The 224032-nt window shown below is 40.9% G+C and overlaps 2 protein-coding genes and 1 pseudogene across 2 annotated transcripts; 1 reads left to right on the top strand and 2 right to left on the bottom strand.

The window, feature by feature from the left end:
• Positions 1-8813: 8813 nt before the first annotated feature.
• GNS (glucosamine (N-acetyl)-6-sulfatase) lies at positions 8814-42765 on the bottom strand. Its single transcript, XM_045553436.1, has 14 exons — positions 42408-42765; positions 37580-37639; positions 34747-34953; positions 32821-32886; positions 32309-32407; positions 30449-30616; positions 28721-28803; positions 27486-27604; positions 25399-25502; positions 20185-20286; positions 17215-17322; positions 16114-16224; positions 14077-14237; positions 8814-11674 (listed from the first exon to the last, which is right to left on the bottom strand). Exons 1-14 carry the CDS (start codon positions 42600-42602, stop codon positions 11596-11598), a joined length of 1662 nt encoding a protein of 553 aa, XP_045409392.1. The 5' UTR covers positions 42603-42765; the 3' UTR covers positions 8814-11595.
• Positions 42601-127547, top strand: TBC1D30 (TBC1 domain family member 30). The gene is made up of 14 exons (XM_045555153.1): positions 42601-42651; positions 55516-56242; positions 61643-61807; positions 92193-92254; positions 92792-92857; positions 94847-94972; positions 96631-96816; positions 100742-100910; positions 102729-102897; positions 106797-106902; positions 114847-114959; positions 116932-117071; positions 120552-120758; positions 123920-127547. The coding sequence occupies exons 1-14, from the start codon at positions 42601-42603 to the stop codon at positions 124702-124704; spliced, it is 3072 nt and encodes a 1023-aa protein (XP_045411109.1). The 3' UTR covers positions 124705-127547.
• Positions 44113-44210, bottom strand: LOC123640953 (annotated as a pseudogene).
• Positions 127548-224032: the final 96485 nt, after the last annotated feature.

The following is a 224032-nucleotide window of genomic DNA, read 5'->3' as shown; positions in this document are numbered from 1 at the left end:
GACAAGACAGGTAACCAAACGGAGTGTTCTCGCTGCCGGACAATTTCCTTGGAACCCCCAGAAGAACAGCTTCAGGGAGAAGTCAGAGCTCTGCAGGAGCCAGGAAACATTGAACCACCTCTCGATCAAGAATTGTGCTCTCCAAAGGAACACAAGGAACTAAGTATTCAAAGTGTAAAGTGTACCACTTGTCTGTTTTGAATCACTACTTGCTTAATTAAATGTGTAAGAAAGCAGCTCTGTAGGAGGATGGAGGGGGCGGGGCAGGGGGCGGGGCAGAAGGCGGGGGTGGGGTGGGGGGGGTGGAACAGCCGGGGAAGGGGACGACTGGCAGGCTTATTTTACCAACAATTCAGGCCAAATGTATTTATTCTGTCTGTAGGGTTGGGTTTGGATTTGGGGTTTTATGTTTGTTAGTTTTGGTTTCATTTTGTGGCAGATCTTTCCCTATTAATTCTAGGAGGTGAGAATGGCAGGGTAGAAGAACAGACCCTTTGATCTTAAATAGTCATTTCCAAAATACTGCTGTGATCCTCATGCGTTTGGCTGAGGCTGCACTTGGCAGCAGCTGGACTCCAAAAGCTCCTTTCTTCTTCCTCTTTCTGAGAAATGTGAGCGTTGGAACCTTCAAATGTTTACACACAAACAACAAAACATCAGGACTCTTTGTAAACTTCAAAAGAATTGGGATTTGAATTGGGATTGTTTTGGGGAGGGAGTTATTTTAAGGAAGAGAGTTCATTTTTTCTCTCTTTCTAAACAAGGAGTCCTGGTTATGGTGCACCTTGGTCGTTAAGGGCATGTGTCTGGTTTGTGTTGGGTTTGTGTTTGCCTGGCACGTGCACTGCCCTCAGTTGAGCCACCTTTGTGGATGTGTGGGATTCATTAGGCCCTGTGGGGTTCCTTTCTCTGAAGTGGCGTTCTAGGGGGCTTTGCTCACGGAGGCCTTTCCATTTACAGGTGCAATAAAATTTGCTTAAATTCTAGGAATTCTGGGCAGCCAGTCTTGCCACACTTATCATTCTTGCATTATTACTCTTATAGGCAAGGAGGCAACAGCTTAAATTTAGACATTTTGCTAAGAATTGTAAATGGCATCTTCAGGTACTTTTCAGAATGGCAAACATTTCAAATGTTTTTCTTGTGTGTGTGATCTCTGCAAGGAAAACACTCAAAGTCAATGAATTGTAGGTAAGATTGAGCATATCATCTAATGCCTTATCAAACATGCTTGTCTGATAATGTAAGGGCAACCATAGAAATTGAGGAGCTCGGGTTGGGGCTTCAGAAAGGTCCAAGTTCCATTGCTTTTATCTACATAAAATTGTTATGGGAGTTTGTGTTGTGCTGGGGCAGAGAGTGGGCTCCAAGGAAGATAACCAGTTAGTGTGTAGGGGTGTGAGTGAGGCCAGGAACAACGTTCCTGTCCCCTTTGTCCCTCTGATCCCCTGCCCTCCCTCCCCCCACCCCAGCTTGTATTTGTTTTTGTGTTACTAGGCAGAGGCACAGTAGGTCTTGTGGAAAGTTATTTATGAAGTTGGTAGTTAGGAAAAGGCAGTGTTTAGGATCTGCTGGGAGAGATTTCAAGATAAAATGAGGTTACCACACTATTTCTTCATGGACTGTCTTCAGAACAGTGGAAGGTGCTGATACTAAAAAGGCAGATTTTTTTTCCCTCTTACCCCGAGGCTACTGATTCAGAATCTCCAGTAGTGGGCCCTGGGAATCTGCCATTTCAACAAGCACCCTGTAGTTTGTCAAATACTAACTGCACATCCTAGAGCTCTGCAGAATGTTTCCGAGGCTGAAGGGATACATCATTGTGCACAGAGTATTCCTTCATACCCCTCGTTTTTAAAATTTGAATAAATTACTTCCAAATTGAGAGTAATGACTAGCCTGCAAAGAGCATCCTGACCTGCCTCACTTAGCCCTGAAAGGACAATTCTATATACAGTATGATGACCCTGTTCGCCCAGACGTGGCTAACTGGATTTTAGACCTCTCATACAAGGCCATTGGTCAATTTGACTTTCTCAAAAGTTTTTAAATAAATAAGCAGGAATTTTAGTCAGTCAGTGAGGGATACTTCTAGACCAGAAGCTGAGCCCACCGTTGGACCTTATATTGGGGCAGAGGGGCCATGCGGCCTCTGAGAGATGGAGAGAGTACATTCTGAACCCACCTGGTGTTTTCCAGCTGTTGGGTGCTTCATGGTAACCCTCTTCCCTTAGTAAAGAATTTTCTTTGTTTACGTGAGCTCTGGGCATGGTGGCTCACACCTGTAATCCTAGCACTCTGGGAGGCCGAGGCGGGTGGATTGTTTGAGCTCAGGAGTTCGAGACCAGCCTGAGCAAGAGCGAGACCTGTCTCTACTAAAAATACAAAGAAATTATATGGACAGCTAAAATATATATAGAAAAAAATTAGCCAGGCATGGTGGCACATGCCTGTAGTCCCAGCTACTTGGGAGGCTGAGGCAGAAGGATCGCTTGAGCCCAGGAGTTTGAGGTTGCTGTGAGCTAGGCTGACGCCACGGTACTCTAGCCTGGGCAAGAGAGTGAGACTCTGTCTCAAAACAAACAAACAAACAAACAAGAATTGAAATAGTAGAGGGAAATTTATATCACTAAATATCTATACTAAAAAAGATTAAAGGTCTCAAATCAATGACCTCAGCTTCCACCTTAAACTAGGGAAAGAAAAGCAAATTAAACTCAAAGCATGCAGAAGAAAAGAAGTATAATAATAAGGGTGGAAATTAATGAAACTAAAAACAAACAAAAATCAATAAAATCAAAGTTGATTGTTTAAGAAGATCAACAGAATTAATAAGCCTCTAGCCAGACTGGTCAGGAAAGAAAGAGAAGACACAAATGTGTCAGTATCATTAACAAGAGAAATGATGTCACTACAGATTCTACAGACAGACTTGGTATGTACATATGTTAGGTCCTTACACTGAAATAAGTTTCATTAAAAATTACTGTTATTTCATGCCAAAAAAAAAGGTAAGTTCTTATTACACATTTTGCCTAGCTTCTGAAAAGCTTGCCAAATGACAAGTGCTGCTGCTGCTGCCAACTTCTTTGTTCCCTCAAGAATTTGCCGAGTTTACAGGTGTCTGCAGTATGTAACTTTAACACAAGTGATCAACAATATTCTAACTTGACAGTTAAGCGTCCTTTCGCATTATTGGAAACACAGTAGGGTCTACATGTGGCCTCCTCCCTTCCTTCCTCCCATGCTTGCCTCCTTCCGTTTTGGAACTCATTGTAATCATATTTCAGGAATGAATGTATCTTGTTTAATGTTCTTGTATTCTGTGATACCTGTATTCTTATAACTTTTTTTTAATCTTTCATTTACATTAGTGTGTTTCACTCTTTGCATGAAACTAAACTTGAACACCAAGTCTCTTAATTTCATTCATTCAACAAATATTCATAAACCACCCAAGGATGTTAGGAACTGGGTAGATCATGGTGAGTGAGAACATCGTGGACTCAGTTCATGGAAATCAGAGTCATTGTAGAATGCAAGCTAGTCATAGAGATAAAATTCAGGGTGCTGTGGATGTATAATCTAGGAGGTCAGAAAAGGCATCCTTGAGGAAATGATTTAAAGCTGAGAATTTCTTTATTTTTATTTTTATTTTTTTTGAGACTGAGTGTCGCTTTGTTGCCCGGGCTAGAGTGAGTGCCATGGCGTCAGCCTAGCTCACAGCAACCTCAAACTCCTGGGCTCAAGCGATCCTACTGCCTCAGCCTCCCGAGTAGCTGGGACTACAGGCATGCACCACCATGCCTGGCTAATTTTTTCTATATGTTTTTAGTTGTCCAGATAATTTCTTTCTATTTTTTAGTAGAAACGGGGTCTCGCTCTTGCTCAGGCTGGTCTTGAACTCCTGACCTCAAGCCCTCCTGCTGCCTCTGCCTTCCAAAGTGCTAGGATTATAGGCGTCAGCCACTGCACCCAGCCCTAAAGCTGAGATCTCAAAGAGGAAGAGTTACCTAGCAGAATTTATAACTTACGTGAGTGTTTTCTGCTTGATGGGGACTGGTGTCTGAGGGTCTTTCTTTTTGGCAGCTTGTCGTATCGGGGGTCACTCTTGCAGTTTTTTCTCTATTATTACGAGAAAAGAACTTTTGGGCTAAATAATTCTCCCCAGGTTAAGAGTTCATCTTTGGCAAGAGCTGAGTTAAAATTCACAATGGCAATTGCTCTGAATCAAACCTAGTTTTTTTTGCCTATAAAATGGAGATGGCATCACCTGGTTGCTTACCAGGGCTGTTGTGAGGACCAGACAAGATAGTGAATGTGAAAGTATCTTGTACACTGTAAGACCTGGCATAGCCTACAGTGATTATTATTCTCTGACTTTCTGCTTCTACAGTGTTGTTATAGCTGCTTTACTATTGGGCCAAGATGTTTACCTATAATATTGACACTAGAATTCATCTAGAAGCATCGTAGGTGCCAATTGCCAAGACGGTCATTTTTTTCAAGCAGAAAAGGGTTTTGTTTTTGTCTTTAAAAATTCATGCTTAGGGAAGAAAACGGAGTTAAAAGCAAAACACTGAAGATTCTAGGCTAATCGGTAGACCAAAAAATCATTTAGTGCCTTCCCTTGTGCTCCCCATACATACAGACACAAAGTGTTGCCTTTCTTCCCTGACAGGTTAGAGCCAACATGCTCAGAGTGGCTGGGACTAGGGCTGCCCGTGCTGTCACGTCAACGTAGGGCAGAGGGTGGTGCTGAGTGCGTGTAGGTGCAGTCAGGGGGCCTTGACCTTTGTTTCCAGTCTGTGTTTTCATGCAAGTAAATTCTTCCCCCAGATAGTAATCTCCTTGGAGACCGGGCCGTATCTTGAGCTCACTTTGCGTCCCTCCTAGCTTCAGGGCACAAAATTTGTGGGACTAAACATTTCACAGCCATGTCTGGAAACAGCCACTTGGGCAGCTGTGAGACAGGAAGACTCTCCTCTACAGGCAGGCCCTGAACTTCCTGCTGTCCCCATATGGTCAGTGCTCACCTCTGGCTGAACCCTTAAGGCCTTCCATGGCATTACAGGAAGAAGGAAAGGGGCCAGGATGATTGTGGGCCAGAGTTTTGTTATCCCCTGCTGTGCAGAGGCCCAGACATGGCCCCATGGGCTTCCTTCTCTGCGGGAGCATCCATGAGAGCGTAGTCTAAAGCAAAACCTGCTCTGATAGGCGAGTCAGTCACTCGTTCCAGACAGCTAGAAAGAACCCAGGTTGTCGTGTAGATCTCAGGCCTGATAAAGTTGCTGCTCACCTAATCTGGGAGATGCCAGGAGACTGGGGGTGGAGGAGGCTGAGGAGAAAAGTACACAGAGCAACCACTTTCTTAGGGATGTAAGCAGGAACAGAATCAATTTGTGCATCTGAGCTACTTACTTTCCCAGCACTGGGAGGAGGCATGGAGTAGTCATAACAGGTGGCTGGGAAGCCAAGCCAGACCCCCGGCTGCTGCAGCTGCTAATGAGCTGCTCTCCCCAGCCCCTGCTCTCCCCCGTACCCGCTTTTGGGAGTTAGGGAGACCCACTGGACAGAAGACATGGATTTGTGACTGGAGCCTGCCAGCCAAGAGTCCGTAAAAATATTTTCCAACATGTGCTGAGGACATTTTAGCAGCCATTCCAACAAAGAAGCTTCTACTTGGTTTTAGTAACAATAGCTGGGAACCAGTGTTTATTTATATGCTTTGAGTATGTGATTTATATAAGATTATTTCCCCGCTTTGGAGACAAGTTGAGCCTCTATCACTGGTGAGCTTTGCCCTGCCCCTATCGTCTGATTGGATAGGTTTTGGCAAAAGGCTGGCTCAGTTTCTCTTAGTACACCAGCTTTGGTCATTATATTAGTTATATGTTGCTGCATAACAAATTAGCCCCAAATCAGAGACTTAAAACATTAAACAATTGTTATATCATCTTTTTATATGCTGAGGGTCAGGAGTTTGGGAGCAGCTTAGCCTGATAGATCTTGCTTGGGGGTCTCCCATGAGGCTGCAGTTAAGGTGTTGGCTAGGGCTGCAGTCATCGGAAGTCTTGACTGGGACTGGAGGATCTGCTTCTATGGCTCATTCACATGGCTGCAAATTGGGGTGGTTGTTTTTGGGAGGCCCACGTGGACCTCAACCTAGGGCTACTTGGGTGTCCTCACGATATGGTGGCAGGTTTCTCCCAGAGTAATCCGAGAGAGAGCCAGGCAGGAGCAGCCACGTTGCTTACAGCCTAGCCTCTGAAGTCACACTCCATCACATGTGCCCTGTTCTACTGGCCACACGGGCTACCCCTGGTGCATTGTGGGAGGAGACTGCACAGGAGTGTCAGGAGCCATTTTGGAGGCTGGCTACCACAGCCATGCTGGAAATTGTTAAATGAAGTGTAGAGAGGAGCCCTCTTTTCACTTTTCCACCAGCAATGCTGTAGACCAGGACAAGAAGCCATTTGTATAGTAGTGGTACCTCCCAGTCTTAGTCTGAAACTGTAGTTTCCCTGTAAGTACAGGTATGAGAGACAAGTTCGCTTTTCATGCTACATAACGTCTTGGAGGAATAGAGTGATTCCCTTTCATAACGAAGCTCACTACCGGGCAGAGTAGACGCTCAGATATATGATGAGGTGGGACGAATCCTTCACAGATGATGGAGACAGCAGAGTTTAATGAGAAGATGTCTTTGAAGCCAGATCTTTGAAATCCTGACTCTCACTAAATAGCTTTGTGAGTTTGGGTAAATTAAGCTGAGGGAAAAAAAAACCCTACCCTGTGGAACTGTTTTTGTTGTAAAAAATGATAATTACAAGCATACTTTATATCTATCCTTTGATGATGTCTTCATCTAGAGCTGCAGGTTGAGGACATATATATGGATCTCAGGTCACCAGCAGAAGGTGGTCAAGAAATCTCTCTCTCAAAGACTAAAATTTAGAACTGTCATCTACTCTACAGTACCCTAGGAGCTAACTGCCATGTCCCACACATAAATTTTGTCTTATATTGTGATTCCTAGGCTATCAGTAGAGGTGTCAACACGATGCTTTCAGCTTGTGTCCTTTGGGTTCTCTGGTTGTTGGCTCTTACCTCAATAGACTTCAGGGTATGAATATGACCAGCCCTTTAAATCCACTGGTGATAGTGAAAGAAGACAAAACAAAGATTAATTCCGTAGGGAATGTGGTTCTAGGGCAGGTTACAGTCTCAGTGGGAATAGGTGGGATAAGTTTTAAAAAATGGATCTAGTAGTCTATACTTACCCTCACTTTGTGGGTCTATGCAAATGAACATTCTGCTCCTCATTGATGGCTTGACATTGTGATATAACCAAATTTCCTATTTTTATGGTAGCAATTTGGTGACTTTATGGGTGCCCCATACCATCTTTTTTCTATTTGGCCAGTGATCAGAGAGGCTTTACTCTATCTTCCTCCTTTCTCCAGAATTTTGACAAAGGTCAGACTGGGTAGCTCTGGAAAGTAAGTCTGACCTGGATGGTTAACCTTATGTTATCTTTTCCCTTTCCAGCACTTTAAGGTCTTGGTATCTTCTGTCTTGAAATCTAAAAAGGCCAGCACCCATTTTTTTTTTACCCCCCAGTTTCTTGGCCTTAGATCCCACGTAGAAAAAAAATCTCAAGCAGTTAGGTCTACAACTGCTACTCTTGGCCTGATCTAGTGTCCTAGCCCTTGTGGAGGGAGGACAAACATGCAGCTAGGTGATCCCTGCTATTAGACAGCTGACAGTCTTGGGAGAGGCAATCCACTATTGGCCCAAGCATCCCAGCACATTCTTGCTGGGTAAGCCAAGAATGCAAGGCCCTGACTGCTTTTTATGCAGACCATTCCTCAGAGATGTTTGCAGGAACAAAGAGCAGGCTTACATAGTGCATGCTATAAAACAGCGGGTTCCCCAAGCTCAGTGTTCCTTTCCTGTAACAAAACCTCCATCCATCTGGGCCTTTTGCATCACACCTGTAGGACTTGGGAGCAAGGGTGAACTGTCAGGCTCATGCTGCTTGCTGTGCTGTAACAAAGTCCTTTGTCTTTAACCCAGATGTCTCATCTTCTGCCAGCATCCATGAAACAGGCTTACTAGCTTGCAAGGTTACAATCAAATCCTAGACCCTTACAAATGACCCTGACATTGTATCGCATTATATCATACCCGAATTACGTTTTTCTGATAGTAATCTGGCAATCGTATGGGTGTCTTCTAACATCTTGATTTCTACATGATCTTCATAATTGCTAAGGTCTGAGGCAAACTACAAGGTCTGAGGTTGGCAATTATGGCCTACTTGCTTTTGTAAATAAAGTTTTTTTGAAACATAGCCACACATACTCATTTATGTACTATCTATTGCTACTTTTGTGCTATAACAGGAAAGGTAAGCAGTTGTGATAACCTAAAAAGTATGTTATCTATTCTATAAGAAGTCATTCCTCTTCTAGGGAATGGATCACATGCCTGGCTATCAAGACAAAGCACCACCGAAGGTGAGCTTAGTCTATCCGTGTGGATGCCAGCCCAGATAAGCTTTCTTTCCCCCAAAACTGTAATGAATACAGATTTATTGGGAAAGATTTTCCACATGGTACTTCATTCAGGGATTATCAACCAGTAGGGACCATGTACCTAAGAGCCATCCAGGTAGAGACTCAACAGAATCTGATGAAGAAACAGCCCATTTCCAGTATTAGGTGAGTGATTAAAACACTAAACTGCACCAGGAGAAAAAAACATCTTGTCAGAATTACTACTTGTGAACTAAAACAAAGGACACATTCTCACTAGAACAGAAATAAATTTTAATTCATTGAAAAGTGCAGCAGTGAACAGGGTCCTTTTGAAGGGCACTTTCTAAGTCAAATGACTGAGATGACAGAGAGCAAGGGCAGAATAACTTCTAGGAACACATGAAGCAAACAGGAATTTACAAAATTCAGTAGGAACTAAGTGTTGGTAAAACTAAAGAACCCAAATATACCCATCTAATTCCACTGGTGGGCCAGCTGAAATACCCTTTGCTTTCTCTTAAATAAGGATCCTGGGACAACTTAATCTTCTTTTATTAAAAAAGCACTAATCCTTAGACACTAAAGTAAATTTAAGAACATTTCTTATAGGTTAAGGTATAACTTCCATGGCTATCATTACTATTTTGTGTAAGAACCCTAGTATCGTCAATTAACGTGTGTTTGCAACAGCACCATTTGTCAAATTCAAAGATGCTCAAGAGGTGTTCCCGACCTTGTAATTGTATGTGAGAGAGCTTCTGTAGTAGGAAATCTTCTAAGGCAAAAGTCTCTGTTTACTCCTAAGGCCTCTGCTCATTCCTAATGTTTATGTGGTTCTCTACTCTGGAGGGCACCAACAGACATGGAACTGACCTTCTTAAAAGGGAAAACAATCAAAATCCAAATGAGTACAACTAAAAGAACAAGGCAAGCCTCTTGCAGTGGGTCCCTTAGACATAAACATTCTGAAAACATCAGTGCATTTTGTAGTCCGTTAGGCCATACATAAATTGAGGTCTCTTTATGAAAGTTTTTAACCACAGATCTAGAATGAAGCCAGTTTAAGAGAAAAAGTAAAATTAGAGGCTGTTCAAAGGTTAGGTAGGAAGTATACTCAAAACAGAATAGGTACAAGGAGGTCCTCACCACCCAGACACACCGGCTGAACTGAGCGTGAGAGCCGTGTGGCAGAGATGCTGTCGGCAGCTGACTCGCGTCACTCTCACCACTTCACCTGCTTTCGGGAACCAGCATCATAAAACTGAGTAATATGACATCACGGCCCAAGACCTGGTAAGAGTTGCTTTCTTTTTATTTGGGAATAACTATGGTCAGCTCTCATTAACGTGGAAGTTGATTAATAATGTTAAGAGTCAAGGTGGAGAAGAAAGCTGATGCCCATATTCAACAATGTAGTTTGCTTTTAGTTACAAAATTTTGAGAGTTTCTCTAAAACATTCACAGCAGAGGTGTTGATTTCACTTGCCTGTTTCACTTCAAGATACCACCACAGTTGCTGGGGTCACGTGAGGTAAAGGAATAAACCCAATGGCTGTCAACCCACATGGCTCTCTGGGATTCTGACAGAAAAGCTACTCATGGCCATGCCTTACAAAGTGTTTAAAGCTGGACAGAAGACCTTAAATAAAGCTAAAATCACTTCGTGCCTGAGTTGAACAAGTTATAAACTACAGCTCTTCCTCCTTTCCTACTGTCTCACCAGCAATTAGCCTTCTTGTGAAGAAAACATTAGAAATGGAATTGGTTTTCGAGCCAAGAAATATAAAAATGTAGATGTTCTAAATGTTGAGGAAACCTAAATAGATTTGATTTTGACAGGGGAGTACTGAATGGGGCCCTAGTTAAACAAGACTCTAAAACCTCAGGAAGAACTGAACTGAAAGGGGAAGGAGGTGGTAAGGAGAGGGAGATAAAGTAGCTGAGATTTTGCATCAACTACAAGAAATTTTTACAACTTAAAACAAGTAAACAGAATGACAGCAAAATGCAGAGAGTCAAAATGACTTCACACATAGAACTGAAACTCAGTCTCCCTGCTGGACAGGCACGAACTTCACGAATTCCAGGGACAGGCCTTCAACCTGTCAGCCCAAGAGCCCTACCTACAGAAGGCCCTCAGAAAACACAACCTTCACCAACCCAACCCTTGGCAGTTCTTCCCTGCTGATCTTCCTAAACCACTTTATCTTTCAGATCTCAGAGGGCAAAGTCTCAAGAGCCATTTCCTCAATTTCCTAGCGTTAATTGGCACTCCATGTGGTTAGCAGCCACTGGAGAGCAGACGGCTGTCACCTTCAAGAGCTAGCGAGAGTTAGTCTTACCACAGCTTATGGCTCTATGTCAGTACAGCACCAGCCTAGGATTCCAAACAAATGAACAGCTTAGTTGACATGTTGTAAATTTGCAACCTTATCATGGTGTGATGGATATTATAAATAATATATCTCTACTCATTTAAAAACAAGGGTACCTGTTCTTACTCAGAGGATTTAGCTCAGATGGTTATTCTTCAAGCCATGTGATGTTAGTATTGCTGACAGTGAAGTGCTCAATCTGAAATGCTATGCAAGTATTTCTGATAGTGAAGTAAGTGCTCAATCTGAAATGCTATGTAGGTCCTTTGATTTTAGGTCTAGCTATATACCAAAAGGTTGTGTGTTTTTTGTTGTTGCTTTTTGTTTTGCCCTAAAGGATTGACATTTATCTGAATGGATTTACAAATTCAGACTCTGACCATGTGGGCAATAATCAAGAACTATGGCCCCAGGACAGAAAGGATATGGTGAGAACAAAAGACCTTGAGGAAGAGACCAGGGATAGCCACTCCTGACACATGGGCAGAGTTCACAGTTTAACACATTGCACAAGGGTCAGCTGATTGGGTTGCTTTTTCGAACACATTTTAAAACAAAGCCAGTCCAGAAACTCTTCCAGGCGTGGTCCTGAAGACTAGCTACAGACCTACTACAATCACTTCATCAGAAGGAGACGTAACGTGCAGGGATCCAACTGTAGAGGCCGGGCACGGTCACTACAGAAGATGTTTTGAAAACCTTCGAGTCCTGACACTGCCATGATTGCTGAACATGAGACGAGGGTCAAACCTGTATCTGGGGAGGAAAAAAAAAAACGTCACATTAACTCTCGCTAGCTGCATTCAGAATATTATTCAGTGGAAATGATGGCAGGAAGGATGTAAAAGGAACAATTAAATCACCAGAAGGGAATCCAGTGAGAAAGTCTACAGTACAAAACATGAGTACTTAACAGTTAAGAACATTTCCATCACAAGTCAGCAAGCACAAAATCACACAGTGTAAGTTGATAGCAGACACACGGTATGTGTTAGGTTAATCTTGAAAGGCATCAGACAGTGGCAAGATTTAAGTTGTTCTTTTGAGGGGATGGAGGTGATCGACTGTGGCACTATTGCAAGGCTTGTGTTCAAGCCACCCTTATTTTACTTAGTAACAGCCGTAAAGCGCAGGAGTAGTGATGTGGCAATTTGGATACGCCAAAGAGAAGCTGTAAAGTGCTTAAGTAAAAAAGTGAAAGTTCTCAATAAGGAAAGAAAAAAATCATAGCTGAGGTTGCTAAGATCTGTGGTAAGAATAAATATTCTATCTGTGAAATTGCGAAGAAGGAAAAAAATTCATGCTAGTTTTGCTGTCACACCTCAAACTGCAAAAGTTATGGCCACAGTGTGTGAAAAGTGCTTAGTTAAGATGGAAAAGGCATTAAATTTAGGGGAAGACATGAGCAGAAACATGTTCCTATCGATGCCAATCAGGTTCGGTACTATCTGTGGGGTTTCAGGCATTCACTGTGGATCCTGAAATGTATCCCCTGAGGATAAGGAGCGACTACTGAATTTTAGAGCAGTGGTTGTGGACTTTTTTAGTAAAGGGCCAGATGATAAATATTTTAGGGTTTGTAGGCCATGCAGTCTCTGTCTCAACCATTCACCTTTGTTGCTGAAGCGCAAAAGCAGCCAAAGACAATACGTAAATGAATGCGTGCGGTTGTGTTCCAACAGGTGGTAGCTGGATTGGGCCTGCAGGATCTAGTCTGCTGACCCCATTTTGAAGGATGCCATAGGCCCAAAGGAAAGTATACTCAGGGCTAAGGAATTTAAAACAGAAAATCAGGTGGAGTTTAAATAGCTCAAGCTAACATCGGCAAAGCCAACATCTAGAACATTAGTTATAAGCTTCTAGAACATGGGCAATTTAGTTAAAAAAACAAAAGTTGTTTTGGAAATAGGAGACCATGATATGTAAGTTCCTCATAGGGTGACCTCTGGGCAAATCACAGCTCCACACTCAAGTTCCTCATTTGAAATTTACCTATTTGGGCTCTAAGAGCTGTAGGGAAATTCTGACTGAGTCCTTCTAATAGAGACAAATGTTCAGAAGAAACAAGGCAGCTGGCTGCATCCACCTTGCACTGGCCAACTGGATGCCGGCACGGCAGGTCCATGTTCTAGCAGTGGAGTGGTCAGGGACTCTTCCGCCACACATCACAACCCAAGAGGTCCAAGTCCCTTGCCCCTCCAATTAAGATTAGGTAGATGTTGGCTTTTAATTCCTAGAGTCAGTCAGAGAGTATATGGTTAAAAGGTATCAACTGCTATAGACACCCAATTTAATTTGATTTGAAAGAACACTCTAAGTAGGTGCAGAAAAGTACAAAATCAGCACCTGTCAACTGGAAGTCTTGTGTTTTTATTTTAGAAACTGAACTTCCTATTTCAAGTAACTGGCACCAAGCTAGGATCTATTTCACTAATAACCTGGAGGGAAGACCAAAGCTGGGTGGTCAAAATGCTTGACCAGTTTTATTGTACTAATGGGATTATCCAAATAAAAAAAGTTATTTAGTTTAAGTGATATAAAATAATGATAAATATTGTCTTTTTATATTGTTATCTAGTTTGAGTTTACTGGTATCCATGTCTCTTTGGCTCTATATAGACTATTAAAAAGAAAATATTGTATTTCTTTAATAAATAGTCTATAATCTAGTTTCTCTACTCGTTCACATAAATGTCTCTAATTTGGACTGAAGATAAAATTTAACATGAAGATGGATAAATAATTAAGTCACAACTTTCCATCAACTTAGGACATCATTCTTCCTTCTCTCCTACATCAAAGTGTAAGAACTGAAATAATCCTTTCCCAGTGAAAGTTTGATTTTTAACTTCAAGTCTTCAAGCAAAAAATAAATGACATGCTCCCTGCCAGAGGCGGCTCAAATGCATGGTATCCTGACGCCCAGGGCTACTGCTGAGAAGTGGCTGTTTAAGAGGTACAGAGTGGGAGGAACAAACCTGACTTAGCAGGTGATAAACATCTTTTATACCTCTATACAGAGCAGTGGGCTTATATTTTTCAACAATTGAGTTTATACCTTCTGTTTTCATTGTGTCTGTTAAATATGTTAAATTTACTGGCAAACATTTAAGTTTCTGTGATTGGGGTTTCTGAGAAATGAAATGAAGGAAACTCACCCGGGGTCAAAAACCCCTGGCGTGCGACAGGTTGGCCCAGAACAGGACTGTAACATCATTAACCGATAGTTCATCTTTCCCAAAAGCTCTGGGTCTATACTTTTAGCAATGTTAGTGATTTGGTCTGGGTCTGCAGTCAGATTGTAGACTTCGACAAACACCTAGAGAAAGTGAAGGGATGGAGGAAAGAAAAGAATAAGGGTTATATTTGAAGAAATATTCCTAATGTGAATTATTTCTAAATGGGAAGGGAGCAAGTAGATAAAAAACCAAGGCCCCAGAGGCTTTCAGCCTAGTCTCAAGATCCTCTAAGAGCCCAGCTATACGTTTGAGACAATGGAACATCTGTTCTGGGGGTTCAATTGCTTCAGTCTGTAGCCACATGCTGGAAAGGGACCTCCTGCACACCCTGTGCCTTCAGGCAGAGTTGGAAGGGGGACGGGGAGGAAGCTTTTTACCTTCTGTAATTAGAGTAGAGAACAGAAGGCAGGATCCTCAAATGGCAAGGTCTCCAAAATAAGACTTAGTGATAAAGTTACTGAAGTGAGAGTTAATTAACGTTAGAAGGCTTATTTTTGCCTTAGAATTGTGAGATTTAAATGAGAATGGATATGAAAGTATTCTAACCTGTATTATACAAATGCTAAGTTTTCCTATTTTAAAAAGTGGTTTTAGATACTGATAAACATTATGGGGGAGGGGAAATAGGAATTGAGTTTGAGGGAGGCCCTCTTGCTTATTGTCCAAAGTGCTTATGAGCTGCAAATGGAATGGTGAGAAACACAGAAGAGCATCTGCTCCATATGGTCAGATGAGGGTTGCCAGATGGGGCAGGAGAGCACATGCTGACAAACAGTAACCACAAGGGACTGGCGTCCGTGGGACCCCTCGGATAATACACATTGATATATGTTGGCCAAAACCCACCTCCTTCCAAGGATGGAATCCTGGACCTCTGACCCCACTCTAATCTGTTTGAGCAGCACTGGATTATGCTGTGGTGGGAACAGGAGTTTCTGAATAAGTCAGTTGCTGGTAAGCTTTCCAGGAAATGCTCCAATTCATTTCACCTCCAGAGAAGTTGAGGTGCTTCACTTTCATCCCAAACTACCAGGGAAGCTAACAGACCAGGCATTTATCAATCTGAAAATGTGAACTGTGCATTTAAAGTATGTGTTTGGGTTGGGCGCAGTGGCTCATGCCTGTAATCCCAGTACTTTGGGAGGCCAAGCTAGAAGGATCACCTCAGCCCAGGATTTGAGACCAGCCTAAACAACATAGCAAGACTCCGTCTCTACAAAAAATACAAAACTTAGCCAAGTGTGGTGGTGCATGCCTGTAGTCCCAGCTACTTGGGAGGCTGAGGCAGAAAGATCATGTGAGCCCAGGAGTTTGAGGCTGCAGTGAATTATGATGATGCCACTGTACACTAACCCAGGCATCAGAGTGAGATCCTGTTTCAAAAAAAAAAAAAAGTGTATGTTTGGGGTGTGGTGGCTCAAGCCTGTAATCCCAGCACTTTGGGAGGCCAAGGTGGAAGGATCGCTTGAGGCCAGGAGTTCAAGACCAGCCTGGGCAACACAGCGAGACCCCTATTTGTAATAAAAAAAATAAGAAAAATTAGCCAGGCATGGTGGCACATGCCTGTAGTCCCAGCTACTCAGGAGGCTGAGGCAGAAGAATCACTTCGCTTGAGTGACTCAAGCAGGAGTGGGGCTGCAGTGAGCTATGATCACATCACTGCACTCCAGTCTGCGCAACACAGCAAGACTGTCTCAAAAAAGAACGCAAAAGAAAATGTCTGTCTGCGTGGTGGCAGGAGTGGAGAAAACCTCATTCAGAAAACTCACAGAGAAACGAGACATGCATGGCCTTATGATTGTTTTCTTAACTGAAGGAAACCTAAGTTGAAGTACAGAATAGAAACACACATCTCCTCTAGGAGATGCTCCTTGGATTGCTCTTATGCCACCAAGTCCAACTAACAAAGCAAGGCAACAAAGGGGCCGGGGAGGTCCAGGCAGAAGCCCCTCTTACCTCCTGGTCATCAAACTCGCAATACTGTAAATTCCACGACGCTGAAATTGTCCTCACACAAGCATAGGTGTTGTTATAAGCATCTTCACATACACAGTCTGGGAAACATTGCTGTAGGATATTTAAAAAGTTAAATGAAGATAGTTTTTCCATAGTAACAAATATCTAGTTGCCTACAAGGGCAATCAATTTGGCTCATGCCAGGCATGCAATTTAATAGAAATTAAAAAACCTTCCACAGAGAAGCCAGTAAATCAAAATAGATGTGAGGCTTTGTTCCTTACTGATGGCTAACTTGATTAAGGTATGTGGCTTGTTCCATGTGTAGATTGCTGCCATCCTTGTCTGCTAATCTCCTGCCAGAATTATTGTAATGAACACTGGTAAAACGTATTGCTTGGCAAGACGAAGAAATCAATACTCAAATGAGTCATTTCTAAGGACCATTAGGAACTGTCATTGTAAAAGGTTGGAGAAAAGGCTAAAATGAGCTTTCTAGGATCACTTGCAGGTAAATTATTTATGGGTGTTCTTACTACCAGAGCTGACCTAACTTTAACTTATTTCTTTGAGTCTTCCATAGGATCTGTTATGCCACTTTTGGCTGGTTCTTTACTATATCATAACACTTTGGTGTTAGGCTTCCATCTGGAGTTGACTCTCCCATTTCTCACTCTCCAAAGGGAGGCCAGTGTGGCTGTTACCTCCCTTGTGGCCTGCCTGGCTGCCACTAATGTGAGGCACTCAAGATGGCAGAGTTACCAGTCGGAACCCCATCTATGGATGCCCTGGTAATACCCCTAATAAAAAAATGGGAGGGGTAGGAAAACGGGGAAGGAGAATTGATAAGGTAAGAATATGGGCAGATATATGTACTTGTTACATAAATTGGAATAATTCAAAGTACACATTCTGATGATAGGTCAGCAGCATCATTTTCAGGATTACTGGATTTACCTTTGTCCATCTACTAACCTCCCACAGTAAAATGACAAATGAGTAGGACTCAAATTAAGGGTTTCGATACTTGACACATCTAAACCAGCACCCGGCTGCGCTGTCAGAGAGAAAACTGTCTAAGCCAATTCAAGCTATACTCACAGATACTCCAGGACTCAGGGAAGGACACGTTGGGTCGGTGACGTTACGGCCCTCTCCCTGATATTCCACCAGGACATCTGATCGCCAGGTCAGGTTACTGGCACCTTTCTAGAAAGAAGAGCAAGAGTGGTTTCTGTGAGGCATATAGACTGTGATAAAGATCACAAAGTTATTTACTCTACTGCTAACGGGGACTTGAGAGTTAGGACTAACTGCACAGTTCACTCAGTAACTAAAGGGAATGACTAAAATGGGTGCGTGCAAAAGATACTGACTGTCATGTTTGGTACTTATAGAGTCTTTACAAGTGATGGTCAAATGCATTCCCCAGACTGTTTCTGTGAAGCAGGTCAGGAATGGAAACTGACAAAGTAGCTAAGCCATAATCAAAGTCACAATGCAAGTTACTGAAACTCCCGATTAGAATGAATAATACTGTTTCTATGTCCTACGTAAGAATTGTCCTAAGCCCATATTGAGGAACTTATAACCTAACACACACAAGGACAAAAAAGAAACAAATATTAAACAGGGCTGGTGTGCTAAGGATTAAACAGGTTCAAACACCTTGGTGGTCAGAATGAAGGTAAAATACAGGCATAAACTCATTTACTTTTCACTGCACATCAGTGGTGTGGAAGGAAAGCAGCAGCCACATTTGAAATGGGAAAGCTTAAGACAGGCACACGAATGATGAAAGGAGGAAGGATCTAGGACAAAGAGCAAATTTTGGATCAAAAGAACATGGGGCTAGGTGTGGTGGCTCACCACATGAAAGCTGGAGCCAGGGGGAAGCTTATCTGCCATACTTGAGTCAATTTCAAAACCCCCCACCCGAGTGTCACAATGTCCAGAGGAGAAAAGAGTATCCAGGAGTCTAGATCAATGGTTCTTGAGCTTTGCTGCATATTAAAATCACCAGGGGAATTTGAAATATGTGTCACAAGGGCCAGGTTCTATTTCTTGCCAATTAAATCAGACTCTCTGGGGGTGGGACCCAGGCATTAGTATTTTAGTTTCCCAAGTGATTTAATGTGTGACCAAGTTTGAGCTCGCGGTTTGGAGGGGTCATTAAACTTTTTCTATAAAAGGCCAGAGAGTAAATATTAAGGCTCTGTGGCTATACAGTCTCTCTCACACCTACTCAGGTCTGCTGCTATTGCAGGAAAGCAGCCATCTGCAATACGTAAGTGGGTGAGTATGCTGTGCTCTAATATGACTTTATTTACAAAAACACGGGCTGAGCTGGATTTGGCCCACAGGTTATAGTTTGCCAACTGCTGGTCCAGAACTTTCTGTCTAAAGTGTTCTCTATCTGCACTGTTCAATGTGATGGCTACTGAGCTGGGCATATGTGTGGCTAGTGCAAATGAGGAACTGAATTTCCTTTTATTTTCGTTAATTTAAATATCCACACATGGCTACTTAACTGCTCTAATACATTAATATTTCATTGGAATAACCTCCCAAAACCAAACACGAACAAGGAAAAGAACTAAGTCTTAAGTGGTACTTTCAGAACTGTGCAGAAAAATTATACAAAGCATAATGATTTTTATCCTTAGAGTGAATCAAGTTTTTTTCTAATTAGAAATAAATTTAACAAGGCACACAGTGTAAAACTTGTATGAAGAAAGTTAAAAGATGTAAATTTTCCTTAACCAATGTATAGATTAAATGCAGTTCCAACCAAAAGCCAACATTTTTCAGCTAATCTGAAAACCGGATTCCAAAGTTTATATGGGAGAGAGTAGCTAGGATTCCCATAAAAACAATAAGGAGAGAGGCGTGCCCATACAAATAAAGATTTAATTATACAGCTTTCTAAGGCAAAATGGTACTGGTATAGGGATAGACAGAACCATAGAAAAGTCAACTTAGTATCTAGAGAGGAAAAAAATGAAACTGAATCCCTGACTCATACCATGCAAGAAAGTCAATTTTAGATACACTAAGGACTTGAATGTAAGAGGCAAAACTATAAAACAAGTTACATGTATTTTCTTGTATGAATCACATACTACCTAATAATAAATTACAACAGACAAATCATTAAGGGTCACCTATAATTTTATGACCCAGAGACAGTCACCATGAATGGCTAAAACACTTTAGTACTGATCCTTCCAAACTTCTCTATGCTTAGACATATTCACATACATTCTTAATGGGGAAGAGATGCTGTTGTGAAATGTCCTTTTCTCCCTCTGCTGTGTTGGTAGGCATCTTCCCAAGTCACTGCACACAGATCTACATCGCCTACTATTGGTTTAGTACTCTGCTGTTTAATTGTGCCACAATTTAATCGATTTTCTATGGGATATATAGGTTTTCAGTTTTCCTCTATTAATACATGTACATTTTCAGATGAACCTGCTAGATGTGTATACTCTGAAGTGATATGTCTTGTTAAACTGGCCTCCTGATTACACTTCTGCAAAAAGTATATGGGTAATTTCCAATTTCTCAGACTTTTGCACATTCTAGGAATCATCTTTAAATCTTTGCCAGTTAACAGATGATAAAAGCCTCCTTCAGTTAAGTTACTTCTTTTGATTAGCACTGAAGTAATCTTTTTGCAATTACTTTGGCCATTTTTAATTCTTCTGTGAGTTGATTAGTTAGGTTTTTTTGCCCGTTTTTCTACTAGGATCAGTCTTTGCTAAGAACTCATGTTAGGTCTAATTTCCAATTTTCACACATGTTGCAAATGTTTTCCCAATTTGTCACCTGTTTTTACTTATGGGGGGTGTTGAGGGGTGTGGAGAGAGGAGAGGAAAGAGAACTAAATTTCCTATGTGGTCCAATCTTTTTTAGAAAATTCCTTCCCACCACAAGTTCAGAGAAAAATTCTATTCTCTGCCCCCAATTTTAAAATAGTATTATTTAAGATTTAAATTTTTAAGTCTCTGCACAACCTGGAATTTATTTCAGTCTTGGCTTAGGCCTGATCGAGGGCTTTATACTCACCAAAATAGGCAATAAGGACATTCCATCCATCTGTGTCTTATTCGGGCTGTAGCCAGCGATATCCAAAATAGTAGGACCCAAGTCAATGTTGGCAACGAGCAACTATGAAAATGAGGAAAAAACAATCTAGAACACACTGGTTTCATTTTCCCATTCTATTTCTACTAAGCTGTCTTCCCCACCCCACCTATGAGACAAACAGCTCTTACTATTACCCTTTGTTCAGTCCATACTTACTTTGGTCTTACTGATTCATACATTCAAACATAACTATAACAACTTAAAAAAATAAAGGTTTATAAGGCTTGTAATATAGCTTCCTGGAGAGTTATATATTTATTCTACCCATACTATTATTGATCACAACATTTTTAAAAAACTCCTTTTGGATGGTTTTGAGTTTGTAATTAATCATCAGAATGTTGGCCTAATTATTTTATAGAATGTGTCTTCTAACTTGATTATTCAGACAAGTTCACTAATTTTGACTTCAAATGTACTCCTGACATTTTTGAAAGTCTCAAAGACTGAATGCTTGACACCAATGAGGATTATTAGCCATTTTTATAGTTTTTCAAAGTGACAACACTGGTAAAAAAAAAAAAAAAAAGGGTTTGCAATAGGCTGTGAAGGCTGCAGAAAACTTATTCAAACAATGTATCAATAAAAGTTTCCTCAGGCTGGGTGCACTGGCTCATGCCTGTAATCCTAGTCCTCTGGGAGGTGGAGGCAGGAGGATCATATGAGGCCAGAAGTTCGAGACCAGCCTGAGCAAGAGCGAGACCCCATCTCTATCAAAAAATAGAAAGAAATTAACCAGACAACTAAAAATATATAGAAAAAATTGGCACAGGCATGTGCCTGTGGTCCCAGTTACTCGGGAGGCTGAGGCAGGAGGATCGCTTGAGCCCAGGAGTTTGAGGTTGCTGTGAGCTAGGCTGACGCCACAGCACTCTAACCAGGGCAACAGAGTGAGACTCTGTCTCAAAAAAAAAAAAAAAAAAAAATTCTAAAAATTAAAGACACTGTCCTGCACTTATACCTTGACTTATTTCCTTGGTTTATTAGACCATTTTCTTTCTGAATGCAATGCCTCTACAGGACCTAAATCAGCATAGTCCAATAGAAATACAAAGGGGGCCACATATGTAACTTAACATTGCCTAATAACCACATTAAAGTAAAAAGAAACAGGTGAGATTCATTGTATATATTTAACCCAATATGTAAACATATATGAATAATACTTCAGCATGTAATATTTCAACATGTAAACAATATAAAAAATAATGAAATTTTACTTTTTTTTGAACCAAGTCTTTGGATTCTGGTATTTTATAATTATAACAGATCTCAGTTTGGAACATCCACATTTCAAATGCTCAGCAGCCACAAGTGGCTGGTGGCTGCTGCAGTGGACAGTGCAGGCCTAAACAGAACCTAAGCATGGGCCTAGAAGTCACTTGATCACAGGCTAGAAAAGCGTTAGAGTTATAAAAACAATCCATCAGGGAAACAAAGGGGAAGTGAGAAAAACTGGGAGCAAAGTTTACTGAACACCTACTCTGTGCCAGGTATTTAATGTTTACTTTCATTTACTCCCTACCACAATACTAGGATGCAGTATTTCCCCCTTTTTATAGTCTTCAAAATTGTTGTGAAAACTTAGATCATCTTAGGAAAGGCATAACAGCTTTTAACACCTACTCTGTGCCAGGTATTTAATGTTTACTTTCATTTACTCCCTACCACAATACTAGGATGCAGTATTTCCCCCTTTTTATAGTCTTCAAAATTGTTGTGAAAACTTAGATCATCTTAGGAAAGGCATAACAGGGATATTTAAAAAAAAAGAAAAGAGAGAGACATGTATCAACTAACTCTGACATTTTTAATTTAAAAATAAAACCAGAAGTACAGATATGAAAGGCAAGAAAACATCTTCAGAGCATTGTGCATCAGGGGCCAGGTTTCCTGACGAGCATAGCTCTTAGAGGGCAGAGTGATATATATCCTGGCTCTGAATCAATTAGCTTTAACTCTGCAGCTGTCAGAAATTACCATTCGGTGGCCAACAATGCAGGGTTAAGGCAAGCCATATGTTACTGAGGAAAAGAGAAAACCACAAAAACTCTGTCTCCAGGGATTATGCAAGACCCACTGTTACAGATAGCTTTCCTAGTTCCAAGTCCCCCAGGCAAACTGAGCAGCTTGGAATATAGTCAGTCATCAAGGGTGAGTGTGAAAATGGAGGAGATCATGGCAGAAAAGGAGAGAAAAAAGGAGACAGGATCTCCAGAATTAGATCAAAACAACAAGGCATCCACAGACTCTGAAGGGTGACTAACAGATCTTCATTGATGTCCCCAGCATGAATTAATTGAAGCCAATTCCACATGTACCACTAACATGTCCAAGGCAATTTTATAAGAACAAGGGGGCTGGGCATGGTGGCATGCAACTACAGTCTCAGCAACTTGGGAGGCACAAGTGGGAGGATTGCTTGAGCCCAGGGCAACATAATGAGATCCCGTCTCAAAGAAAAAAAAAAGAAAAGAAAAATGGGGAAACACTAAAATAATAAAAGCCACAGAGATATAAAATGGTGACTGCCATCTCACTAAAAATTGCCTCAAGCCATGAGCTGTACAATGGGAGGCTCTAATAGCATTTTGCTCTATGGAGAGAGGTCTGTAAGTTCCAGTATAACTCAAGAGTCACTAAGATTTGCCACAAGTACTATAAACACCCATCACCCCAGGACTCTTTCTTCCCAGATATCTATAATTATCACATCTTCCCTAAAAAAGATGGATAAATTCTCTCCTCTTCTAGAGTTTTATTTGACTATGAAGCAGAGAGTCTCAAAATAAGTATACTATATCAGGAGATGGGAGACTTTTAGTAGATACTGAGTATAAATGAAGAATTAAAGAGAGAATTATACCTACACCTCTGGTTTTTACACAACCAAGAATTAGAATGGATTCTACGGACTCATCACTGTAATAAATTCTGGAAACATTCAAGTTTTAGGATATTGCTTTTACTACTAAGTATAAACTTAAAAATTCATTTATGGATTGGAATAGAAAAAGCTTTGAGAAAACCAAAAGTAAATTATTTCATAAATCATACTCTCTCAGTTTGAAATTGCTCTTAGTTTTTAGCTCTAGAAGAACGAAAGTGCTACATAATTACTGAAAAGAACAAGGTGGCAATGGGCTCTCAGAAGAACATATCAGGTTTCCAAACAGACACTCAAGTCCTGATGTTAAAGAATTCATGTAGGCTACTAATGAAAACGCTCTAAACACACCAGAAAGCACTCCAGATCCCTTTAGCAAAAAAGCGCTGCAACTGCATGAGAAAGCAGAGAACCCCCCAAATCCGGGGCTGCTTCGGCTGGATTTGTCTCTCAGCCCCAACAGCCTCCTACTTTCACAAGTAGGGAAAAAGAGGCATATTTTGTCGAAAGCCAACAGGCAACGTTCCTGACTCCCAGGTTCAGTTCTATTACTCCTGGACCATGACGTGTCATTCTAGTTTTCCTACTAGCCTTTTCCTTACTAGAACCCGTTTTGCAGAACTTCTACTACCAAATCGAAAGCTAGATTAATTTCCAGCCAGAGGAGGAAACATCGACAGTCAATCTTTGGCATCCACACATGCGACCTGCCTCTGCTCTCCCAGACGGCCGACACATAGCTAAGTCCACCAGTCAGTCAAACGTGCGCTGCTCTGGCTGTCAGGCTGTTGACAGCTCAGCTCATTATGCCCTCCTCACCACCCCGTGCCACTCACACAGCACGCCTGGCACTGAGACAACTGCGCTGCCAACAAGTGATCAATCACCCACTGTCTCTGACATTCTTGTGCTAGAGGAAAGCTGGGGCACTTCATACTTCTCAAACTACATCTGCCAGCACAGCAGTATTAAAAACCATGGATTTTGAAAAGAGACATAATTAATTTTCAGTCCTTATTCTGCCACATACTGTGTGACCTTGGCAAAATCCATTCAACCAACATGGATGCCCCCCAGTGTATGTTAGGGGCCAGGTATCTCACCTTATAGTTCCTTTTTTCTAGGACATCCTAGAGTAGAAAAGGTACAACCGGACAGGGTGTGATAAGTGTGAGGGTCAGCTGGGAACAGTCACAGGAGGGGCATCGACCCCAGGTGGGTGCAGAAGTCCAAAGTGACTTCTCAGAGGGGAAACCTCTCTTTTCAATTTTAGCTTCAATTATGTATTTGCTCATTTTCTTTGGTCTCACAGAGCTGGGAGTGAAATTGTGATATACAGAAGGAGAGAAGACACAATTGGCAGTGCCTATGAATTCATATCTCATGAGTGTTAGAGGACAGTGTTTTTGGATCAAGGTGCCCATGATCTCTAGGAACAAAGTGCCTCATTGCTAGGCCCTGAGTCTGGAAAAAGACATCAAAACCAAGCGGAAACAATAACAGAAGAATGTAGTACATTATGACAGTTCTAGGAGGAGAACCAGGAAAGCAAGAAAGCATTAGTAAGAGAGAATCCTGCACAGGGAGAGGCTAAATCTCAGAGGACATGTTTTCGATAGCCCTACCCTCAAAGTGAGGTCAGACCAGCAGCTGACCATCACTGGGAAGCTGGTCAGAAATGGAGAATCAGAATCTGCATTTTAACAAGATCCACAGGAGATCCACAAACACAGCAAAGCCTGAGGAGCTCTGCTCTACAGGACAGTGGGCCCCAAACCAGGCAGCCTCTCAGGATCACCTGTGAACTTCAAGAAAGAAAAAAGGCAAATGCTGGGTCCCTGTTCCAGATGAAGTGAGTCAATAGGAATCTTTCTGGATGCTGCTCGAGCACATACCATTTTTCTTCTTCACAATTTCAGAGGGCGATTTTGAAGAGCAATCTCTGTGGGTCACTGCTCCAGGACAAAGTAAAATCTAGTCTTGAAAGACAAAGAAAAGCTATGCATGGTGATGTGACACGTACGTATGGGGGGAAAATAAAGTTAATGGGGTGGTAGGGAGTGAAAAAGGAAAAAAAAGGAATCACTGTTTCTAAGGCTCATAAACACACCGAAAAGATCATACGCTGATCAGCCTTCATCCTCACGGGAAGAGAAACTTAACCAGTCTCCTCCCAGGAGGAATAGCCTTATTTTCTCAGGCAAGTGCCCACCTGTACACACAGCACCAGCTTGTCAGGCACCTACCTTGCTTGTCTGATTTGGTTTAATCCCAGGCCCTCGAACCAACAGTGGAACTTTGATATCAAACTCATATAGCTGTCGCTTGTCTATTGGCAAAGAAAACTGTCCTGGAAACAAAACAAAGAGAGTAAAGATGGAGCCAAGAATTGGTCATATTCATTTCATTCATTTTAATAACAGCAAAAACTCAAACAACTTTGTTCTACTATTTCTGGTGGTTTTTTTTTTTTTTTTGAGACAGAGTCTCACTCTGTGGCCCTAGCTAGAGTGCTGTGGCGTCAGCCTGGCTCACAGCACAACCTCAAACTCCTGGGCTTAAGCAATCCTACTGCCTTAGCCTCCAGAGTAGCTGGGACTACAGGCATGTGCCACCATGCCCGGTTAATTTTTTTCTATAGATATTTTTAGTTGGCCAGATAATTTCTTTCTATTTTTAGTAGAGACGGGGTCTCACTCTTGCTCAGGCTGGTCTTGAACTCCTGACCTTGAGCGATCCACCCACCTCGGCCTCCCAGAGTACTAGGATTACAGGCGTGAGCCACCACGCCCGGCCTATATTTCTGGTGTTTTAACAGAAAACTTAAGTTTGCCTGAGTCTCTTATTATTACAAGGCAGGAAAACCAATGAGATCATCTCTAAATAAATGACTAGAAGGGACTCCCTGGTCTATGATAGGACAAACTGAGCAAAAATGATGACTGGAAAGTACCAACACATACGTACATATAGATTTATGCATGATACTCAATCTGATCACAACTGAATGAGGTTCCTCCAAAAACTGCCAAATAAAGGAACAAAAACATTTATCCTGTCTCTCCTGAATGAACTGCATTTTAAGATAATCAAATAATTGATGAGGGGAAATTCTTCTCTGAGGAATTCCAGCTAATAGACACAAAAGGACGGACAGGATTATGAAGTCAACATTTTGCAATTTCTAAGGGAATAATGGATTTAAGCAACAATCATCAATGGGATGACAGAAAGGCTCACAGGAAAGGCTTAGGCTGAAATCACCTCAGCCATCAATCAACACTAGCATCCTAAAAGTCACCATGGGTCTCATGACACGACGCAATAGGAAGCACACAGCAGCAGCACTGAGGAAGCATTCTTGCCTGAAAATGCAAATTTCTATCATGTCCCTAATCTAACTACCAATCTATAGGAAATGCTAAGTAGAAATGAACACATTAAGGCAGCACAGGACAGCAATTAGCCAAATTCAGAATGAGACCTTCTAAAGGACATAAGACTCACTTTTCCCAGTAAATCAGTGGCAAATGATAGACTTAAGAGACATAAAAACTAAAGGTAGTATGGATACTAAAGGTATCTGGATCTTGATACATTATAAGCAAGTCAGATGCACAATCAGGTGCTGATGTATGAAATTATGTGTCTGGGAGTTGCTTCAAAACTTTCTAGCAAAAAAGGAAAAACACAGGGAAGGTAGGAAGAATTCAAAAGACTGGCTACGTGCTGCTGAAAAATCTAAGCTGGAAAATGGGGGCTATTTCACTAGCCTCTAGTTTGAGTGTTTAAAAATATAAACAATACATTAAATGCCTGATCAATATGCTCCTATACAAGCAAGCCTCAGGTTAATTCCATTCAAAAGGAAATTTATAGATAGAGAAAGAAGAAAGCATTTGTTAAACTACAGAAGGTCCAACTAGAAAGGATGAAAGTCAAGGACATGTAGCTGACTCATATTGCAGCTTTGAAAAAACACCCCCCAAAATAATTCTGCAATTTAGCAAGAGTTTTTCCTTCAAGGCAACCTTCTCTTAGTCTTGCTGTCTAGAATGTCTTCCATGAAGTTGCCTCCAACCCATCAAGTTCCTGCTCCACTCCAGTTCTTAGCACACCATGTAATTTAGCATATGAAACAGCAAATAATGAAACCTGGTTTCTCCATGTGGGAATGATGTGGCTCTCTAACCAGAGGGTGCTGAGGGCAAGACTCTCCCTCTGGCATGTCCATGGCTATAAAGGACTAGAACTCCCTGCCAGGGCTACTGATTGGGTGAAAGAGCAAAGACATGCTCTCAAAGGCCATAGGAGTACTAACCCTGCCTCTTACCTGTGTGATAGCCATTGTCTGAGGTATAAAAGATGTAAGTGTTGCTGAGCTCCCCAGTGAACTCCAATCTCTTGATCAGTTTCTCCACAAGGTCATCAACTGAGAGTAGAGTTTGCCACCTGGATGTGAACAGAGGGTGGAAATGGGACTTCAGGGGCAATGGCTGAGGTATTGCTATCTCACAAAAAGGCAAAAACAAAGACCCTCTATCCCCCCCAAAACTCAAAACCAATCTCCCCCAAAACTCAAATCCTAAATCTGTTGCCCAGACCCCCCAAGGGAAAAAACACATCAGAAAATTCCAGAAGGAAATTAATTCATTCCAAAGTTAACTGTTTCCAAAGAAATAAACTAGGCTTTTTATAAGCCGTTACCTTTATTTTTCATTGCCACTGGCAATGAGAGTAGAGGCAATCAGAAGAGAAAGTTGTCAATTCAGTACAGAATACTACAGATCAATTCAGATAGGCCTGTGCTACAAAGAGTTTAATAGTCTAAATGAGGGGTTGGCAAACTATAACTCATGGGCCAAAGCTTGCCTGCTGTCTCTTTTTATAAAGTTTTATTGGAACACAGCCACACTCATTCACTTACATATTGTCTAGGGCTCCTTTTGTGCCACAACGGCAGAGTTGAGTAGATGTGACAAAGAATATATGGCCTGCAAGCCTACAGTGTTTATTATCTGGCCCTTTACAGGAAAAGTTTACTGATCTCTGGTCTAAACTACACACTTCCTATAAGAAACTAATGGATTTTTAAAAATTTACTTAAAAGAATTCTTGAAAATTCTAAACAGCAAAGGCAAATATTTTGCTCTAGTCTAAGCCTTTGGGTATTTTGTCAAATATTTTGGCTTATTTTTTACCAAGTGACCTTTTCTTTAAACACAGGAAAAAAAAATTTCTACCAAATGGTTCAAGTCTGGAAAACTCTTTGTTTTTTTTTTAATCAGAATATTATAGGCGTACAAACGCTTTGGTCACATAAATTGCCTTTGCACCACCCAAGTCAAAGCTACAAGTGTGCCCATTGCAATACTCTTTAACAAGACTTAAAAATAGATGGTTTAGTTAGTCCTGCGGTCCAAAGGCCACCTCATACACCTGAGTGTAAAAGAATCCCTGCTTCTGTTTTTGTTTCAAAGATAACAACGTGGTGCAGCCCCCCGTGCATGAGCTGATTTGGAGGGTCCTCAAAACCACTCAGATTGAGAAAGCAGCAGCAGCTCTTACCTTTTCCTAAATGCATTATCTAAAAACTGTATTGAAGAATTAGTCATTGGAGTCTTGGCTTGTCTAATTAACCAGTGCTTGTTCTAAAATTTAGAAGAAAAAAAATATTAACACCAAGTAACCACAGTCCAATAAACTACTGGATTACTAGAGTAGAAAACAAATAGGATCATTTCATTCACACTTTAGCTAAAAGGAACTAACTGGAAACTATTTAAGCAATATCAGACCTTTTCTCTCTTCCTCCGCATTCCTAAAAAAGAAACTTCTGCAGATTAGCTCTATCATTCATTCTTCAGCTTCCCACCACCTTCCAAACCATAAAAAGCCTTGACTCCTTTGTTAGCAGCATTACAGGATATTAGAGGATGTCACTGGGAAACTACTGGCTAAAATGAGATTCAATTTACAACTTTGATCTTATGCTACAAATAGATAAATATTAACTTTACCTTCTTCTAAGTTTTGTCTAGTAAGTCATCATTCCATCACCCTCTATTTTACTCCCCAAGATACTGATCAACTTAGCTCCTTGGGAAAAATCCCATCACAGCAATTTCCTAAAACTTCAAGTCCAAATCTAGAGAGTACTTCCATTTAAATAAAAAAGTCATAATTAAAAAAAAAAAAACATTCCCATACACCATTTATTCTCTCCTCTTTATTTATAAAACCCTAAGCCACCATCTTCCAAACTAGGCTTCTCAAAGTGCTCTTTAGTAGATAAGTTTGAGAAATGCTATGATAGCGTATCTTCCTGTTGGAAATTCACATCAGACCATGAATAACCAAGAAGTTCAGCAGCAGAGTGACTTATTTAACCCAAAGTTTCCAAACTTAACTTGGTCACCGGAATGACTATTAATTTCTTTTGGAGCATAGCTTGAGAATAGCCCTCTAATTTAAAACCCAGTTCACTCAGCTTTAAAATCATATTTAACAAGCACATACCTACAATCTGCCAGGGAGTATGCTAAATGTTCCTATGCACTTGTCATACAGTAGTCAAATGAGGGATCAGAATTTCCCACTTTAGAGGGAAAAAATGAAATTAAACAACTTATTCATTGTCAGGTCACTGAGCTAGAAAGTATTAGTGCCGAGTCTGACTTTAAGACTCATTCTTTCTATAACCTTACAAGCAATTACAATTTTGGGGTAACAGGCTTGAGGCAGTGGAAGCCTTTTGCCTTTCAACCAGGACTGCCTATACTCTGTGCCAAAGGAAATATAAGTAAATGGCACATGAGGCAAATACTTAGGTTGTTATGGCTTTTAATTATGTCCCTCGTTCTGGTTCACTTTTCCATTGAACTTCTCTTCCCAACCACACTGCACAGTGCCACCCCCTGCTGCCCATGCCTTGGGCTAGTGAGGGCCATCTAGAGGCTGCTGCAGGCCAGCTCGGTCCCCAGGAATGTGTCTCAGCCTCTGCCAGGAGGGAGGAGGGCCAACACAGAGGTTACGAGGACAGCCTGAGTAATACTCTTGTCACTGGGAAAGATGGCATTTCTTCACCATTCCCTGTGGACTCTCCAGCTGCTCACTGGATGTATAACCTTACCTGTACTTGAGAAGCAAAAGTTTATACTGTTGTACTACGAACGGGTATAATTACCTTCAAAAGATCGTGAAGAAAAACCCATTACAAAGTTCAAAGGCTTCCTGACAACTATATTGCAGTTAATTACATGTGTATGGTCGAATTCAAGGATTAGGGGACAGTACCGTTCCATGGATGTTGAAGTTCTTGTTTCTTGGTGCAAAGACGTTCTGGAAAGTCTTCTGGTACTGAGGCGCGGCTGTCCAGGGCGAATGAGGCGCTGGAGTGGCGATCATCATGAAGAAGGGCTCAGAGTTGGACTTGTAGTCCAGGAAGTCCAAGGAGACATTAGCCTGACACATACAAAGATTTGTCATCTCCTACCCTACCCAACAGTTGAGTACTTAATAGATGAATGTCCTCTGGTGAGCAGAGAGTACAGGGTCACATCAGCTTTTAATCTTAGCACGTGATCTTATGTCACAGTCATTTGCAGGCACGTTGTTGAAACATATATGTTTGGTTTTTAGGTAATACTCAAAATAAAAAATTGAAAAGTATACCATCATAAGAGAGCAACTGATGATTTTACATGATCTAAAAATTATGTCTCCCTCAAGGAAAGAAACAGTAATTTGGCCATTTTAGTATCAATTTCCATTAACGGAGCTTAGAGTATATACACTTGATGCCTTCGAGAATATAAATAGAAAGTCAACCTAATTGCAAAAAGTGGGCAAGGTGGATTAAGTTACCTTACCCTTATGAAAATATATAGAAAGCAGATGTCATATATTATTCCAGCTGAAGTAGCTAAGCTAAATGAATAATGTTACATACAAATACATCCCACTAGGGCTTTCATTTATATGGACTTACCATTTTTTGTTTGCTTATCAGAAGATACTTCTTTATTTTTAAGAGTACCGTGGTACTATCATAGCTCACTGTAACCTTGAACTCCTGGCCTCAAGTGATCCTCCTGCCTTGGCCTCCCAAAGTGCTGGGATTACAGGTGTGAGCCACCGAGCCCTGCCTAGGATATACTTCATGAAAATGAAAGCACCCTACATAATGCCGTTTTTCATTGTTCCAGTTTATTTATGTCTTCATTTATTCCCAACACTAACTCAGAACATACTGACTGTATCTATTTCCTATCACTCTCCCCCCTACTTAACTTTATTCCAGTCTCATCAGCTTCCTTGCGGTTTCTCAAATATTCCAGCCATGCTCTTGCCTCAGGGTCCTCACACTTATTGTTCCCTCTGCCTGTGGCACTCTTTCCCCTGATCTGTGTAGCTCATTCTCACCTACTTAGGGTTTCACTTAAATGTTACCTGAGTAACCCCATACCCTGCCTTATTCTCTGATGACCATCTGATGAGGCAACAAATGAATGTGTGTATCTATATATATGTGGCATACATAAAATCTGCGACTAGGAAATTACCTTCCACAGAATCAGGGACTTTGCTTCATTTACTGCTAAACACCTGCTGTACAAGATGCTGAACTATTTGGTGAATGAATGCTCTGTGGAAGGTTACCACTGGAAATGTCTCAGGACAGGAAAGTCAGTAACAATTCACCTGCTTTCAGTAATTTTTATATACAAATACATAATGCCCAAAGAACCCCAAAATCTCTATCCCTCCATCCTCATGATGGAGCCTGTGAAGCTGCCATCTTGTAGCTTATCAGTAAAACTGGGGTTAAAATAGGGACTCCTACCAAGTAAAACCTCTACAAAGTAATCTCTACAATGGTAGAGATTATAATCTTCAGAAGACATAATCTTCAGAAAAGGGATTTGCTGCTGGAATTTTATGAAAATTAGATCTGAGCCTGGCTGATACACAAAGAAAAATACCCTCAGGAGTTTTTAATCAGCTGGAAATACTCTATGGCAGTTAGACCAAGTTATTATGCATTTCCATTATTCAACACAAACAAATAAGCCTACAGGTTTTCTAGGCAGAGAGTTCAATCACATGTAAGCCAAACCTGCAAGGACAGAGTTACAGAGAGCTTCAGCAACTCACCAAAACATCTGTCAAGTAGTCCACACTGTAATTTTCACCATGCCTACGTGCCTTCCCATTGATAGATAGGGTATAATTATAGTATTTAGAATTCTTTTCCTATTAAAAAGAGGAAAGTAAAATTTGTTAGGTCAGTACACAAAATTATAGCCTGAATTCATGCTGTGCTAAAATATGCTCTGTTTAAACAGTGATAAGACATAAAAAAGGTAATGACTCAATATTGAATTGGATTTTTTGACTAGAGTTTTATTAAAGACTGTTTCAATAATATGTTCTAGTTTAAAAAACTGGATCAGGTAGAACAGCAAACTACATTGCTAAACCTTGTGCAATGCAAGAAAAACATCTCAGAAACGAGTGACTCACAAGTCAACAGACTTTCTTTTAAGGAGATAAAATTGCTAGTTGTAAAATAAAATAGTTATGTCAATGTCAGAGCTACATCAGAGAGTAAACATATTTTGCATCTTGTAGGGCTGTAACTGTCACTCACTTCAATAATCACTTACCAAAGCATACCAATAACTCCAGCCCAGAGGAACATGTTCTAGTCCACCGGCACCTGGGGCTCCATACTGGAAAAAAAAAAAAAAAAGACAAGTAGGACATTAGAAGTACTTTGAAATGACCAGAACTGAAAGAAATAGGAAACTTTTGGAATCTTTTTAGACCAGGGCCTGAAACATGGTAGCTGTTCGATTTTCCTAAATAAACTAATCAAAAAGTAAACTCTATAATCCTAGGAACTTCTAAAAAGCAGGAGTTGACAAACTTAAAGCCACTGAGCTGAATCTGGCCTGACAACTGTTTTGTATGACCAGCAAGGTAAGAATTTTTTTTAACCATTGAAAAATATAAAAACCACCCAAAAGATGACTATTTTGTGAAATGTGACAATTAGATAAAATTTAAATTTTGGTACAGAAAGTTTTATTGGAACACAGCCACACTCATTCAGTTATGTAGTCTGTGACTGCTTTCATGCTACAGTGGCAGAGTGGAACAGTCAAAACAGAGATACATGGCCTGCAAAGCCTAAAATGTGGCCTAGCCCACATGGCCCATTCATGGGGTGAGTGCTGAGCTACTGATGGCACAGACTGAATAGTCTAACTGACCTTGTGACTAATAATAGCCAAAATATTCAGACTATGAGGTATCACCCTATTACAGGCTGAGTATCCCAAACCCGAAAACTGGAAATATTTTGAGTGCTGACATGCCACTACAAAGGAAGTGTTCATGGGAGCATTTTGTATTTTCAAATGTGGAATGCCTAACTAGTAAGTATAATGCAATTATTCTAAAATCTGTAATCTCAAACACTTCTGTTCCCAAGCATTTTGGATGAGGGATACTCAATCTGTATCAGTTGTCCTGCTGATGAAATCTACTTCTGGAGCTCAATTTATCTGATGAAATGAATAAGTAAAGAGACCACAAGATGATCCCACTTTATCCTGACGAGGTTTATGACAGCCCATTTAAAGTCGAGTTTAATCCCTGAAAACTAAGTCTTTGAATTTTAATAGTCTCTCCTAATTTTATACATACATTAGATGACCTCCAGTATACAAAGTAGTGTATGTTCTTTATGACCCATAGCCCCATCCCAATAACCTAATATCCTTACTTCCTATTCCTCATGATTCTTTTCAAACTGACTCATCTTCCTTCAAACCCACAAGGTTGCAAGTTCCCCTAATTACTGGGGGGAGGGAGAAATTAACAGAAAATTCAGATTAGATATTAAGATTTCTAGCAACTACAAATAAAGTATATAGGAAAATGTACATCTTCTCTTTGTCTCCTATCCCCAGTTTTACTATAAGATCTAACCCCAAACGCTCCCAAACACACCACTTCCTTTAAGCCTGGACTTTGAGGTATCCCTCCATCCAGCCCTACAACGCCTCTTGACCATATGCTTTAATGACCTGAGTGCCCCAGGCTCTGGATGCTTTCCTTTTATCACTAATCTCTCTACAGTGTGTTCTTACTTTTCAGGTTAGAAAATGAGATAAGCACTAAGTTGTTATAATTCAGAAAAGAATCTAAGAAATCTGAAGAACGATTCTAAGAGGAAAAAATTTTTCACTTTGATCCTGATAAAGGGGAAATGGAAACAAAGATGGCATGACAGCCACATGACAAGCAGAATTCCTCAGGGAAGAAGATGCACCAGATAGCAGAAGTCTTAGGATAATTTTTAAATAAATACTTCTGGGACTGTTGGAAGGAAGACTAACTTCAGTACTCAAATCATGTGAACATGTTTATGTAAGTTAGTTCCTGTTTAATGGGCAGATTTGGAAGAAACAACATATACCAAAAACCCTTAACATGAATTGATACTAATGAAAACATTAACATGACTTATATTAATTCACATTTAAAAAGCTATTATAAAAAAAGGAATAGACCATTCGACATACCTCATTTAAATATTTCCCTGCAAAAAACGTTTGATAACCACACATTGATCTGAGAATTGCTGGGAAAGTATTTGGTTCTTGGATCTTCTGCCAAGACTTACTACTGCAGTTTCCCTCTAAAGTGTTGTTGACAACGTGATGATTATGTGGGTACTTCCCTGTCAGGATACTGGCTCTGCTGGGGCAGCAAAGAGCGCTTGGCACATACTACAAAGGAAAGGGAACAAAAAAGACAAAGTTACACAAGAAAGATGGAGTTTTCATCATTTCTAAAGAGAATAAAGAAAGCTGCTCAATATGCTAACTTCAAATTTTTAGTTTCTCATGGAATATAGCTTTTCTTTATACATGACATACTTCAGAGCTGATCTAAGTCACAGAGTAGAGACGTGAAAGCATATAAAACAAACCAAGAACACAGACTTCTTTTTCAGTTGGTTTCTTTTTGCAGGATAACGTAACAGTAACTCTAGTCTCATCTAGTCTCATGCTAAAGAAATAATATTTCATATGCAAGGAGCACAGCGTTGGTCTTAACAAAAAATAAAGAATACTACTTGAATCTAGTGTAACTGAGAATCGGAGATTCATGCTGAGGCTGATCTGTAGCTTTATGCATTTCCTGTATCACTTTATACACCGGACACAGACTTTTTTCTCTGCTCTAATTTCCATTAGCTACTGTCATCAACAGATTTTCCCCATTTAACCAAATAGTATTTGTATACATCACCAAGCCACTTCATAGAAAGGAAATACTAGTTCATACTCATGCCAGCATGACAGCCATTCAAGCATACACTCATGCCAAAATGAGGTGTTATCCCTTTTAAATACTTAGCATTTTTTTTGCGTTTCAAATTAGATTTGGCATTTTTAAATACTGGTGAGGATGAATGTTCTCCACATGTGTATTGACCATTGTGTTTCTGTGAATGGTTTGTTCATGTACTTTGCTCATCTTTTCCTCCTGGGCTGTTGTTGGCCTCTTGTTACATAAGATTTGAGTTAAGGAAGGACACGGTCATGTTACAAATATACTTCCCATTTTTTCTTTTGTCTTTCAATTTTATTAGGTATTTGACTTCTGCAATTTTTACATTGGCAGCTCTTAAATTCTTTCCTCTTTCTCTTTTCTGATCAATTTTACGGACACCACCACACTGGTTACTGTACCTTCATGTTACATTTTAGTATCTCCGGTAGGGCAATTTCTTCCTTTAACAAAAATTACCTTGATTGTTCTTATTTATCATTCCAGGTAACTTTTGGAATCACTTAAATGGAGTCTAAAAATGTCCTGTTAGGATTCCAATTAGAATAAACATTTTATGTGTCTTCCCACAGAAAATGACGTGCATATCTACATATCAAGTACTTTTATCACTTACAGAGTTTTGTAACTTAATTTACATAGGACTTAATCATTTCTGGCCACCACTAATTATTCCTAGAGTTTATATTTTGCTGCTATTATGAATGGGATCTTTTCTCCACCCGCCACCTTCTATTTCTCTAACTGGCTATATGGAAGAAAGTTATTAATTCTTTTCATCTCTACCTTACTGAATTCTATTAATTTAAAAAGTTTTTCAACAAGTCTATGTTTCCTGGATAAAAAAATCCAAACTAGCAGAAATAACTTTTATTTTTCCAATAAACTTACCTCTTATTTCCATAAGAGTTATGGCAGTGACTAAATAGTCCATAACATTAAATGAGATATTAGGCCCTTATTTCATCCCTAACAATGCCTTAAGTATAAGGTGTGCTATTTGTTTGAAATATTCATAATAGGATGTATTCTTCTTACAGTTTAATAAATTATCAGGAAAAGATGCTAAAATTTCAGAGGACTTTCAAGTATCTATTAGGATGAACATATTTCATTTTCCTTCTTTCAACTACTGATATGTTGGTAGACAATATAATAACCAACAACATGTAGTACTTACTATAAGTCAGGCACTGACATAAGCACTTTACACATATCAAAACATTTAACCTCAGGACAACCAGGAGGTAGATTTTAGTACCCTCATTTCCAAGTGGGGAAAACAAGGGCCAGAGAGGTTAAGCAACTTGCCCAAGGTCCCACTGCTAGAAAAGCAGCAGACAGAGTATTCAGAATATAGAGTCTGTGCTCTCAAGCATGACACTATGCTACCATTCAGTGGATCTCCTGATAAGCCACTCTCCATTCCTAGACTACCACTTACTTGGTTACGTGCATGGTTCTTGAATGTGAATTAATATTTTATTTTGGACCTTTGCATCTGTATTTTTAAATATTCATGTTATATATATATTTTGGTGCTATTTCTCAGGTTTGGCTATCAGGGTTAATTAGGCTTTTACCACAGAATAGTTTACATAGCATAAATATTATTTGATTTTTTTTTTTTTTTTTAAAAGAGACCAGGTCCTGCTATGTTGTCCATGCTGGACATGAACTCCTGGACTCAAGTGATCTTCCCACCTCAGCTTCCTAGGTAGTTGGGACTGTAGGCACATGCCACCGAGCTTAGCTAAATGTTACATGATTCTTATAATCCATTTTCAAATCTCAAAACAGTGAGGTTTTAAATAAAATTCTCTAGTTCTGAGTTGTAGAACAGACTGGTTTAGAAGATACCTGCACTAATCTTCAATTGATAAGTAATATTTCAATTAAAAGAGTTTGCATCACATTAAAGTCCTTCCTTCAGATCAGGCACTTAACTAGGAAATGAAAAACCACACAGAGTATACCAGAGTCCCCAGAATAGAAGTTTCTTCTTAGAATGTAAACACAGTTAAAGTCTAACAAAATTAAATTAGCCTCAAAACTTACAGCGCTGGAGAAAGTCATCCCCATATCTCCAATGAGAGCCTTGGTTTTCTTTAGTGGTGTCTGTAAAAGTAAGTAATTATCTGTTAAATACCTGATAAATTAAAACACATAGACCAGGATTCATGTTTTGTCACATCTTACTCAATGTTTTGTTCCTAAATGGTCAGCTCTACCTGACACTAAGCAACAGCCAAGAGAGTCCTGTGTGTTTCTGAAGAGGAACCAAACAGGTTTGGTTATAGTCACCTGCATCCTGTGCAAAAGTGCAGGGGGTCATAAGGCTCACAGGAAGGGAAAGTTCACAGCTGATGGCATAATTCCAGCAATGCTGACTTCAATGTAATGAAATTTTGGTGCCCTTTTGTTTATCACCAACACCCTTACAAGGTAGACAGGGTGGACCTATCTTTCTCTATGAATTCTTCTTTAAAAGCAGGATGTGGAAAATGATGTGAAAGTAGCCTTTCTCCCTTTAAAACAGAAATAAGACAACACTTAAGATTCTGAAAGCCAGACAAGGCCTCAAGGCTCAGTGACTGACTCAAACCTCACACTCAGTGGTGGAGCCCAGACGGACACTTGTCCACCACCAGCTTGCTGCCCTCCGCACTAGACCAACCACCACCTCAGGAGGAGGACTTGAACCAGGCAGCAAGCAGGAAAGAACCCTGTCAAGTAATAGGCTAGTCAGAAATTACTTTGTTTAAATCCTTATTTTTCATCTTTTGTTCAAAATCTAGGATCCTGACAAGTACAGAGGACAATTAACTTCACCCCATAGTGAGAATAAAAGTATGAAGTCTTTAGATATAAACAAACACAACACTAGTAATTTTTATTCAGATTCCAGACAGCAAAAAGCACCACTGAAGAGGCCCATTTTAGATGTAATATCAGTCGATTCATGATGATTCTGAAATACTTTTGAATTGTAAGACCATAATAAATGCAGTTTTAAGTATTTTTTGTTGTGTAATAATTCCTTAAAGAGCGATGATCTAAATATATAACTAGGTTAACAAGAACCTCATTTTTGATAATGTATAAATTACTTTCCCCCACTGTTTTATATTGGTAGTAGAAAACCTAAGGAACCCATAAGCTCAAAAGGATGAGAATTCTAACTTATTCAAGAAGAGCTTTGCTAATTTCATGAGTAGATCCATAAGAGCCTTCCAGGAGACACTAGAGATGTGGAAGGTCTTTGCCAACTTTCAGAAGCAATGTCACCAGCCATGCTCTCCTTAAAACATCACTTGAGTGCTATCCTCAGGAAAAGAACACTGGGCTGAATCAAACAATGGTTTCGCAAGGAACCTGAGTTACCATTATCAGTGGTCCCCAACTTCGACACCAGGGACCTGTTTTGTGGAAGACAGTTTTTCCACGGATTGGGGGGGGGGTGTGTGTGACTTAGATTTTAGTCTAAGTCAAAAAGAAGTTTACATTAACAACCATAATCTTTATACTGCTAATAGTAGTACAAATGATAACTACAATCTGTGCTTAATCAAACAAGTCCGAAACAAGAACCACACAGCACTGAAAATGTATGTGTACGTGTGTCCACGCTAATGTGAATATAAAATGGATCCTTAAGATCTAAGCAAAGATAGTGGCTCGTCAGGGTAAGGCCATACAACAGTCTTTAAGAAGCATAGGGGCAAATGTGTTATTTTGCTCATCCCAAGCAAAATCCTTTCTATTAAAACCCCAAGTAGTCATTTACTTTCCAGGTCCAATGTAAAACTGCTCTGAAATAGCTTTTTTTTTTTTTTTTTTGAGACAGAGTCTCACTTTGTTGCCCGAGCTAGAGTGAGTGCCGTGGTGTCAGCCTAGCTCACAGCAACCTCAAACTCCTGGGCTCAGGCAATCCTCCTGCCTCAGCCTCCCGAGTAGCTGGGACTACAGGCATGCACCACCATGCCTGGCTAATTTTTTCTATATATATTCTTAGTTGTCCAGATAATTTTTATTTCTATTTTTAGTAGAGACGGGGTCTCGCTCAGGCTGGTCTCGAACTCCTGACCTCAAGCGATCCACCCACCTCGGCCTCCCAGAGCGCTAGGATTACAGGCGTGAGCCACCGCGCCCGGCCGGCTCTGAAATAGTTTTGACAATTCTGATAAGCGCCCGGCTGGCTCTGAAATAGTTTTGACAATTCTGATAATTCTATGGCTTACTTTTAACAATGGAAATCATTTTGCTTTAAGCAAAGCAATGACATGATGTATTTATTCTTCTCTTATATTTCATCATGGCTTCTCTCACTTCCTTGAGGTTTTGACCATATGTCACTTTTTCCCAGAGTGAATGATTTTAAAAAGAGCAACCCATGCTATAGTGAAGAACAGTGCAAATGATATTTAAGTAAAATCAAGAAATAGATAAGAACAGTTCCCTGGGGAAAAAAGTAAAAACAGATGATATCTAGAACAAACACAGTGAATTGTTAAAGATGATGTTACTACATAAAAGACTTTCAAAGAAGGCTAAAAAATTCCACATTAAACCAGTATCCTAAGTGCTATCTATAATCCTTTGACCTGAATTGTCTCAGGGAATTGGAGGGTTCACCACTGTTTTGCAACTATGGCAGCAATTTGTAATATTTTGGGGGTCAGAGAACCACCCCCTCTGCAAAAATTTTTACATACATAGTTTTGCATGTAAATTAAGGAGTTCCATTATCCCACTGGCATCCCCAAATGTCACCTGAAGAATTTCTGATCTCCGTTTAAGTGACAGTGCCAGTATAAGCATGTCGAATGACATCTGGTAAGTCTGTATTATTACAGTATTCTAGAATAGGAGAAAAAGCATGATGCTCTGGGATCACAACACACCCAAACTTTGCCCCTTATTAGCTATATGAACCTTGGCCAAGTTACTTAACCACTTCCAAGTATTAGTTTCCTTTTCTTTAGGATATTATCTACAGCAGAGGGCTTTGCTACTGGTTTAAAGACGTAAGTAGGATTAACATACTAAGAGGAAGAGACCTCAAATATACAGAGACTACAGCTGGGGTCTATAAGAATTGAAGAAACTGAATTCTGAATACCTTATATTTAAGTAATTAATTTTGTTGTCAACAGAGATAAAAAAGCTTGACCTTTTCATTAAATACTTTAATCACTGATAGAGATGGCTTGCTTTTTCTGGACAAAACACTCTTCAAGGACACAATTTTTTTTTTTTTTTAAAAGGAGTTTTGTGAGCAGCAGAATAAGCATAGAAGTTGTAATGGTGGTAAAAACCAAAGTAAAAACTAAGAAGGAAATTAAATCAAGAGTCTATGATGTCAACATGGCTGGGTAGAAACTAAAAGGCCATGAGGCATATATGATAGAAAGAAGTGTGGAGTCAAAATGAAAGTATCTTATTTTCACACTCTTGAGCACGAGAGTAAGATACTTTACAACCCAGAAATATATATATGGATATGCTTACCTTTACCGTGTCTGCCTCTCTATCACACACATTTTACATACTATGTATGTAAAAATTTTTGCAGAGAAGGAATCCTCTGACCCCCAAAATATTACAAATTGCTGCCACAGTTGCAAAACAGTGATCAACCCTCCAATTCCCTGAGACTAATTCAGGTCAAAGGATTATAGATAGCACTTAGGATTTTGGTTTAATGTGGAATTTTTCAGCCTTCTTTGAAATAGTATTTTATGTAGTAACATCACCTTTAACATTTCACTGTGTTTGTTCCAGGTATCATCTGTTTTTACTTTTTTCCCCAGGGAACTGTTCTTACCTATTTCTTGATTTTACTTAAACATTATGGTGTGATGGATACACTTTTCTTCACTAAAGCACGGGCTACAAAACATTCCAAGCAAAAACGTTAGTAGCTTACTAACTAAACTGATTTCACAACTCACTCATGGGTTGGGACCAGCAGTTTGAAGGACACTGAACTAAGGAGTTACCATACAGGAAAAATTAGGAACCTCTTGTCTGGAGTGTTTCATAGTCTCAGCAATTCAGCTGAAAGCAAAAAGAGAACTGAAAGGAAGAAAGCAATAAAGAATTTGCTTTTGAAAAGATGAAAAGAATGCTGGATCCTGGATCAGGGGGCTAGTCAGGGTTTTGCCCTGACTGCCTCAACTACCTCTGTGTCTTGTTTGGGCAAGCTGCTTTCTGGGCCTCCGTGAGGAAGGGGTCGAAGGGATGTTTCCAAAGGTCATAAATTCCAGAATTCTACAATACAAGAGCAAAATTAATTCTGGGAAGGAATGGAGTCTCATCACAACAACCCATTAGACATAAAATGAACCGCTGACAGTATCTAATGCAACAGCCTGGTGTTCAATTAGATTGATTGAATTTCTTGAGCCTTGTGAAGCAAAACACACACTCAACAGTTCAACAGCCTGCCTACCAGATTAGCACATTTCAGCACTTATTTTATAGATATCAGGCCCAGATATTGTACAGAGGCACAAATGCAGAGGGGGCCTACGTCCCTCATAAAGGGGGCTGGACTAATCCAAAAGAAAATCAATCAGGGCTCGCTTGCTCTTAGCCAGCACCTGCTCCTCATTGGTTCAACCCATCCTCCAATGGCCTCCACATGTTTCTCTTGAGATGTGAACGCGAAGTCCGCAGCAGTAGGGTCCAGACTAGCAGCTCCGTGTGGTGCGTGTATGTGTATCAATTCAGAGGAGGAAGCCGTCCTGCAGCCCCTCACACCAAACCTAGCTAGGGTCAAGGCAGCCAATTCGGGGAGTAGGGGTGGGGACGGAAAAAGAGAGCAAGAAACGGGGGAGTCAGAAGGAGAGGTGGAGGGGCGGGGCAGAAATAGAGGAGTTACCATGCCGCCGAGCACTTCGTCCTGGTCGTCGGTGAGGAGCAGCACCACGTTGGGCCTCCGAGAGGCCGCCGCCACCGGGGAGACCCCCAGGCAGCCGCTCAGCAGCAGCAGCAGCAGCGGCGCTGGGCTGCAGAAGGGCAGGTGGCGGGGCCTGCCCCGCCGGGGCCCACCTGGGGCCAGAGGCAGGAGCCGCATGGCGGACAGGGCTCCGCGGGAACCCGGGGCGGGGTGGAGGGACGCGCAGGTAGCCGGTGGGCGAAAGGCCGATAAGCCCCAGGAAAAGGCTGTGCGGTGAAGGCCGGGGGCTGGGGTCAGGCGTTTTCTCTCCAGGCGCGATCACGTGAGCCGGGGACAGGGGGCGGAGCGCGCGGCGCGGTCACGTGACGGGTGGCGTGGGCGGGGCCATGGGCGCAGCCGCGAGGGAAACGGCGGACACTTGCCAAAAAGGGTCGAAGAATTCTGGGGACCTGGCGCAGGCCTGGGGTGCATTCTGGTAGGACCTGTTTCTGAGCGCTTGGTGGAGCGATTAAAATGGTGGGAAGAGAAGATGAAAAGCAGGAGGCAGTCAGCAAATACCATCCGATTAAGAGGAAGAGAAAGAAGGAATGTTCCTACCAGATGTTAAGAGCAGCTGATGGGTAAAGTTTTTATTCTAGCATATTTAACCCCTGAATCAATGAGTACTTATTCAGGGCTCTTATGTTTATACAAAATGAAGGTAAACCAGAGTGTCGGGGCACTTATGTTTATTCGTTTTTAGTTTCTCTACAACTTGTGAGGTGTGAGGTAGGTCTTAACATTCTCATGCAGCGCAGCTGTTAAATTTGGAGCTGGATTCAAGTCAGCTGTGCTTAACTCCAAAGCCTGATGATGTTCTGCTTTCCTCAGCTGACATCGTGGTTTCAAACAAACAATTTAAGGATATCCTGACAGCTTTATCCTAATATTCCTTGATGACTTTCCTCTTTTTTTCTTTTTTTTGAGACATAGTCTCGCTGTGTTGCCCTGGCTAGAGTGCAGTGGCGTCATCAAAGCTCACTGCAACCTCAAACTCTTGGGCTTAAGCGATTCTCCTGCCTCAGCCTCCCCAGTAGCTGGAAATAGAGGCGCGTGCCACCACGCCTGGCTAATTTTTTTCTATTTTTTTAGTAGAAACGGGTCTAACGCTTGCTCAGGCTGTTCTTCAACTCCTGAGCTCAAGCAATTCTCCCGCATAGGCCTCCCAGAGTGCTAGGTCTACAGGCATGAGCCACCGCCCTCCGCCGTCTTTGGTGACTTTTTAAAAGCCCTTTGGGAAGATGTTGGAGGATGTACACATTGAACAGAAACCTTGACACATGGTCATGCACCCACATTATTTAGTAATCTTTAGGGGAAAAATTCCATGAAATTAGGAGTTCCAAATATTTCTGTGGTCACTCTGAAACATGTGCTTACCACCATGCTGAAGTCTATAAAAACAGAAATATCGCAAGCAAGGTGAACTGTCTAGTCATATCTCCAACTCGGTACAACAGAGCGTACCTCCTTGCTGGTAACAGTATTTTGCCTAAGCTGGACTGTATGCCAAGAAAAATCTTTTAAAACTTGTGAAAGCACTTATAAGGTAACAATAATTGTGGAAATACTTTTGAAATTTCATGTGTACAACTATAGGACTTATGCAAAAGGAGGTAACGCCTTTATTTTATTACATTTTTTCCCACATCAGATGGCTAATGTGCTGAGTAACAAGATTTCAGGGAGGTACACCTCACATTAGCATGAAAACCCAATTATCACGCTTATGAACCACGAAAGAATCTTACCACATTTTTTTAAAAAAGTAAGTCTACAGAAGGCGAAAGAATCTTTTAAAAAATAGAGTTCTGCAAGAAAGAATTATGCGGAAAATATGGTCAGAGCAGTTCCCAGACAGCCAAGATACTGGGTTATAGCCTTTGGCTCATTTTTTGAGCTAGTGAAATAACTAACCCTGTGCATTCAGATTTCAAGACTTCCAGGAAGACTTCCTTGCACACATACAAAAAATAACCTGTTCCATCTGCAGTGATGCCCCAAATTGTAAAATTGTGTCTTCTTGTTGTTCAAGGCTAGATTATAAACTATGTGAGGTCATAGATTGTGTAATTAGGTGCTGTCTTTGTTCCAGATGATAAGCTAGTGCTGAGGAGACACTGTCCCTCTTTCATGGAATTTACAGTCTAATAGGAGAGAGATGGACAATCTGATAGTGACAGAAGTATATGATTATGAATAGACATGCTATGAAGGAAAAGTAAAGGGTGCAGTGAGCATTTAAGGGGTGAAGGATTGACCTAGTCTAAGGGTCCTTGAGGAAATGACCTTTCAGCGAAATCTAAAGTTTGATTAGGAGATAATTTGTTAATGGAGTAGTGGGATGGTGGAATGTCTCCTAGGCACAGAGTATAGCATATGCAAAGGTCCTGAGGTGGTACATTCAAAGAACTAAAAGAAGCCAGTGAACTGTGAAGGTGAAAAATAACTTTAAGAACTCCAAAATATATTTTTGACAACTCAGAAGAGAATCCCAAACACAAACAAAATGTAAAAACTTTATTTAAATAGTCAGTAAAACTCAAAACATTTTGACTGCGGTTTAGGAAGATATTGGAACATTTCAATAAAACAAGTGACAAATTACAGACTCCTGATGTGAATGTAAATAGCAGACACTTTCTTTTGTCATCTGTATTTTATTAAAGCACTGAGATAAAATTGAGATAAAAAATTAATGGAAAATGAAACCAAAATGATAGAGATGAGTGAGAAAATCAAGAAAAATCCTGACAGTTGGAAGTGAATGGTAACAAAAAAATATCCAATCATAACAAAATAATAATTTACTAACAGAAAGAGAATAATCATTTCACAATATATACGTATGTCAAAACATCATGTTGTCCACCTTATGTGTTGCAAGGCTTGAACACCTTTGTAATGGACACATCATTTCATTATATTTCGATTCTTCAAATAAAGTCCAAGTTGTCATATATATTTAAATACTCCATACAGTAGTTGAACCTGAAGGTAAAACACACTATTGCAAAACATCAAAGTACACTTCAGGTACTTTGAGGGAAGCCTTTTCTCTAACAAAATTAAGGAAATGAGTTGTATATGGCTCATATTGTGCAAAGTTATTTGTAAAGAGCATGCAGCCCTTTGTCCCAATCATCATAATAGTTGTGATCACATATGACTGATTGTAAGTATTATTCAACCACAGGTTAAAATAGCACCAATCTTGTTACTTTGTTGAATAAGTCTCAGATGTTTTCAGTTGGCTAAAAAAGGTAAAAATTTTTTCTGTTAGAAGTACAGAGTAATTACCAATTGATCGGTGTTTATCATATCCAGAATAGAATATATAATATTATTTGGTGTTTCATTATGTATTTGACTTGCCACTTTTTTGTATGCATTTTCTCATTATTTCAATTTTTCAGAAATTATTTTAGTAAAATAAGTCATTTTTTTATATTGACATTTTTTTCCTAAGAGCTTAAGCAAAAATGAATGAAATTCAGCTATTAGTTGAAAAATTCTCATGAAATTTTCATTGTAGGAACAATATTATTTTTCATCATGTCCTCTGAAGTATAAATGTCTTTTACTTAAACATTTAATAACCTCAAAACTTTCACCCTGGCAATGATGGAGTAACAGTGCCAGACTAACTCACCTGCTAAAAACAACTAGAAAACAGGCCAAAATATGTTTTTACATGAGGAATAAGAGTCAGTGAAGGACTGTGATCCATGTGTGAGGGGAAACAAACAATTGCTCTAGTTTTTTGTCTGGAGGTACATTCTGAACCAGAGAGCAGGAAAGAGAATCCCATGCATAACACAGTTGTCTGGTGGACAACTTTGAAGGGAGAGAGATGGAGGTTGAGGGAGGTTAAAGCAGCTGGAAGTTTCAGGGAAGAGTTCCAAAGAGGAGCATACTATGTAGATTAAAAAAACAGAAACAAAAACAAACAGTCTACATTCATGTCTTTTTGAAACTTTGCTGAACACTGAGATGTGCATTCATAGGGTGAAACACTCTAAGGCAATGCAAAGAATGACCAAAGTGATGTAAAATAAATGATTCTCAGAGGGGTTGGTGATATTTGAGATCCAACCAGCCAGAGGGGAAAGGCCTCCTTGATCATAAGGGGCATTCAGTAAAGAACCTGCAAAGTAGTGGGGCTACAATAGCAAAGCTTAAGTACAACCCTCAAAAAGATCAAGCTGATCTGCAAGTAACTTGCCTTCCAGAACAAGGCCCAAGACTACAAAATTCAGATAATCAACATTATGAAATTCACAATGTCCTACACCCAATAAAAAAATTACCATGGGCCCCCAAACAGGAAAATCTGGCCCTTAACCAGTAGAAAACATTGTCAATAGAAACAGATAATAAACACAGAGATGAAGAAGTTAACCGATCAGGTTGTTAAAACACCTATTATAACTATCTCCAGGTATTTAAAGGAAAACAGTCTAATGAGAGATTTGGAAGCTATATATTTTTTAAAATCTATAAATAAATAACACTGTATCTGAAAAATGCACTGCATGGATTAACAGAAGAGTAAACAATATGGGGGGGGGAGGCAGCAATAGAAAATATCCAAAATAAAGCAAAGAGAGAAAAAAGATGAAAATAAAAATAGAGCCTCTGTGAAACAAAATCATGTAGTCTGTCACTCATATAATTGGAGTTCCAGAAGGAACAAAAATAATTTTTCAAAGAAATAATAGTTGAAAAATGTCTAAATTTGGAGAAAACTCTGATCTCAGATCCAAGAAACTCAATGAGCTCCATATAGAATATTATACTGAGAAACATCACAATCAAAATTCCGGAAACTAGTCATAAAGAAAAGTCTTGAAAGCAGTCAGAAGAAAGGGAAATCATATTAACATACAAAGGTACAAAGGTAAGAATGACTGTAGACATCTCATAGAAACTGCACAAACTAGAAAACAGAGGAATGATATCTTAAAAGTGCTGAAAGAAAATAAAAACCCATCAACTTAGAATTCTATACCCATCAAAAATAAATTTCAAAAATTCAGGCAAAATAATGATATTTTAACACAAAAAGTGGTGGGAGAATTCATTGCCAGTAGAACTGAACTACAAAATATGTTAAAGCAGGGATCCCCATACAACCTATGGTGAGTTGTATAATTTTTTTCATCATATATTACAGTGTAGTAACAATAGAAATAAAGTACATAATAAATGTAATGTACTTGAATCATCCTGAAACCACCGCCACCCCCACACCCCTGTCCCTGGAAAAATTGTCTTTCGTGAAAATGGCCCCTGGTGCCAAAAAGATTGGGGACTGCTGCGTTTAAGGACATTTGCAAGGGGAAGGAAAATAATTCCAGATGGAAACTCAGATCTACACACAGGGAGCATGAATCATGGTAAATATGTGGATAGATTAAAGGACTTTTTCCTCATTTAAAAAAATGTCAAAGATAGCAACTGACTTAAAGCAAAAGTAATAACTTATATTTACAATAGAAATAAAATGGATAACAATAGCACAAAGGATGAAAAGGGAGGCTAAAAATATCCTGTTATAAGATTCTCACATTATATATGATCTGATACAATATAAATTTCAGGTAAACTGTGATAAGTTAAAGATGAATATTGTAAACACTAGACAAATCAATAAAAATGGTATAGCTAATAAGCTATTAATGGAAATAAAATGGAATACTAAAAAATATTAATTCAAAAGAAGGAAAAGAAGAAAAAAGAAACAAGGTATAGAAGGCAAAAATAAAAGACAGAAAGATGATAGACTTAAACCATATCAATTACATTAAATATAAATGTTCTAAACACTCCCAATTAATAGGCAGCACTTGTCAGGCTAGATGAAAAAAATCAAAAACCAACTATATACTGTTTAAAGTAACTGTCTTTCAATATAAAGACACAGGCAGATTAAAAGAGAAAGAATAGAAAATATATATACTGTGAAAACACTAATCAAAATAAAACTGTAGTACTATGTTAGCATAAGAGAAAGTAAACTTCAGAACAAAGAATATTACCAAAAAGGGTAGTTTCATAATAATAAAGGGGTAATTTATCAAGAAGACATAACAATTCTAAACATGTGTGCATGATACTGCTTCAAAATATAGTACATGAATCAAAAACTGGTGAAAGTCTGTATTTGAACTATTTGAATTAATGACTAATTCGAAACAAGTAAAAATTTAAAAGCTGACAAAACTGAAAGGATATTTAGATTTATACAACTGATGACAGAAAAAGTAGACAAATAATTAGTAAAGATATGGAAGATGTGAACAACACTCTTACCCAACTTGACCTAATTGACATTTATAGAACACTCAATGCAACAAGAGCAGAATACACATTCTTTTCAACTTCCCAGCTGGGCCATAAAGAAAATTTTAAAAATTTAAAAGGATTTAAATCATACAGAGTATGTTTGATGACCACAAAGAATTAAATTAGAATCAATAACAGAAAGACATTTAGATAATGCCCAAATATTTGGAAATTGAACAACACAAATAATCTATAGGTCACAGGATAAGACACAAGGGAATTTAGAAAATATTTTGAACTTAATGAAAATGGAAAATACAGTATTTCAAAATTTGTGACATGCAGCCAAAGGAGTACTTAGAAGAAAATTTATGGTTTTAAAGTTTATAGTAGAAAAGAAGAAAGGTATGAAATCAAAGACTAAAGCTTCCACCTTCAGAATCTAGTAAAAGAAGAGCAAAAAAAAAAAAAAAAAAACAAAAAAAAACAAAAACAAATTTAAAAGAAGGAAGAAAATAATGAAATTGAAAACAGAAACAATAGCGATAAATCAATGAAAACAAATCCCGGTTCTCGGAGAAGATTAATAAAATTGACAAATTTCTATCAAGACTCATCAAAGAGATAAAATGAGGAAATACAACATACCAATATCAGGAATGAAAGAGTGAAGATCAACTACAGATTCAGACATTAAATGAATAATAAGTAAACATGCACAAATTTATGTGAATAAAATTTTTTACTTAGATGAAACAGGCAAATTTCTCCAAAGTCATAAATTACCAAGACTGTTTCAAGAAAAAAGTAGAAATCTGAATAGTCCTCTACTATAGAAATTGAATTAGTAACTTAAAATGTTTCCACAAAGAAGACTCTAGGCTCAGATGGCATCACTTGTGAATTCTATCAAACATAAAGAAATAATATAAATCCTATGCAAGTTCTTTCAGAAAGGAGAGGAGGAGGGAATGCTTCTCAAGCCATTTTATGAAGCCAACATTATCCTACTACCCAGAACAACCAAAGACATTACCAGAAAACTGTCATGAATATGGATGCAAAAATACGTTAAAAGTTTCTAGCAAATCAAATTCAGCTATATATAAAAAGGATAATATCTCATAAACAAGTTGGTCTTACCCCAAGAATGCAAGGTTGATTTAAATTCAAGAATCAAAGTAATTTACTCTATAGAATAAAGGAGAAAAATCATATGATAATCACAATACATACAGTAGAAGAAATTGACAAAATTCAACATCCATTCAGGGTAAAAAATCTTAATAAATGTGGAATAGAATGAAGCTTCCTTCATCCAATAAAAGCATTTTATGAAAAACTTACATTTAATATACTAAATGGTGAAAGCCTGAATATCGTCTGTCTAGCCCAGTAACAAGTATGTTTGCCCTCAACCCTTCTATACAACATTATACTGTAGGTTCTATCTAGTTCAATAAGAAGAAAAAAGAAATAAATGTTCAAAGAGTTCCACAAATACACACATTATGGTAAAAAATGCTAAAAGGCAAAGTAAAGGAGAAAATTTTGAAACAAGAGAAATATGATTCATGACTTATAAGGAAACTCTAAGAAAATTAACAGATTACTTCTCATTAGAAATAATGGAGGTCAGAAGGCAGTGGAATAACATATTCAAAGTTCTCAAAAAAACTGTCAACAAATCCTTTATGCAATAAAAATATCTTGTAAAAATGAAAACGAACTAAAAACATTCTTTTATAAACAGGAACAGAAATAATTTGTTGCTAGAAGAGTTGCCTTACAAGAAATACTAAAGAGAGTTCTTTAGCCTGAAAGTAAGTGAAAAAAAACAAAGAGCACTGGTAAAGATAATTATGTAATCATAAAAGAAACAAAGAGCACTGCTAAAGATAATTATGTAATTATAAAAGATGGTATAAATCCATATATTTTATTTCTTTTTAAAATTGATTTAAAAAACAATTTTATAAAACAATATGTATATACTACATTGTTGGTCCTCCAATATATAGAAATGTAATATATTTGCCAATAACAGCACAAAGGAGGTGAATGAAATCAAAGCTGCACTGGGCTTAGAAAATGACTGCAGATAGTAACTTAAAAGCACAAGAAAGAGAGAATCAGAAATGATGAATAGGAAGATTAATATAACAAAAGCTGTAAATACATACTTATTCTCTTCTCTTACCTTCTTTAAAATACACAAAATTATATAAAGTAATGATTATAACAATGTACTGTAACATTAATAGATATGTATAACACAAAAAAGGAGAAAGGGAATAGAAGTATGTAAGAGTGATGTTTCTATATCTTATTGAAATAAAGTTAGTATAAATCTGAAGCTGTTTCTGATAAGATGGACATAGTAAGACCTAGAGCAGTTTCTAAGGAAATATCTTAAAACTATAGTGAAAAAAATTAAATTAAAATGCTACATTAGAAAATATTTACTTAATGCAAAATAAAGCAATAAAGGAGTAACAGAGGACCAAAAATGACATGAGCCATATAGAAAAAAAGTAAAATGGCAAACATAAATCCAACTATATGAATAATAATTAAATGTAAGTGGATTAAACAATTGAGTCAAAAGGCAGAGATTGTAAGACTGGATAAAAAACTAGATCTATTTGCTGTCTATAGGAGACACACTTTACATTAAAAGCTACAATAGATTCAAAGTACAAGGATGGAAAAAGATGTATCATGAAACAGCAACCAAAAGAAAGGTGAAATGGCTATACTAATATCAGGCAAAATAGACTTTAAAACAAAAAATGTTTGCTTCTAAGGGCAGGAATGTTTGTGTATTTTGTTCATTGATATATGCTCACTACCTCGAATAGTCCCTGGCACATTGTAAGTGCTCAATAAATATTTGTTGAATTAATTAATTGAATGAATAAAATGAAACTAGAGAAAAGACCAACCAGTTATCTACTTTCCAAAGAAAAATGAGTTTCATTAAATAAAAGCCTTGAAGTGGTGTTAGCAAAGAGGAGCCCCTTTTACTACCCTCCACTATTGTCACGAGATGACTGGAAGACCCCAGGCAAGTTCCCTGGAGCTCTGGAGCCACTAATTGGATTGAAGAGACAACTGTGGGTCTAACAGAACATGACTGTCAAACTGATCATGATTAAGGATAACAACTAAAATGAAATTTGCTAAAATTAATTATGGTGCTTATAATCAATATTTTAATTTGGAACTTTAGTTTTTATATTTAAATAATTATAGTAATAATTTTTTACAAGATACAAATGGGATACAAGGTCCAATACTGCATTATAATTATAAGCTAAGAAGCATCTCTCTCTGAGCATTTACAAAAATGCAACATGTAAATCTAGTGTACAGTCTACAGGCTGTGACCATTTAAATTATTTCTAAACCTGTAATAAGGTCTTGCCAATAACCTTCCGACACCCCTCATTTAAAACTACCTTAACAAGACTTGCAACATTTCTGATAAGTTGATAATTTTTTCAGCATGTGCAGATACCTAAATACTGAATTGGTATGATGAAAGCTATGATTGTTCTTGAAATACGTGATTTCTAAAACCTAGCAGTTAACTTTTCACTCTAATCTTTCAGGGATTACTCATTCCCACAGTCACAAGAGAAATGCAAAAGGTCATTGCTGGGTTTCAGTTTGTCCTCATGGGAATTCAGTTTTGCTCTTTAATTTTGCTTTTACAATTTATGTATATGCTTGGAATACATACAATACAAGCTGCATTTTCCATCTAATAACTATACATGAAGAAGATTCTTATATTTTTCAACCCCAAAAGTTGGGATGAGAGGTAAAAAGAGGATTTAAGTATTTTTAAAAGCCATCAATCCTTAGATATACCTTAGGAAATGCCTATTAATACATAGTAGACGATCAATAAATAAGAGCTATTCATGTGGAATGGTATTCAGGCTATAAAATTTGATGCTTGCAGGAACTCTGGATATCTAGTTTAACTACTACTTAATAATTATAATGTTAAATTTCAAAGTGACAGAATATAACCTTTCCTTTGCAATAATAGGAAGAAAGGTTGTGATGGCTCAACATGTATCAGCAGAAATTAAACCTCTGATGTCTCTCATTTGTATTAAAGTGACTTTTTTTTGTGTGAGACAGGGTCTCCCTCTGTTGCCCAGGCTAGAGTACAAGGGCATCATCATTCCTTATTGCAGCCTCAAACTCCTGGGCTCAAGTGATCCTCCTACCTTAGCCTCAGCCTCCCAAGTAGCTGGGACTACAGGTACATGCCAACACATCCAATTAATTTTTCTATATTTTTTTTGTGGAGATGACGTCTCAGCTTGGGCTGGTCTCAAGCTCCTGGGCTCCAGCGATCCTCCTAGCCTTGGCCTCCCAAAGTGCTGGGATTACAGGTATGAACCACCATGCTCAACCTAAAGTGACATTTTTTAAGAGGAAATGATGTGTCTATCATTGCCATCACTTGAGTGCTGATATGCAGATATCTGGAGGAACATCATTCCAACAAGTACAATGACCTTAAGCCTTGTTAGTTTTTAGTTTGCCAGTTTCCTCTCTTCAGGTGATTTGGTAATGATGGGGAATGGGAAATAATTTTGAATTTCCTATTATTTTAGAAATGTTGAATGTCAATAAACTCTTATTTTCTTGGCCTCTTTTTTCATCCCCTTCAGCTCACTGTGAGTTTCTTTATAGTTCCTGATATGGATACTCCAAATGAGAATAGCACTGAAGGCCAGTAGTTAACATATATTTTCTTAGTGGGTGGAGACAGAAAGGGCTGAGAAGTCAACTAAGAGATCTAATTTCAGTATTTGCACCTATGAAAGTCCTGCTTGTGAAACCGCCCTTACAAATTCATAAAAAGGGGTGCAAGGCAAGAACTATGGTAAGGGCCTAGCTAAAAATAATGATAATAATTAACCACTGTCCCCCTGTTTGCTTCTCTGTGATTGCCACTCTGGAGCTACATAGCTGGTGGTCATAGAGATGGTTAGCTTTCTCCATAGATATAACATCACCTTTTTGAAAATAGGCATAGTTTCTGATATATCTTCCAGGTACCCAATTCTAGTGGAATGGCTGACCCACCCAGACCAGTGGCCAATACCGAGGAACTGACTCAACTGGTCTTGTGATCCCCACCCCAAGAACCTGGTCAGCAAAGAAGACAATTTCTACAACCCTATGGTTCCACCCTGAACCTAGCCATTTAGCAGATTCAGTTGCCTATGCCAAACCGTTTTTAAAAACCCTGTTTCTCAAATTCTCCGGGAGGCAGATTTGAGAAATATCTCCAGTCTCCCCACTTAGCGCTATACAGAATAATATCTATCCATCTCTCTCTCTCTCTCTCTCTTTCCTGTAAACTGCTGTCTCAGCATATTGGCTTCCTCTCTTGGGCAGTCGGCAATTGAACCTGGTTGGGCGGCAACAGTTGCAAAGTTTAGTATATGAAGGAAGGCTCTCAGGACTCATTCAATGCCAGGGGCAATAGGGAAAAAGACCTCAAAACCCAAAACAGCAATACAGTAATTCTACTCCTTCCATTTCATGTACTTTAACATTAAACAGGTATATTATACAACCATAAAGTAATATTTCCAGTATAATTTAAAATTCTGGATACCTAAGGAAAAAGAAAACTTTTGCTTTCGTTATATTAATTACAATTTCAAAAAGGGCCCTTTTAATTGTGGTGCTGGTGTCAAGGGACACCAGGTTTCTACCTGTAGGGTCAGGCTCTATTATGAAAGTGCCTTGAAAAATAAAAAGTGTGCTAAACAACCATAAGGCACCACTATTGTTCACCAGGTGCATTGTTTCTCCTTTCAGAAGTACAGTTAAGGATTTAATAGCATTGAATAATATGTATTCATCAGTAATGAAAGCCAGCCACTTTTTTAAGCTTTAGGAAAAGTTCAGTTTATTCTATGCAAATGGACAAGTTATTTAAACTCTCTGTGCCTCAGTTCCCACATCTGAAAAGTGAGGATAAAAATATTAATAGTACTTACCTGCTTTACAGGGTCAAACTGAGAATTAAATGGTATAATTCATGTAAATCACTAAGAACAGTGCCTAACATAGAAAAAGCACTAAAAAATGTTGACAATTATTATTAACCTCACAAAAATATCCACAGTGGAAGGACGTCTCAGAGTTCTGAGGTCTAGTGTAAATAATGAAAAGATACATTTCTCATGGTCTCTTGTAAACTTTTGCTTTAACCATCAAAACCACCTCCATCAATTTATTAGTTTGGTCATCTCACGAATACGTCATTAAACCCTCATTCTGTGTTATGTCTTGTGTCATGGAATTAGTTGATCTTAAACCAGTACTTTGTTTTTCACTGGAGAAAAGAAGTTCATAGTGTTATTAAATCCAGGTACTTGCCAGGTGTTCAGAGTTTTAGAAAGGTTATTGTCAGAAACTCAAACTAAGAATGCCTTTTAAAGGCGCTCAGACCAGGAGGAAAGGTGAGCAGGGCTGGGTGCCGTGCCCCCACTATACGAAGAAGGAGCTCTTGGCCTCGGCCTATTGAACTGGGGTTTAGGACCCTCCCGGGCATTATTTCTAGCTGGTGGCTGAAGAGGATGCAAGAGTTGCCCTCTTTTTGTGTTAAATCACGTGCTTGAAAGTGAAGGTGGCAGCGGCCGGGGCGCCCTCCCCTCTCCGGCCCGAGCACGGCCCCTCCTGACGGTACTCTGGCCGCGGCTCGCTCCTTGACGCTCGTCAGAAAGCGCTCCTGGGAGAAGTCGGGCGTCGTCGCAGCAGGTGTCCCCAGGCGGCCCAGCGGCGTGGCCGCCCCCTTCTCGCCCGGCTCGGAGCGGAGGGCATCGGCCCGGGTTCCGGGCCAGGGAAGGTCCGGACCGGCGCCTGGGAGGTCCGGAGCCCGCTGGCGCCGCGCCGACCGAGAGCGCCCCCGGCGGGGCCGAGGCCGCGCCTCCTCCCGGAACTGGCCGGCGCCGCGAGGCAGGAGGAGCGGCGGGCGCGAGGCAGCCGCGCGCCGGGGGCCATGGAGGGCCGGACGGGGCGCGCGGGGCTGGAGTTCCGCGGCGGCGGCGGCGGGGCGAGGCCGAAGGACGCGGAGCAGGAAACGGCCCCCGGAGTGCCCCGAGCCCCACCCCTCCGGGGGGCGGCGGAGCGGCTGCGGGGCTCCCGGGACTCGTGGGAGGGCGAGGACGACCCGGAGCCCGGCGGCGGCCGCACGAGCCACACGGCGTCCCTAGTGAGCGGGCTGCTCACCGAGCTGTACAGCTGCACCGAGGAGGAGGAGGCGACCGGCGGGGGCCGCGGGCCCTGGGGCCGCCCGCGGCGCTGCGACAGCCTGGACAGCTCCACCGAGGCCTCCGGCTCGGACATGGTCCTGGGCGGCCGCGGCGGCGCAGGCGACTCCCGCGTGCTGCAGGAGCTGCGGGAGCGGCCGAGCCAGCGGCACCAGGTGAAGTACCTGCGGCAGAAAGGTGAGGGCCGGCGCTCACCTGTGCACACCTGGGCTGCTCTGCCAAATGCACCGATTTAAGTTTGGGGCGTCTGTTTTGATCTGATGCTGGTGCCCACAGCGTCACATATTCGTGTCTACAGGTAGTTCTTAATGTCCCCACCTGTCCCATCCCTTCTCGAGTCGTCGTGTGGAGCATCAGTTAATGGAGTGGGCGGGTCTCCCCTCCTCCCATCCCCCTACCTGTTGGGGGATGCCCAGGGGAGAGGCAGCCGGATTCGAATTTCGCCCCAACAGCTGTTAGGACAGGTTTGGAGTTTCTGATATGTATACCTGAAGTTACCTAGAGGGCGCCGGGAGAATAGAGGCGACTCTAGGGCTTTCTTTTTTTTTTTTTTAAAGGCCTTCCCCGGCCATTCCACTTGGATAGTGTTTCACTAGTGAGGCAGAATAATTTGATAATGCAGTTTCGAAGCAGAGCGGGTGAATTCCATTTCTGCCCAAACATACGGTTCCAAGCAGCTCATTAGGTGGTTTTTTGGGGTCTGTTTTTCCCTTCTTTAAGGTGGCGGATTAGTGGAGGGTCCTAAAGCGTCGGCTTCATTACAGCTGCGGTCCTCAAACTCCGGGCCAGGGACCAGTACCGGTCCACAGCCTTTTAGGGACCGGGCTGCAGAGCTCTGTCCCCCGCCCCCCACCCACGTCCGTGGAAATATTGTCTTCCGTGAAACTGGGGCGGGCGGGGGGATGTTGGTCAGGGCGCACAGCAGGAGGTGAGCAGCGACTCCCCATCGCAGGCATCACCGCCGGAGCTCCGCCTCCCCCTCCTCCCGGTCCGGTCCGTGGAAAAACTGCCTTCCATGCAGCCTGTCCCTGGTATCAAAAAGGTTGGGGACCACTGCATTACAGAATTTAACTGCTGGTACCTTCATTTGGCTTGGAGAGGTTTTTCTGAGAAAATGGCCTTGGCTTTCAGGAGGAGAGGCTAAGTTGGTGTTTCTTTTGTTATCATATCAGCCTCTCATGCTCGTGTCCTAATTGACATTTTTTTCCCTCAACTGTTCATAATAGCTTGCCTTTCAGGCACCAAAGCAGTTATTACAGCTGGCTTTTTGTATAGATATATCAAGATTTCAATTTATAAAATAAAGTGAAGTGTGGAAAACAGACACTAAAAGCCATAATAACATTTCTTGAAACATTTTTTGTGCTAAATTACCAGGAGAGGGAGGAAAAAGAGTACTGTACAATGGTCTCCTGTCTCCTCTTTGTAAAATCAGTCTAGCAGGTTCCAGAAAAAAAAACAACAACAACAAAAAGAATAAATCTGTCTGTTTTCACAAATTTATGTCAACAGCTTTCAGTTTCCTCTTTTGACTAGTGAAGATTTTTTTCCCAGTTGATTGTTACAAATGACTTCCACCTTCCTCCCTCTGCCTGGAACTTTGGCTGGAGTTATGCCATTCATTTTATACAATTATTTGGCTGTCCTCAGAGTGTCTGTGTATGCAAAAATTCCGTAGGGCAATAGTTCTTTCAGACTCCCGCAAAATCGCTTTTGAAGAATTATGATTTGGCTTTCTCTCTTTATAAGACTGTTCACTTTTCATTACTGACGGAATTTTGGAGATTAGTAATTTCCTTTTTGAGGAGGAAAATTGGCAAGCTAAAGTTTAAAGAAGAAGTAACAGCACCGCTTTGCAAGTGATTTCCTGTGAGTGTCTATTAATTGTTCACAAGACCTGTAAGAGTCCATTTTGCCTGTTTCAGTCATTGCATGGCTAGTTGCCTGCTAAGCCTTTCTTCCCTTGCAGTCAACCCTTTTATGATGTACAAGATGCCATATTATAATAGTCCTATATACATATGCACATGTACACACTCCTTTATTGATAAACATTATTAGAGTGCTAAGATTAAAGAGTCAGATAATGGATACAGCTGCCTGCCTAAGAATGCTGCTTATTAGGTTATTTGATTTTTTTTTTAGGGTCAAAAAATATCTCTCCCACCATAACTGGGAGGCATTGAGTAAGAGTCTCACACAATGCAGATAACCTGTGTATTAATTCTCTCCTTTCACTGTTAGGGATTTTGCTGTGGTACCTATTTAGCTATTTAATATGTGTGGGTCCTTTATTTGGGTGAGACACCAAAATGGTTTCTCAGGAAATCAGGACTGTTTTCTCAGTGTTTCCATGGTTAAGGGATGAACTTTGGAGTCAGATTCCTGGGTTGATATCCTGCCACAGTTCCTTACTGGCTGTGTGACCTTGGACAAGCTATTTAACCTCTCTGTGTCTCATTTTCTTTTAAATAGGGATAATAAAACCTGCCTCAGAGGGGTGTGGTGAGAATTACATAAATCTGTGTAAGGTGCTCAATATATGCTAGATATAATTTTGATCATATGCCCTGGAACTCCTTAGAGGGGAAGTTGGTCACAGTTTGTCAGTTGACAATTTCCTCATTTTCCCTCAGTTATTTAACACTGTGTGAGGGGCTGTGGCTGATGCTGGGTTGCCTTCAAAGGTAAAGGAGACCTCTTTCTGTCCCCAGGATGCTTATGCCCCAGCAGATATTGCTGTAGAAGACATTTCCCTTAGAAGACGTTGAGTGTGGAACTCAACTCTGAAAATTTTTCCCATATTGAACATAAATATAATTCAGAGAATTACAGAGTTCTAGGTACCCTAAGAGTCACTGAAAATGAGATAATGTAAAAACCTTTTTGTTGAGGAAAAGTATAATTTAAATGCCAGGTGATATTTCTACTCCCTTTATTTTGCCTCTGGTCTCCTCTTGTAACTGGTTCTTGTATTAAATCATCCTTAGAACCCATATACTTTCTGTTTAACCTAAGTGTACTATTTTGATTGTATCCTGCCATGTTTGAAATTAGGGTGAGAGGAAGAACTGGACTTTGTCCCCTTCTTCACAATAATTCCTTTTTAATTTTTTTTTATTTTTTTATTTTTTAAACTAGAGTGCCAAGTCCTGCTTATGCTTATTCATTCCTTTAGGAGAAAGAGAAGGTTTATAATCTTTTTTTTTTTTTTTTTTTTGAGACAGAGTCTCACTCTGTTGCCCAGGCTAGAGTGCCGTGGCGTCAGCCTAGCTCACAGCAACCTCAAACTCCTGGGCTCAAGCAATCCTCCTGCCTCAGCCTCCCAAGTAGCTGGGACTACAGGCATATGCCACCATGCCAGGCTAATTTTTTCTATATATTTTTAGTTGTCCATATGATTTCTTTCTATTTTTTAGTAGAGATGGGGTCTCGCTCTTGCTCAGGCTGGTCTCAAACTCTTGAGCTCAAACAATCTGCTGCCTCAGCCTCCCAGAGTGCTAGGATTACAGGCGTGAGCCACTGCTCCTGGCTCTTATTCTTAAAGTACTGTTTATATTCATGTTTGTAAAGACCATTCACATTTCTTTCTCAGCATAATCTTACATGCTTGGCATAATTTGAGACTTGGAGCACGATCTTGTCTAAGAGATTACTCAGGTAGTTGGCTGATCCAAAAGTAGTTCTTTTATTTATTTTTCATTTTTATTTTTTTAAGAGATGGAGTCTTTTGCTATGCATGCTTCCTAGGGCTGGAGTGCAGTGTTGTGGTCATAGCTTACTGAAGCCTTGAACTCCTGGGCTCAGGCAATCCTCCTGCCTCAGCCTTGCAAGTAGCTGGGACTACAGGTGCAAACAATGCTAATTTAAACATTTTTTTTTAGAGATTGGGGGGTCTCTCTATGTTGCCCAGGCTGGTCTTGAACTACTGGCCTCAAGCGATCCTCTGGCCTTGGCCTCCCAAAGTACTGGGATGCCATACATAGAGGCATGAGCCACTATGCCCAGCCTCAAAAACAGTTCTTTTTAACACAAGGTCAAATGCATTTTCCGTGGCGTGGTTAGGTATGACAGCTGTTAAATCATCCCATGTACTTCTGTTATAGACCCCAAAAGTTCACTTCCCTGAACCTCTAGGGTATTTTTCTTTCTTTTGAGCATTTCTTTTGTTCTTTTTTGATTCTCTCTAGTTTCTCCAAATCCCTTTAAAAATGAGTAGACCTAAAGCCCACACAGGACCTCTAATGAGGGCTAGCCAATGCCAGCTTGAGTGAAAGCCTTCACCTGCCTGTAGATCACACTCTACTGACTAATGATATCAAGTGTGGCCAAAAAACCCCTTCCCAAAACATAACAATTATTCATGTAGAGACCATAGGCAATTCTGATTCCCAAGTCTATTTTTACTTGTAGAAAAACTGCTGTTGTGAATATTAGGTTTATGAATGTATTGATAGAATTATCCTAATTTATCTGTTTAAAGGAAATATGTTTTCTATGATCTTTGAAAAATTACTGAGTCTCTAAGATGAAATATTGTACCTAATAGGCTATTGCAAGACTGGATATTCAAAGTAAAACCAGTATTGCCACATTCATCTACATTACAAAACATGGTAGAATTATTTACTTTTAGCTGACCATTTATAAAGATAAGTGCTTTAAAAAAGATTCGGTATCGTATGTTAGATTTGTCATTAATGTAACAGACTCAAAAAAATTCTTTTCTTGCAAGCTTACCGTTTGAGCACTTGAATGATGCAAAATGTACGTGCCAATTTTCAGGCAATGAAAGGTAAATTTGCAACCAGAGCTAAATATAGTAAAAGTAAGAGTCTTTGCTTACATGTTAAAGATAGCCTCAAGATAAAATGTATCGTACAGTGTCTGTTTCATGAACAGAGCAAGGAGGTGAATGAGTGACTTATTTGTTCACAATGTCTTAGCTGAATATGGACATATAATCCGGAGTGAGAACCTAGAATTAATTGGTTTAAGTGGATGTTCCAGATATTTACCTTTTTTTAAAATTTATTTTCTTTTTTTAAATTTCAGAATATTATGGGGGTACAAACATTTTGGTTATATATATTGCCTTTGCTTCACCCATGCCAGAGCTATAAGCGTGCCCATCCCCAAGACAGTGCACTCCGCACCCATTAGTTATGAGTTTACCCATCCCCTCCAACCCCCTCCCACCTGCCCGGCACCCAGTGAGTATTACTTCCATGTGTGTACCTAAGTGTTGATCAGTTAGTACCAATTTGATGGTAAGTACATTTGGTTCTTGTTTTTCCGTGCTTGTGATACTTCACTTTGAAGAATGGGCTCTAGCTCCAACCAGGATAATACAAGAGGTGCTAGATCATTGTTTTTTGTGGCTGAGTAGTACTCCATGGTATCCATATACCACATTTTATTAATCCATTCATGTATTGATGAGCACTTGGGTTGTTTCCACATCTTTGCACTTGTGAATTGTGTTGCCATTAGATATTTATCTTTTGACTAGTATCCTACTGGGATTTGTATTCCTCTCAAGGTATTTAGTCTATTTTTGTTTTTCTCTACTGGTAGACACTAATGAACTGAAGACAATCCTTCGAGAGCTGAAGTACAGGATTGGCGTTCAGTCAGCAAAGTTACTTCGGCAGCTGAAGCAGAAAGATAGGCTTCTGCATAAAGTACAGAGGAACTGTGATATCGTGACTGCCTGCCTGCAGGCTGTGTCACAGAAGAGAAGTAAGTACTAGAATGGGGTTAGTCCCTGTGCCATGTGCGACTGAAATATTAGTGAAGCTGAGTCAATAGTCATCGTGCTTTTGAACGTATTGCAAAGTTTTAAGTGCAAGCTTATATCCTCAAAACTAAGAACTAGGAATAACTGAGGCAGTTTCTTGTTTTTTCAGTTGAAATATATACTTCACGTCTAATGTTACAACTTTAGTTTTATTCTAGATTTGAGATAATACTTTGCTTTGACAATGATTATTTTTACCTGATGCTAAATAATGACTAAAATCTTTATTTTTAAAATTGCACCAAATAGACATACCTAAGAGATATGTCCTTGTTCTCTTATTCTCTGTGGTGTTCCAAAAAGTGAGTTAAACAATTGAGTTGAAGGAGATTCTCATAATAGGATCTTAAAAGTTGCTCTGAAATTTGAAGATGACAAAATATTTTAACAAGCAAAACATATCTCTTGAGTAATCCACTTATAATTAAGAGATGTGTGGCTTGTTAATAGAGTTAAAAATGTTAAAATATCGATCTGTGTTAAATATTAGATATAACAGCTTGTGAGTTAATTTTATAATTCTCCATGCAGTAATTTTACATTTTATTCTGCTAACATGTCCCTATTTTTGTTTTGCATTCTTTATTAACATGCAGCGTGGCAGAACAGTATGTTCAGGTATGGTAAATATAGGCACAAATGATGTGTTTTGATAAAATGCCTGTGGCAGCTTTTCAGGTGCATGTGAAAGTTGCCTTTTCTTCTTTACTCTGTCACATTTTATATGTAAAGTGACATCTCCTAGAGTGCTCATAAGAAAATTCCAAATTAAGATATGTTTGTTTTCATGAAACAATTTTCAGGGCTTGATTAGTTTCAGATAATAAAATTAATGGCTTTAATTTCACTCTTATGTTTGTTATGAAAAGAAAATTCTATGTTTTCTTGCTCCTCTTTTATGATATTGCTGTTTGTTATCCCCAAACTATTATTCACACTATTTACTAAAGAAGGTTTCATTTAACAGATATTAAAGAGAAAACTAGTTGATTACCATAATAATGAATATGGTCCATACCAAGAAGGAATATGATTAAAGAGACTGGCTTTGAGTAGGATTTTCTTCAGGGTCAGACACTTGTCTGAAATAGCTTAGAGAAGGAAGAAAGATGTGTGTGTGGGTGTATCTATCTACCTATAAAAAGTTGGCATGTGTTATGAGTATTTGATAGTTTGCCATGAATTCTGATTAACAATTGTCAAGTAAAAATATTTTCCATGGTTGGGCACAGTAGCACATGCCTATAATCCTAGTACTTTGGGAGGCCTAGGCAGGAGGATTGCTTGAGTCCAAAAGTTTGAGACCAGCCTGAGCAAGAGCGAGATCGAGTCTCTACAAAAAGTAGAAAAATTAGTTGATATGGTGGCACATGCCTGTAGTCCCAGCTACTTGGGAGGCTGAGATAGGGTGATCACTTGAGCCCGGGAGTTTGAGGTTACAGTGAGCTATGGTGATGCCACTGCAGAGTGAGACTCTGTCTCAAAAAAAAAAAAAAAAAAAGATAAATAAATTTTCCCCTTCTATTATCAGATACCTTGATTTTGATTTTTCTCCTTTCAACTGTGTTTATATCTTACCCATTATAATTGTGGGTGCTGTGCCAGAAGCTAAAAGCACGAAATGGTAAATGAATGGGTTTTTGATGTGTGGGAAGGTATGAGGGAGGATGAAGCAAGTGTCAGGAAACAGAGAGGCTAGCACAAGGTCATGGATTGGTGGATTCTGTTGGTAATTACTAGGGACTGATAATCATTTAGAATTTAAATTACCTAATTGGTAGAAGGATTGGCATTTATGTCTTTTTAGAAAATGTGCCCAAAAACACCCAACTTAATTTGTGAATTTGTCAACGCATCCTTCCTGTGTATTTTAGAGTTTGTCTAATTCCAGTCAGGATTTTGCATTTCAGAAAATATGAGATTGTCTGGCTCCTTTCCTTGAGAATTCATTTCTTTTCTTGGCGTTAAGACTCTATTAAATGGAACAGAATGTTTTTTGTTAAGAAATAACTGCGTTAGAATTGTCATTCTCATCATATGATGCTGTATTATGATGTAGATGGTGTTAAAAAGTTGACTAAATGGTTATTTATCCACTTTAGAGCTCCAGAGGTTAGATGATTTATAACTAAATGCCTGTTTCCAGTAGTTGCACATTTTGTCTCTTTCCTCAAAGTCAACTAATAATAAATACATTTAATTAGAGTTCTAAAGAATCCAGGTTTCATTGTCACACTGAATAACTGAGCTTTCATTTTAGTAGAGGTTGGAAATGATGCATTCAAATAGAATATGTTGACTTGTTTGTATTTAATATGCAGAAGTCCAGATAATACCCATTGTTGCCTTCATATGGAGTTGATGCTTATGATTCTTTGCATAAGTGACTTTTCCCCTAATAAAACTATTTTAGTGTTGTATTAAAGTGGATTATTTCCTGTTAATCACTGAAGGGAATATAATAATTTTTAAATGAAAATCATAAGTATATTATGAATGAAAATGACTAGATCGTTTTTATTTCTAACACAAATGACATAACTACTTGGACTCTATGACTTCCTACATCAAGCTTTATAGTAGTATCTTTTTGTTTTAAAACTGGGGTGGGAGAGTTTGAGACCAGTCTGAGTAAGAGCGAGACCCTGTCTCTACTAAAAATAGAAAAATTAGCTGGCCGTGGTGGTACACATCTGTAGTCCCAGCTACTTGGGAGGCTGAGGCAGGAGGATCGCTTGAGCCCAGGAGTTTGAGGTTGCAGTGAGCTAAGATGACCGCACTGCACTCTAGCCAGGGCAACACAGTGAGTCTGAAAAAACAAAACAAAACAATAAAAACAAAACTGGGGTGGGAATAAGAAAAGCAAGATCAGTATTTGTCTAATAGTGTTTCTCTTCATTTTATACTTCTGTATTTTCCAAAGTTTCCATGAGTGTATTACATTTTAACACTTTTTATTAAGATATAATTCACATACCATAAAATTGTGCAACCACGACCATTATCTAATTCCAGAACATTTTCATCACCCTATTTAGCAATTCAACTTTTCCCTATAATGTCATGACTTTTCTCTGCTTCTTGGGAGCACTTCCAGCATCACTGGAGGCACTTTGTATATGTCCGATGGTGTTATTTAAGGTTTATGTTATTGTACTAAACACGATGAAAAATACATGAGAACTATGAGAGATCACTTTTTACTGTGATATGCAATTTACTGGTGAGACACTGCTAACTGCTTGCTTGGAGATGATTAGCTTCGCATGGGGTTTAAGTGGATGCTCTCAACACTTTGAGCTCGCTGAAATAGCATCTGGAGGTGATTATGAAACTATTATGGTAGTACAATTTTATGCAGTTGTGATTTAATATTGCATCTTTACATTTGTTTACATTTCTGTCAACTGCAAATGACACATGCAGGGTCTATATGTGTGTGTGTTAATTTTGATAAATTTTAACTTTTTATAATGGATTTGTGTTATATTTTATAGTAATGATAAAATTTATTAGTATCTACATGTATTTTATACATCTGTGACATACCTGATTTTTGCTTAATTTTTTGGATATTTCTATGCTATGCAGTTCATCTGTGAGTTTTTTAAAATTGTTGCAAGTCTGCAAAAAACTTCCCAACATATTTTTGGGAAAAAATTCTGTGCATAAGTAGATCTGTGCAATCCAAACCTGTGTTCTTCAAGGGTCAACTGTGTGTGTGTACGCGTGTGTGTATAGAGAGAGATTGGGAGCGAGTATGTGCATGTGTACATGCTGAGTTTGGTTTGCTAATATTTTCTTATGAGTTTTGCATCTATGTTCATGAGTGATATTAGTCTATATTCTCATTCTTGTAATGTTCTTGTCAGGTTTGGGATGCCTCATAAAAGAAGTTACAGAGTATGTCCTCTTTTTCCATCCTGTGGAGGAGATTGTGTAATACATATTATTTCTTTTGTAAAATTCACTGGTAAACACATTTGGGCCTGAAGTTTTCTTTGTAGGAAGCTTTTAAATTATGGATCCAACTTTTTAAATAATTATAGATTTATTTGTATTTTATATTCTTGTATCAGCATTGGTGAATTATATAGAATTTGCCATTTCACGTAACTTTTCACATTTGTTGGCATAAAATTATTAAGACTATTTGGAGGGGCTCCTTTAGTTTTTCTAGATGTTAAAACAATTTCACTGATTTAAATAGGAATTCACTTACTACTTAAAATATCTTTTATTGTAGAATGCATCACCATAAAGAAGGGTATATAATACATGTATGTATGTTTTAAAGAATAAATAAACAAAGGTCTGTGTATGTGGATATTTACCTACCAAGCTTGAGTAATAAATATTTCTGGCACATTAAAAACTCCCTGTGTGCTCCTTCCTGGTTGAAATCTCCTGTCTTCCCAACATTTGGGTTAACCATTATCTTGCTTTTCTTTATACTTTTTACACTTCCTGTATATATTCCTAGGCAATACATGGTTCTGACAAACCAAGTAGCAAGCCCAAGCCTAGTTGTGTAGGGAAAGCATAACGTTGCTGTCATAGATAAAAGCTCTCAGAAGATAAACCAAATAGTCTCTGCGTCCCAGCCTGGTGTAGGTTCCTTTGAGAACTCACAGGAGTCCCTTCTGGGGGAGTCAGAGGACAAGGTTATAAATGAGTCCTGTGACATCTGCCAGGCTATGCTTTGGGCTAGTTACTGAAGAATCAGCCCATCTGGAGGAGTGGCCTGCTCTTTAATTTTGACTCAGAGCTCACCATGGCCTTGCTCCTGTTCTTAGAAGTAGGTCAAAGCACAATACTTCTGTGGGCATGAAGGGAGAGCAGGCATTTCATCAATGCGTTGTAAGATGAACAAGTACAGACGAGAATCTAGACCAGCTCCTCTGGGCATTCTGTCCTTAAGTTAGAAAGACGGTCCTACAGCTGGAAGCATCTTGTGTTGACTACTCTCACGCAACTGTCACTTGTGCCCACTGCTCCTCGGGACTGGCTGTGCTCTGTCTGGCACACGGCTGTCTTCTTGGGATTTTCCTTCGCTCTCATCGTGGAGGAGAGGCTCTGTTTGTTTATCTTTCTCCTCTGTTGGATCTCTTGTATCCTGTATCCCATGTTTTCTTCTTTCTTGATTATTCTTTTTATATTGTTGCCCATTTATCCTTGAGGGAGGGTGCTTGTGAGGTAAACATTTGGGAAGTACACATGAATGAAAATCCTTTTATTTTATATGCATGCACACACACACACACACACACACACACACACACACACACACACGCTTTAACTGAAAATTCTATACTTATTGCCTTCTTGCTTCCATTGTTGCTCTTGGGAAGTCTGAAGCCTTTCCAATTGCTGATTCTTTGTTTATTTTTTCCCTTTGAAAACTTGTGGACTATTGTCTTTGTTCTTGGTGTTCTGAAATTCATGATCATGTTGCTTGAGGTCTGTTTTCACTCAGGTCGATGTTACTGTGCCTAGACAGGCTCTTTCAATCAGGCAACTTTTGTCCTTCAGTTATAGAAATTTTCTGTGAATTATTTCTTTGTTGCTTTCCTCTCTCCTGTTTTCTTTTTTCTTCTTTCTGGAATTCTGTTGTTTGGCTGTTGGAACTTTTGGACTAGTTCTGTGATGTTCTCTTTCTCCCTTTGTTATTTTTACTTTACTTTCTTGGCAATTACCTCAATTTTATTTTCCAGTCCTGTTATTGAGAACTCTTTTTTGGGTTGTTATTTGAATGTTTCTTTTATGTGGTATCCTGTTCTTGTTTCATAGATACAATATATTTTCTCATTACTCTAAGGATATTAACAATAGAGACTAAAACACACAAATAGAAAGCAACACTTTGGAGGAGATAGATTATATGGGAGGAAAAAACTTTCAAAGTTGTATCATATTTAGAGGCTTTCCTCAGATGTCTGGTAATCCTTGGCTGTCTGCTTATAATAGTGAGAATCTAAAATGCTGACTTGAACTCTGGGCTCCCTGGCAGGGCTTATTATTGACTTTGAGCTTCACTGAAAGGTCATCTAGAAGGGCTCTTTGTTGTAGAATCCCCAGGTCAGTATCTTCAAGTCCTTCTCTGGGCTGGTCAGATCCTCCAGGGAAGAGTGTTCTAAGCTTCTGTTTGGAGGATGAATGTCTGGCTGTTGGTGTTCTTGGGCTGACTGTGGTTGAGAACCGGGAGTCTCAGCATTCAGTATGCATGTGGTCATTGGGTCCCGTTTTAGGTAAGGCTCACTCTCAGCTGGCTGTCCAAGGACTCTGTTTTAATACTCTCCAGAAATAAAACCCTGAATCTTTTGCAGGGGTGGAAAAGGGGTAGTTGCTCAGCCTCATAAAGAGGAGAACTAGGGATCCAGCTACCTCTCAACAGCTTTCTCCCCAAATTCCGTATTAAGTCTCCTAGACAACTGGTTGCCCGTCCCCGAGTCTTCGTGGAGTATGTGGTGTAACATAGGTTGGATTTCAGTTTTCTCCGTCAGTTTGGGATTTGGCTTGTTAGGATCTGCTAAGTCAATTTCTACTTGTCTGCATGCTTTTCCAGCTTCAAAAATTCATTGCTGTTCTCTCTGCTCCTTTTTCCCCCGTAGCCTTTGTGGGTTATAATTTTTTAAAAATCTCTTTATTTTTATTGTGATTTTGTTGGAGACCAAAATTAGATGCATTTTTAAAAATCTGCCATCTTAACCCAGATGTGCTTATTTCTTTTCCATAAGCTTATTTATTTTGATACATGAATAGAAGTTAGCATTTAGATTAAGGCAGATTTGCCTTAAATTTGGAATTTGACTGCAAATGGTGAATTTCATCACAAATTTGTTAATATTGGTAACAGTTTTAGATATGTTTTCTATATATCATTAGCACCTTGGTCTACCTTGAAATAACTCAGTAAGAATTTCTAGGTGAAAGAAACTGAATGAAATTGCTTATGACATATTTTAGCAACAATTTCCCCTGACTTTCTTTAGACTCTTTAGTGCCTTATAGCTAAGAGTTATTTTCTGTTTTGTCATAATTTACTTATTCTTACACACACTTCAAATTTGTATAATATTTGAAATTATACTAATGGCATGTGAACCTCTAACTTCCGAGAGATTCCTGTTGCTTTAATAAAAAGAGTAGATGTTTCCTTTGACCTCATTATAAAAAGAACTGATTTTTAGAAGAAAAAATTTCTGAATCTCACTCATGATAATTGAGAGCTAGAAGAGAATTTTAAAAAATTTACCCACAGCCTTTGTTGAGCAAAGTGAGACAGGAAGGATTGAACATTGCTGAAACTCACTCAGCTGGTTGGTGACACAGTTGGGGCTTCCTTGGCTGGTGTCCTTACTACCGGTTATGAAAGAGAAACTACACATACAGCCAGCAGGGGGAGTTCTCTTTCTCTTTAGCTTTCATAAGAACAATATTACAGTTTATTTATATACTCTGTATTTCCAGACGAGTAAGACAGCCTATAAAACTAAAAATGATACAAACTAGGATAAATGCCATATGAAAGAAATAAAGGGCCCTTTTTTTAGAAGTACTATATATATAATATATATATGTATTGTGACCACTTTTGTATTTAGTTATGAGAGAATACTTCTAAAAGTAGGGTATTTTGTCATTTTATATTTAAAAAAGAGGGCTTTCCATTAAACCATCCCTTCCAGAGTATATTTTTCAAATGTATTATTCATTCACCAAATATTCTGCATTTACAGTTTGCCAGACACAATTACAGGTGCTGGGAATGTGGTAATGAGCAACATATCAAGGTTAATACCTTACAATTTGAAGTTGTAAATGTAAGACTAATATAAATACTTTTTTCCCAAAAGAATTGACTCTTTTATTTTATAGGACAATTAACTGCATTTTTTCCCATGTTGGATGTTCAATCAACAGCAAAATAAAAGATAATAATCTCACTTATACTGAATGTTTACTTTTAGGAATTTTATTTAAATCTTCAAATACCCTCCTCCCCTGTAAAGAAATAGACTGGACTGGTGTTCCCAAACTTTGCTGCATATTGGAATCAGTTGAGGCTCTTTAAAAAGATACGAATGCCTGGCTCCCATTCTCAGACATTCTGATTTAGCTGGCATGGATTACGATCTGAACATGGTGATTTTAAAGCTCCTGGACTATTCTAATGTGCAGAAAACTTTAGGAACTGCTGGATTATTCCCTAATATTGATGGCTTCCTGGAGATAGGCTTCTGCACTTCCTTTTCTATCACCGTGGCACAGCATAGTTGACCTAGCAGCGATTGACAAAGATCCATTGCTTGGTTCCCTGCTAACTCTGCATAGAGTTTATGGTTGTCATCATCATGACTCACTTGCATACACATTTAACTCATCTGTCCCACTTTCCATTTGTCATTCTCACCTGGCAAAGCCCCAACCCTGATTAAACCCAAATCTCTGCACATTCTTTGTCTGCACCTGTCCAGCTGACTGCCACTAAAGGAACACACACCATGCCGACTGTTCTCTTTAAATATGTGACCAGCAACCTCATGGACACCCTTGGTGCTGCTGGCAATTCTGTTGTATTTCCCTAGTTTCTTTCCTCTCTCCTTTTGTGTATCCTATTCCCTCCCTCACTCTCAGCTGGTGATTTTTGCTTTTAACTGAGAAAATGTAAGCAACCAAAAGAGAATGTCCTCATACTGTCACCTGTACAGGTAGCATTCCTCCTGTTACTTGGGACGAACTGTCCACCTGTTCTTGGGCACACTAGATCCATCTCCTTTACTCAAGGAATCACCACTCTTTTTGTCTGTCTTCATCAGTTTTTTCATGTCTACTGGATCACTTCAGTCAGCATATAAATACATTATTTTATCTTTCATCTAAAACTAAACATTAAAGTCTTATTGCCACACCTGTACTCAGCTACCATTCCATGCTTCTTTGCCTCTGTTTGTTCACCTGTAAAATGGGCAATAACATTGGCCCTACTTATTTCTTAGGAATGTTTTGAAGACACAATTGAAAGTACTTTGAAGTGTTAAACGTGCACATGTATATATGTATTGATTTATCAATTCAAAAGTTCTCCCTGCTGGGTGCTGAGGTGCAAAGATGAAAATGTAAAGTATCTTTAGTGAGCTTTCAGAAAAAGGAAGAGTCCAGAGAAGCAAATCAAAAAATTGCAATATAATTATTGCTCTAACAGAGGTCCTGGTATATCAAAAACACCCATTTTCACACGTTAACGTGTCGATGCCCCAAAGTATTCCAAATCCATCTTTCTAATATGGTCAGCTAACAAATGGTGGTTTCACTGTGCCATGTTTCACCCTGACGTTCGGTGAGTCTTTTAATGTTTCAGAATAAAGCTGTGCGCTTTTATGAAATTTGGGGGAACATGCTTAGGAGAAAGTGTTGCTGACACAAGGAAATTTGAGAAAATCAAATCAGTCAAGAATGATTTGATATTCTTGAGAGGAATTGAGTAGCATTAGATTACCTGAAGGACCTTCTATTATAAAAATAAATAAATAGAAACCTTGAACTTTGCTGAATTATCAGAGGGTTGTTCTGTGGATGAGTGGTAGAAAGATGAAATGAGAAACCAAAGTGATCCCTGTGTGCACAGTTCCTCTTCTTTTCTTAGTCCTCTTTCCTTGGGACCACTTCTTCAGGTTATAGACCATGCCCCACCATATACCAGGCTGGAGTCTGGCTTCCAGCACCTTCCCCAAGAGCAGGACTGGAGAGAGGTGAGAGAAGTCTTAGCTTCTGGGATGTGCCCTTGGAGAGCTGGTGGGGTGTGAGGAGGGTGCATTGGTTAAGAACATGGACTCTGGAGCTGTCTGTCTCAGCTGGGCTTGAATCCTGGTTCTGCCACTTACTGGCTGTGCAATCTCATGTAAGTTCCTTTACCTCTGTGTTTAAGTTTTGTCATCAGTAAAGTCGGGGCATAGATCTTCTGGGGGAAGGGCTGTATCATTCATCTTTTTTTCCTCAACATTTATTAAAAAACTGCACGGGTGGGTGGCTAAGTTAAGAGGTTGGATCAGAGTTACTCTGTGTGTGCATGTGCACGCACATGTGAAGGAGGTGACTTGATCATGACAGTAAGAGGGACAGACCAGGGTAGGCTTGGAGCTTATGAACAACAGTGTGTTTTTGGAATCGTCATTTTGATGAATGGGAAAGGAATCGATTAGGAAGAAGCAGAACCATGGCTCTGATGGAATTGGAATTCTTAGTTTGTAAACATGCAGGAATTTCGTGGAGTTGTAACAGAATTCTAGAGCTCGCAAAAACCTTAGAATCAATCTAGTGCAACCTCCTGTTGAACATAGAACACTACTGTATGTGAACTGCCATCCTAGCTAGATGAATAGCAATTTGAGAGTATGGCCATTATCCAGTAAACATTTATTAACTGATAATGTTAATACAATCTTTATATGAGGATGGAATGGGGATATTAGGTTATATTATCCTAGTTAGGAAGAAAGCCTGAGAAATAATTTGAAAATTTATGTATCAGGTAGGAGGAGAAATAGCAAAGACAGGTCAATTTAGATGTATTGTCCTTACAGAATATCTCCTTAACAGCACTGTGAAGTTTTACCTGCCCAGTTCTAAATGTGCATCTAACCCTATCTCCCTCCCCATACTGCAGGAGATTTCCTCCTACCTGCTTCTTTGCATTTTGCCACGATTTTTACTTTCAATGGATTATATGCCATTGAACAATAATGTAACATCTTTTTTTCTGGTGATGGCACAAACAGGTAGATGTTTGTAATAGATTCTGTATGGAAATGTATTTTGACATTGTGTGTTGGAAAAGAATAGTTTCTGATGAATGCATGTCATATCCCATGCCGAGCCTATTAGAGTTCTTTCCATCTAGTATTGCCTTCCCAACACTATTTGCAGAAGGGGATGTTCCAGGGCATGGCCATCAAGGCAGCATTAGTGTTTTCCGTTTGGCCTGTGATCTCTCCTGTAAGGTTAGGGTCATGTATAAAAGTTGCTGTAGCTGGGTGCTTTGGTTTTTCGGGCGTCTGCATCCTCCACCTGGAGTGGGAAAGGGTGTCCTCACCGCTTGCTGCCAGTCCCCAGGATGGCCAGTAAAGGGCAGGCTGGCTCCTTTCCTCCATTGGGGACCTGGGACTCCCGTCTTCCTGCCCCTGTGTGTCTCTGATGCCCACCGGTTTCCTGATTTGTCCGATCACAGAGACTCTAGAATTAGTTATATAATTAAAAACTAGTGGAAAATGGGTCCAAAATTCATTTCCTTATTTTCTCCGTATGACTTGACTCTGGGGGCAGGTCTCTTTCAGCCCACATTGGCAGCCCTCTCTGAACACTTTCTGCCCTAATTCTCCTAAGACCACCCACAGAAGGTATAAGGGGCTCAACCCTCAGCCCCTGTAATGTGGGGAGGTTTGTGGTCTTCAGCTGTTGGATGATGATTCTCAGTAGAACTTTAAAGAGGCTTCTCGTGTTTGATCCCCACATCAAGGTCTACAGCGCTCCAGCATGTGTACAGAAACACATGGACTTCTAGGGAGCTAAACAGTCTATACATGTCCAAATTAATAGGATTTTTGTTGTTCTTGGAAAAATGTAATAACAAACATCCATTTTAGAGGAGGAGCTAAATTTGCAAATAATATTGGGCTGTGAGTTAGGAGTCCTGGATTCTGTTTTTGATGCCACTGGGTTTTCCCAAAAATCATCCTGCTTGCATTTGTTTACCTGTTTGTAAAACAACATCCTTCCCGGGGACTTACTGGTGACTCCTAGTCAGGGTGTCCATTGAGAAAATCCATTTTTTCCTTGAAGGTTTTAGTTGCTGTATTTGAGAGTGGACAGAATTAATCCTATATCAAAAAACGTAACAGATTTCCTGGGGAAATGCCCATTTTTCTCTGCCATCCCAGCCTGACCATTTAAATAAAAATTTAGTTGTACTTCATCCTTTCATAAGAGTGAAAGTTGACAATGAGTAGGTGTCTCTGTTGTAGTCATTGCCAATAATCAACCCTACCTATGGGAAGACTAGTGGAATGTAAAATTTGTCCTACCTGTGTGGACCATTTATGGGATATCAGTATCCCGTGACATCCCTGTCCTTGCTGTGGATGGCCAGGGCCAGGCTTTCTTAAACTTTCCCATTTAATAAATGTTCCTTGCACTTGAATTTTAATGTGTTTTATTAATACTTGAAACCATATCCAAAGTATATGTTAGTACTGTGAATATAGTTAGGAAATGAGAGCCTCAGAGTCAATAAGTGACCTGAGTTTTCCCAGAAAATGAACCTAATTCTCCCTTCAATTCTCAGAATAATGAACTTTGAGCTCCGTGGGGATCATCTAGTCTACCTTGCTCATTTTACAGATGAGGAATTGAAGGCTTAGAGTTGAATAAGATGCTTATCATCACCTTATATCTCTTAGGAGGACTTTTATCAAAAAACTAGAAAATAACAGATGTTGACAAGAGTGCAAAACAAAACTGAAACCCTCGTGCCCTGGTGATGCGAATGTAAGATGGTGGAACTGCCATGGAAAACAGTATGGTGGTTCCTCAAAAAATAAAAATGGAATTATCATATGACCCAACAGTTCTGCTTTTGGTAATATAAACAACAGAATTGAAAGCAAGGTCTTAAAGAGATAATCTGTACACCCATGTTCATAGCAGCATTGGTCACAATAGACAAAAGGTGGATGCAACCCAAGTGTACAACAATGGATGAATGGATGTACACATACAGTGGAATACTATTCAGCTTTAAAAAGGAAGAAAATTCTGACACATGTTACAATATGGATGAACACTGAGGACATTATGCTAAGTGAAACAAGCCAGTCACAAAAGGACAGGTACTGTGTGATTTTACTTGTAAGAGGTACCTAGAGTAGTCAAATTCATAGGACAGAAAGTATAACGGTATTAATAGTTGCCAGGGGCTGGGGAGAAAGAGGACTGGAGAGTTGTTTAATGCTGTGGTTCCCCAACCCCCGGGCCGTGGACCAGTACTGGTCTGTGGTCTATTAGGAACCAGGCCGCACAGCAGGGGGTGAGTGGCAGGTGAGCAAAGCTTCATCTGTATTCATTATTCCTCACCCCCCGCATCACTGCATAAGCCCTGCCTCCTGTCAGGTCAGCGCCAGCATTGGATTTTCATAGGACTGCAAACCCTACTATAAACTGCGCATGCGAGAGATCTAGATTTTTGTGCTCCTTATGAGAATCTCATGTCTGATGATCTGAGGTGGAGCTGAGGTGGTGATGCTAGCACTGGGGAATGGCTGCAAATACAGATTATCATTAGCAAAGAAGTTTGACTACACAATAAATGTGCTTGAATCATCCTGAAACCATACCCCACCCCTGTCCCGTGGAAAAATTGTCTTCCATGAAATTGGTCCCTGGTGCCAAAAGGGTTGGGGACCACTGGTTTAATAGATACAGAGTTTCAGTTTTGAAAGATGAAAATAGTACTGGACAGTGTGAATGGACTTAACACTGTTCTGAACTGTACATGTAAAATTGGTTAAGATGTTAAGTCTTATCTGTATTTTGCCACAATTTAAAAAAAGATGCTTTCATCTTTCAGCCACATGGGTAATTGGTACTGCATTTCCTCTCAACTTCCTATCCTGTGCTTTTGCTAACATGCCATTGTTTCTACAAAGTTCATCATGGATCAAAAGCTAAAGCATCCTTCCTCAACTGGTTTCTCACCATCCAGAAAAATAATTTTCATTGTTCATAGTTGAATGCTGTTTGACTCTCCACCTTCCTCTTTTCTTCAAATTGCTCATTCCTACTGTGTGCTCTAAGCAGGATGAGTTACATGCAGTACTTAAAATTCACCACATTCTCTCTTGCCTTATGCTATTTCCTCTGCCCAGTACTCTTCTCTCCACTATCTCTATATGGTAACTTCTATTTTTAGGATCAGCTGAGGCATCATCCCTTTTGGAAAATACTTTTGACTACATAGTCTGAATTAGGTGCTTGCTGCTTTCAGGGTCGTCCTGGACACACAGTAGTGCAATTCTCTGTTTCCTGGTTTCCATCTCCCACTGGACTGTGCCTTACCAGTTTCAGTGCCATGTGTCTAGCACATTACATGCACAGGGGAGGTGCTCAAAGGTGTTTGCCACAAGATGAACTATATTTTAGAAGATACTGCTATAGAGAGAATTATTCAAAATTCTCCAACTCTGTGGCTTTTTAAAGGGTATCTCTTATTTTTGATTGTGGTAAAATATATATAACAGAAAATTTACTATCTTTAACAATTTTAAATCTACAGATCAATGGTGTGAAATACATTCATAATGTTGTACAACCATCACCACCATCCATCTCCAGAACTCTTTTCATCTTGTAAAATTGAAACTGTGTATCCGTTACATAGTAACTCCCTAGGTCCCTCTCTCCCCAGCCCCTGGCAACCACCGTTCAGTATCTGTCCATTTGTGATGGGCTTATTTTACTTAACATAATATCCTCAAGGTTTATCCATGTTTTAGCATGGATAATATAATATAGCATAATAAGATATCCATGCCACAACCTGGATTTTTAAGGCTGAATTCCTTTTTAAGGCTGAATAATGTTTCATTTTATGTGTATACCACATTTTGTTCATCCATTCATCCATCTGTGGACACTTGGGTTGCTTCCACCTTTTGAGTATTGTGACTAATTCTGCTATAAATAAACATGGGTGCAGCTCTGTTTTTAAAAACATGACAAATCTGCGCTTGTGTTATCCATCCAATACCACACAAAAATACACCTTTAATAACTGAATTTTTTACAGCCTCCATCTTGAATTATTTTTCTCCATCTATCTGCTTTCTGGCCTGTTCTAGTCTTTCCAGCTTTGATTCTATGACTTGTTTTTCTTAATTAAAACTGTTTCTCCAGCTTCCCTCTGCATCTGTGATTCATGCCCTGATCCTTGCTTGTGGCTTCAGATCAATAATGCTACAGATCGAGTCTAATGACTTGTTCCTGTACTTCACGGAGCTTGAGATCCTTGATAGAATGTGTTCCCCTCCCTCTTCCTCCTTCACTTTCTCCTCCTCTTCTTCTCCATCAGCCTTTATCTTCCTCTTGTTGAGCTATTCCCATCAGAGGAAGGATTAGCTGATAGCAGCCCTCTCATGTTCTGTTCAACGTGAAGCCCTCCTTCCTCACCCTTCACCCCTACTGCTCTGCCTCCACCCACTTCCATCTCCCATAATCTCAAGGCCTTGGAGAAATGAAAGGTGACCCCAGTACTGGAAACAACTGATAGCAACATAGAGCCCCCCATGTTAGTGGATTTTCAGGAGGAGGAACTTGTTTCACGTGCATTTGTTCTGAGTTGGGCCATTCCAGTTCTCTATTCTCTCTTACTGCAGTGCCATCTTTTCTCCTTATTCCTTCACTTTACTCTAAACCAATTCCTTCTCCATCAGGGTTTCAGGGTAACGTGGAGGGACCTGTAGCATGGAAGAAAATAGGAAATGGCTAATTATTGAGTCAAATCCTAGACAATGTTGTTCTCAAATGTTGTTTGCCTTTCTCTCCCTGAGAATTCCTCTCTGATAATCTTTTCCTTTAGGCGCTACTAATCTATTTTGTAGATAAACCATCCTTACTGTTAGGAAGCCAGAGACCCCTGAGCAGAGAAGATAAACCCACATCACTGGCCTAATCTAATTTTTCCCACATGAATGAGTTAGCCATAGATAAATTTGTTGCCTATAGCATTTCTCTATGTCATCCCAACCCACCTGGATGTTCAGGCAGGATGGAGGAGGCATTCTGAACATTCCTTTCTGATCAAAGTTCATTTTGAATCAAATTGTACACCAGATTTTGTAATGCAAGTGTTGGACACACAGCAAGGGAACATCTGAAGTGTTGACTCCATCAAAACTTCAACATCAGGCTGGGCGCGGTGGCTCACGCCTGTAATCCTAGCACTCTGGGAGGCCGAGGTGGGTGGATCGCTCGAGGTCAGGAGTTAGAGACCAGCCTGAGCAAGAGCGAGACCCCGTCTCTACTAAAAATAGAAAGAAACTATCTGGCCAACTAAAATATATATAGAAAAAAAAATTAGCCGGGCATGGTGGCGCATGCCTGTAGTCCCAGCTTCTCGGGAGGCTGAGGCAGTAGGATTGCTTAAGCCCAGGAGTCTGAGGTTGCTGTGAGCTAGGCTGACGCCACGGCACTCACTCTAGCCAGGGCAACAAAGCGACACTCTGTCTCAAAAAAAAAAAAAACAAAACACTTCAACATCAGTAAGTGGTTAATGAGATTTTTTCTAGTGAGTGTAATATGTTGCAAGAGTTGTTAACACTTTTTTAAAAACTTTGGGAAATTTGCTTTGAATCATCTCAAAAGTTATCTTAACTCTGAGACAGTGATTATGACAGCTGCTCCCTGCACAAGAGGGAACACAACAATGGCGCAAAAATTATTCAAGACCAATTATACTCTGAGTCTGCATCATTTTACATTTTCTCTCTATGCAGAGGGTCTTTGGTTTGTTGCTTTCTCAGCTAAGCAGCTTCCTGTTTCCTTTTTCACATTTGGCAAATTATTTTTAGGGACAAATCATGTCTGCAGTTTCTTGGAGAACTTCAATGGGCCCAGATTTCTTCTGAATGGGTTTTACAGGCTGAGTTGATGGAGAAAGGAGGAGTGCCCCATGAGGTGTCCACCAAGCCCTATCTCTCTGTGTGCCCTGACTGACAACTGCATGCCCCACCAGGGTGTCATATGACATACAGCCAATCTTGCCAATCTTTGCAGTCTTCACCTAAGAAATCGTTTGCCTGGTATCATGGAATTTTTTTTTTTGTTAACTAGTAGTGCTAGGCTGACCTTCTTGATGCTGCTTGTTTTGTTATTTCTACCAGTACCTTGTTTATATCAGTAGGTAAATGATGTAAGAGAAGTTTTTGGAAATGGTGGACATTTCATTCAGTTGGTAACATCAATGGGGCTGTGAACAAGTCTACTTTCAGAATTTCCAAAATGTTTTCATCCTGCTCAGATCAAAAATATCTGGCTGGGCATGGGGCACATGCCTATAATCCCAGCTACTTGGGAGGCTGAGGTGGTAGGATCACTTGAGCACAAGAGTTCGAATCTAGCCTGGGCAACATAGCAAAACCCTGTCTCTAAAAAAAAAATCTGGTTATATTTTACTGGCTTGGAGAGAATGTGGCTTTAGAGTGAGATGGACCTGGGTTCAAATCCCAACTTCACCACTTATTAGTTGCATGATCTTGGGAAAGTTATTTAACCTCTTGGTTTGTTCATTCCTTTCTTTCTTCTTTCCTTCTAGAATTAAAAAAATCAGAAAAGTACAAGCAAAAATGTAATAATTTCCCATATCCCCACTACCCAGAATTAACTCCTTATATTTATACAACTATATTTTCCTTTAGTCATTTTTTCCTATGCCTAGCAAAAAATTACCCCAATAATATATGCGTACACTCTCCTTTTACTGCCCATTTCTTGGGAAATAATATCTATCTTGTTGGGTTAAACAAGATAATTAGTTAAAGCACCTTGTCCAGTGCCTGATCTATAGTAAACAATTGGTATGAGGTAGTTGTTACTAGTTATCCTCCTTCTATCCTTTATTTGTGCATTTCCATTAGAAAACATAGTCCTGATAAATCAACAAGCTTATAAAAATGATTTTTTGGACAAGATATTTCTCTTTCTAGGGTATATTTGCAAGCCCCAACTTGAGGAATTGATGTTAATGGATGTTGGAATGTAAAATACACTGTAAAACTTATTTATATTGCAAATAATGAAAATGTATTCAAAGACCAGAACTTCCTAATAAACAGTGGATTGCATTTGGTAAACTTTTAAAAATAAAATGGTTGAACCAAATTTTAGAAAATTGCATGCATTATTTAAAAAGCTATACTATTGGAGGAATAGGAAGACTGAGAAGAAATTGCACACCTAAACTTTGCTATGAAGGGTTGATTTCTTGCTTGCAGTGATCTTGCAAAGTCCATGACCGTTGGGTAATTAATGCTTTATTAATTTATGAAGAGCAGGAAAGGGCTGGTTCGTCTCCATTGTGGCCCATTATCTTTAAGTAACATGTTAAAAAAATCAAGATGATGAAAAATATGAGCAATTTGTCAATTTAAATAGATGTTCCTTTTTATGGGCTTCCTGGAGTGGTTTTGCACTAGATCTCTAGGCCAAATTGGCTGGTAACATAATTAAAGAGCAAAGAAGCTCGAGTGACCTGATGGCATTGTTGTCATCTATGTCATCTATTGTAATCTATGACAATGTTGTCATATAAGTTTGAAATGTCTTGAAAATATTCTAAGTGCCTTTTTACTGTATGTTACTGATGGAATAAGTAATATTTGTACATAGAGCTTACTGTGTGCCAGGCACTATGGCAAGTGCTTTACCTGTATCCTTTGCCCCTGAGAATAACCTCTATGACGTAGGCACTTTGGCTGTCCCATTTTCTGGGTGAGGAAACTGAGACAATTAACTTGCCCAAGTTACATGCTACTGAGTGGTGGAGCCAGGTTTCATACCCAGGCAGCTGGTTCTAGAGTCTGTGATTTTTTTTTTTAGCTATTATCCTATGCTGACTGCCATTATACCTAGAATTTCAAGAGCATTTCATCTGATGAATAGAGCAAATATGTAATATTTGAGTTTCACATATTTTGGAAACTTGTCAGGGAGACTAAGAATAGTATTTGTGGATTTTTTTGTACATTGTACAAATGTTAGTCAAAATAACTATTTATAAATACATCTGCTAATTATTATTGGAGTTGGATAAAAAAGTCCTTTTTCAGGGAGTGGGAAGGGTGGCTTTCTTCTTGATATGATGAGTTCATGGTTTTATTTCTTTTTAATGTTCATGTGCTAAGTGTCAAATGTGTACAGAGCCTCATGCTAGCTGCAGGCAGGGGAGGGGAGAGATAAAACAATGAAGTTCATGATCAATTGAGAGGAAAAAGTCTGCCTATAAATAATAATAAAAGGGCATGAATGAATCAGGTGTTGGGGTGGTGAGAAATACAGCATATAGAAATACAGGTGTTAAGGCAGTTCCCATTTTTAAAAGTCAAATCAGCAGGGTCCCAATCTGATATTCTTTGTGTGCCATAGATACAATTAAAAAGACATTTACTGAGTGCCCACTATGTACTAGTCCCTGTGCTAAAAAATTATTTTGCATTTTCCTAAAATACATTGTGGTACTTAGTTTTCAAGCATCAAAAAGAAGGCTTAAAATTGAGAGAAACCAGAAGTAATTTTTTTAAAAAGACATAATCTATTCCCTCCCTAGGAGCTTGCATAGCTGATTGATGCTGGCATTAGGCCAGACTGATGATGTACTGCCAAGTGATGCTGTGTCATGAGCATGGACTAAAGACAGTTGTAATTAAAGGTGCCAGCAGTGCTATATTAAGTACATGAGTATAATAGGCCACACCTGCACTGCTTCTAGGAGAGGAGAATAGTGAAAGTGTATTTATTAAGAGCTATCTGCTTCCTTAGGTGTTTTTCTCTCTTACCAAAATTTTAGGTTAACTTTTGAAAATGAGAACATAAATTTGACCATCAGCAAGGTCCACCATTAGTGGTGGATTCCTGTATGTTTATGACAGTAAAGATAAAAAGTAGATATTCTACCTTTTGAAATGCTGAGCCCTAAAGTGACTGGAATACTGTAAAATTTCTCTTATCCCCAAATATCTGTCACCTGTGTAATTCAGGAGAGTTGCACCTTCCTTTTAATAGAGTTCATTACATGATTTGAAATCCCTTTATGTTTATTCCCCTGTGATTCACCCGTAACCGAGTGGACTGGGATGCGCATGTGTGAACAATGATGCCTTCACTGTACTAGTCAGTGGGGCGCTAGACTTCATTGAGTGAGCTTGTGTACTGTGTGGCTGTTGCATGCAAAATGACTGAGCCAGTAGAGGAACGAATCTGCATCAAATTTTGTGTTAAGCTTGAACATTCCTCCGTGGAAACTATTTGGATGACTCAGAAGGCTTTCAGGGACGATGCAATGAGTGCAGCACAAATAAAAGTGTGCCACAAACACTTCAAAGATGGTCGAGAATCTGTTGAAAGTGATCCATGTTCTGGAAGGCCTGCAAAAAGCAGAATACTTGAGAACGTTGAATGTGTACAGGTTAGGTGAAGAGACACTCGGAGAAATGTGTGAGGTCCGAAGGTGCCTATTTTGAAGAGGACTGCAGTGTCATTGTCCTGTGTACAATGTTTCTTGTATCTTCTTCAACAAATGTCTCTATTTTTCATTTTACATGGCTGGATAGTTTCCAGACAGACCTCATATAGTTCTTTTATTTATCTATTGTTTTATTTCAGCATATTATGGGGGTACAAAAGTTTAGGTTACGTATATTGCCCTTGGCCCCCCCATCAGAGTTTCAAGCGTGTCCATCCCCTAGACAGTGCGCATTGCACTCATTATGTATGTATACACCCATCCCCTCCCCTCCATCTGCCCGACACCCGATTAATGTTGTTCCTAAATGTGCTCTTAAGTGATGATCAGTGAAACCAATTTGATGGTGAGTACATGTGATGCTTATTTTTCCAATCTTGGGATACTTCACTTAGTAGAATGGGTTCCAGTTCTATCCAGGAAAATACAAGAGGTGGTATATCACCATTATTTCTTATAGCTGAGTAGAACTCCAAGACCTCATATATTTCTAAGCCAAACTGATCTACCTTAGTAGATATGAGAAACTTCTCCTTTTGTATCCCTCAACTGGATCAAAGGACTCCTAGAATGGCTTGCTGTAAAAGGTTGGGGAATCTCACCTAAATGATTAATCATGACCAGGATAAACAACGATTTTGTCCTCTACAGTGATGAGTCTGTCTACCAGCTCCACTCTTGCTATGGAAGTAAAGAGCTAAATACCATAATTATAAGAAAAAGCACAAATAAGCTTTGTTCTTGGCATGTTTTCAGGTGAAATTTAATAGCTCAATGAATTTAAGCTCTGGGAAAACACTGGAACATACAATACTCAGAGATAATGGTATCTCTCTGGGTATTTGCACAGTATTTTAAAGGAACTTTCACACTGTCCTTAACACTATCCACTCAGTAAACAGTAAGCTCTTTGAGGGTAGGGCATGTACTGTGTTCATACTTTTATTTCTCATAGGTCTGAGTATAGTGCCTTTCCCACAGCAGCTGATCAATACATTTTTTTCATGAGTGAATGAATGAATAAAAGAAATACAAAGATGTTTTTATAGGTTAACATAAACCTAGCTCAAGTGGTAGTGAATCAATTTCAGTCATTTTGAAGCAAGAAAATACTTCACAGAAAATAACAGGACAAGAAAAAATAATGTGATTTCTAAAATCTTTGGTTAGTTATGTGTCTGAGGTTACGTGGATCTGGCTGCAGGGTGTTAAGTACATTTCCAGTATGGCATTGTGAGTGTGATTTGGTATTGGAATTTTAAAGCCCCTCTGTTCCATGCTTGACAGAGTCCTTTCTCTGAAATTAACAAAATACGAAAGCCACACCTGATTGTCTTAAAGTATGTCTGTGTTTAAATGGAGAACTTGTTATGACTAAGAAAATCATATAAAAAGCAAATACAATGTCCCGTGTATGTAATGTGATGTCATATAATTGTAAAGTTTTTTTCTTCCTCCCCAATTTCTTCCTGCTGCCCTGCTTCTGTGTCTTTTTCTTGAGGGGAAAGCAGTTATGGCAGTGAGTTGAAGGAACAACTTATTAAGGCCCTGCTCCTAGGTGGGTCTGAGGAGAGTGTTAACTTCTTATGGAACTGGCCATGGATCCTGTCCCTTTAGGAGCTGTCACTCTTTACTATTGAGGAGCTGTTCACAGACCTTCAAAAACTATGGGGAGAGTGGGGCAGGGATATGCCACCAGAGCCCCACCCTTTTTATTAGCGCAAGTGCAAAATGTCCCCATTTCCTGCCCAGTGGGCGATAGCATTAGATCTGGTGCTCTGGTAAGATCTCTTCGGACCCTCAGAGATGCGTGTGCTCGTGGACACCTGGCAGGGAGCGCTGGGCTGGGAGGATGAGTTCCAGGCCCACTTCCGTGGAGCAGTGGTTTGTGTCTCTCCTCGCAGCAGGCTTCTGGAGCTTTTTCTCTTGGTAATCACCACCGCTAGTTCTGCTCAGTCCCTGAAGATAAGCACGTAGGCCCTTTTTATTTTAAGATTTCACTGTTAAACAAAAATAGCAGTATTAGGAAATCACAAAAGTCTCAGACTTGTTTCCCTTCTGGAAGCCCCGTGGGACATAGCTTGTATTCGTTATGTTGGGCTTTCTTTTCCTTCTGACTTCTTCCCCCTTCTCTCGTTAAAGAAAAAGTTTGCTTTCAAGGAAGCCTCACTCCCAGCTCGTAGGCCTGAAGATGCAGGGAATGCCAAATGGTCCATAATGTTTTGTTTTAGCCTGGGGGCTTGCAACTGAGGGGATGTCCTGTGGGTATTGGCTCAGAGACATTCAGAGCATTTCCTCAAAGCCCTCAGCACAATTTACAATCGCAAGGATGTGGAAACAACCCAAGTGCCCATCAATCCACGAATGGATTAGTAAACTGTGGTATATGTATACCATGGAGTACTACTCAGCTATAAGAAATAACAATGATACGACATCTCTTTGGTTCTCCTGGAGAGAGCTGGAACCCATTATACTAAGTGAAGTATCCAAAGAATGGAAAAACAAGCATCACATGTACTCACCAGAAAACTGGTTTCCCTGATCATCACCTAAATGTACATCAGGGAAGGATACCAATTGGATATCAGACTGGGATGGGGGGTGGGGAGAGGGGATGGGTGTATGCCTACATGATGAGTGTGTTGCACACCCTCTGGGGAATGGTCATGCTTGAAGATGCAGACCCGGGGAGGTGGGGGGGGGGGAGGGGATGGAGGTATGACTACATGATGAGTGCCAGGTGCACTGTCGGGAGAATGAGAACGGACGCGCTTGGGACTCTGACTCGGGGGGATGGGTGGGACATGGAAAATGTATATAACCTAAACTTATGTACCCCCATGATGAGCTGAAATAAAAAAAATATATATAAAAAAAAAAAAAAAAGCCCTCATTTTGAATCCAAATAACAGTTTCTCATCCAATGCGAAGTTTTCACTGGGCCTTCCTTTCTCCAAATTCAGCTTAAATTGTAACTCTTCTGGACTGTGCCAATGTACAGTTTGTCCAAACGTGAATTCACGGATATTATTTGATTAAATAAAGATCCCTCAATTAGTAATGAGTGATGGTAAATTGGCCTGGCTGCTGACATCCTCGGGCAAAGTCCATGCTGGCTTGCTTCCTCTGTAAGTTGAATTCAGATAACATCTTTTGCTTTTGGAAAACAATATTCCAGACATGAAATAAGAAGCTATGAGTCACACAATAAATATAATAGTAGGTTTGTGCCATGGCTGCTTTTAGAGGATTGTATTTTAGTGCTCATTTAATTATCTGTTTGCTATAGAAATTGGCAGTCCTGCCTTTTCTCTCCTGTAAACAAAATAATATTAATTCCTTCGCTACTTATTGCCATAATAGTAGAAACTCTTAAATATTTTTTAAAAAACAGATTTAGATTTGTAATAAATCTAAAGGAGGTGAAATTGAGTGTTGCTTTTGAAAGTGAACAAGCTCCTTACTATTAATTAGTAAGAAAAGTATTAAAAAATTTCAGAGAGAGGTCTTTTTGTCAGCCCTGACACATGGGTGAGTTGGCAGTCTAGGGTCTAGACTTCAGCTTCAGAAGTCTGGAATTTGATTTCTTTAGCTTACTGAGCATTGAGTGAAGTCAGGAGTGTTGACTGCTGTTAACTGGTCAGTACCTTTTCTCCTCTGCAGCAAAATATATATGGGAAGCCAAATGGCAATCAGAAGTTTGCTTGCCGAGCATGGCGTCAGAGCCAGAGGGAGGTGGTTAGTCTGAGTGGCATGTGTCCTACAGCCCCAGGAGCTGGATATTCTCCCTGCTCCAAAGGCTTTGTTGTAGAGCAGAGCCAATTGCTTCTCCTCTTGGCTGGCCCAGTGCTAGAAACTGAGTGTGAATAGCCTCTCTTGTTAAAATAGAACACAAAACCCTCTAAGGTTTGAGCAGATGAGAGCTCTGGAAGACGAGACTGTGCATGCAGTTACCAGCTTGTTCTCCTGGATTTCCCCTCTCCTGCCAGTTCTCTCCCTTTCATCTTGGGTGTTCACCACCATCATCAACTCCAGGGGCATTTTGTGGCGCCCTCTAAAAACTCTGCCAGACAAAGGCAAACATCAGACATCTTCCTTTTGTTCTCGGCACAGCTGAGATAGGTCGGAACAGCAATGAATTTCTTATTAAAATTAAGAGAAAACTGTAAAAGTATCAGGCTGATGATAGAGCATAGATTTTCTGAGTTTGGTGCAAAAGGTTAGGAGATGCAAGCTAAACAGTTAATCATAACCAGATTAGACAATGATTTCATCTTCTAATGCGATGCCTTTTTCAAAGAGTACTGCCTTTTTCAAAGTTTCTTTACCTCAGGCAGCTACAACTGAATAGCTTACATATCCTTTATCAGCCTGGTTTACTTTTGCAGATGACTCATCTCATTTTAACAGACTCTTAGTTCATTCTTAGAGTTGTACCATTTCTGATGTTGTCCTTAAATTCTGGGGGCATGTCACAAAGCCCAGAATGTATTGATTACAAAATAAGTGTGCCAGAGTTGTGGGAATGACTTCTTTTTCTGTCTTGTTCAGAATATCATTATGAAAGCATTTTAAAAATATTCAATATTTTTTCAATCCATAGCAGCCATTGTTTTTGATGTTCAGATTCATCTTTGGCCAATAGGAAGGAGCATATTTAGTGGCTCTTGTATCCTTTTGACGTAACCCCATTATTCCTGGAGCACTTCTTTCCTTTTTGAGTTCATCAGGATGTTTCACACTTGTACTTTTTCTGGCCCAGACCTGGAATCAGTCACTCCTCAAAGGAGCTTTTTGATCCTTTTAGTGGAGAATGGTCTTCACAACCTGGGTCTGGGGGTTTTCATTGTTGCTGAGTTGGCCCTACTTCTAAACCTATTTAGTGGATATGTGGTGGTTTTTTTGTGTGTGTTTTCTTTTTTTTTGAGATAGGGTCTCATTGTGTTGCCCAGTGGCCTGATCCTAGATCACTGCAACCTTGAGCTCCTGGGCTCAAGTGATCCTCCTACCCCAGCCTCCCAAGTAGCTGGGACTACAGGCATGTGCCACCATGCCTGGCTTTTAAAATTTAACTTATTAGTATAACATGTTATTCCAAAATCAAAACTATAGAAGGCACACCAAGAGAAGTCTCCATTTTTCATTCCTGTCTCCTCTATGCTGTTCCCTCTTCTGTACCTTTTTTAAAAAATAGTTTTTGGTTTCTCTATCTAGTGTTTCTATTTATAAATATTAGCACACACGAGTATCTTTATATCCCCCACACCCTTTCCTTCCTCGTTCATTTTTATGGTAAATAGTCCATTGGTGAAAATACTGCATGTTCTCACTTATAAGTAGGAGCTAAGCCATGGTACACGTGGTCACCCAGAGTGGTAATAATGGACACTGGAGACTGAGAAAGGGGGAGGGAGGAGAAATTACCTATTGGGTACAGTGTACTCTGGTGATGGGTACACTAAAAGCCCGGACTTCACCACGATACAGTTCATCCGTGTAACCAAAAACCACTTGTACCTTTAAATCTATTGAAATTTTAAAAAATGCTCTACTGGTGAATATCGTAGTTTGAGTTTTTTTTTTTTTAAAACTAATGCTGGCTAATAGTTCAGAACCACTGAAGTCTGGCTGGAGAGATGAGGAAACACTTCCTTTTAAAACTTTTAAATAGGGATAATCTTTTCTTGAAGCCCACTTCTCTAAGAGAAACCACCATTAAAAATTGTTTTTCATGCTCTCCACGCCTCCCTAAGCCACCAGGAAAAGAGTTCAACGCAATTGGGGATGACTCTTGTGCTTCACCGTCTACCACGTTCGTCCTGCGGCGGGTTGGTGGTCCCTTCCCAGGCTGCTCGGATGAGGTGGGCAGTTGCATCTTGCGCCCTTTGGTGCCCCCTCCAGCCCCTCCCAGCCCCTGGGAGAAGCGCGGAAGTCTCCGCCGCCGGTTCTGGTCCCCGAGCAGTTGCTCCCCGCCGGCTCCCCGCCAGGGCTCGGGCGCCCCGCCTGCGCACGGCGGTGCCGGCATTGGGGGCGGGAGCGCCGCCTCCGTCTCCCGCGCGCTCGCTCCCGCCCGCCCTGCCCGCCCCGAGCCCTCGCCTGCCTCCGCCGTGCGGGCTCCGCACTGCAGATGCCGCTGGCTCCCCTGCGCTCGGCGGCTCCCGCGGTGTCCCGCAGGTCCCCTGGACCCTCAGCACCGGCTGTACTCTCGCTGCTCCCGAGGGACCCTCGCCTGCGCTCGTCCGCCGAGCCCCTGAGCGAAGCCGTTAGGCCGGTGGGGCAGCGGGGACCGAGGCGGACGGTGGCCGCGCCGGAGCCCGGGGCGCTCTCGGATGCGGCAGGACAAGCTGACCAGCTCTCTGAGGCGCGGGGGAAGATGCCTGAAGCGGCAGGGTGGCGGCGGCGTGGGCACCATCCTGAGCAATGTGCTCAAGAAGCGCAGCTGCATTTCCCGGACCGCGCCCCGGCTGCTCTGCACCCTGGAGCCGGGTGAGGACCCGGGGCGGCAGGCGGGGCGCTGCAAAGTAGCTCGGCGCCCCGGAGCTGCTGCTGCTTGCGCCTCTGCCTCAGCCGGGCTCCGTCCGCCTAGGCCGGGGAGCGCCCGCACGCCGCCGGGTGCGGGCCACCGCGGCTTGTTGCCGGCGGGGCTCGGTCGGCCGGGGAGGGCAAAGCGCGCGGACGAGGGCCTGGGCGGGGACGGCGGCCTCCCGAGGCGCGGAGCACCGGCTGCCCCGCCCGCTGCTCGCCGACGCCCACCCCGCGGCCTGTGCGCTCGGCCTTGTCCGCGCGCCGGGGAAGTGCGGGCGGCTGCCCCGGCCGTCAGAGCCGCGCCACCCATTGTGCTGCGGGCTCGCGGGAAGCCAGACCTTGAAAGAGGTGTGGGGGGCGGAGACAGGCACAGGTTTGACACTAGAGGTCGGAGGGGAAGGCAGCGGCTGCGAAGGCAAAAATCGGGTGTATTTTCCGGAGAGTCCCTGCGGCGTGAGTGCCGGGGTCAGCTCGCACTGGAGCCTCTAGTTTGTGTGTCCAGGTGGGGAGCTGGCAGGCGATCCTTTCTATAGGTGAGGTCCGGGAGCCCGTCTGGCGGTGCTAGGCCAGGCCTTTTCTGCCAACAGCCTGTGTTTACATGTCCCTGCTTCTCCAGGCTGCATAACTCCGCGCTAGCTCCACCACCCGGCATCCCTCCCCGGGGTTTGGAGAGCCCGGCCCTGGCGCTGGCTCCTGGGCACGGAGGTTTCTGGCGGGGGATGGCCGCAGAGGAAGCCGGCTGTGCTCACCTGTCCCTGGAGTGGCGCCAGCTGGGCTCCAGGCGGGTTCGTCGTCCCCAATCCCCGCCTCCCAGTGCCTTTGGGGACTTGCTATCATAGAGCTGCAGGAGAGTCGGCCCAGGCACTGAGTCCCGAAGGGTGGAACGCGTCGCTGCCTTTCCGAACCTCGTGGTTCCTTTGTTTTTCTCCCCTAGGAAGTATCTAGTTGCAGAGGCTGTAGTATTTGTTCACCGTCTTCCTTTACTTTTTTTTTTTAATCTGCTTCCCACATTAAAAGTGTTTTGTATTTCTGAATCCGGAACAGCTGTGATTATCAGATGAAACATAAACCTTCTCCCCTCCCTTATTCAAGTTAGAAGAAGAGGGGGTGAAAATGACCTGGTTTAAGCTTTTGCATGCAGACGGTGAAATGGTCAATCCCAGTTAAATCCTCTTACTCATTTTTGATCATGAGAGGATAGTTGTGGTTTTGGCTAACTAACCCCAGCTGGGCTTCCACGCGGGAAGTCAATAGGCGTGACTCCCCCCAGGTGCTCTGAGAAAGTCAGTGGAGCATATTCCGTCATACATACAGGCAATCGGGGGCTTTTAAGTGCAGCAAGAGTAAATCGGCGCGGGACCAAATCTCCTGGTCTTTGTTATAATAAAGCAAGCGTCATGATTCTGCGCTCCTCCATTCAGCACTCTGCGTCTGGACAGCAACCTCACAACAGGTCTTGTTTTAATGCCTTAAATCTAGCACTGTAGCTGGAGGCACCCCTGTATCACCGCTCTGCACTGGGGTAGCACTTCATTAAACCATCTCAGAGAGATGAGGATCCGTGGGGTACTTAATATTCCTTTGGAGAATAAAATCTTGTCTATCAAAGCAGAGTATGGTTTTGACGCTGAAGCTTTGAAAAAAAAAATCAAGGCATTGATTGGATGCTTGGAATTCTCAACAGCTTGACTTTAGAAATGTAGGACCCAACTCGTGTATTCACGGCGTTCTTCCAGGGCTTCAAGAAGGGCATCTGCATACTGTTGTGGGCTTGGGCAAGTCCGATACATCTCTTTCCAGCTTCTTGACTCCATATATATATTTCTGTAAAAAGATCAGTCTACTTTACTATTATTTTCTTATGAATTTTGAAGATTGTTTGTATCCATACGAACCCCTAAGCAGTGGAAGTTGTGGAGAGGTTTTCAATATACCTAATCTGCAATCAACAGTCTTAAAAGCAAAAAGGTCATCATTTGACCTTAGCAAGAAACTGAATGTTATTGATAATGTTTGGTATTTCTTCTTGAACTTTTGAACAATGTCTTTTAAAAAGTGACTTAAAATGTCATTTCATTGATTGTGAAGTTATAGAAAAAGTATAGCATTTTCAGATTTGATTTTTTAAATAGAATTTAAGCAGGAATAAAAATTGTCATGTATTTTCACTTGGATAACAACACATAATTCTAATATGGAATTCTGAATAAAAGCCCAATATAAATATTAAATACAAAGTCTTTATATATTTTCCCATTTACTTCTGTAGATTTGGGATTGGAGTTGAAGAAGTTTATCTAAAGTTGCAGATTACTTGAAGTTCAGTTCTATTTTTAGTTTGTAGTCTATAATAAACACACTGTTTTATCTTCAATGAATAAGTATATCAACATAGAATTTAAAATATATGAACATTTCCACATGGAATTGTTATAATGATCATCCCGTAAGAGGGAAGTCAGTGATATTATTTTATAGCTTTTGATACTCCATTGAAATTTCCTTAGTATTAGTCCATGCAAGTGTCCTAGAAAAACAAACTCTGTAAGAGAATTCTCTTCCTAAATTTCACAAATATTAATTACACTATGCTAGGTGATTTGTAGTTAATCATCACAACAATCCTCTGAGGCAGACGTTATTATTCTCATTTTAAAGATAAAAGAATTGAAGCCTGGCATGGTGGTGCAGGCCTGTAGTCCCAGCTGCTCAGGAGGTTCAGGCCAGGAGTTCAAGGCTGCAGTGTGCTATGATCGCACCTGTCAATAACCACTGTGCTCCAACTTGGGCAACATAGTGAGACCCTGTCTCTTTAAAAAATAGGAGTTGAGGCTGGCAGGCTAAGTAATTTGTTTGAGTCTAGGAACCAAAGTTGAATGAAGATGTGTGTGACTCCAAGCCTGTGGTGTCATTTTTGGTTTTTGCACTACTCCAGGCAGCTGTGGAAACCAGCATCCTGTGTGATAAGCTATTGCCATGGGGTGGTTTCCCATTTTAAAAATCAATATCCTGGCTGAGCGCAGTGGCTCACGCGTGTAATCCTAGCCCTCTGGGATGCCGAGGCGGGTGGATTGCTCGAGGTCAGGAGTTCGAGACCAGCCTGAGCGAGACCCCGTCTCTACTAAAAATAGAAATAAAAATTATCTGGACAACTAAAAATGTATATAGAAAAAATTAGCCGGGCATGGTGGCGCATGCCTGTAGTCCCAGCTACTCGGGAGGCTGAGGCAGGAGGATTGCCTGAGCCCAGGAGTTTGAGGTTGCTGTGAGCTAGGCTGACCCCACGGCACTCACTCTAGCCAGGGCAACAAAGTGAGACTCTGTCTCAAAAAAAAATAAATAAAAATCAATATCCTTTTTCTTTTAACAAAACTGACTAAAATTTAGTAAAAAAAAGTTTTAGAAAAATTTATGATGATACAGTAGAATCACATTTTTTTATTTTTGATAATAACTTGTAGTCTCAAAAAGTAACATTTATTTATTTATTTATTTATTTATTTATTTTTTAGGAGTTGATACAAAATTGAAGTTCACTCTCGAGCCATCTTTAGGTCAAAATGGTTTTCAGCAGGTAACTTTACTTTTGGTTTTGAAAACATTCTTCTTTAGGGGTACCAACAGGGTGTGTGGAGATATAGTCTCAAGATGGTAATATTAGCATGTTTTTTGATATGCATATGAAGATGAGTCACTTTTGAAAATGTATTTCAGATAAAATAACTTTTGAGCTACAAGTGGCCTGGGTTTATACTTGCAATGAAAAATTTTGTACTTTCTATTAATGGTACATATGTAAAAAAAATTTAAAAAACCAAATGTCTATTATTCTGAACCCCTAATACGTGTTATGGTTTCTGAATCAGAGCTTCCCAACCACTTTGTGTGTGCTGCACATGGGTCACAGGTATGTTCAGGGTGTCTAAGGGTGGGACTTGGGGCAGTAATAGCCCCACACCAACTACTTCTGGCTGAAAGAAGCTTTAGCTGTTACTCCCAATGGGCAGTTCAAATTTTGTTATACTCTATGGATGTCAAGATGGAAAAAGTTCGAAAAGTGCTCATCCAGGTCAATGTTATCACTTCCCTGATACTTCTTGTTTGTTCCTAGTGGTATGACGCTCTCAAGGCTGTTGCCAGACTATCCACAGGAATACCAAAGGAATGGAGGAGAAAGGTAAGAGGATTCATAGGGCCAGAACACAAAAGGACCATCACTCTGTCCTCTTTGAAAGCCTCTGAAATGTCAAAAAGTATATTGTAGATGTAGAAACTTAAAACCTGTCTCTTCATTATTCATTCATGCAATAAGTATTTACTGATTATCTGTTTTGTGCCAGGTGCTGTTCTTTGTGCTAGGGGTACAGCAGTGGAAAAAAAAAAACAAAAAACAAAACCCAAAAACAGACCACAGTTTTTGTCCTCATGGTGCTTACGATGAATAAAATATAAAGTATGTCAGATGGTAATGGAGGAAATAAAAGTGTCATGGATAAAAATAAAGCATAGAAAGAAATGAGAGGAGGGTTTGGGAACAAGGGGGTAAGTAGGTGGAATTTTAAATAGCAAGGTGACATTTGGGTGGGGCCCTGAAGGAGATGATAAGTCAGCTATGCAGCTACCTGGGCGAAGACCCTCCAGACAGAGGGAAGAGCCAGTGCAAACACCCTCGGGCCTCAGGCGGGAGCTTCTTGGGACTATTCAAGTGGGGAGAAAGGGGGAAGCGATAGGAGAGAGGGTCATGAGGGGACGTGGTGGGTTGGGGGTAGCAGAGCATGGAGGACCTGGCAGGCCACAGGAGGACTTGGGCTTTTGCTCAGTGTGAGATAGGAAGCACTGGGAAGTTTTGAGCAGAGAAGTGACATGATCTGATTTACATTTCAAGTGGACCACTCTGGCTACTGACTTGAGAATATGAGAAACAAAGGTAGAAGCAGGGAGACCAGTAGGAGACTTGGAATAATTCAGGCAAGTCTTCTGCTGGTGAGGATGGGTCAGGGTGGTGGTAGTGGAGACGGAGAGAAGGGATCAAATTCCAGATATATTTTGAAGGCTGAGCTGACATGAATTCCTCTTGGATTGAATATAAGCTATAAAAGGGATGACTTCAGGATTTTGGCCTGAGTGATGGGAGGGTGGAGTTACTGTTTACTTACGTGGGAGGAGCAGGTTTGTGTGTCTGTCTGTCTAGTTGGTGTGGTGGTGGGTTAAGTGATTGGTTTCAGATCTGTTAAGGTTGAGATGCCTATTAGCAATCTAAGTTGAAAGTATCAAGTGGGCATTTGGACATATGATTCTGATGCTTAGGAGAAAAGTTTGGCTAGAGATATTAAGCAATGTTATTTCTGCTAAATTATGGCCAAATACCAAAATTTGAAATGTGCTCTTAGGTTATTAATTTATAAACCCAGTCTTTATACTCCTAGAATTTGAACATTGAGGGTTCCTCAAAATGTACACTAAAAGTGGCATTATGAAACACATCTTTCGGAAACAGATTTTCTGGTTAAGATAATAAAAGAAGTAAAAATATTCAGTGACTCTTTTTAAAAGTTATTCATTATGGGAGGCCATCTGTCAGTTTTGTGTGCGTGTGTGTGTGTGTGTGTGTTTGTGTGTGTGTGTGTGTGTGTGTGTGTGTGTGTGTGAGAGAGAGAGAGAGAGAGAGAGAGAGAGAGAGAGAGAGAGAGAGAGAGAGAGAGAGAGAGACAGGGAGGGAAGGATAACTTAAAGGTGGAGGCCACTCCATAGTGAAAAAAGGCCCATTCACCATGAATGACCATGTGGCTCTTGCCCAAGTATAGAAAGCAGTTTAGAGACACATAAAACAAGCTTATAAGATTATACAGCTAAGTCAATGAACTGGAATAAAAACTGAAAATCTTTTTGGTTTATTTTCTTAACAGTATTCCTAATGCCTCGATTGTTGCTTGACACATAGTAGGAACACAATAAATATTTATTGAAAGAGTAATATGAAAGGACCTACATGATGCAATTCAGTAAAGCAAAAATGTCAGTGAGGCTCCTGTAGATTTCTACTTATGAGCTGTATCTGGTCTAGGAACAATTCCCATTTTTCTGTTGGATGCAATAACTATTTTCTAATAAAGGTGAAATTATGTATTCTACTTTAGCATTCTTCTTTATCTATGTAATATTTTAGGTTTGGTTGACCTTGGCAGATCATTATTTGCACAGTATAGCCATTGACTGGGACAAAACTATGCGCTTCACTTTCAATGAAAGGAGTAATCCTGATGATGACTCGATGGGAATTCAGATAGTCAAGGTAATGCCCCTGAGCTTGGTCTGTCATCCTCAACATAGAAGAAAGACTCTAAGAGCCACATGTTTTTTGGACAGAGGATCAAATGATCTCTACCTTATGGTCTGAATATCTGTATTTTATGCCTTGTCATTTCATTAGTTAATAGCTTTTTTATGGGGAACCTTGACTCTTCATAAATTTAAATGTTGCCAGTAAGAAGAAAATGTTAGTGAATGAGCTTCCATTCATATTCATTTTATTTGCCTTCCTCACAGGATAGGAGATTGAAATTCCTTTTTTTCTTTCTTTAGCATGGGTCAGTGCTGCCAGCTGGATTTTTACATAAAAGTCACTGATTGAGAAATTTAAAGTTAAGTATATTTCATATTAGAATCATTTGGCTCTTATTAGGGTCTTTGATGGTTTCTTAACTGTCAGTTTATAAAGATAGTTATGTTAACTGGTGGGTCTACTTTAAACCAAATGGTTGAGGATTCAAGCCAGCTGTGCAGGTAGCTGTGGTTTGCCTACGGGATTATTACAGTTGATTAGAGCCTGGTGCCAGAAGCCAAGGATGCTGATTCCATTTGATCCCAGTATTATCCTCTTACGTAAGGTTCTAGCACATGTTTTTGTATTTTATATGGGTACATTACAGTGTGATGCTAAGCTGGGGTTTTAAAAGGAAAGTTGTTTCATCCAAATTTTGGCCACCACAAAATGGCTAATGTTTTGGCATATTTGAAGATACTTTTTTAGGAAGGAAGTACTAACTAAAATGAGCTACTTTCTGATCTAACTTGGTCTGTTTCAGATAAATGCTAAGAAAATTATGGAATTTTACATTGTATACTAAAAAACATTGCATTATCCACACTTCAGCTGTTTATTTGAAATTTTAGAATATGTTTCACAGATGAAGTATCTCATATTTGAAATATTTTCTTTCTGTTTAACTTGTGAATGAATGCAGTACACATTTGGTAACAATCATGTTATTAAGAGGATCTTTTATTTTCATACTGAAGTGAATGATATGTCAGTAAAATGACTTCAGCTCCTGAAAATTGTAGTCTCTGCATGATAATTAAATTGTAGATATTGCCCTCATTAAATACTAAAGCACAGCAAATGTTTCTGGCCTTCTTACGCAAATTCATGAAATAATTTGGATAGAATGATTTTTTTTGTCTTTCTACAATACAGATTGCATATTTTGCTATTCTGGTTTTATTCCTTAGTAGTATTTAGAGTTTTGATAGCTAAATATACCATTTTTTGTGAAAGAAATAATGTTAACATCAATACATGTGTTGAGATGACTATTGTATCTAAGGAATATTATAAAAACTGTCAATCTGTATGAAATTATGTGATTTTTGCTGATTCTGAGTCAGTTTTTATGTCAATTCTGGAAACACTTTAAGTAGAAAATTTGCCTACCTGAAATTCCCCTTGCAAATCTCTCTTAGCATATTAGAAAACATTAGGAAAAAGAAAACTAAAAAAGTGCATTGACTCGTGTGTATAAGGTGCGTATACATTTTTAAAAACTAAAATCCATGTTGATAATATGACTCTATTGTGAGGCAAAAAAATAACTAAAAGTATTTTTTTGGTAGAGAGTATTAAGAGTTTTTTTTTTTTTTTTTTTTAATATTGTTTCCCTTCCATTTTAGGACCTTCACCGCACAGGCTGTAGTTCCTACTGTGGCCAGGAGGCTGAGCAGGACAGGGTTGTGTTGAAGCGGGTACTGCTGGCCTATGCCCGATGGAACAAAAATGTTGGGTACTGTCAGGGCTTTAACATCTTGGCGGCACTAATTCTGGAAGTGATGGAAGGCAATGAAGGGGATGCCCTCAAAGTAAGTATCAGGCTTGACAAAGGCAACTGACATTCTCCTGAGTGAGAAATTGGAACTATAATTCCTCTTCCTTGATGCCTTACCCTTTTCCATGGTGTTTGCCACACCTTTTTAATTACCTCTGATAGTATTTCCCCCAGGTTAGAGCTGTGTCAAGTGACAGCCAATGGTGAGGAGAATGATTATGTGTTTAGTCTTCTTTATAAGACATCATATTTTTAAAGCAAATTAAATATTAATTACATTAATTATCCAATGCTGGGTAACAAATTAGGTGCTTAAAACAGCAAACGTGTATTACCTTCACAGTTTCTTTGAGTCAGAAATCTAGACGTGGCTTAGTTGGCTTAAAGTCACATCCCTAAGGCGTCCAAACTGCTGGCTAGGGTGGTGGTCTCATCTGAAGGCTCAATTGGTGGGGGAAGCATTCGCTTCCAAGTTTGTTCACATGGTTCTTGGCAAGATTTAATTCCTCTCAGGCTGTTGGATTGAGGGACTCAGTTCCTTTCTGGCTGTTGACTAGAGGCCTCTTTTAATTTCTTGCCATGTGGGTCCCTTCATCTCACAGCTTGGTGGCTGCCATGCCTCACTGAGCAAGAGAGCAAGCAAAGCAGAAGAATTTAAGTTACAGATTTGTAGCTGAATATCAGAAGTGACATCCCACCATTTCTCCACATTTGTTAGAAGCCAGTCACCAGGTCCAGCTCATAGCCAAGAGGCAGGGCTTACACAAAAATGTGACTACCAGGAGGTAGGTATCATGTTAGAAGCTGCCTGCCATACCAGTTATGCTGAATTCTGATTGAGTTGTCTTATTAGGTTGCTTTACTCATTCATATTTGGAGTAAGGTAAGGAGGAATTGGGCTGAGAGTGAGTGTCTATGGAAGGTGTTTGCATGGAGAAATGTTACGGAACTGAACTATATTATTAGCTGTTAATCTTTGAAGCCTAGGACTTTTATTATTTAAAAAAAATGCTGGAAACACTTTGAGATGGGACATAGCAATTTAAGCTTATTGATCTGAATGTGAGTCAGTGAGTCATCAGAAATAGTCTTCATGAGAAATGAAACATTTTAAATGTGGAGGTTGGCCAGTGTGGCCTTTGCTGAGGGCAATGTGGGGTTGCTGATTCATATTTGAACCTTTAAACTGCTGTTGATTGCAATGCTTTGTGATGTACGAGATAGATACTTAATCTTCGTATTCAAGACCCCTCCCCTCTGTGTTTGGCTATGGTGAATACCTTATTGATATTTTCAATCACTGAGTAATGTGATAAGGAAAAATAAACAAATGTCCCTCTTGGTTTTATACACATGATGGTGGACTTAATTATAAATCCAGCCTGCCATGATGTAAATCAGTATTCACCCTCTCACTTTTTCCATTCATGTAATTAAGGAAACTGCTTTGATGCTACTTGTTCATCAAATAGGCAGGGGTGGAAGAGGAGGGAGACAGTGACAAATACATGACTTTAAGATATTTTTTATTAAGAAGCAATTTTGTTTACTCAGTCTACCAGTTTTCACCAGTTTTTTTTTTTTTTCAGATGTAATTTGTATGACTGTAAAATGGGAGTTGTTCTGTTAAACAGTCAGAATAAGTGGTTCAGGTTAGGGAGTGGGATGGGGAAGGGAATGTACATGCCAATCAGATCATGAAAGGGCTCAGTGATACTTGAGAAACTAAAAACTCACAGGAAAAGATGGATTAGGTAAAGCTGAGAAACTGAGTATATTTCTGCCCCCGAGATAATGAGCAATGAGATGCAATGAGATGACATCGTCATCATTTAGGAATGTGTAGATCTTGTGATTAGACATTTAATATGCAGAAGAAACACTTCGAATGCTGAGAAAAATATCGAGTGTCAGTGTTTTTCCAGCAGCTGTTTTGGCCTCTGCAAGTCGTAATTACTGGGGAAGTATATAGTTTATTAGAAATAGGTGAAACATTTTTCCTGCTTCTTAGCACTTCCTGTTTTTTCTTAGTAACTTTTATTTTTAACTATTGGTTAAAAATTCAAAGTTCTTCCATTATTTGTCCTAATCTTTTTTTTTTAGGCTCTAAGATTTGGCCTTTGGAAATACAGTTGTGGGTGGAGTGAGCGAGCAGGCTCTTTGTCTTCATGTCAGACTTTGAGATGCCTTTCGACAGAGAATGTCATTATGTCACGAGAATTACTATGATAATTGAGGAAATATTTTTTTGTATTTCTTGTTTTCATGTAATTTAGAGGGATCATAATTTCTTAGTAAAAATTAAGTGTTGGCCAGGCACCGTGGCTCACACCTGTAATCCCAGCACTTTGGAAGGCCGAGGTGGGAGGATTGCTTGAAGCCAGGAGTTCATGACCATCCTGGGCAACATAACAAATGAGACCCCATCTCTACAATAAAAATTTAAAAATTAGCCAGGTGTAGTGGCATGTTCCTGTAGTCCCAGCTATGCAGGAGGCTGAGGTGGAAGGATCATTTGACCCCAGGAGTTCGAGGCTGCAGTGAGCTGTGATGACGCTACGGCAGTCCAGCCTGGTAGACAGAGAAAGATCCTGACTCAAAATAAAATAAAATAAATGCATGCAGTATTTTTCTCAGTACTACATATCTTATCCTTAGATGAAAAGTACAGTAATTGATTGAAATTTGCCTTCATGATCCTGTAAGTCCCTCCTCAGATCTGCAGAGGGCTGGGTCGTGCCAGGGCACCCTACCCTGCTAGGAATCTGCCCTTCCCTCCAGGTCCGCCTCCCAGAACCTCCTCCTTCCTCTCAGACCGAATGTACGCCTTTTCTTGTCACTGAGCTCCTGTTTCCAAGGTGATGATACATTTACCTGGTAAATTTTATCCTAACCTAAGGCTAAGGCTCTCTCTCTGGGCCTGGCCACCCTGTAACAAAGGGTAAGGGCCTTCTCGAGAGAATGGCGCCCCCTGTTGACTCATTCAAAACCATGATCCTCAAAAGTAGAAATCATAAGCCGGGATGAGGGGAAAATGGGCCCTTGGCAGAGCTGGGAGATTTCTTTTGCGAGGAAGTAGTTTTGCAGTATCCTGAAAATGAAAATGTGAGGTAGATAGTTCTGAGGTAGTTACTTCTCTCTCAACAAACAGCCAGCCAGCTATGTATATAGAGCCAGCCGTGATCTTGTTCTTGTGTTTTTCTGGTGCTTTGGGGAATGTGCTGGTCTCTTAGGTTATCGAGAATATGCAAGCTGATAGGGGAAGGACCAGGGATTGACATACAGAACACGTGTGTATGTTGCTGGGTCATTCTAGTGGTTCTTGATGTTTTAGGAAGATAATATAAATAGAAAAAAATAGTGATTTGAAGAACTTGTATAACAATCTTATGAAAGAAATACAGATTTTAAAAAGTACCATTTGTTCAAACAAAACCTAATTGCCTTCTCCCAGGAGAGGAGAGTAGACAGAAAGCCAACATCAGTGTCTCTAATAGCCCGGGTTGATAGTAAGTGAATCTCGAGACCCGCCTCAGTGGGGGTGTTTTAGGATAGGCCAGCTCTTGGTTTTCGTATGGAGGTTGTAAAACTGTGCTGACGACATTGAGCCAATACTGGGCTTCCTGCGGCTGCTGCTGAAGCTTGTGCTTTGTCATTTCTCAGAATGAGGCTGAGGTTGTATAATCACAGCTACTTATGGGGTGAACTCAGGTCTAGCGGCCTGTCTAGAAATTTCAGGTAGCAGCAGACTTGGGGTCTGAGTAACTTAGATAATTATGCCTCCCGCTCCTTACCCAGGGGATAGGTGAGCCTTGAAAATCTGGAACATTTGATACCTATACGTTTAAAGGATAGTGTGCTTTGGCTAACTGCATTTTATCTGAATATATTATTTCTATTTGGGACATGTCAGGATCCTTGTTTTTACAAAGCAGTCTTGTTCTTTATCTTTTTCTCAGATTATGATTTACCTTATTGATAAAGTACTTCCTGAAAGCTATTTTGTCAATAATCTCCGGGCATTGTCTGTGGATATGGCTGTCTTCAGAGACCTCTTAAGGATGAAGCTCCCTGAATTATCTCAGCACCTGGATACTCTTCAGAGAACTGCAAACAAAGAGAGTGGAGGTAGTGATGAGTCAATGCTATTATACCTTTGAAACGTTTGACTTCTCTGATCCCTTGGTACATATGAGCCTGAACCTCGAATGGAAATAAACGTTTCCAGGTATTTCTGTTGGTAAGAGTTTGGTGCAATGAAATAGTTAAATTTGTAGAGAGAACAACACCCAAACTGAAAAAACACAGGGCGAACCTGCAGCCTTGGGGCCACATGTGATCTTCTGGATCCTTGAGTGCGGCCTTTTGACTAAATCCAAATTTTACGGAACAGATCCCTTTATTAAAAGGATTTGTTCTGTGAAGTTTGGATTTGGTCAAGGGGCCACACTCGGGGATCTGGAGAGCCACATGTGGCCCCAAGGGCGCAGGTTCCCCATATGTTGTACTCTAAATGGAGAATGGTGTACGTGTCTTACCACCTAAACTACTCTAAGCTGGCACCAAACCTATAGGTGTTTAAAACTGAGCTCCACGTACAGTATAGCACAGCTGTGGTTTTGCCTGAACCATTGAGGTTATGGGATAGAGCTCTGAGAGTTGCTGCTGTCTAGTGGGCTTCGTCAAGCTTTTGGAAGTACCTGAGCTAGTAACTGTAATTATATCCACTGTTTGCATTTTCCCGCTGTGCTCAGAATACCAGAAAGAATAGTCAGAAGTTTGTTGTGTTTCCTGTAAATGGTGGCCAGTTCCTTGTTGTAGCCCATGCATTTGTAGTCTAGTCTGACCCACAAATTTAAATCTGGGAAAATATTAAAGGATTTTGAAGATCTGGTCTGTGATTAAAATACACTGGAAATTTTAGTGGCACGTTGAGTGTCTCTAAGCATTTCCTTCTAAGCCATTTGAATAATCTAATTTAATTTGTGCAGTATAACTGTGCACTGTGTAGATTTTATAAAGGCTTTCAGATAGACCAACCTTGCTTGCCCCATAGTAGGACACACTTTACTGAGCTACATATTTTTACCCAAGTGCCTTGCACTTGGCTATGAGGAACGACTTTAGATTCTAGTCTCTGAACAAAGATATTTCCTTTGTTCATAGGTAAGGAAGAAGAAAATGAATTCAGGAAAACAGATCTCTTTTTGCTAACACTTAGGTAATTGTACCTACTGACTGTAATTTGAAGTCAGTTTAAATATCTAAATTTTTATATTTCATTAAAATGCATACTTATCACAGGAAGTGGGAGGGAGTGCTGTTTTCAGTTAATTCAGAAATTTCAAAATGGGCTGGATGCCAGATCTTTAAAACTATGTGTAATTTAGTTCAAAATATTTTTTTAATTTAATGTTTAATCTCTAAATATTTTGGGATTTTCCAGCTATCTTTTTGTTAGTGATTTCTAGTTTAGTTCCATTATGGTCTGAGAACTGTTATAATTTAAGAAGTAGACAGATAATTTATAATGAGCAGTTTTAGTTTTATCAGCAGCATTTGAGTAAAAGTGGGCTTTATAAAATTTCAAAAATCTGATGGCTTTTGCTTTTGAGAGGCTAAAGTTTTTTTCTTTTTATTCTGTTTTTGGTGAGGAAAACTTGCTCCTTAATTTTCAGAACCCTGCAATAGGTAGAGCCAATGTAAGTTTTAGGATAAGATTTCTGAAGTATTGTAAAGAATTTGTGAGGTTCATATTACTGAGATTTTTATTGAATATACCTGTGTTTTTCCAGAAACATGGAAGGAAAACTAGGAGGAAAGAATGAGAATTTAAAGATGAAGAAATTGGTCAGGAAATATAACATTTGGGTGGACATGGAAGACTTAACAGAGGGTATTTGTGTATCTTGCATATCAGAATTTAGTGTGTTTGTTTTATTTCAGGTGGATATGAGCCCCCACTTACGAATGTCTTCACGATGCAATGGTTTCTGACTCTCTTTGCCACGTGCCTCCCTAATCATACAGTTTTAAAGATCTGGGATTCAGTCTTCTTCGAAGGTTCAGAAATCATCCTAAGGGTGTCGCTGGCTATCTGGGCAAAGTTGGGAGAGTAAGTGATTTTCCCCCTTCTGCTCTGTTGTGTGGTGTCGGGGCCTTAAGCAATTTTTGTGCTCTCATGTGTAAAGTGTCAATATTTAAGTGTGAGGAAAGGAGAAAGTTGTGAATTTCTTCAATTGCTTTAGCCTCCTGCAATCTCAGCTGGCGTATTCTTGGCAGATGGCATCTATTTGAGGGCAGGGGACAGGCTTTCTCAGGCCTGAGTTTTTCCCTGTCCTCCTCAGTGCTTGTGTCCTGGCTGTTTCACTCTTCATCAGCATCTCTTTGGACACTAATTGGGAAGAGGGAGAGGAACTGAGATGGTAGAGAAACTGGAAGGTCTGGAGAGGAGTAGGTAGATTTGTTGGTTAAGATCACAATTTAGATTATTTGTGAATCTTTATTTTGTTCTGCCTTTCAGGGATGTGATAAAATTAAAGGAGATAACATGTAAAGGTATCTAGCAGAGTGCTTGGTACATAGTCAATAGTAGAACACATGGAACTTCTTTCTTTTCATCAAGAATTAATTGTGGCTGGTTGCAGTGGCTCGTGCCTGTAATCCCAGCTACGTGGGAGGGTGAGGTAGGAAGATTGCTTGAGCCTAGGACTTTGAGGTGCAGTGAGCTATGATCGTGCCACCACACTCTAGCCTGTGTGACAGACAAACAAAATCCAAACTTAATTCTATGTTGAAATCTGTTACTGCCAAAACATATTACCAAATAGCTTGTACTTAACATTAACTAGTAGCAGGGCTGAAAAAGATAGGGTATTTTCCCCCATCTCTGATATATTCTGACTATTACATTAAAATTGTACCTTTTGGGCAATGGAAGAAGCATTAGGATGAAACTGTTACTGTTAAGAAGCAGAGAAGTTTTTAATGTCTCTTTCCTAGAGCTATAAATGACTTGAGTGGGTACCCATAGACAACATGTCAGGAAGCTAATAAATCACTAGCAGTGTTTTGTTTCAAAAACCTTTTAACTAGCCTTTTTATTTATGAGTTGTTTCCTGGGAGATTTTAGCATTTTTAACTTTTTTGCAAAGAAAGGTCTACCAACTATCAATTCAGGGATTTAAAAAAATCATTATTGTGTATGTTTTTAAACATCACATAGCTATCTCCTTTGCCTTTATTTTATTATACATTGGTTTTCAGCTAGACAAATAAATTAATCTCTGTGGGATTTGGTGTGCTATTTAGTTATCTTTCCTTTTTTTTGAGACAGAGTCTTACTTACTCTGTTGCCCAGGCTAGAGTGCCATGGCGTCAGCCTAGCTCACAGCAACTCAGACTCCTGGGCTCAAGTGATCCTCCTGCCTCAACCTCCCCAGTAGCTGATTTGACAGACGTGCACAACTATGTCTGGCTATTTTTTTCTATTTTTTATAGAGACAGGGTCTCGCTTTTGCTCAGGCTGGTCTCGAACTTGTGAGCTCAAGCGATTCTCCCGCTTCTGCCTCCCAGAATGCTAGGATTACAGGCGTGAGCCACCATGCCCAGCCTACTTGTCTTTCATTTTCTCCCAATAACTACCTTTTTCTGCAGCCATGTATTTCCAACCTTCTCTGTACTTTATAAAGCTTTTTGAGCTTTGTTAGTTTTTCTGGGTGTGATAGTCCAGTTGCTGTGTAACTAGTTTGCAAGGTTAAAGTAGTAAAGCACTTTACTGTGTGATGAATCACTTATAGTTGCCTTTGTGTTAGTTCTTAATGGAGAGGGGCCAGGAGGAAAAGAGGTGATCTTGGTTTTACGCCCATCTGTCTATTCTCTGCAGGATCAGAATTTATTCCTGTGATCATTCCAGGGATGTCATGCTGTTGAAATAATAATAGCTGTGAATAATGCGAATCTACTGATAATAAATGGCTACTGTTTATGAAGGTCAGGGGATATATGAATCAGACTGATAGAATTTTAAACGTTTCAGAGTTGTTGCTTATTATAATTCTACACCTTTTGAGCATGAAACTTGTTGAGGGAAAGGAAAGGCAACCAATATACATCACGAAGTGCCCACCATGCCTGCCATTACGGTAGACAGATTAAACACATTATCTCATTCAGTTCTCCCAGTAACCCTGTGATGTAGGCAGGATTATTCTCCCTGTCTTTGCAAGTAAGAAAACTACCCCAGGAAGGTGTGATTCACTGTCATACAGCCAATGAGAAATGGAACTTGGCACTTAAAACTGGATCTTTCTGACTCTGGTGCCTGTAATCAGCCCCACAAACTTTCCATTGGAAAAACCATGAACAGCATATAGGTGATCTTCAGTTTATGTCTACCTGAGTAACACAGGTGCCTCACATATGGTTATCCATGGGACCTCTCCCTTCACCTTGCTTCTGCAACTTGGAATTTCTACCCTTCACTCACCCTAAGAGTTCTTTTGGGATATGTGAGTTACAGACCATCAGCTCATGAAGCCAGCATCTCCTCTTGTATCCTTTTCTCTGACCTTGCTGTTTTGGCTCACTCACTCATTACCTTGTGACTGGCCCATTATGGTGTGTCTTCCCTGGTCTCCCTGTTGTACCCCACATTGGCCATGCCATGCCACCTCCAGGCCAACCTTGCCAAGGGCACAGCTGTTCCTTCACTCCCTGTGAAGAGCCTGTCGGCGACTCCTGTCCTGAAGAGGCTTCACCTGGCAGATGAGGCCTTCGCCATCTGCCCTGTGCAGCTCTCTGCCCGCGGCTCTCACCAGCTTCCTCTGGCCATGCAACCACTCCCCCAGCATTGGTCGTGCAGAGCTGTTGCAGTTCCCAGACAGGGCCTGCTGTCTATCTCCTGCACCCGTGTCTTTGGAATGCTTTTTCCTCCTTGTCAACCTGCAGAACATTTTCCAAAACTCTTCTCAAGCATTATTTCTCTTCCTTACCTCCCAGGGTAAATTTAATCCCCTTTTCATTTGTGCCCACATGTTCCTCTGGGTATTTGTAATAATACTTCAACAGTCTATCTCATTTATTTATTTACATGATTGTGGCAATGAGATAGAACAACACTCCATTGCCTAAGGATATATATATACACTAAGGTTGGGGAATTTCCACAGAGCCATCCAAAAAAAAAAAGAAAATACACATATATTTTCTTTTTTTTTTGGATGGCTCTGTGGAAATTCCCTAACCTTAGTGTATGTCAAAGCGTAGATGTTATGGTTGATGGGCAGATAGAGTTATTCTAGTATACAGAGGACATTGTAATAGATAAAACAGAAATACCCAGTACTCTGCTTTGGACTATCCCTTCCCCTGGCCCCCTTCTAGAAGAAAGATTAAGTCTAACCTGTCTCACGGGTTGGCCAGGTATTAAGTCTTTACATGTAGAACTGAATGTAAGAAACAGGGTATAATCTTCACCTAGCAGCAATGCCCTGAGAATTCAGAAAGTTCTGCCTGTGACAACATACTGTTGACTGATGAAATATGCAGATAAAGTTCTTATGTTTTTCATCTTTTACTTTGTGTAGTTTCAATCTATTAATGATATCAGTGTTTGCAGATTAAGGCCAACAGTTTCCTTACAGGGGAGGATTGTTCTACAGTACCCAATTTTGTGGTTATGATTTCTGATCAGTGGTGGCTATTCTGATGTGTAGAATGTGTCACATGGAAACAATGAAGATGCCACAGGAAGGGCTTTGAGGCTGGGGGAGCATGTGGGAAAGACAGGACTCATCTGTAACAAGTACCTCTAAATTGCCTTTGATATATTTTTAAAAATCTTTTCTCCACATACAGTGGGCTGTACTGTGACTGTGTCTCAGGATTTTGATTTTTGTTGATTGATAACTTGATTGATTTGATGGCAAGAGGCAACACATCCTATACCTGTAGCACATACCTGTTATAGAGCATGAATGCCCTAAACAATTTTTCTATCCGTTCTTCTTCTAGGCAGATAGAATGTTGTGAAACAGCAGATGAATTCTATAGCACCATGGGGCGCCTTACCCAGGAAATGCTAGAGAATGATCTTCTGCAGAGCCATGAGCTCATGCAGGTGAGTGGTTCTGGGATCCCCAGGTACCATGGGAACAATCAGTGCTGAGCAGTGTTCTTGGGAAATGTGTTTGGACAGCCCTCAGACTCAGTTTTTCAAATCGACTAGGAGTCTATAATTTAATAAGAATCTATGTCATAAGAGGAAGGAAGAAACGAATGATCGATATTTGTGGTAGCTTTCATTCCAACTGTATTGCCTAAAAATCGTAAGGTACAGTGTAAAAATAAACTGAAAAACAATCCCCAAAATCACCAGGTGCTTTTTCTGATTCTTGTTCTTAGCCTTCTTAATTGGAAACCTGTGGGGTAAAATAATTATTTTGTGGAAGGTATTATTGAGGATAAAAAAAGAGATTATTTTGGTCAGCATTTTGGTTTATTTGTTTTGCCCACATTTTGAACTCAGGTAATTAAATATTAATCATAAGTTTCAATGGAGAGACTTGAAGGGTTTGGTTACTTTTTGGCATGCGACTGTATCTCAGTATCATATGCATCAACTCATTAAAACTGACAGTGAAAGTATCCCAAGAGTGGAAAAATAAGCACCACATGTACTCACCATCAAATTGGTTTCACTAATCATCAGCTCAGAGTACATTTAGGAATAACATTAACTGAATGTCGGGCAGATGTGGAAGGGAGGGTATGGGTTTATACCTACATAATGAGTGCAGTGTGCACTGTCTGGGGGATGGACATGCTTCAAGCTCTGATTCAGCTGGGGTTGGAGAGGGGAGGGGGGGGGCAAGGGCACTATACATAACCTAAAATTTTATACCCCCATAATATGCTGAAATAAAAAAGGAAAAAAAAAAACTGACATTGAGCATAGAAAAGATGGCTGATTTAGTAACACTCTCTTTTCCATTAGGTTCTATAACATAATTTTATCCTCATTCTCCTCCAATGCTTTTGACTGCTTCTCTTCCTGCTGCTTCCTCTTGCCAATGACTAACTGTAGGTCTTGTCCAGGGTTGTCGTTGGTCTTACTTCTTCCTTTCTCTGAGATTTCTCTCTCCTTTTTCTTGCTTTCAACTTTCACCTTTCCGTTGGGTTCCATCTCTGATGATCTTTTTTGGGTAATGGGGCCCAGTCAACTGACTACAAAACTAAGACTCAGGCACTGATTTAGGACTTGAGAAGTGAGGCACTTCCATTCCTTTGCTCATTCCTGGAACCCCCAGCTCCTTCTCACAATCCCTTACTCTTGGCAGACAGCTATCTGATGTATTGAGAGTATTGACCACCTGATAGAACTTCCCTAAACATTCATGTTTTTATTGCATTCACATCTCTCCTTTCTTCCTTCCCGTCCATCTCAAAGGAAGGAGTGTTCTATCCGACTCCAACATGTGTGCCCTAATTCCAGCTCTTCTCTCGTATCTCGGGCCATTGCCTCATTGCTAATTCTTTCTTGCAGGGAAGCACGTTTTGTTGAGTATCATTCTGTGCCCCAGGTCCATGCTTGGCATTTTCCATGTATGAGATCTTTTGTATCCTACAGAACTGCCAGATTCATATGCCCAAAGCAGGACTCTGTGCTATCATCCCTTCCTTCTCGTGCATGAAACTTCAACTGCTACTCACTGGCCACAAAACAAAGCACAGACTTCTCAGCTTCTCATTCAGCGCCCTTGACTATTTAGCATTAACCCATCTTTTCAGCCGTAGTTCCTGTTCCTTGTGTACCCTTGCCCTGTGCTTGTCAAGTCAGACTGTCTTTCATGCTTGAAGAAATGCCTGGGAATATGCCTCTGCCACACCTTTGCTCTCTCTGGTCAGTCTTCCTTCTCTACCTTCACATGTTTAAGTCCTTCTTCCTTTGAAAGTTTCAGTTGAGACGCCATTTCCTTTATGAAGCATTGTCTGATAGTCTCTACTAAAATCATCTGTTTCTTTGAGTCACCATAGCACATTTCATTTGTACCTCTCTTCTGAGCTTTCATCATATCTTGCTTTGATTTAAGATGGTATCTTATGTCATTAGTAATGTCGGTTCCTTGAGGCCAGGGACTGCACTCAGCACTATGTCTTTTACTAGAGTTGCTCAGTACATTTATTATTTCATGAATCAAATGCTTACTGAGAATCTGTTGTTGTCTTCTGCCTTTTCTTTCCCAATCAATGTTTGCTGAATTGACACTTATAGATGATGCTTCGCCTTCTAGATTCCCTCTGCTTTAACACAGCCAGCATTTTGCTACCAGAGTAATTGTCCACACTTAGTGCTTCAGTCATTTCATTCTTCTACACTGAAACCTTCAGTGCTTCCTTGCTATTAACTTCAGTAAATAAAATGCATCAGCCTTGTTTTCTAGGCTCCATATGAACTTCTCCAAATATTTATTGAGCGTCTCTAAATATCAGGCACTGTGCCAGGAGCTTGGATACCTAAGAGGAGAAAGCATGGGCTCTGTGTTCAGGGAGCTTACAGTCTCCCATAATACAGTGTGGGAAGGGCACCAAGAGAGGCGTGCACGGGGCTGGGGGCTGAGGACAGAGGGAACCTGATCCAGCCTGGGGGCGGGGGTGGAGTGGACTGGGAGAGAGGAAGTCAGGAAAGGCTTCCTTGAGGGGATTCATGTCTGGATTTGCTTTTTAAAGATGAACAAGAGTCGGCTAGGCCGTGTGTGTGTATGAGCAGATGCACATCATGTGTGTGTGTGTGTGTGTGTGTGTGTGTGTGTGTGTGCATGTGTGTCGGAGGCACTGGTGCAGAACAGAGGGGCAGTTTGTGGTTGAGGGAGCAGCAACACTGAGGCCTGGTGATGAACTGCTGTAGGAGTGTGAGGGAAGCAGCAAGGCGTCTGGTGTTCAGGGACTGGGTTACGGAAGGCCACGACCCACGGGAAGGAGCTCAGACTTGATCTTTCATGTCAGTGGTAGTGAAATTAGGCTTGCTGGAGTTCTAGGGGTTCTGCGGACCCTTTGGAAAGGAAAAAAGGAAATGTGAACCCAAAAGACTTTAAGGAGAGAAGGAAAATGGTTGTTGTGTTTATGTCGACCATGTGGGCAGCTCTGCGAAGGATGGATCTGCTAGGGTCAGGTGTGACGGCTGGAAGGCCTGTGAGGGCGCGGTGACAGGTAGAGACAGGATGAACAGAGACAATGCTTATGAGGCAAAACTGACTGGACTTGGCCATGGAAAAGGAATATGGGGTGAGGGGGAAAGAAATGGAGACAAGGATACCCCACAAGTTGCTGGTTTAGGAGGAAGAAGGGGAAGAGAATGGGTTCGTGTTAAGACAGGTTGCATTAGGGAGTGTGCTGTGGCTGCCCCTTTCCTTACCTGTCCGAAGGTATTCCCCACTGCTTCTCGACAGACTGTATTGCACTGGCCCCAGTTCTGGGGCCACCCAGGCCACGTGCACTCCTGTGGCAGGGCTGTGGCTCCCTCGATGGTCCCTCTGTGGGAATCCCATCTGCCCACCTGGACCCTGCCTGACCTCTTCTCTCTCCCACCCCACAGCCTCCATCACGTCAGCCCTCACTGACAGTCCTCCTCTGTCCTCCTTCAGTGCTAAAGACGTTTAACTATTGATTTAACCATAATTATAGGTTATTTTATACTGTTTGGTATTTTTTTAATGTATGTTTCTTATTTTTTTCTAAGGAAGTAGCAAGTTCCTTAATGACAGGGGCGTCTTATTACTCTCTCCATAGCACCTGCCAAATGCTAAGAATATAACTGATTGCTCATGGACACAGAATCACAGAACATTAGACAGTGGTTTTCAAACTTCATTTTGTGTATAAGAAACATCTCAGGAGAAAATTAAAATACAGACATGTGGCCCATGGGTGGTTCTGATACAGGTGGCTTTTAGATGACAGAGAAATGCTGGCTTAAAATAAGCTTAAAGATCAATTAATCTAATTCTGTCACTTTATGGAGAAGAAAGCAAGACTTGGAGAGTGAGCAACTTGCCAGTTTCTTAGGCAGGCCCAGGACTAGGGCCTGGGGCCTTGACTCTTAGCCTAATGGTTTTCCCCACCACCCAACACCCTGCTTCCACTTTATTCAAAATATGTCTTCCTAAAAGCTAAAATCCTCTTTAGAAGTATAAGGCAACATCTCATTTCACTTACAGTTTAAACATTGCCAGCAGGAGTGAGAGATATGTTGGATGCCATCTTGGTCCTCTGGGAGTTTCCAGTTTTAGGTATTAGGAGAAAGAACCATTTCTTTACTCTTTTTTTTTTAAATATAAAATACATGAATTGTTTATTTCTGGAATTTTTCATTTAATACTTTTTTTTAATTTCAGCATATTATGGGGGTACAAAAGTTTAGGTTACATATATTGCCCTTGCCCCCAAATCAGAGCTTCAAATGTGTCCATCCCCTAGACAGTGCGCATCGCACTCATTATGTATGTATACACCCATCCCCCCCTTTACTCTGCTTTAAGAGAATTCTAGAGGCAGAGTTGTAGGCTGTGGGTTGATTGATGAGATTCCATTTTAGTAGCATTTCTCCTGTCAAAGAAGACATCTGCATGAAGATGAACTAAACCTAAATTTTGTGCAATTTATGTTTTCAAGGTTCTTGTAAAGCATGTCAGTAATGCAAAAGGAAATATAATTCCTTTACAGCAGTGCCTAAGTATGAATGCCAATTTAAGAGTATGTTGGTAGTTCAGATAGTAAATAGACTTGGTTTTCCTTGACATCATAGAATGTTAAGGACAGAAATGGTGAATGTCAGTTCAAGCCACTCTCTTTTCTGTATTCACTTAAAAAAAAACTTCAGTAGCTATAGGCTGGCTGTGGTTGGCCATAAATCTGTCAGTGCACCTGAATGGGTCCAGATGAAAATGTGGGCTGAATGTAAGGTCTTTATTTTTGAGCTCAAGAGATGAAACGATTCTCCCCTTTTGGCCTTTCCCATTTCTTCCGTTCCTAAGCGCCATACTCAAAATAATGTGCTGTGTGTTTCCCCTTGTACATCACATCACTCTTTCTTTATTAGCAATGGTCTTTTTTATGTTTGTTTGGGGTTTTTTAAATCAATAGTGTTAAAGAAATTGGGAGAATGCTGATGAAATAGTGTATCTGGATTTCAGCAGGACTTTTGATAGAGGCTCTTGTAAATTCCTTGAGGACAATACAGAGAAAAGTTAGATGCTGTTATTAAAAGGCTTTGTAGGTCCTTGGAAAACTTAACCCAAAGCATTTGTTAATGATTTATTGTTATCTGGAGGGAGCTCTGATGTACCATGAGGCAGGATCTCCCTTTGGACCTACTCTGTTCACTTTTTTCCATCAGTGATGGAGTGGAAATTATAATACAAGGGTATGGATGCATGTTCAATAGAAGGATAATGTTTGCCTAATGTTCTGTCAAAAATTGAAACTGTCTGCCCTGCAAAACAGTGTGTGCCCCTAACTGGAAGTGTTTAGGCAGCACCTCTGTGGCCATCTGTTGGAGATGCTCTAGAAGGGGTCCTGCTTGGGAGGGAGGTTGTACAAAATTATGTTTAAATTCCTTTCTAACCCTATAATTCTGTTACTATACCATAGTTTGGTTCTAAAATGATTAGTAAAATCTCTTTCTTGGAATCTGTTTAAATCTCCAATTTATAAAGTTGGAAACCTAAAGGATTTTGAGTACCCTGAGTGCTATGGTGGTGTGCCTCTGTGATCAACATGCCTTCAGACATCTGAGACCTTCAAATAAGTGAGTGAATATTTGAGGAGAAATACTAGAAACAAGTTTCTTTCAGGAACATCGATTTCTTCTTTAGAGGACTAACTAAAAGTGAGAGAAAGGAAGACCTTAAATAGAAGGTGAAAGCTCAGTGGAGCCAGTTTTCTTTTTGGTCAAGCATGTTTAGCTGAGTGTCCCTGAAGGAGCTTGCTTAGAGCCCAGACCGTCTGCCCTGGGGCAGGGGCTGGATGGAGGGAAGGAGGTTGTACTTCTGTTTCTTTCTTATAAACTTCCTTTCCAAGGTTGAACAAGGGAATTTGCTGATGTCTTGTTACAAAACTGGCAAAAAAATAAAACACAGGTGAATCTTCAGTGAGTCACCCCACTTAATGTCTTCAGTAAGACATCGTATGTCACTTGTAAGAAATTTTGAAATTCCTAGCATTAATAATCTCATCTTTTAAAGTTGAATCCAAATGATACGAGTTTCTTACATGTCTAAACCAAGTTTCTAAATCATTAATAAAAAACTTCACACGAGTGAGGGGCAGGTTGATTCTTGGCCCCACTGTGGGATGGTGTTTGGGGTGTGGTGGTCAGACACAGTCAGGCCAGTGCTGTTCGTCCTGAGCCTGAACAGAGGTGCCACACTCTAAAGTTAGGGCACTGAAGAGAGGATTTCACACCTCTCGCTTTCCCTCAGAAGGGGGTGTGGAGCTGAGACATTAGAGCCAGGAGGAATTCTGCAGTGGCAGTGAGGCAGCTGTTAGATACCTTTGTGGGATCAAAGAACATGAGTGTTCATTCTGACCACGTTATTAACAAAATTATAGGAAGGCATACAGACCATATTAAGAATAATATAACAAAACCTACATATCTACCACCCAACTTAAGCAGTAAAAATTAACAGCACAGGTGAATACTCTCATAGACTTGACCCTGCGCTTCCTACCCTCTCTGCTCTCAGAGGTAACCTGAGTTTCACACCCTTCCTTTTGCAGATGAGGAAAAGGTTGGGAACTGGTATAATCTCACACTTCAGGCTAAGGGGAGCCAGAGGATTCCTTCTGCTTCTTTTCTGAGGGGACAGTTTACTGTTAGTAAATTTGTACGGCTCCTCCATCTTTTGGGTATAATCAAGTATGTAGCGTATGTGATAAGATAGCTCAGGATGTCTGTGGTCCCTATAAGCTGTGTAGCTTTGCACAGTAAACATGGAGAATTGAACCTTGTTTGGAATCTTGGGCTAATACAGTAAAGTATAAACGAATACCATGAAGTTTGGGGACAGTCAGATGTGCAGGCTGTTAGAATCAAAACTGTGGGGACCATTACAGTGCTGCACTGAGCTATAAAATGAAACAGCAGCACAATAAGCTCCTTTCAGAGCCTTTCTTTTCCTGCATGCAAATATTAGACATCTCCTAAGCCTCCAGAAAAATAGTCCTGCTGAAATGAAAAATACCACTTTAAAATATTTTTATAGACGAGTGTCATCAGAATATTTGATTGGCTTCCTGGGAGAAATGAAAGTGTGATTAATATGCTGAAGGATTAAAGGAATGTGTTTGGAGCCATTAAATTTTGATAAAAATAAGAGAGAAAACAAGATTACTTCCCTCTTGCTGATAGAATGATATTTAATTTTGAAATTCTGGTGGAAGTACAGGTGCTTTTCCCCATTTTTATTTATAGATTTTTAACAGCCTGTGCTTTACACCCTGTCACTTTTTTTCTTATTTTTTTCCCCCTTTAAAAAAACAGCTAACAATTTTCACCTAGAACTCGTTCACAGACATTTGAAAAGGTGGTATCTTTGGAGAAAACTTGCTGTTGATCACAAGATCATCTACTAGACTTAATTTTATCCAGAAGGCTGACATTAAATGTCTATAAATATAATCAAAGCTTTGAAAAATAGGCACTACAGATGAAGAACATTTATGGGTGCTCTATTACAGAGGTGAGAGGGATCTGTGGACTTCCAAGTTAGCCCATCTGTGAAACCACAGGAGAAGTCAGATGCCTCCACGTGCCCACCTGCGTTCACCAGTTGGAATGCCCGGTGCAGTTGGGTTGATCTGAGAACGCAGTTGGGTTTATCAGCATATTCTTTAGTCTTTCTCGAAAGCAGATGTTGAAGTGGAATCTTTCCCACCTGCCGTGTAAGAAGCAGTATCTGCTTCTCCACACTCAACTTCTTAAAACTTTCATGTCTTCCCAGTATTGGTAAGAGTTGTTTAAGGTTACTGTTTCAGACTTGGCGTTTTCGCTTTTGTTTTTCAGACTGTTTATTCTATGGCTCCATTCCCTTTCCCACAATTGGCAGAGTTGAGGGAAAAATATACCTACAACATTACACCATTCCCAGCCACGGTTAAACCCACCTCAGTTTCTGGGTAAGGATATTTTTTTTTCTTTTTCCTTTGTTGTTTTCATGATGGGAGACTTTAATACCTTAATTTGTTATTATAAATTAATATTTATGAAGCCCCTGAAATATGTTCAAAGTAATTTGGTACTTAAAATCTGAATGTCTCTTTTCCAAAGGTTTTGATTTAAATTCAAGAGAGACTTTGAGTATACTTTCCAAAGAAGTTTGGAGCATAAACTGAATGGATATTTAGCAATCCCATAACTTATTTAAATATATCAAATATTAAAAATCTCAATAGTTAAAAGTGTGGAACTGGTGCACACATAGACAAATGGGCTGATTTAAAATACAGTAAAGACCAGAAATTGACAGGAAATGTACAGGAATTTAGTATATGAAAAATTACTGTATCAAATCAATGGTGTTAAGATATACCATTTAGTAAATGGTGAGGAGCCAGTGAGACCTAATCTGGAAAGGAAAGAAGGAAGGAAGGAAGGAAGGGAGGGAGGGAAAGAAAAGAAAGAAAGAGTTATACCTCATCCTATATATCAGGATAAATTCCATATAGGTAAAAGTGTTAAATAGAAAAAATGGGCCCAGTGTGATGGCTCACACCTGTAATCTTAGCACTCTGGGAGGCTGAGGTGGGAGGATCACTTGAGCTCAGGAGTTTGAGACCAGCCTGAGCAAGACCAAGACCCTGTCTTTATTAAAAATAGAAAATTAGCTGGGTGTGGTGGCATGTGCCTATAGTCCCAGCTGCTCATGAGGCTGAGGCAGAAGGATTGCTTGAGCCCAGGAGTTTGAGGTTGCTGTGAGCTAGGCTGACGCCATTGCACTCTAGCCCAGGCAATAGAGCAAGACTGTCTCAAAAAAAAAAAGAAAAGAAAAAATGAAATAATAAAATTAGCAGAAGAAAATGTGTAAGAATTCCTTTAGTTCTTTGGAATTGGGAAGGCCTTAGTAACTGACTCAAAATAAAAAAAAAATAAAGGAAAAAATTAAATCCAGGTATCTTAGAAATAATTTTCTGTATGACCAAAACAGAACAAAACCAAACCTCCATAAGCAGTCTTAAAAATACTTGTGGGAGAATATTTTTAACATACCACACAAAATATAGGGATTGATATCTCTAATATATAAAATTATTAGAAATTAGTAAGAAAATGGCCATCATTGAAAAATGATGAAATGATGGGAATGGGCAGTTTACATAAAAGGCAACATCATTAGTACTAAGAGAAATGCCGCTTAAAACTAGAAATGGAGATTTGGGTTTTTTTTACTTGTAGGATTGGCAAAAATTCAAAAGCTTGATGATACACTTTGTTGGTAAGGCTATAGGGAAACAGACACTCTTATGTATGGCTGGTAAGAGGTCAATTACTACAAGATTTGTGGCAGACAATTTGGCAAGCTCACCAAAATTACCAATGCATAAATTATTTGCTTCAGCAATTCTATCTTTATAAATTATCCTACAGGTATATTTGTAGACATGCAAAACACAGTATGTGTATGGTTATTTATTGTGGTATTGTTTATAATAGTATAATATTGGAAAGCACTCAAGTGTGCACCATTAGCAGCCTGGTTCCGTGACATGGCCATGTACATACAATACAGCTGGAAGAAAGGATAAGGAAGCTCTATGTATGAATATGAAAAAGTTTCTTATATGAATAGAAGCAAGGTGCAGAAGAGTATAAATAGTATGCCAATATTTATGCAAAAAGAGGAAATAAAACTATATTGTTTATTTGCTTATCTATACATAGAGAAACTGAAGAATATATTAGAAACTAGTAACTATGGTCACCCCTGGGAAGCAGGTGGGGCAAGAGCTGGGCAGAAGTTGGACAGAGATGGGAGGGAGACTTTTTGTAAAGTAATTATGTATAGGTATGGCATTTAAGCCATGCAACTGTATTATTTTAAAAAATACCACTATTTTCTTTGAATATTTCTTTTTTTTTATGTTTTCCAAGACGACACGGTAAGATCAGAGACAGTGATGAAGAGAATGACCCAGATGATGAAGATGCTATTGTTAATGCAGTGGGGTGTCTTGGACCTTTCAGTGGGCTCCTGGCGCCTGAACTGCAGAAGTACCAAAAGCAAATTAAAGGTAAAGAGGCAGCTCTTAATTTAGGTTATCACGATGCGTTAGTTTACTATGTAACAAGGGTATTGTTATTGTATCCTATAGATGCCTCAGCAATTTCCTGAACTCATTATCACTATTAAAAGTCTTTATAAAAATATCTTCTGTTACTTTATCACATTATAGGATCTTTCTGTATTATATGTTGCATGCATAAATGGACACTTCATTTGTCTGAGATAGGGTCTCTCTCTGTTGCCCAGGCTGGAGTGCAGTGGCCCAGTCATAGCTCACTGCAACCTCCAACTACTGGGCTCAAGTAATCCTCCTGCTTCAGCCTCCCCAGTATCCTGTACTACAGGTGTGCACCACCACACCCAGCTGATTTAAAAAAAAAATTTTGTAGAGATGGGGTTTCGCTATTTTGCCCAGGCTGGTGTTGAACTCCTGGGCTCAAGTCATCCTCCCTCCTTGGCCTCCCAAAGTGCTGGGATTACAAGCGTGGGCCACCACATCCCGCCTTGTTTTCTGTACAGTGACTTTTGCTTCCCATTCATCTGATTCAACTTTATATGCTGAGTTCCTTAGCATAGAGCCTGGCATATAGTAGATGCTTAAAATATTCTAAGTTTAATTGAATTCATTCCACACTGTCTTCTCTTCCAACACAATTACCCTTTAAGTCCAAAACATTATGGTAGCTTCTTGAATTTTTTGAGTAATGAGAAACTCATTATTTCACAAGATACTTTGCTAGATTCTCAATTCTAGCTGCAAAGAGATAACCTCCACCAACCAGTTCTAATAGTTCTTCCCTTTGGAACAAAACAGAACAAGTCTATTTTCTCTTCTACCTGTCAGCTCTTCAAATCTTTCAGGATAACTATCATATCTCCCAAAGCTTTCTTGAAGGCCCAAGTTCAGAACTTCTCTAAGTATTTCTCTTAAGATATGACCTCTAGACATTTTTTTTTTTTTTTTTTTTTTTGAGACAGAGTCTCACTCTGTTGCCCTGGCTAGAGTGAGTGCCATGGTGTCAGCCTTGCTCACAGCAACCTCAGACTCCTGGGCTTAAGCGATCCTACTGCCTCAGCCTCCCGAGTAGCTGGGACTACAGGCACACGCCACCATGCCCGGCTAATTTTTCTATATATATTTTTAGCTGTCCGTATAATTTCTTTCCATAGTTAGTAGAGATGGGGTCTCGCTCTTGCTCAGGCTGGTCTCGAACTCCTGAGCTCAAATGATCCGCCCGCCTCGGCCTCCCAGAGTGCTAGGATTACAGGCGTGAGCCACCGTGCTCGGCCCTAGACATTTTAATATTGTATTAGTTTACCTCTAGATACCCTGTAATTTGGTAATATTCCTCTTAAAATGTGGTGCTCTGAATCAAATGCCATTTTGTGTGTGTGTGTGTGTGTGTGTGTGTGTGTGTGTGTTTTTCCTGCATAGAATAGACTTCCTGTGGTCAAGACATTGTCAATACTATGAGCTCTTTTGAAAGTTTGTGGTTTTCCCACTATGTCCTTTCCCACCTTTGGTGGCAGCTCCTCCTTTATTCTACCTCTTCTAGTTTAAAACTGATGTGGGAACCAGCTAAAAGAAGGTTGAGAGATTCCAACTATCCTAACATCTGATGAGACTGTTATTCTCAGCACTGTCATTCTCCTTGTTCAAAGAGGATAGAAACTTACAGAGAGAGGCCAGGAACAGTAAACCTGAGGCCCTCTGCATTGTTTGCCATCTGCTAACTTTACGCTGCCTTCTTCAAATCGGAGGGCTATCTTCTCAGGTTTTGGTGGTGGTGGTTGTTCTTGTGTAGAAGGTGGCAGTGGTGGCAGTGGTGGTAGCTGCTGCCTTTTTAAAAAAATTTTGATTGTTTTGAGTATTTTCTCCAAGTCTCAGCTTGTTTTGAGTTTTAACCTACTTAATGGCTGGGTTCACACTGCTTTGTGTGTATGTCCTTGGTATGTGCTCGTCTCTCATCTTTTAAAATGGCTTTTAAAAATCTAAACCCAGGCTGGGCGCAGTGGCTCATGCCTGTAATCCTAGCCCTCTGGGAGGCCAAGGCGGGTGGGTCGCTCGAGGTCAGGAGTTCCAGACCAGCCTGAGCGAGACCTCGTCTCTACTAGAAATAGAAATAAATTATCTGGACAACTAAAAAAAAGTATATATAGAAAAAATTAGCCAGGCATGGTGGCGCATGCCTGTAGTCCCAGCTACTCGGGAGACTGAGGCAGTAGGATTGCTTAAGCCCAGGAGTTTGAGGTTGCTGTGAGCTAGGCTGACGCCACGGCACTCACTCTAGCCTGGGCAACAAAGTGAGACTCTGTCTCAAAAAAAAAAAAAAAATCTGAACGCAGTGAGGGTCTTCTTGATTTCTGAATTGCCCTCCTCCCCCTTCTTGTTGCCTGGATTTCAGCTTTTCCATTCTAGCCATGGGGTCAATATATATTTTAATGCTAAAGTTTTTGAATCTGCATGCCTGTAGTGTGAGTATATCTTCCAGTTTTTCCTCTATTTTTCTTTCTGTGCAGTTATGTGCTCTAGAATGAAATGATCACTGTCTCCTAAATTTCATCATCATTAGTCTTTTTTGTTGATTTTGTTCCGATTAGCAGTTTCCCTTCTAATTTTCTTCTGCTCAGAGAAGTGATTTCGGTAAAAAAGGAAAAAAGGAAGTAAATTTATGAGATGTTCGGCATTTGAATAACACACTCATCAGATGTTAGGATAGTTGGAATCTCTCAACCTTTTTTTAGCAGGTTCTCACATCAGTTTTGCATATTGTGCTAGCCCAGCCTGGGCCTTTCCCCCTTTGGCCTGTGCGGTCTGTGAGTGTACTCCCACCATGGTAACTTTGTCTTGCTTGGATGTAATCTCAATTTTATTTAAGAGACAAATCTGCTAGTTGTAGGTGTCATAGGAACAGAAGCCATGTCCAACATAACAACAGATAGTAGACAGGAAATGTTTGTTAAATTGAAAAAACCATTCATTTCTAGTGATACAGTGGTCTGAAGTCTTGCTAATTTTGTAAAATGTGTTGCTATTTTTAACTTAAGTAAAACTTTTAATGACAGTCTAAATTCTACAAACTATCAGTCTCTTACAAATCCTCATGCATTTATATGGAAATCTGTACAATGATTTTAGATCTCTGGAGTTATATTTTTCTAAGGGAATCTTAGAAAATGGTAGTGATTTTTATCCAGAGGCAGTTGATCTTATGTCTATTTAATGAACAAACTGGTAACAAAATCAAACAATGAACCCACACAGCTCATTTCGGACACACAGTTAGGTTAAAAAGAAAATGCAGAAATATTTTCAGGAGCAAATCAAAACAAGCACTAGACAAATTCTAGTGTACATTTTTTTTTTTTTTGTGCTTTAGAATTTCCTGGGCGTTAAGATACTACACTAGGTTGTAGTGTAATCACTTCCCATTTAATGCTGTTCCCTTCCACTGATATCTGCCTGTGTCTCTCCCCTGGGGTGCAGAGCCAAATGAGGAGCAGAGTCTGCGATCTAATAACATTGCAGAGCTGAGCCCAGGAGCAATCAATTCCTGTCGAAGCGAGTACCACGCAGCTTTTAACAGCATGATGATGGAACGCATGACCACAGATATCAATGCACTGAAGCGGCAGTACTCTCGAATTAAAAAGAAGCAACAGCAGCAGGTTCATCAGGTGTACATCAGGGCAGGTAACATGATTCTTTGAATCAATTTCAACTCTATCACAACTCATGAAATGAAGAACAAATGATCCTAGAGGGCCTCGGAGTTACTAACTGTAGTTCAGCATCCGTAAACACAGCTGGCATGAGATAATAGCATATTTAGCATCTCATTTTTTATTTTATTTTATCAGGCTCCAAAGAAGAAAAAGAGCAGGCAGCTGATGGTATTAAACGCTTCTCTATGTGTGCTTGTGGAGAGGGATTTACAAATGATTAGAATGTTGCAAAGCCATGCAGTCCTTGGACTTGAGGAATTTTGGAGCTATTGCCTCATAAATTTTATGCCTTTGAAGATAGAATTTAGTCATTTGTGCACTAGTAAATTAAGCTATACACTAGTCATTTAGGTAGTGTTATAACAGATGTTGTGATCAGAGAAAATGGAAAACAACATTAAAAAGCCTGTGCCTTGCTGATGGGTTAGCACTCTCTTGGGAGTGGACTATGAAGAGCACAATACAATGCAACTGGAAATGCTCTTTTCCAAGGATTGTCAGGCTTCCTTTTCTTTTTTTAATTCCAAAAATCTGAGTGAACGATCTGCTTTATTATTTAATATATGCTGATTTGGGAGTTGTTTTTTCATGTTCTAAGTGAATACCCTAATGAAAATGATGCCTGTCCAGAATTAACCAAAATGTAATTTTGACGTGTTTTTAAGTGGCTTGTGAACATGTGACTGATCTTGCACAAAAACTGAATTTATTTAATCCCTTCCTTATCAGGGTGGAATAGGCAACTTCTGGAAGATTCTCACTTTATCCTGAATCATTAAGAAAGCAATCACAAAAGAAACTAACAATTACAGCACTTTAATTTTCAAAAACATTGGCACATACCTTTCCTAATTTGTCCTTAAAACAAATCTATGAGGAAGTCAAGGACAGTTAGTCTTATTTTCTTTTAAATGGTGAGGAAATGGTGATTCAGGAAGGCTTAGCAATTCTCCAGGGTTACCATAGCTATAGTGAGTGGTCAGGCCAGGGCTACAACCCACATTCTTTGTATATAGGCTCTTTCAACTACACTGTAGGAGTCTTTGGGATGGTGGACAATCACCACTGCATACTAAATCAGCCCCGAGGCTTATACTCTCTAGTCAGGGGTCAGAAAACTGTGGTCTGCTGGCCAAATCCTGCCCACTGTGTGTTTTTGTAAATAAAGTTTTATTGGAACACAGGTATACCGATTTGTTTACAAGTCGTGTAAGGCTGCTTTCACACTACAGTGGCTAAAATATTTACAGTCTGGTCCTTTACAGGAAAAGTTTGCTGACCCCTGTTCTAGATCATGGTTTATATGGTTCTCTTTAAGGGAGAGATTATAGCTCAAAGGCAAAGTTGTAGAGCATTGGTTCTCAAACTTTAGTGTGCATGTAAATCACTGCAGGATCTGCTAAAATACAGAATCTGTCTCAGGAGGTTTGGAGTGGGGCTGAGATGATGCATTTCTAACAATGTGCTGCTAATGCTACCAGGTAGGGACCATACTTTGAGTGGCAAGCTTGTAGAGGAGAAGGTATTGGGTAGGATTAGCAGCGCACAGGTGGAGATATTAAATGTGAACAAAAGACCTCAGCTTCTGAGACTTAACGGAAGGTGGTGAGGATGGTGGTTGAGGTACCAGCTTCCCAGGTTAGGGAAGATGGGAAGTAGAGGCCTTTCAAACCTGAGAGCTTCTGTTTTCATAGAGAAATTGGGGAAAGTTATTAGCTGGGAGTAAGTTGGGGTTGGGAGTAAATGGGAACTTAAAGTAATGAAGATTTGCACTGAAAGGAGAGGAAAAGGAAAAGATTGTTTAGTGGCTGTGAGGACCCAGCAAAATAGGAAGTCATGAATTTGAAGGCCCAGGTTTCCAAAACAAGAATGTGGATTGTGTACCATGGTTGGGGCTATGCCAAAGTAATATGCGACAAAGGGATAGGGCTGCCTGGAGCGTGTGGTTATTGGTGAGGCGGTGGTCCAGGTGGTCAGCCACGCATCTGGCAGCGTTGGGATGGAAGGAAGCTGAAGATAGACAAGGGGTTATGAGAAGGAACCAGAAGTGTCTGTGGTTCAGTATGGGCATCATTAGACTGAGAGCCTGGGAGCTAGAAGAGTCAAAGAGGAATGTTAGAGTTAAATATTTTTCATATAAGGTAGAGCTAGGTGATAAGGTTTAGGATGGAACTGGAGAGTTTGAGGAACTATGAGAACAGGTAATGGCCAAGCCAGTCACAGTGACAGGAAAATAACCCAGGGAGGTGCTAGGACATGAGGTAAAGAAGAGACAGTTGTCAGAGTTTTCAGTCAATATTGGAGTGTGACCAGAGGTAAATGACAGCAGTCGAGAAGGGTGAGAGGAAGCTCAGCCAGATGACCTGGGCATCAAGGAGGAATGAAGTTCACACAAAGATGGAGAGGCCTTCTCCCTACGACTTCTGTCTGTTGCTGTCATCCCTGGGACTGAGTGTGTTGAATGTGGCATTGGAGAGCGGGGCATGGTCATAGCTGCAGGAGGAGGACTACACTACTACAACAGTGCCCTGTAGGACAACAAAGCTTTTCGTGCTTTCTGCTTTCTACTTGTCAATTGGCTTTCCAAGTCCACTGAGGACCCAGGAGTGGGTCATACCTAGGGCCAGACACTGGGTAGCTGTAATTTCACTCCCATCTCATCACTTCTCTCATTCTGCTGTCTCTGTAATATGCAGTGTGTTCTTTTCCTACCTCCCTGAAGCTGACAGATGATAATCCATATGGTCATGGTGTTTGTCATAGTATCAAAATCTTCAGAGATTTTCTAGATGTAAGACCTCTGAGGTTGCTGCTCAGAGACAAAAGCTATCTGTAAAAGACATTAGGGAGTCCAGGCTGTAATTAGTAATGAAGAGTCAGAGCCCCTGTTCCTTTTTTTTTTATCTTCAGCCTGCTCTTCTCTTTGAAGAGGAGAGACCTGGTACCCCAGGCTCCAGGGTTGAATTCAGTTTCTGTTGTCTTCAGTCACATGATTCTGCCAAGCCCCGGGAAATACATGGGAAGGGAATGGGGTGGTGGCAGATGGGGGGACCACCATGTGATTTCTGATCTGTGAGCGATGCGTTTCTCTGTGGTACATTTCACACTACCTTTCAACATTTCTTTCAGACAAAGGGCCAGTGACCAGCATTCTCCCGTCTCAGGTAAACAACTCTCCAGTTATAAACCACCTTCTTTTAGGAAAGAAGATGAAAATGACAAACAGAGCTGCCAAGAATGCTGTCATCCACATCCCTGGTCACACAGGAGGCAAAATATCTCCTGTCCCCTACGAAGACCTTAAGACGAAGCTCAACTCTCCTTGGCGAACTCATATTCGAGTCCACAAAAAGAACATGCCGAGGACCAAGAGTCATCTGGGCTGTGGGGACACAGTAGGGCTGATAGAAGAGCAGAATGAGGCCTGCAAGACCCACAGCCTGGGGGCAGCGGAGGCGCTCTCCTCTGGTTGTGCGGCGACAGCGCGCGGAGAAGGCAGCAGTGCCGAGGGCAGCAGTGGCAGGACAATCGAGGGGCAGTCTCCAGAGCCGGTGTTCGCAGATGCCGTTGTGGACGTGTCTGTGGTCCAGGTGAAGCTGGAGGGCTTGGGACTGAACCAGAGCGGTCCTGCTACTGAAACGGAGCCCAGGGCACACCCACCCCGCCAGCAGCACTTCCCAGAGCCACCTGATGCACCCAGAGAAAACAAAGCCACCAGCAAAGCTCCCCAAGGCAGCAACTCCAAAACCATCTTTAGCCCCTTTCCCAGCGTGAAGCCACTGCGGAAGTCAGCCACCGCCAGGAATTTGGGATTATACGGACCTACAGAAAGAACCCCAACCATGCACTTTCCCCAGATGAGCCGGAGCTTCAGCAAATCCGGCGGTGGAAACAGTGGCACTAAGAAACGATGACGTCCCCCAGAAACTTTGTATCTAGACTCACCTTTTGCTGGTGGCATAGGGCTGCTGCTGAATGGCTCCAAAAGAGTTTTCTTTGTCCGATAGATAGGTTCAGAGATGAGCAACAGTGTATAAAGTGGGAGTTGGAAGTTTTAAAATGGGAGTTAGAATTAGGGAGATTTTCCCATCCACTTGATAACTGATGAAGTGGATTCTTGTGGCAAAATAAATATTGTGGTTTTAAAGTGTAAAGTTTTCCCAAGTTTTCATTGTGAGCTACTTAGAAAAGAATGTAAACCTAGACTGTTAACCTGCCTTCTTCCATCCTCCTGTTCTGAGGGCCTTAGGGTCCCTGTGACAACACCCCCAAACCTTCCGGTTCTCTGAGTGTTGTTATACTAATACTCAAGCATGCACATACCAGCCTGCTAGAACAGAAACTGTAAAAAGAAAGTTTCTTTGTTGCAAAAAACTTCCTGATGTTCCTCTTCATGCTCTGTTGGAGGGATTGTTTGTATGTGTGAGTTTTTCCTCAGTGCCAGTCTCAAAATTGGTTTTTTTTTTTCTTATGCTAAAGTGTAGGAGAAAAATCTAGATAGCCTTTCTTTACCTTTCTACCTGCAAAATGGAGAAAACCTTTAATCTGTTGAACTTTAGGCTGATAACCAGCTTGAAGATCTTATGCAGAGAATACACATAGGATATGCTTTAAGCAGTTGCTCTGAACAGCTTGCTCATGCCACTCAGCTTTTCCCGAGGTTCGTTTTCTCCTCTCGAGGAGCGCTGTGGTCCTCAGTGGTGCGGATAACTTGGTGGGCTCCCCGTGGCGCTTGACCTGCATCCTCCGCCGCGCCACGCAGCCCACTCACCCACCAGCTCTCCACTGTAGACGCACAAGGCCTCTGCTCAGAAGCCAGAACACAGCACCTGTGACTCTGTTACTTGAATTTTGTGCTTTTTTGATTGGAGTCCTTCGCTGAGTACTTTGTTACTTGAACACTGCCTTTCTCCAGAGACGGCCCCAGTGCTTTCTAGCTTTCTCTCACCCACTCCTGCCCGGGCCCAGCGGGTCAGAGAGAGCACCTCTTGTCTCCACTATGCAGATGGGAACTCTGAGCCACGCAGAGGTGAAGTAGCACTTCAGTTACTCAAGGTAAATCCTCCTGGTATTCCATGTGGCTTAGCCACGTTTCCTCCAGTGCAATAGGTGGGCGTAATGCTCTTTGTACACAGGTGCATTGGCTACATAGATGTCAAAAACCAAGACCGGGAAGCCATTCACTCTACTCCCTCCTGACTCAAAGGACCTTTCTCCAGACAATACGGAGTCCTGTGATGGCATTTCACAGAACCAGCTCTGACTTCCTTATCCTGAAAAGGGATTTTAAAATGCTTCATGCACCTGGATTTGGCTAAACAAAAGACTCCCTCCTCAGTCCCCTTCTCCCCACCATCATTAGCAGAATAGACGTAGCATCTTTATCTTCATCTCTGGAAGACTTTTGGTGATGCTTGCAGGAGTATTGTTGATGAAGTCAGTATTAATTTGAGCTAATTGGGTTGCTAATTCTGAAACCAAAGCTATAAAATTTGGGAGAGGGCTTTTACTATGAGAGGTACTAATTTTTATAATAAAGTGGAGAATGTGGTTGTGTGGGCTTTTTTGAACAAAACATAAGAATGTCATATTCAGTGAGAAAAGCTATTTTATCCCCTTTGTGGTATTTTTACCCCCAAAGGAACTGAAGATGGAAAATATGACTAATAAGTTGCTGCAGTTTTGGTCTTGAATTCTGTACCATCTGAAGTTAGCATGCAGCTTCTTAAACAGCAGCCATGCCCGCAGCCTATTTCTCGGGAAGGGTGTGGGTGCAGAGTTGGGCTTACTTTGCATACCACCCCCAGGAAACCCACTGCATTTTCCAAAGTGAAGCAAATGACACGAGTCTCTTCCTTCTGCTGAACTTTACAGATAAGAATGATTCCACCTCATAGTCTTTTCTTCTCCCCCTTCCCAAAAGAGTCAGAATGGCTTTGTCTGACTTGACATCCCTCAAGGAGAACATGACAATTGTTCTTTCCTCTCTTGAATCAGCTCAGTAGCACCCTGATTGGTGAGGTTCAAGGAGACGGGTAATGAGTTGGAAGCCAGTTTCCACCGAGTCCTTGGAGTTGCACTGTTGCCCTCTACCAGCTGTCTTAGTGTTAACAGCACATGTTGTGCCCTGTGAACTCTCTCTTCTCACCCATTTCCCAGGGTTGGTCTTCCTGAGAAGGGGATGGATAAAATGGCTCACGGTTTGGGATAAGTATTTGTTGAAAGAATTAATGAATAACTAACTGAAAGGATGATAGTCCTTTGAGATAAAAATTACTTTGTCAGAATTTTAAAAATCCAACAGATTCCTGTTAAAGCACTCTTGTACCACTAACATGCATGCATTGTACCAAGTCATCACAGTGTGAGTTGGTCAATTTATGAGCCTTGCCTACGTTAGAAAATAAAGAATTCTGCAGTAGCCTCTACCACACAGCATGTACAAAGACCAGTACAGACTTGCTATCTTCCCTATGTATTGGACACTGTATGCAAACACCAGAAGTACTTAACAGGTAGCAGTTTCCTGATTTTTAGATATGTATCTGTAGCCTCCTAGCACTTCTGCTGGGAGCTGACTCATTCTGATGCCTCTGCACCTCTGTCCTTTTACAAAAGCCTCCAGATGATCTAAACCTAGTTTGTAATGTTACCCTATCGGCTGTAACTGTTTGGAATATTGTATTCCTTTTTTTGTCTCGTTCTGAAGAATTGTATTGATTACAAAGATATATGCATAAAGATTCTTTTTGTTGTAGCTGTTGTGTTGTTTTCTGAGTGCATGGGTGGAACATTGTTGCCACATTCCTTTTTCCCTTCTCTTTTCTCTTCACCCCTCCCTCTCCTACTCAGTCACATGAACCAGGGAGACAGCCTAGTAAGCTCCTCTCCCCGAATCTAATCACTGGGTTGCAGGGTGGCCTATGACCCACCCAGAACTTGCAGAATAGCTGGTTCCTAAATATGAGTAAGCAGAGTTTCCTTAAGTGTGTGTGTGTGTGTGTGTGTGTAGAAAGTCAACTCTTTTTTAATATTTGCATTCATGCTATGACACTTCTAGTTTTCCTTTAGGCAATGCTGATTGCTGGGAAGGAGGTGAATCAAAGGAGGCTCCCAAAGGAGCCAAAGGCTTTTCTGGGAGGCAACTAGCTAGTACCTCGACCCATGAATCTCCCTATCCCTGGAGAGTCCAGGAATCTATATTAAAACAAAACAAAGCAACCACAAAACAAGAAACCTCCCTTAGTAATTTTAATGTTGAACTAGTTTTGGTGACCACTGATTAACCTAACTATAGTCATGTATCGCTTAATGATGGGGATAGTTTTCTGGGAAATGCATTGTTGTGCAGACAGCAGAGTGCACTTACACAGACCTATGGTACAGCCTACTAGACACTGTGGCATGTTGCTCCTGGGCTACAACCTGTGCAGCAGGTTACTGTAGTGAATGCTGTCGGCAGTTATGAGACAATGATAAGCATTTGTGTATCTAAACATAGGAAAGGTACAATAAAAATATGGTATTATAATCTCATGGGGCCACTGTCATGTATAGGGTCCTTCATTGACTGAAACATTGTTATTCCGCAAGTGACCGTATCTTAATGGTCTCCTGACTAGTCTCACTGCCACCCTTCTTGGACTGTCCCCACCCCACCCCACCTCTCTGCTTCTGTGGTTACCCATTGCTGCCAGCATGAGCTTTCTAAAATGAAAAACTTATCAGGCTGCCCTTCTGGTCAAAATCCTTCCATCATCCTCATTTTGTGGAGGATAAAAGCTAAAATCCTCATCTCAGCATGATTTTGCCCATGGTTAATTTTGCAGCTTATTTCCCCATTCCTCCCCATTCATCTCATTGCCTCGTGCGACCTGTCATCACCAGCACAATAACATCAACCACTTGTTGCGCTCCTCTGTGCTCAGCACTACACTAGCTCCTTTCCATATGCTATCTCACGGATCCCTCCCAAGTCCCCTGTGAAGCATTTTGGCACTGCAAAACAGATAATGAAAGGGGGGCAAGCAGTTATGTCCTTGGCCACTGTCACACAGCTGGTAAATAGAGTCTGGATCCATCTGACCCCAGAGCCTGAGCTCTTCTGAGCTCTTTTTTTGCAACACTCTTACAACTTTGCATATAACTTGAAGTTCCCTGAAGGCTCCTCACTCCCCCAACACCCTCATACCACTGTGTATTCATAAGCCTTTGTTTTGAGCACCCTCCTTGCCCAGTCTGCCTGGGAAACCCCTACCAAACATCCCTTTAGTCTTATCACACACATTAATGGGGTCAAATCCAATCCATGATTTGGGGCAAGTTACTTAACATCTGGGACCTTCAATTTCCACATGTGGACGATGAGAGTAATAATTTTAGCCTCATAGGGTTTGTTGTGGACATCTATCTTTGCTGCCTAGAATTGACTACCTATCTTTGGCAACAATGCTCTGATTTTTTTTTTTTTCAGACAGAATCTCACTTTGTTGCCCGGGCTAGAGTGAGTGCCGTGGCGTCAGCCTAGCTCACAGCAACCTCAAACTCCTGGGCTTAAGCGATCCTACTGCCTCAGCCTCCCGAGTAGCTGGAACTACAGGCATGCGCCACCATGCCCGGCTAATTTTTTCTATATATATTTTTAGTTGTCCAGATAATTTTTATTTCTATTTTTTTAGTAGAGACGGGGTCTCGCTCAGGCTGGTCTTGAACTCCTGACCTCGAGCGATCCACCCGCCTTGGCCTCCCAGAGTGCTAGGATTACAGACGTGAGCCACCGCGCCCGGCCAATGCTCTGATTTTGCTTGAAGAACCAGGTCACTTCCACCTCTGTCCAAGTGCCTCTAATGAGGTTGATGGCCTGAGCTCAGCCACTCACACTCTTCCTTCTCCTGGCCATGGCGTCTGACCCATGGACAAGCACACGGGCAAAGAACTCAGTTCCTGGGCTCTTGAACTCTCGGGGAAGCAAACTCATTCATTTTTCCTGGATTTGAACCTGGAGGGAAAAAGCCAGGAGTTGCTGTTGGCTGCCATCCTGTAACCATGAGGGGAGAGCTTGTTGAAGAGTCAACACTGAGTAAGCAGAGCTGAGAAACAGAGAGAAACCAGGCCCTTTTCATAGTCTGTGAGCCCTGGATCAGGCCATACCTGAAGCTATTTCATCTCCAACTATTTCCTACATCAGCTAACATTCCAATTTTTGGTTTTAGCCAGTTGGTCAGATTTTCTGTCACTCATGTTGAAAAACTTAACTGGAACAGAGGTGTTGTGAAGATGTCAGATTATGAAGGCAAAATAGTGGATGTATCAGTGAACAATAGCTGATATTATTGTAATGATACAGTAACTCATACCTCTCCTGAGCTGCTCGCTCTCTCTTTTTTGGCTGTCTCCCTGTGGTAACAACAGATAGCGTGGAGAGGTGCCAGAGTCAAGGAACATGCTTCCCATTTCATGAAGAGGGTTCTTTCCTCAAGCCTTTCAAGTCTTCTTTGGTCTCCTATCTCCTTGTCATGGAAGGAGTGGTAATTTTGCGCACGATAAACTGTCTTTCACCAGTTTTGGCTATCACTCCAGTTCCATCTGCATTCACGCTGAGCGACTGTAGGCAAAACATGAAGAACTGTTTCACCAAATTCCATGAAATTTGGGAGCCCAAGCAGCGTATTTGTGGGATTCCCCTCACAAAGTGTAGTGGAAACAGAGAGCAGCATTTGCTCACCTTCCCCAGGTGGCCAGAAGCTTTCTCCCAGAGAAGGCTCTAGCACATCTCCGATGGTGTCTGCCGGGGGCGGGGGGGGGGGGGCAGCGGGACTGGGTGGGGGACTGGGTCTCCCAGGCCTTGCAGAGTTCAGCAGCACCGTGGCAGCACCCGCTGGGAGCACACTTGTTTGGGAACACATGAGAGGAACCCCCTGAGGATTTTAAGAAAACCTTGCCCAATTAGGGGGATGGGAGGACTTTATAGGTCCTGTTTCAAAATATCTGTGAGACCAGTGTTTTGAGTCTCTGCTGTTACAGAGACCCTATCTGGACCAAAAATTTGCTAAGGTCTGGGAAAAGTTAGGTTACATATAACTCACATGATAAATGCCACAAATGTAAATGAAACAATTTAACAGATGGTGAAAAGCTTATGGATTTTCATTGCATGTCCAGCTATAGGGTAGAATTTCTAGTGCATTTCTCAAGTGGGAAACAAAGCATAGTATTATTTAATAAAAGGTGTTTGTATTGGAGTAATAAAAATCACTAAATGCCAGACCCAGAGACCATGTAATTAGGTGGTTTTCAATATTTTTAAAACAGCAGAACACTTTCAAATTTGTAAGCAGAACACTTACAAAATTATTGTTTAAACTTTTATTTTAAATGGGTAATATTTGCACCCATTGGTGCAATTTTTTTTGCAATGGTGAAAATTTTAAATGTACCGAAAAAGCACATGGTGAAAACTAGTTCTCCCTTCATACCTTCTTTTGTATCCTTCCAGAGATATTTTATGCATATGCAAGCACATTAACACACACACACAATTTTTTCATAAGTAGCAGCATAATGACCTTCTGACCTCTCTTTTTCCACTCTCTTTTCCACCATTCCATAACGATGCAGGCAGAGCTGCCTCATTCTTTTAAACTGCTGCATAGATTTCCGGTGTGGATTTCCATTTTAGGGCTGTGCACAATGCATTTATCCTCTCTTCCATTATTACGGAATTTGTTTGCTTCCAATTCCATGCCTGTGGAATATGTATATCCTTGTACATATGTTGTTATATTGCAAATGACCAAATTTAGCTCTGGGAATAATTCCAAGATATGGAATTACTTGTCAAATATGTGCATTTATAATTTTGATAAATATTACCAAATTATTTGCCAGAGATGTTCTATAAATTTCCATTTCCACTGGAAATGTATGGAAGTGCCCAATTCCTCCTACCCTTGCATTAGTTAGTATCTTATCAAACTTTTTGATCTTTTCTGATTGGATGGGTATTTAGTGATATTTTAAAGTATGCATGAGGCTAACTTATATTTAAAAGTGGTTTATATGTCCTTCATTCATAGCTTTTGCTCATTTTTGCTCTTTTATTGATTTTTGAGTTCTTTCTGCATTAAGAGAAACATCCTTGTCTGTAATATGAATTACAATATTTTTCTCATTTTGTCAATTATCTTTTGACTTTGTTTATGCTAATTTATTGACATGTATCTAGATTTAAAATAATTTTTATTTAGTCACACTTATCAATCTTTTCTATTATAGCTTCTGGTTCGTATATGATATTTGGAAACGCATTCCCTACTTTTGGTATTGTTTTAAAATTCTCGCATTTTTTCTTCTACTACTTTTACGGTTTTATTTTTATGTTTAAAGCTTTCATCCACATGGAATTTACTTTTGTGTAAGATGTGAACTAAAGTTCCATTTTAACATTTTTTCCAGATGGTTACACAGTGGTCCCAACACCATTTATTAAAGCATCCGTCTTACCACTATTGATTTGAAATGCCACCTTTATCACACACTAAATTCTCGTATGTTTTAGGGTGTGTATTTGGACTTCAGAGTATGATAGAACCCTATGTTCAAACCAAATCCCCTGAGCAATATTAGAGTTACTCTGGTTGGGGTAGACAGGCCAAAATCTTGCCCAGTTGTTTCTCCTCTTATTGCCTGATGCCACCTCTGGTGCCACTTTGTGGATATCTTGGGGTTCTTGGGAGCAGAGTTTGAAAACCAATGATCTGGCCCATTCTTTCTTTTCCACTGCTGACAAACTGTAGCTCAGTATAATTAAGTGACTTAAAATGAAGTTCTGGCAAGAATGCTGTGTACGCCTTTCCCTCCCCACGTGCATGGAATGCGTGCACCATTGATTTAGGAGCTGCACAGATATGGGAGTCACAGGAAGTTGGTCAGAGAGCCAGAGCTCCTGTCGGGGACCACTATAGGGTCAGAGGGCATGTGGCATTTGGGGGAAGGATGTCTGGAAAGAGGGGACAGCAAGTACAAAGTTCCTGAGATACATATATAGAGACATAGGTATAGGTACAGAAATAGGAATAGGTAAAGTATAGATAATACAGAGAAAAAGAAGATGGAGATAGGTCTAGAGATTAGTTTGTGCTTTAGCTAAGAGTAGTAAAATTTTTACTTGGCACCTGCTTACATTAATATAAATAAATTGCTATAATTTCCAACAATCAACACGTCATGTTGTTTATATTATTTTATATTTTATTTTTATTTATATTTTCATAGCACTCCTAAACTGAGCAGAATGATTGCAAAGTGTTGCCAATAAATGAGGATTTTCCCCCAAAGCCCTCTCTACTACAGCTGCTTCATTTTGGGTTTTGGTGCCAGCAACTCAAGGGTCTTGACTGATACAATATCTTTTTAAGTGTCTAGAAATAGGAGAGTGGGGAGAGTAGCCTGCATTGTAGAGATTTGCAGAGAGGAAAATACAGCTTTGTACCCAAAGCCTCTCACTGAGAAAGTAATTAGCCCCAGCGAGCCCTGGTTCTACTCTGCTTTTGAAAATTATCTTAGAGATAATCTCTGGAATCCCCTCTGAGAGGAACTGTCCATCCCCACTGGGTACAGAGAATGAACCATTGCTTCAATTTGCCTGGTATGTGGTTGAGGGTGTCACTGGGGGGTATAGTGACGGTGATATCACTACTGCGTGCGATGGCACAAGCTCACATACTACACTTAAATAGCTTGAAAGATCAATAAAGAATAAATAAAACACTTTAAAAGATTCTTACTCAACAACAAAATTTGTGTAAAGACTTGCCAACTCCCCCCAATCCCAAACCTTTAATGATATAAAAATAACAAATAATGCTTAAGTCACAACCATTGGATTTCCAGATTTTAAAAATATTATTTCTGGAAAATGAATTAAATTAAGCAAAGATTTTATTTTTCTTGAAGTGGCTCTCTTCCAAAACAGATAGCAAAGACAAAACAATAGAAACAATTGCTAACAATCAATGCAGAGAAATGAGTGGATTTGAAAAACAATAACAAAAAACAATTGCTAACCATCAGTCCAGAGAATTGGATGGATTTCATAACAGTCATATTAGTCACAACCACGTGTCATCCATGCAGGAGAGAAATGGGGGTCTGGCCTTCTGCACGGACTAGGTTTCTGAGTTTCTGAACCAGAGGGTATGTGATAGGGTTGGGATGAAGGGGTTTCCTGCCTCATTTCATCAGGGTATGGTCACAGTTAAACCAGCAATCATGTTTTTATGTCGAATGCCATTGGCCTTATAGTCTGTACAAATCCTCCCAGATCTGATAATGCGCTGACATGGGACCTGCGACTCTGCCATACTGATGTTGATACCAGAAAATATGGACAGCTGCTATGCTCTGTAGCTGCAGTCATCACATGTGGTCTGAGGACCCCCGTGGCACCGTGAGGTCCTTTTATGGGGTCCAAGAGGTCATACTATTTTAATAACAACACTGAGATATGCATTGCCTTTTCCCCTCTCATTTTCTCACAAGCATACGAGGAGTTTTTCAGGTTACGTGATGTGTGATATCACAGCAGATTGAACGCAGGAGCAGATATGAGAAACCAGCTGTCTTCTATTAAACCAGACATGAAAGGGATCTGCAACAATATAAAGCAACGCCACTCTTTCACCAAATATTTTTGTTTTGGAAAATGTGGTTATTTTTCATGAAATGTTATTTATGATAATGGATATGTTGTTGTATTTTAAAAGAATTAAAATATTTTGATTGGATTTATACTACAGTAAATATCAACAAGTATAATGTATATAAACTTAAGCTCTTTAGGGTCCTCATAATTTTTAAGAGTTTAGGTAAAGTTTAACATTTCTGTAAAGGGGTCCAGAGACCAAAAAGTTTGAGAACTCTGGGTCTAGGGGATAGTGAAAGAAGACAAAGCTAACAATTAACAATAACAGATAACAGATAACAAGATAAGATAACAGATAACAATTCCTGTGTGACAAGCACTGTGCTGAGAGCCTTACCTGGATTACCTCCTTTAATTCCATAACCCCCTAGGAGCAGGTACTAGTGTTCCTTCTTATGTGACGCATGAGGAACCAGGGGCTTGGAGAGGGTAAGTTACTTTCTCAAGGTTGTAGAGCTGGAGAGTGGTAGAGGAGGGAATTGAACCCACAGGGTGTGGCTCCAGCTCCCATACCCTTAACCAACTGGTGGTGGTGTTTCTAGAAGCCTGACCCTCTGCGCCCTCACGGAGCCACCTTCCCCCACTTAATCATTTGATGTAATGAAAACAGCTGGATCTGGGAGGCGCCTGGAGGAGACGTACCACAGACAGGGACAAGGTCTCTCCACCCGCAAGTCAGGGTTGGGCCAGAACACCTGCTCGCCTCCCTTGGTGCATTGGACACCACTGTCCTAAAATACAGTGACCAACACTGGCGTCCCTCTTCTTTTAAGTTACTCTGAGAGCCGAAGAGCCATGGTTAGTAAAAAGGAAGTCATAGTTTTGTAAACAGTGCCCTGTTTTTTAGTGCCCCATATGGAAACGTTCCTGCCCCTTTCTTAATGAGGAAACACTGGCCTTTACCCTCCTCCTTTCCACCAGGCACTCCCTTGCACAGGTTCTCCCTATTTAATTAGGTGCTTGTCTAGAAGTTCTAGAGACTGAGTCTCCCATCCAAGTACTAACCAGGTGCAACTCTGCTTTGCTTCTGAGATCAGATTGTTACAGCAAGTGTTACAGAGCGTGGTCCCAAGGACAAACCGAGAGGCACACGGAGAGAGTTGGAGAATCAAGGTTTATTCGCCGGTGGGCTCAGAGGGGTCTTGCCACCAAATTCTGAGCCCCGTCTACCTGATTTTTCCCACTTTTATTAAGTTGGAGTGGTCCGAGGGATGGGGTCTCAGGTGGCTAAGGTAATAGGTTAGTTGATGTGTCAGGTAATAGGTTGGCATTATGTTGACGCACCAGGTAATAGATTAGTTGATGGGCCACGTAAAAGGTTAGTATTATGCTGATACGGGTCTTCCGTGAGGGGTGGGGGTCTCAGGTGGCTGATGCGCCAGGTAATAGATGGGGGCTTTCCTTATCAAGATGAGATTGGGATCAGGTGTGTTCAGGGCGGTATGGCTGTAGACCAGAGACTGCGTCTCCAAATAATCCAGACCCCCACCAGGAGATTACCTCAAGGCTGCAGTTAATCTGTAGATAAACAGCCTTTGAGGTAACATCACCCATTCACCAGGTGGAGCAATAATTCAAGATTGGGATCACACTCACCAGCAGCTCCTTGCCACTTCTGTATGCCCTTCATACCAAATTCCCTTTTTAAACTCCTACCCTCAGCCCAAGACTTCAAAATGTCTTTTTTTTGAGGCCTGAGCCTTGGCCATTTCCCCACTGCCAGCTCTGGAATAAAGTCACTTTCCTTTCACCACACCTCACTCTTGTTATTGGCTTTTGCAAGCAGCGAGCCGTGGAGCCTGCGCTCGATTAGAGTTTTGCAGGAAATGAAAGCCAAGAACCGCTGTGATGGCGTAGCCAATGGGCAGGCATGGAATATGAAAGGGGCAGGGATCACTTGGCATCATTTCTCGCTCTTGGATAAAGCTAAAAGGGACCTCAGAACAATGGCACGTTTTAGTCTAAAGATAAAAAAAATGTGTTTCTGATCTAAGGGAAAAATGATGGTGTGTTAAGGAATGTCAATAAGCAGATGCTAAACAAGCCTATTATTAGTCACAAGGACTAATATTCACACAGATTTGAATTTGGTTGGGTGGGCAGAAAAATGTTCAAATATTGCCTTCTATACAAAGCATAGATCAAGCATTAACTCCCCGGGGGCAATTAGCCTTAAATGGTCAGACATTTGCATAAACTGGCACATTGCCTTTCCATTTCTTCTATTACCTTAACTAATTGCTTTACAATGGCTCTTCTATTGCCTAATCTTTGTTGCCAGTAACACCTTGTTGTCGTATGAAAGGCATCTGACTTCCATAACTATATGCAAAATTCATTAGCCTTGGTTCTTTGGAGGTGTTAGGTTACCCTTGTGGGTCAAAAGTCTGGAACAGCATCAGGATACTCGGACTATCAGAGACAGTACAAGTAAGACACCATAGGTTTGCCCCTTTGGCTTCCTTAGTTAATGCATTGTGTTTTGCCACGTGATGGGAAGAAGTAGAACTGAGAAAGTATTTGGGAACTGGAAAGTCTTAGTTGTAGTTGAGTTCACAAAACTCAGAGGTGGAGCTGGATAGACATTACTGGCTTCTCCTGGAGGGCAGATGACCTGCGGTCAGCAAGACCTCCCAAGACATGACAAACCACTCTCCTTTGTATTAATATTATCCTGGTGCTCCAGTGAGCCATGATCTGGTTTTATTGACACTACGAGTAACACTCTTAGGCCAAGCAAGCAGACGGAGCGTCACAGATCCGTAAAGCCAGGTTCCTTCCCTCCAGGAGCTTAAAGTCTAGCAGGGAGAGATGGGTGAAAGAGGCAAACGCCAAATGGTAAATGCACCCACTGGCGTTGAGTTCCCTTTTCCTGGAGAGAAGAAGGAAGGAGGGAGAAACAGAAATGTTGAGAAGCTGGTGTTGCAGCAGGTAGAGAAGGGAAGGTGTGAAGGAATCTCCGCTCCAATGGAACAGGAGTCTGTGCTGTAAGTGAAGGAGGTGGAGGGAAATTGAGCTGGGGGAAAGTGGGAGAAAGGTGAAATGAAATGAATGCAGTGGGAGTTGAAAATGTAAACAGGATCTTAAAAAAATCCGCCCCCCTCCTTCTGCCCTGTGGCTTAGGAATAAAACGAACATAGGTAAGCTTTACCTGGTTAGCCACCTTCCTTCCATGTCATTTGTTCCAGTTTATATTCGGAGAATTTGTATTTGTAAGATATCTCACAAACAGATGACATATGAGTACAAAGAAAAATTTGCAATTTCTAAAAAATCTAAGTTGAAAGCTTTCAAAAGCCTCAATAAAGCTGAGTTGCTGGGAAAAAATGCCATTGAATAAAAGGCAAGAGGGGACAACTGTAAGAGAAAAAAACAGAAAGATCAATGGAGGGAATTTTGTTTCACAAGTGTCTTAAGTTTCTCACCCATATTGTAGATGGCGTAGAATGGTTTGATTTATGCAACATAGACAAGCAACAACTTAGCCGATCTGCATTTAGGAAGGGAACCCTGGCCCTGCATCAAATGATTGGTGAATAAATGCATAGTTGTAGGTTAAAGTGTTTAGTGATCTCTGCATGTATCATTTTAACAGTTCTCTGTTTTATTGGCTTTTTTGATTTTTCAATCAACTCCCCATCAGATATGGTTGGCTGAGAGGTACAAAGGGAGAGTGAGAAGGCTTGTGGTTTTATCATTTTTTCCCCTCAACTGACCTGGGGTGTGATTAACTTACCTGACCACTAGATGCCACCATTGCTTCATGCAAACATTGCCAGATACCTCAGCTGTAACCATTTGCTGGAAATTTTAAGCTAGGTTCACAGTTTGTGCGAGGAAGGCAGCAGGAAGGGCCCCATTGTTACCCCCACCCCACCCCCATACTCCCATCTTGTAAATTTTAAAAAGTATATACACATGGCATTTGGATAAGGAGCACACCGATACCAAGTTCCCAGCCAAAGATCATTATTTCTTGAAGAATGATTTCAAAAACAACTTCCTTTTCAAACAAGTGTCATTTCCATGGTAAGGCAATGCAAATGTTATGGCTGGTTTAGGACATATACCCTACCTGGTGTCCAGTGCAGTCACTCGATCATAATGAGATGCCCAACTGGATGGCTAGCCCTGCTGTGCAAAGGGGAAAGTGGCAGCCTGGAGCCCAGCTTCCCTCGCTGAAGACCAGCATGCGGAGTAAGGGCTAACACTGGGGAGCGGAGGAGGGGAGGGGAGGGCAGGAGGGCTAGCCGTACTGCGTCTTGAGCTGGCCATGGAGATACCCTCTATAGGCCCTGACATCTGTCCCAGGGACTTCAAAGCTGAAAGAGCTCTTGGATGACATCCGCTTCAATCTCCTACTTCAGTGCAAGCAGTCCTTTGCTAACATCCCTGGTAGTCGAGCATCCACTTGATGGAACACTCTCTGTACTGAGATCCTTTCTCCGTTGGGCATTCTGCTGTGCTGCGGGCAGCTCTGTTAGAAAGTGCATTCTTTGTTAAGCCAAAATCTGCCTCCCTTTAACTTCTTTTAATTGTTTCTTGTATGACTCCCAGACTCCACAATATCAGTTCAGGGTAATTAGGTCCAAGGTCCTGTGCTAAGCAATCTGGGGCATCTTCTAGAGACAATTGGGATTATCAATTGCTGTTCTTCTTACTATGTCTTTCCTGGAATGAAGCATAATATTCTAAGTGAGATCTAATCCATGCAAAGTATAGGGACACTTACTGCACTCAATCTGGAAGCTTCCATCTAATAAGATTGTATTAGCTTCTTAATGTACTATAACAATGCTGATTCATTTCAGTTCGAGAGATTTAAATTCCCAAGTCTTTTTTCTCAGGATCTGTGTGTCAAGCAAGTTTTTTTCCATTCTGTACTTTTTAAATGGAAAATTTCACCACAAACCCAGGTCTTCATCTTTATCCATCTATTCATTCAATTAGTGGCTATTGAGTACCTCACAGTCATGCATGTCACTTAGCTAGGAGACACGACAATTATCTACCTTTTGCTCATTTAACCAACTCTTCCAGGGTTGTGTCATTCACAGATTTGAAACGTGTGGCTGCTCTGACTTCATCCTAATTGCTAAAACATGACGGCTTGTGCTTGTTTGCTCTATAGGAACTTTAGATGGATCTGACCAATTTTTATGGAATCTGATTCAATACCAAGGAATATGAGTGAAACTTAGCTAGGATTTGGGATTCTATTTATCATCTTGTTATAAAAATGGTGCATTTAAAAAAATTTTTTTAATGGTGACTTAGCTCCACATTTTTAGTAAAATTTGATAGGTATAGATATGTGATTATGTTCAAGGACTTTGCAGAATGATAGTGTATATGAGGGAAATCAGAAATAGGTAATATGAAAGCATATACCATCCTGCACATACAAAGCCCTGCTGATACTTAGTTTCTGAAACTCAGTTATTGTTTGAAGGAAATATGTCCTTAAAGACCTTTTTTTGGCATAATCTTGAGAAGCTTCTGGTTTAAAAGGGTGATCATAAGCAAAGATCAGGCAGCCTCACTTTTATAGGGGAGTAAATATTTCTAAGAAACCACTTACCTATTGTGCACTAGAAATACACTAGGCATGTCTTTTTTTTACAAAGACATTGATCTGAGTTCCAACTCTGGTTTTGTTTCTCCCTTGCTGTGATAATCCATGAATGTCACACAGCCAGATCAATACTAATCTTTGCCACTGGAAGAAATAACCAAGTCAAGTGGTTCCAAGTACTCAGTGAGTGTTGAGTGAAACCCTTGAAATTAACTGATTAATTAATATATTATCTGACAAAATAATTGGTTATTAAATATTAGCCCTTATATGTTTAAAAGGTTTTGTTATGGTGAAGTTTAGAGTTAGGAATAGCTCTTTCCCCCCAGTTTTCGTCCTTAGCTACCCATTTTGGTAAATAAGATTAATATAATTAGATAATGTTGCAATTATTATATTTCAGATATTAGTCATATGTATTGATTTGATATTTCTACATACATATGCCCTAGTCATATAACACCTAAGCTTCTAGTTTATTTAACTAAGTTGTGGCCATCATAAGTAGGAAAACAGGCAAATATTCAATGGAGATGAGAATCTGAACCACAAGAATGCTAAGTGATAAATTAATGGACAACTAAGCACAGTGATGAAAGAGATATTTGCATTGTGTGTGCCATTTTAGTATGCAAATGGCTTGATTGGACATTTCCTGGAAAAGTCCCTGAGATGAATCTAGGTTTAGAGAGAAACCTTAGGCTCACAGATTTGAGTTCATTGAGAGACTGTTTTCACTAGCTTGTAGTACATGACACTCCCTTGGTTTCCCTCCCACCTCACTGCCAATTTTCAATCTCCTTTGCTGGTTCCTCCTCTTCTTCCCATCCAATTGATACTGAGGTGCCTCAGGGCTCAGCCCTAGGTCCTCTTTATATGTACTCCTTAGGTGCCTTGTGCCAGGCTCATGTCTTTAAACACCATCTTTACGGCAACAACTCCCAAGTGTGTTCCTCCAGCCCAGAGCTCCTTCAGAGTTCCAGACTTAAGGACATCCAAACATGACGTCTGGGGGCTGATCTTCCCTTCCAGTCGTGCTCCCCTTAGCTTTCTCATCTTAGGTGATGATGACTAAGAGTAGCAGATTATGAGGTCAAAAAGTAACAAGGATTCAGATCACGTAGGGGCTTGTAGGCTCTTGTGTGGACTTTGAGTTTTGTCTGAGTAATGAGAAGACATTGGAGGATTTTTAGCAAGAAGTGAAATTATCTGACATATTTTACAAGGCTCACTCTGGCTGCTTTGCAGAGAACTCACAGTAGAGGCACAAGGACATATCCAGAGAGATCAGTTAGGAGGCTATTTCAGTAACCCAGGTGTGAGGTCATGGTGACTTGAATCATGGTAGTAACAGTGGAGATGGTGAGAAGTACTCTGATTCTGGATGTATTTTGAAGATAGAGTTAACAGGATTTCTTGGAAGTATGCAGGGTGCAAAAAAAAAAAAAAAAAGAGAGAGAAGTCAGGGAGACTTTAAGACTTTTAGTCTGAGCAACTGGAAGGGTGGAGTTACCTTAATTGAGATGAGGAAGACTATATGTTGAGTTTGGGATGTCTATCAGACATGGAAGTGAAATGTTTCAATGGGAAATTCGAACATTCTAGTTTTGAGTTCAGGAAAGAAGTCTGTGCTGGATATATAAATTTCAGAATCATTGGCATATGAACAGTATTTAAAACCTCAAGACTGAAAGAGATCAATAACATCCAAAACATTTAATGAAGAATTTCCTAGAGACTGTGAGTGTAGGTTCTAAACCAGAGGTTCTTTCCTGGGGGATACCTGGCAATGTCTGGAAACATTTTGGGTTGTCACAACTGGGGGGTGCAATTGCTACTGGCATTTGGTGGGTGGAGGCCAGGGATGCTGCTCTGTATCCTACGATGCATAGGGCAGCCCCTTGCAACAAAGAATGACCTGGTACAAAATGTCAATAGCATCAATTGCTTGTGTAGATGGAGAAGAGAATAAGACCAAGGACCAAGCCTGGCACACTGCAACATTTAAGAGGTGAAGTAAAAAGAGGAGGAACCAGCAAAGGAGACTGAGAAGGGGTAATCAGACAAGGAAGAGGAAACCAAAAATTGTGGATCTTGGAAGGCAAGTGAAGAAAGCTTATCAACAAGGAGGTGTCAAATGCTGCTGATGAGTCAAATAAGATGAGAACCGAGAATTATTTGTTATATTTAGCAACATGCATGCCGTTGGTGATCTTGACAAAAACAGTGTCAGGGTATGTGGTGGGTGGATTTAAGATAGAATGGAAAGAAAGAATTTGGAGACAACTAGCACTGAAAAGTCTTTGGAGAGGTTTTGCTGCAAAGGGGAGCAAAAAAACAGGGCAGTGGCTGGCCAGTGGCTCTGACGCTGGCATGAGTTATGGGTGCTGTCAGACCACAGCAAGGGCCCCAGAACCAAGGACAAGCAGATCCAGGTTGAAACGATTCAGGACATAAGAATGAAGAAGAGGTCTAGGAATCAATTATTTTGGGGGTTTGGCTTTCTTGGTCAGAGGCAGGTCTGTTGGCTAGGGCCAAGCTACACCAGACAGTTGTAAGACATTCTATTTTTTCTCTGTTATCCTTTCAAATAAAGGACTGGAATTGGCTATATGAATTCTTCGCAATAACTCAGCACAAGATTCCTGGGTTTCTATAACTTTTAGGGCTGGACTTATCTTGTGTTGCTCTGAGAGGCAGGTACATTTCAGGGCCACGGCGGTGTGGATTGTTGCAGATCCACTTATCTGACCCCGGCTGGCTTCTCGGTGCTCCCTTCTGTTTCCAGGGAGATCTTTCTAAATGCTAATCTGACTATACTATTCCCCTGTCTAAAAACTGTTTATAGCTTCCCATCCTGATCAAGATAAAAATCTAGGCTGCTGTCTCAGACTGAGTTCTGCCTGTGTTCTCCAGCCTCCTGTCCTGCTTCTCCCTGCCTTGCCGTGCATACTGGACTTCTCCATATCCTCAGTTCCACACACCCACTCTGCAGGCTCACACTTCCCACCTGTGCTCATACTGTTCACCATTCTATAGCACCCCATCTCCTTGTCTGTGCTTGGCCAACTCCCGGTCATTGTTCAAGACTCATTTCCCTTAGGAAGCTGTATAAATTAGAATTAAATTTGGTTGCAAGTGACAAAAACTAACGGTGGGTTTGCTGCTGCTCTGGAGTGAACATGAGGAAGATAGGGCGATTTAGAGGTCCATGGAGAGGACTATCAGATGCTCCCACTGTCTGTTCTTGGAACAGCCATCATTTAATGGGGACTGGCAAATCCCAGCTTGATCTTTCTTAGATTTTTGAGACTACGATGTTGTTGTTGCCTGGTATGTGGGTTCAGCTGTAGGGGATGGAACGGTCATATGTTTTTGCTTTTTTTTGTTTCAAATTTTGTGCTGACCCTTGTTTTGAATTAATTCATTAGTTTATTAATTCATTCAATGATGTCTGATTCACATGCTAGTTCACTATAACTTACTATTTATAAAGCATATTTCTTCTGGCTTAATCATCAGAGTTGCTGAAAGTGTAGAATAGCAGCTCAATTATCCCTCTGAAATCTCTTGCATTCTTGAGATGAATTACCCATAGCATTAATTCTTTGCTCATTCATTTGATTATTTTTTAAAAAAGTAATTATTGAGCATTTGTCACTTGCTGGACACAGTGCTTAGTGCTCAGAATGCAGAATGAAGATGTTCCTTGTCCTGAAGGAGCTGCAGTTGAGTGTCAGGTGGGCAAGGAAAGTCCCAGAGAGGAGTGTAATAAGTTCTCAGATCAAGGTACGCCTGAGTGTTACAGAGTACAGAAGGCGGCATGCGATTGAGACTCAGAGTCAGGGAAGAATCTCAAAACAAAGTGGCATCTGAACTGAGCGATGAGAGCCCTAGGAGTCAGCAGGAAGCCAAAGTGAGGTGAACCAGGGGCAGCTTGCTGAGATTAGAACTTTCCATAATTGCCATCAGCCCTAACCAACACCATCCCTAATAAACACACAATAAAATAGAAAACAATATGCTTGGGAGGTAACACTACTTTATTACAAGTCCCCTAATTGCTATCACTCCTACCCCAAGTTACTCCAAATAAATCTATAGGTTCCCTAATTTCAGCTAGATTCCCACCTGGATCCCTTCCTACAGAGATTTCTGGAGGTGTTGCTACCCTAGATCCTCCACCCCACTCCACCCCTCAAACTCATCTCCACCCCTGATACCTACAGATCTGCACCATCCTTGGGCTCATCTAAAGAAAATAATGAAGGACGGGGGGAGCTGAAGGACAAGGCAAGGTTCAGGGGAGGGAGGTGGCTATGGGATGGAAAGGACCAGGCCTGAGTGGGGATGACAGCTGCACATGTCTGGTGGTATCAAGGGTTGTAAGAGTTTGCCTTGTGCCCCAGAAGAACTCCGTCTCTGCCTGTGGTGGAGGTGTGGAGGATAAAGTGAGGGTCTTATTTACTGGTCGAGGAGTTGTAGAAATCATTCAAGTGGGTCTTGCTGGGGGCTATTGTGATGGTCAATTTTATTTGTCAACTTGACTGGGCTAAGTGACACTCAGGTTCTTGGTAAAATGTTATTTCTGGGTGTCTCTGTGAAGGTGTTTCTGGAAGAGATTAGCATTTGAATCAGCAGACTGAGTCAAGGACATCCACCCTCACCAATGTGGGCAGGCACCATCCAGTCAATCCGTTGAGGGCGTAAATAGACAAAAAGGCAGAAAAAGGGTGAATTTGCTCTTTCTGTTTGAGCTGGGACATCTTTTGCTGCCCTTGTACAACAGCACTGCTGCTTCTTGGGCCTTTGGACTTGGACTGGTACTAACCCAACCCCTCCCCCTTGCCCACCCCAATTCTTAGGCATTCAGACTCCAACTTTGGACTGAATTATACCGTCGGCTTTCCTGGGTGCTCAGCTTGTAGGGAGCAGATTGTGGGAATTCTCAGCCTCCATAATCATGTGAGTCAATTTCCATAAAGAATCTCTCTCTCTCTCTCTCTCCCGTTGTTTCTGTTTCACTGGATAGCCCTGAATAATATAGCCATGGTGAAGAAGGAACAGAGCTGAGAGGTATTATATTATTTGTTTTGTAACATTCTTTTTTTCTGATTATAAAAGAAAGACATAGTCATTTTACAAAATTTGGAAAATATAGAAGATTCTAAAAAAGAAAAAAATTACCAGAAATTTCAATACCTAGGATAAGAGCTGTTCACTTTGTAGAATATTTTTCTAGTATGTTTTTTATGCATATTCATATAAATTATATATGGTATACATCTGTCCTCTATAATCAAGATCTCAATTTATGAACAGTTTTTCCTGGTACTTTTTTATTGTGATAAAATATACATAATATGAGATTTACCATTATAACCATTTTTAAGCGTACAGTTCTGTGACATTAAATACATTCACATCATTATACTTTCCCAGTACTTCTTGAGCTCTTTCTACCTGTAGACACTGGTCCTCCTTTAATTCAAGAAAATGCTGGTATATCTTGGTTATTTCTTTGGTTCCGTATGTTGTATATGTAAGAGTGTGTGCGTGTGTGTGTTTTAACCATGTCACACCTTGAATCTATATTGTAAGGGGAGTGCAGCAATATGGGTTCTAGTGGTTTCTTTATTCTTATCCTTTTGGGCTGCTTCGGAATTTAGGTGTTCGGTTTGATAAGGGTGATAACCTATATTTTGGAGAGAGATGAACAAAATGCTCTGCAGGTAGACCAGGGACTTAGCATGCAAAGGGCTTTCGGTAGCTTGCTCAAACAACCAGAGCCCCATGTGGAATGAGGGAATGTCCACAAGCAAACATGTCCTTGCTTTCCCATAATTTGTGGAGAAAGAAACATCATCTCTCAACAGAGAACCCTTCCCCTGTATGATGCTGCGTGCATCCTGGCATCTGGAATTTAATCGACTGCCCTGTCTCAGGGCCAAGACACTAGAAAGTGGTTGGGAACATCAGATGTGACTCAGTCTTTCACAATGGCACTGAAGAGGACACATCAACACTCAGTTAACAGGCAGCAGCCTCCAGGGGATGATGATGCAGGCTGGACACATGTGCGGGTGTGAGTGTGGGACAGGGCTGGGCTGGGGATTTTTATGAGGACATTTCAGTGCCTGGCTCAGTGCTGGTCATATGTTTATTGCTCAACTCTAAGAAGGACATTTCCTTATGGCGAGTCTGATTGGAACTGATTTTCAATGAACGGTTTACTTTGATCTTCTAATTTTCTTCGTTTTAATAGGTTGTTAGCAAAATCAACTTAATGCTAGTTGTATACATTGACTGACTGCCGCGTTGATAATAAAAACACAAACCTTAAATACGTGTGTGTTACAGAGGTAGTTAATTGTTGTAAGTATATTTATACTAGAGGCCTAGATCCACAATATGTTGGGAAGGAAGATTTTTTTCTTTGTTTTTTTAAAATAAGAAGTAAATTTGATACTCAGGAGGCAGTGTGGTGGTCTGGGAGTACACCTCTCTAATTTGTCTGCTCATCCTTTAAGGTTTGACTGAAATATCCCCTCCTGTCCCCAGCCCAGCGCCATCTTCCCCAGCCCCATCATGGTTCCATCCTCGGTGCAGACTTCCTGCGCATGCTCCGTGGCGCCGCTCGCAGCACGGCACAGAGCTGCACGTTTACCTGAGGCAGGGAAAGCGACTCTTATTTATCTTTTGCACATAGTAGAAGCTCAATAAATTCTGATTAGGTTATAATTGGAATTTAAAAAGTAATAGAAGATTTAACATTTTTCCTAATTTTACAAGTAACCAGGCTCATTGAGATGGAATCAGACAATGAAGTGGAAAGTGAAATCCCCCTCAGCCCACTACTTAGAGATAACCACTATGAATATTTTATTAATAAGATATTTATCTCCAGATGTCTTTTTATGTCTATATGGACACAGAGGTGGAGATTTTTCTAAATAAAAATGGGATCACACTATATATAGCTCCTTCTTTGTAAGATGCTCTTTTAACTCAATGTACCGCCATAGGCATCTTTCTGTGTGAATAAATATGGAGCTAGACCCCCACTTATTTAACCAATCACCCCACGTGGGATTTTTAGGTTTACAATTTTTTCCACTACTATAAATAATACTGGGCTAAATATCCTTGTGTATACATCTTTGTGCCCTGTTTCAGTTCTGTTTACCCAAACACTCTTTTAAAAAATCTTTTAGGTGATTGCCAATATTTTCCTACTACTATAAATAATACTTGAGTAAACATCTTGTACACACACTTTTGTCCCCTTTTCAGTTATTTTCTTAGGATAACTTCTTAGAAATAACCTCTTTGGTTACTCATTGGTCAAAGGGCACGTGCTTGTAAAAATCTGGGGCACATATTGCCAAATTACCCTGCAAAAAGGTTGTGCCAATTTGCACAGTTATTTCTAGTTATGCAAGGACTCCTCTTTCACCCTACTCTTGGCCACACTGGGGTTTATGAATGTACTAAAACTTGATTGGGTATATTTTGTGAACTGGTGTCAGGCTGAACCAAAAATGGCAGTTTCTCTAGGGAAGTGTGTCCTGCCTAAATGGCCACCTTAGAAATAGCCTTTCTCCATAAGTGTGTGGTTGCCTGTGAAAAATACCCTGGAATCTTTCTTAACATGATTCACTAGAAAATATATATGAAGGTGTGAGGTGGGTCCCTAAGTTGATTTAGTTACTGGGTACCAAAGGACCACAGAAAAATAGCCTCTTCTGTAAGGGAGTCTCACACCACGCAGCCTCATGACAATATTATCACGTTGTTCTACGGGATATTTATTGTGCATTGATGGCATAAACAGGTCAATGGATTTAGAACTATACCCAAGACCCTTTGAAAAGATTCAGGGCAGGAGATTAATTGATGAGGTCCCTCCAACTATGGCTTTTAATCCAGCAAATTATATTTAGACACCCGGCACTAGAAATATGTAGACAAATTGGAGAGAGTTCAGAGAAAAGCAATAAAAATGATGAAGGGAACAGAGGGACTGATTTATGAGGAGAGATTAAAGAAACCAAAAACATCGAGCCGGGACCCAGAAATGACTTCAGGGAGCCTGCTAACTAACAGCAAATACTTGAAAGGTGTAAACCACCAAAGCGAGAGCTTGCTTACCTTGGTATCAAAAACGTAAGTCACGGCAATGAGGTGAAATGAAAGAGAAGACTCGCAGTTAACTGATTTCTTCAGGAGTGTCTCTAGAGGGAGGCTAGGAGTTCTCCAACTGGAAACATTTAGCACCAGACAGCACTCAGCCCTCCAAGGAGAGGATTCTAGACCGGAAAACAGGAAAACAGCCTCGCAGGTTAGATCATGCCAAACCTTGGAGCTCTTCCACGTTGTTACCTCATGGTGACCATAAAAATATACTATCCTGGGTCCTGAAGGGAAAGTAATACAGCTCATCTCTTTCTCATTTCCTGACTTTAATGCCTGTGTAAGTTGGCAGGTTCGGTTGTGCTTGAACATACGCTTTTTCGATCAAGTCTCCCCACGTGGTGTCTAAGTGACAGAGGTGGGCTGGAGCCACAGTTCAGGTAGACACTGGAGATGTCCCTGGTGCCCTTCAGTGACTCTGAAATCTCCCAGGAGGACAGAGAGAAGAGCCAAGTGGTCAGGAACAGAGCCACCCACCCTGAGCCGTCCGTTAGGCCTCGTTGTTTCTGCCCTAATGTCATTCCCATAACAGAAATGTAGCAGCTTTGTCTTCCCAAGAATTCTCCACGATAGCAGGTCCCAGGGGAGACAGGGAAGGCACGTGAGGGCCTATTTAGGGGACACGGTCCTGATTTTGGTCTCCTTGTTCTGCTGTCAATCATAGAAAGTTGCTTTGCTTGGATTTGCTCCAGCCAAGATCCAATTATCCATAAAATGGGGAGCAGAGCAATAAGGATAATTGAGCAATAACACACACACACACACACACACACACACACACACACACATCTATTGTTTAGAGCATTTCACCACTGCATCACAAGCCAGTGAGTGTTTCATAAGCAGTTGTTGTGGGCCCGACGCTCGGTAGGTGCAGTGAGGAAGGCCCGAGCAGCTTTTTTGTGTGATGCACAGAATTGGTGCTGAGGCAACTAGAAGTGGTATAAAGAAAGAGAGAACTAAGGCCGACCGACTGACCATGCCCTCATAAGCATGTACATGTGAGGGAGAGACAACCGTTACTGTGTTCATATTAGGAGCACAGGCTTTGACCACAGATAAGGGCTTCTCTGTTTACTAACTCTGCGACTCTGGTCAAATGATTTAACTTCTCTAAGTCTTGATTTCTTCATCAGTAAAGGCAGAGATAAGAACAGTACCTAGCTCATAGGATTGTTGGGAGGGTTAAATAAATAAAACATACAATGTGCTTAACCACTCTTGTGCAAAGTAAGCACTCAATCAATGTTAGCTGTAATATCCCCTCTTCTTCCTGCACACACATATCTCAGAGTCCATGGCGGCCTCCTGTGCCAGGTGTGAGAAAGGCAATTTTACCTCTGAAGTTATTTCTTCTTCTTCTCCTCCTCCTCCTCCTCCCCCTCCCCCTCCCCTCCCCCTCCCCTCCCCCCTCCTCCTCCTTCTTCTTCCCTCCTTCTTCTTCTTCTTCTTCTCCTCCTCCTCCTCCTCCTCCTCCTCCTTCTCCTCCTCTTCTTCTTCTTCTTCTTCTTCTTTTTCTTCTTCTTCTTCTTCTTTTTCCCTTCTCCTTTTTTTCTTCTTCTTCTTCTCTTTTTTTGTAGAGACAGGGTCTCGCTGTTGCTCAGGCTGGTCTCGAACTCCTGACCTCAAGCTATCCTCCCGAGTTGGCCTCGCAAAATGCTAGGATTATAGGCGTGAGCCACTGCACCTGGCCTGAAATTATTTCTTTTCTTTGCTTGTTTACTTTTTTTTTTTTTTTTTTTTACCATTTTAACCATATTTTAAAAATTTCAACTTATTACGGGGGTACAAATGTTTTTGGTTACATGGATCACTTTTGTAATGATTGAGTCAGGGTTAAAAGTGTGCAGCCACAGATTCCCAGGGGATACATGAGTTCAGGGAAAAGTTTTACATTTTGGTTTTTTAATTTCAGTATTTTATTGCTGAATACATTAATGTTTCAATATTTTTAAAAACCTAATATAATCTGATTTTGGACCATATCTATGGCTACCTTATAACCAAGCACTGCCATTTAATTTTAGTGCCCACATTTGCTTCTAAGTTCATAACTGTGTTGACGCCAAGTGATCACAGAAAGTGACAGCTTTAAACTTTCCCTTAAACTGGGGTGTGAGCCCCCATTTTCTGTATGTTTCTGAAATTTGAAAAAAACTGAGCGATGGTAAACACCACGGTAGGTAGGGGTGGGGAGATGGGAGGGCCTTTGTAGGACAGTCTCAGGAGTACCTGCAAAAAGGAGAAAGTTCCAGAAATAGGAGGCAGCATCAGGGAGCATGAGCTGTGAGCCAGGCTGATTTGGGTTCCAAGGCCAGCTCAGCCACGAGCTGTGGCCTTGGAACCGAGACCATCATAGATGGGTGGGAATTAGAGAATCGTTTATGTGAAATCTCTTGCCCCACCCACCTGCAGATACGGACTCATCCTCACTAATCACCAACATCCCTTCACTGGTATAGCACAACGTAGGGCAAAAAGAGCAGATTTTCAATGCCCTGAGAAAGACTTGGCCAACGTACTATTTGGGCAAAAGTTGGGGGCAGCAGAGGCACTCCTGGAGTGGCTGTGGCCATGACAACATCACCCCCAATCTGCCACCATGAAGCAAAGATACAGTGGAGAGGACAACTTCCGTAAAATGCACAAAGAATGAACAGGGGCTGGTCACTCACCTGCTGACAGGAGTGGCAGAAGAGGGTTTCCGGGGAAAGAGACACAATGTCCCATCTGAGAATGTCATAGGGAAGAAAGGAATCAATTGTGTAAAATATATAACGTTAGCACTTTGAGCTCAAGCTTTGTAGATTTGGGGCACCTTGTTGCAATGTTCCTGCCATACCTGGCCGTCCTGGTGTACGATAATGTGAGTCTTAGTTCCATGCACTTAGTCACTTCTGCTCCAATGCCTAGAGCAGAAAGCATGTGAGGTAGGCTTGGCTCAACTTCTGCCCCTGGTCTCCTGTGGGGTCCCGGAGCTTCTCCTCCGCTCTTGGACAGAGCACAGAGAAGAGCAAACTCCTGTTGGCTGCAACATGGCCAGGAGGGCAGCAGCAGGTTTTAGAGGGAGACCAATAGATTAACCTAGTGGACTTTCAATTTTCTCATTGAAAAAACAGGGGTAATTTCAAAGACAAGATAAAACCACCTAGCCCAGGCCCTGGACCCAATACATTGTAACTATCATCATAATTTAAATTCAGCACTGGACAGAACAAGGCCTGTGCAAGCCTGGCTCTCGGCCCAGAGAGCATAGGTAGAAGAAAATTTCAATTGCTCTGTCCTTGAGGCCTTTGAACCTCATCTGGCTGCCCTCAGGGTCTCTAGAAATTAAATAACTGTGTCTCACATCAGTCGCATGTGTGCACCTGAGGATTTTGCTTGCAGGGCATGAAAATATCTGGGAGGAAGGGCCACACTCAGTGTCCAGGGACCAGCTGTGCCAACTACTTGGTCTTGAAGCCAGCCACCGTATTATTAGAAAGATTGGCCCTGGAGAATTCTGTTCTGTGAACTGTCACTTATGGAGAACAGGTGAGGATCAGCTCAGCCTTTAAATTCCCCTTTTCTACTCTCTGCCTTTGGGCTTGCTCTGCACTGGCACTTCCGTGATGCGGAGGAAATGTAGGAGGAGAGCTCCTTCTGTACAGCTGTGAGGAAAACCTTGCTGCCATTGGCTCAACTACAGTCACCTTCTTACTGTCTAACATTATCTGTGCTCTTGTTTGTTGTCTGCCTCATTTTGTCTGGACGTAAATTCATGGAGAGAAAGCTGCTGCCTGTCCTATTCCCACTCTATCTACAGGGCTTACGAGAGGGCCTCTGCTACAGTGAGTGCTCTGGCTGGAGAATGAATGAATGGAAACTCAAGAGTCAAAGCCAGTTTGGATAAGAAACTTGAATCTAAGTCGGGGATGTTAGCAGCACTCAGACACATTCAGCAGGCAATTGGAAATACGGATATTGAACGTATTTATCCATCCCAAAATTATTACCTGAGCATCTACTATGCATCAGCCACCATGTGGGTGCTTTAAATACAGACTTGGATTTCAGCCTCTGATGTCCTAGGAATAGAAGCTCCTGATCAAGTTCTCAACTTACTTCTGCTGCCAATTTGCTGTGTGGGTTGGACCAAATCACTTAACCTCTCTCAAAGTAGGTTAGCCGATATTCCATCACCTCCCAGGGCAGTTGTAAGGATTAATTGGCATTTATAGGGTGCTTTGAGATCCAGAGATGAAAGGTCTCCTGCTTCTGCCAAATCGCATGATTACAGTAGTGTGGTGGGATAAATGATTTAGGGCTTAAGAAGGACTTTGAAGATGAAAAGAGACTTAAGTCTTATTATGATTTCTTTTAGCTCCTAGGCAGTACTGACCTCGAGGTTTATGTGCCCCTGAGTCTTTCTGGCACCACTGGAATTCTGTTCTTTTTTTTTCCTTGTCCTTCCCAGGAAGTTACACTGGCCCTCAAATTTTTTATTTTGCATAATTCTTAAAAGAAAAATTAAAGGCAGCATCCCACATTATAGAAACACAACTTCAATGAGCCTGGGGCTAAGGAAGGAGGAGGAAGGCACAGAATGGATTTTTCTCTGACACTCTTGTTCCTGAATTTGTGTCCCATTGCTCACTGATTGTTGGTAGCAATGAATTCTATTGAAAGAGCAACTCCCTCAACAAAACAGAGCCAAGTAGGAACTAATCCAAAGTATGGCTTGAGGCATCAATTTGTTTGATGTTAGATTTAGAAAATATGTTCAGAACGAAAGTCTCTGAGGACATATGAAAACTGCCTCATATGAAAGACAAAATATTTACCTATATCCTGTGTCTTTCTGGAGTTTCCGTCACCCTTGGAGGCCCACAAGACCCCATCTCTGGAGGTGGAAAGATTCCACTCGGTACTGCAGGACCACGACAATCTACCTCTGAGTTCTTGGGACTCAGGCGGAGGCCTCAGCTGGAATGTACCTAAAACAAGGCTGTACCTTGGAGGGAGTTTGGGGTCTGGGACTGGGGTAACAAAACCATTATGGGACCCACCCTAGATAATATCACTTGAAAGGCATCCATTCTGTCCTCATTTTTCAAAGCCTACTTGGCACACAAAATTTGAGGGGAATCTTAATGGTATTCAGAAAAGGGGATACGGTGCAGTACCCTAAGGCTTCCTGCCCACTCACCCCTGCAGTGCAGGCCTGCACAGGAGGGTGTAGAGTTTAGGTGGTGGGTGCCCTCTGGTTTCCACCTGGCTGGGACGTTTTGCTGAAGACATTTACGTGGTGTTCCTGATATAGAAGATCTTGATCCTGGAAGCGGTATACCCAGATAGGGCCTGATCTTGGTTAGATTTATAACTGTTCAAAAGAAACCTACCAGACCAGAAGGAGTTTTCAATTTTTTAATGCCAGAAGGGAAGGAAAACTTATCTATATTAGCTCTTTCAAAACCTGACTGGTGGACAGAGAGAGTTTACTTTATTGGCTGGTCTTGATCCTTTCCCACGTCCCGTATCTCTTCCCACTTCATTTGTTCAAGTACACGGGTCTCTTTTTACTGTATCCTTTTAGAGTGCACTCTAGTTAGTATCAGCCGGGAGGTGGGGCATGATTTCATTCATACGCTGGCCTATTTTCTAGCATATTTACAGGGGAATGAGGGTCTGGCTTTTGAAAAACACAAAAGATATGCAACTTACATCAACAATGATAATGACAATGCGGAGTCGTCCTGAATCTGTTTCTGGGAGTACCTATCACCATGTAAAACTCACTATAGTGCTATGCTCTAAGGAAAAGCGTTAATTGTGTGCCTTGCCACAATACATGGGCACTTCTGGCCAGAACAATTTTCTCTGAAGGACGTGGGTCTGCATGCCAAGTAGAGAAAGCGCCTGTCAACCAGTGAGAGTGATTCCGAGAAGAAAGTTTTCATCTATGATTTCAAAGTCTTTTAGTAATTCACAAACAGGCAGGCCATTCTGTAACATAATTGAGTTTCCATTTCTAAACAGTGATATAATAACATAGTAGTTTGATCCAAACTTCTGTCCCAGAATGTCCTATTTCTTGGCAGTTATTTTAAATGGCACAATTGAGCTTTATTGGATTTGGGGAATATTTCCTGTGCTTTCTGAAGTCGTAAGATTGCTTGATGAAAGGCGCCTTGTGAAAATAGTGCCTTATTTTAAGAAAATATTATTTAACTTTTATGGGATATCTTTACTCAGTATTCACGTTATATATTGCTGTGGGCACATCTAGAGTTGTGGGATTTTTAAGCACAGTTTCTCTATATTTATTATTATATTATTTTTATCATCTCTGAAGATTGTTCCCAGTAGTCTTCTATATATCTTGTTTTTGTTATGTCTGATTCTAATTTTATCTAGGAATGGCTGTGGTTTGATGAGTTTAAATCATAGGAAGGACATGTGCCCAATTAAAGGCTTGTTGGTAACTTTTTTGGGGGGGGGAATGCTGGGTATTTTTAACCCTCTCTTCTTACGGAGGAGAAATAGGTTTTTATAAGAATGTGTATCTAAAAATATTTTTTTATGCACGACTTCTGAAGAAGTCTGAGAATGCTGCAATGAATGCAGGAAAGGGCTGGGGGATCACATGCATGAGAAGCATAAAAATGAAATATTAATACCACCAGGCACTAGCTTCAAGGCGTCTGTTCTCCAGAAAATAAATACTGCCACATTTCATTTCTGTAAGCCTCTGTCTAAGGTAGTTGATATCTCTGTCTTCGTTGTTGAATTATAGGTCTAAGGAGTGAGTGGAGTGGGAGGGCATCTGGTCTTATAATTGATTTTATTTATTGGCTGTGGTCAGGTTGGAGACCTCTGGAAGGCAGGTAGTTCCCAAGAATAGCAGATTTTAGATGTTACTGACTCGCCTTATTCAAAGAACTGGTTATTTCGCTAGAGTTCAGTAGCTGCAGACTGTCCACAGGTGTAGCACACTGAATGTCGTTATCCCTTATGGGAAGTGTATCAAAAAATTATCTGGGCAGTGGTAGGAAAAAATCCCCCAAATTATAGAGTTGGTGTAGGTAGGAAGCATGGTTTGGCTGGCCAGCTAGGCTAACAGCATCTTAGAGTTGGGATCTTAATTTTGAGTTGAGTGATGCAATACAAGGGGCCCGATACCATTTGGAATCATAAGCAACATTTTGTGTGGCTGTGAATTTTTCTGGGGAGAGTGTGAATAGGCTTTCCCCAGACAGCCGCAACCCTGGAAGTTGAGAACTTTTTCCTGGGTGGACGACTTAGTCTTCCCGCACTGTGGATTTGCATCTGTGGTCTCCCACACGGGGTCTCCGCCATGGAGGAATGCCAGCGCCCCCGCACCCCCCAGCACCACGCTGATGCACTGAGAGCTTGAATTGGAGAGCAGAAGCCACACTCCATCCCCAAAGGCTGCGGCAGGTGGTGTAAGTGGCTAAAGCGAGACTCGGGGTAGGGTGGTGACCAGAGAGGTGGCCCCCTTTCCAAGGGGGAACGTTTCATTTTCTCCAAGGTGAGTTTTTGCCAAGCAACGATGCAGCCCACCTTCTGGATGTTTCAGTATTTCCAAGTGTTTCAATGTCAGCAACTAATTCAAAATTTTGAAGAATACTGAACATACCCCACAGAAATTGCTTACAGGGCAGATCTGTCTGTGATCCCTTTGGTTTCTCACCTTTCTGCCAGAGGATTGTCTCCCATTGCAAGCCACTTTTCATAACGTAACTTCTTTTCTACTCTAAAATGAAATCCATAGATAACACTTCATTTTAAAAAAGTGCATATGTTGCCTTAATTGTAATACAAAGGAGAACGAACAGGAAAGGAACTTATGATAAAAATGTGTATTTTAACATGTAAATGCTCAGGTGTGACTATATCAGAAGTAAAAAAAAAAAAGCACCTATAAACTTCCAAAATGCTCCCTTGGGGGCAGGATTGTCACCATCCAAAAACCACAATGCTAGAGGCTTCTTTCTCATGTAAATCCAATCTTGCTCCCTTGGAGTTTTCACTCATCAGTCTTGGGTCTGCCCTCTAGTGCCGCATAGAACACATTTCCTTTTGCCTTTATGGGACAACTTTTCAAAAATATGAAAAGACTTTGTATCTTTCCTCTCACACCATACACCCTTCTCATGCCCAGGTCTTGTCTTTTTTGACCAAGCATTTCCAGTTCCTTCAACTATCCCTCACATAGCTCACTCTCCCAACAAACCACTGTCATTCTCCTTTCATAAGCTTGGGACCCGCACCCCAGTCCTTCATCCATTCTGCATGGTAGGAAGGTCTGAGCCGCTTTGCCCTTTCTTACCCTCTACCAGGGGGCATTTATGGACACCCGTGTAGAACCCGTTGGCCTGTGGTGTTCCATGAGGTAGCCTTCTGTGCCAGAGCATTCTCGGTGTTCTGGTGGCTTGGGCAATGAAGCCCTTGTTCTGAGAGCTGGGCTGCCTGCTGGACGTTCCATTATGTTGAGGCAGCTGCAATTGCCAGGTTTGACCGTATGTGGCCCAGAGAACAAGCTCTAAACCTAATATTCTTGCTAGTGTAGTTAACGGCAGCCACATCTCATTTGTTGGCTCATTTCAGCAGTTCTCCTTATTGCTGATATCACCTTCTGAGTGTTGATGTTGTCTGTGCAAAGAGTTGGCAGTTTTTCTAGTGCTCTGCTTTGCAGATGAGGCCTTCAGTGGAGGCAGAGAGAGCTGATGAAACCATTATTTTTTGCTCTTTTGTCCTACTGGGCTGTTTGCATCTCTACATCAACTGCAATGTGAAACTTGACCTCCTTCTAAAATCTACAACATGTCAAAACCGCTTACATTAAGAATGGTTGAGTTTAGCACAGAAAGTTGAATGATGGTTATGGGGGTTGGGGCAGGGTGGGGTGGTGACTGCAGGGGTGGTGACTGCAGTTAACCATAATGTATACTTGAAATCACCTCAGAGAGTTGATCTTGAGTAATCTCACCACACACACACAAATGTAACTATGTGAGATGGTGGATATATTAATTAGTTTGATTGTGGAAATCATTAGATAATACATACATATATCAAAACATCACACTGTACACCTTGAATATGTATGTTTTATTTGTTAATTATACCTCAGTAAAGCTGAAAGAAAACCCCACAAAAACAAACATAAAGAATTCCTAAATTTAGTTTTTTGATTTTGTTTTAAATTTTGGAGTGTCAATAGGAGTGAAGCACCCTGCAGAGTGTGTAGACTTTCATCTTCTCACTGACTTCTTGTCCCTCATCTCCTCCTCACTCCTGCCTCCTGGGTTGCCCATGACCCTCAAAAATGCATTCCTCTTCGATGCAGAACAGTTAAATTCTCATTTGTGAGGCTTTGGCCTGCCAACATATAGCACCCAACTAGAGGAGAGGGGTGAAGTAGGGAGAGAGATGAGTGTATCACTGAGCACCCCAGTCTCTGTTAAAATTATTTTTCAAAACATCTCCCCTCCTAAGATAGGATCTCATGCCAGCTATTAATTATAAATAAAATAATTGTAAGGAAAGTATAATTATAAAGAAAATTGTAACTTTTTTTTGTTCCAATGTATTTACATGATTTATTCTATCCACCTGTCTGGAAGAAGTACACATTTGTTATTTATTTGTGGTTTCTTCACACACCCATTTATTGAGTGCCTGCCCTGTGCTAGGGAATGGGCTCAGGCCTGTGTGTGGGCTATACGGGTCTTACCTCAAGAACTGGTGGCAGCAGAAAAGTCAACCTAGCATGTTTTGATAGTGGTGTCATTGGGTGTTACAGATGTAGAAAAGAGGACTATATGAGCTGGTGTTGAGAGACCAGGGAGTTCCTGGTAGACTGCACCAATCTGGAAAGATGCCCAGGAGTTAGCCAGGTGAAGGAGGAGGGGAAGAGGGTCCCAGGTAGATTGAGGAGCATGTGCAGAGGGACAGTGTGAGACCTGAAGTGCATTTCATGGGAAATCGGGCCATACGTGAGTGACCTGCTGGGGATCATGGTAAGGCTCTTCCTGGGAAAGCTCAGGACCCCTGACTGTACCTCTGTCCTACAAGTAAAGGTCCATGTAGATTACTTGTGGCAGTTCTTCAACAAAACCTTTACCTGATATCATGAGCTTTACTTTTCTCATTTTTCAATCGGATTGCTATCTCCCCCTTCCTGCTGTCTTGGCAGTATATAAGGAAATGGATATATGTGAATAGGCTCTTGTGAGATCTCATCTCTAAGTTAATAAAAATTAGGATTCTGGATTGTGGGTTTGCTCAAGGTAGAGCTCCTCTTTCTCATTCTCTTTTCTGAGGACTTGAAGTTGAGTAGATCTAGGTTCATATTCCAGTTCCACCATTACCAGCTGTCTGACCTTGGGTAAACCCCCTGAGTCTCAGTTTCCTTAGCTATAAAATGGGGATAGGCTAGTACCTACCTTATAGAGTTGTGGCGATGTGAGCTAATGCCTGGTGAAGAAAAAGTATTCAGCAAATGGTGGCCCTTGTCCTAATCCTTGTTAGGAACTTCAAATCCCACTCACTGAATAGGGAAATGGTGGCTGTGGATTTTGTGCCTATGTAGAGATAAAAACTGTTGAGAATTGAGTAAATGTGAGAGGGGATGAAGAAAATCCCCTGAGAAAGGTTAGATCTCACCCTCTCTTTCTATCACCAAAATAAGAGAATAATAAAGGAAGTTGCCAGGCCCCAGTGTCTCCCTCTGCCAAATACGGGTTGAGTTAAATGATGTTTTAAGTCCCTTTCAATCTATAACACTTCATTCGCTTCAGTTTCCAGAATAATTGCTAATCAAGGGCTATAAATTATAAAGGTGCAGGACTTCTAAATTGTAATTACATATTAGAGTCCCTAGGGAGCTTTTTAAAAATCCTGGTGTCCACGTCCCACTCCAGACATATTAAGCCAGAATCACGAGGGGTGGTCATTCTACAGGGCAGCGAAAGTTGAAGGTTACACTAGTGGCTGGAATAGGAGTTTTGTCTTTGATTTCAGCTTAGAATACCCTTTATAAGAAGTCACTGAAGTTGGAGAAGTAGATGTCAAAAGTTAATATTGAAAATTGCGTTTGTTGTTTTTTGTTTAAAAACTTTTGTTTTTTCTGGTCAAGTGAATAATTAGGCCTTTTAGAGATGTATGTAATTGCTAGTCTTTGAGTTTCCTTTACTAAAATATTCCTAGCATAAAGATGTGTGTTGCTAATTATGTTTTTAATTAGAATGGAAATGTGTGTAAAGCTCTTTCACAGAAATGTGTACTAAATCTGTTTCAGAGAAACTTACTTGTAAGACTTTTTTTTCTTTTAACCCAATTCTAATTCAGGCTTTGGCTTCCATTCAAGAGAAGCCACTACAATGAAATATTTTCTGACACTATGTGGAAATAGCTGTCCTTGATGTGTGTGTCCTTATTAGTGTCAGAGTTCCTAAACACTCCCACAGATAAAATCTGTTTTTTTTTCAATGAAAAACATTCAAAATGGAAGAAGGATGTCTGTCACGTTGACCCCAAAATAGCAAGAGCATAATGAGCCCAACATGGGAGAGGGTTGAAAGGCTCAAATCTTCATGGGAAATACTTCTGGATTTTACTTCACTATAATTGGAGGACAAAACATAATGGTATTTTAGCGTAACAATTTCTTAATGTGTACTGATTGAACTTCAATATGTGTGGTCTGCTAAAAAGAATTTCATAGGGGATATTTCATAAATCATATATGTGTCTGTATAATTTTTAGAGGGATAATAACTGTACATTTGTTTAAGTTTGCTTTTTTCACTTATTGATATATAGTAGCCATTCAGCCTTGTCAAAACCTATGATCTCTGTCATCATTTTAATGATTGCATAACATTCCTCATTATGAATATATCAGAATTTATTTAACCAATCCCATATTTCTAAACACTTATGCTGTTTCCAACTTCTCCTGTGTTAAATAATGCTGCAGCAAACATCCTTGTTCATATGTCTTCTTGTCTTTGTATAGTTATTTCCTTAGGATGAATTCATACAAGTGGAATTACTGGGTCAAATAGTGTTCACAATTTTAAGGATTTTGATACACATTGCCAAATTGTATTGAAGGCTACATCAATCGCCAGATCGTATTGAAGGCTATATCAATTCGCATTCCTATTGGAACAGTTATTTCTTATTCAGCAAATTCTTTTCAGCAATATAGTGTTGTCATTTTCAAAGTAATCTGACATCCAATATACAAATCTCCCCATGTAATTCAGGAAATCATTTCCAAACTCTGCAAGCTCATTCTACAAGGTAAAATGCTGGAGAAAGCTAAACACTTATTGAAGCAACAAGAGTGGAGGCCGGGGGGATGAAGAGGAGAGAGAAGTTGTTGACAATGGGCTTACAAGAAATTAATATATATATATATATATATATATATATATATATATATATATATATATATATATATATACATATTTTACTTGCCAGTACCTTGCCCAAGCTCTGGAAACAATGAGCTTCTTCTAAAGAAAAGTTGGGGTCAAAAAGAAGGGAAAACTAGAAATTTCACTTAAAATTCCACTGGGTCTTGTATTTGAGATTGGCAGCATTGAGGCATTCCAGATGGCTTTGTCCATTCTTTTGAACCTACCTTTTGATCTTATTTAAATTTCCTCCTCATTTCACCTGTTCTGGGTTTATTGACTGGAAAACAAGCAGGTGAACATATTAGCTCCTCCTTAAGGCACCACTAGACTTCAGGAAATTTATGTTCAGGTCAGGAATCATATAACATGACTACATGGCTCCACATTTATGAGCAAGTTAAGCAACAGGGAATTTTATACTGGGATTTATGACACAAACTTGTAGCAGGCACATTGTGAGGTGGGAGGGAAATTTAAGCAAGGAAAAACTCTGCCTATAATATTGATTCAAATTCTTCAATTGATGGAAAAAACATGTAAAGATTTTATTCTGGAAATTGCCTATGAGTTCAGACAAGAGACAGGAAAACATAAATATTATAAGCCCATCACTCCTCCTTTCCCCATATATTGTTTCTCCTCTTTCAGAAGTTATTTTAGTTTTCTGGTCAATCTGTGTACAGACCAGAATTGTCTAAGAACATTTAATTAGATGCTTTAGCAATTTTTATCCCCATTAATTCCCGGAGAGAGGGGAAAAGAAAAGAGAAGCATGTATCGAGTTGAGAGGGGAAGACTTCTACATTCCTTAAAAAACTGACCTACACCTTATGCATCCGTCCTTGCAGCCCATAAAAGCCAGCACAAAGGAGAGCAGCAGCTGGAATCATTCAGCGAAGGCAATGGCTTTCAAAGACGTGGCTAGCAGCAGGTGGATTATAGATTAGGGATCCTTTTATTCTTCAAATAGTACTTATTTTCAGTGGGAAGCAATATGGTTCTTATATAGTCAATAAAGAGCAAATTCAGGGTGTTTGCCCTTTGGCTGGTGTGGCTGGTGACCTGTGATGATTCCAGCATCACACCACCACCCAGTTCAGGGAATACTGGGTGAAATACAGGTAGATCTGGGTCCTGGCTTGGTGGAGTGGATTCTTCAGACCCATGCTGAGGTCCACAGGCACGCAGCTTAATGGTGAATGGTTCCTGGGCTGCTGGGACAGTGAGTGGTTGCTTAGAACATTGTTTCCCCAAGCTTCTCTCTGATCCTTGCTCATTTGGTCAGTGTCTTAGTCTGTTCAGGCTGATATGACAAAATATCACCAACTGGGTGGTTTATAAACAACAGAATTTATTTCTCACAGTTCTGGAGGCTGGGAAGCCCAAAGATTGAGGTGCTGGCAGATTCAGTGTCTGGTGAGGGCAACTTCTTGCTGTGTCCTCACATGGTGGAAGGGTTGAGGGGGTTGTCTTGGGCCTCTTTTATAAGGGCACTAATCCTAATCACCTCCCCAAAGCTTTGCCTCCTAATTACCATCACCTTGGGGGTTAGGATTTCAACATGTGGATTTTGGGGGGCACAAACACTCTGACCAGAGCAGTCAGCTGTACTCCCTTGGGTGGATAGGCTGCGTGTGATCTGGGGGGGGGGGGCTTGAATAAATTGTCTTGCTTTTCCTAATAACATTCTGCCTTAGGAGTTACAGTTATTCCTATCCTAAATGGAGATGGGTTTGGCAGGGGTGGGGGAAGGGACAGAGGTGGGGGGAACACTTGGGAGTCCAGGGATTCTAGAAAAGGCCAATAGGAATCCGCTGCTGGGAGAAATCAGATCCTACGCTCCTTGAGGGGAGGGTTTGCTGGTTTTGTTCTCCCATCACCTGGACATAGTAGGAGCTTAATAAATGTATCCTGTTGCCCGAGACCAAATGGCATGGTGAGACGAGACACTACCAGTTGTTGCAACAGCGAGAAACAAAGCTTTGGTGCTCTCCAAGGAGAGAGGCTCAAGGGGCTTAAGGATATGAAAACTAGCTCCCGTCCTTACTTTCCACTTTTCTTCCCCACGTGCACCGTGGGCTGGAATGGGGGTAGATTGTTTAAGATTCCTGACTCATCGTTGCTAAAGAGTTGGTGTAAGTTCAAATTCAGAGCCAAGGGATTTCTTCCATGCTCCTTGTTAAATAAAAAACAAGGAGCTCGACCCTAATCGAAGAGGAACGTAGTGTAGAGCACAGCGGTTCTCAGACTTGGATGAGTCTCAGAATCCGCTGGAGGGCTCGTTGGTACACAGATGGCTGTGCCCTAACCCCAGAGTTCTGACTTAGTGGGTTTGGGGTGTGGCTGAAAATTTACATTTCTAGCAAGCTCGAGGGTGATGCTGACACTGCTCCTCTAACACAAAACTTTGAAAGCCAATGGCATAGAGAAAAAAGCACGAGATTGGAATCAAATAAATCTGGACTCCCATGTTACTTGCTGTGTGATCATGGTCAGGTCGACTGTGCTTAGCCTCAGCATTCTCATCTGCAAAGAGGGATGATATCTACGTCATCGTACTATTCGGAGGGTTAAATGAAATAAAGCAAGTAACGCAGCTGGTCCATGGTAGTCACTCCCTCCAAAGATACAAGATCTTCTTCCTTAACTCCTTCTGTGGGATCCTCATACAACGCCAGGCCTGTTTGAGGATTTATGTTTGTGTGAACTGAGCTTCTGCTGTGTCAGCTTCATATAACCATTTATATAGCCTGAGGCTTTTGCTAATTAACTGAACATTACTGTGTGCATGGCATAGTGTGAGATAAGTTTTATGTCTTGTGTAACATTAGATATTATCCCTTTTCAACAGATGAGGACAAGTAACTTGCACATGAGCCTAGAGCTGAGTGTTCAACCCAAGGTCCCTTTCACACTAATATTCTTGACTCCTTTGTTATGGTGGTTCCCATGATTCTCTGTGAACAGAAAATGCCAGATTATTAGGTCTCTTTCTCTGATTACTTACTCACAAGGTGCATCTATCTACATAGATAACACATCTGAGAAAATTAAGCAATTATGCTGAGAATGTGGGCTCATGCCTGTAATCCTGGCACTCTGGGAGGCTGAGGCAGGAGGATTGCTTGAGGCCAGAGTTGGAGGCTGCAGTGAACTATGAGGACACCACTACACTCCAGCCTAGATGGCAGACAGAGCCCTTGTCTCAAAAAAAATATTATGCTGAGAATGTGAAGGAAAGGGAGGTGTGTGACTGTGTCTACTCATCGCATCATGCTGCCTTGCGCAGAGAGGAGCTCTATGTTTGTGAAATTAACAAATGAATTAAAGGTTCAGATCCAATGATACCCTCACCTACCTTGTAATTAATTAACCGGGTTTCCTCCTTAAATGATCAATATGAATTGCCTCATTATCATTCATACCCACCAATTGGTACTGGTCCCTGAACAATTGGTGAACATTCTCTAAGTCTTGGATCTAGAACCTTTGATGAAAATGATAAGCAGTTGTTATTAACTTCCCTTTCCTGGATAATTTGCACTCATGGTTTGATTTACCAGAATAATCTGGACAAGCAAACCAGGGGCCCCTTCCTCATCAGGAACCAGTTTGCATACTCTCAGGTACAGTTACTCTAAAATGACCTTGAGCCCTTCCATACTTGAATTTTATGCCCCCAGGGAGGTAGTTCTCAATCTTTTGTTTTCTTGTTTCAGTCAGTCACTTGCCCCATGATCCCTTGCTTAGTCGATAAAAACCTCTAGCAAATCAGCTGAGAAAATTGCTCTGAGCAAGGAAGGCCACAGGGGTGTCAGAGGGGGAAGAGTGCAGACAGAAGGCTTAGGGCAGGGCTCTGGATTGGCAATCACCTGAAAGATGTGTGGCAAATGGCTCACTCCTGCTCGTTGGCATTTCCGATGGAGGGTACGAGGGCAGTGCAGGCAGGTGGCTTCTGTACTTCGACAAGAGGGTGGCCTTATGCTATTTTTGTTATGTGCACTGTAGGTCTCTGCTTCCTACCTTGGAGCAGACTCAGTCTCAAAATTTTGTCCACACAGGTGTTCCAAAGACACGTTTTAGTTGTGCCACAAGTATTTGAAAAAATAATAAATTTTTTTTCCAAAAAAATAACTATTTCCAGTAAGTAACATTCAGGCAGTATGTACCAGTTAATTGTACCAGGTGTCTCTTTTGAATGGTCAGCACCTGTCACTTACCTGTGGCTAAATATTTTTGGTTTTGTCTTCATTGCATTGCTTGTTTGACACTGGGTGGGTGGGAATGGGTTGACGGTAGTTACACTTGAGCAACTGGACTCAGAAGAGTGTCTAACTGTATGACATAGGACATGAGATGCACAAGAGCTCAGACTCTGATTAGAAAATGACTCTCCTACCTTGCATTCTCCCCCCATTCTTCTCTCCCACCTCCGGTCACAGCAGCAGATCAAAGGAGGTAGACCCAGAATACACAGATTAGAGAGAAAAGCCATTGCCTGGGCAATGTGTAAGGCAGGCAGCTGGTATTTTAGGGGCTACTGGAGAAAAATTATTTTCTATTGAAATCACTTGATAAAGATAATTCTTAAATTGAACTTTGATCAGCTGTATTGCCTGTGAAGAGACTAAGAATATTTGAAAATAATTGAAAGAGCTTTGATTCAAGGACATACCCACCTCAGCACAGATTGGCACAGGACAAGCACACTGCGTGGTGTAGTATCAGAGCAACAGAACCTGGAAGTAGAGGCATCCAGGCCACATATGCCCCAAACTCTAGTCTTATCTTGGGAAGGTGCTTCTCTTGACCATGGCAGCAAAACTAGCTCCATGACCCGTGAGCTATGCCAGCCTGCGGTGATCACAGCACACGCAAAATATCCGACATGGTATCCATACTGACTGGAACAAGCAGAGTGACATACCTTTTCTCTTTTTAATAGCAGTGAGTGAGAAAATGGGAGTCAAAGCCATTGGCATGCAAATAAAAAGTAAATACTTTTGTTTCTCAAAAGCACGGCACATTTCCCTAAGACAGAAGAAAATGGCACATTCAATTGTATACCTTCATACCTAAGGTTTGGACTCACATATATAAGGCAATTAATTGCTCGTGAGTTATAGTCATGCATTGCTTAGTGACAGGGGATACATTCTGAGAGATGTGTTGTTAGGCAATTTCATCCCTATGTGAACATCACAGAGTGGATCTACACAAACCTAGGTGGTCTAGCCTTCTACACATCTAGGCTATATGACATGGCCTATTGCTCCTAAGCTACAAACACATACAGCATGTTACTGTAATGGATGCTGTAGGCAATTGTAACATAATGGTAAATATTTGTGTATCTAAACATAGAAAAGGTACAGTAAAAATATGTTATTATAATCTCATGGGACCATCATGATATATGTAGTCTGCCATTGACTGAAATGTTATGTGACACATGACTGTATTTCCTTGGGGGTTCTGTCAAATTGTATCATGGCTTCAATTTGTATGGGATATTTGAAAGCAAAGCACAAAATCACAGTATGTCAAGTATATTTTTTTATTAGGAGAAGTGCTCAGATTAAAAGTTCTTTATGGTCTGTCACTTTTTTGATATCTTACACAGACAGAATATTTTTTAAGTTAAATTCAATGTGTTTATCGGATAGTTGTTATATATCTGGAATCATGTTAGATGCTGGAGTATAAAGATGATTGATGAAAACCACATATCAAAACCCTTCTCATTATCAAGTTATTAAGGAGAGAGAGAGAGAGAGAGAGTGTGTGTCTGTGTGTGTGTCCATGTGTGTATACCTTAATTCTTGCATTAGGTTTGCGTGTGTGGATGGGATCAGAGGTGGAGGAAAATCTTTTTTTTTTTTTTTTTTGTTTAAAAAAAGTATCATTGAAGTTCCCCAATTTCAAAAAGAGAAAAACCTTCTGAATGACGACAGTGGTGGGTAGTGGAAGTCACAGAGGATAAACCAATCCCACTCCTGTGCTGTCTGTTCTCCTGATCCCCAGGACACAGCAGTCCGCTTGGGACCAGTGCCTCCGCTGGTCTAACACAGGTGCTGCCTGAACTTGGCCTTCAACCAGAGTCCCACAGCCACTCAGATGGTCCCAGGCAATCCCAGTGGCCCTCCAGCCTTCAGTGAGGCTGGGTTGAGTGTTCTCAGAGCGGTAGTGTTTTCTCTCTCTCTTCCTTCCTCTTACCCATGAACCAAAATGAATCGCAATTCATTTTGGATTTTAAAAGGGAAGAGAATGAAATTTACTACCTTCTAGAAGGGAAAGAAGGGGAAAGAAAAGAAGGAAACACTGGAAACCTATCAGACGAGTAAAGTGCGAACTGAACGGTACCTGGATGAGAAAGTCGGGGCATTCCCGAGTTAGTGAGAAACAGCTGTGACTGCCAAGGTGAGACCAAGGGTGACCATACGCAGAGTTGTTTTCTCAGCGTCACTTCAGCACTGTGGTTATAATAGAAACACGACCTGAGTGATGTGGGGGAGAGCTGAGCCGACAGGAAGACGTCCTCTCAGTCTGACTGCTGCGCTACACCCAGGCCCTGCCAGCCATGTGGGGGCAGCAGGAGAGGCCTTCAAATTCAAGTTTCAGGTGGTTTCTCTGCCTCTGCAAGGTTTGCGAGACAAACCAACTAGTTCTGGGGGAATGTGTGTGTAAGAACTTTCTTTACTGTCACTGCAACTTTGTACAAATTCTACAAGGTTTCTCCGTGATCATTCGGATGACAATCTTATACATATTTACAACAGGCCTGGTCTCATTGCTCCTGGTTGAATATGGGACATTGTGACATGAGCTTATTCAAAGCCTGTGATGGGTCAGATTACGAAATCATAACTCCTCAAAATCTTTGAGGGCAGGGTGTAGAGTCCACTGGAAACTTCTAGGAACTATGGGGAGCTCTGAGTTCTATTCTTAATTTTTTCTGAAGCCTCACCCTATGACTAGACCAAGAGATTTCAGTGTTTCTCAGGAAACAGTTTGTTGGCTTGGAGACTTAAACATTCCTATGGAGTAAAAGGAAGTGGCCACATTGACACACACCACCAGCGCCAAAGAGTCCCAAGGCCCTGGGCCTTCTGGCAACCTCTTCCTGACCTAAACCCCTTTAGAGGCCATCTGGGGACTCAGGTACCCTAACGCTCTCCGTCACTCAACACGCATCATTGAATGTCTAATGGACATTCGTCCTTGTGTGTGCTTCAGGGATGGCTGGGGATAAAGACCAAGAAGTGAAGAAAATGTGCCCCCCGTTCTCCTCTGGGGAGAATAATGGAGAATTCATTACCATGTAGAAGTATTATAGCCTCATGGTCAGGAGCATAGCTTTTGGAGCTAGCCTGCCTCTGTTTGAATCCTGACTCCACACCTTACTGTTTGATCCTGAGCAAGTTATTCTCTCTGCCTCTGCTTTCTCATCTGTAAAATAAGGATAATAATAATCCTACTTCACAAGGATTAAATGAGGTAATGGTAATACAGGTAGAGTGCTTAGAACAGTGGCTGGTACACAGAACACACTCAGCCTTAACTTTCTTGTTATTTTATTCATGGTAGGAATCCTGTGTCACAGTTAAAATGATAAGGTAGACATGGAAACTCTTCAAAAAATATTGAATGGGGGAACTTTCTCTATGTATTAAAAACGTGCACAAAATCTGTGTATTTCTATAGGTTAAGTACAGGAAGTCTCAGAAGGCACGTACAGCAGCACTTACTTCACAGCAGATGATCAATGCATGGCAAGTCCAAGGAGGACCTGACCCTCAGGGTGCACGAAGGTTTCACAGCGTTTTTTTACACATCATAGATTCTCTCCAGCTTTTAAAAAATATCCTGGAAGTCTTTTTTTTTTCCTTTTTTAATTTTTTTTCTTCCCTCCTTCTAAAATCCTAGAGTTCTTACCATTGCAGGATTCTGGGAACCAAACAGAAGATTGTCAGGTTGGCAGTTCTGATCCCTGGCTCTCCACAGACAATTTACATAGTGAATGGCTCTGTGGTTGACCAAACCACAGATGAGCTTCCCAGACACCAACGTGGAATACGTGTCTAAGGCATGGTGGTGAGTAGGTCTGTTCCAAAGAAAGTCCCAGGGCTAAGTACTGCACCAAATGCACAGTATTATAGAAATCTGTCTTTGAGCCTAGAGTTAGTCCAGAACAAAAGCCGTACCTAGTATAGTGTCTGGCACAAAGTCAACACTAAACTTCTGTGAATGAACGTGCACTATCATTCTGGATTTGAGAGTCATGGGATCGCTGGGTCAGTTATAATACCTGCTGCTATTAGCTCTGTCAAGTTGCAATTCTGCTCACTCCTCCCCACTATTTAAAACAACTAAAAGGGATATATGTATTTATGTATGTATGTGCATATATATACACAAATATGTGTATATATATGCCTCTTATGTATATATACATAGATACCCATTACGTATGTACATATGACAAAGTCATAAAAGTAAACAACAAATTGAGACAAACATGCAGTAAATATGACAATATGTTACTATATTGTATAATGAGGAACATAGGTCAAGTAAAATTAAAGAGAAAAAAATTTTGCTAGTAGTTAGTAGTAGCCTCTTTGTATACAGTACAGCTGCATATTGGGATCATCTTGGGAGGTTTAAAGGATCTGGATGCCTGGGTCTCACCTGCTGGGATTATATTGGTGTGGAGAATGACCTGGACATTGGGTTTTCAAGACTTCTACTGGTATATGAGTCTGCTCGGGCTGCCATAACCAAATACCACTGGGTGGTTTAAACAATAGGAATTTATTTTCTCACGGTTCTGGAGAATAGAAGTCCAAGATCAAGGTGCTAGCAGGGTTGGTTTCTGGTGCATTCTTTTTTCCTTAGCTTGCAGATAGCTGTCTCCTTGCCGTGTACTCACATGGTGTGTGTGTGTGTATGTGTGTGTGTGTGTGTGTGTGTGCGTGTGTGTGTGTGTGTGTGTAGAGAGAGAGAGCCCTGTTGTCTCTGCCTCTTCTCATAAGGACACTAGTCCTACTGGATTAGGCCCCCCTTATGATCTTATTTAATCTTAATTACCTCTTAATGGCGCTGTTTCCAAATGCAGTCACATTGGGCCTTACAGCTTCAACATGTGAATTTTGGGAGGGCACAATTCAATCCATAATGCTAGGTTATGGACTCCAGTGTGGAACTAAGGCTGCAAAGCATTAATCTAGGAGCAGACAGCAAATCATTCTGAGGAGCTCTTGTTACTTTTGTGAAAAAACATTCTGAATCTAAGACAAGTTGTTACCCCTTGCTCCAGAGGAAGTGCTCCAGGGAAGGGGGACCTTTCTTTGTGGTTTGACAGAAGACTGCTGTGGAGAGGGACTGAGGGTCTTTCATGAGGAAAGGGATGGAGATTTTGACCTTTGCCTTTTTGATGTTCAGCCTTCTTCTAGTGGATTGAGATGATCTCAGTGAAGGTCCACCAGCAGAAAAAGACCCCGAAGGATCCCATGAAGGATCTTTCATGAGAGGAGGGGGAGTCTGGTAATCTGGGCCCAATGTGAGGCCACATTTACAGTGGTGATTATAAACACAGTGACTGATTGCTCTAAGACTGTTACCCAAGTATAATGATTTTGCTGGTCTGGCTCAATATATTTAGCCTGCAAGTAGGTGGCATTCAGTGATTAATCCAGCAGGGTTACACGGGCTGGGAGAGCGTGTGTTCTCTAATGGAAAGATGGATAGGAGGTTGGCAAAAAACATTAGATGTGCATCCTTCTTCCAGCTGGTGTGTGAACCCCTTGAGGGCAATGACGCTGCTTGGCGCCACAGTTTCAGCCTTCTTTGAAGATAGTAAGAATGTGATTAATTATCAGTTCATTGCACTCTTTTCAGCTGGGGCTTAGCCTTAGATGCTCAGACCTGTGAGTGATAACTCATTGCAATGTAGAAAGTCTTCACACCTTCTATATTCTGAAAGAGAAATGTAAGGGGCCTCTGGGCCTTTGTGTTCAGCCTCTGGGACCCTTTGAGCACTGGGGGCAGAGGCTGCTGGCACCACCCCTGGAAGACAGAATTCAATCCAAGTCTCAATAATCCTTAAAGGCCTTTGCATGCTCTAACTGAGTCTGAATGAGCGTCACTTCAGATGTGGTGAGAAGCTGAAATGGAAACTATTACATCAAGACATTTCATTTGGTGGGGACGACTGTTTGGAAAAATCCTAATTTTTTTAAGGAACAAAGAAAAGTTGATGAAAAGACTTGAGGTTATAATGACCAAAGTCTCCACAACCTTCCTTCCCCCCTCGCCTTCTTCCAAAATAGGAGAAAAGAAATAAAGCTAGAGAAAGGTCTTGAATAGTAGAAGTCTGGCAGGCCAGGCTTTTAGCTAGGACAGTGTGTTGCTGTAATACCTTTTAATTATAATTGTATAATTAGGAAAGAAATTAAAAGATGAAGATGTGGTTTGTAATGAAATTACCATAAATACCATGGCAAACTTGAAAGTCGTCACGAAAATTCATAATACAAAAACATGAATGTGGAGGTTAACATCTCCCAAAACTAGAAACTAAAATTCTGTGGACTCGTGGTCTTCCTTATTAGCTTGGTATTTCCTCCGGAGTACACTTAAGCACTCTTAGTCATGCACGCATAAACAGACCTTTAAAGAGTCAGAGTCCCAGTTGGCAGCCCTTGTGTTCTCCAGGCCACTTGGGCAAGCTGACATAGAAATGACTCAGGTCCCAAAGACAAATAGTGGAAACATCAAAAGAAATCTAGTCCAACTGCCTGGACGTTTTTGATTACTTCTCCTTTTCGAAGCAGGCATGTGTTTTGTTTGTAATGCACGAGTTTATCTTTCTTTAAAGATCCATTTTACTTCCCACTGAACTGAAAAATTTTCACAACAGAGGATAGGGCATCATAATTGCAAATTGCCATGTGGGTCCTTGGGACAACAACCCAAGCTGTTAGATCAGAGCACTTAGACAGGTTTCATCATCTTTGAGTGCCTTTGCTTTTCTCACACAATGGCTCCTGTTGAAATACTGCTCGTGAGATCAACATCATGAGGTCAATTTCCTAAGCCTGTTCCTTAGCGGCATAGTACTAAGACATCTTGAAAATGTGGAACCTTGATCAGAAGAGAGATCAAATAAGTGAGTCTGGCTCACTCTCTATTGCAAACCTTTCTCTGATATTGTGAAAATGCTTAACACATGTCCTAGTGATGGTAACTTGTGTCTGCTTTTTGCACATCAAAGAGATGTTTTTTCTTTTTTTGAACTAAGAACAATTATCTTGCCATTTCTTTACTGCCATTAGCTTATGGGCTAGCACAGTCAATTAAGAGGTATATTTTTATGCCTCTGCTATGAATAAGAAGTTATGCTATGATAGCTACCTAGGATTAAGGATAGGATAGCAAAGTAAATTTGAGGATGCAAATAGAGGAAAGTACTGAGAAAAAAGGGCAAATTAGAGAAGGAATAGCATGGTGGACCTTTTTTTTTTTTTTTTAATGCCACAGATAATGGAGACCCTTTGAAGGTGTTTGAGCAGGGAAGTGACATGATGAAAGTGGTATTTTGGGATAAATTGAAAGGGGAATAATAGGAAGGTGGTCACTACCTGTTCCATAGACCCTGTGGGGACAGGAACACAGTGGCAACTCCTGGCCTTAGCTGGAGGCTGTGGGAAAACTAGAGCCCAGCTATTGGGAAGTGAAAACCAAGGCTGGGTGGAAGGTGTCACTCCTGAGAATTCCCTCTTCCCTCCTCCCACTGTCTCCCCCTAGTGTGCTAGGAGATTTTAAGTGAGGGGTGTGGCTCTCTAAGCAGAGCAATACCCCAGGTGGAAGGACAGGGAGGTTCTTGGAGGGCAGGGGCACCTGGTCAGGGATGTTTGTAGCTGTGTGTCATAGCAAAGGTAAAGTTTGAAATGGCCAAGAAGGATTGGTCTCATTTCCCCATACCCCTTTCTAAACTCTGAGGAAATGACCTAGGTGATTTTGATTGCCCCTTCATCCAGGGTCACGTAGCTAGCCAAGTCAGCTGGTAAGCTGAATTCGCTGGGGGAAAATAGGGAGAAATTGGAGGAGTTTGCCTGCTATCAAAGAAAGATAACAAGCTGAACGACTATAGCAAAAGAAGTCAGAATTAATGGACTAGAGACACAAGAATATAAAATAAACATAAATATCCTCAAACTGCGGGGAGAAAAATATCAGAAGTAGCAAAAAGAAATGAGCAGTCATAAACAAGATCCAACTGGAGATATTGGGTAATAAAAAGGCAATAGATGAAATGAAGAGCTCAATAGACGGATTGAATAGCAGAATGTTAACACTGAATAAGCAAAATATGACAGGTACATACTACGGGACATAAACTAGGTACATGAGAACATTATGGATAGACAAAAACATAGTACTAAGTGAAAATATAGATGGTTCCTGATGTATGATGATTTCACTAACAATATTTCAACTTTGTCATGGTTTGAAAGTGATACGAATTTAGTAGAAACCATACTTTGAGTTCCCATGCTTTCAGTGGCAATCAATCACATAGACATTGAACTCTTTATTATATCATACGCTGTTTGTTAGATGATTCTGCCCAACTGTAGGCTAATGTAAGTGTTCTAAGCACATTTAAGGTAGGCTAGGCTAAGCTATGATGTTTGGTAGGTTAGGCGTATTAAAAATATTTTCAACTTTCAATATATTCAACTTACAATGGGTTTATTAGGATGTAACCCCATCATAAATGAAGGAGCATTTGTAGTAAGATGTGGAATGAGATTTTTAGCACAATATTGCTTATGGAAAACAGCACATGTACACAAAATCACTATATAGCTTTTAAGAATACTGTAGTGGATTGAATTATAGCCCCCAAAAGATATGTCTATGTCCCAATATTTGTGAATTTGATTTTTAGGGAAAAAAGAGCTTTTGCAGAGGTAATTAAGTAAGGATTTCAAGATGAGATCATCCTGGATTATGTAGCCTGGATTATCAGCCTTAAATTCATTAACAAAGGTCCATATAAGAGACACACAGCAGAGCCACAGAAGAGAAGATGGCCGTGTGAAGATGGAGGTAGGATTGGAGTGATGCTGCCACAAGCCAAGGGCACCTGGAGCCACCAGAAGCTGAAAGAGGCAAGAAATGAAATTGTCCCTAGAGCCTCTGGAGGGAGTGTGACCCTGTTGACACCTTGATTTTGGACTTCTGCCCTCCAGAGCTGTGAGAAGATAAATTTCTGTTGGTTTTAGACCCCAAGTTTGAGATGATTTGTTACAGCAGCTACAGGAAACTAATACAAATACCTATCCAAGGACATGGATTGGCACATCTTGGAGTGAGTGTCTATGGTGAGGGAAGGTTATGGCCATGATCCAGGTGAACACAGGGACAGAATAAATAAAATAAAATACATAAGAGATGGTCTGGCACAAATTGATGAGACAGTCTGCCACAGCTGAGGCATATGATCTACTCTTTGCAAGGTGTTAAAAATGTACTTTCCTGTTTCAACTTGTCATTTCCTTTGAATGCTAGAAGGATTATATATTTTCCATTTTTGCTAGCTGGGGTTTTTACTTTTGAAGAATTATCTAGTCGTGGGCTGTATATTTGTCTATAAAGTTTATTTTCATGATGATTTTTTAAATAATTTCATCATTGAATGAGCTCTTCACATTACAGAAGATAAATTAGCTGTAAATGTAGTGGCAAATATGTAAGCTACAAATACATATTATATAAATTATGTTGGCTACAAATATGTAGTTTTAAGTCTATTGCTTAACTTTTTAGTTTGGGGTGGTATCTTTTTGACCTACACAAGTCTGGAATTTTTTTTTTTTTTAAGTCTGGAATTTTTATGTAGTCAAACCTGTAACAGAGTATTCTTCATAAGTTGACTTGTGCCATAAAAAAAGCCTCAGGCAAAGGCTGGCTTTCTGTGTACATTTTTATACTTGCCTGTGGACACTTGATCTATAAATCACAATAGAAGCAATTCAGTAGAGAGGGATGTGGTTTGGTCTTGATTTGAAATCTTCCCTAGTAAAGTGTCTGCAACAAATATCGGCCTTACGGAGCAGTTGGCATCTGTGGTGCAAATTCCATTTGTATGTTTAATTCTGCTCTTCACTCATTCGTAGCCTTTAATAAAAGGTGACTATGAGAGCTTCTCTGGGAAAATAGTATTGATATTGACAAGATAATAGATAGGGAACTAGGCAATGATGGCTCGTGGTCTTCAACTTCAATAATGGAGATAATTCAAATGTGGGTTCCCAAGAACATGGGTTTTTGTTGGCTTGCAATTCTTATTTCCTGCAATTCTACTTGCCTTCAAGAATTGAGACTATACCTCCATACTCTTCTCTGACTTGTTCCAGATAGTTCCAAGTCGGTTTCCTGTGGCTGCTGCAACAAGTTACCACAAACTTAGTGGCTTAAAACAACACAAATTTATTCTGTTACAGTTCTGGAGGTCAGAGCTCTGAAATCAGTTTCGCTGAGCAAACGTTAAGGTGTCAGCAGGGCTGGTTCCTTCTGGAGACTGTCTGGGGAGAATCCATTTTCTTGCCCTTTCCAGCTTCTAGTGGCTTCTTGTGTTCCTTGGCCAGGACCCCTTTCTCCATCCTCAGAGTGCATCACTCCAGTCTCAGCTTCCATCTCGTCACAGCTCCTTCTCCTCTGACTCGAAGTACTGCTGTCTCCCTCTGATAAGGACTTTGTGATCACATTGGGCCCACCTGGATAATCCAGGGTAATCTCTCTAGCCCAGCACCCATAACTTAATCACATCTGCAAAGTCCTTTTTGCTAGAAAATGTAACATTTATAAGTTCCAGGGATCAGGATGTGGATATATTTGGGTGCCGTTATTCAGCCTACCACAGTTCCTAGCCATAGCACGGAGTGCACTCTGAGTCTCCACCCCACAGCCCTTTGCAATAACCATTTGTCTGGTATGTCTGGTGTTAGTACTGAGGCTTCTCTGAGCTCACAAAACCACAGGCTTCCTTTAGGACCTGTCATGTTGGCCCACACTGCAGAATTAGTGCTCTTCCTTGGGTTCTCTTCCTGTTTATGACTCCAGGTCCCCAGTTGGCCTAACATGGCAGCCTCCTAGCCTAGCAGGCTACACGGTGTCCTACCATTATCTGCCAAAAATGCCAGTGGACTGACTCAGAGTCACAGTGATGCCACTGCAGTGACCGGATGAGACATATCTGAATGTGGGCACCAGCCTCATCCAGCCCAAGTTCTTCCCACCTGCCTGTGGTCGGTCACATTGCAGTCACAGTATTATTAACTGTTGGTCACTCCTTCTTGAGGACCAGGGCACAGCCCACCCTATCCTGCTTTGTCCCAGCCTCTTCCCACCTCTCCCCTCATTGAGTTATTCTCTCAAAGTCCCATCTTGTCCCGACGCCAAGTCCATGTGAGTTATGTCAGCTTGCAACTGAATTGGGAATGCTCTCCCGGGCAGTATCTCTGAGGCAGAGTACACCTGAGTTGAGAGGGGTCACAGGAGCCCTGAAGATAAAATGTGTTGTGAGCAGAGTGACACATTTACCCAGTTCAGCTTGCCCTCTTTCTTCATGGGCTTTTCTTAGAGCTCCATTTTATGCCTTGGAACAATGTGATGCCTTTGTTTCAGCAGACGATTGTTCTAGAAAGACTCAGATTGTAAGCTCTGCCTCATCTTTTGTGTTCAAATCTCAATTCAATTATTTAAGCTTTTGCTGTGCTGCTTTATGTTTGTCCTGCATGTGTGTGTTTTAGGGCTCAGTCTGGGACTTATGCAGGATTCTTACACAGAATTCGGGGAGCTCTTCTCTGGCTCTCCCCTCTCCTGGATTCCCTTCTCTCTCGCTGGCAGCTGGCTGTGGTTACTCATGCAACCTTTCACTGTATCCCTTGCCAAAGAGATAGCAGCTTTCCATCAGAATTTTAGCTGCACGGGTCGTGCCACTCTGTCTATGGTCAACCCTCAAGGAGAAGCTGCCGAAATCCAAACCAAAACAACCAACCAACCAACCAACAAGATGGGAAACTCACCCCCATGCTGAACACTTTTCCAAATTTAAAATTTTATCTTTCCCATAAACTGTCTGCTGTATTTTACTTTCCAAAATCCTTAGTAGTTAGTTTTTGTATTTTGTCCAGAATTTACAGGAGTTATCAGTGGGAAGGTTGTTCTGTAAGCAGCTTACATTGCTATACCAGAAACATTATTTAAAAATGGATTAATGTTTGAAAATATATTACAGTGGGTAAGAAAAGGATTAAAACATCTGGGAATCACTGAGTCAAAACAACTCATTTGGGCACCCATAAAAGGCTGTATAAGGGTTTTAAAACTCATTTTTTTCCACCTAGAGTAGAAAGAACATAGACTATAGAGCTTGATGGATCTAGTTTCAATTCCAGTTCTACCACTTACTAGCAGAGTGACCTCAGGCTTAGTGTCCTCATCTGTAAAAACTGGGTAACAACACATAATTCTCTGAGTTGACTGGAGTTGGCTGAAACAATATATGGATGCTCCTTGATTTACGAATGGGCTGATAAACCCATCACAAATTGAAAACTTAAGTTGAAAATGCATTTAATACATGTAACCTACTGAACCCCACAGCTTTGCCTAGCCTACCTCATACATGCTCAGAACACTTCCATTAGCCTATAGTTGGGGAAAATCATCTAATGCAGTCTATTTTACAATGTGTTGAATATCTTATGTAACTTAATGAATACTCTACTGAAAGTGAAAAACAGAAAAATGTATGGGTACTCGAAGTATGTTTTCTCCTAAATGCGTATTGCTTTCATGCTGTTGTAAAGTAAAAAAATCGCCAAGTTGAACCATGATAAGTTGGGGATCGTCTGTACGTGAAATGTACACGGTAACCGCAAGGTACCCAGGAGGCCTTCCACGGAGCTCTGTGCCCTTCCTTTCATTATCCAGTTATCCGGAAAGTGCATAGTACTGACATATTTTGGCATTGGCTAGACAATTATCCAGAACATCCCAGCATGTGTGCAAAGAAAACAGCTCAGTGAGAATGGCTGTCTTTGTAAGGAGAGCGTAGGGCTGGCTCTGTGCCTGGGATGCAGGGGTCAGTGGGGCTGCCGCCAGCCGTCTGCAGTGTTAGCCAGGGAAATCAACTCACAGTCCTCCTGGCACCTACTGCTGGACTTGGGTAAACATAATTACAGCCTTTAAAAAGAGAAGAGGGAAAGCAACCAAGATCCCCACTCACCATGTAAACAGGATGTCCACTGAATGGCAGCGTGGAGATGTTTATGTTCTGTTCAGGGGACAATTGACAAAAGGCCTCTGGGAGCCTTTATTGCCGCCTGGGGCCATGGCCTGCCAGCACTGGTGGTGGCTGGGTTCTTCCCGGCTTTGTCTGATTGTGAATGCTGAGCTTTAGCTGAGAGCTCCAGGGCTGTGTTGTCTGGAGCTGGGACGCAGTCCTTCGAGATTTGGGGTCAGTTATCTGCCAAAGGCCCATTATGCACAGATAAGGTCATTCTGGTGTCCAATGCACAGTTGCCAACATGCCTCCTGTGACCTATGAAATAAGGATTTTAATAACCGCTACAACTTACTCAGAGCAAGGCAGCAGGTTCAATACTTCACATAGATTATCTCACTTAATTCTCATGATAACCTTTGCATAATTTTATCATCCTCATTTTATAGCCAAGGAGGTTTTGCGAAGGTAAGCCACTGGATTTGAAGTCAGGTCAGTTGGATCCTTAAACCTGAGCTAAATAGTAAGTTAGGGGACAGTAGGGACTGTCTGTCAAGTTCAGCGCTTTATCTCTAGACCCAGCATCTGTCTGAGAAAACGTTTGTTGAATGAATGATTTTTTTAAAAAAAATTCTACCAACATGCTGTTTTCCACTGAGTCTCCAGAGCACATGTTTTCCCAGGAGTGAGATTGTGTTGAACCATTTATTCTGCACATTGTTGCTTCCGCCCCAGTGACCCAGGGCACACACTGGTCAGTGCTGGCTGCAGTTCAGTCTTGGGTACAGGCTGAGGCATAAAGGCTGTGGACTAACTGGACAAGTGTCTAATGGAGAAGCCAAGTCCTGCTTTAGTCCAGTTTTCTCTGGAATTCTAGGCAAGGAAAGCATCTCTTGAGGCCCTGTAACCCAGCCTGATCCTGAAGCAGCAGAAAGAGTGAGGGCAGATGCTGGCCTGTGTCGCCAGCTCACAGTCCCTGGACAGTGCTGTGTGGCCCCTCTTCCAGGGCACAGGTGGGTCTGAATGGAGTTGCTAAGGTAGGCTGACCAGGTTTCTCAGGAATGCCAGGAGATGGTCCCTCTACCTTTTGAATTCCACATGGAATTGCCCAAGACTTGAACAGAAGAGAGGGGGCAGGATTGTTCTACAGAAAGGATTAGGACACTGGAACGCCCACCTCCAGAACAGAGCGTGGTCCTTTTCTAAAGTCTGAGCTTTTAGATGAGTGGGAGACACAGTCATCAGCCCTTTCCCTCTCCATTCAGGGCTCCCTGTGGGGAGACACATGGATGGTGGCAGGGACTCCTCAAATGGATTGTTTCCCTGCCCGGAGCTAAGGCCATAATTACCTCAATATTGCTAGCATGTCACAGTCAAGAGCAGATGCTCGTTTTTAAATGTCCTAAGGTGTAGGAATATTGCTGGAAAATAAAATCATTCCAAAGACTGCCCAAATTGGTGGTGTTTGTGTTGCTTGGGTGATACTAAACTGCTGGAAATGACGAGGTATCATGTGTTGTGTGTGTGTGTGTGTGTATTTGCCTTTGGTGGTAAAATTTTTGTCATGCTAATCATTACATCCTGAGCTATGGAAGCCTTCGTCCCAGGATTCTGGATCATTTGGTGATGATGTACCCTACTGGGATACACCATACCTATAGATAGGCCTGGGATTTCAGGGACCAAAGGTATCATTCAGCGTCCTCCTCAGTGGTCTCTGTTCCTGATGTTCATTCATTCCTGCACACAGCTTGGCTTTTCACCGTCTTGCTGCCTCCTGTCCAGTCTAGGCTCCCAGTCTAGGAACTTGTCTCACAGGTGCAGCCCCACCAAGCAGAGTGGCCCTGTGCAGCTCCCTGGCATGCCAGGGTGTACCGTTTTATTTTGCTTTATGAAGACAGATCTTATACTTTTTCCTACCACTGTAAATTTGGAATAGACTGGAAAGAAGTTTCCTGGGCCTCTACCCACTTTTTCTGGCCACATTTCCTATACAAACTAGGTTGGCTTTTTTTTTTAAACCTCCAATCTGCTTGGGCCAGTGCTGAATCTGGGGCTTGGTTCTCTGTATATGTGACCTGCTCCCTAGACTCATGCCTGCTTACACCACACATACACACATGCACACACTGCCAGACCCTATCTATGCTTAAAGAGTCCCCCATTTGAGGGTATAAAAATCAAGTACCCTGAGAGGAGGGTGGATTATTTTCTTCAGGTCGGTACTTGTTAGTTTAATAAATAATATCCAAGAGATATGAAGATAATGACCCCAGTTTGGAGAACCTCCCCTTTCTCATTCCAGTAGTTTCCCTTTGAGTTGCTGTTGGATACGTGGACTCCATCGGTTCCCAGAGCTGGTGTCCAACTTCACATGCATGAGTTTGGAACTGAGCTTCTGCTGACTGTCACACTGGTCAGGCAGGAGGGCATCACAGAAGTTCCGGGTGAGCTGACAGGATTTAAATAATAGTCCTGGAATTAGGAATCTGGATGTTATCAGTATTTGTCTTTGGTACAGGTGGCCTTCCAGCTCTGGAATAAGTTTTATTAGCTTCAAAGTGATGTAACATCATTTTTCACTACCCCTTAGCCTCCTTGGCCTATTGCAACCTACCCATGTGTGTGGCCAGGAAGGCAGGAATTATTTATTTTTTAATGCTTTTTAAAAAAAAAATTTCTAGGTTTTTTGCACTTAGAAAAAAGGACAAAATAAGATTCAAAGAACCCAGCAGATGTTTACAGTTAGATCTGAAAACATTTCTCAATCCCATTCACTCCTCTCACTTAAGAATCTGTACAGTGATAGTCATGTTTTCCAAGGCCCTGAAGTATCTTAAAAATTTCCCCGTTGGGTATTGGTTAAATAAACACCCAGATGTGCTATTTTATAGATCATAAGACATATCAAATGTACCCCTTTTATCCTCTGTATTCTACATGACTCCTTGGTCCCTGGCATTCAGAGCTGAGCTCAAGTTCTTTGTCAAGCTGAGCTGACTATGGCAGAGCTCCCATTCCCTCTTGGCTCAGAGGAGTATGTGACAGCTGTGGGTCACCTATGGGAGACCTTGCCCACAGAGCTTCACTCTCCTGGGCCTACTGGGGAGTGGGAGAGAGGAGAAGTAGCTGCAGGCACAGCAGCTGGGAAGACTGGGTTCTGCTGATGCTCTTGGTCTGTTTGTTTGTTTGTTTGTTTGTTTATTTTTGAGACAGAGTCTTATTCTGTTGCCCCAGCTAGAGTGCAGTGGTGTTGTAGCTCGCTGCAACCTCAAACTCCTGGGCTCCAGAGATTCTCCTGCCTCAGCCTCCCCATTAGCTGGGACTACAGGTGAGAGTCATGGTGCCCAGATAATTTTTCTATTTTTAGTAGTGAGGGGGTCTCGCTGTTGCTCAGGCTGGTCTTGAACTACTGAGTTCAAGCAGTCTTCCTGCCTCGGCCTCCCAGAGTGCTAGGATTACAGGTGTGAGCCACCACACACCGCCTATGCTCTTGGTTTAGTTCATAGACCAACAAATGTGAAAATCAAATGGATGCTCTCCGTGGATTATGTACTCATAAGGGTCGTGGTGGATGCTGTGAAGGACAAGGAAAGAAGGGAATAAGATCTGAGTAGAAGGAGCCTGAGAACAAATTCAAATTCAAATTCATTAGGGTTGCTAGTGGAGACTGTTAATGATTCAAAGTATTTCTTTGGATCAGAGAGTCACGGGACACTTAAATTGAGTGTCTATTTTTATTTTTAAAAAAGGATAACAGACTCCCAAGAAAATATAAATTAAGCTTTGGCAGGAAACCTGCTTCTTCTTGCCATCAGAGTCATGTGAGTCTCAGGAATGGCAAACATCTGTTTGAAGGACATCCTGACCTTGGATTGGCAGAGAATGCAGAAGAAACGGCATCAGGATTTGATGTGTAGTTTTCATTCAAGACAGTAAGTGCAGTGGGCAGCATGGTGGCCAACTATTAAGAATGGACCAACTATTCAATAACTATTTACTAAATGTCTGCCGTGTGCCAGTTCGTGCTCTGTGCTGGGGATACAACAGTTACTGGGCTGTATCTCTGATCCAAATGATTCGTTGCTTCACACAGACACTGGAATAAAAGTTCATAGTGTGTTGTCATGAATATACTATATTTTTATTGTGCTTTTTTCTTGTGCAGGTTAGAATTTGGTGGGCAATTACATGTTATACACACCAGTGGGACAGGACAAGCCTAGCTCACTATCATGCATGTGAGTTGGATGGCTAGCCATTTTTTTCCTTTTGGCCATTTACTCATTAAAATATTGGCAGATCCTCTGAGGGTGGCTGTGTTAAGATTAAAATTATGAAAATAGCCTGAGATTCATGAGTACAAATTTGCTCTTGCAGACTTTGTGCCAGATATTTTTCAGAATTCATATTTCTGATTTTATACAGGTAAGATGGTAGATATATCTTGTATTATATAATACCCCTTGTAGGTTCTAGGGCAATATCTCTTGGCTGAGTATATTAATATCTCTGCCATTAGATGGATATGAAATTGACACTAATTGTCATAAAGTCTATAACTATCTTCGCATCATTGCCAAATGTGTTATGAAAACAACTTGATTTTCAAAGATTTATTTAAAATTTCAGAATGAGAGATAAGGAATGGTAGACTTAGAATATTAGTGAAGATTATTCACTATGACCCAAATAGTTTATTGCTTCATATAGACACTGGAATAACAGTTCACAAAGTGTGTTGCCATATATTGTACCTTCATGGTGGCTGTATCATCAGATTTATATTTACCTAGAAAACAATTTTCACTTTTCCCCACAAACAAGTTTGATTGGAGGAAAATCACCCCTCTCCCCCGAAGACCTTCTTTTTTGCCATTTGTGTTTGAATTCTTTCCCTGGGCTACAAGGTTGGTATTCCATTGGGATCACTCTATTGGTTGACTTCTTGTGAACCGTGACATGAAGTGGGAAATGGAATTCCACCAGAGCCACACTAAAGCTTCTGAATTGGAGCCAGGGAAGTATTTTATTTAATGCACTAAACAACATAAAGCCAACATCCTGGCCCAAGGCCCTGTAGTGTCCGCATCAACAGCTGTGTGGAAAGCAGTGGGGGGAGGGCTGTAAGGATGGTTGGTGACTATGACCACACTGGCCTCAGGTCTGTGTCTTGTGCATCCCAAACTTCTTCCCAGCTCAGGACCTTTGTACTCTGTTCCCTCTTCCCCGATCGCACTTCCTTATGACTTTCGAAGAATCAGTTCCTTCTCACCATTTAGACATCAGCTTAAATGGCATCGCCGAGGGAGGCATTCCTCAACCACCCTAGTGAATGTTGTCCACCTCCTTGTCAGTCTTTATAATATCACCATATTTTATTTTCTTCAAAGTACTTCTAGGAAATGTCCTCATTACTTATTTGTTTACTTATTTACTTGTTTACTATTTTTCTCCTTCACAGGGCAAAGACCTTTCTGACTTTCCAGCTGCATCCTTAGTCCCTAGAGCAGTGCCTGGCACATTAAGGGACCCAATAAATCTTTGTTGGATGCATGAAAGACTCTTGTGATATCATTAGTTCTCTTTAACACCTGAACCCCTCGCATCCCAACATTGATGTGTTCCTTTTGTGACAAATGTCCCAGGAGAAAAAAATATTGCAAACATGGGAAACACGACAGAGCACAAAGTGTGGTAGGATATTAAATTAACTTCATAAACTGTGAATCATAAATCATGGCTCCATCTGTTCTGTGACAGAGTGAAAACAGCAAAATTTTCCACAAGATAGAAACTAAAAACAAAGACAATTCACAAGTTTCAACTCATGGAGAGCTTGTTACTATTATTTTGGATCATTTCCTCTCTACTCTTCAGCAACCGTGTCAGCCATGCTGTGTCTTTCTGGAACAGGTTCAGGAACCTATTTATAGTAGACACTGGTTTCCTCCAATCTAAAAGTTTTGCCCCATAGCCCCATGCTTGGCACATAGAAGCCACTCAACAAATACTTGTTGACTACCAACTACAAATTCCACTATTACAAATTTATTCTTCTAAGTAAATTATGTTATTTTTTTATAAAATGAAAATATTCTTTAGAAAAAGTAAACCTACCCACTAAAGAAAACCCATTCATTCATAGTCTAGTATTAATTGGCTTATCTCTTTGACGATTTGATGAAGTACAGAGTACAGGATAGTTTTTTGAGCATGGATTATGACTTGTGCAGGAAGGGTCTGGGTGAGGCATGGTAATGGGCACGACAAGGGTACAGGGTGTCCTGAAAAGTGAGGGGATATGAGAAGGTGACAGGAAAATGGAGAAGGGTTTCCAAGATAACTGATTCACATTGAAGTTTTGCCTAAGGCCAGCATGGTGGAGGATACTGTTCTGGGAGAACTGGGTGCCTTCAGATCATGCCAGGTAAAGGAAGGAGGTCACCAGGACATCCCAGGATCTCCCAGACCATAGTTTTATTTAGGGAAAATTAGGTTAAAATGAACATCAATATACAGATGCCATTTCTGCCAGGCTTCCCAAGAAACTGATAGCAGCGGTTGCCTCTGGGGAATGGAAATGATGGGGTGGTCAGTGGGTCTACAGAGTTTTACTTTCCTCTTTATAATTTTTCTAGAGTTTTAATTTTTTCCCATGATAATATGTTAGTTTCACAATTACAAAATTCAAAAATCAATAAAAATCATTATCCTCTTTAGATTTTACCATATTAAAATTCTAGCTGGATAAAAATAAATATCAAAGCAAATGTAATAAAATCGTAGGGTGCTATGGCTTGAATGTCCCTTCCAAAACTCTTGTTGAAATTTAATTGCCATTGCAACAGTGTCGAGAGGTGAAACCTTTGAGAGCTCTGCCCTCATGGGTGGATTAATGCTATTATTGTGGGAGTAGCTCTTGATTAAAGGATAAATTTGGCTCCTATTTTCTCTCTGTCTCATGCACTCACCGTGTGATGCTTTCTACCATGTTATGATGCAGCAAGAAGGTTCTCACCAGATGCTACTCCTTGATCTTGGACCTACCAGCTTCCAGAACTGTGAACTGAATGCATGTCTTTTCTTTTGAAATTACCCGGTCTGAGGTATTTTTTTATAGCAGCAGAAAACAGACTAAAACGGAAAATTGGTACTAAGGACCGGGGTTGTTGCTGTAACAAATACCTGAAAATGTGGAAGTGGCTTTGGAACTGGGTAATGAGAAGAGACTGGAAGAATTTGGAGGAGCAGACAAGAAAAAGCCTGTATTGCCGTGAACGGAGCATTAAGGGTGATTCTGGTGAGGGCTCAGAAGGAGAGGAGAGCTGTAGGGAATGTCTGAATCCTCTTAGAGATTTCTTAAGTGCTCATGATCAGAATGTTGGTAGAAATATGGATGCTAAAGGCCATTCTGATGAGGTCTCAAAGGGAAAGAGGAATAAGATATTGGAAACTGGAGTAATGACCATCCTTGTTACACAGTTGCAAAGAACTTGGTGGAATTGTGTCTGTGTCCTAGGGCTCTATGGAATGCAGAATTTAGATGAACTAAGACAGTGGTCCCCAACGTTTTTGGCACCAGGGACCGGTTTCATGGAAGACAATTTTTCCACTGACTGGGTGGTAGGGGGTTGGTTTCAGGATGATTCAGATGCATTATGTTTGTTGTGCAGACAAGCCTCTCTACTAATGATAATCTGTATTTGCAGCATTTGCCAGCGCTAGCATCACCACCTCAGCTCCACCTCAGCTCACCAGGCATTAGATTCTCATAAGGAGCATGCAAGCTAGATCCCTTGCATGCACAGTTTACAGTAGGATTTGTGCTCCTATGAGAACCTAATGCCACTGCTGATCTGACAGGAGGCAGAGCTCAGGTGGTGATGCGAGCAATGAGGAGCAGCTGTAAATACAGATGAAGCTTCGCTTGCTTGCCCACCACTCACCTCCTGCCGTGCAGCCCTGTTCTTAACAGGCCATGGACTGGTATGGTCCTCAGCCTGGGGGTTGGGGACTGCAGAGCTAAGCTAAGATATCTGGTGAAAGAAATATCTAAGGATCAAAGCATTCAGGCTGCTGCATGGTTATCTTTAACTGTATACAGTGAGATGTGATGGGAAAGAAATGATTTGAAGATGCAATTTATAATTAAAAGGGAAGCAGAATGGAAAGATTTGGAGAATTCACAACCTCCCATGTAAAGTGAAAAGTCATGTTCTGAACTAGGGATGTCTATCCCATGCATGTCCCAGCACTGTATTTTGGAAGTAGATAACTTGTTTTTTTTTTGTTTTTTGTTTTGTTTTGTTTTTTTTTTGAGACAGAATTTTGCTCTGTTGCCCAGGCTAGAGTGCTGTGGCTTCAGCCTAGCTCACAGCAACCTCAAACTCCTGGGCTCAAGCCATCCTCCTGCCTCAGCCTCCCAAGTAACTGGGAATACAGGCATGCTCCACCATGCCTGGCTAATTTTTCGTGGAGATGGGGTCTCACTCTTGCTCAGAGCTGGTCTCAAACTCCTGACCTCAAGCCTCCTAGAGTGCTAGGATTATAGGCGTGAGCCACTATGCCTGACCAGATAACTTGTTTTGATTTCACAGTCTCACAGCTGGAGGAAATTTGCCTCAGGATGAATCATGCCTTGAGTCTCACCCATATCTGATTTAGATGAGACTTTGGACTTTTGAGTTGATGCTGGAATGAGTTAAAAGTTGTGGGCTATTGGGATGGAAAGATTGTATTTTGTATGTGAGAAGGACATGAGTTTTGGGGGTTGGGGACAGAATACTATGGTTTGGATGTCCCCTCCAAAACTCATGTTGAAATTTAATTACCATTGTGCTGGTGTTGAGAGGTAGGGCCTTTGAGAGGTGGTTGGGTCATGAGGGCTCTGCTCTTATGAATGGATTAATGCTGTTAGGGTGAAAGTGGCCTCCTTTCAGCCCCCATTTTCTCTCTGTCTCACACTCTTGCCATGTGATGACTTCCACTATGTTATGACACAGGAAGAAGGCCCTTCCAGATGCTCCTCCTCGATCTTGGACTCCTCAGTCTCTAGAACCATTAGACAAATGAGTCTCTTTTCTTTATAAAAAACCCCATTTGCAGTATTCTCTCATAGCATCAGTAAATAGACTCAGACATAGGAGAACATCACAACAGGGTTAAAGTTAATATATATTATAAGAAGAAAAACCTTGTGTTTGTAAAACACCATTGTTCATGTATATTTTTATTAATATATCTTCTCTGTAGAAGGTTGTTCAACCTTCTCAAGACATAATAGCAGTTTTGGAAGCGGACCTGCCAATGGCTCTAGAACACAGACCCTTAGACTTAAGCTTCTCTGACATACTGTCCCCTCTCTACTCATTCCAGTCTTTGTGACTCAGTTTCCTTTTCCCCCTCTCGGATTACCAGTTTAGACTCCTGCCTGAGTGTTTTGAATTAAAATCCTACAAGAGAAGAATTGATCTGTCACTATGTAGTATTAAGGGTAGGAAGTTTCCTGGGCTTCTTTACTGCCCTTGTGCCTTGGCCATAAAATGCAATCACCTGAGAGCACGTGTAAATGCATCTGCTTTTTTCAACCTGAAAGTTTCCAACACATACCTCCTGCAACTTAAAAGAATCCAAATACTGATTCCTTACATTTAGAGAACACGGAATAGATTTTCAAGCCCTCATACGCACTGTCCTACTTCATCTCTAGCAGAGAGGGACTCTCCCATTGTGATCTCCTTATATAATGAAGGGGCTTTTTAAATCATAATTACATGTAGGGAACAAGTGCTTGCACCACAGGTATGAAGGTATTATGATCTATAGCTGTTGGGGAGTAAAAGGTTTTTCCAACTACCATCTGCTTCTGGAACAGTGTACCTTGTTTAGTCTGGAAGTCAATGAGAGAGCAAGGCACCATGGTTTTACCCACGCATCAGTCAAATGCTTTTGATAATTGTAGTTTGTGTAAGAGATGAATTGTACAAAGCTGTAGTGATATTAGAGTTGCAAAAACAATTTTGGGGGTTTTCTTTTTCATTTTCATTTTCTACAATCTAGCAAGGGCAGGAGACTCTCATTTGGGAGAACTGTAGGTGTGCCCTTATTTAGAGCAGAGAGAAAGAACACAGAGACTTTCAAGGTATCTTTTGGCTTTGTGGTTTTGTTCAATGTTTTCACAAGTTAATATTTGTCTGATATATCCTTCCCTCATTGTTTTTTTGAGACAGAATCTTGCTCTGTCACCTAGCTAGAGTGCAGTGGCATTGCCACAGCTCACTGCAACCCCAAACTCCTGGGCTCAAGTGACCCTCCTGCCTCAGCCTCCTGAGTGGCTGAGACTGTGCTTGCCACAACACTGGACTAATTTTTCTATTTTTTCTTTTTTTTTTGTAGAGACAGGGTCTTGCTCTTGCTCAGGCTGGTCTTGAAGTCCTGATCTCAAGCAATTCTCCTGCCTCGGCCTCCCAGAGTGCTAGGATTACAGGCCTGAGTCACTGCGCCCAGCCTGATTTCCCCTCAATTGCAGTAACTTATAGCCCCATTGTCAACCTTACAGGAGTCGTTGGTTTCTGAAAAACCCCTTGTAGGCAGACTTCTTATAGGTAAAATATGGAATTTTAATTGAAATTAACAATGAATAGTTGTTACTTCAAAAATTAACAATGTATATGTACATATGTAATTGAACCTTGGCAGAGACCTATTTGTCCAACCAAAAATATGTTCTTCCCCTTCTACTGGGAAGGCCTGGACTCTGATATGTAATATGGGAGAGGGAGTGTCCTTAAGAGGTCATTGTCCAGAGGCTATATTTCTTAGCGCCTTTACCCCATGTGTGACAATGTGGCTGCATCTTGCCCACAGAAACAAGCCAGTATGTATCACTTCTGGGCTGGAGTTTTAAGAAAAGGATATGCGTTTTCTCCAGGATTCTACTGGATGAAGAGTATACTGAGGCTTTAGGGGATGGTGGAGCTATAAGATCTAAGAAGCCCGGATCGCTGAATCACTATGTGGAAAAAAGCCTCCTGTCAACCAGGGACACCTACGTTGAACTATTTTGTAGCAAGAAAAAAAAATCTTTATTGTGCAAAGCCACTGAAATTTGGGGTTTATTTATTCCCCTAGCTGAGGGTTAGGAAACTTTTTCTGTGAAGGGATAGATAATAAATATGTTAGGCTTTGCGGACCACATACAATCTCTGTCTCATGTTTTTCTTCTTCTTGTTTCTTCCTTCTCCTCCTCCTCCTCCTCCTCCTCCTCTTCCTCCTCCTCCTCCTCCTCTTCCTCCTCCTCCCCCTCCCCCTCCTCCTCCCCCTCCCCCTCCTCCTCCTCCTCCTCTTCCTCCTCCTCCCCCTCCCCCTCCCCCTCCCCCTCCTCCTCCCCCTCCCCCTCCTCCTCCTCCTCCTCCTCCTTACAACCCTTTAAAAATGTAAAAACCACTCTCGTACAAAAACAGCTGCAGGCTTAACTAATACTAGCTTTTAATACAATACAAAACAACAACAAAAAACCACACAATAAAAACTGTAAATGATATATGAGATATCACTACTGTTAACTAGCAAACCTTGAGAACTTGGGAGAAAACCCTTAGGCCACCTTGGCCAACCATTCCAAGGAGAAGATGACTGCACTGTGGCTCTCTCGTTGTGGTGCTCAAGTGCTCTCAAGTCCATACTATCCAAACTGGTTCTCATAATGCAAGAATGCGTCCAAGTTAAAGTTGAGGTAGTGCATCACATTACTACAACCTAAGTCAGAGTACCTCAGGGTATGACCGTCTTACTGCTTTCTCTCCCACCTTCTCAACTTTGTCATCACGCGGCATTATTTACATCAGTGTTCAGTGCTAAATCCAACTAGAGCAGGAGTGGGGAACCTTTTCACATTGGAAGGCTGCGTTAATTCAGCTGTAATCAAATAAGGCCACATTTAAGAAACTTTAATTAGATATACTTAAAAATGTACATTATTTTGTAAAAGTCTGACTATTATGTACTTAATAATTTTAAAAAATGAAAAATATTTGTGAATTTTAAAGTTAACTACCTTTTAATGACTTTGTTGTGGCTGCTTTTTGTTGGAAAGCATTTGAATATTTGGTTGCAGTATGTAGGCCTGCAGTTTCAGTTGATTCTCTAGATAGGTATCACTTATTTTTGACCTTAAGAGAGTCCTGATTTGGGTTAGGTTGGAGAATGTAGATTTGCAGCAATAAGTGATTGAAAAGCAAGAAAGCATTTTTTGGGCATGTTGCCAAAGGTGTGGGTATTCTATTGCATTTTTCTATATTTCAGTTGGATCTTCCTTAGCATCAAACAATGACTTTAAAATGTCATCTACTGAGAGTTCAATCAACTCCATCTGTAGTTCTTTAAGTACCTTGGTGATATCAACTCAGTGATGCTGAAATGCTAAATTCAGTGTGATGTCATGATTCTCAAAGTCAGTGAACCTTTCATTTTATTCTCTAATTAATAGGGATATAACAGCTGCGTATTCTTCAAATGATTCACATATATCATCCTGCTCACCAATGATCTTTGCTAACTGGGGAAAATGTTCATCTCAAATTTCCTTTCGAAGAAGTGTTTTGAAAAAAGATAGTGTTTTTGAAATGCTTTGATTCTCTGCCACATATCATATATAGACTTAGTTTTACCTTGCAAAGAAATAGTCAAGTTGTTTTGGTTTGACACGATATCACACAGAAATGCTGGATTCCTATAGAAATTTCCTTTCAATAATTCACATTGCTGATTCTGTTCTTCATAAAATTTAATTATCCGTTCTCACAGAGATAAAATTTTGGCTAACACCTGTCCCTGTGATAGCCAACACACTTTAGAATGATACAGAAAATCCACACTGGATACATCACCATTCAACTTTAGCATGTTATGAAACTGACGATGCCATGTTGATTTTGCACAAATATAGCTAACAATACTTATAGCTTGTTGCAAAGTGTTACTTAAAATAGTAGCTTTATCACAGAGATTTTCCCATGCAAGATACAACAAAATGAAATGAGAGCATCTGGATCTGTTAATGCTTTTTTTTTTGTCTGTGCAATAAACCCTTTATGTTTTCCTGTCATGGAAGGTGCACTGTCTGTACATACACTCACTACGTTTACCAAATTCAGTCCAACTTCACAACATTAATCTTGAAAGTTGTTGAAGATATCTATTCCCTGTGTTTTGTTTGCAAGCGTACCTAAAGCCAGTAACTCTTTGCAGCCAAGAAAATCAATCTTCTGTTATGACCCGAATGAAGTATAAAAGCTGAGCCAAGTCAATACTATCAGTTGATTCATCCAAAGTGATGAAATAATGTATATTTTCCTTTTGAAGTATTGCATGAAGTTCTGTTAAGTTGAAGGCTAATTCATGCTGCTTATCAGTTAATGGTTCTCCTTGAAAGAGATAGTTGCCCGTACTTTGAAATGTTATTGGGGTGTAAGCACCCTACAACTTTGACAATGCATTCTTTCACAATTTCTACATCACTGAATGTCTTCCTTTCTTCCCCCCAAGTATATAAGCTACTTTATAAGTTGCTTCAGTGGCATTATTTCCAGGTATTATTGCTGCTTGAAAGAATTGTCTTTGCTTTTGCTTTTCATCTTTCAATTTCTGTAATACAACCTTTTGTGACTCTCCTTCTAATTTAAAATAATGTGCTCCTTGTGAGTGTTATAATGCTGATGAGCATTGAATTTCTTTGATGTTGATAGTGCAATATCACAAAGTAAGCAAATCATCTTATCTTCAGCAGAAATAAGATAATATTGCAATTCCCAGTCCTCATTAAAAAAATCTGTTTTCTTCCTTTAGCATTCTCTTGGTCTTCTTTGACATGATGGGCTGTTAAGCAGACAGAATTAAAAAATACTGTCAAGCTGTGCAACTTTTCACAAATTCCACTTAAGATAGTGCACTATTGTGAAAAGCTGATAACAAACAGACTGCTGTACTCAACCCCCATAAACTCTTGCCAATTAGTCTCATGGGGTAGTGGCACCAGTCAGGAAGGTGGAGTTAGAACTAAATCATGAGCATAGCAGCTGTCAGTATAGCCCTTATGTCTTACTAATGTTCTAATTGTGCCGGTCAATCTGGGAGGATTATTTCATTGAAAATTATTTTATTCTTTGGTATTTTAAATACATTCATTTTTAAAAATAAAATAAAAATATAGAAGATGAACAAAAATGTATTAATAAAAATAAAAGGATTGGTTCTGTAAAATTTGGATTCAGTCAAAAGGCTGCACTTAAGGACCTAGAAGGCCACATGTGGCCTTAAGGCTGCAGATTCCCCACCCCTGGACTAGATTCTTCCAATAGTAGATTGAGATCAACCAGCAGGTCTTGAAGCTCTAGGTCTGCGATCCGCAACCCCCCCAGCACGGCAGGCCAGGAACCAGGCCACACAGCAGGAGGCCAGAGAGCAAAGTCCCACCTGCACCCACAGCTGCTCCCCATCGCTGGCATCACCACCCCAGCCCTGCCCCCTGTCAGATCAGCAGGGGTATCAGACCCTCATAGGAGTGCGAACCCCACTGCAAGCTGTGCATGTGAGGGATCCAGCTTGCACGCTCCCCATGAGAGTCCAACGCCTGATGACCTGAGGTGGAGCCAAGCAGTTACCCCCAACCCTCCTACCCCACCCCTGTCTGTGGTAAAACTGTCTCCACGAAACCCGTCCCTGGTGTCAGAAAGGTTGTGGACCACTGTTCTACATGATAAGACTCCAAGATGGCGTCTACATTTCCCCAAGCCCCACCATCACGCCCCTTCTCGTGGCTGCCAGGACTCCCTTTTGAAACCGTGGTGTCAGGCCTGGCGTCTTCCATTCCACCCAGGCCCTTGTCTCAGTCGCCACAGAACCCAAGACCACTCAAAACTTCCAGGAAAGTCATTGCCCAACAATAGGATGAATAAATAAATGATAGACTCTTTTGCAGCAACTACAATGGGAATTTTGATTAATTTGTAATAGGATGAGAAAAAGCTTGTGAGAGAATATTAAATGAAAAGAGCAGAAGTGTAAATCATATGTTCAGTGTGACCTTAATTGTGTAAAAACAAAGACTTGAAGGAAATACACCAAATTGTTAATGGCGGTATTCCTGGGTGGTGGATTATGTGTGATTTTTTAAAAAAATTCTAGTCTATGTTTTTTGAAAATATAGACTGTATTATTTTTTTAAGTGACTAAGAAAATAACAAGTAGTTCTTCCTCCAAAGTCTTTGGAGAGCCCTGCTGTACAGAGTGAGCTCCGAGCCCGAGCCCGAGCCCTGCCCTCTGAGAGGAGCCTAGGTGATCCCGACGTCCACGTTGGGAACAGGAGCAGGAAAGGGAAAGGGACAGCTCGTGGCAAAGCTGTGCATCTTCCTCAACATAAACTTTGAACCAGAGGAAATCTGGAGACCTAGAGCAACCTTTGTTTGGTGAGATCTGTTTCTTCCCTGTCTTCAACTTATTTTAGATCCAGTGTCTTTTCTCAAAACATGCTCGGTATGCTCTGCTTGGTCTTCACACCCTCACTCAACTCCTTAAGCCACGGCACGGGACGTAAAGGAAGTGAGAAAGGCTTTCAGGCCAAGGCCGTAACCTCTCCTCTCGTCCTCACCATCCCACATGGACGGTCAGGGAGGAAGCCCCCCAGCACTCTGCTTAGGTGCCCCAACCCCTGCCGCACAGCCCCTTCACGCTGCCTCTCATCTTGCTCGAGGGATCATTGTGGGGCTATTCTGTGACCGTGCCCACACAGCTTATCATTTTATTTCCTTGTGCACATGTACACTGATGTATGCATGTGCTCCCTGAAAACATTTATCAGTAGTCTCCTAGACACATAGTTAGGCATAGTGTTCATTCACGCAGCCAGCTAACAGATATCCCCTCTGCTTTGTGTAATTATTGCACTTGGGGACAAGCGTGCTGGCCGAGGGAACAATAAGCACAAAGGCCCTGAGTCAGGAACAGGCTTCATTCCTGCCTTCAAGTTGCTCCCATTGTAGTGAAGGAGACAGATCAGTAATCAGATTATTGCAGTATTGTGTAACAGACATTTATCACTTAGCATTTGTAACTAACATTTTTATCGTTTAAAAATGCGTGTTATTTATTGTCTGGTCCCTTCTGATAGAAAATAAGTTCCATGAAGGCAGAGGTTTCTGCATTTTTTGTTCACTTAGTATCTTCAGGACCTCAAACAGCCAGCGGCACACAGTGGATATTCTATACTATCGTTTGAGTGGAGGAAAGACCCCCATGCTGGTCCCTTTGCTCTCAGTTCCCCTCCCCAGAGGCAACCAGTGTCATTAGGCCCCTGGAAGAATGTGCTATTTGAACAGACCACCGAGCTCTCCATTGAGCTTTGACTTTGGGGCTGCAGATGAGTGAGTCTCTCAGTATCCCACAGTTTGGGTGATTCTGCTGGCCAGGAGGTGGAGCCTGCTGTCCTCCAGCTGTCATGTTGTTTGGCTGTGATTGACACTGGTCCTCTGAGGATCATAAGGACTCCAGAGCCCTTCTTGATCATGGCACGAAGGAGGAATCAGGTGACTCTAGCCAAAATCTGGAGACTGCATTCAGGCTTTTGTGAGGACTTGGCATTTAGGAAAATACACGTCTGCTGCCCCATGTAACGAGGCCCACTCCTTCAGCTCATGGCCGAATCTTGATAGGCAGGGGACCTGGCAGCAGATATTCCCTGTGTTCATGGATGCACAAAACCAGAGCTGCACAGAGCCTCAGTGCATGAAGGGCAGGGGCCTTTGCCATTGCAGCGGGCTGATGCAGGACCCTGACCAGAACCAAACTGCAGAGACCGGGGCCTGGCTCCCATCTCAGAAGAGATGTCTTTTTCAGAAGTACTCAAGTGTCAAATCATCCACACAGAGTATCTAGGGAGTCAAACTGAATTTTCCATCATTTCCTTTATAGACAAACAGGGCCTGAGTTTTATACTTGGGACAATTTACAATTTACAAGTATTAGGGAGGAAAGAAATTAATAATTACTAAATATCCATTATCTTTGAAAACTATGGTCCAGAAAGTTTAAACGTGCTCAAGACCACACAGCTAGTAAGAGGGTGGTTACTTAATTAGTTTTAGAAAATTAGAGCAGGATTCCTCACTTCCAGGCAAATCTCCCATAAAGGCAGTTTTAGTTTAATGCCTACAAATTCCCATTTAGGTTTTGTTCTGTTCCTGTAAATCTGTTGTTTCAAATTACTACATCTTTGGCTTCTAAGTAGCTACACAAAGCCTAGCACATCACAGACTCAATAAAAGTTTGTTTAAGCAAAAAACCTAATTAGTTGCTGTTTTATCATAGTCTTAGAAGTAAAAATGAAAACAAAAAAACTTTGTCACAAACACTTCATGTGAATTAGAATTGGTCTATTGATTATTTTTTCTTTATATGGGACTAGCAGATTCACCAACTATACCAGTTACCATGACTTCCCCATCTCAGCCTGAACTGGCACCTGAATTCTTCAAATTCTTCTATTGCCCAGTCCAAAATCTCTGGAGCCATCATTAACCTTCTCCTCCTGCCACACCTCACTGCCAATGTTCCATCAAATGCTGTTGTTTCTACCTGCAAGAGATGTCCCGATCTGGTCAATTCTTCCCATCTCCCCTGCTACCTAGCACCCTGGTGCCAACCACGTTCAGCTCCTATCTGGATCTCAGCAATAGCGTCCTACTAACTGGCCTCCTGGCTTCCACCCTTCATTCCCCAAGCACCGTCCCAAGTGAATCCTATAGAAACATAAGTCAGACCACGTGATCTGGGCCTCACTCTCCACCCCGTTTGTGAGAAATCTCTGACCTCATTTCCTGTTGCTCTCTCTTCCCTCTTTGGTATTTTTGACTGAATAAAAAGATTTATATTAATTTCAGTTTTATTTTCCTGTCTGACGCTGTTACTTTGAATTTGTTTAGATGCCATAGCTTCATTTAACTCAGTAGTTTTCAACTCTGACTGCACAGTAGAAGCCTGGGAAGCTTTAAAAAGATACTAGTGTCTAGATCTTATCTCTAAAAATTCTGAATTAATTGTTCCTGGGGAACAATTGGCTATTGGGCATCAGTATTTTTTAAACAGCTTTACTGATATATAACTGATATACAAAAACTGCACATATCTAATATGTACAATTTGATGAGTTTAGACATATGTATGTACCTGGGAAATCATCACTGTAACAATGTAATGAACATATCCATCACCTCCAAGTTTCCACATCCCCCCCTTTTCTCTTGGCAAGAACACTTAATGTGAGATCTACCCTCTTGATTTTTTAACTGCTTTTTTGAGGCATGATTGCCATATGAAAAGCTATTTAATATATAGCTTTTTTAAAATGTAGATATTTAATGTATACAACTTGGGCATCAGTATTTAAAAAAAAAATCTTCCCAGGGGATATTAATGTGCAGGTGGAACTGAGACACACTTATTTAATCCTTAAAAAATTTCCTGAAATATGTATTGGTATCCCCACTTTGCACTCTGCATGGCAGCGACTTCACAGGCCTTTTTTCCCATTATAGCTTTAGTGTCTAGAAATGTGCCTTGTTTAAGTTTATTGCTCAGTAAATATTTAGGTGATGAATGAGGAAACTGAGGCATTAAAGTCTCACGTACCTTGTAAAAGGTCACACAGCTATTATAGTAAGTGACAAGACTTTAACTTCCCTCTGTCTCCAAAGCCAACACTCTTAGCCATTGTACAATCTTGCTAGACCTTGACCCTAAAAAGCAAGGTAGGAGGCAATGTGAGATGAAAAGGTAAGTGACATATTTTTCCTATTTCACAACTGCTGGGCTTTTTATGAAATAATGCTGCTTTGTTAAAATGGGTTAGAATTGCTATTGAAGATGTTCCAGAAATATTTGGCGAGATCATACCCTTCAGGAGCAGAGTGAATTAAGTTGAGGGAGAGGACTAATAATTTGGTTTCCCCTGGAGAAAACTGACCCATACTGTATTTTAGGGCAAAACCAAAAGCTTTCTGTCAAAATTCTGTTTTATAGTATTGGAACCACGAGTCATTTTTAAAACAGCATAAATCTATGCTTCCTGAGATGAAAGTGTATGCCACAAACCATGACTTGACGTTTCATACACTGCAGTGCAATTGGCCTCTGCTTTAAATCTTTTGTTATCTTAATGATAGATATTTTTCATAACACTCTATGTGTATGTGAGTGTGGATGTCTGTATGAAAGAGAGAAAGAGAAAGGTTACCAAAAAGAAAATAGGGAAGGAATTACATCAAGAACCACAAAATGTAATATCTGAATACCTTTTGTTATGGACTAAATATTTTTGTGCCCCACAAATTCATATATTGAAGCCCTACCCAGTGTGGCTGAATTTGGAGGTAGGGCCTTTATGGAAGTAATTAAGGTTAAATGAGGTCATAAGGGTGGGCCCTGATCCTATAGCATTAGTGTCCTTATAAGAAGAGACACTAGACAGCACTCTCCCTCCCTCTCTCTCTCTCTGTCTCTCTCTCTGTCTCTGCCAAGGAAAGGCCATGAGAGGACACAGTGAGGAGGTGGCTGTCTACAAGCCAAGGATAAAGACCTCACCAGAAACTGAATCGGCCAGAACCTTGATCTTGAACTTTTAGCCTCCAGAACTGTGAGGAAATAAATTTGTGTTCTTTAAGCCACTCAGTCTGTGGTATTTTGTATGACAGCCCTAGCAGACTGATACACCTTCGGTGGCTATAAAGACATGAAAATGAGATGTTTATGTCAAAATTGCCAGTCTCTAACACTATGCCAAAGGCTTTTATTGAAGTTTACTACCAGAATCAGTATGAAATTTATATAAAACCATTTTTTTGTGGATTACTGCCATTTACAAGTTAACCTATTTAAATGAGGTTAGAATCCTGCAGAAAGATAATGACTCTGCAGACCCATGGAAAGCTGTGGGTGGAATTGCTCCCCTTGGCAGGACAGATACATGTTAGGTAGACTAAGATGACCTTTTGAATAATTAAAATAGTACTTTTATTTTGTTTGTGCTTAAAGTAATATCAACTATAATTTGTTTTAACTTTACTAATTTACTAGTCCTTCGAACTTCTCTTATGCTCAAATCTGATTTCCCAATCTTTTCATGTTTGGAAAACAGTTTAAAATAATGGTAAAGAACTCAGGTTTTTTGGGGGGGAGGGGGAGTCTGCTTTTGCGGGAGGATGGAAAAGAACATGGAATACTTTCTCTCCTATGGAAACAGCAAAAACAAAAACAAAAACCTTAAAAGAATGTTTCCTATGGGGATCAGAAGGGGTGATATTCACACAAGGAAGCCTTGATTAAATGAATTCCAGGAGAAAGAGCCCTTTATAAGTGAACAGAGAGCCAAGGCAGCTTCACATCTGGGGTGTCTTCCTGGTCTGGCTACAAGTGGGTCTGATAGAGAAACTTTACAGGGTGAAGGGGAAATAAGCTGGGTCTTGGACCAAGTGGGGCTATCAAGATAAATGAGAGTCTGAAAAAGCCCCCACGGCTGGGACAGATTGCTGGGCTCAGCAATTCTTCCCCCAACAGTGGACGAAGGGCTGGTAGGCAGAGAGAAATTGCTTAGTCTTACGCATTCCTGTGGTGTTTGGATTCTAGGTCCTATCCTGGAGATTAATTTAAGGATGAAGCAAAAATATGTGAAACTGTAGCCAAGCTTCTCCCAGTTCAGCTACTGAAAACATAAGAAGGTTGTGACTTAGGTTGAGAGTTGGGCTAACCACATGTAATTTCAATCTAATTAAAGCTGTAGCCCAGACCCAGCTCTACTTGACTCTAGAAGAAATAGGAATGACATGTGAGTGTGGATGTTTGTATGACAGAGAAGAGAGGTAATCACTTTAATTACCGGATAGAGAAAAGGGTTGCATTCTCTGTGGAAAAAAAAAAAAAAAAAGGTAAAACAAAACTAAATACTATAGTTAAGTCACCATTGTTCTTTTACACACAATGCCAGGAATCTAATGAAAGAATTATGAAGCATGCTAAGAAACAGGGAAATAGCACCTGTAATCAAAAGAAAATGTAGTCAATAGGAACAGACCCATAGATTCCACAATTATTGAAATGAGTAGACAGGACTTAAAAACAACTATTACCGATATGTTTTTAAATTTTGTGGGAAAAAGTGGATATAATGGGTGAAAAGATTGGATATTTCAAAAGAGAAATGGCAAACTCTAAAGAAAAAAACAAAATAAAAACTCTAGAACTGAAAAATATAATGTTCAAATCAAACAATTATTAAGCAGGCTTAACGTTAGATTTAATACTGCAGAAATAAGGATCAGTGAACTTGAAGACAGACCACTGATGCATCTATATTAATATCAGATAAAGTAGACTTTAAAGCCAGAAGTATTACCAACTGAAAGAAGCACATTTCATAATGATAAAAGGGAAAATCATCAAGAAGACAATAATTCTAAATGTGTATGAACTTCAAACTATACTAAACTCCTATTTGTCTACATCTAAAGTTCAGCAGGGTCTTCTAACTATGGGAAAGGACATTCTTTCACACTGAATTGAGATGATTAATTTTAAAAAATTGGTTGCTACCTAAAACTCTTCAGAGCATTGCTAGCTTTAGTTAAGTAAACGAAACAAGATGCCGTAACAGAAGGTTGGGGGAGTATAGTTGTGTGACATGCTGTCTCAGGTGAAAAAATCACGAGCCATCACATCACCCAACTATACTCCCCCAACCTTCTGTTACGGCATCTTGTTTCGTTTACTTTAGGTTTTTATTAAGGGATGGGATCATTTTCACTAATTGAAGCTTTCTATACAGGAAGACCAATAGAATAATAGTAGCGAAAAGGTTATCAGTAATGTGTTTCCCTTATAAGGCATTCCTGGAGAAATCTCCAGTGATAGAGGTACCCATTTTACTGGAAAAGTTATAAACCAATTAAATAAGATGTTATGAACACAATGGCATTACCATTGTCCCTATCACCCTGTCTTCTGGAAAAGTTAAAAGGAAAAATGGCATCTTAAAATTAAAATTGGCAAAGTGAACGAAATTGATTGGATTGCCTTGGCTAAGGTATTACCATTGGCTTTGATGGCAATCAGATCCATTCCTGGTGGGAAACATAAGTTGACCCCTTAGGAAATAGCCCCTGGAAGGCCTATGCCTCTAATAGAAGAGCCCCATGTATATCTCTCTCTCTTATACTCTGATATGACCAATGCTTCAAGGCTTTAGTTTTTTTATGCTAAAGTGCATTTTCACTAGGTAAAGGAAGCTTTTCATAATGTACTTACTGAGGACACTCAAACCCTTCACAATCAAGAGCCCAGAGATTGGGTCTTTGGAAATGACATCAGTTTGTAGGGGCTCCCGTTAAGTACTATACTTCAGTCTTTTGGTATTATCCTCCTAATAGTCATCACAATAGACCCCCTGGTGCATCATATCCTTTCAAGTCTTAAATGCTTGTATGCAGCCATGCATTGAGTGCTGAATGGTCTCACTCTGACTAGATCGGCAAGGACATAAAGAATTATTCAACTAATGTGACGTTATGATTTGTGAATTCCATGCTGAGAGCAAATAAGTTCATTTATGATGGTGACAGAGAGTGGCATCAATGTGGGGGAATTAAACTAAATTTGGCCTGAGGATGACTCCATACTTGAGTCCTTATGTAAGAAACCGCAACCTAACTTAGGGTTTAAACTAACTGAAAGTGTAACTTAGGAGTATACGTTTGTAATGAATAACTGAATGTCACAGCAGCTGAGCGTCAGCCGATGGATCAGAGTATGTCCACAGAAGGCAAGCACCGAGCTGTAACCAATGGAGTGGTCTCTGTAATTCACTTCTGTTTTCTGTCCACAAATGCTGCCTGACCACGTTGCAGCCTGAAATTCTCTGAACTTGTTCTGGTTTTGAGGGCTGCTTGATTTGTGAATTGTTCTTTGTTCAATTAAACTCTGTTAAATTTAATGTGTCTAAAGTTTTTCTTTTAACAACTATCAAGTATGCAGCAAGTCTGACATCATTAGACAACTGCAATTTTCTTTCCTACAGAGCTTAGACTCTTCACCTCAAGACTCCTTCTCAAAACAGAGCTCCAGGTGGCAGCCAACACTATTTGCGCAGGGCTGGCATGCTAGATAAACCCTACTTGTCACCTCTGCTCCAGGTTTTTGCTAACTTGCCTCCAGTATGCTAGTGCCCTGCTCACTCCCTAAGGTGTTGTCTTCTCTCTCAGGTATGAGGCTTGTTAGTGGGTTGATGTATTTTCCTTCCAGGTACATATTAATATTTCTGTTTAAAATGTGGATAATATTTAATGTGGAGGAATGACCCTAATTGCTACAAATTTTAATACATTGAATAAAAAAGGCAACATAATATGATAAAAAGAGTACAAATTTTGGCATAACAGGCACCCAATAAATAGGTTTATTAGTTCCACTTCTTTCTTTGTGTTGAGTGCCTCCTCCTTACCTAGAACTGTGGTAAATATCCAAGAAACTTTAAGATATGGACCTTTTCTTTAAGAAGGCTTTATTTGTACGGATGAGGTGATACGGGACAACCTTTGCTTTTTCTCCAGATATTATGATGTTGTAGGCAGCAGTCTGACCGATACAATTGATTTAAAATTTAGAAAGAAAAGAAAAAGATAGCCGGCCAATCATCTGCCGTGTAGTCCAAGCAATCTCAAACCAGCAGCTGAGTTTTTTCATGGAACTATTGTAGGTATTGGAAGGCAGACTAAATACTTTACTTGCTGCCCAGCAACATGAAGATGGAAAACACATCTTTTGATTAATTAAAAGCAAAGGGTTGGAACTACTTACCTTTCCATTCTTTAATTAACAAAGCCCACAGGCCACATGAGGAAGTAATAACACTCATTATGTTGTGATGAAGGACTGTGATGATGAGTTAAGTCAGATGGGACTCCAGGCACGACTCCCTTCAAGGCTTCCCCAAGATGTGCCCTGAATGTAGGCAGATCCTTACTTGTTGAAGAAATCTATCTCACCAGTCCTGGCACAGGCTTTTTCAGAGAGTGCATTTCCTTTTGCAAGGGAAAGAAGAGCCCTTGAAACAAAGGGTTATATTTTAATTAAGCCTAAGCATTCTTTCTGGAATTTCCTTTATTGAAAGAATACCTCCTTTGATTTGTATCTGTTGGTGTTAGTCTTTGGAACAAAAAAAAGACTGATCCCTTCCAGGCAGAACTGTCCCATCTGAATGATCAAAAGCTATGTCAGCTGATGTACAAACCAACAACTTATTTTCTTATTGTCCCTCAAATCTCCCAGGAAGCACCTTTTGAAAGATAGCCTCCATGCCTCAGGCTTTGTTCACCATCCTTCGTGCCAGTGGGTGGTCTTAAGGAATTTGAGGAAATGGAAAACACTCATTCTACCTGCAGGTGGAAGCACTACCCCCGCCCCAAACTTCCTCCAGCCCTTGGCTGTAGTGCCCAGAGTCTGCAGGGTTTTCCTGTCTGTGTCACCCAAAGCACTGCTGAAATTTGTTAGTCAAATAGCTTTCTACCCATGGGGGAAGTGAGCTTTAAAATGTATTTGCTACTCATTCAACTACAGCAGCATCAGTGCCTCCACATGAATGTAAAAGAATAAAATAGCAGGCTCACTTTTCGTTCTTAAGTCTGCTCTCTGAAGAGAATAAACAACACAATAGCATTAGTATGGGACATTGGGTGTGTAGATTTTTGCTCTCATGTCCCCCTTTTATTAAAAAAAAATTAAATTTAGCACCTCCATTTTCTTGAAGAATCAGAGATAGCAATGATTTTTTCCCCCAGAAAGAAAATAAAATCCTCTATAAAAGGCTCTTTTTAATGCTCTCATAAGAAATCCTAAATTGGGCAGCAATTGGGTTTTCTAGAAGTCCAACAAATATACCTTTTTTAGTGGCTATCTGATGGCATTCCTATAGAAAACCCTTGCTTCTTCACGTGAAGATTTTCATTCATCGAGTTTGATTGTGTAATAGAGGTCACCCTTTTAAAGTTAAATGAATTCTAAACAAACTTTTACTTACATTTCCATTCTTGCTTTTCAAGAATAGAGTGATTGAGTATTTTCGGGAAATTTAGAAACTTTTTGTGGCTAACTTTGCATGCCACATTTCAACATGTTGTAAGTTTTATAGCTCTTGAAATACGATGTTAGCAGTAGAAATGCTGACCTTTCCGTAATTATAGTGGCCAAATAGCAATGTTATAATCTTTGTTATTGAAAAATCTCATGCTGCTAAAAGCTTAACACGATCTGGATTGTTTTGTGTTTTGAAACTAGCTGAAGGAAACCATCCCAAATTCCATGGTGTTAGTGCCTATTTTCCCCAACTAGATTTAGCTGCAGATATGGAAGCCCTCTGAGAAATAAAAATGAAATCCTAAGTCCCCCAACCAACTGAATGGACCCCCTCTTGGCCAAGAGGACCCCAGGAAAACCTTAAAACTGGAATCCGGCCCATGACAGGATGGGAGGTTGGACATACCTTGTTATACCCCCTCCCTTGTTAACCACCATTAGGCTTTCTTCCCTAAGAGTTAAACGGAACCAGACCTTTGGAGAGACTTGCTCCACCACTGATTTCAATCAACCATCTAATACTGCTCCTCCCTTTTGTGGTTTTGGCACAACTGACCAGCATTCTTTCCTGATAAGAGACCACTAACCATGGAGTGGTTTTGACCAGTCTACAGAGGCTATGCAGTGAGGGTTTTCATGTTCTCTGCTTCACCTTTTGACACCAGAAGGCTGAAAACTCCGCCCTTGGATCATGCTAAGGCTGCCATTTTCTGAACATGGATCCCATAAAGGGGTATGAAGCTTAACTGTGCATGTTTCTCCTTTCATAAATACTCATGACTCCTCATATAGCTTGTTGAATGTGTATATTTGACCAACCTGTTCTACATAAAAGTCCTGTTCCCTACATGCTCTGGCTTCTGCCTGGGTCTGTGCTTCCCAGCCTGTCAGAATGGCCACCCTGCAGGCTGTAACCCTTTATGAGAAATAAAGCTCTCCTTTCCAAATTTATGAATCTCATCTTTCTTTAGTTGACACTTCCAAATATAAGTTCTGCTTCTTTTAGATCTTGAGATACTCTGGTAGGATGTGAGAAGCCCTATTTCAACCAATAGGCAGGTGCGATCTGAAACTTGAAATCCCTCATTAAATCTGGCATATCTTGTGCTTAATGTGAGCCGGGGCTGATACAAGCCACCACTAACTCTTGTCTGTTTTATTGGTATTACCTTCTATCTGGTCTTTCCAAATTCACTCCGACATTTCTCCAATCCACTCTCATACAGCATGCAGAGTGATCTTTCCAAAATGACAATCTGATTATGTCTTCTAGTCCTGTTAGTTTAGGTACTCTGAGAAGCATACGCCAAGACAAGATTGGATTTACAAGGGATTCTGGGTGGTGAAAGAAGAGGGAGCTGAAGGAGATGGGGAGAACCTTCAGACAGAGATGCTGGTCTGACCCCTGTGAAGGAGAGAGGGAAGGAAGGAAGGTAGGGAAGGAAGAGTCTTAAGCTAAAGTGTAGTTCTAAAAAAGTTTCATGTTACTACTTCCAGTTTCATCTCAGATCTCTCCCTTATATTCTGAGCTCCAGCTACGCTGGTGATCTTTCAATTTTTAGAACTCTCCATACTCCTTCTCATGCCAGCGTCTTTGCTTGTCTTATTTTCTTTGACTGGAATACTTTCCTCTTCAACTCTCCAAAGAGGAATAACACTTAGTCCCTGCCCTCAGTGAGCTTTCAATACATACTTTGGGTTCTCAACCTTGGCTACATATTAAAATCACATGGAGGATCTTTAAAAAAATCCTGATGTCTAGGCCATACCCCAAATAAATCAGATACTCTGGGGATATCAGGCTTTAGTAGTTTTTAAAGCTCAATAGGAAAGGTATGATTAGGAGCCAAATGAAACATCTGTCTATTAAGTGGCTATGAGAATTTGTATAACAGAGGGATTGGTTGTTGCGGATGGTGATTGGAAAGCTTTTTCTGAGGTCCTAAAATCTGAGCTTAGGTAAAAGGATTGGTAGGTTTGGAAAAATCTGACAAACCATGAAAGGCATATGTGGAAAGTACAAAGCATGTTATAAGGCACTAGGTAAACTGGATAAATGAGAGGGCCAGATTCCTAAGGTTTTTGGAAGAAATGGCCTAGGTGTATGTAGGGGAGTATTTAGGAGACAAGAATGGAAAATTAGAATGTACAAAAAACTTTGAATTTAATTTGGAAAACTTTGAATTCCAAGTGTAGAGTTGGGACTCCTGTAAGGCATGGAGAGACTGGAACAATTCTTGAATTAATGAGGGTTTATTAGCTAAGGTTTTTTTTGAGTTATGAGTAACAGAAATCAATTCCTGTTAACCTAAAAGGAAAAAAGAAAAAAGACCAAGAACATATGGGGTGGCTCCACCACATATAGGAAAATGGAAGAACTAGGTCTCAAAGGACTAAAATGAGGGCAGGACCAGAGAGATCTACAGGACAGAAATCAATGGGCAGTCGTGACCCTGTGAGGTGATGTGATGGCACTTTGTACCACTGAGGCACAAAATGGTTAGGTAGCTTGGCCAAGTCATCACAGCTGGTGAGAGGCACAGGTAAGGTTTGATTCAGGAAGCCCAACTTTAAATCCCAGACTGAACCATCTCAGGATGATGAATGCCAACGTATCACATTGTCTGGCAAGTATTCAAAAAATACTTTCTTCCTTTTTTCTTCTTTTGCTCCTTCCTCTCCTCTTTTCTCCTCTTCATTTTCCCAGTCTCACCCGAGGGCTCCACTCTGCACTTCATTTCAGAATTGAGTTTTCCAGTGGTGTAACCCACTTCTTATACTTCTGTTGGGAAAGTTATGTGACATCTGATCCTCTTCTTCTCATTCCCTCTGGCAGTATCGTGAGCCTATGTAAAGATGCTGTGTTGAAGGGTCTCAGGAAAGGGGGTGCATTCCAGAGTCCCTGTTTTAGATCAGGTTGATCCAAACATTTGCTGCCCTTATCCTAAGTTAAAATGAAGCTCATTGATTATTCAACCATTCATTGATCTCCTGTAATTTTCAAGCATTTCCTGTGAATGTTAGAGGGATTCCTGCCACTGGAGAGATCTTACCAGGATCTAAATTTGGACAGAGAGAAGAATGGAAGTTGAGGGGTGGAGACAGCAAAGAAAAAAAAAGTTTAAATAGGTCACAAAATTTTGGTCCAGTAAATTTACACATATCAAACAAATTATGTAAATCAAAAGAAGGGAAACAGTGTTTCAGCACATAATGGACTGATTGAGAGGAAAAGCCAAACCAATTGAGTGTCAAAGCATTTTACGAAACTTCCTTTCACCAAGGCCCCTTTAAGGGGAAAGTGTATAGCTCTCTCATTCTCCAGGTAGCAAGCTCTGCCAACAAGTAGTCACTCTGTCCAAAACCCTGAGCCCAGTTCAGCTTCCTGCCGTCTAACAAACCCTGGATTTTGCACTGTGTTGGAGTGGAAGTTAGAAAGGAGAGACCGTAAAATTCTATATTCTCCAATGTAATGGCAGTGTTTTAAGTCCTTAGCAATGAAATCATTGCTTTGGGTTATCTGTTAATTCCTTTGGATAAACATTAAGCCTGGAAAGTCATCAATTGCAAAAAAGAAAGGGCTTGAGTAGGACATAAAAATAAATAGTAACGGAGAAGCTGGACGGGTACGAGGCAAACCTCTCCAGAGCCCAGGATGCTGCTTCTATGTAGTAGCCAACTCTGGCCTATAAAATCCAGTAATCAATTGTATGAGACTTGGAGGAAATGTCAGGCCAAGGGTTCATCAATGCCACATGCATACTGCCATGCAAGAGTCAACAGTCTGTGAACTATGTGAGGCTGTTTTCTGGCTGGACTGGTTTGTGGACAATAACTCTTTTTGTTCAAGTTGAAATATACAAAGAGGGAAACATAACCTCTTAGACTTCTCCTTGTGATGGTGAGCTCAGAGAGGCTGTGAAGTTGGTGAATTTGGTACATGGGACTTATGGGACTTTTATTCTTCATGCCTTCCCAGTAGCTACCATCAAGATAAAGGACTCCACAAACGGAGCAATAGAACCAAGGAGATGCAAATGCTTTCTGGCAGGAACAACTTGTAGGCTTTTTCAAAGTTGCCAGAGATCATGGGAGGAGGGGAACATGAGAAAGTAGTGGAACCATTCAAGAATGTGTTAAAGGAGCCACAAGGTTCAGCATGAAAAAATATTAGAGATGACAATTAACTAAGGGGAAAATGAGTTCCAGAATCCATGAGCTACTCATTGAATGGAAACTGGTCTTAGAGCTAATGAATAGAGGGTGATCTAAGAATTTAGACCATATTGTGATAGACATTATTGTATACAATTTGAGTTCAAGTTCTCTTATATCTTATTACTTTCCATATAGTTAGCCGATGCAGCTGTGATAGGAAGCAATGGGGTAAGTAAAAAACTGTGGCTTCTCTGGAAGCTGTTTTGTTTGTTGAAGCCATGGAACATGTGCACTGGAAGGGACATTAGAGATTTTCTAGCATTCTGTTCCCATAACTAAGATAAAAGCAAATAAATGACTTTCCTGAAGTCACACAGTTAAAGAGTAATAAAAGGGGACTTCTGTAGGAAGCTGGAAAGAGCATCATTCTTACCCTAATAATAAAAATTGCCAATTTGAAAATTCACAACTTTTCTTGAACCCGTCAGAGAACTAAGGTCACATGGCAATCAACTCACCTTAAATCTAAAGAAAAGCAGGTGCCTCCCAGGAGAAAGAGACTTAAGCACTTGTTTACAGGGGCAGAGCCCACTGGTAAGTAGAATTCCAACGAAAATTTTAAACTAAAGGCTGAATGTGGATATCTTTTAAAAGATACAGACTGGCTGAATGGATGAAAAAACACATATCAAGTATCTGCCGTCTCCAAAAAACTCATCTAACTCACAAGGATACCCATAGACTCAAGGTAAATGGAAAAAATATTCCACACAAATGTAAACCAAAAGTGAGCAGGAGTAGCTATTTTCATATCAGATAAAATCAACTTTAAATCAACAATGGTAAAAAAAAAAAAGACAAAGATGGTCATTTTATAATGAAAAAAGGAGCAATTCAGCAAGAAGATATAACAATCTGAAATACGTATGCACCTAGCACTAGAGCTCCCAGATTCATAAATTAAATGCTACTAGATCCAAGCAAAGGAATAAACAGCAACATCATAATTGCTGGGGACTTCAGCACTCTACTGACAGAACTGGACAGATCATCAAGGCAGAAGATCAACAAAGAAACACTCGACCTAAACAAGACTCTAGAACAAATGGTCCTAACAGACATTTACAGAAAATTCTACCCCAAACCTATAGAATATACATCCTTCTCAATAGCATATTTTCCAAGATGGAGTATATGTTAGCCCACAAAACAAGTCTCAGTAAATTCAGAAAAATAGAAATCATTCCATGTATCTTCTCAGATCACAGTGGAATAAAACTAGAAATCAACTCCAAGAGGAACTTTCAAATCTACACAGAGTCATGGAAATTAAACAACCTACTGCTGAACAATCCTTGAGTCAATGACAAAATTAAGATGGAAATAAAAAGATTTTTCAAACTGAACAACAATCATGACACAAGCATCCAAAATATGTGGGATACAGCAAAAGCAGTGTTAAGAGGGAAATTCACAACCTTAAATACTTACATCAGAAAGACAGAAAAATTACAAATTCATAACCTAATGTCACATGTCAAAGAACTAGAATAAGAAGAACAAACCAAACCCAAAGTTACAGAAGAAAAAAAATAACAAAGCTCAGAGCAGAACTAAATGAAATGGAAAACAAACAAACAAAATACAAAGCATCAACAAAACAAACAGTCGGTTCTTTGAAAAAATAAACAAAATTGATAGACCACTAGTCAGATTAACCAGAAATAGAAGAGAAAGGACCCAAATAAGCTCAGTGAGAAATGAAAAAGGAGACATTACAACTGATACCACAGAAATACAAAATACCATCTGTGAATACTATGAAAATCTCTATGCACACAAACTAGAAAATGTAGTGGAAATGGATAAATTCCTGGAAATGTACAACCTGCTGAGCCTGAATCAGGAAGAAATAGAAATCTTGAACAGACCAATAACTCATAGTGAGATTGAAGCAGTAATAAAAAAATCTTCCAACAACAACAAAAAAAGCCCTGAACCATATGGATTCACAACTGAATTCTACGAAGAAGAACTGGTAGCTATCCTTCAGAAATTATTCCATAATATTAAGAAGGAAGGAATCCTCCCTAACTCATTCTGTGAAGCCAGTATCACCTTGATACCAAAACCAGGAGAGGACACAATGAAAAACAAAACTACAGACCAATATCTCTTATGAACATAGATGCAAAAATCTTCAACAAAATACTAGCAAACCAAATTCAACAGCACATCAAAAAGATAATTCATCATGATCAAGAGGGTTTGATCCCAGGGATACAAGGATGGTTTAACATATACAAATCAATAAATGTGATTCATCACATAAATAAAAACAAAACCAAAGGCCATATGATCATCTCACTAGATGCAGAAAAAGCATTCAATAAAATCCAGCACCCATTCATGCTAAAAATTCTCAACAAACTAGACATAGAAACACTAGACCTAGCTCAAAAACAAATCTCCATGATACTAGATTACTAGGGGAAATTTTCTAGGACAGAGGGAGAGGATACAGATTACATAAGGGGCTATACTCAGTTGTTCAGGCATAAACCTGAAAGTAACTTTCCATTACTGTTAGACCAAATGGTGACTTTAAGGCATCCAAACAAAACAAAACAAAACTAAAGCCCCCCAACTCTACACATACAAAAAACAAAAAACAAATAAACAAAAGACCTCATCAGCACAAGCCTTCAACACTGTCAAACCATTCTCTTTGATCCTGCAAAGACCATGTGCTTGGAATTTTGTACTTGTGGATGTGCTGCTCCTGATTACCGCTCTTCTCTCAGCTCACAGCTTTCCCACTTCCATCCCACCATCCTGCCAAAACTGCTCTCATCAAGGTCATCATCAACTTCCATGCTGCCAAATCCTATCTATTCCTTTCTCAACTTACTGTTGAATAAATTGGCTTATTTTTGTTAATGCTGTTATAACCTCGTAGTCCTTTAAAGATAATATAGGTTAACTGTGCATACTAATGAATCTCTTGATTCAAGCTTGTGGGATGTAGTTTTGGTTGTTTACAAGTGAGGACATTCTACCCTCTAACTTAATCTCTGTGACTAACGTAAAACTTTCCTTTTTTTGCTTCTCTCCTTTCCTCCCTTCTTCCTCCCTCCTCTCCTTCCTTCCTTCTCATCCTCCTTCCCTTTCTTCTTCACTTCTTCCCTCCATTTTCTCCTTCTCCAAACATTCATAGAGCAGAACCCTTTATTGACTAGGCTTCCAGTATCACCCTATCATCCTTTGCACTGCCAAGGTATAGTCATAGATGGGCTAGACAAAAAGAAAAGTAGGCTCTAAAATTGGAGCAACCTCATGCTCATTCAATATGATCTCTTTAGGTCAAGATTAATGGCTATGTGTGGAGCTGTAATAGAAAAGAACATTTTTGATCTACTGTTGTCAGTAAGCACCTTATATTCATACCTGGTTCACTCAGGTTAAGGCAAAACTGTTAAGTCAATTAAACTGTTAAGTCAATTAAAATTTTAGATCATAAGACACACAGTTAAAAGACAATTTTTTTTCATTGTGGTATTGGGGAAAGTGTACTGGATTTGGAATCAAGCCATGTGGTTTGAGAAATAGTTTCACTCCACGATGGATATATGTGATCTTGAGCAAGTCACTTGACTTCTTTTTAACTTGGCTTTCTCTTCTTTAAATTGGAGCCATGTGACTTCAGAAATATGAATATAACTGAAGCATTTAAGAACTGGTTCATAATTCTCTGATCTCCTGCCAGGTGACTGCTGATGTTCCAGATGGCAGGCCTGCCATTGCATATGTCCCTGAGTGAGGGTGCTACAGTGGACATGTAAAAGAAGTCTATGTTGCATTAGCAAGAAGTTAGCTTTTTTTTAACATTAGATTACTGAATTTGGGGGCTTATTTGTTACTGCAGCATAACCTAGCTTATACTAACTAGTATAAAGGGAAGAAAAGAAATAAGGCAGAAACTGGAAGAAAATATAAGATTTGAGGAGGATAATTTTAGGATGGAAGAAATTTGAACTTCCTTGTAGGCTGAAGTGTTGGAACTAATAGAGAAGGACAAATTGAATATATAGGAGAGAGGGTGGGAGATCACTGGAGGATCAAGACCCAGAAACAGGCTTGCCTTAAACATGAGGAGGGAGACTCCACCTCTGAGACTTGATGAAAGGAAGTAAGGATGAGTTGATAGAGGTGCTTGTAGATTGTGGGGTGAGATGTTGAAGAAATTCATCCCTGGTCACTCATTTTCCTCAATTGATTAAGTAAGGCTATTTGTTAGGAGGGAGCAGGGTAGAAATTGGATAAAAAAAACTTGAGGAAGTTGGGTTGGTGAAGATTTGGAAAGATGTAGTTGCCAGTGAGAATGGGAAAGGGCAAATAAAGAATTTGTCCATCTCTTACACTCAGTTGTGAGTTTCTTAAAGGCAAAGGTTGAATCTTTATTTTTCTATTTTACCAGCATCAAGCACAGCACTTGACATACTGGAAGTGCCCAAGAAATTCTTGCCAAAAATGTGACTGCCAGTCATTGTTATTCAACCCATAGTTTTGGCACTGATTGGCTGGGGTTTTTCCCCTTTCCCTTGAAATATCAGCTTGCCCTAGCCCTACCCTTACTTGTTCCCTATAAACGTTGTTATTAAAAGAAACAAAAACAAAATCCAGTTCCCAGTTGCAACACTAAATATCAACACACCCAGGAAGCAAATGCACAGACATAGTGAGACTCTGATTAGTTATGTGTCTCCTGTTGTATTTCAAACTCTTTCATCGGTGATGGCAACTTTTCAAAAGGAAATTTTTTAACGGGAAGCTTTCATCATGTTGAGTTCTCATCACATGCAGGTAACATTGGAATGCATTTGCAGTGTGAATTGCAGTTAATATTCTAAAGAGATATGTCAATTTTTAGGATGCCCCATGCTGCAATTAACATCGGGGCTCCATTTTTAATAAAGTGCATGCATTTTTAAAAACTTTAAAAAATTACCAAAATAATGTTTGCCTGTTGCAACTGAGAAAAACAATGCAAAAATACACAAAGAATATGTTTAAAATGTCCACCCTCTCCACACCCATCCACTGGAGATGATGTTGATAGTTTGATGTATATTCTTTTTATGCTTTTCTTATATATGGAGGCTTATGGAGAACTTTTTGTTATTGTTTTATGTTTTACTAAAACTATATACATTAACCTGGAACTTGCCTATGTAATTGTGTAAAGTATCATAGATATTTTCTCCAGATTAATTATTATAGATCTAATTGTATACACCAATGTATTAAACTATTCCCTTCTTTATGAAAACTCACATTTAATAGTTTTCTGCCTCTTTAAAACAAAAAAAAGCTTCAACAAATGTCCTTAGGGGTACCTTTTCATGTTTTTTGTTTATTTCTTCTTCATAGCATCCCCAGAAATGCTCTTTTGGAGACTTTAATGAGGAGACCCAGGAAACCCATTCTAGACAGTGGGAGAAAAATGTTTCCAACCAAAGAGAAAATGTGGGATAGTGCACCAAGTGGGCAACAGTGACAGGAGATCTGAAGTGGATTCAAAATCTTGTTCTGGTTTTGCTGTGTGTTGGGAAAACCTCTCTGATTTTACTCCTTTCCTTGAAATGAAATTATTACTACTTTCCCTGTCATCAAAACGGCTTCTCATTATTTCTGGATAATGAGAAGATTCACTGGATAAAGCGCTGCTTATTTATTGTACATACAAGCATGTGCATTATATGTATAATGTAAATGACTGCTGGCTCAACAGCCCCCACTCTCACTTCCCTACAACCAGTCACTTTTTGGAATTTGCAAAGGGATGCTTCTCTTCTGCTCAAGAAATCAGTTGGAGAAGCCTTACGCTCACTCATCATCATGAAGTGACCATAGTCTTGCCAAAGCGCTGACTCTAAATGCTTCCTGCTTCTAATCCTCTTGGTCCCCAAGAGGTCCCAGGTTCTGCCACTTACTTCTGGGGCCCCCAAACAACTGTGCTTATGTACAGTCATGTGAGGTTTTTCTTGAACTGAACCATCACTTTCTGGTCCTCTTTGCTCTCTAACCACAGGCCTTCAAATTCAGTCCATGAGGCTGGTTGGAAAACAGACACCAAAGCACCCTTTCCATCATCCACTTCTTTTGGGAACTGTAATCTTTTGGGCTATCTTCTGATTATCCCCCCACCAAACTCTTGTTTCAAGACACATTTTGGAACCAAAGTTCACATGTATACAAAAGAAAGCAAATGGATACATTTAGAAGAAGGGACAGGCTGTCCCTAACACTCTGTTTCATATATACTGATGAGGTAGAGCTATGTTCAATATTCTGAAATTTAAGTATTCTGTTAATTAAATGTGAGGGCTTTAGGAATGAAGGATAACAAATAAAGGAAAGAGAGGAATAAAAGGGGAAAAAAAACCCAAACAAAAATTATTAGAGTACTTTCACTGTACTTACATAGTGAAGGGATGGTTCTCATATTTGTTGGCATTTCATATGCAAACACACACAGTGGAGAAAATGTAAAGGAAAAAGTATTAGCAAGGAGGAATTTTTTCAGAAAAAGGAAGTAACTTTTAAAAGATGGATCAGATTCTAGTAATTATTAATTGAATGGAAAGGTAACATATTTTCCAGGTTTGGTCTTAGGCCAAGTATAAAGAAAGCATTTATATAATTTAAAAAATTCTTCATGCCCATTTAAGCCTTGGGAAGAAGGAAAAATTTATTTCTATACAGAGAGCGACTTTTCAAAAAAGTTTAACAAAATTTTCAGTTGAACTCTAAAAGTTGGATTTGTGGGATCAGGATTATAGGATTCAAGCTTAAGTTTGAAAAACAAATGTGAAAGAAGCTGTCAACACTGGAATGTGTCTTCCCAAGTTCTTTGGGGAGCATGCATCTTGCCAACAGGAGAGTCCATCCTAGGAGCCCATCCTGTTTTCCAACATATTCCTAGACACGGACCTTGGGTGTCTGGAGGGGAGGTCCTAACAGTCTGGATAGAGGAGTTCTGCTCAGACTTCTCCCAAGAGTATCTCATGCTGGTTTTAGAAACAGGTTAAGTTGAATCCAATGCCGCCTTTATTCAGCTTTCAACAGACATTTGGAATCATTCAGTGAGAAGATCCTTGGAGGAACTTTGGGGTCAATGTGCTTCTAGAATTGTAGTTTTGTTAAATAATAGTGTGATGTGACTCCTCCATAAATGTGGGTATGCAAGGAGGCCATGTCTTTATTTTATTTGCATCAAATCAAATCTGACTCAGAAGCAGCACCTCGCCCCTCCACCAATATGTTGGGTCAGCAGGAAAATTATGCTTAGTCAAGTGGGCCCCACATACCTTCCCCAGGATTGTGCCAGAATCTTATGTGGTGCTCAGAAAATGAAAACGTGCCCCTAATATTCAGCCTGTCATTGCTACTATTAATAATATTCTCACCAACCAGATCATCATGATCCCTTGAAGATGGGTGGTTTAGAATGAGGTAGAGAAAAATATGATGACAATAAAATACAAATTAGAATCTCAGTAAATGATCCTGCCACAATAGGATGAAGACATGGTCTTGATGATTCTACTGTCCATATTGTTCCTGGCACAGCAAGGATTTGAACTCAGGCAGTTTGACTCCAGAGCCCATATGAAATGAGTTGATTGATTCATTCATTAAATCAACCACCTGTCCTTTTAACCAATGGTGTTTTTCACCCACCACATTGCAGGCACTGTGCTAAATGCCAGGAGTACAGCCATGAACAGAACAGATATGGAGTCTTTCTTCATGTCCTCCAAGCCTAGCTGTAGAGACAGACATAACCAAATGCAGCAGTATTGAGTTTACACTTTACAACTCAGATGTACCAAAAATTAAATTAGTTTTCTTTATTTTTTATAATAGGTCTCATTCCTGCTGATGGTGGGGAAAATCCTTAAAATTGTCAATCAATAAAAATAATTCATTCTTTTGTACTTTAACATAGCCACTTTTGCTCTACCTCGCTCTTTTTTGGGTACTTGCCTTAGTTTTCAGCATTTCTCATCCCTCCCCTTGCTCCCTCTTTAGGCACAGGAGAGCTTCAGAAGCACAGCAGTGTGGAGGGTACTTTCCCTGGGCTAGACCCTGAGACTTGTACTGGGATCTCTCCACTAGACCGTTCTGGGGTTTCTACAGCCAGTCAATAAGTAAATTACTTAATGTGTTAGAAAATCACAAGTGTTACTGAAAAACAGAAAGAAGGGCAGGGTAGGTGTGATGGAGACAGTGGGGCTGGAGGGTAGCTGCAATTTTAGACAGAGTGGTCAGGGTGGCCCCTTTCAGAAGGTGAGATCAAGCGAAGGTTTGAAGGAGGTGCCTGAGCTGGCCAATTGGGCATCTAGCAGCAGAGAGAATAAGTTGCAAAGGTGGAGGGTGTGCCGGGCACAGACCAAGAAGTGTCACTCCTGGAGTGAAGTGACACTGTGAGATGGGGAACAGCAGGACTACAGGAAAAGAGCTCATGGAAGAGGAGCAGGAGCGTGTAATAGTCTGTAACTATTTTAAGTAGCTCATTTTCCCATCAAATTTGTAGCTCCTTGAGCCAAGATGCATTTAATACTTCTTTTTACTGCCTTTGGAGGCACTCAACAATTACTAAGTCAATTTTTAAAAATTTTAAAAACCTTTTGGGGATTACTTGAGCATGGTTCTACCCAGTGACAAGGTGACGAGCTAAATTTCCGTCTGCAGTTAAAAATTCCTGATGGTGACTGCACTTGGTCCTGAGTTACAGTGAAACATTTCTAGTTGACATTCAGATCCGTGCTTGTTTCTGTTGGCAGAGCCTCAGTCAGTCAGGTCGGAGCAAGAAAATATTCATTCAGGGTTGTGCCCTGATTCGATAAGACACGCGGAGATCACCACGGCACTTAGCTCAAAAGCACAGGGGCTTATGGGTGACAGATGTTTTTGCCTAAAACAATGGCATTCTTATTTAACATTCAGAAAGAGGGGACAGCTGTAAATGGGCATCCTGGAAATTCATCCCAGGAATGTGTATGATCTGTCCTGTAGAGACACTTTAACTCGGCGATAGATATTTTATATCTTTGAAACTGAAGTTTTTATGGCAAATCTAACAGTGAGAAATGGAACAGGTGCCACTCCTGCCCAATCAGTTAATATGATCTCTGGCCCCAAATCCCATCTCTTGTCAACTTTATTCAAGCAGAGATTACTTGTTTTCTGAAGGGAATTTGGACAGGAAGCCAACAGCTGAGCATCTGATGACGTTGCTTTTCTGTGTTTGAGCAACTAAAGAAATGCGAGGAGCATGCTGGAAAAACAGAGACTGCCCTTGAGGTCCTGTTAAGAATTAGCTGTCTGTCTTTGTACTGTACAAAAGTACAATCTGTAAAATATCACATTCCTAGAAGGTGGATTAATGAAATTCTGAAATCATCTAAATATGATACACCTCTTGGGCAATCTCACATATGTTAAAATTGTTACAGATATTTTCCCATCCCCACAATTACACATTTTTGTGTGAGTGGAAAAAAAAAAGGGAAAAGAATTCATGAAATGAAAGTAAGTCTGTCTTGACATGTGGCAAATCCATCAGATACATGATAAATCTTTTTCAGAGCCACACTCTGTAGGGCGAGAGTGTTTATTCTCCTCCAGCATGGCCTGAGTTCCCATAACTCATTAGTTCAGTGTATAACTGAACTTTGCATCAGAACAGAGTTCCAAAGGCCCCCAGTGGGCAGTTTGTTTCTTGCTGAGTGCGTTTTAAGGTTGTATTCGGAGTTGTTTGCCTTTCCCCTGCTTGAATGCCATGAAGCAGTTTACTAGAGCAGAATTGCTTTTATGTGTCCCTCCTCCTTTCATGTCCATTTCTGGCTGGATCTTCAATAGTGTGGCCGTTGGCATGAGCTGTGACGCTCCGGTAACTGGGCAAGCAATTAGGAGAGCCAGACACATCTTCCTCGGTGCAGCTGGGCTTTCCTGGCTTCTCTAAACACAGTCGGCCAAACAATGAAGATCCTGGGAAGAAATCAGACAGTAAGTCAGTTCTTTCTTTAAAAGAAACACACTCAAAATGTTACTAATGGCTACCATTTTGTAGCTGAGGAACCCATGCCATAGGAATAATGCCAGGGATGGCTGGAGCCATCCTAGCCCGGCATTTCTTGCACTTACCCCTTTGTGCCTGCCTACCTCTCTTGGAGCTCATGGTTTTAGGAGCAAAACATACAGAGTGCAGATCAATGCGTGGCTAATAGGAGAAGCTTCTGGAAATCCCCACTGACATTCTGAGAGGCCAGCTTGAAGGGTAAGAACTGAATGAGACACCTCTTCAAACATCTTGGAAACAAATGACAGATTTGTTCTGGAGCTGTAATTGGAACATGAGATGAGATTTCTTCCATCCCAGAAACTAAACAAACTAGAAGAAAGAAAAAAAAAAACACCCAAATATAGTTTATAGACACAAAAGGAACAATTGGATTAAGTAAAAATAGGCAAGAGCTCAAAGGTACATCTGAGCATGAATTTTGTAGGCACGGGATCAGATAAAATATGTTTTCTGAGCCTTTCAAACTTCTGAATCCTGTTGCTCTTGAAACGCAGTTGAAGAAATGGAAAAAGCATGGCTAAAAGCTCTATTGAAGCCAAGGGAGTAGGAATTCTTGGTTCTAGCAGGCTGAACTCTGGGGCTGGGTAACGAAGAGCTGAAGTCGTGCTCCCACACATCCCTGTGGAGGACACAGCGCTGTAGCCTCACCCTTCGTCTTTGTTGACACCATATGGGATCAATCTCGGCGATGCTAAGACCTTGGTGACTGGGATAGTTCCCTTTATGATCCTTCAGATTTGACATGGGGCTGGGCTGGGGTGGGAGGGCGGAGTAGGGGGAGGGAGAGAAAGGGATCTTACGGGATGAAAGAGGGTAACGAATATCAAACAAGCCACAAGAAGACAAAAAGATTGGACTCCACAGAGAAGTTTCAACGCTTCCAAAACAAGTGAGTTAGGGAAACCTCACTGAACGTGCCACCCCTAATTTAAGGTAGTAAAGAAGAGGTTTCCTTTGTATTGTGTTTTCTGAAGGCTGGAATAAGTTCTGATGGATGCTTTTGTAAATAATTCAGTAATTCTTAATTTCCCAACTTGCCGGAGCTTGCCGCTGAAGCAAGACACCTAGGATGGAGTTGGCCTGTGTGTTTTTTCAGTTTGTGAGAACCGTCAGGAGGGCAATAGCGCTGTGGGAGACTGAAGACGGGGGGTTCCTGCCACTGACTACGTGTGCGACCTTGGGCAATCTGATAGCGTCTCTGAGCTGCCTTCTGGTCTGTAAAATGAGGGCATTGGGCCATGAGACCCATCAGAACCCTCCAAGTCCTAGATATGCTCTCAAATTTAACATTCTGTAGCTCAAAGTTGATCTTACTCCTTCCCATCAACATAACTCTTAGTCATCCCTTTTGGAAGCTTCCTTAAAATTCTCTTTAAAAGGAAAACTTTATGTACAATGTTTCTTATATAGCAATATGTATCTCTAGTTTTTATTTGCTAAAGCCATGCCACGTGCATGGCCATGTGTATAGGAGTCCTGCTCTCTTCCCTGCCTTTCTTTTGGGGGTAGGTCTTCTTCCTTTTTTTCTGTTCTTCATATGATTGCCAGTGACGGGCTTCAAGACCAACCCTTAAAAACAGTAATAGAGTAAGAGGAAAAGGAAAGGTGTGAGCAGGAAGAAAAGTAAGAGGGAAGGTAGGCCAAATGAGGAGGGAGTGAGAAAGGAACCCGTGAGGGAAGAAACTAAAACTGCAGGAGGAATGAACCTGGCCCCTGGGCAGCCCTCAGGATGAGAGGGGCTCAACGATTCTGAGTTCAGCACCCTTGTGATGGCTCAAAATGTCCAAGGAGAACCAGAGATGCTTCAGCTGGCCTCGCTGAGAATAGAGACCTACTTCTTCTTGAATTCTAAGCAGCTTTATGTGACAGGAATAAAAGGGTACTTTAGTCTGACAGTCTCTAAGGCAGAAGTGGGATCTACTGACGTAAGCAAGCAGCCCTGAGGGAGCAGCATCCCTTTGGGAAACTGGGGAGCATCCCTGAAGGCCTCCTGTTAAAGCAGCAGGGGCTGGGCTCCTTTTGGGCCACCTAAGAAACATGCAAACCCATGGGTTCCCATTGGATCCACAGATAAAGCTCACTACGTCACTCCACTCATTTTTCCAACTCAACTCTCGCACTCAGGGCTGCCTGTAGGCCCCTGTGTGACACGGACACGCTGTATCCTGCCATGCTGGTCTGACCAAAGGGGTGAGGTTGGATTTCAGCAGGGGCCGCTGCTGGCAGCTGTATTCAGCAGCCCTGCTCAAGCTCTTTCATCTGGGAATCATTGTCCAGGTCTATCCCAGGCAAACCCCAGCCTGTCACCCATTAATCAGCCATTTGTAGCACCATGGAGAAGCAGAATCAGGTAACTCCAGGGGAAATCATGCTAGCACTGCGTGATTCAGGTCCCCCAGCAGGAAAAGCTCCCTTCTGGAAGAACGAGGACTTAGTTTCCTTCCTCTAAATCACCTTTAAAAGTTAATTGCTTTCGGCAAACCTAAACTTTGTTCAAAGTCAGGAGAGTGGTTGGTTTTGGCAGGGGCCAGGGAGGGGTGCCTGTAACATTCTCTTTCTTAATTTGCATGCTGGTTACACAGGTGTGTTTGGTTTATGAAAATGCACCAAGAAGTATGATTATTGTGTGCTTTTGTGTGTGTGTACGATAGTTCAATTTTGAAAGGTTTTCTTTAAAAAGTGCCCTAGGTTGTGCTCCTTTTGAGGAGAAGGCTGTATTTTTATTCACTGCTCTATCCCCTGCCTTGAGCACAGTGTCTGGCCCATAGTAAGTGCCTTAGATTAAGGTACTGGCAGATTCGGTATCTGGTGAGGCCTGCTTCCTCATTCCTAGACAGTCATCTTCTCACTGTGTCTTTACATTGTGGAAAGCGGCAAGGAAGCTCTCTGGGATCTCTTTTATAAGGGCACTGATCCCATTATGAGGGCTCCACCGTCAACACTTAATCGCCTCCCAAAGGCCCTGCCTCCTAATACCGTTTGGGGGTTTGGATTTCAATGTTTGAATTTGGGGGGGAACACAAATATTCAGTCTGTCACAATAAGTACTTAATAAATATTTGTTGAATGAATGAAAAAAAAAAATGGAACTGCTTCCCTCTGGTGCCCTGACATCAACCATCTGTTGTCCTTCGAAAGTGTTGGCTTTGTTCTCATAGTTGACCCATATAGTAGAGATGACTTTAAATGAAGTCAGTATGGAAATAGTTTTCGTAGATAACCAGAAACTTGTTCTGGGAGGAGATAGGGCAGGTCAGAGTAGACCTGATGGGTAACTCAGGTAAAGATGCTTTTCTTTTATCTGAACCACCTAATGATTGCTTTACTTTTACTTTTTTAAATTCAGAAATCCAATAAAGGAAAGGACTGTAAAAAAAAAAAAAAAAAAAGAAAGTGTTGGCTTCCAAATAATGAGCCACTGATCACACACAGTTTATAGACGTCAGCTGGTGGCGATGTCTCAACACTACCCAGGCAAGGAAGCTCCACGGACAGGTGCCTGGCCTTTTGTGTTTTTTTGTTTTGAGACAGAGTCTTGCTCTGTTGCCCAGGCTAGATTGAGTGCCGTGGCGTCAGCCTAGCTCACAGCAACCTCAAACTCCTGGGCTCAAGCGATCCTACTGCCTCAGCCTCCTGAGTAGCTGGGACTACAGGCATGCACCACCATGCCCAGCTAATTTTTTTCTATATATATTTTTAGTTGGCCAGATAATTTCTTTCTATTTTTAGTAGAGACGGGGTCTTGCTCTTGCTCAGGCTGGTCTCGAACTCCTGACCTTGAGTGATCCACCCGCCTCGGCCTCCCAGAGTGCTAGGATCACAGGTGTGAGCCACCACGCCTGGCCTCTTTTGTGTTTTAAGTTCTCTTAAGCATAGGATGAATTTTCAAGCCTGGAGAAACCATGCTAATAACAAACGTAAATCATCTGGGTCTAAGCTCCATAGTGGAGGAAGAACCGGAACTTCAAATGCAAAGGGCCAGCTGCTCTTGGAAAGGCCAAAACAGCTGCCCACGGGGTTCTTTCCTACCCACAGTGTACAGAGCAGCCAGACACATTGACAATTCCAGGAGGGCCCTGCTGTCATGCATTCTGTTGTTATCATAGGATATATTTTTCCTGGTTTCAAAAATATGCTTAAAAATTTTTTTTCAGTCACATGCTTACAGAAAGTTGCAACTACAGTGTAAAAACTTTTTTTCTGAGCCATTTCAGAGTACGTTCCTGCCCCAAGTGTTCCCTCCTCCCTGAATACTTTAATGTGTATTGCCTGCAACAAGGACATTCTCCTATATAGCACAAAACAGCCAACAGATTCAAGAAATTAACCAGAATGCATGACTACTATCGAAACTTCAGGCCCTGTTATAGCTTAGCCAACTGTCCCAATATTGCCTTTATTTGCAAAAAGGCCCAGCTCAGAATCGCCCATTGCATTTAGTTACCACCTCTTTGGCTTCTTTCAGTCTGCAGCAGGTTTTCAGTCTGCAGCAGGTTTTCAGTCTTTCCTTGACTTTCAGGACCTATAAAAGATTATAGGCCAGTTATTTAGCAGAATGGCCCGCAGTTTGGGTTTCTGTGATGTTTTCTCATGATTCGATGTTGATTACTCACCTTTGGTAGGGAATCATGGAAGTGAGTGTGTTCCTCTCCTTGCTCCTCCCAGATGGCAAAGGCCTGTGCCTGGTTTCTCCGCTGTTTTGTCACTTGTAATTATAAGCATTTGAAACTGTGTAAATGTCCCACTTATTATCAAATTTTCAATGTATAAATTTATTAATTAAAGCTGTGTGGACTTATGGTTTCCTTTCTATTTATTTTGTGGGTTATAATGCACGGCTGTCATTCTATTTCTAGATGTGTGAATTGTCCCCAAGTTTGGTCAGTGGATTCCTTTCAGGTTGTCTTCTGTGTCCTTTTGACATGTCCTCTTCATTCTTTGTTTTCTGTCATAAGATATACCAGGCTTATCTTATTCTTTTCCTGCCCTAGCCACTTCTCCACAGAGCAACACACACACACACACACACACACACACACACACACACACACACACACACACACACACACCCCAGCTTCATTTCTGTGTCTTGCTTTGTGTATGGAAAACCTCAAGTTCACATCTATGCCTCTGCTGCTAGTCCAGCACCAACATGGCACACCCTTCACGTGGGCTCTGGCACTGTGTGCTGGACTGCCCCCACCTGTGGGGTCCCTCCTTGCCCCACTGGGGCCCTGACATCCCATTCCAGGCCACCCTTATCTGGACAACCTGCTTGGGCTCTGACGCCCCTTGGGCTCCAACACCCTGCAGCTCCCTCTTCCTCCTACAGCCAGTGTGGAAGCCCACCTGGCTCTGCCCCACCTAATGGCTTTAGGACAGAATTCTCAGAAAGGGAAGAGAAGAGACAGGAATGGAAATGAGAAGAGGGGGAAGGAGAGCTTTCTCCTTAATTTTGACCCAGAAAAATGTGTTCAGCATCATTATTTTAAGAGCTTATTATGTTCTGTTTAGCTGATTCATCCATATCTTTTGATTTATAACTGAGAAAGAGATCCGTTTAGACCAATAAGGAGAAGTATCTGATTCTACTTTTTCATAGTTTCCAGAAAAGTGTTTACCATGTAAGTCTTATCACTATATCAACGCTGGACTGAAAGACATTTCAGTGGCGCGGCCCCCCACATCACACCCACATTATCACTCCCTGTTTTTCCCAGTGTTCTTGACCTTTTCCTATCTCAGAAAGACCCTAACCACCTTAAGGCACTCCCTGGAAGTATGGAGCTAGATTTGGGGCCTCTCTTTCTATTTGAGATGCTGGGTTTCAATGCCATTATCAACATTTCTTCCAGACGTCATTCATGCCCAGAGTTCTGGAGGTGGTGCTGATAAGCTAGAGGACCTGTTTTCTGTAATCTCCCTTATATTTAAAACAATTAGTACTATAAATCCTGGTTTAACAAGATTCAGAAATGATATAATAATAAATCTAGAAATAACAGTCGTATGAAAACACAGGTAGAGTAAGTTAATGGTTAACCTCTTCCATGCTTATTAGTTTCTTTTCTTTTAACCCTAGACTTAAACAAAAATGTGATTCCTAACCATTTTTTTGGACTTCACCACCCCCCTCCAACTTCAACAGGGTTATGTCGTGTCCATCATCCTGGACTTGTGGTGTATGGAACTTATTCAGTTCTAGTTAATTATAATAGCAGTCCCATTGCTTATTTAATGTCTGTATTTTCTACTATACTTTAGGCTCCCTGAGGGCATGGACTTTATCAGGCTTATTCACCACTTGTAACCCCAGTCCTTAGCATAGTGCCTCATACATAGAGCTCTAAAAGTATTTGTTGAATGAATTAATTTTTTCTGAGTACATATTATAATATCAACTTCATATTATTTAATCCTAACAGAAATTGATTTTATAGATTGGGTTTGATATATTAAGGAACTTGTGCAAAGATGCATAGGTTTTAAAGGACAGAACTGAATTCAAACTCACGTAGAGAACGAATAACCTGTAGTGGTTAAGAGCACAGATTCTGA

The sequence above is a fragment of the Lemur catta genome, chromosome 6 (assembly GCF_020740605.2).
Source record: "Lemur catta isolate mLemCat1 chromosome 6, mLemCat1.pri, whole genome shotgun sequence".
Taxonomy (NCBI): Eukaryota; Metazoa; Chordata; class Mammalia; order Primates; family Lemuridae; genus Lemur; species Lemur catta.
Note: the sequence above shows the minus strand (reverse complement) of the source record. Positions and strands in the feature narration are given on the sequence as shown.

What these genes read in the sequence shown, in the direction of transcription:
- GNS (XM_045553436.1), bottom strand. Translation starts at nt 42,602, where the DNA reads ATGCGGCTCCTGCCTCTGGCCCCAGGTGGGCCCCGGCGGGGCAGGCCC. An exon ending in GATAATGCATTTAGGAAAAG is followed by an intron (nt 27,605 to 28,720) that starts GTAAGAGCTGCT and finishes GTTCACATCCAG; the next exon opens with GTGGCAAACTCTACTCTCAG. An exon ending in AGACAATGGCTATCACACAG is followed by an intron (nt 25,503 to 27,485) that starts GTAAGAGGCAGG and finishes TTTTGTTTCCAG; the next exon opens with GACAGTTTTCTTTGCCAATA.
- TBC1D30 (XM_045555153.1), top strand. Translation starts at nt 42,601, where the DNA reads ATGGCGGACAGGGCTCCGCGGGAACCCGGGGCGGGGTGGAGGGACGCG. An exon ending in TGGGAATTCAGATAGTCAAG is followed by an intron (nt 94,973 to 96,630) that starts GTAATGCCCCTG and finishes CTTCCATTTTAG; the next exon opens with GACCTTCACCGCACAGGCTG. An exon ending in ATGAAGGGGATGCCCTCAAA is followed by an intron (nt 96,817 to 100,741) that starts GTAAGTATCAGG and finishes TCTTTTTCTCAG; the next exon opens with ATTATGATTTACCTTATTGA.